This window comes from Hyperoodon ampullatus (assembly GCF_949752795.1).
Source record: "Hyperoodon ampullatus genome assembly, chromosome: 4".
Taxonomy (NCBI): Eukaryota; Metazoa; Chordata; class Mammalia; order Artiodactyla; family Ziphiidae; genus Hyperoodon; species Hyperoodon ampullatus.
The window spans coordinates 77,578,882-77,831,603 of NC_136917.1; the positions used below are offsets into that span (position 1 = coordinate 77,578,882).

General features: G+C 37.4%; 1 protein-coding gene across 2 annotated transcripts; it reads right to left on the reverse strand.

The window, feature by feature from the left end:
• Nucleotides 1-15,334: 15,334 nt before the first annotated feature.
• On the reverse strand, nucleotides 15,335-150,952 carry DMXL1 (Dmx like 1; the record flags this gene model as incomplete). 2 transcript variants are annotated; one of them, XM_079701864.1, is made up of 44 exons in its annotated part: nucleotides 15,335-15,591; nucleotides 17,500-17,717; nucleotides 20,314-20,366; nucleotides 25,603-25,694; nucleotides 28,066-28,158; nucleotides 32,241-32,368; nucleotides 37,081-37,141; nucleotides 40,475-40,616; nucleotides 40,981-41,102; nucleotides 43,607-43,693; nucleotides 60,710-60,772; nucleotides 63,982-64,099; nucleotides 65,360-65,561; nucleotides 66,974-67,059; nucleotides 71,851-71,981; nucleotides 76,610-76,788; nucleotides 82,314-82,562; nucleotides 83,081-83,208; nucleotides 85,397-85,473; nucleotides 87,932-88,123; nucleotides 88,583-89,676; nucleotides 90,812-91,073; nucleotides 91,868-92,033; nucleotides 93,019-93,116; nucleotides 93,634-93,803; nucleotides 96,302-96,409; nucleotides 99,147-100,832; nucleotides 102,977-103,198; nucleotides 103,488-103,607; nucleotides 103,748-103,850; nucleotides 103,931-104,020; nucleotides 106,699-106,820; nucleotides 106,911-107,595; nucleotides 107,706-107,959; nucleotides 110,358-110,570; nucleotides 113,764-113,932; nucleotides 115,235-115,424; nucleotides 119,517-119,695; nucleotides 121,216-121,282; nucleotides 126,476-126,608; nucleotides 131,122-131,200; nucleotides 134,019-134,090; nucleotides 136,959-137,084; nucleotides 150,866-150,952. In XM_079701864.1, the coding sequence occupies 44 exons, from the start codon at nucleotides 150,950-150,952 to the stop codon at nucleotides 15,367-15,369; spliced, it is 9,141 nt and encodes a 3,046-aa protein (XP_079557990.1). In that variant the 3' UTR covers nucleotides 15,335-15,366. The 2 variants fall into 2 exon arrangements, with proteins under 2 accessions (XP_079557990.1, XP_079557991.1); XM_079701865.1 differs by lacking the exons at nucleotides 102,977-103,198; nucleotides 103,488-103,607 and having other exon boundaries at nucleotides 107,556-107,595.
• Between the last annotated feature and the right edge of the window lie 101,770 nt (nucleotides 150,953-252,722).

Genomic DNA, 252,722 nt, shown 5'->3' on the forward strand with positions numbered 1-252,722 from the left:
GGCCAAGAAAACCAAATCTTATGGAATCAGGTTTATTGCAGTTATACTACTAGTGATTTGAAACAGACATCAGATGAAAGACACTTATTTCAACTTCTTATTATTGAGAAATAAAAAATATTTTGAAAATGGTTCATCTACTGTTCTAAGGAATTGCCTTTACTTTCTTTTGTGAAACTCAGAAGAATTCTGAACCCATCTTTGCCATTATAAATTTATCTTCAGGGACTCGTTCTTACCAGCAAACATTTTCGTGCAAGTCACCGGTCCTCTTGGATCCCAGGCCTCGGTGCGAACGTGAGAGGGTTGCACAGTGCCACGTACACGGTAGGAGCTCAATAAATGCCTGCTGTGTGAATGAATGGTGCCCCTGCAAGCTGGACAGAGGGGATGCGCCTCCAAACTTGTATAACGGCCACTGTTGTAGTCTAAGACTCATGGGCCAAATGGTGCCTCTCACATTCTAGAATTATCTACCTCCTACTTGTAGCTCACTTCCTTTTCTTAAGGCCAAAATATAGAATGCGAACTGACGTTCACTGGTTACTACTTGACCTCGTTTACATTTTGCAACAAGGTTCACTGATTTTTTTTTTTTTTTTTTTTTACCCTCAATGAACCATCTGTTTTTAGCTACCGGGAAGCCCCACTGATGAACAAAAGTCTAGAAACTGCTGTTGGCTCAGGCCCCAGGGCCAAAGTCATCAAAACCAGAGATGGGGGAGCAGGAAGTAAACTGCTTCTCACAGGGAAACATGAAGGTTGGGGTGTTAAAAGCTCCTTTTCGGTGTTTGTTGAATGCTTACTCTGTGCATTTGGTATTAAATGCAGGATGTGGGCAGTGTGAGGAGAGTTGAGGTGATAAAAGTTTATCTGGCACCACATGGTGTCTTCTCTTAAACTCTGCAGCAGAGCTGATTATCTCTGTGAATGCCAAACTGAGGAAAACTGTCCCATTTTTGTCCAGGTTGGCCCCTGTGCATGTCCCCAGTGCCCGAGTCAGTGCCCATGGTACTGGGGTTGCGCTAACTCTCCTTCTCCCTCCGTGAGAAAACAGGTGGTCTTTATTTGTTATCACCCACCCTCCCCTGCCTCCTGGAGGTCATCCCATGGTCAACCCCTCAATTTGTACCAGGCAAGAATGGAGGGGGTGGAGAATGGACTCTTCTGCATGGTGTGGAAGCAAAGCTCAGTTCTGATTGAGGACGAAAGAAATCTCCAAGAAGGAAATGTGTTCATTCCAAGGGGCTGATCCAAGCAGACAAGGATTCATTGAATCAATGAACTGTGAGGTCTCGCGAGTGCCCGGCACTGTGGCAGCCTCAGCTTCAAGGATCAGCTACCTGAAGTTCCCCAAGTCGTAAACCACCTAGAAATGCCCTCCTCCCCCAAACAGCATTTCCTAATGAGTACTGTTTGGGTGCAATCATTTCTCTCCACACACCCTTTCCTCCAATTTCAACAGAATACAAAATTGCAGAGAACAGTTCTCATAAAATACTCTGTTCCTGGCACTTGCAGTATGCATGCTCACCCTCAGTTTCTGCTGTTCTGTTGGACTCCCAGAACAGCCTGTGTGCAACACTCACAACACAGATGAAGACTATATCCAGCAATAGAGTCAGAAACAGAAAATTAAGAGGCAATAAAGATAAGCAGATTTTCCAGCTCATGCCACCCCTTTTCTCATTGAATTTAAACACATTAGAACAAAAGGCACTACAGATTCAAGTCTCTCTCTTTTCTTCCTTTTTTTTTTTTTTTTTTTGCAGTACGCGGGCCTCGCACAGGCTCCAGACGCGCAGGCCCAGCAGCCATGGCCCACGGGCCCAGCCGCTCCGCGGCACGTGGGATCTTCCCGGACTGGGGCACGAACCCGTGTCCCCTGCATCGGCAGGCGGACTCTCAACCACTGCGCCACCAGGGAAACCCTCAAGTCTCTCTTAAAGAAAAAAATTTAAAGGAGCATCTGTGCAGGATCACTACAATTTGGGGAGAACTTTCTTTTTTTTTTTTTTTTTTTGCGGTACGTGGGCCTCTCACTGTTGTGGCCTCTCCCGTTGTGGAGCACAGGCTCCGGACGCGCAGGCTCAGCGGCCATGGCTCACGGGCCCAGCCGCTCCGCGGCATGTGGGATCTTCCCGGACCGGGGCACGAACCCGTGTCCCCTGCATCGGCAGGCGGACTCTCAACCACTGCGCCACCAGGGAAGCCCGGAGAACTTTCTTATATTCAATAATTTATTAATGATTCTTAAGTTAGCAGATAATCTAGATGGATATAATGGCTTAGAAGACCTATATCTGTTAATGCAAAGACCTTAATACCAAACATTCAATACCTAAGGTATTCATATTTTACAGGGAGGTAGATGGTAGTCCACTTCCCTAAACTTTATTTACTCAAATTACAGGTTAAAAACTCAAAAGCTGAGCAAGAAGTGGCAGAGACAAGTAATGTATATGAAGGGGAACTGGCATCCCCCGCCCCAAAAATCTACAAAAAAGCCAATTGTGTTACCAGCTAGAATATTAACAATAACTTGCTGACTTAACTACCCATGACAGATCTAATTAGAAGGTGGCAATAAGTGTTTCCAGGTGTTTAATTAAGTGTGATAATTATTTCTTTCCTTAAAGACAGATAGAGTCATATGTTTACATTTCAAAGCATAATGTTTCCTTAGTTAAAACACTGGAAACACTTTTGTGTAACACAGGATTCAAACCAGGATAAAAATATCTGCTGTGATAAGCGGCACTTAAAGTGATTTATCAGCTCTAACTTTCATATCAGCTCTAACTTTCACAATGGCAACTTAAAGCCTGCTCTGTTCTGGTTATTTCCTTTAACCACATAGTTTTGTTTTCCTTATGCCTCAATGAATAATTTCTACTCAACAGGTCATTTCCCTACCAGCATCTCCTAAATGAATTCTTATCAAGAAGGTGGGGAAATTTTATGGGTATCTCTACTTTCACAGCAAGAACATAGCAAGAATAAACTGAGATACAGAAGAATTCAGAGACTATTATAATTGAATGGGATCTCAGCAACCAGGGAATCATTTTATCGATGAATTAAAGTACTGTACTGCTATCAATTAAATCTGTTTTTTAGGGCAGAAATACACCCTACATTGAGATAGTATTGACCCCCAATAAAAATAATTTATGCAAGGATGGAATTATCAGTCTTAACTCCAGGATTTCTTTGTTTCAACACTGAGCACTCATCTACTGTCTCCCTCCTCCTATGATTCTCTCAGGGTACTGCTCTTCCTACCTAGGGCTGTGCTTTATCAGTTGGCTTTAGCAATAGGGTGTCACTGAATCAATAAACATCTTTTAGGCGCCCAAGCCCAGTTGGTCAGCGTGGTCTTGAACGTGCCTATCAGCCACCCTGGGTCCGAGGGCGCTCATCAAGTGTTCTTGCATCAGGTTTTGAAGGCTGAGAGTCAAGAGGGCGCGCAAAGACACGGACGGACGGACACACATACACACAAACACACACACAAACTTTCTTCCTCAAAGGAAGTCTCCACCGAACGATCTCAAGGCAAAACTCTAGTCCCTGCCCATTTTACAATGCAGGGTTGGATTACAATCTCAGGCTAGCATCTCGGTCTGCAATCTGGGGCATCCTGATAACCGGGCCAGTCCTTTCGACAGCAGGAGCTGTTACCAGGAGGGCGTGACACGTAGTGGGGGCTGCGTCTGCAGAAGGAAGCAAGGAATAGGGATGGGGCTCAGGGCAGGAGGTGGAAGTTAAGGGGTCAGCCCAAATCGGTAAGGGCCCCGAGCTGGAGGTCTCAGGTTGTCTCTGCGCTGCAGGAACTGGGTAAAACTCTGGGGAGTTTTCGGAGCTGTGCGCGTCTGCACACACACGCACACACACACACACACACACTCGCTCACACGCACTCACACCCACTCCCACCCACTCCAGAGACTCTCGGTGAGCTGAAAGCGCGCCCCCAGGAGCAGCCCACAGCCCAGCAGCCCGGGAAGCCCTGAGAGGGTGTGTGAGGGACCGGCGCGCCCGGGAGGCACTTACTCGGAAGAGGGAGCCCGGTGGCGCCGGGACGCCAAGAGGCGAGCTGGGCTATTCGACGGTGCGGAGCTGCCTAGACTCTTGAACGCTCGCGGGGCCCCGCGGACTCACGAGCAGAGCGCGGGCCAGAGACGGCGGGAGAAAGGGAGCCAGCAGCAAGGCAAAAGAAACGAGGGGCGGGGATAGGAGGAGGAGCTAAGGAGCCGGGGGCGGGGCGGAAGGTGGAGTTAGGAGGCTGGGGGCGGAGCCGGATAAGGAGGAGGAGCCGGGAGGTCGGGGGCGGAGCGTGTGGAGGAGGAGGAGCGGAGCAGCCTGGGAGGCAAGGTAGAGGAGGATCTAGCGGGCCAGGGAGGGGAGGGGAGGAGAACCCCAGCGGCCGTGACTGAGCAGACTGGGCCTGGCGTTGGGGGTCAGGAGTGGCCAGAGCTTCGGAGAACGCGGAAGAAAGCTGGACAGCGACCTGGGAGCTGGACTTGAGCTGCAAGGCAAGATTTTTGGGCGCGAGGAGCCAGGATAGGCTTGGGAGATATGCAAGGAAGACGTTACCTTTCGGGTTTCTCAGTTTCTTCAACTGTGAAAATGAGATACCAACCTCGTAGTGAGTTGAGTCGGTTAAGTGAGCTCATGCCTGTCACCTAACAAGTACGCATGAATTTTATCATCTATTATCTGTTGCCGTTATCATCCTCCTCCTCATTTTCCATATAAGCCCCTAAATCCCGCCTGCTCTTAACTTTGTGTGTGTGTGTGTGTGTGTGTGTGTGTGTGTTTCAGCCTCTACTGGCCTCAAGTCTACCTGGCGATACCTGACGCGCTAGCGATTCCTAGTTTCTATTCGCGGGGGGTGCAGGGCTCCCTCTCAAAGTTAAAAGGCTCATTGGCTCCCGGGAAGCCAGTCTGGTCTGAGGCACCCCCGTGGACTTCAGTGACTGCCCCTGCCCACGGAGCCGAAGGCTGGCTATTCATTGGAATGGGACAGAATCTGGGCCTTCCTTCTGGTGAAGAGCCCTGACCCGGGGTAGCCATTCTCAAGGGCGAAGGTGCTGGACCTTCATAGGAGTGTGATGAATCCGTCCTCCATTAAGCACCTATTATATGGTAGTTCTGTGCAGAGGGCTGGGAATATGAATAATACTAGCAAAACTTAATAAATGCAGGTCACTTATAATCCTCACAACAACTTATAAATGTAGATCCTGTAGCACCTTAAGTTTTACAAAGGGAAAGGGAGGCATAGTGAAGTAAAATACCCTACCCAAAGTTACACATTTAGGAAGTGGCAGAGCATGGTTGGGACACAGGAAAGTAAACACTTGTTAGGTGAAATAGAGTAAAATCACAACACATTTGGGTTTAATGCCCAAAATAGGAATATACAGAAGATGTATACAGAAGACGTAAACATCTCTTAAACAGAGATGTTTAAGACACTGTCCTGTGGTTATAGCTATGGGGAGGGAAGTGTTAGGAAGATTTTTCTGAAGGAGGTGATGTCTAAGCTCAATTTGGAAGAAGAAATGGGAGCCTCACAGCACCTATAGGTGGAGAAAGGGCACAGTAAACACTTTTCAAGCATTCAGGAGGGTTAGGGAAGAAGTGGAGATTGGAATGAAGCTAAAACAATAGAAAAGGACCAAATCTAAGCGCTTTCTTCCAATAGGAGCTGAAGAACATTAATTTTTTTTCTGCTTTATAACAAATTTAATCAGTTATACATATACATATGTTCCCATATCCCCTCCCTTTTGCGTCTCCCTCCCACCCTCCCTATCCCACCCCTCCAGGCGGTCACAAAGCACCGAGCTGATCTCCCTGTGCTATGCGGCTGCTTCCCACTAGCTATCTACCTTACGTTTGGTAGTGTATATATGTCCATGCCGTTCTTTCGCTTTGTCACAGCTTACCCTTCCCCCTCCCCATATCCTCAAGTCCATTCTCTAGTAGGTCTGTGTCTTTATTCCTGTCTTACCCCTATGTTGAAGAACATTAATTTGACCCTTGGTTCGGAGAAAGTCAGAAGGATTTTAAGCATGGGAGACATGTCAAATGTTCTAGAAAGGTTAATCTGAAAACAGCATAGAGAATCAGAGCCAGGAAACTTGGCTTATGGAGTTATTGAAATAAGTCAGGTTGGGATACAGTGGTAGGCAGAATAAGAACTCCAGGAAAGATGTCCACACCAGAATCCCCAGAACTTGTGAATATGTTACCTTACATGGCAAAAGGGACTTGGCAGGTGTGATTAAGGTTAAAGATAATGAGATGGGGAGATTATCCTGGATTATTTGGGTGGATCTAATCTAATCATATGCTTCCCCTAAAGTGGAAGAATGAGTCAAAGAGATTCAAAGTATGAGAAGGGCTTGACCTGGGTCAGGAGCCAAGGAGGGTGGGTGGTCTCTAGAAGCTGGGAATGGACCTCAGTCAACAACAAAAACAACAACAAAATGGGAATCTCAGTTCTACCACCATAAGGAAATGGATCCTCCCTTGGAGCCTCCAGAAAGGAACCCAGCCATACTGACACTTTGAGTTTATCCTGGTGAGACCCATACTGGACTTCTGACCTGTAGAACTGTAAAATAATAAATGTATGTTGTTTTAAACCCCTAAATTGCTGTTAATTTGTTGTGGCAGTAATAGGTAATAATTACGGATGCTGAATGCTTAAACTAAGTGGATGGAAAGAAGATGGATTCAAGACTTAACACAGGCCCTGGAGACTAATGGGATGTGAGGGTTAAGGGAAAGAGAGTAATCTAGGTCGATTTATAGGGTTTCTGGATTGCCAGGCTCAGTCTTTGGTAGTGCCACACAGTGCAGGAAGTAATAAAGGCAGGTCCTTTTAGGATTAAAAAAGTTTGTACACTCCCAGGCCTCCCCTACTCCTCAAAATCATTAGAAACAAACCCTGAAAGCCCATGGGCAGTGATATTTGTCACCACGAACTGAGAGTTCTAATAATGGATCTGCTCTGTGTAAGCTGGATACTTTGGACAAAGCACAAAGCCTTAATGAAACATGGCTTCTTCTACTGTGTGAGATAGGAGCCCCATCTGTGTGATTGCCAGGAGAGTCAGCCAGGATGTCATGGTGTCTGTAACCTCAACCCCAGTAACTCTCACCATTTCTTCATTTCAGTCTCCCTTGTCTCAAGCTGCACCCTGGAGCAGCAATCCCCAGAGATACTTCTACCTTTATAGAAAAAGATTCTTTATCTCCATCATTCTACACCCCTACTGCAGCCTCTCATCCTTGGTCCTCACACTCTTTTTTTTACCTCATGCAGACTTGCATTTCTCCCAGTTGGCTTCCTTTCCTAGACAGCCTAACCCCAAGAGCCAATACCTCAGTCACTCACTGCTAGTGCCTCCTATTGCTTTACTACATTGTCTTTTCCTTCTACTACCTGGCAAATATTTTTAGCCACCCACATTATTCATAAGCTGTACTTAAGAAGAACCAAAAAGTGTAAAACCTGATGCTCTGCAGATTCATGAGGATTTTCTCCTGCATCATGGATGGAAAGGAGAAGTGTGTTCCATCTTTATCCCTTTCCTCAAGACATCTTTTGCACCCCTAACCCCTCCTGCTCTTGATATATAATCTCACCTCCTATTTCAAATAAAATATAGAGCGAACTTAAAAATTTTTTTTATTAATTAATTTATTTATGGCTGTGTTGGGTCTTCATTGCCGTGCGCAGGCTTTCTCTAGTTGCGGTGCGCGGGGGCTACTCTTTGTTGTGGTGCGTGTGCTTCTCATTGCGGTGGCTTCTCTTGTTGCGGAGCACGGACTCTAGGTGCACGGGCTTCAATAGTTGTGGCACGTGGGCTTCAGTAGTTGTGGCACACGGGCTTAGTTGCTCCGCGGCATGTGGGATCTTCCCGGACCAGCGCTGGAACCCATGTCCCCTGCATTGGCAGGCGGATTCTTAACCACTGCGCCACCAGGGAAGCCCCAAAGGAAATATATAGATCATCAATAGAGAATGTTCTCTACTTCCTATCCCAGCTACCAAAAATGCCATCTATATCAACAGTCACATTGACTTCCTTTCTCTCATCCCAGTGGATCAGAGCAAACCCATCCACCAGTTCTCTGGGTCCCCAAGGAGCCCTCCCTTCTATCTACAGGGGCCACATTCTGTTGAATATCCCTTCTTTTCTATCTTGGACCTCTCAATTTCTGTGCTTCCCCCATAAAATATTTAAAAATGCTAAAATGTTAAAATGATAAAATTTAAAAATCTCCATGAATCCTACCACCTTCTCTCACCGCAACCCTCTTTACTAGGGCCATCTAGACCTGAGTGACTACAGGAGCTGAAACGATTCAGAGTGGGCACTGCCTCAGCGCTTACTTTAGGAGGCCTGGTAAGGGGCCTGTACAATCCCAGGCAACTTGCATCATTGTCATCAAAGAACAACCAGTCTTCTCTCTAATAAAGATATTGGATTCCACCTTACTACACAGAGTGATAATATTTAGAAATTAATAATATAATTACCTTTCCTATCTTACTTGGGCCAAAAGATACTTGGATCATTTCATTTTCAAACTAGCACTTGCGTACTTCCAGTTCAGAGTTGTAAAAAACATATAGAATCTAGGAAGCTCCTAATAACTAATCCATTATTCAATGGCTAATTATATTTTAAAATAATTGCAGCTGTCTCTGGATTAATTGAATCCTTTCAGATCAAACCCCACCCCCCAAAAAACCCCCAAACCCTATAAATCACATGAAGTGGAGAGAGCTGTAACGAGAGCTGTGTGCCAAAAATACCTCTGTGCATACCTTCTATTTTTACTTCTGCCCAGTCGAAGGTATAGGAACTAACATCAGACAGCTTAAAGTCAAAAAAATCTTCTCACCCAGCTTCCTCTTGTACTCTTCTTTTGCTTCAAGCCTCTTCTCTGCTTACTCAGTGTCAGCCCCCTTCTTGAGAGTAAGGAAGTAACTACATGGCACTGTGAAACATACAATAAAAATCTATGCATAAATACTCTGGGAGAAGAAAGGAAGTGACTCACACTCCTTGGGGGAATGGAGAGGATTTCACAAAGGAGGTTCCATCCAACCAAGTCGAAAAGGATGAACTCAAGCTTGCCCAGCAGAAGGGCACTCCAGGCATCATGGAGAGAGAAGAAAGATACGGTCTAACATTTTCTGGTGCTAAAATCACTGAAGCAAGGATGTGCACCTTAAACACAGCCCACAGAAATATCTATGTGGCCTTTGTGCTTTAACTACATTTTCATGGGACTATATCAATGAACATGCCTGATTCAAAACATGGCTATAACTTCACCATTCTCTAAGGTCACTATCTGATTGTCTACTGCTTCAACTCTATTCCCAGTCCCATTTCTTTTCAGAGATTTATCATAACATGTAATCTTGTTCTTAGAGTAACAATATGGGTATGGTAAAGAGTACATTTTTCCTAACAGAAGTCAAGGTGCATACTGGGTAGGGTAGGAGAATTGTTCAATGTCATGCAAACTAGAATCTCAGGGATAGAACAAAAATCAAGATTTGGGGGTCAGTGATCTTTTCCTATTACTTCCATATACCTCAACCCCCTACTCCTAACTATTATACACCACTAGTGATTATACCTTCATCATAGAGCATTTTTCACTTTTTTATTCAGAATTACTTACCTATGATGTTACTAAAATACACCTCTTCCTAAGAAAGTTTGCTAGAACTGTTGCCTGCATTAAAGGTAACTTCATCCACAGTCTTAGCCAATTCCATCAGCCACCCTCTACATGAAACCAAGTTCCCTGCATATTTCCAGGTTTTCACCCCTTAAGCCATTCCTCTATAGAAAATATAGTGATGCCCCTACCCAGAACCCTTATTTTTCTGTGATTGCACCACTGGATTCTTCATCTATGTGGGTTCTTCCTCACCTGAACTGTTTTCTCCTTTTTGACCATCTCAAATCTTACTTGAGCCTATCCCCAATACTACAGTCTATTTTTTTGTCCTTAGCTGCATAATTCTACTCTGAAAGGCTTTTTCTATACATATGGGTCTAAATTCCTGGCTCTATCAAGAGTTTTCTTCTATGCTTACATCCATGAAATGCTAGCCCACATTGGCAAGGCATTATTTGATTTTAAACAAAAAAGGCTCCCACCTTAGTCCTGGAATATTCGAAGCACAGCACCCTCCCCTAGTGGGTTTTGACTTTCACACTGTCCTCTTTCAATAGCCTCACTTTTTTCCCTCTCATTATCAACCTTCAGAGTAAAGAGTTGGTGTGCTAGTTATTTCCATGTACCTGTGCTTCCCCTCTCTGTGTACATGGGTCTGTTCATCTGTCTCCCTCTACATAAAAATGGCCACATGAATTTTAAAAAAATGTATTCAATATTGTGGTGGATTGCAAACGGTCTCAGAATAAAGACACAGCCAAGGTTATGGTTGTTAAGTCCTTTTGTTAAGATCTCAGAAAGATTTTTGGGTGCACCATGTATACCGTTTTTGTGAGACACTAAGATTTCTAAGAATCTTAAGGTGGTATATACCACAGCAACCTCACAGGGGGCCCAAGGTAGAGAAATAAAATACGGGTGTGGCTTTTGTCTAATGAGTGGATTATAATTTAATATACAAGAAACCCACTTTTGTTTTTTTTGTTTGTTTTTTTTTTAGAAACCCACAGCGTTTTAAAAAGCAATTTTACTAGACTGAACCATAGGGGACAGGACAGTACAAAATGTAAAGAGGTCTTTGAATGCTCAAACTTCTCTATCCAGGAAAACAGGCTGAGAAAACTTCCCTTAAAAACACTGGGCCACTTTTATGGAAAAAGAATAACTTAAGGTTAGAAAAAAGCAGCCCAGAAGGTGGAGCCAAGAGCTGTAGAGAATTACTTGAAGGGAACAGGAGTACTCAAGAAACTGGTGACATGTACCCAGCTAAATTCCAGAATCCCTCTGGACAAGGACCTACCATGTCACTTACTTTTCCTCTTTTAGAATGGGAGATACCTATCCCCTCTCTGTCTCACCACTGTTACGTTTCACATGTGGGAGGCACATAACTTGCCTCATTAGTTCATGGATCTTTAAACTGAGTACTGTACTTAAGGAACCTCATTTAAGGAGACACATAACTTGCCTCATTAGTTCATGGATCTTTAAACTCAGTACTGTACTTAAGGAACCTCATTTAAGGAGCCACATATACACCTGAACCTGATTTAGACATCAGGACCCTGGGGTTCAAAAGCCTAACCCTGATGCAGTAATAGGATGAAAACATTGGAGTTTTTTGGGAGGAGTGTTTTGCATGTGGGAGGAATAGATTTTAAAACTTTTAAAACACATATCCTGGGCTGATACACTGCACTGCTTAGATTCTGTTACAAAGGGCATACAGGAGTAAGGCATTTTCACTGTGGAAAGAAATGGGTTGTACCACCAAACTGTTTCTATCACCTATCTGTATTTGCAGTGGGAGAACATTAAGAAATTTTTCTTGTTCCAAGGAGACTTGTGAAATAATGTCACACTGCAACTCTGTGTTAACTCCCTGACTTATAGGCCACAGACATACAGGAGACAACCAAGTAAGCAGAAGGGGAAGAAGTCATAAAAAACTCAAAACAGATTTAGCTTTGAAAATAACAGTAGCAAAAGCCATACACATTTCTAAGGCTGACAAGTACATTTAACTAATCTATGTTCAACTTTTTCCAAGTACCCTGAAGGGTAACATCTTAACCTTTCTACTTAATATTAAGCATCAAAAATATCTCAACAATTCAAAGAGGAATATTCCTGACACAAGACCACTTCACTCAACAGAGCAGTTGCCAAAGTCATTGTCCTTTTTGGTATGAAAATACAGCTTTTCTTCACCGACACATACACAACCATTTCTGGTATCATGTTACCAAGTGGGGTTTCAAGGAGTTTAGAAAAGTATTACCTCCTTCTTCCCTTCTCCCATGTTAAAGTTTTGCTTTGTATGTATTCTTCCATACATATTTCTATGTTCCTACATATATACTAAAACTAAAGATTGAAAAAACTTGAAACAAAAAGGGATATAACACCTTTTACTTCGAAATTTTATCTCACCAACCTCTTTTCAGATGAACAGATACAAATCTAACATTCTTTTACCATTGAGAATATTCCATTGTATGGATGTACCAAAATTTATGCCACAAATTACCCACTAATTAACATTTAGATTTCCAGTTTTCTTGCTCCACCAGATGTCTCAATAAACATCCGTATACATATATTTTTATGCATAAGTGTTTTTATCTTAAAGGATAATCTCTCAAAAGATTGCTCAGTGAAAGTAAGTTTTTCAATTTTAGTACGTATCTAGGTAACTTTGTAGCAAACTTTGTAGTAAACTTTGTAGTTTAGTTCTGCCAGCAATGTTTCACTGTGCCCACTTCCTTGCATCTTCACCAAACTGATGTCACTGTTTTGACTTTATATTAATTTGATGGTGAACAGTGGTAACACATTTTTTTTTAAAGCATTCCTTTAACTATTAGTGAGGATGAACATACTTTGTGCTTGCTGACTTTTCCATGTCCTGTTCTGTGAATTGTGTGATTTCTCCATTACTTATCATTTTAAAATTCTCTTTGTATTAGGGACGTTAACATTTTTCCTATTCCTATACACATATTTCTTCTCGTCTACCTGTTCTTTTGACTGTGGTCTCTTGCAATATGACATTTAAACTCTTTGTTTAGTAAATATGTCTCTCTGGGTTTCCAACACTGTTATAAAAAGATCATCACCACTCTAAGGTTGTATAAGGATTTTCTTTAAGTAGGTATATCTCTGTATTTCGTTCCAATTTGTTGAGACCATTTTGAGAAATTCCTCAACGGTTTTTAAAAATTTTTTTAAAGAGAAGAAATGAATTGGGGCAAGACAGAGAGAGCAAGAAAGGAGGATGGAATTGACTGTCCCATGATTCTACATAAGAAAAATCCTACATTTTAGAAAATGAGACTCACAATGTTGTGAATTCTTCCATCATTACAAAGCCTCATTCTCAGAAAGCACACAATTTAAAAAATGTATTTTGATGTATCCACTTCATTAGTGTGGATGAAATTTTACATATATGTATATCATTTTATACTTAAACATACATTCCAACTACTTTTATTCTCACCTTTTTTGAATAATGCTTATCCATTAAGTTAAAGACTATAGAAAAGGAAGAATAGAGTATCTGGGAAAATTATGCAATTCTTCCTACATTAACCAAATACAGAAGTTCTCCAATTTAAAATGTCACATACACTCAAGTCAACTAAAGTGGCATAAATACTACTTAAAACAATAGCATGCTAAAAAAATAGTTACTGCATGATTGTTTATTTAAAATATTATGACTCTGGATGTAAATACATATGGGCTTACATAATTTATTGTTCATATAAACCCTCAATTAAAACGCTTAATTCTTCATCCACGTCTTTTTCCTAGTAAGCATAATAATACATTTTCTATCTCACTGAAAGTGTTTAAAGCCTTTTGAATCTTGATTCATGAAGAAATTACTGAGGAATAACTTAATATTTACTACATCAAACAATAGTATTGTTTGCAATGTTGTCACAGATTTCTCCATGGCAAAATAGTCACATATCGTTATTGCACAATTTATAGGTACAGGTTATTATGTGCACATAAACTCTCTACATAATAACAGTGTCTTCACTGCAACTTGCTCAACACATTTAAAATTATGAATACAATTTACAAAATCTTTTAACAATATACTTTTAAAAGTATCCTGAGGATATTACAAAATTCATTTTACCAGCCCTTCATTGCTTCATTTGACTCTTTAGTTTCCAAGATAATAGCTTTCCATATTTTGTTACATAAAAATGTTCTATTAATATTCCTATTAAAATATATTTAAGCTAAGTAGTATATAATTGTCCCTTAAACACTTAGTCCCATCTGCCTCCAGTCTTCTTGGTTAAAATCAAGTATTATCAAGTTTTCTATAATTCTGAATCAGAAAAGGTATAGCACAAAACAGACAGAAATAGGGTTAGCACATTTAAGTTAAAAGCATTGTGCATTTTTAATATTTTGGTCATATTTTATAATAAAATAATATATTTTGGCAAAAAATAATAAAATATAAGGCTTAGTTTATTATCTTTTAATGGTAGATCTGGCAGGTATTTTACATTTGTAAATACTATCTATTTAATTTGACTGTTTTCACATGTTTCTAAAAACACTGCTATAAGGTTTTCAGAACTTTGAGACTAAAAGCACCTAAAAAATAAGAAAGAAAATAAAATTTAAGTAAAATGTATGGTGCCTAAAAATCCTTTGACACATTTATAAGCTTAAGTATCTCATATATGCCAACACAGAATCATTATTGCCTGCTAAGTCTTATCTGACTCAATGTAATCTTTAAAATAATAATCTTGGAAGTTTTCCTGAAATTTATTTGAAAATTAGGATGGGAATTCAAAAATTAAAAAAAAAAAGGTGAAAAAAACAGTTGCAGAAAAAGTTGTTATTCTGGTGGCAGTAGTTGTTATGGCACAAAAACAAATGAAAAGACTTGTAGTTTTCATACACACACACACACACACACACACACACACACACACATATACATACACACACACACACACACACACAAAGTTCAAATAAGATGTATAAGATACATTACATATATATACACGACCACACACACACAACTTGGGCTCCACAGGGGAAACTGATGAAAACTTTACATAACGAGGCATTTGGCTCATCTGTCACTAAAGTCCCAAAGACAGTGTTAATGGAGATGTTCATTATTTTTTGATTCTTACCCAAATATCAATCTATCATTAATTAAGAGAGGAGTGTGAGATGTGTAAGTTTGAAAAAGGCAGTGAGAGTGTGGTGAATTAAGTGATGACTGATGTGCAACTGCCTTTACATAAAGGGTATTTTTACTGTGAAACAAATTCATGCAGAGATATCTGCAGAAGAATTTATCAACAACAAGAAAACAAAACTCCTTTAACACTACGATATACTCACTATACTATAAATATGTATTATTACAGCATTACTTATACATTCTACTTTAGGCAATGTAGTCTAATTTTGAATGACCTTATTAATTTTTAAGGCATCAGTGCATCAAGGGCAAAGCTCCCTAAAATAAATATGAAAACAAGAAAGCATTAACTTATTTGTGGCATAGAGACTGATCACTGTACATCATATGTGTTGGCCACTTCATGGAATAGGTAATACATTATACATCTTATTGTTAAAATGTTACAGCATAAATTTCACATCATTTTTCAACACTTCATTTAATGGGCTAAACTGATCTGGCAGTATTCTCATTTTCATTGTTCCATCGGCTCCACATGAAAAAATGTGATTTGCAGGCCCTGTCTCAATTTGCATCACTCCGGTTCCAATATTTCTGAAAATGGATTGCCGAGCATGTTCATTGATAAAAGTGTGGAGAAGACTAAAGGTAGAGAGACTCCAAATCTGAAATATATAAGAACAAAATAAAAATTGGGGTTGACGATTACCTTAAAAATCCAAACAAAAGATTCACGTCTGTCTTCCTGTACAAATAAGGAATTTCTAAAACAAAAATGGAGAAAAATCTGTGTAGGCTTACAGTCATAACATTTTGATTCCGTATATGGTGTTGCAATTTTCCAAAGCTCTTTGATATTATCACACTCTTCAAAAATCAATCCAGTAAGAGAGGAGGTACTTTAAACCCTTCGTTGGAGACGAGAAAACTTAGGTACAAGGAGGTTAAGTGTACAATGCAACAGAAACTTGTAATGTTATAGGAACTACAGTCAAGATTTCCTATCTCTCAGCGAAGTTTCTGTTGTGTAGTTGTATAGTGGGGTAATTCTTTCCCCATAATATACAGTACCCACCAAGGGATCAGAACCACTGGAAAGAGAAAAGTACCAAACACCTAGAGGCCTTCAGACCAGTCAAAACTATATTCCAGCTGCAAGATAAATTATTACAACTTTCTGATGTTTTGACATCACATTTTAAAAAAATATTTCTTTCTTTTCCCTAAGAAATTCATATTACTCTAGACATGATTGTTAAATTGTAAGTCCTGAATACTACCTGGTATACTATGAAATCTTATAACTTAATTAAATAATAAACCTCAGAATGAAAGTACAAACTAATCTAAATAATCTAAAACATAGTACGACTTATTCTAAACTGAGGGCAGTTCAAATAAGAAAATAGTTTCAAACTGGAAAAAAAAAAAGAATTCTGTATGGAAGCTGGTGTATATATTTAAGAAAAACCTTTTTGAAATTCTTCAATTTCTCTGGCTGAGAATTATGAAAACAATATGGAAGTTCTAACAAAGCAGTCCAACTTACCTGTACTAAGTATTCAGTACCACTTAAATTAATGGATTCTAAGAAACTAGACTCCTCCAGTGGGTTGCTGACCATTAGAGTAACTTAGGGACTAGTCTTATCCCTGCAGATCCTTCTGAGTGTAGCCAGAGAACCTTCCATCAAAACCACTATTTCTGGGCTTCCCTGGTGGCGCAGTGGTTGAGAGTCTGCCTGCCGATGCAGGGGACACGTGTTCGTGCCCCGGTCCGGGAGGATCCCACATGCCGCAGAGCGGCTTGGCCCGTGAGCCATGGCCGCTGAGCCTGCGCGTCCGGAGCCTGTGCTCCGCAATGGGAGAGGCCACAACAGTGAGAGGCCCGTGTACCAGAAAAAAAAAAAAAAAAAAAAAAAAAAACCACTATTTCTGTGTTCCAAAAATGCACATTCCTGAGCCTTGGACTTACCAAATGGGTATGTTTGGGATAGGACCTAGCAACAGTATTTCTGGAGTGGGATGCATTTTTACAAGGTGCTTAACATTTTTAACAAGCTGCTTAACATTCAAACTTCTAAGTTTGAAACACAGTGGAGTTTGAGAAGGACTGTTACAGGCAGAGCTTATCCAGGTACATCAGAATTCTTGAATCAGGCACTGAGTTGTTTGGATGCTGATACTATGAATGACAAAATGGGGAGAAATTTGGGATAAGGGAAAATGTCAGTATATCTCACAGCCCCTGAAACTGAATTCAGTAACTCTGAACATGGAGTCAAGACTAATTCTAATGTCTGAAATATGTTCATATCCATGGAAAATCCAGTTCTTTCGCATGCATTAGTTAAGCATATTTGAAAACAACTGAAAAACAGGCATTTTTCAAGTTAAATATTTTAATTTCATTCATTAAAAGACTTATTAAATAGCAATTAACCTTGTTGACTACAAAGGAATTAATATTTCTATTATTTAAAGAGACTGGTGTCATCAATATGATTAAAGATCTAAGGTTTCTAAAGATTTCTTTTCATATTGTAATAGATATTGTGGCATTACTGTATTTACCTTTATGTTGCCTTCAGCAGATCCTGTAACAAAGTACTCTTCAGTTGGATCAATAGCAATGGCTTTAACAGGAGAATCATGGCTCTGGAAAAGCTGCCTCTGCTGTCGTTGCCGAAGGTCAAAAACACATGTATAGCCTTTTCTGCCACCTGATATTAGTAGCTGATGTTTTGGAGCATATGCTAAAACAGTGGCTCCGCTATCATGACAAGTAAAAGCTGGAAAAAAAAGTAAAAACTATTTAATAGTATAAGAAACAGACTTCTGGCTTTTGGCCAAGGTAGAATGATAGATTAGATTTGCCATCCTGCCTAAAACAATTAAAATATCAAATGATATACAGGAAACAATGGTTTGAGACACCGGTCACTAAGCAATGAAGAATGATCTTTGCAAAATGGGAAACAAACTGGGTGACCAACATAACTGCCCCAGCTTATTGCCTATAGAGTATTTTCTGGCCGTGGCATAAGAAAGGGGAACCCAAGTTGATCTGGGTTCCTATTTCCACCAGCCATACTGGGAAAAAACCCTCATAATTCACAAGGCATTGTATAGAGTACTGAGAAGGGTACTGCCTCAATAGAGGGGCAAAATTAGCCCTGTACCAAATACGGCTTTTAACACAGCCGTTTTCATCATCCCAGAAAGTTCCCTCATGCCTCTCCCTCAAAGGCAATCGCTATTCTGATTTCTATCCAATTGGTTTTGCCAATTCTTGAACTTCACATAAATGGAATTTTATAGTATATATTCTTTTGTGCCTGCTTTTCTTTAACATAACATTTTAGATGTTGTCTCATGTATCAGTAGGTCTCATCTGTCAGTAGGTCATGCTTTTTAATTCTGAATAGTATTCTATTACATAAATATACCATGTTATCCTGTTGGACATTTATGTTGTTTCCAGTTTTTGGCTATTATAAATAAAGCTGCTAAGAACATTCCTAATACCAGTCTATTTGTGGACACGTGTTTTCATTTTCCTTGGGTATATATGTAAAACTATATATTACTGGGTCATGCTACGTGCATGTTTAACTTTACTAAGAAATTGCTAAACAGTTTTCCAAAGGAGTTGTACTGTTTTATACTCTTATCAGCAAATCATGAGGGTTCCAGTTTCTCCATATCCTCACCAACACTTAGTAGTCTAGAATCTTTAATTTTTGCCATTTCAGTATACAGAGTAGTATGATAAATTATGGTGAATTTAGTTTGCATTTCCCTGATGACTATTGATGTTGAGCATCTTTTATATGCTTATTTGCTATTCAGGTACTGAGAAAAATGGTAATTTTAAAAAAACTTGAATATATCATTTCTTTAATAGATTGTGCTTTTGGTGTTGTATCTAAATCTCATTACCAAACCCAAGGTCACCAAGCTTTTCTCCTATATTTCCTTCTAGATGTATTACAGCTTTGTTTTTACATGTTTTACATGAATCATTTTGAGTAAATTTTTGTGAAAGGGGTAAGGTTTGTACCTATGTTCATTATTCCACATATAAGCACCCAATTGTTATTAGCACTTTTTGTTGAAAGACTATCTGTCTCCACTGAATTATCTTTGTGCCATTATTAACAATGAGTCTACTATTTATGTGTGGGTCTATTTCTGGGCTCTCTAATCTGTGTCTATTCTTCAGCCAGTACCACAATGGCTTGATTACTGTAGCTTTATAGTGAGTCCTGAAATCAGGTAATGTGAGTTCTCCAAGTTTGTTTTTATTCAGTATGCATTATTCTAGGTCTCTTGCCTCTCTACATAAACTTTAGAACCAGTTTGTTGATATATATAAAACAGATTGCTGGGGGTTTAATTAGAATTCCACTGAATCTATAAAGTTGTGAGGAAGTAACATCCTAACAATATCAAGTTTTACAATCTGTGAACATGATGGCCTATCTCTCCATTTATTTAGATCTTTTTTTCTTTTACTTTTTTTGTAGCTTTTCACAACAGATGCTATACATATTTAGATTTATGCTTCAGTATTTCATTATTTTGGGTGCTATTTTAAATGGTAATATTTTTTTAAATTTCAAATTCCAATTGTTCATTGTTGATAAAGGAAAGCAACTAATTTTAGTATAATGACCTGGTATCCTGTGACATTGCTGTGCTTGCACATCAGTTACAGCAGTTTTTTTTCTGTATTCTTTGGGGTTTTCTACACCATCATGTAATCTGTGCATAAACAGTTTTATTTCTTCCCTTCCAATATGTATAACTTTTACTTCCTTTTCTTGTCTTATTGCTTTATTTAGAACTTCAAGTACAAAGTTAAGTAAGAGTGGTGTGAGGGGATATAATACTGTAACTGATGTTCGCAATGATGACCTGTGCTATCAGATTCAAAGTAAAAACAAATGATTTTTATATTATCTATGCTGCACTGTCCTTCATTAAAGTACAGTGAAGAGTTAATTACATATATAGCATTTTTTCTGCTTTTAAACTTTGCCACCATGGTCAAAAATAAACCTCATAGGCTACTAAGTGTGTCATTAAAAAAAAAATCCATTTAAAAATCACTTTTACTGGGCTTCCCTGGTGGCGCAGTGGTTGGGAGTCCGCCTGCCGATGCAGGGGACACGGGTTTGTGCCCCGGTCCGGGAGGATTCCACATGCTGCGGAGCGGCTGGGCCCGTGAGCCATGGCTGCTGAGCCTGCGCGTCTGGAACCTGTGCTCCACAACGGGAGAGGCCACAACAGTGAGAGGCCCGCATACCGCAAAAAAAAAAAAAAAAAAGAAAAATCACTTTTACTTTATGAATTTGTGATTTATAAAATGCTTTCAAAACTTACCATGGACTAAACTATTGGCAGGTGCTACAAGAGTGTCCCACAAACATATGTTTCTGAAAAAAAAAAAAGATTACTTATTGAATGACATAAGAAGTTAACAACAGAATAAAAATAAATGTCTCACATTATATAATGATAAAGGTATCAATACAGAAAGATTATAGTTGTTAACATATATGCACCCAATACAGGAGCACCTAAATATATAAAGCAAATACTAATAGACATAAAGGGAGAAATAGACAATAATACAGTAATAGTAGGGGATTTTAACACCCCCTAACATCAATGAACAGATCATCCAGAAAGAAAGTAAGGTAACAGTGGTGTTAAGTGACACAATAGACCAGCTGAACTTAAATGATATGTACAGAATATTACACCCTAAAACAGCAGAATGGACATTCTTTTTAAGCACACATGGAATGTTCTCCAGAATACATTACATACTAGGTCACAAAAAAAGCCTCAACAAATTTAAGAGGATAGAAATTGTATCAAGCATTTTTTTCTGACCACAATAGTATGAAGCTAAAAATTAACTCCAGAAAAAAAAAGTGGAAACAAAACCCAAACACGTGGAGACTAAACAACATGCTACTAAAAAACCAATGGGTCAATGACAAAAATCAAAGAGGAAATCAAAAAAGACCTTGAGACAAATGTAAATGCAAACACAACAACCCAAAATCTATGGGATGCAGCAAAAGCAATTCTAAGAGAGAAGTTCATAGCAATATAGGCCTTCTCAAATAAACAACACAACCTACCACTTACCACCTAAAAGAATTAGAAAAAGAACAAACAAAGCCCAAAGTCAGCAGAAGGAAGAAAAAAATTAAGATCAGAGAGGAAATAAATAAAATAGAGCTTAAAAAAAAAACAACAAAAACAATCAATGAAAGCAAGAGCTGATTTTTTGAAAAGAAAACAAAATTGACAAACCTTTATCCAGCACATCAAGAAGAAAAGAGAAGACCCAAATAAACAAAATAAGAAATGAAAGAGGAGAAATAACAACCAATACCAAAGAGATACAAAGAATTATAATACTATTAACAGTTATATGCCAACAAATTGGACAACCTAGAAGAAATGGACAAGTTTCTAGAAACATACAGCCTGCCAAGAATGAGTCAAGAAGAAACAGAAAGTTTGAACACACTGATCACTAGAAACGAAAATGAATCTGTAAGGGAAAAAAAAAAAACAAACAAAAAACCCAACTGCCAGGAAACAAAAGTCCAGGACCACACAGGGGAATTCTACCAAACATATGAAGAACAAACACTTATCCTTCTTAAACCATTCCAAAAAAACTGAAGAGGAGGGAACACTCCCAAATTCATTCTACAAGGCCACCATTACCCTGATACCAAAACCAGACAAAGACACTACAAAAAAAGAAAATTACAGGCCAATATCTTTGATAACTACAGATACAAAAATCCTCAACAAAATATATTAGCAAACCGAATCCAACAATACATAAAAAGCATCATACACCATGATCAAGTTGGATTTATTCTGGGGTCACAAGGATAGTTCAACATTTGCAAATCAATAAATGTAATACATCACATTAACAAAAGGAAAGATAAAAATCACATGATCATCTCAAAAGATGCAGAAAAACTGTCTACTGAGATGTCCATTCATGATAAAAACTTCCATCCAAGTGTGTATAGAGAGAACATTCCTCAACATAATAAAGGCCATTTAAGACAAATTCACAGCCAACATCATACAACAGTGAAAAGCTGAAAGCCTGCCCACTAAATTCAGAAACAAGACAAGGATGTCCACTCTCTCCACTTTATTTAACATGGTACTGGAAGTCCTAGCCACAGCAATCAGACAAGAAAAAGAAATAAAGGGTATCTAAATTGGAAGAGAAGGGGACTTTCCTTCCAGTGGGTAACACTTTCCAGTCCAGTGGGTAAGACTCCATGTTCCCAATGCAGGGGGCCTGCATTTGATCTCTGGTCAGGGAACTAGATATTGCATGCATGCCGCAACTTAAGAGTCCGCATGCCACAACTAAGAGTCCGCGTGCCACAACTAAGAGTCTGCGTGCCACAACTAAGTGTCTGCATGCCGCAACTAAAGATCCCACATGCTGCAACTAAGACCCGGTGAAGCCAAAGTAAATAAATAAATTTTTTTAAATTAAAAAAAAAGCAAATTGGAAGGAAAGAAGTAAAACTGTCACTATTTTCAGATTACATGATACTTTAGATAGAAAACCCTAAAGTCTTCACCCCCCAAATTTAGAACTAATAAATGAATTCAGCAAGGGGGCAGGATACAGATCAATATTTAAAAATCTGCATTTTTATACACTAATAATGAAATATGACAAAAAGAAAGTAAAACACAACCTGTTTAAGATCACATCAACAAGAATAAATACCTAGGAATAAACTTAACCAAGGAGGTGAAAGACCTATACTCTGAAATATAAAAAACACTGATGAAAGAAACTGAAGATAATACAAAGAAGTGGAAAAATATCTTGTGCTCTAGGACTGGAAGATTAATATTGTTAAATTGGCCACACTACTCAAAGCAATCTACAGATTTAATGCAATCGCCATCAAAATACCCATGGCATTTTTCACAGAATTAGAACAAAATAATCCTAAAACTCACATGGAATCACAAAAGACCCTGAATTGCCAAAGCAATGTTGAGAAAAAAGAATAGAGCTGGAAGAATCACACTCCCTGACTTCAGACTATACTACATAGCTACAGTAATCAAAACAGTGTGGTACTGCCACAAGAACAAACACATAGATCAATGGAACAGAACAGAGACCCCAGAAATAAACCCAAGCATTTATGGTCAATTAATCTATGACAAAGATGGCAAGAATATACAATGGAGAAAAGACAGTCTCTTCAACAAGTGGTGGTGGAAAAACTGGACAGCCACATATAAAATAATGAGATTAGAACATTCCTGTTCACCATATACAAAAATAAACTCAAAATGGTTTAAAGACCTAAATGTAAGAATGGAAAACCATAAACCTCCTAGAAGAGAACACAGGCAATACACTCTTTGATATAAATTGTAGCAATATTTTCTTAGATCAGTCTCCTAAGGCAAAAGAAATAAAAGCAGAAATAAACAAATGGGACCTAATTAAACATAAAGCTTTTGCACAGCAAAGGAAATCATCAACAAAACGAAAAGACAGCCTACTGAATGGGAGAAAATATTTGCAAATGATGACTGACAAGGGGTTAAAACTTAAAATATATATACAGTTCATACAACTCAATATAAAAAAAAAACTCATTAAAAAAATGGGCAGAAGATCTGAATAGACGATTTCCCAAGGAAGACATACAGATGTCTAACAGGCACATGAAAAGATTCTCAACATCACTCATTATTAGAGAAATGCAAATAAAAACAACAATGAGTTATCACCTCATACCAGTCAGAATGGCCATCATCAAAAAATTTACAAACAATAAATGCCGGAGACAGTGTAGAGAAAATGGAACCCTTGTACACTGCTGGTGGAAATGTAAATTGGTGCAACCACTGTGGAAAACAGTATGGAGGTTCCTCAAAAAACTAAATATAGAACTACCATATGATCCAGCAATTTTACTCCTGGGTACATATCTGGAAAAAATGAAAATACTAATTTAAAAAGATACATGCATCCAAATGTTCACAGCAGCACTATTTACAATAGCCAAGACATGGAAGCAACCCAAGTGCCCATCAACAGATGACTGGATTAAGAAGATGTGATACACACACACACACACACAAATAAAATACTACTCAGCCATAAAAAAGAATGAAATACTGCCATTTGCAGCAATGTAGATGGACCTAGAGAATATTATGCTAAGTGAAATAAATCAGACAGAAAAAGACAAATACTATATGATATAACTTACATGTGGAATCTAAAAACAAAGACAAATGACTGTATATACAAAACAGAAACAGACTCACAGATATAGAAAACAAACTTGTGGTTACCAAAGAGGGGAAGACGGGTGAGTGACATATTAGGAATATGGAATTAATAGATAAAAACTAATATATATAAAATAGATAAGCAACAAGGATATACTGTATAGCATAGGGAATTATAACAATTATCTTGTAATAACCAATAATGAAGTATAATCTGCAAAAATAGTGAATCACCATGCTGTATACCTGTAACTAATATAATGCTGTAAATCAAGTATACTTCAATGAAAAAAAGCAGTATGTCTCATTATAGCTCGCTTGAACCTTGCTCATACAGAAAGTTCTTAAATTTATAAAGCATCAAATACAAGAAACCAATATATTTATGTATGATTAATTTTTAGACAAAAATTTAAAAAACTAATAGCTTCCCAAACTGAATAACTTTAGATTAACATGTAATTACAAGGAGTACTATATGAAGTCTGAATACGGAAACCACTTTTTGTATTCACTGATTTTCTAACAGTTCGACTTGCATACATAAATAGCAGGACACACCGAATTTTCTTGAGTACAAAGAAAACTTATTCCTACTACAAAAGAGAGCAGCTTCTACTCCATTCTGTGAGTTACAAAGGAGGCACAAATGTGTATAAGAATTTCTATGAAAAATGGGCTGAAAACTCCATATTCCTAAAATTCCCACTTTGAGTGTAAAGTGAGGCCTCAGGACAAACACAAAAGCTCAGCAACCTCAGAAGGCCTTAATCTCAGAACTCAGCTGTAGGAGGGAAGTAAAAAGTGTGCCTGGACATGGAGGGAGGAGATTTGGTTTTTTGCATATTTAAGTTATTTGGGGAGATGGGGACGGGTTGTCACTTACTAGTTATTATACAACTAACATGTCTTTCTCAGCTTCTTGTGTTCTTACTGTGAAAACATTGATAATGTGATATAATAAAGCTGTGGTGAGGGTTTAACTAAATAGCATGGCCAATAAATAATACTCTTTTTTTTTTTTTGGCCTCAAGCTTTCTTAACACATAGCAAATAATATGGAGAAAAACTCTACCAACAATTAAATTATTTTATCCTACACTAAAGTCTTAACATTAGAATACTAAAAATCCAGAAGGAATGGATTTTGTCTTTAATGTCACCAGAATTTCCTTAGCTTTACAATTAAAACACTAAAAAAGCTCTAAGAAACAAGTCTCTTTAAATAAAAATATTTAAAGGTTTAATTACGACATTATTGAGATATAAGGACATTAAGCAATTAAAAAATAAAGCTTAGTTATACATACACAGACTTCAATTTCAGTTATAATCTCTTACCTATTGTCAGTTGAAAGACCAGCTGTAGCTATCAGAGAGGAGGAACTAACGAAGACAAAATCATTGGCTGTTTTGTTATGACACTGCCAAGTCTGGAATGGTTATAAACAACACATGTTTATTGCTGTCACAAACAATTTTATAAGCAGGTAGATGTATTAATCAAAAAGCGATCATGTAATTTGTGGCTTACTTAAATCCTTGTGTTCTTTCCCCCACAGATTTTAGAAAAGTTGCAAGAGTAATACAGAGAACTCTCATATACCCTTTACCCCGATTCACCAATGTTTACCATTCTGGCACATTTGTTTTGCCTCTTCTTCTTTTTCACACACACACACACACACACCCCTTTCCCTGAACCATTTAAATAAGATGGATACGTTATGACCTTTTATGACCTCCGCTTTTGTTCAACCAGAAGTTCAAAGGGAAACAAAAGGTTAATTTCAAACATTTTTCTTAGAATACTTGTGAAAATTTTTGTCTTAGAAAACAAAAACTAGCATTTTAGATGATCTCAGACTGAATTATTTATTTTCAGAAATATTTAAGCTTTCAAATACTTTTTCAAATATGTGAATAAAAACATATTACTAATAGTCAACAAATTAGAAAATTTACAATGTTTCTCAATATTCCATCAAACAATAACAAACTACTATGAGAGGTTTAGTCAGTTATAAAGGCTTCCAATTTATGTCTGTTCAGATGTTTCTCTTCAATAAAAAATAAAATTTTAAAATATGTCAAAATCATCATATGAAAAATTTCTCCTGTGAGTCACTTCCCCATTGCCCCCAACCACCACTGCAGCTGGGCTAGATGATATGTCTTTAAAACAAAATCTACTTTAATCCCCAAAAGCAAATAATGTTCGTTTTTAATCCAATTTGTCTTTTTAGAAGTTTTAAAAAAAGGCAGTCCCCTAAGAAACATAAACCTGTACAGTTGACCCTTGAACAACACAGGTTTGAACTGCATGGGTCCACTGATACACAGATTTTTTTCAATAAATACATACTACAGTACTACATGATCCAAAGTTAGTTGAATCTGTGGATGCAGGACCATGGATATGGAGGGCTGACTGCAGAGTTATATGCAGATTTTCAACTTGGGGAGGGTGAGGTGTTCAGTGTCCCTAACCCCTGTGTTGTTCAAGGCCCACCTGTACATTTAATCTGCTGCCTGAATGAAAATATGAGGAAAAATAAATATTCTTTCAAGGTACCCTCACCAACACTCCCTTGCTTGCTTTCACTTAGACCAGTACTTTATTCTAGCATTTAACCTTGGATGAATTACTGGAATTTTAACCCATATTCTTAATTTCTTTCTTGATAGATATTGCTTAGTCCTATAAAGGGCTTCACTAAAGAATCCATGAAATATAAATTCAGTGTTCTATGAAGCTGCGGAAGGTTCACTAAACCTGTGTGGTCCTGAATAGAGATGTATCTTTTTTTTTTAAAGAGATGGGCAAGAAAATAGCACCAGCTATAGGATACCCTTTCTACTTTGTTCATAAGGGATAATAACTGCAGAAAAACAACCAGATGCACTGGTCTGTTGATCATTCTTTTTAGGTATCATAGCCACTGCCATTCAGTGAGGCTAGAAAAGGGCTTGAGTAACTCATGGGTCGCATGGGTCTCCAGAGTTACCATGTTGGTTCTATACAGGTTTCTTTTTTTTTTTTTTTTTTACATCTTTTTATTTTATTTATCCCTTGACTAATCATTGCATTTTTAATTAATTTTACTACTTTGGTCTTTATCAAGTGACTAATCCACTAGCTTTATTATTTATTTACATTTTCTGGTGAGATTTTTTTACTTTTCTATGTTTTCTTTTTTTTTTTTCTTTCAGTTTTGAGAAATGATTGACATGCAGCACTGCATAAATTTAAGGAGTACAGCATAATGTTCTGGCTTACATACATCACGAAATAAGTTTAGTAACATCCATCACCTCGCATAGATATAAAATGAAAGAAAAAGAAAAAATATTTTTCCTTGTTCTGAAAATGCTTAGAATTTACTCTCTTAACAACTTCCATATATAACATGTAGCCGTGTTAATTATGTTAATCATGTTGTACATTACATACCCAGTACTTACTTACCTTTTACCTGGAAGTTTGTACCTTCTGACTGCCTCCATCCAATTTCCCCTCTCCACCCCTGCCTCTGAGTAATCACAAATCTGATCTCCCCTTGCCATCAGAACCAGGTACTTTCATACAGGTTTATTTTCCAAGTTACCGGAGACTAAGGATTTTTATACCTCACAGTGTAATTTTCAACACAATACAAGGACAGAAACTTATAGTAAAGTGATTGAATACACAGGACTAGATAGATTTTATATTTTGGCTTTGATATTTCTTGCAAGTATATATTCTTGGTTTCTTTAAAATAAAAATTCAAAAAATTTTAAAGGTAGGAATTCTTGGCTTACCAGGTATGGCTTAGGCATACTTCCAGTAACTGGACAACATTTCCAGTTTGTTTGATACAAACTTAAGTATCCATCAGCATCAACTATTCCAAACTTAGAGAAAAAAAATATTTAAAAGTATTTAATACAAATAAAAAAGCACATATTTACCCTTACCCTCACTGTGAATCTCATAATTTAACTCTTAAACATTTGACTGATAAGTTGCTTGCCTTTTCACTTCACCTATGCATGGATCTAGTCCAGAAAAACATTTAGCTATTGCTTTAAAAAATTCCAGGGTGGATATAAAGGAAACTAACATCAGACACTCAATTTATTATACTAACCGACAGCATAGTCTGTATATTCTCTGTAAGTACTCCAAAAATAGGATACTGGATTTACACATTAAGCCATGTGACAAAGTTTTAGTATATATAAGATAAAAAACTGTTCATCTTAAAAAAGACAAAGTAAGGACTTCCAGAGATATACAACAAGGAAAACATGTAAACAACAGCAGAAAATGAAACAAAGTTTATCATAGTAAAAGAATTCCACTATGGAAACTCAGAGCATTTTGACTGGAAAGATGACAAAATAATACAGTAAGGGAGTATATGATACAGATCTTAAAATAAAACAAATGTCTAATTCGGACTCCTGCCCTCTCCCATCTACAGATATAACAACTATTAACAATTTGATAGTGTTCCCTTTCAGATTTGTTCTATGAATATTCAAACATTCATACATACAAGGATACAAGGTTTTTTAAAAATTATGATGATAATATACAGTTCTACAGTTACATTTTTTACTTATTAGAGCCATTTTTTCACATTGGTATGTATAAATCTACCTCATTCTTGTGCTGTGCAGTATTACACTATATAGTTGCATTGCAACTTTTTAAAGCTTTTCCTTATAGAATTTCCAATTTTTCCTATAATAAAAAGTGCTGCTTTGAACATTCTTGCATATACAACTCTGAGTATTTATATAGGATAGACATCTAGAAAAGAAAAAGCTCTGTCAAAGGGCATCATTTAAAATTGGTAGATGAAGCCAAAATTAAATCCTAAGTGGTAATATCAATTTACACACCCATTTTTCTTACACATTAGTCAACACTGCATACTACAAAATTATAATATTTGTTGATTAACAGAAATAAAGTCTCATTTTAATGTACATTTCTTCAGTTATTAGTGAGGGTTATTGGTCATGCATAGGGTTTTGTTTTTCTGATAAATTGTTCACATTCTTTGCCTTCTTTTTCATTGTCTTCTTACAAACCTGATAAGACTAATAATAGGAATATTAATCCACTGTTTACTATTTTTGTTACAGATATTTTTCTGACGTTTATCCTTTCTGTGGTTTATCCTATGTTTTCTGGAGTAGGTTTAGGTACGTTCTTCAGAAAGGGTATATGGAATGTGCTAATTCTCTGCATACTTAAAAATGTGTTTAAGGGCTTCCCTGGTGGCGCAGTGGTTGAGAGTCCGCCTGCCGATGCAGGGGACATGGTTTCGTGTCCCGGTCCAGGAAGATCCCACATGCCGCGGAGCAGCTGGGCCCTTGAGCCATGGCCATTGAGCCTGCGCGTCCAGAGCCTGTGCTCCGCAACGGGAGAGGCCACAACAGTGAGAGGCCCGCGTACCGCAAAAAAAAAAAAAGTGTTTATTTTGCCACCAAATTTAAATGACAGTTTGGATAGACATCGACCCCATTCCTTATCCATCAGAATTCTGTGCATACTGTTCTATTGTCTATTTGTAACCTCTATTTTTGAGGCCAATGCCATTAATTTTAGATGGGGGATGGAGAGGTTGTAAGCAATCATTTTTACCCCTACTCCTTCCTAGAAGTTCTCTTTATCCTTCAGTTAAAAAAACCAAAAATCAAATAATCAGGCTGTGTCTAGGCATGTGCTGTTTCTCAATACTTCTGCTTAGTACTTGGTAGGCGCTTCTTTTTCTAAAATTCCATGTTTTGCTTTGGGGAAATTTTTATTTTATTATTCCTTTTAATATAATGTTTCTCTTCCATCACCTTTTTTCTTCTTCTATCTTTTAAACTTCTTTTATAAATTTTCCTGGGTCTAGTCTCAATTTACTTCTTGGGTTATTTTCATCATGGGATAAATTCCAAATTTGTACCTCCCAGTCACAAACTTGATTTTCAAATACTTCCATTCTGCTATTCAGCCCTTATAATCAGTAGCTCCTCTACTCTCCTAATTTTAGGGTATCATGTTTTTAACTTCCAAAAATTCTTTACTGTTCTACTGCCTTTGGTTCATAGAATCCCGTTCTTGTTTTACAATGTAGGATCTTCCTAAATCCAAGGAATTATTCCTCACAGGTCATTTTTTTCTGCTAAATGCTCCCTTTTAGCCTCTTGGTTTTTCTGCAATGTCCAATGACTTTTGACAAAATGATCAGCATTACTGTGATATATTGTAGTATGAGTTATCTGTTCCACTTACTCCAGTAGGCTCCCCTACTAAGGGAGATAGCACGCTTAGGTGTTGTGCTCTTGGGCACCATCATGGCTAAGGTGAATCAACAGTAAGCTGACTGCCTATCAAAGAGACTTGGGCAGACAATAAGGAAGTTTGTTGTGACTTAAAATAGCCTATATAGAAGGTTGTAGTGAGTGTAAAATCTATAAAAACTCCAAGTGTAGAAGGACTTGAATGCCACACTAAAGAATATGGGCCTTTGGACACAATGAGGAGGCTGCAGGCTCTTGAAAAGGATAATATGATCTCACCTATAGTGTAGTTATATAATTATGTTATTTGTTCTTTTTTCTTTTACGGCTACACCGCACAGCTTGTGGAATCTTAGTTCCCCGACCAGGGATCAAACCCACGCACTCGGCAGTGAAAGCACGTGAGTCCTAACAACTGAACCACCAGGGAATTCCCTATGCTATTTGTTATATAACTTTGTTGACAACATAAAGAATGCATTAGAGAGATTGGGTCGAAGTACAGAGATTAGTTAGGAACAATGTAACATTGACAACCAAAGTGGAAAAATATGAGTACATAAGTGGTATGGATAGGTTATACAGCTGAAAGTACAGTAGAATTCTAAAGGCTTTTAGATTAAATCCCCTTAATTTCCCATTAAGGAGCAAAGAATGCTGCTAATTGGTATTAATAAATTATAAGCTCTCAATTTTGTTTCATAACTACATGAAAAATTATCACTGACTTCTGTGAAATAATAAGAGCCATCTGATAAATGTGGTAGGCAAAAAGGTTGCAGCACACCATGACACAAGTAACACGTAAGGAGGGTGGAAGGTTTGGAGGTTGAGGGAAAACGAAAGGCAAGATGAACCATCAGCTAGGGCCAGTGTGAGTGTTTTTAGTGAAGCATGGCCCTGAAGACAAAGAGCAGGCTGATTACCCCTTCAGTAGTTGTTTAAAGTACTAGTAAGATAGGAGTAGCAGAAAGAGGCAGTTTGAGGAAAGGAGGATTATGGGAAGTGAAGCTGGTAAGAGCCAGGTTGGCAAACTTTTATTAAAAGGCCCATATAGTAAATATTTTAGGCTTGCCAGCTACAGTCTTTGTTCTCCTGAACTCTGTTGCAGTACTGGGAAAATAATCATAGAAAACAAATAATGAATGGGTTAGCTGTGTTCCAGTATAACTTTATTTACAAAACAGGTGGCTAGGCCGTAGTTTGTTAACACCCTGTTCTAGAGCAGTGCTTCTCAAAACTTTAATGTTGTGTACAAATCACAAGAGTATCTGGCTAAAATGCAGATGGTGATTTGATAGGTCTGGACTAGAGTCAATAATCTGCATTTCTAATCAACTCCCAGATGTTACTTACTAGTTGGTATTTGACCATACTTTGAGTAGGTCCCAGAGGGTAAAGTAAGCAGATGTATTTAATAAAAAATGTGTAATATAAGATGGTCCTATAATCATTTGGTCCTTAAGCGTCATATAAGAGAATTTTAATGGACATGTGTATAATGTCTTTCCAGGAAGAACCAAGTGAATTTAAGTTTTGAGAGGAATTTCTTTAAAAAGAATTCATATAAGATGGATTAATACTTCACCATTAGCTCATTGAGCTGTTCTCTTCAGAAACCCAAATGAGTAATATTCATAAACCTTTAAAGAAATCAAATCATTTTCCCTATTTACATTTTTATAAACTACCTTATTTCCTTGATAGTTAAATCTCATTCTTGTAACTCTTGAATTGCCACCAGATCGGAAACAGGTTATTTGTTGAGAATGGCCCCATTCGAACATTCTCACACTTCCATCTTGAGCTCCTGTCAGATCTGCGTTATAAGAGGGAAAAAATTGCAAATTTATTTCAGGAATCTTTGGCAAACTTATCTTTTAATCCAATGTGAACATCTTTATGGAAGAAATACCTAAGAAATGAATCATAGTCAATTCACATGAATTTACCTTTTTATGAAATTTCACTTGAATACTCTCAATCTTAAAAACAGATAATTACATGGTGTTCTTTCATCTGATAGAACATATCCTCACACAAAACAACAGAAGCAATTAAATCAGACCTCTATAAACTTTATTTCCTTTTGAAATTATCTCAGTTACACTTTAATAGCCTTTAGTAGATAATGTTTATGATAAAGAATCAAATTCTTGGAATTACTTAACTTTGTATGGTGACAGATGGTAACTAGACTTATCATGGTGATCATTTTGTAATGTATAAAAATACTGAATCAGTATGTTGTACACCTGAGACGAACACAATACTTTAACAAGTCAACCGTATTTAAAAAAAAAAAAAAACTTGGGATTTTTTTTTTCACACACACACACTGTATTTTATTTATTTATTTTATTATTATTTTTTTATTATTTTTATTTTTTTTGTGGTACGCAGGCCTCTCACTGTTGTGGCCTCTCCCGTTGCGGAGCACAGGCTCTGGATGCGCAGGCTCAGCAGTCACGGCTCACGGGCCCAGCCGCTCCGCGGCATGTGGGATCTTCCCAGACCGGGGCACGAACCCGTGTCCCCTGCATTGGCAGGCGGACTCTCAACCACTGCGCCACCAGGGAAGCCCCTGTATTTTATTTTTACAAGAGATAAATAAACTGACACCAAGCATTGTAAATGGATGACCACAACAAAAGCACAATGACTGCAATTACCAAACACGAAACACACTCATACTATGTCATAATATTGACATTCAGTCCAGTAATCCTCCACGGTAACAGCTCCTTTACTTTGCACTTAAAATTGATTTGTATATTTTTTGCTTCTGAGTCCTTGTGGGATTTTTTTTTTATTCAAACAGAAAGTCACAAAATTTATAATCATCCTCATCAGTTCACTCAGTCCCATGTAATTAATTTTTTTTTATCTTGATCTTTTGTTAGCACTTTTATGAATTCATCAGTTTTCCATTAGCGTTCCGAAAATGCTTATTCATTCAGTTCAGCAGTATAAAATCTTGGGATTTTTAACAGCCAATTCTTATCAGTCATACTACTGATGTTTAAATTTATGCATTTTTCTCTGAGAAAAAGATTGTAGAAGGTCTTGAAAGTCATGCTAAAAAAATCATTTCTAATAGTTATTGTGACTGATCTGATATCTCAAATATATGTTATCTGTTTCATTAAGGAATATGAACAAACTAAATAATTATTAAATTCTTTACCATTTACTAATTGTGTGTTACTAGGAAACTTAATCTCCCTGAGCCTATTCCCTTCTAGTAAAAGGTATATAAGTCACTACAATAGTGATATATATCATTAATGATATATAAGTCACTGGACAGTTCTGAGAAGTAAATGAGATAATTCATATAAATCATTCAGAAATATGCCTAACATATAGGGCTAAATTTACATTAAGAGTAGTTATCAGTATTAATGTGGTACAGAGGTAGTGAGAAATTATATTAATGTATGTAAAAGTAAAGTATCTAGCATATTGCTCGTCATACATTAGTCAATTTTTCCTCATTCATTTCCAAGTATTTAAAATAAAGGAGCTTCTGGGTTTCCCTGGTGGTGCAGTGGTTGAGAGTCTGCCTGCCGATGCAGGGGACACGGGTTCGTGCCCCGGTCCGGGAGGATCCCGCGTGCCGCAGAGCGGCTGGGCCCGTGGGCCGTGCTGCTGGGCCTGCGCGTGCGGAGCCTGTGCTCCGCAACGGGAGAGGCCACAACCCTGAGAGGCCCGCGCACGGCAAAAAATAAATAAATAAATAAAAAATAAAGGAGCTTCAACCATTTTGACATGTTTTAACACTGGGCTGGGATGGAGGGGTGGGTAGAATTTCTTGAGACTAGGGCTGTTAATTCTATCCCCCCTCTCTTCTATAGTCTTGCCTAGCTTAATCAAAAAAATTAATTGGACTAGATGCATTTAAAAACCACTCAAATTTTTCTATTATTTATGGTTTTATTTAAATTTGAAAAAAATCCCTAATTATTAGTAGCTTATATGTAAAATGAAACACTCTCTTAAAGCCTTATAAACTAAAACTTAAAAAAACAAAGGTTTCATGACTTCACTGGTGGCACAGTGGATAAGAATCTGCCTGCCAATGCAGGGGACACAGGTTCAATCCCTGGTCTGGGAAGATCCCACATGCCGCAGAGCAACTAAGCCCATGCACCACAACTACTGAGCCTGCACTCTAGAGCCCGCATGCCACAACTACTGAGCCCGTGAACCACAACTACTGAAGCCCGCGTGCCTAGAGCCTGTGCTCTGCAACAAGAGAAGCCACTGCAATGAGAAGCCCGTGCACCGCGACGAAGAGTAGCCCCCGCTCGCCACAACTGGAGAAAGCCCGTGCGCGGCAACGAAGACCCAATGCGGCCCAAAATTAATTCTTTTTTTTTTTTTTTTTTTTGCGGTACGTGGGCCTCTCACTGTTGTGGCCTCTCCCGTTGCGGAGCACAGGCTCCGGACGCGCAGGCTCAGTGGCCATGGCTCACGGGGCCAGCCGCTCCGCGGCATGTGAGATCTTCCCAGACCGGGGCACGAACCCGTGTCCCCTGCATCGGCAGGCGGACTCTCAAACACAGCGCCACCAGGGAAGCCCCCAAAATTAATTCTTTAAAAAACAAAAACAAACAAACAAAAAACCCACAAACGTTCCTATAACCAGGTCGTCTGAGCAAATATTCCTTATTAGTAAGTAAAGTATGTTACATCATATACATGTAAGGAAAGAGTTAAATGCAACCTTAAAAATCTTAATATATTCATTTTTTTGTTTTTGAAATGGGGCTTTCCTTTTAAGACTTACATTTCTATTTCAGTTCAACCTATTAGATTAACTTCTAGAAAATTTCCCTGGAGTAGAAGTCCAAAAGTTTTGGTTTACAATGACTAAGATTTAAAAAAAAAATCTACTCCAAAGGAAGGAAGGAACTATTTTGAGGTATCTGTAATTCAGAGTAAAATTTTTAAAAAACTTGTTTCAAAACATTTCCAGTATATGAAAGGAGCCTATTGTTGAACTAAATTACTATCTGTGAGACTTGTTCATGACATGAAAAAATATACTGTAAAAAAATTTCAGTGATTAATCTAATTAGCATTTAATTTTTCAAGTCTCTTATCTGCCAGTTACAGTAGTTCTTCTCTGAATGGAGAAAGTACTTACTGCAAGACAGAAGTTACATGATATTACCTAATAACTCTGAAAATAAGTCCATTAATTGCCTTTGAAGCTAGGGATTATTTTATTTAAATTTATGGGCTTGAGGTAGAGCCTATTTATAAACTAGTCACCTGTCATTATACATGCTTTGGGACTGAGAAATAATGAAATCCCTTCAATATTTCAGGAAACTTCTAAACCCTATTGTACAGAGTAAGGATAGATTTTAAACAATGCCAAATTTTCTTGCTGCAGGATTAATAGTATTTAAGCTTTGTATATAAAACACCTTTGACTCCTTCCTCTATATGCTTCATGATTGTTTTTAGTTCTTACTTTACATTAGACTTGTGGATAGAAAACATATACTTTTAGTGTTGAATAAATTTGATATAGTGAAAACAGGCTAATTTTCAATATTATTTTATACCTCTAGCATAAGTAACAGAAGTTACCCTCTTCATCTTAAATATATGGTTCTCTTCAACCCTTTTATTAGACACTGGTATATAACTTTGATAACAGATGCTTACAGCACTTATTATAATTAGGTAGAAAAGAACACTGGTTTTGCCACTCCTATTTTATCAAAACATCTCTCATAAAAAAGGTGGTACAATTTTTTATAGGTTATTAAATTGGAGGGACATGAGTACCTTTTAATTAACATGCACTATTTTCACTATTTTTGTTACTGTGTAGTAGGACAATTTGATGAAGGGCACTACTTAAAAATTATATTTAAAAAAACTTGGAATACACACATGCCAATATGAATACTGATTCCAACCCACCAGTTAAAGTTGTCTCTATTATTTCTTCTCTGCTTCAATACTTCCAATAAATTCCCCATTAAATCTTTGTTAAAGGAAGAAAAACTTTTGAGATTCCTAGGAAGATTAACTAAAAATAAATATATCCTTCCTCAGAATGTAAGAATGTAGTAATAACCATTTCCTATACTTACTATTAGTGTATCTGATAAAAGACAAACTGACAAAATATTAATAAAATACAAACTGATTATGAGGAGGCTACAAATGACCCAGATATGGTTCTGTTCTATGTAATAAAAAAGGAGTGATCCAGTTATTAAAACAATAATTATCAACTACAATTTAACATTGTGCAGAGTCCAGAAATGTTCAAAAATAAAATGTGATAACAGAAATATTCAGTCAAAATGCTAAAAATGTACATGTTAAGTTAGCCTTCTCTATTAATTCAGGAAAATCACTTTTTCTATTTTTACCCAATTTTGAAGTGATTTTACTTGCTAGCAAACATTCCCTACAAAAAAATTAAGTGTTGACTGCCTTTCAATTGAAACTAAAAGTTTCCTTTAAATTCCTTAAAATAATGGCTAATTATTATCAACTTACAGTAAGGAAGAGATGGATGAGAAGTCATTCTTCTGACATTATTAATGGCTTTCTTAATCATCTGTTAACAAAGAAAAATCATTCTTTTACAGTTACAATAAAAAGTAGTATTAAAAATTTAAATTGTGACAGGAGATTCAAATAACATTTATTTATTTTTACATGATTCCATAACTATCGTAATGGGTGCTAAAAATACTAAACATGGTAACAGAAATGAAATTTAATAGCTCAGCTCTCTAACATTTAAGTGTACATACATTTTCTGCATCATTACCTAGTATCTAAGAACAAATTCACCTCAAGAATTTAGTCTTACCTCCTTTCTTGCCAATTCTTTTCTTATCCCATTAAATTTATTGGAACAATCCTGAATAGTATAAGGTTAAAAAGACAGACAGAAGCATGTGAAAAAAAAAAAAAAGAGGTAAACAGAAAACTGTATAAATTTTTAACTGATAGTTTGGAACTATTTATTTACCCATTTTAAAATTATGCTTTGAATGATTTACATAGCCTGTCAAATAAGAGTAAACTAAATACGTGAAATTAAAGGGATAATTTAATTTATAGACTATTTCCTACTTATAACTGTAACTATAGTTATAGGTTATCCTAAGTTTGTAGCACCAGTTCATGTACATTTTGTTATTGTTCTTTTGGATTTTAATTTGTTCAATTAGTCTAAAGCTGTAAGTAAAGTGGGGATTTGGGAGGGAGGGAAGGAACTAGGCCAGCAGAACCAGTGAGGGATAGAAACACTGAAAGATATATACGGCTGCAGTTATACTCCAAAATAGCAGAAATTGGTCATAACTAGTATCCCTTTTCATCAGCATTCATAATTTAATAAAATAATAGGATTAAGAAAATATTTGATCAAATTCTCTACACACAAAAAACAAACTTCTGAATGTTACTTCTGTTTAGTAAACTTCATGTTTAAATCCCTTGCCCCTCTTAATTTAGAAAAAGTCTAAAGATTCCTGTTCTTTCTTTTAATTATCATTTTTTTTTCTGGTAAGAGTATCAAAGGAAAATCATGAGTAAAAAATAAAAGAAAGTTAAATAAGTTTCTGAAAGCATATGTAGAATATTATAAGGGAAAGAAATCATTAATTATTTTAGAAGATCCATATAAAAAGGAACCACCTTATTATATTGGTGTCTTTTTCCTGAGGATGGAGTGGGATAATCCTAATACTTATGTTTACAAACCACAATGACCCCAACTAAAAAAGATGTCCTTCTAACATTTAAATAGGAAGAAAATTCAGTCCTAAGAGGAATAACAGAGGTAAATTTCCATATTATAATACTCTGGAAAATAAACAAATATTTTCTGAGCACCTACTAAATGTTAAGCACTATTCTACTTAGAGATCATCAATATATAAGGCAGGCATAACATAATCTCTCAAAGAGCTTGCATTGCAGAGGGTATAAAAAAAGACAACCAAATAATGAATAGATAATTTCCATTATCTAATTTCTATTATCTCATCTGATGATGAGATGATAAAATGGGATAATATGACGATCAAATGAGATAACAGTATGACTGGCAGTAGCGTAGGGAGGAGCAGATACCTTTGCTAAGGAAGCAAGGGAAATCTCTGGGAATTTGAGTTGAGATCTGAATGGTAAACAGAAGAAGAGTATTTCAAGCAGAAAACAAGGTAAAGGCTCTGAGCTTGATGTGCTCAAGTGACAAAAAGAAGGCCACTGTGACCAGAGCAAAGAGAATCAGGTATGGAAACAAGGGAGATGCTGCTGCAGAGGCTGGCAGAGTTTAAATCACATAGGGCCTTAGAGGCCATGTTAAGGACTTGTTTTAAAGCTGTACTGGGAAATCTTAAAGTTTTAAGCATGGGAGTGATAACCTGAATGATGTTTTAGAAAAAAGTAACTCTGCCTGCTATGTACAAAACAGAGGGAGCAGTATAGAAGCAGAGAGACCAGAAAGAAAGCTGTTACAGGAAGAATTGTATCATATTCTCTGAAAATGGAGTTGGAAAAAGTGCTTATTATTTCTTTTTGTATATTTTGTATATTCTCTTTAAGTTATTTAAAAGATAATAATATCAGTAGGTTTTACAAATGAATTTTAATGTATCTGTCTGTTGGAAAAAATTTAACTATTAATGACCAACTCTTTTCTTTTGAATAATCACTAGATTGCTTTTCAAATTCTTAATACTTAAAACACTCCTACCTGAAATCAGTGAGTGAAGGGGGATGGAGGGCTTTAACACAAGCTCTACCACAATTTGAGATAGTGACCTGAGTTAAATTCCTTGACCTTTCTGGACCTCAAGCTTCATCTAAAGAATGCTAAGTAGAAGTAATTACAACAGCTACAACAGATATCTCAAACAATAATAAGGTTATATGAGTGATAAAGGAACTGCATTAAGTATAAAATATTATCAGGTATTATTAAAGATGACTGAGACTTTACTTATATAATTACCCTTACAAAAACCACCTACTACCTAGAAAGCCATGGAAAGAATTGCTGGTGCTGGGTTTCTTTGGTTCTGTGTATCAATTCCTGTACCCTAAGTGTCAACAAAGGAATCTCATGTGGGTATAAACATGGATCACATCTTAGGTAATCAGGGCTCAAGAAGATCCTCCATTACTTCAGAAAAATTGTTTCAGTTCATCTGCATATTATATTTTGCTTAAATTAAAAAAAATTTGTATCATTTTTACTTGTTCAAAAAAAGAAAAATTTATTTGTCTCAGCATCAACTAACAGTTATTAGTTGATAATCATTTAAAAATATTATCTAGACTAGGGGTTGGCAAACCTTTTTCGTAAAGAATTAGATAATAAATGTTTTGGACTCTATGGGCATACAGTCTCTGCTCAGATACTCAATCCTACCACTGTAATGTGAAAGCATCCATAAACAAAATATTTTAAAAAATGAGTGTGGCTATGTTCCAATAGAACTTTATTTATAAACAATAAAATCTGAATTTCATATAATTTTCATGTGTCTCAGAATACCATTCTTCTTTTGATATTTTTTCAACGGCTGAAAAATACAAACACCATTCTTAGCGTGTTGTCGACACAACAGGTAGTAGGCAGGATTTGACCCATAGGCCATAGTTTGCTGAGGCCTAATTTGGAGCAGTAAGTTCTAAATAATTATTACTTAAAATACAGCTCTTTGTATTTTCAATTATTTATTTAAAATAATTTTTGTTATCCTTTTCAAATGAAAACATATTATTCTTCAAATCAAAATTTATAATTTCCAACAAGTATGACTTATTAAAAAAATTAAGAATTAAAAAAAAATATTTACATCATCTTTTATCTATTAAGTTAGAGAGAAAAACAGGACATTTATTCACAAATATTTTTAACTTTACATACCACTGATGCTCCTCTGCCAGTCTGTGTACTACCAAGCCATGGCATGTTAATTGGAGTACCAGGATTGCTATGTGTGTATGGGGTTGTACCCTGCACAGCTGTTAAATCATCACGAGCATGTATAACCAAGAAATCTTCTGACCTACAAAGGAGTATCAGCCAGAATGAAAGCAACCCATCAGTTCTTTATTTCTTCTGTTATACCTGAAAGCTCTAACATATGACTTTGTATTTCCCTTTAAAATTAATTTTCTTCAGCTCTTAACTCTCAACTCACAGACAATAATTTCATACATGAACAATTTCAGATTCCTTCACCTTCTCTTCTAACCCTCGATTCCCTCTTTAAAGCTCCAGCCACCCCTTCTTTACTCTTTAGCATATCAATTTCCACTTTGCTTACAATCTAGGACTATTCCTTTAAAAAATCATTTGAAAGGTATAGTCCTGTGGATGTCATTATTCATACTGCAAGGTCACCAAATAAAAACAAAGTATAAGGGTACCCTTTGGTTTCCATTTCTATATCATCATCTACCCAAGTATAGATCTGTGTAGCCAGAATTCCAGAAACATCTAGTTCTTGAACATCATGGCTTGAAGCAATTGCTATGCAGTTTCTATTCGCCTGAAAAATAAATCATACAGTACATTTTAAATAAAAATGCATAACGTGTATATGTGCTACTTTTGAAAATGGAGACTACAAAACAGCCTCTAGAAATGATAACTTTAAGGTATAGAATAAATAGTATTTTCACAAATAAATATTTTAAATTAATTTTAATAAATAACTTTGAGTGAAATAATCATCAGCTTGAGCTTGGAGATATGTTTATATTCTAAAAATTCCAGAGCTTCCAACAGAAAGCCAGCTATAAATGGAAATACATATGCCACTTCATTTCTTCTCCCAGCACTATCTCTCTAGTCTACTAGAATGGTACAATCTCCCTAAGGTTTACACAGTTCAGAAATGTGGAGTGAGATGTTGAACAATATAGGGGCCCTGGGAGGTAAAGAAAGGTAAGGGAGATAAGGAACTCCAAACTAAAGAAATAATGGTGAATTATTCAAATAAGATGGTATCACTTTCACCTAAAGCCTTTCAATCTTAGGCAAGACAAACAGAATTTGGGAAAGGGTCACAAAGAAGAGGTGAAGAAGAGTGAGGGAAGTATGTCAGAAAAAATGATAAATGAAAAGTTGGTCAGATTAAGTGATAGAAAAATGTAAACATCTACAAATTTAAAACATATATCTCTAAAACAGAAAATGGAAAGATATTGGCAGCAAATAGAAAACAGGATTAGTATTTCCATTATGTAAAATGCTAAATACAAACTAATAAGAAAAAACTGAGACCCCAGAGATATGTGGGAAAAGGATATTAACTATACTGTTGGAAGGTAATTCTCCATGGGACTCTCCACTTTTGCATGTCTTGTGAGTTAGTCAATGACTGACTTTGTTTCACAGTATTATTGCCAGGATGTCTATATAGTTATAGTCTCTCCCTCCAGATCAAAAGGCAGATATGCTTAATGTACATTAGAAAAGATTTGGGTATCATTGGCCTTCTTGCTGTCACTTTGTGGGAACTGTACCTCAGGGAACCAGAGCAAAAATGCTACATTCTAGTTTTTGCTATTAGTAATAAACTGTCCTTTGTCTCTGGTCTTGTGTCTTCTAACAGTATCCATTAAACTGTGAAAGCTAACTTGTTCCATTGAATGCAGGGGGAAATCTCAGATCCTTCACAGTGCTTGACACAGATAATTCACAACTGAACAAATGGGGGAAAAGTTCAATCTCATCAGCATTTTAAATTACTGCAATTTAAAGCAAAGGATATTTCTTAGCTACAAATTTAGCAAAGATGTAAAAACAATATATCTGAAGAAGTAAAAATTAAACAAGTACACTCTTACAGAATCAACAGGAGACTTTGTATATGTGGATGACTGTTCATTACTAGTTACTTATATAATACATCCAAGTAAGAGAACAAAGCTAGTTTGTTTTATAGCACAAAATATTAAAATCTTATTTTCTTCAGGGGAAGGAAGTTGTGTAATATGTATATATCATATTATATAGATATTACATCATGAGAACTGCCTGGCTAAGGGGCTAATCCCAAACTTGCCTGCTATGAACAGAACTAGTCACTGTTAGGGAGAGTCTATGAGGAATATGAGACAAAGAACACAGGGAAAGATGAGGACAGAACGACAAAGGATCCCCAGTGGTCCAGTGGGTAAGACTCCGTGCTTTCACTGCTGAGGGTGTGGGTTCAATCCCTGGTCAGGGGACTAAGATCCCACAAGCCACATGGTGCGGGCAAAAAAAAAAGACAGACATAGCATAGGAAGATGAAGAATCAACTAGAAGTCCCTATACATTTTGCAGTAAGGCAATTAGGGAAGATAGGAGGGGAAAATGACTAAGATAAATTTCAACCTTGGACCACTGTACCTAAGGCTACCTCTTCTGTAAGTAGCTTATAGACTCCTCTAAGGAGGATATTGAGTAAGAAAGCTAGGGAATACAAAGAAAACACTCTAGTTGGGCAGCTATTATAGCTGAAAGTCAAAGAGGGAGAATCTCTGTGAGTCACATATAAGCTTAATTTTGATCTATACGAAGAACCACATTCAACATATTCATATAAAGAAAACAGGAAACATTTTCTTTGGATTAGCTGCATGTGTTGTATAAATTCTAAAGGCAGGGGACTTCCCTGACGGTCCAGTGGTTAATATTCTGTGCTTCCACTGCAAGGGGCATGGGTTCAATCCCTGGTCGGGAAACTAAGATCCCGCATGCCAAAAAATAAAAATAAAAAATAAAATAAATAAATTCTAAAGGCAACTGCATATATAAATACTTGAGACCTCTCTCTGTGTAGTAATAAAACATTTTATCTGCTATATATCCAAGATCAAATAAATTAAGTTATCAAACAATATAATCACTTTATAAAATAAAAAATGTACTCACATTGCAATTTAAGGAGTAGAAAGTAGCTCTGGGAAAGGGAAACACTGCTACTGAATAAACTGACAGACAGGAGACATTGTCCAACTATGAATACTTAATCAAAGATAAGAAAAATGTCTATGTACTTACTTTATTAACAGCAAAGGCAGTAATGATATCAGATTCCTTATGAATAATTCTTGCTTTACCTCCAGGATATCCCGAATCTGCTTCTATCTAAATGGAGGGAAAGAAAATACAAAAATACAGTGATTTTAGTAAATGAAAAAACATAATATATGTCAGTCTTTCATTTAATACTTGCATAAATTAAGAAACTTTTCAGATATTTCAAATCCAAAGGTACTATTTTACATGTTACTTATTTCTAAAACAAAATTTGGCAAGAGGAATTTACATCTTTTCAAATTTGCTTTTTCACATATAAAAAGATCATTGATATACAACTTCATTAACTGCTTATGTTCTTAAGCTGCGATAAGTTAACTTTAAGACATTCTAATTATTAACGTTAAGATAAGTTTACCGCGTTTCTTAGTATTATAATCCTTTGATAATATTTTAAATATTTTAATATTAAAAGGTCAGGAGGTAAATATCTTAGGTTTTGAAGACCAGTAAAGAATTATGTTGCATATTCTTTTTTAAAACAACCTTTCAAAAATATAAAAACCATTCTTAGCTCATGGCCTACAGAAGAACAAGTAGGACACAGCCAGCTGAGTATATTTTGCTGACTCTTTGTCTAAAATAACTTTTAATTTATAAAAGAACCCTGAAATCCGGAAAGGCACAGTAATTTGCCCAAGTCAGTAATCATTTTAATAGCTGAATAAACCATAATTCAATATATTTTAGACAAGGGAAATATATTTGACCTTTTGCTTATCCCACAGAAGGCATATACACCTTTCAACTCAGAAGAGAGTACTGTATAAAATCAACATTTACTAAAATAAACAGACGTAAAATGAAGAGGCAATTGTTAAGAGTTGGAGATGTTACTTAATGTACTACTTTGTTTCATTTTATTTTATCCTCTCTAACCTTCAACCTTTAACATGAATTATTATAAAATATTTCACAACTCATTGTGCAGTGCAGAAGTTATTAATTTGAAATCAGAAAACAAATTTACTTCCTGGAAAATTTAGATAAAATATCACCAATCCCCATCCATTGTTTGACCACAGAACTGAGTAGGGTGAGCAGTATTTTTAAAAATGGCAACTAAGATGACAGTTCATTTGCAAAGTTGAAAGAGACATAATATAATCAAACCAAAATAACCATATGCAATCAAAACTCACAGTCACTGGATGTAAAGATGTCAAATATACTCTAATCTTAAATGCAACTGGATAACAAACATGAAAGAATTTAACTGCTCGTACCAGCATTTTGGTTGATTTCAGGGTCAACTTCTTTTCTAAATAAAGTCTTAGTTCTGGTTGAGGTCCATCATCCAGTAAGTATGTCTAAGTCAAATTCTGTAATTTCATGACCAAAATCCCAACTTAACCACCTATCTGCCTGGTATCTAACGTACACTAAGTGTCCACTACTGGGTTTTGAAGAAATTGGAAATAAAGACAAATGATATTTCCATGGAACAGAGGGATATGCTATTTGCTGGTAATGAATGGGTGGGTGGAAAATTTCAGTTTCACCGGCAGCACTTCTTCAAACTTTACACTCACGGAGAGGAAAGCATGAACTTCATAAAAGCTTCTTCAGTGTGGGAATACATTCCTGTCCTTTCATTATCGATTTACTGAAACATTGTTTCTTAATAGTGTGGTCCCAAGAAGACCTGCATGAGAATCAATTAAAGGGGGTGGGGTGGGGTAGGAGGAATGGTGTTTGGCATCAAGAGTTTATGCACAGGGGCTTCCCTGGTGGCTCAGTGGTTGAGAGTCTGCCCGCCAATGCAGGAAATACGGGTTCGAGCCCTGGCCTGGGAGGATCCCACATGCCGCGGAGCAACTAGGCTCGTGAGCCACAGCTACTGAGCGTGAGCCTTATGCTCCGCAACGGGGGCCGCGACAGTGAGAGGCCCGCGCAACTAGAGAAAAAAACCCTCGCACAGAAATGAAGACCCAACACAGCCAAAAATAAATAAGTAAATTTAAATTAAAAAAAAAAAAAAAAAAAAAAAAAGAGTTTATGCACATTTAATTTTGAGAAAAATCGTAAGTTCTAGGAGATGAATTTGGAGAAGTAGGCAGAGTTTAGTTTGCACAGGGCCTTAAAAGCCATAATAAAGAATTCAGATTTTATTTTAAGGTTAGAAAATGACTGGAGGGTTTTGATAATTCTGGATGTTGTGGGGCAAAACATAAAGGGCGTGAGACTGGCTGCCAGGAAACTAGTTAAGAGGCAGCTACAGTAGCTGAAGTAAGAGGCAGTGGTGAATTTGACTAGGGGAGTAGGAATGGTGGTACTGATTAAGTGGTTAGCATTAGGATAAATTATGCCAATGGGCTGAGACTACAGTAGTGAGTAAAAGAGAGGAAGCAAGGGTGACTTCCAGCTTTCAGACCATTCTCAAAAAATGATACTGAGACAAAAGTGAAGGAAAGAATAGGTTTAAGGGGCTTCCCTGGTGGTGCAGTGGTTGAGAGTCTGCCTGTCGATGCAGGGGACACGGGTTCGTGCCCCGGTCCAGGAAGATCCAACATGCCGCACAGCGGGTGGGCCCGTGAGCCAGGGCCGCTGAGGATGCGTGACCGGAGCCTGTGCTCCGCAACGGGAGAGGCCACGACAGTGAGAGGTCCGTGTATCGCAAAAAAAAAAAAAAAAGAATAGGTTCAGGTTGGGATTAGGGTAAGATAGAAAATTCTATGTTTTGACATTGAGGGGGAGATAACTACTAGATTATATATGCAAGTCTGGACTTCATGAAATGAGTGAGGCTGGAGAGAATTAAGAATTGTCAGCCAATGGATGATATTTAAGCCATCAGGTAACCCAAAGAGAAAGTAAAGATAGAAAGAGAAAAGGTTAGAGAACTAAGTCCTCGAGCACCTAACATTCCAAAGATAGGAAAAAAAAAAGACTGGTCATTTCAGGAGTGGGAAACAGCACTGGGAAAGATAAATACTGACACTGAATAAACTGAAAGAACAAGAAACATTCTCCAACTATGAACTTAATAATCAAAGATGATGTTATGGGAACCAAGTGAAATAAGAGTTTCAAAAAAGTAGCTGGGATCAACACTACCAAAGAATACTGAAAAGTTGAATTTAAAAAGAGAATTGACTACTGAAACTAGTGTAGTCATACACTAGGACAATCTCAGTGGAGAGGGCTGGAGATAATACTTAACTAGGTTAGAGAAACATGTAACATCTGGTGAACAGGGAAGGAAGTCCACTGGGGAAGGTTCACAGGGGCATTCAACTGAGTTGATAATGTTTTATTTCTGAAGCTGGGTAGTTCCTACATGTTATTTGCAATACTACTCTTTAAGTCTTCTTGAATAACTTTACAGGTAACTCTGTAATTGAATTTTCCTAGGTAAAGGCTTAGAGAAATCAGGCAATAGATTCTCAAAGGTAGATTTTTTGGTTTTCATTTTAAAGTAAGACAATAAAATATATTTGCTTATGTTGAGGAGAATAATTTAAGAAAGGTAAAAATTTATCATGGAGGTGAGATGAGGAATAAATACTGAAGCAAAGTCCTTGGGGAGGTAAGAGCACACAGGATCAGTGCACAGGTGGAAGATCTGGCTTTGGATAAAAGAGTGACAGTGACATCTACTGTGAGAGGAGGCAGAACAAAACATCTGTACATAGAGCAGAAGTTAGATTTGATGGTGGGACAATATGGTGGGCTAAATCTCTGCTGACTGTACTTATTTTGACAGCAAAACAAGGTCATTCATAGAAAGTAGTAAAGAAATATTGGAAGTTTGAGGTAAGAGGGAAAAAGTGGGGAGAATGGAAGAGAATGAAGAAACAATTATGATGGTGGAATAGTTTAATTTGGGATTGTGGCTGTAAATTTTAAATAAGGCAAGCCCCCATGGTTTATGCTTTTTCTTCACCCATGTTCAGCTATTTGGATGCAGACACAGAGTAGACAGAGAGTTAGGTTTAAATAGGTTTGGGAATTTTCAAGGCAAGTACAGTGTAGAGAGAACAGGGCAAAAATGTTGAGGTTTGCAAGGGGCTGATCATAATGATGGATCATGGAATCTAAGCTGGGAAAGAAAGGAACTGAGGACATGATACAGGCAAATAAAAATACATAATTCACATGTGCTACAAACACTGAAAGTCATATGACATAAAATCAGAGTAAAAAAATCACAATGGGGAGAGGAGCTTCAAGATGGCGGAGGAGTAAGACATGGACATCACCCTCCTCCCCACAAATACATCAGAAATACATCTACATGTGGAACAACTCCTACAGAACACCTACTGAATGCTGGCAGAAGACCTCAGACCTCCCAAAAGACAAGAAACTCCCCCACGTACCTGGGTAGGGCAAAAGAAAAAAGAAAAAACAGACAAAAGAACAGGTACGGGACCTGCACCACTGGGAGGGAGCTGTGAAGGAGGAAAGATTTCCACACACTAGGAAGCCCCTTTGCGGGCGGAGACTGCCGGTGGCGGAGGGAGGAAGCTTCGGGGTCACGGAGGAGAACACAGCCAACAGGGGTGCGGAGGGATTCTCGCACAGAGGATTGGTGCTGACCAGCACTCACCAGCCCAAGAAGCTTGTCTGCTCACCCACCAGAACCAATGGGGGCTGGGAGCTAGGGCTTCGGAGGCCAGATCCCAGGGAGAGGACTGGGGTTGACCGTGTGAACACAGCTTGGAGGAGCTAGTGCACCACAGCTAGCCGAGAGGGAGTCCAGGAAAAAGTCTGGAGCTGCCGAAGAGGCAAGAGACTTTTTCTTGCCTCTTTGTTTCCTGATGTGCGAGGAGAGGGGATTAAGAGCTACGCTTAAAGGAGCTCCAGAGATGTTTGCGAGCCGCGGCTATCAGTGCAGACCCCAGAGACGAGCATGTGACACTAAGGCTGCTGCTGCAGCCACCAAGAAGCCTGTGTGCGGGCTTCCCTGGTGGCGCAGTGGTTGAGAGTCCGCCAGCTGATGCAGGGGACATGGGTTCGTGCCCCGGTCCAGGAAGATTCCACATGCCATGAAGCGGCTGGGTCCATGAGCCATGGCTGCTGAGCCTGTGCGTCCGGAGCCTGTGCTCCGCAACAGGAGAGGCCACAACAGTGAGAGGCCTGCGTACCGCAAAAAAAAAAAAAAAAAAAAAAAAAGAAGCCTGTGTGCAAGCACAGGTCACTATCCACACCTCCCCTCCTGGGAGCCTGTGCAGCCCACCACTGCCAGGATCCCGTGATCCACGGACAACTTCCCTGGGAAAACAAACGGTGTGCCTCAGGCTGCTACAACGTCACGCCAGCCTCTGCTGCTGCAGGCTCGCCCTGCACTCCGTACCATTTCCTCCCCCCGGCCTGAGTGAACCAGAGCCCCCGAATCAGCTGCTCCTTTAACCCCGTCCTGTCTGAGTGAAGAACAGACACCCTTAGGCGACCTACACACAGAAGTGGGGCCAAATCCAAAGCTGAACCCCAGGAGCTGTGCGAACAAAGAAGAGAAAGGGAAATTTCTCCCAGCAGCCTCAGGAGCACTGCATTAAATCTCCACGATCAACTTGATGTACCCTGCATCTGTGGAACACCTGAATAGACAACGAATCATCCCAAATTGAGGAGATGGATTTTGGGAGCAACGATATATATATATTTTTTCCCTTTTTCTCTTTTTGTGAGAGTGTATACGTACGCTTCGGTGTGTGGTTTTGTCTGTATAGCTTTGCTTTTACCATTTGTCCTAGGGTTCAGTTGGTACTTTTTTTTTTTTTTTTAGTATAGCTCTTAGTGCTTGTTATCATCAGTGGATTTGTTTTTTTGGTTTCGTTGCTCTCTTCTGTCTTTCTTTCTTTTTCTTAATTCCTTAAAAAAATTTTTTTTAATACTTATTTTGTATTTTACACACTTTATGTTATTTTATTTTATCTTTTCTTTCTTTTTTTCTTTTTTTTCTCATGTTTATTCTGAGCCGTGTGGATAACAGGCTCTAGGTGCTCCAGCCAGGCGTCAGGGCTGTGCCTCTGAGGTGGGAGAACCAACTTCAGGACACTGGTCCGCAAGAGACCTCCCAGCTCCATGTATTATCAAACGGCAAAAATCTCCCAGAGATCTCCATCTCAATGCTAAGACCCAGCTCCACTCAACGACCAGTAAGCTACAGTGCTGGACACCCTATGCCAAACAACTAGCAAGACAGGAACACAACACAACGCATTACCAGAGAGGCTGCCTAAAATCATAATGAGGTGACAGACACCCCAAAACACACCACCAGACATGGACCTGCCCACCAGAAAGACAAGATCCAGCCTCATGCACCAGAACAGAGGCATTACTCCCCTCCACCAGGAAGCCTACACAACCCACTGAACCAACCTTAGCCACTGGGGGCAGACACCAAAAACAACGGGAACTATGAACCTGCAGCCTGCGAAAAGGAGACCCCAAACACAGTAAGCTAAGCAAAATGAGAAGACAGAGAAACACACAGCAGATGAAGGAGGAAGGTAAAAACCCACCAGACCTAACAAATGAAGAGGAAATAGGCAGTCTACCTGAAAAATAATTCAGAATAATGATAGTAAAGATGATCCAAAATCTTGGAAGTAGATGGAGAAAATACAAGAAACGTTTAACAGGGACCTAGAAGAACGAAAGAGCAAAAAAACAGTGATGAACACAATATATGAGATTAAAAATTCTCAGGAAGGGATCAATAGCAGAATAACTGAGGCAGAAGAACAGATAAGTGACCTGGAAGATAAAATAGTGGAAATAACTACTGCAGAGCAGAATAAAGAAAAAAAGAATGAAAAGAATTGAGGACAGTCTCAGAGACCTCTGGGACAACATTAAACGCACGAACATTTGAATTATAGGGGGCCCAGAAGAAGAAGAGAAAAAGAAAGGGACTGAGAAAATATCTGAAGAGAATATAATTGAAAACTTCCCTAATATGAGAAAGGCAATAGTTAATCAAGTCCAGGAAGCACAGAGAGTCCCATTACAACAAATCCAAGGAGAAACACACCAAGACACATATTAATCAAACTATCAAAAATTAAATACAAAGGAAAAATATTAAAAGCAGCAAGGGAAAAACAACAAATAACACACAAGGGAATCCCCATAAGGTTAACAGCTGATCTTTCAGAAGAAACTCTGCAAGCCAGAAGGGACTGGCAGGATATACTTAAAGTTATGAAAGGGAAAAACCTACAACCACGATTACTCTACCCAGCAAGGATCTCATTCAGATTTGATAGAGAAATTAAAACCTTTACAGACAAGCAAAAGCTGAGAGAATTCAGCACTACCAAACCAGCTGTACAACAAATGCTAAAGGAACTTCTCTAGGCAGGTAACACAAGAGAAGGAAAAGACCTACAATAACAAACCCAAAACAATTAAGAAAATGGGAATAGGAACATACATATCGATAATTACCTTAAATGTAAATGGATTAAATGCTCCAACCAAAAGACACAGACTGGATGAATGGATACAAAAACAAGACCTGTACATATTCTGTCTACAAGAGATCCACTTCAGACCCAGGGACACATAAAGACTGAAAGTGAGGGGACAGAAAAATATATTCCATGCAAACGGAAATCAAAAGAAAGCTGGAGTAGCAATTCTCATATCAGACAAAGTAGACTTTAAAACAAAGACATATCACAAGAGACAAAGAAGGACAATACATAATGATCAAGGGATCAATCCAAGAAGAAGATATAACAATTGTAAATATTTATGCACCCAACATAGGAGCACCTCAATACATAAGGTAAATACTAACAGCCATAAAAGGGAAAATCAACAGTAACACAATCATAGTAGGGGACTTTAACACCCCACTTTCACCAATGGACAGATCATCCAAAATGAAAATAAATAACGAAACACATGCTTTAAATGCTACATTAAACAAGATGTACTTAATTGGTATTTATAGGACATTCTATCCAAAAACAACAGAATACACTTTCTTCTCAACTGCTCATGGAACACTCTCCAGGATAGATCATATCTTGGGTCACAAACCAAGCCTTGGTAAATTTAAGAAAACTGAAATCGTATCAAGTACCTTTTCTGACCACAACGCTATGAGACTAGATATCAATTACAGGAAAAAATCTGTAAAATATGCAAACACATGGAGGCTAAACAATACACTACTTAATAACCAAGAGGTTACTGAAGAAATCAAAGAAGAAATGAAAAAATATCTAGAAACAAAGGACAATGAAAACAGGACAACCCAAATCCTATGGGATGCAGCAACTGCAGTTCTAAGAGGGAAGTTTATAGCAATACAATCCTACCTTAAGAAACAAGAAACATCTCAAATAAACAACCTAACCTTACACCTAAAGGAATTAGAGAAAGAAGAACAAAAAAACCCCAAAGTTAGCAGAAGGAAAGAAATCATAAAGATCAGATCAGAAATAAATGAAAAAGAAATGAAGGAAACGACAGCAAAGATCAATAAAACTAAAAGCTGGTTCTTTGAGAAGATAAACAAAATTGACAAACCATTAGCCAGACTCATCAAGATAAAAAGGGAGAAGACTCAAATCAATAGAATTAGAAATGAAAAAGGAGAGTAACAACTGACACTGCAGAAATACAAAAGATCATGAGAGATTACTACAAGCAACTCTATGCTAATACAATGGACAACCTGGAAGAAATGGACAAATTCTTAGAAATGCACAACCTGCCAAGACTGAATCAGGAAGAAATGGAAAATATGAACAGACCAACCACAAGCACTGAAATTGAAACTGTGATGAAAATTCTTCCAACAAACAAAAGCCCAGGACCAGATGGCCTCACAGGCGAATTCTATCAAACATTTAGAGAAGAGCTAACACCTATCCTTCTCAAACTCTTCCAAAATATAGCAGAGGGAGGAACACTGCCAAACTCATTCTACGAGGCCACCATCACCCTGATACCAACACCAGACAAAGATGTCACAAAGTAAGAAAACTACAAGCCAATATCACTGATGAACACAGATGCAAAAATCCTCAACAAAATGCTAGTAAACAGAATCAACAGCACATTAAAAGGATCATACACAATGATCAAGTGGGGTTTATCCCAAGAATGCAAGGATTCTTTTTTTTTTTTTTTGCCGTACGCAGGCCTCTCACTCTTTTTTTTTTTTTTTTTGCGGTACGTGGGCCTCTCACTGTTGTGGCCTCTCCCGCTGCGGAGCACAGGCTCCGGACGCGCAGGCTCAGCGGCCATGGCGCACGGGCCGAGCCGCTCCACGGCATGAGGGATCCTCCCGGACCGGGGCACGAACCTGCACCCCCTGCATCGGCAGGCGGACTCCCAACCACTGCGCCACCAGGGAAGTCCCAGGCCTCTCACTCTTGTGGCCTCTCCTGTTGCAGAGCACAGGCTCCGGACAAACAGGCTCAGCGGCCATGGCTCACGGGCCCAGCCGCTCTGTGGCATGTGGGATCTTCCTGGACCGGGGCACGAACCCGTGTCCCCTGCATCGGCAGGTGGACTCTCAACCACTGCGCCAGCAGGGAAGCCCCAAGGATTCTTCAATATACGCAAATCAATCAATGTGATAAACCATATTAACAGATTGAAGGAGAAAAACCATATGATCATCTCAATAGATGCAGAGAAAGCTTTTGACAAAATTCAACACCCATTTATGATAAAAACCCTCCAGAAAGTAGGCATAGAGGGAACTTTCCTCAACATAATAAAGGCCATATATGACAAACCCACAGCCAACATCGTCCTCAATGGTGAAAAACTGAAAGCATTTCCGCTAAGAGCAGGAACAACACAAGGTTGCCCACTCTCACCACTATTATTCAAAATAGTTTTGGAAGTTTTAGCCACGGCAATCAGAGAAGAAAAAGAAATAAAAGGAATCCAAATCGGAAAAGAAGAAGTAAAGCTGTCACTGTTTGGAGTTGACATGATACTATACATAGAGAATCCGAAAGATGCTACCAGAAAACTACTAGAGCTAATCAATGAGTTTGGTAAAGTAGCAGGATACAAAATTTATGCACAGAAATCTCTTGCATTCCTATACACTAATGATGAAAAATCTGAAAGTGAAATTAATAAAACACTCCCATTTACCATTGCAACAGAAAGAATAAAATATCTAGCAATAAACCTACCTAAGGAGACAAAAGACCTGTATGCAGAAAATTATAAGACACTGATGAAAGAAATTAAAGATGATAGAAACAGGTGGAGAGATATACCATGTTCTCAGATTGGAAGAATCAACGTTGTGAAAATGACTATACTACACAAACCAATCTAAAGATTCAATGCAATCCCTATCAAGCTGCCACTGGCATTTTTCACATAACTAGAACAAAACATTTCACAATTTGTATGGAAACACTAAAGAACCCAAATAGGCAAAGCAATCTTGAGGAAGAAAAACGGAGCTGGAGGAATCAGGCGCTCAGACTTCAGACTATACTACAAAGCTACATTAATCAAGACAGTATGGTACTGGCACAGAAACAGAAATATAGATCTATGGAACAGGATAGAAAGCCCAGATAAACCCACGCACATATCGTCACCTTATCTTTGATTAAGGAGAGAAGAATATACAGTGGGGAAAAGACAGCCTCTTCAATAAGTGGTGCCGGGAAAACAGGACAGCTACATGTAAAAGAATGAAATTAGAACACTCTCTAACACCATACACAAAAATAAACTCAAAATGGATTAACGACCTAAATGTAAGGCCAGACACTATCAAACTCTTAGAGGAAAAGATAGGCAGAACACTCTTTGACATAAATCACAGCAAGATCCTTTTTGACCCACCTCCTAGAGAAATGAAAATAAAAACAAAAATAAACAAATGGGACCTAATGAAGCTTAAAAGCTTTTGCACAGCAAAGGAAACCATAAACAAGATGAACAGACAACCCTCTGAATAGGAGAAAATATTTGTAAATGAAACAACTGACAAAGGATTAATCTCCAAAGTTTACAAGCAGCTCATGCAGCTCAATATTAAAAGAACAAACGCAATCCAAAAATGGGCAGAAGACTTAAATAGGCATTTCTCCAAAGAAGATATACAGACTGCCAACAAACACATGAAAGGATGCTCAACATCTTTACTCATTAGAGAAATGCAAATCAAAACTACAATGAGATATCATCTCACACTGGTCAGAATGGCCATCATCAAAAAATCTACAAACAATAAATACTGGAGAGGGTGTGGAGAAAAGGGAACCCTCTTGCGCTGTTGGTGGGAATGTAAACTGACACAGCCACTATGGAGAACAGTATGGAGGTTCCTTAAAAAACTAAAAATAGAACTACCATACGACCCAGCAATCCCACTACTGGGCATATACCCTGAGAAAACCATAATTCAAAAAGATTCTTGTACCACCATATTCATTGCAGCTCTATTTACAATAGCCAGGACATGGAAGCAACCTAAGTGTCCATTGACAGATGAATGGATAAAGAAGATGTGGCACATATATACAATGGAATATTACTCAGCCATAAAAGGAAACAAAACTGAGTTATTTGTAGTGAGGTGGATGGACCTCGAGTCTGTCATACAGAGTGAAGTCAGAAAGGGAAAAACAAATACCGTATGCTAACACATATATATGGAATCTAAAACAAACGAACAGAAAATGGTCATGAAGAACCTAGGGGCAAGACAGGAATAAAGACGAAGACCTACTAGAGAATGGACCTGAGGATATGGGGAGGGGGAAGGGTAAGCTGGCACAAAGTGAGAGAGTGGCATGGACATCTATACACTACCAAATGTAAAACAGATAGCTAGTGGGAAGCAGCTGCATAGCACAGGGAGATCAGCTGGGTGCTCTGTGGCCACCTGCGGGGGTGGGATGGGGAGGGTGGGAGGGAGGGAGACTCAGGAGGCGGGAGATGTCGAGAGATGTGTGTGTGTATAGCTGATTCACTTTGTTGTAGAGCAGAAACTAACACATCATTGTAGAGCAATTATACTTCAATAAAAATGTTTAAAAAAATCACAATGAATATGGTCTTAAAGGTCTTCTTAATATAAGCTTTCAAGTCATGCTTATAAAATGTGATTGGGCTGGATAAATGAGGGAAAAAAATCCAAATATGAATGCTAAAAGAGTTTTTATGAGATTAAGCAGATAAAAAAAGTAAACAGGGCGATTGTGGTTGACATGTATACACTGATGTGTATAAAATTGATGACTAATAAGAACCTGCTATATAAAAAAATAAATGAAATTAAATTTAAAAAGTAAAAAAAAAGTAAACAAAGAATTACCATATGATCCAGCAATTCCACTTCAAGGTAAATACACAAAGAAGTGAAAGCAGAGACTGGAACAGATATTTGTATACCAATGTTCACAGCAGTACTACCCACAATAGTCAAAAGACTGATACAACCCAAATGCCCATTAATAGCTGAATGGATAAACAAAATGCTATATATATATAATGGAATATTATTTAACCTCGAAAAGAAAGAAAATTCTGAAACATGCTACGAAATGGATGAACCCTGAAGGTGTTACACTAAATGAAATAAGCCAGTCACAAAAGTACAAATATTGTACGATTCCACTTATATAGGTACCTAGGGAAGTAAAATACATAGACAGAAAGTAAAATGGTAATTGGCTGGGGCTGGGGGGAGGAGCAGCAGAAATGGAGAACTACTGTTTAATAGGTAAAGAGTTTCAGTTTAGGAAGATGAAGACGTTCTGGGGACGGATGGTAGTGATGGTTGCAAAACCATGTGAATGTACTTAATGTTACTGAACTGTATACTTAAAATGATTTAACCGTTAAATTTTATACATATATTTTACCACAATTTTTTTTTTTTTTTTTTTTTTTTTGCGGCACGTGGGCCTCTCAGTGCTGTGGCCTCTCCCGCCGTGGAGCACAGGCTCCGGACGTGCAGGCCCAGCGGCCACGGCCCACGGGCCCAGCCGCTCCGCGGCACGCGGGACCCTCCCAGACCGGGGCACGAATCCGCGTCCCCCGCATCGGCCGGCGGACCCCCAACCACCGTGCCACCAGGGAAGCCCTTTACCACAATTTTTAAAAAAGGAAATTTTTTGTGGAAACTGATCTGAATAGTGTCTGGGTTCCACAAAGCCTCCCTTAGGAGTGAAGTAGGGAATAGTACTAACAGACTAACTCCAGGATTCTACTACTATTTCAATTAAAGCAGCAGCATGTTTAAAACTATCAACTCTCATTTTACATTATTAGTAAATAAGACTTCAAGGGTGGAATGAGCTCAGTGTCACAGAACAGGTCTATAGAAAAGCTGTACTCCAGGTCTCATTAGCTGTTTTCAGTTACTAAGACTTTCTACAATATAAAGCTGTATACCTGGAGTACTTCAGCACTACCCTAATGATATAATAAAACAACATGAAGATGAGATCTAAAGACTATCAAAGGCATACTAGAAGGAAATGGGAAGCAGTCAGATGAATATAAAATGACACCAATACCCAAAGTATTAGGGAATATAAATACTAAGAAATAATTTTGTTTTCAAGATTATAGCAGAGAAATGAGAGGCAATATCACTATAGATTCTACTGTGTATTAAAAGGATAAGGGAATATTATGCATAACTTTACACCAATAAATATGACAACGGAAATGAAGCAGATAAATTTCTTGAAAGGTATGGACTACCAAAAGCTCACTCAAGAAGAAACAGAAAACCTGAACTGCTCTATATCTGTTAAAGGAACTGAAGTTGTAGATTTAAAAACTCCAGGCCCAGATAATTTCTCTGGTGAATTCTACCAAACACTTAAAGAAGAAATAATACTGATTCTACACAAATTCTTCCAAACAATTAAAAGGAGAGAACATTTTCCAACTCACTCTGTGAGGCCAGCATTTGTTAAAAAAAAAAAACAAAAAACAAAACACTCACACACACACACACACACACACACAAGCACGAAAAAGAAAAGATAAAACAAAACCCCAAAAAACATTAAAAGAAACTAAAAACCAGTATCTTTAGTAAACACAGGTACAAAAATTCTTAACAAAAATTTTAACAAATCAAATCTAATTAATATATAAAAAATATAACACATCATGACCATATGGTTCTTACCCTGGGAATGCAAACTTGATTTAACATCAAACAAAGCCATCAATCTATTTATCCATATTAACAGACTAAAAGCAGAAAAACCATATGATCATCTCAACAGGAGGAAAAAAAAGCATTTGACAAATTCCAACATCCATGCCTGATTAAAAACTCCCAACAACCTGAAAAAGAGAAAGAAACTTCTTCAATCTTATGAAGGGCATCTACAAAAACCTTACAGATAACATCATACTTGATGACAAAAGACTGCATGCTTTCCCCCCAAGATCAGGAACAAGATTAAAATGTCTGTTTTCACCATTTCTATTCAATACTAGACTGGAAGTTCTAGTCAGTGCAGTAAGATAGTAGGGTATTAGCCTAAAGATAAACAAATAGATCAATGGTCCAAAATAGAGTCCAGAAATAAACTTCCAGATATATGTCAATTGACTTTTTAAAAGAGAGAAAGGTAATGCAGTGGAGGAAAGGATAATCAAAGTGGTGGAACAACTGATACACAGATTAAAAAAAAAAAAAGTAGGGCTTCCCTGGTGGCGCAGTGGTTGAGAGTCCGCCTGCCGATGCAGCGGACACGGGTTCGTGCCCCGGTCTGGGAAGATCCCACATGCCGCGGAGCGGCTGGGCCCGTGAGCCATGGCCACTGAGCCTGCGCGTCCGGAGCCTGTGCTCTGCAATGGGAGAGGCCACAACAGTGAGAGGCCCGCGTACAGCAAAAACAAAACAAAACAAAACAAAACAAAACAAAAAGTAACTACAATACACCGTATTAAAAAATTAACTGAAACTGGGTCATAGGCCTAACTATGACTATAAAACATCAACAAAGCAGGAGAAAATCTTTGTGACGTTAGGTTAGGCAAAATTCTTATAGAAAGAAAATCCATACACAGAACAAATTTTGATGAGGTCCAATGTATCAATTAAGAACTTCTGCAGTTTAAAAGAACTTGTAAAGAGAATGAAAAGACAAGAAATCATCTAAGAGGAAGTATTTTAAAATCACATATCTGATTTGTATTTAAAATATATAAGGAACTGTTGAAACTCAACTAAGAAAACATACAACCCTATAAAAAACAGACACAACATCTGAAAAGACACTTCAACCAAAAAGTTACACAAATGGCAAATAAGCACATGATTAAGATGCTTAATGCAAATTAAATCCATAACAAACTACCACTACACATCTACTAGAATGGCTAAAATAAAAAGGCTGACCATACTAAGTGTTGGTGAGAATGCTAATCAACTGATTTCATATACTGTCGCTGAGAATGTAAAATGGTACAGTGGAAAATACTTAAGCAGTTCCTTAAAAAGTTAACCATACACCTACACTATGATTCAGTCATTCCATTCCTAGGCATCTACACAAGAGAAATGAAAGTATATGCCCGCACAAAGAAACTTGTGCATGAATATGGTAAGCAGTCTTATTTGAAACAGCCCCAAAATGGTAACAGCTCTAGTGTTCATCAACAGGTAAATGGACAAACAAACTGGTACAGCCATACAATGAATATAATTCAGTGATAAAAAGGAATGAACTACTGAAATATATAATATGGAAGAATCTCAAAATAATTATGCTAAGAGAAAGGACACGGGGAAAAAAAGACATACTGTATGATTCTATTTACATAAAATTCAAGAAAATGCAAACTAATCAGTAATGTCAGGAAGCAAATTGGTAGTTGCCTGAGAGAAAGAGGGCAAAGGTAGGAAGGGAGAAGCAAGGAAGGAATTAAAGTTTTGAGGTTGATGGATATATTCATTATCTTGATTGTGATGATGGCTTCACCAATGTATACATATGTCAAAGTTGACCAAACTCTACACTTTAATAAATATGTGCAGTTACTTTAAGTCAGGTACACCTAACAAACCTGTTTAAAATAAAACTGTAGCAGATGGATTGGAAAATTCTGGCCAAAATGGTTATGATGTTAACCAAACAGAATGACTGACTTTTGATGTAGTGTGATGACTACAGAAATACAACATTCTAATTATTAACATTTTATAAAATCTGTCAAAAGAAAAGTCTTAGGATAAGAATTCATGATAATGTACAGACTATAATAATTAATGATTACCCAGGCAAAGAATATTGTTAACTGATTAAAAGTCTGAATTACATTCCCTCAAAGCTTCTGAAGGCCATTAGAAATTTCCAAAGTATGTACAGCATATATTTACTTTGCCAAAGTTTTAGTTACAATATACACTTTATATCAAATCAGTCTTTTTAAATTAATTGCATAGAATCCTTTGGGAAAGAAAAAGAAGTGGAAATTAGTAGCCTTAAAAAAAATATTTTGAGAAATCATTCCCCTAAAAATTACTCTGTTGAGATTGTCTTAAAATAAGAATATGAAACATATAAATTAAACACCAACCTACTAAAAGTTGTATTTGAATGTCTGATCACAGAACATCTGGGAGTTATTTTATGATTGTACAAATTCTCATCCTTTCTGCTCTTATTCTCAAGTACTCTGAGTACTTACTATGCATAAGGCAATGTGCTATATGCTACTGGAACCAGTGAAACAAAGGCTACATAATAGTATTTGATATATTTCAAGTAATTTACATCATAGGAGAGAATTTTAACTTCAAAACTGATACTTTCAGAAACAGAACAATACTACTATACTTCTATAATACCTACTGTAATTACATTTTATTAAGAACCTTAGTTTTATTTACTCAGAAAAATCTGCAGCCAAAATAGAATACATTCAACTCCCTTTAAAACTGCATTGTCTTAATAAGAAAACAGAAACAATTTTTATGATTGTAATATTTAACTTGTTAAAAAAAGAATAATTTGAGGGAATAGTAATTTAATTGCATTAGAAACAAAGTCCAGTCCAAAACTAAAATGCAAACACTTTGTTTTTCTTGTTAAAGAATGCAATTTCTAACTTCAGTTGAATGATATTTTGTACCTTATTGATGTTTGGCTCCTCCATCATAGAATTTTTGATGGTTTCACAGCTGTCCTCTAATGACTTCATCAAGAAAGAATAACCACATGACAAAGAGTAAGGATGAGATGTAACATGCAAAATACTGGGGATATTTTTTAAATTTTTATTTTTAACTAAATTTACTAAAAAACAACACTGGACTGAGTTATTATTTTTTAAATTTCATATATTTTAAAAGAAGCATGTGTGGGGATGCATGATTGGGGGTTGGGGAAAACTTAATCCGTCGGAACTCCTTAACTATCACTATAAATTTTATTCTATTTCCTAAGAAATTTTTACCCACTTAACTCATTTGAAACGTTGACATTAAAGCAAGATTGAGCCCAAAGTACTTTATACTACAAATTTCAGAGCTACTAGTGCCAGAGTACTATCAACTGAAAATTAAAGTCAAATTGTTCTCTTACACACTATTACGTCTTGTCTCCATTATGATACCTCATTCCTCAAGGAAGACCTCCTGATTAGAAAATTTTTGATTCCTAGGTTTCTAATTCTCTCCTTCTCTTGATTTAGCCAGAACCAGTCAATAAAATACTTGGAGACACGTATCATTTTTAAAAGGGGATATTAGCACTTGTTAAAGAAAGAGATGATTCAAGATCTTTAGTTCTCAGAAAATGAAAAAAAAAAACAGAAAAAGGCATTGGGGATAAAAATGACAGCTGCCAAGCATTTTTTTTTTTGTTGGTTATGATTCAGATATAGTCTATTTGCAGCTATCTATACTTTACTTCCAAATAAGCACAAACAGGAAAGAACTTCTATTTTAAAAATGCATGTGCCAGCAAACTACATTATATACGAAAAGAAAAGAACTGAGGATACACCAGGATTTTAATGTCAGATGAAGAAAACTTCATTTCCAAACATGTAAAGGAATAAAGAAAACAGCAGCATTCTCAAAATACTCTCCAACATCTCCCACTGAAAATTCAAGGCCTATCACACATTTATTAATATTTCCTAACCATCTGAAAAGTCAGTGACTTGGGCTCAACTATTTAAGTATAATCATCATTTTATAAAGCAGAGAAATGGAAGGTAATTTTGTTAATAACACAAAAAGGCTGGTCAACTTTCCAGTAAAGATTAAATAACTTTGTACCAACTCTATAAAGTTAATATTTTGTTTAATTCCATCTAATCTATGTTTTACTACATAAAATTTTTCTTTTCATATTTCCTTTATCAAAATGTCACTATCATCATCAAGAATAAAACAACAAAGTAGTAACAATAAATTTCTAATAACTACCATTAATCATGCCGGGTTTTAAATAAGTTAAATCTGCTAATCAAAGTACTGTAAGGTATATCATATTCATTTTGGAGATTAAAAAAAACTAAAATCGGAGAAAATATTTAGCTTAATGATAGCTATAAAACGTTCAGTGCAACATTCATATTCATGCTTCTGATTAAAATAATTACAATACAAAAATAACTAAAATTTTCTTAAGATATCATGAAACTCCTAAGAAAACTAAGAATAAAACAGCAGAGGAATTTAACAGGTATAGTTGTACTCATTTATCCATTATCCTTCCATATGCATTCTGGCTTGGTTATGCTCCTCTATTTCCTTAATGACTCTATTTCCTGAATCAACTAGACAATCCAGTGGTAAACTAGTTTTCTGTTTTGTTTGTTTTGAGAAAGATTTCATTTCCCAAATGCACTAAATATATCAGCAGTGGAGAAATGTTTTTATCTTCATAACTATATTAATCAAATATGGCAACGGTTTTTAAAAAATGATTTTGTACTTGAAATTACTATGCCATATTTGCATGTTCATATTACAAGGTGCATCAAAGAAATCAAAGAAGTAATAACAAGCAGAGTAAACATGCTATTTATACAGAATGCAGCAGTGCTTCATATACCATTATCAGGATGCTTTAACTTGAAATAAATTATTTTAGGCAAAAGTATATTTAAAATAAGAAACATTACCTCAGCAGTAAACATATTATAGTTACTCTGACACTCTTATCTAGCACATTCATTTTTAATTTTATTTATCCAAAAAATTTCTTAAACTGTTTTAAAGGGAATTCATATACTAAATATTTAAGATATATCTGACATAGGTTAAAAAAATACATTAATTTGTATTATATCTAATTGTATCTATTGTTTGCCTAGATTTCAATGTTATACTAAGGTACACATGTCAAAAGTCTTCTAAGTTATTAGCAAGAACACTATATATTTTGTTTCCTGACTTGGCTATTCAAATATATTTACCCAATTAGTCAAATAGTAAATAACAACACATGCAGTTGCCTCTTACAAATTAGTTCTTAAACTGAGAGACAATGAGATATATGTAATTTTCCTTTTTCAATAAGGTTAGATGCCATCTTGCTTTTTGCTAACTTGTCTATTAAAAAGCCATTCTATTTCCTTATTTTTCCAACTAAAATATCTTCCTTTTCTCCTCCCACTTCAACAACTGCAAAGCTTGCTTTTAGATTAGTTCAGTGCTTCTCAAAGTGTGATCCACAAACCAGCCGCCAGGCTTGAACTCTTTGTTACTGATCCATGAGAAGATAAGGAATTAACTGCATCACTAAGTCCACTGTTCAATTTATCTAAAACTTTTTAATAGCAAAACTATTTCAAAGAAGAGGCAATATGTTAACTTATATTCCAGTACAGGTTCCCCATATCATCAAACTGGACTTACCAGTAGCACTGCACTAAATGAGAAAAATAATCTTTATGATAATAACATCAAGGTATAATCAACCAATTACAGTATAATTATAAATTAATTTCAGTCTGCAAAATTTTACTAAGAAGTATAATCAATACAAAAAAAGGAAAATGTACATATTTGAAATGTTTGTAGTATACAAACCTAGTTTCAATGAAACTTCTAAGATAAACTTTATCACATGAAAATGATGGGAAATTTCCACTTTGCCTCTTAAAATGGTAATCATGACAACTCAAAACCAGGAAACAAGACAAAAAATCTTAAGTCAAACAGTATCTTTTTGGGAAAAAAAAGTCCCAAATACATCTGAATTAGTTACTTTAAATTAAATTGGTTAGGAAAATACTGACCCTCTCGTTTTCTATGTATTAACTACATAATACATGTTTATGAAATAATGAGTTTTTTAAAAATCTGTAAAATGCAACTTATTCTTTATAGTTAAAAATACAAAAGACTTTAATAATAAAATAGCAAACAAGTTTTAATTTATACAGACCTCATTTAGACACCTTTTCTTTGTGAATATATTTCTGATAAAGGTTTCTTGAATTTCTTCCTGCTTCACCAAGTACTGCCAAAGTCTCTTCACAGACAGTGACAGATGGTGTTTAGATCTACAGAGAGACAATATATTTCATCATACACTTCAGAGATTTCTGGTTAATCTGACTATATTTCCTTGGTGCTATATGAATGTTTATAATAATAAATTAACTAGAATCAGACCACATCATCTAGGGTAGCAATCAGCAAACATTTTCTTAAAAGAGATAGTAAATATTTCAGGCTTTGTGGGCCATGTGGTCTCTCCCCCAACTACTTAACTTCACCACTGAAGTGGGAAAGCAACCATAGGTAACTAAAATGAAAGGGTGTGGCTGTAATCCACAAAACTTTATTTACAATGCAGAAGGAGAGTGGATTTGGCCCCATAGGATGCAGTTTGCTGACCTTTAACCTAAGAACATAAGATCTAACAAAAGAGGTATGCTTCCTACAAAAGATCTAGAAGCAAAACTACTCAAAGTGTTGTTTGTGAACACATACTGGACCATGAACTCTGTTACTGATGTGCAGTGAGGTAAGAGCCCACGAAAGAATGTAAATCAACTATGTCACTAAGCCACTAAGTACACTGTTTAGTTCAGTTAACATTTTTTGTAGTAAGGTTTCTTAACGAAGCAAGCAATGAATTGATTTACCTCTTGGTGCAAATGCTTTATCTCCTCATGTACAGTAAAACAGTTTGCTAACTAGCTATTCCAAATAGCTCTGCTCCAACGTAGGTGTCAGAAAACACTGGCCCATGGCTCAAATCCAGCCTACCTTTCATATTCAAAAATAAAGATTATTGACATTACTATATTTAGAATAGATAAGCAACAAGGACCTACTGTATAGCACAGGGAACTTGTCTCAATATTCTGTAATAGCCTAAATGGGAAAAGAATTCAAAAAAGAATGGATACTTACATGGGTATAACTGAATCACTTTCCTGTACACCTGTAACTAACACATCACTGTTAATCAACTACACTCCAATATAAAATAAAGATTAAAAAAAAGTTTATTGGATCATAGCCATGACCATTCATTTCCTGTCTATGGTTGCTTTCACTCTACAATGGCAGAGTTGAATAGCTGCAAAAAGGATTGTAGGGCCAGTAAAGGCTAAAATATTTACTATATGAACCTTTGCAAGAAATGTTTGCTAACATCCGGACTACAATATGCATCACACAAAGACACAGATATGAGCCTAGAACAGCAAATTAAATATTGAAGTACTAAAATATTTTTTCTTTAAATACCACCTGATGACCTTCTGATTTAATAAAACTCGTATTAGAACAGTACTCATATGAAACCCTACTTGAAAGGAGTGTTTGTAGGTTCCAGCAAAGCTTTGTGGCGGAGAATTGCAGGACCTGCAGACACACTCTCTTCAGAGGTATGACTTGCGATATAGTTTTGAGGTGGCCCCCCATGGATTTCAAGTCGTCGGAGAAGAACTTGTTCCCAACACTGAAGAGTTTTTAGAACGGCATGACAAAGTGGTGAACTAACTGGAAGCTCTATAAAGAGAAAATCAAATTGACCCACATTTATCTTCTGCAGTAAAATGCTATAATCAATGTAGAGAATAAGATATAAACACACATTTTGGCAGAGGCGATGTGAAAGAGAGGTGAGCACAGAAATCCAGAGGATTGAAAAGAATGTCATAAATCTGTATAGCATTTCAACATAATTAGTGGCCTAGGACAACAGAAAAAAAGGGCAATCTAGGTCAAAATTACATCATACCTTTACTACTAGAACTTGGAATAACATTTGTGACTTGTGATTTAAATAACTGCCATAGTGGTTAAGAATCCGCCTACCAATGCAGGGGACATGGGTTTGAGCCTCAGTCCAGGAAGATCCCACATGCTGTGGAGCAACTAAGCTCATGTGCCACAACTACTGAGCCTGCACTCTAGAGCCTGCGAGCCACAACTGCTGAGGCCTGTGCGCCTGGAGCCCGTGCTCTGCAACAGGAGAAGCCACCGCAGTGAGGGGCCCACTCACTGCAACGAAGAGTAGCCCCCGCTCACCGCAACTAGAGAAAGCCACGCACAGCAGCAAGGACCCAACACAGCCAAAAATAAATAAAATAACTAACTAACTAAATAAATAACTGTTATAGCAACCACTGCTTTTGACTTTAATTTCGCACAAAAAATGTACCTGAATATTATAAAAATATGTTTGGGAGGAAAATTAATTGCTTTAAGTCTTTGTATCAGCCCAATTTATGTACAGCACATAGCTAGACTTCTTTTGAAAATTAAAATAATATACAAGGTAAAAAAAGTGAAATAATACTTATTACAAAACTCAGCACTTTCCAGTTCTACACTTCCATACTGCTGAATCCTGATCCCCCTTTCAACTTTTAGCTATTCCTACTGTTTACCTTCAAAAATCTAAATAATATGCTTATGATTTTTTTCTATTTTAGAAATGATCTACTGATTTACTACTATGAAATATGAGAATAAACTTCCCCTCTCTCCATCATTCCAATACAATCCATAATAACTTTTGGTTAGATTGATAATCTAGTGTCTACCTTGTTTTATATATATGTAAATAGAGATCACAGCTGAACTACTTGGTATACTATCATGCCCCTTTCTTTCCTGTAAAATCTTTTTCTCCCTCAGAGTTAATAATTACTAAATTTTTGCTTTTGTTTAGTTTCCTACATGTCTACAACTATTAAATCTCCAACACCTTGGCTAGAGCTATAAACCCAGTCTCAATACAGTCAATCACATCAGCTTCAGATTCCCTGCTTTCCTGGACCCTGTCCTCCTAAAAGCACCTAAAAATATGATAGACCCCTAGGAAGTTACTAAACGTTTTCTCCACTACTTGAAAAAAATACAAATAAGTCAATCAAAAGCAATGCAATATAAGTTCATGTTAAGCTATTTATTACCTGCAAGATCATGACCTGCAAAGGGATAGAAAGTCTTCAAATTGCTGAGCACCAACTGCACCATTGCCAAACGCATCAATGACCAACTAAAAACAAAGCAACAGTAGATCTGTTAAACATTTACTTAGGGATTGAGAAGACTACACACTCTTTATTCCAACAACTCACTACCAGGAATCTACCCTGAAGATATACCTCCACAAAAACAAAACAATATATGCATGCAGTTACTCATGTCAGCATTATCTAGAACAGCAAAAGAGTAGAAACAACCAAATTACCCATCAGAGTAATTGTAATAGTTGAATAACTAGCTCTGAATCATGGAATATTTTAGGGTAGCCAAAAGGATGTCTAAATGTTAACATGGGGTGAACCCCAGCATGTATTAATAAGTAAAAAGCAAGTTATAAACATTATATATAGTATGCTACCTGCTACCTTCTGTGTAAGAAAGCAGCGGAAATAAATTTTACACACACACAGAGACACACACACACCCTTATTTTTGAAAACAGAAGGATAAACCAGAAACTAGTAAGTATCTGTAAAGGGTGTAGAGGAGGACTCAAGTGGAAGGGATATGAGACTTCAGATTTTATATTTTTATACAGATTTCCTTTTTTTAATTAAAAAAAGATACTTTGGCATTTTTTTTTCAAGCAAAAAATTTATTTCTTAGAGCACTGATTTTTTACTACTCTAAATTGTGGTAAAATACATATGACATCTTAACTACCTTTAAGTGTACAGTTCAGTGACATTAAGTACATTCATATTGTGCAGCCACTACCACCATCCATTTCCAGAATTCTTTTCATCTTGAAAAACTGAAACTCTATAACCATTAAACAATAACTCCCCATTTTCCCCATCTCCTAAGCCCTGGCAACCAGCATTCTACTTTCTGTCTCTATGAATTTGACTATTCTAGGTATCTTACATAAGTGGAATTATACAAGCATTTGTCTTTTTGTGCCTGGTTTATTTTACCTAGCAAAATGTCCTCAAGATTCATCCATATTGTAGCATGTGTCAGAATTTCCGTCCTTTTAAAGGCTGAATAATATTCTACTCTATGTATCTACCACATTCTTTATTGCATTCAATTTGCTGACAGACACCTGAGTTGCAATTATCCCTTGGCTATTATGAATAATGCTATTATGAGCATGAGTGTACTACTACCAGTTCAACACCTGCTTTCAACTTCTTGTGGTATATATCCAGAAGGGAAACTGCTGGGTCACATGGTAATTCTACTTTTAATTTTTGAGGAACTGTCATACTGTTTTCCACAGTGGTTGCACCAGTTCACATTCCTACCAACAGTGCACAAGGGTTTCAATCTCTCCACACCCTTGCCAACATTGTGATTTTCTGGTTTTTTTTGATAATAGCCAATCTAATGGGTGTGAGGGGATCTTTCATTGTGGTTTTTATTTGTATTTCCTCAATAATCTGTGATAGTGAGAATCTTTTCATGTGCTTATTTTGAAAAGTATCTGTTCAACTTATTTGCCCATTTTTAATTGGGTTATTTGGGTTATTTTGTTGTTGAGTTACACAGATTGACTTTTGAGCCATGTAAATATTCCATATATTCAAAAAAACAAAATCAGGTTAACACAGGACACCAGCAAATAAAAATCTCATACTGGCACCAACACCAGACAAAGACATCACAAAAAAGGAAAATTACAGGCCAATATCACTGATGAACATAGACACAAAAATCCTCAACAAAATACTAGCAAATCAAATCCAACAACACATTAAAAGGATCATATACCATGATCAAGTGGGATTTATCCCAGGGATGCAAGGATACTTCAGTATACGCAAGGATACTTCAATATACGCAAATCAATCAATGTGATACACCACATTAACAAACTAAAAAATAAAAACCATATATCATCTCAATAGACACAGAAAAAGCTTTTGACAAAATTCAACACCCATTTATGATAAAAACTCTCCAGAAAAGTGGGCATAGAGAGAACATACCTCAACATAATAAAGGCCATATATGACAAACCTACAGCTAACATCACACTCAATGGTGAAATGCTGAAAGCATTTCCTCTAACATTAGGAATAAGACAAGGATGCCCACTCTTGCCACTTTTATTCAACATAGTTTTGGAAGTCCTAGCTACAGCAATCAAAGAAGAAAAAGAAATAAAAGGAATCCAAACTGGAAAAGAAGAAGTAAAACTGTCACTATTTGCACATGACATGATACTACACACAGAAAATCCTAAAGATGCTAACAGAAAACTACTAGAGCTTGTCAATGAATTTGGTAAAGTTGCAGCATACAAAATTAATACACAGAAATCTCTTGCATTCCTATACACTAACAATGAAAGATCAGAAAGAGAAATTAAGGAAACAATCCCATTTACCATCTCATCAAAAGAATAGAACACCTAGGAATAAACCTACCTAAGGAGGCAAAAGACCTGTACTCAGAAAACTATAAGATACTGATGAAAGAAATTAAAGATGACACAAACAGATGGAGAGATATACCATGTTTTTGGATTGGAAGAATCAATATTGTCAAAATGACCATACTACCCAAAGTAATCTATAGAATCAGTGCAATCCCTATCAAATTACCAATAACATTTTTCACAGAATCAGAACAGAAATTTTACAATTTGTATGGAAACACAAAAGACCTCGAATAGCCAAAGCAATCCTGAGAGAGAAAGACGGAGCTGGAGGAATCACACTCCCTGACTTCAGACTATACTATGAAGCCACCATAATCAAAACAGTATGGTACTGGCACAAAGACTGACATACAGATCAATGGAACAGGATAGAAAGCCCAGAGATAAACCCACCCATCTACGGTCACCTAATCTATGAGTAAGAAGGCAAGAATATACAATGGAGAAAAGACGGTCTCTTCAATAAATGGTGCTGAGAAAACTGGACAGCTATATGTAAAAGAATGAAATTAGAACATTCTCAAATACCATACACAAAAACATACTCAAAATGGATTAAAGACCTAAATGTAAGGCAGGATACTATAAAACTATGAGAGGAAAACAAAGGCAGAACACTCTCTCATATAAATTGCAGCAAGATCTTTTTGACTCATTGCCAAGAGTAGTGAAAATAAAACCAAAAATAAACAAATGGGACCTCATTAAACTTAAAAGCTTTTGCACAGCAAAGGAAACCATAAACAAAACAAAAAGACAACCCTCAGAATGGGAGAAAATACTTGCAAACTAAGTGGCCAACAAGGGATTAATCTCTAAAATATCAAACAGCTCATGTAGCTCAATATCAAAAAAACAAACAACCCAATCAAAAAATGGGTGGAAAATCTAAATTGACATTTCTCCAAAGAAGACATACAGATGGCGAAAAAGCACATGAAAAGATGCTCAACACTGCTAATTATTAGAGAAATGCAAATCAAAACTACAATGAGGAATCACTTCACACTGGTCAGAAGAGCCATCATCAAAAAATCTACAAACAATAAATGCTGGAGAGGGTGGGGAGAAAAGGGAACCCTTGTACACTGTTGGTGGGAATGTAGATTGGTAAATTGATAGTCACTATCGCAAACAGTATGAAGGTTCTTTAAAAAACTAAAAATAGAGCTACTATACCATGATCCAGCAATTCCACTCCTGGGCATATATCTGGAGAAAACTATCATTTGAAAAGATACATGCACCCCAACGTTCATTGTAGCACTATTTACAATAGCCAGGACATGGAAGCAACCTATATGTCCACTGAGAGAGGAATGGATAAAGAAGATGTGGAACATATATACAATGGAATATTACTCAGCCACAAAAAGGAATGAAATAATGCCATTTGCAGCGACATGGATGGACCTAGAGATAGTCATACTGAGTGAAGTAAATCAAACAAAGACAAATACTATATGATATCGCTTATATGTGGAATCTAAAACAATAGTACAAATGGACTTATTTACAAAACAGAAATAAAGTCACAGATGTAGAAAACAAACTTATGGTTACCAAGGTGAAAAAGGATAAAGCGGGGGAGGGATAAATTGGGAGACTGAGATTGACATATACAGACTACTATATATAAAACAGATAACTAATAAGAACCTACTGTATAGCACAGGGAACTCTACTCAATACTCTGTAATGACCTATATGGGAAAAGAATCTAAAAGAGTGGATATATGTATATGTATAACTGATTGCCTTTGCTGTACAGCAGAAACTAACATAACACTGCAAATCAACTATACTCCAATAAAAATTAATTTTTAAAAAATCTCATAAAAACTTTTCTTTTCGATAAAGGAGTACTTCATTTTCCCTAATATACTTACTTGTTTCTTTTGGAAAATTTATATTTTTCCATCACACAATTAACATACCATGTCATAATAAAATATATATACCTTTCAGATACAAACAACATATCATACTATCACTTACACATGTAAGGATAATAATGTAGCATTGGAGCTTTGAGGGTATTTGAACATTTATAATTTTTATATGTGTTCCACATACGCCATTTTTAAGACAGAAATCACTGACATCTTTGAGTACTAGTGTACTGAAGAGACATTAGATCTTTTAGGCTAAAACAATGCAGTTTGTTTATTGTAGGGAGCAAAGGGTAAGGAATGATATGATAGCAAGATTTATGAGAACTGAAAAAAAGTACAGATTGTCCATTCAAGGGTAATCAAAACTTAACTGTGGAATTATAGTTAAGGAAAGGAATTTAACAATTTCAGCTAAATAGATCTGGGTTATAATATAATTCACCAAGCTATTAATTTCATGTATTATTTTCAAAATAATGAATTTTTTTAAAGAAGCTTAAAATGAAATATTCCATACCTATATGAATTTGAATTAGAATGCTCTTGGAGATGGAAATCTGAAGCTAAAACATCTTCATCTTCGTCATCACTTTCCAGACTCTCTTCTGAATCATATTCTGCTCTACTTTGAGAAGCAGGTAGAAAAGGCTAAAATAAAAAAGTTACAGAATTTATCATCCAACTATCTGATTTAACACATTCAATTATATAGTCTAATATTAGCAATTTATCCCATTTTTGGGTACTTTGTTATAAAAAAGTAAAGTAACCAGTACTTGGCTGCTACTTTTTTGACATTCTATGCCTTCAACATCACTTTACACAATTCCCTTATTTATTCATCCAATCAACAAAAATTTATTAAGTATCCACTATGTGTGAAAAGTATACTCAATGTAAGAAATTTGAAGACATATATATCGTCACTGTTCTCACAGCACTTATATTTTAGTGGGGGAAAAAACAGGCAAATAATAGAAAACTAAATATAAATTGTATTTAGCTGTTATAAAGAAGAAAATAGCACTGGGATCAAGAATATTAACAAGGGACTTCCCTGGTGGTCCAGTGGTTAAGAATCTGCCTTCCAATGCAGAGGAGGTGGGTTCGATCCCTGGTCGGGGAACTAAGATCCCACATGCCATGGAGCAACTAAGCCCACACACTCTGGAGCCTGCCCACCACAACTAGAGAGAAGCCCGTGTGCCTCAGTGAAAAATCCTGCGTGCAGCAGCTAAGTCCAGACTCAGCCAAAAATAAAAATAAAAAAATAAATATTAAGAAAACACCTAATATGATAAAAAAAAAAAGAATATTAACAAGAGGTGAGATAAGCTGATCATGAAAGGCCTCTTTGAAAAGTGTCATTTAAGTGAGACCTAAAGGACAAGAAGGAATAAGCCATTTAACAAGAGGGAAGAAAAGCATTTTAGGTAGTAGATATGGTATGTAAAAAGGCTTTAATAAGGTAAAAGAGTTTGGTATGGAAAAAAAAAAGAAGTTTGGCTGAAGCCTACTAAAGCAAGAGGATAATGTTGGGAGAAAAGTTGAAGAGAACAGCAGATGACAGATCAGGTAGGGTTTTTGTACAACACAGTAAAGAGTGTAATGGAATGCCACTGATGAGTTTTAAGAGGATAGGTATTGAGATTTATACTTTAGGAATGTTACTATGACCATAGCCTTATGAGAGAAAAGTCAAATGGCAAGACAAGAAATGGAGACATCAGTAACTAAGGCAAGAGTTGGCAGTCTGGATACAGGTGTGTGATAGAGATGGAGAGAAATAACACATTCAAGGTATATTTGGGGGAAAGCACAGACTTACTGATCAATTTGGAGAGCAAGGGAAAGAGAAGGAAAAGACGATTTCTTGGTTTCTGGCTTGAGCAACTATAAGGATGAAGATGCCGTTTACTAAAATGGGAGGACTTTGGTTGTGACATGGGAAGTACTAAAGAAAATAGATATCAGAAACCTAAATCCTGAAGAAGATCAAGATTCACAGGTCAGGTAGAAAAGGAAGAAGAAAGAAGACTATGAAGGAATAAATAGTAAGGTTAGGAAATAAACTAGAAGAGACTGGTATCAATAGAACAAGAGAGAAAAGTAATTCAAAAAGGAGGAAATAGTCACATGGGTTGAATACTGCTAAGAAGTCAAATAAGATGATGACAAAGAAGTTTCCTATACTTGATAACATGGATACCACCTGAATCTCAACAACAGCAGGTTCAGTGGGGTAGTTGTGTCACAAGTCATACAATGGGTAAATATGAACGGGACCTATGGTAATAGAAAGATAATGTGTTTACAGTTTTGAAAAGCTGAAGGAGGATGGGAAGCAGAGAAATAGGATAATAGTTCGAAAAAGTTTTGGGATCAAAGCAGGATTTGGAATGGGAGACAGTAGAGCACATTTCTGTTCTGATGGGAAGAGCCAATAGTGAAGAGAGAAGACTAGAGAAGAAAAGCAAGGATAGGATTCAGAATAGCACTGAATCTTTGATAGGAAGGATGCTTCCTTGATAGTAACAAGAGAGAACAAGATGAGGGCTTCATGACAGAATGATGAAAGACTTCTGTCTGGTTCTATTTTTTTTTTAATGACATAAGATGATGTCATCAGTTAAGAGTGAGGATGAAAGAAGAGACGTGGGAAATTTGAAAAGAAAACTTATAAAATCTTGGGTCCAAAGAAGCCCAATGAAGAAATATAGCAGGGAGGGCAGAAATTCTGGAAAAGCTGAGGGATGAGTTTGGTAAGTCCTCTTCCCAAAAAGCAGTAATAAAACTGGAAAAAGTTGTCAAAAACAACCATTTAAAGATACTGGAAACTGATCAAATACAAACAACACACAGAGAAGTATTTATTTAAGAAAAACTACTGAATCTCTGGTAAAAAGTGAGCATCTGGCATTTTGGCCAGGGGGTACTCCTAACCCAACCCCTGCCCTCTGTGGCCCATTTGTTCTATCAGGGCCAGCAGCCTGTGAGGACAAAGAACTCTGCGGCCTGGCCAGAGGGGGCTGACTTTAATAAGAATTCCATGCCCATAAATCCAGAGAAAACTATAATTCGAAAAGATACATGCACCCCAATGTTCAATGCAGCACCATTTACAACAGCCAAGACATGGAAACAACCTAAATATCCATTGACAGATGAATGGATAAAGAAGATGTGGCACATATATATAATGGAATACTACTCAGCCATAAAAAAGAATGAAATGACATTTGCAGCAACATGGATGAACCTAGAGATTATAAGAAGTGAAGTAAGTCAGAAACAGAAAGATAAATACCATAAGATATCACTTAAATGTGGAATCTAAAATATGACATAAATGAACTTATCTACGAAACAGAAACAGACTCACAGACGTAGAGAACAGACTTGTGGTTGCCAAGAGGGAGGTGGGGTAGGGATTGGGAGTTTGGGATTAGGGGATGCAAACTATTATACAGAGAATGGATAAACAACAAGGTCCTCAATCTATATTCAATATCATGTGATAAACCATATGAAAAATATGAAAAAGAATGTATATAAATGAATACTTGAATCACTTTGCTGTACAGTAGAAATTAACACAACATTGTAAATCAACTATACTTCAATTAAAAAAAAAAAAACGAATTCCATGCCCAGCAGCATTGTCATAAACAAGAGTTCTCAGCAGCAAACAATTAGGGAAGGCTAACATTTCAACTAGCCTGAGGCTGAGATACAGATTGGAGCAAGGGCAGACCAGCCAGAAATTTAACCAGATCCAGGAACAAGACAACTAAAGAAGGCCTTGCTAATCAAGAATCATATACCCAGCAAAAGTAAAACTATGCTTTAAAAATGAAGATGAAATAAAGATATTCCAATATAAAGAGTACATAATAAACATCTGTTGAATGAATCAATGACTGCAAAAGGCAATGTGAAACAAGGTGATATAAATGCCCTTTTTTACCCTGAAGCATGAAAAAATTACAAATGTTCTGTGATCATTTAAAGATTTGTCAGAACATTAAAAATGTCAGCTATAAATGTATAGGAAAATGAAAAAAATAGTAAAAATAATACTTATTTAGTACACTGTAATTAAAAAATTAGAAACAGTGAGAATTAAAGTGTTTTATTTCTTTGTAAGAAATTTATCAAGAGTACTTTGAACAGTGCTGGCCTTCTTCTAACTCAGGAATCAAAGCAAGCTTCTTTTCTAATCGTTAGCAAATAGTCATACTCCTTTCTAAGTTTGTATCAGCATCCAACTTTTTACTCTTTGCACTTTCAATGTTGTGAAATATTACCCAGAGTTCTTTTAATGTGAAGTGTTTTGCCAATTTCACTATCTCTGGGACATCTTCATCCTTTTGTCACACTTTCCTCATTTAGGTTGATAAGCTGGCCTTTACTAATTGCCTTTGGCTGTACATCTACAGTCTATCAAATGGCAGCAATGTCAGCATTCCCAAAGTTAGCTATTTCTTCTATAACTTTACCTATATTTGATTTGAATTTCACTTCCAGTACTATCACTTTTCATTTTTCAGTTGCACTTTTATCTGTGTTAGCCAATTCCCTCTTCTGATTAGCCAGTTTTGTAAAATGTCACTTGTGTTTATTATGGGAGATAAGGAGGCAAGACAACCACATGCTTTTCTGTGTATGAACTGAATACTGAATAACAGGTACTAAATGACCAATCACTGACAGACTTTGAAAGAACTGTTGTGATTGGTCACTGATCATGAGGTGCAACTGTTATTTACATAGTGATTTGTGGACTGAATAGCTAGCAGGAAAGTTTGTACTTTATGCGATTTCTCATATTTAATAAATTGTGGTAACTTTAAAGTTGAACAGTGTTGTTGAGGGACTGATGTTATTTAACTAAAAACTGAAATCTGTGTATATCAGGACAATGCAGGACTGCCTGGGGTATAGAAAAGGAATTAGAGTATGGATGGCACTTTGACTTCTGGCAGTCTTGATTCCTTAATTACTATCAAGCATTAAGGTGCTAACCAATTTATCTTTTCATCTTTGCTTTGTTTAAAATGCAAAAATCATAATTTATAAAAGAACTGCCTTAAAACCTGGTTGAAATATGTCCAAAATATTTTAGGGTATATTTTGTGATAATGTACCCTGATAAAATGAAAATTTTCTTAACCAGTGTGGAAAAATATTTGGAAACGCCAACAATTACACTTATTTTAAACAGTTTCATTTCTGTTTAACTACACAAATAATCATCTGGATAACACTTGTATTACCTTGGCAATGAAATAGTCCCAGATACTGAGCTCAGGTGGAATGAACTTCTCTTTAACTATCAGTGATTCCTGGCTTAATGGTGGTGAGGAAGAGGTCACTGAGGCAGATTCTCTGCAAGACATTTTTGATGGCCTAAAACGTTTGTTCTGTTTCTCTCCTTCTTCCACTAGTGAAGAAACTAACAAGAACAAAATAAAGTATTACAAAATAAGTAAAATTTTCATTGTTCTGATTTCACCTATTTTTACATAAGACCTAAGGTTAACTACAAATAAGTACATACACAAAACTGAGATTATTATGATAGTAAGGTAAGAAAATAGTGGAGGAAGTGAGACAAAAATCATCTTGTATAGCGATCTTTGTTTTTATCTCATCTTGTCCCTTACTCTCTGAATGTTGACTTATCTAAATTATCTACATCTTCCTATTTTGTTTTTTAAGAATATCATGGGGGGGGGAAGAATATCATGGGATGTCCGTGGTAATTAAAGGCAACAACTCAGTTATGAGATTCTTCAGTAATCACTTGGCCTTTTATCTACTAAAAAACTACTACTAATTTTTCACTGAAAATATTAAAAAATTCAAACACCAAAACTACCTACTAAACTGATTCAGACTTTTAGAAATGGCTTGGAGATAGAATTTTCTAGTCAATGGAACAACAAAGAAGAGGGAGAAAACGCAATCTTTATTGTTTTAACTTCTAAACATTTAACAGTCGATATTCTCTTAGTATTTTACCTTAGAGTATTAAGGGCATTAGCAAAGAAAAACAAGTTACACAAATCTTTAATCAATACTAAGTCACTAGATGCAAATCACCAATAGAAAATCAAGGATCTCCTGGACTTAGTCATGGTCTAATAGATAGGTAAACGACCCCATATTAAGGCACACCAATATTGTTCTTTAATGGTTACAGCAAGAAGTCACTTACCTTCCAAAGGAATACAAGTATTTGTGTTTTAATACAATTTTGTTTTATTGCTTGAAGCTACTTAGCTTGCATAAACAGCATGCTCATGCATTATATCAAGCTACAGCCAAGCTGAGTCTAACAGAATAATTTAGTTATTTCAGAAAAAATAAATTAAGATGAATAAAATTAGTATACAAAGGGATTGCTAAAAAGTGGTATGTAATCATTCAAATGACTTTAAAAAGAACCATCATATTCAATGTGTAATTTTTTCTCTCTGATCTTATAAGCAATTGATAATTAACAATCGTGTTTCTAATATATCTGTTGTATACATTTATATACATTCTAAAACTTAAACAGTGGTTTTACCAAATTCTCATTGAGTAAAAAATTTAGAATATAAGGGTATTTTTTAATCTGTCAAAAAAATTAATGCTATGTTTTAAAATAAATTTATCACTTGACAAATATTACTATTCTGCTTGTTTTGTTTTTAGATTATTAGAAGGCATGTGATATGAACACAGACGTTTAGGGAAAAATAAAACTTACAATGCTAAATTCACAGATTTTACCAAGCTTGCTATGTCATAAAAAAGCAGAGTTTTTAAAGCAAAACATAAAAAAAAATTTTTAAGAGAGAAAAACATTTGCAAGTACAGTGTGTGAACCCAGATAATTGACATGAAAACAAGAAATTAACCACACTGAGGGGAAACATTTAAAATTACAGACTCAATTCCAGAAGTATAAAACTTCTTATCGAAACATTTCTGATGTACAAGGACAACAGGGGAAAAACGGCAAATAGGTTCACAGTACCGAATGTTATATTACCTGAAATGCTACAAATTAAGACCTTAGTGATACCTCCTAGCAAACAAGAAATAATTTGAAGCTTATCATTAGGGTAGATGCTCCCTCTTCTTTACCCTCAAATTGCAGCAAGACCTAAGACAAATTTATGCTTATATCACGTTGGGTTTGAGTGGTCATGAAGCTTAGGGGCACCAATAGAAACTGTGTAGCTGCTGGGTGCTTAACCATTTGTTTTTGAAAAAAGCTAATAATAAAATATCAAGAACTGTGTCACTCCTTGGATACAAACTGATTCTACTGTTCCATTATTAAGGTAGTAAATGGCTACTTTACTAGTAATAAAAGAAAAAAATCAGCATTAGGGAGAAATGAAAAGGAACTTGGATATAGATAGAGCTTATGAATTATAAGGGGCATGAAGAAGTTAGAAAGCGGGTAAAGAAAAACTAAGGTATGCACAGGAATAATGACAATTCTTATACCTGCAAACATTATTATGAAACACAACAAAAATTCTTAAAAGATTTTGTTTTGCTTTACAATATGCAATAAAAAGCAAAAGTATGGATTTCTCACTGTTAGCAGAAAAGAAAGTAATTTTTCAAAAACTGCTATTGCTTAGGTGATCGTCTACTTTAAAAATTAACCATAATAGGGCTTCCCTGGTGGCGCAGTGGTTGAGAGTCCGCCTGCTGATGCAGGGGACATGGGTTCGTGACCCGGTCTCGGAAGATCCCACATGCCGCGGAGCAGCTGGGCCCGTGAGCCATGGCCGCTGAGCCTGCGCGTCCGGAGCCTGTGCTCCGCAACGAGAGACACCACAACAATGAGAGGCCCACGTACCGCAAAAAAAAAAAAAAATTAACCATAATAAAATAATTCAGAACTCCATGAACATTCACCCACACTATAGTTTTAATTAATTAGAAAAAATAAATCCCTCATTAACATATGTAGAAATCACAAAGTAAATTTGATTAAAAAATAAATTACTGATTTATGTACCTTAACATTTTTGTTAAGAATTCTGACCTGAGTTAAAGTCTAATAAAAATCATCTACCATTTTCTTATATTACAAAGCTTAAGTCATATTTAAATTTTATGTCACTAAAAGTGCATTAAGTATATAATAGACATGTAGAAAGAAAAATAATTTAGTTTGTAAGACCATTATTGCAAAGAAAATTAAAATCAGAATTTATACCAGAACAAGGAAAACAATGGTAACTTTTAAAATCTTCTCATAGTACTAAGCTTATGAAAACACTTTTTTTGTTTGTTTTGTTTTTTTGCAGTACGCGGGCCTCTCACTGTTGTGGCCTCTCCCGTTGTGAAGCACAGGCTCCGGACGCGCAGGCTCAGCGGCCATGGCTCACGGGCCCAGCCGCTCTGCGGCATGTGGGATCTTCCCGGACCGGGGCACGAACCCGTGTCCCCTGCATCGGCAGGCGGACTCTCAACCACTGTGCCACCAGGGAAGCCCTGAAAACACTTTTTAAAAGACAGAGTTTTGAGGGTTCTAAGCATGTATTTCATCTTCAATATACAATACATTGACACTGAATAGATGAATAGGTTGTCAGGAAAATGAAATATTCTAGACCTGTCAGTTTTCACTTGGCCATATTTAAACACTAGAAACTAAAAATATATCAATATATATAACAATTTTGGCTGAATTCAGATCAACTTTTCTAAAACACATCATTTTATTCCCTTGGTCAACAATGTATACTGAATATTAACTAATTTAATTACACTCTTAGGACATCATGATTACATTCAACAGTAATTTGAACATACAGGGCTGCTTACTTACAACCTAAAATTTATCAAGCTGGTGTGCTGCTTTAGTTGGTGTGCTTTCAGAACAACATAATAATGCCTTCAAAAACTGAGATTTCAGAACTCTGCCTTATACTGAAAGCCACCCCTCCTTGTCCCTTTGTCTTGGTTGATTTTCTGTTCTCAGATTTTGTCTCTCCAACTGTCAGTTTATCTGCCTCACAGGACTGCTACTTCTAATTACTATTACTGCCTTTACTACCTACTATCTTCACTTCTTCCCTTTACTCTGTTTTTCTATTTTTTTCTTTTTCTACTTGTTCCTTCACAAACTAAATCAGCTTTAGAAAAAGCAGAACTTTGGCTTCATCATTAAATGAGTGTACTCTTTTTTCTGGTTAGCAAACTGATGAATCATATCATTTATGTTTTCTGTACATGCTCCTTCAGTTACATCCATGATTGATTGCATTCAGAATAGTTTCTGGGTTCTTATAGACAGATGAGCATCACATAATCTATATGTGGCTATATCCAGCCCCATCACTAAGTAAACCTCATTTTTTAAGTATCCTGTATTATTTGGCTACCATGTCCCAACGCAAGAGGTTAAACACACAGATGCAGATAATTTTTTTCACTTTGATTATTTTGGATTCAGTAAGTGGTGAGATAAGAGTTGATTATATGATATTTGTAACTACAAATAGCTATATCTGAGTGGTTAAACAAAGAACAACCTGGACTTTGAGTAAGGTTTTTTATATATCTGTGCTCAGAAATGCTCCAGGAATTGTTGAAGTTGAGGCTTGCTGACTGGTTAGTAAAAATGTATTTTTAATTTTTTACAAGTATGTGGACATTCTATTTCAAGAATGTATCCCTTTATAACATGTTGTAATAACAAGATCACAGTCTTTAATCTCAGTAGACCTATAAATCGTACTCCCTCTCAGACTTTGAAATTTTTTTAAATGAATTCAAATATCTGAAGTATATATTCCAACATGAGTTTCATAAGTTAGTCTTTTCTATTTTTATCCATATAAAAAATAAAGCACAGGAAATTACTCTTTAAAAATTAGAAAGGAGATGTTACAAAAATTAAAATATTGTTAAAAATTTCACAGCCAAGATTATCACATATGGGCTAATAAAAAAAAGAAAACTTAAAGGCAGAAAGCATCATGAAGATTCTTTTCAGGTCAAAAAGCTTGTTTCAATCTTTTGTGTTTAAATAAATACAGTACCTACAGTTACAACATTAGAAAGTTAAGAAAAGGTAATACAATTGTTTAAAATATTTACTTTACATGATATTATGAACACTTAGAAATCCAAAACCCTAATGGCTGGAATCATAATATGCAGAACATAAAGCAGCCTTATTTGAAATGTTTTTCCAGTCATTTCAAGCCATAGTCTGATTTATCATGATTAGCACTGACGTTTCTTTATTTCTACACATTTAAAAATATGTTAAAGTCTAAGGAATAGAAAACATCAAAATGAAGAACTTAAAGCATAATAAAAAAGCAGGATGGTTTTTTAAAATGCTAATCATTGTTTTAAATCAAAAATATGACTTGATTAATGGAAAATTTTCAGTTTGCTAAGTGCCAAACAGAATAAAACTGGCCCACTGTACCCCAACCCCTCCAAAACAACACAAAGCAAGCTGAACTGTAAAAGCCTATTTCTAAAGCTAATATCTTGCCTGCAAGACTGGGAGGGCTATGAGAACTGATGGTTGAAAGAGCTTTGGAAAAGCCCACACATTCCATGGAGAATACCACTACCTGGTGGGGGCTAGGCATAGCAAAGTACCTTCCTGCCAAAGAAAGAAGAGAGATCTGATTTGGGATAGAACAAAAACCAATGTTACAGTATATTTCAAAACAAATGAAAATTTCAATAGTAAAAGATTTTAAATTACATTAGATAGTTCTAATCACTGGTGCATGAGTATCTTAAACTTTGATAATTACACCAGAAACTTTATACTGCATATTTACCACAAAACTATTTGTTCATGCTTTAAGAAAATGGTCTGTAACAGAACTTCCTGTGAATGAATTAAAATGTAATTACATTTAACAAAGTTATCATTCAGATGAATAAATAAAGCTGTAGCCTTAAAAAATAAAATAAAACAGATTAAAAACTAACCAGGTAAAGCTTTTGAGCGTGTCTGTTCTTTGCTGGGAACATGTGCACCTCCACCAAATACAGCAGACCACATTTTTTCATTTAGAGGGTGGGCCACAATCCGAAATAGTTCGTTACTAGAATGTGTTGCCAAGCCATGGATGAAGAGACTAAGATACACTGCTGTGAGAATCTCACAGAGCAAGACTGTAAGCCCTGACTGGGCTTCCTCCCCAGAAGAATTCAAAAGTCGAATTAGAGAAGTTATTCCTAGGAGAAACAACAAACATAGCTACCATTAGCTACCATTGACAATAAACTAAATAAATAATCCACATTTCCTAATTTTTGAAAAAAGTTACAGCATCAGAATTAAAATATTTTCTGCCACAGATTCATAGACTAGTAGAGGTTATTGCAGTTAATGCATAAATGTTGAGCTATTTGTTCAATTTAGACAAACACTGGAAATCTGTAATCTGATTCAAATCTGATAGATAAAATTTCATTGCCATAACAAATGTTTTTGTATTATGACAAAAGCAAAATTAAAAAAAGTGATATAACAAAATATTTGAGTTATTTTAGTATGATGATAAAGGAAAAACTAATATTACATAACTGGATAATTTGTAATAAGTGGTGAATAATAAACTGGTATCAATTCTAACAATAGTTAACAACAATGATTATCATACAGCAAAACCAAGCCAAACCTACTTTTTCCTCATCTGATTAAATTCAATAAGGCTAAGAAAAACACTCACACATATATAAATTATTTATACCTGGCCACTGAGCTGGTGATGTATTGGGAGTTATGGCTTCATCTAAGCTTCCTGTTTTCAAAGAATGTCGATGGGGAAGCAGTACTGTCTGATACACCATTCCAGTAAACTGATTTGTTTGAAATGAACTAAGAGAAAAAAATTTAAATAATAACAATCTATAATGACCTACAATAACAACGATATAATAAAACAATAATAATAACATACAATGATCTAAAATGAATTTCACATGTAATACTTCCATGTTTTAGATCTATCATCTAGGGTACCTTAAATACAAAATTTTGTGTATTAGTTATACTGCTTTACACCTAAGTACTGTGCTTTATAGTCTAGTATTATAATAAAACAAAGTGTCCTTTAAATTTTCTAAATTCAAACAGATATGATAGCTTTTAAATATATTTACTGTTAAGACATAAAATATGTACAAATGAAAAAACTAAATCATTATTGGCCACAAGTAGCAAGCTTATATATCAAAATTTAAAACAAGGTTACTGAGTTGAAGAAGTCAGTTTAGGTTCAATTTGATATTTAATGGCTAGTCTACCCTACACTAGGGTAGGTTATATCAGGTATATGCACCAGATAACAGGTGTTTAATGAAACACATGGTTTCCGTCCTCATGCAATTTATAGTCTGGTGGGGGAATCAGACACAAATAATTTTATCATACTGTTTTTAAAGACAAAACCTATGCATACAGTGATATGAAAGCAAAAGGGAGGAGTGATTTCACACAGTTTGGGAATTCAGGGTAAGCTTCTCTAATTAAATGGTACTTTAAGCTAAAACTAAATAAACTGATCAATGGACAAAATAAATTACAGCTTGACACAAACTACAAAATAAATATGACAGAAAAATGGCATGAAAAATTTGTTAAACCCTGTCAGTAGTTCCTGTATCATATGTTAAGTAAATGAATATAATATTTTAAAATAGCACACTTATTTGTTTAGATCTGTTCTAACTGGCAAGTTGTCTTAGTCATAACAGTTTGATACGTATGGAAATAGCTTCTCTTGTTTTACTTTCCATTTTCAAGATGGCAGAGTAACAAAAACCAAAAATCTCCCCTGCTAAGGTAAGCCTATGGAAATGATAAGAAAGATAAAAATATGTTGATGAAAACAAAGCCATACTCAGTAATAAGAAAGTGAACTTTTGGAGGACCAAGGTCAAAGAAATCAAGTTGAAGCTACTATGGGAATACATAACCAGAGTAGTAAGCTGAGGTGACCCCTGGGAGAATTCAAACACATAAGATAAACAGATAATCAAAAATCAACACAAAGGAAGGTTGACATCATGTAAGAGAAAACAAACTCAGTGACATACCTACACCTGAGGAAGCGAAGACTTACCAGAACATTAAGGAAAGTGGTTTATACTCAGAGATATTAAAAAAAAATAAAACTAAAAACAAAGACAGTAAGTTATTTTTTTAAAGTGGCTATTGAAATAAATAAAGAGATATTAAAACTGAAAAATAAAATTTCTAAAACAAACTCAAATAGGCTAAATAAAAGATAGGACATTGCTGAAGAATGAATTAGTGTCTGGAAAATGAAGCTAGGATTTCTCCTGAAATGAAGCAAAAAATAAATAAAGAAAAAAAGAAAGGGATCATTTGAGGGGAAAGCTAAAAGAAAAATAAGAGGGACCCACAAGTTCCAATATCTGTCTCATATAAGGAAAGAGAAGAGAGAAGATAAAATATTGAAGAAACAGAGTAAGGGAATTTCAAAGAACTAAAGAAAGATACAGACCCCCACAGTGTCAAACAACATGTTTTGAAAGCCTAGATAAATTATAGTGAAACCTTAGGACATAAAGAGAAAAATCATAAACATCAACTACTCTGTAAAATTTTTCTCAGTTCCAAGTCAGTCAGTCCCTCCTCTGTGCTCCCTGAGATTTTACTACCTATCATCTTATAGGACATATCATTTAAGTATGATGTCATGTTACATATCATTTATCATTTCATATGTTTGTCTCTAACTAGATTGACCTTAAGGAAGGAGACCTTATTCCAGCGTATATCACAATGTCTAGCATTAGACAGTGATCAATAAAAGGCTGCTAAATAAGTTATATTGTGAAGAGTTTACTTGAGATGCATTTGCCATAAAGACATATGCTAAAATTTCAAAGATGAAAAAAAAGGACTCAACACTTCAGCCATATGCTTTTTGTATTATTTAAGGTGGACTGCAGTACACAGTATTTCTAGAGCAAGAGCATACAAATTCTCAAACCTCATCAGTTACTGTAAACATTCTTAAATTTCACAAAATATTTACCTGTAGTTATGACTACCACAAAGGCACTGATAAATACAAGCAGAAAGTGAAGCTGCTAAAGTATGCATTACATATACCTGGAAAAAAAAAAAACAGTTATCTTATAACTTTGAAAAATGTAGCTTTTTTTCAAGACCTAATATAATCAGCATTTTTAAAAAGATGAAAAAACTATTTTGCCCTTATAAACTATTTCCTTTTTCTCCCTAATACTCATTTCTGAGAGGTCTTGTGACAAACAAATTAAAAACACACACACACAAACATACAAAACCTGAGGACTTTGGCAGAAATTATAAAACAGACACCTACTACCTAATTTCTGTTTTAAGGGCAAACGAGAACAGATGTTAGCTTATTCAGTAGTGCAATGAGCCATGCATTAAAAGCAAGCCCTCCAAGACTCAAACTGCTCCTTCCTCAACCAAAATATGAAGTCCAGCCTGGTAAATGACAGTTCACTTATGAACAGATCACTGAAGAATATGCTATCACACAGTCGAGTTACTACAGAAAACAATTTGAAGAGAGTGAAATTTTAGAGAAAGAAGGTATGAAAGACAGCAACTGAAAGGCAAATACATGTACTGAGGAAGACAGGGCTCTAAACATGGCATGACAAGAGAAGTAACCGAAGTAGATCTGAGGATGAGGGAGAAGCTTAATCTAGGTAAGAAAGGAGGCTAGACTATTAAAAGACTAAGTTCTTGATCTAATTATGAGGTATGATACTCTCTTGTGCATATTAAAATCTAATTGCTATTTTTCCTTCAATTATCAATAGACGTGATATGAATTAAAATCAAGGACAGCATAATATGAATGAAGACAGCGAAGACCACATACAACAGACTAAAAAAATGATAATATTTTCTAGCTTCTCCAATCAAAAGGTGGAGTCTATTTCGCCACTTACTGAATTTGGGCTGAGACTTCCTTTGTGCCAGAGGACACAGCAGAAGTGATGTGTTATTTCTGAACCGAGTTCTCTAAAGGCCTTGCAAATTCTACTTTTGTTCTTTAAACCCCTGGAACCACTATATGAAATAATCCAGGTGAAATGGTTAATTTTATGTGTCCATTTGACTGGGCCAAGGGGTGCCCAGACGTTTGGTCAAATGTTATTCTGGATGTGTCTGTTAGGGTAAATTTGGATGAGGTTAATATTTGAATTGGTAGACTGAGTAAAGACGATTGCCCTCCCGATTGTGAGTGGGCCTTATCCAATCAATCGAAGACCTGAATAGAACAAAAAAGCTGAGTATGAGGGAACTTCTGCCTGGCTGCACTGAACTGGGACACTGGTCTTTTCCTACCTTGGGACTAGAACTGAAACACTGGCTCTTCTTGGGTCTCAGGCCTGCTGGCATTTGGACTGGAACTTACACTATTACCTATCCTGGTTCTCAGGCCTTTGTACTTAGACTGGACCTACACAATCTGTTTTCCTGGGTCTCCAACTTGCCAACTGAAGATCCTGAGACTTCTCGGCCTCCATAATTAAGTGAGCCAACTGCTTACAACAAGGCTCTTTCTATAAAAACACACACACACACCCTATTGGCTCTATTTCTTTAGAGAACCCAGGCTAATACTCTAGGCTTGCCTACTGGAGGATGAGACACATCCCAAAGTCTTTGGTCATCCCAAAGTTTCCTGTCAGCCTTACAGTCTGCCAACGATCAGAAATGTAAATAAGGCCATCCTAGGTCATCCAGAATCCAGTCAACCTGCCTGCTGACCAAAGACAAATGAAGGTATCCAGCTATCAGTCCAGTTGGCCCACAGAATCATGAGCAAAATAAATCATGGCTATTTTAAGCTATTGTTTCAGGGTGGCTCTTAAGCAGCAAAAGCTGATACACCAGGGTTATGCTTATTATTTGCTTATTATTAAAGTTAAATATGGAATAAAGTTTGGTTAAAATCAGCACAATCTAAAGAACATTAAATTCCTAATTGTGTAATATGCAATGTGGGCATTTATTCTACTGAGCAGTATAGGAAATAAAGTGACAAAATTAATTTGTAGGGGTTAAGGTTATCCAGGAAGGTAAAACTGTAGGAGAGGCTACCACTAGACAAAAAGAAAATGGATGGCATGATATCACAACCTGTGAGGTGGGGGAGAGAATCAAATGCAGACTATGAGGAAGAAAAAGAGATACTAGTACTTTTACATAATATTAAGTTTCTGTCTCTAAAAAAACCCCAGCTTTTTGGCTAAGTGTACTGCTAAAGATTTACTCATAAATGTGCATACACACTATTACGCTTACCAAAATGATGCAGTTAAATAAGACGAAGTCAAACTTAAAAACTGAAGTACCCCATTGGGTATAAGTAATACAAGTAAGATGAACTTGGCCTATAACCAAAAGTTTTCTTTGATCAAAACCAATATAAACTTGGCAATGAAACAATCACTATGCATAGGATGATGTTTAAAATTGTTTATAAAAAGCCTTAACACTTATCTTTTAGCTTTATCATAGTATATAGGTAAATTAAATGTCTGAAACCAAGCATACTTACTTTATTGCTTTGGATATCAGGATGGGGTGGTGAATCAAAGTTTATTATGGCATGCAGAATATCATGTGTTAGATTACTAAGGTGCAATAACGGATTGGCAACTACTGTTTTGGCACTGGCTGTACAAGCAAAGAGGAGAGGTACTGAGGTTTGTTCTGAAAGAGGGCTAGGAAATATTGGTTCTGCTGTTTCCTTAAAAAACAAAGGGAAAAAAGGTTAATCAACTATTTATAGTTATAATCCATTAAGTAATTCAGGGTCTCTTTGAAAAACTTCAGAACAATTAAAAATTAAAAGCATAACAAACTTTTACAGAGTTAGAAGGGACCTGAGGAGACCAATCTTCCACCAATTATAATGAAAAATGATGGGACAATACGCTCGTATCATCAATTCACAAGGCATTCGTATAAGAACGTTTAATATGAATTAAGCAGATCACAGGGTCTGATATCAAACTGTCCTTAAACCACAATGCATTCACAACTCTAGAAATCCATAATGTGAAGCACCACACAAAAAACAGAATTCCTTAAAGCAACCATAATTAAGAAAATCAACAATTTTAACATTTTAAAACTAAAAAAGCAATCTCAAAAACTGTTTTTCATACAAGTAGTATTTTGACTGGTTATCATGTAAGTTACATACCTGCTGAGATTCTTGTAAAAGTAAGATCAATTCCATTCTCACAGATGCAAGACCCCCACCATGGGATCCATGCAGTATGCAGTAACTAAGAAACATCCTCAAGAGTGACTGATATTTCAAAAGCCACTGTCTTTTTTCCTGAAAATTTTCTCTCAGTTGTTTCACTTTGGTTTGATGAAGCAAATCTTCAGCATCTTCATTTAATCCAAATGCATCTCCATTTTCGCCAAATGCAGACTGTAATTCTTCAGGATCTGAACAATAGTCACAAGTTCTCCGAAGGGCTATCACCTCTTTTTCAAGCCAGTGGTACAGCTGGTATCGCAATTTTCCACCATCTATTTCGTATCCAGTAGATAAAGTGCGAAGTTCTACCGTGAGAATCTTTAAACATGCTCTAAATTTTAATTGAACTGCAATGATATCTTCTGATGGATTTAAAATGTCATTTTCATCTAGTGTGCTGAGAGAGTCTGTGTACTTAGAACTTGTTTCATCTATTTTTTTCCCTACTTTTCTCTGTAAAGGTTTTAGTTCTTTCATTGAAACAGGGAGATCCTCATTTTCTTCATCGTTATCACTGTCCCATTTTAATTCTAAAGAGTCATCCTGAAATACAATACTTGGTTGGCTCCAGTCAAAAGAAAGAGTGGAGTTTGACTGCTTCTCTGAGGAACCCTCTGAAGAAGATCCAAAACCATTCATCAGTGACTGTGACCAATCAATAGCAGAAGACTTATCTTCCCTTGCATCCAATTTGAATGGAGAAGAAGGAGAACAGACTTTACTAGTATCCAGAAAACTAGATGTTCTACAAAAAGGTTTCGTTTTTTTGATGACTTTTGGCATCTTTGATAATACTTCCAAAGCCAACATAGGGCAGCCAGCTTTTAAATGAGCACTGGCAGTAGTAAAAAATAATCTTCTTTCACTTAAATTAATTGTTCCTGCCAGTCCACTTTTTCCTGTTAAACTCATGTGTGTGGAAAACGCATCAGATGATCCAAAATGACGTCTCAGCAAAAGAGGATGTGTTCTTAGATAATTGTAGAAATTAAAAACAGCAGGATTGCAGGCTGACATCATGACTTGATCTGAAAGTAAATTCATTTTATGAGCCAAGAAAAATTCTTCAAGGGTTGTACTGTAGCCCTTTTTCTGTACCATGGCACCTTTATCTACCTGGTCTTGTGAGAAAAATTTAAGAGACCAAACTAATACATAGCACTGAATAGACAAGAACACATTTGTAATGAAAGCGTTCTAACATAGTAGGAAAACAAAGATTATGCTGATTTCACATCTCTTCAGGTAACAATCTAAGACATTTTAAAACATCCAGTTACACACTCTTAGTTCTTTTTCTCCTACTTTCCTGGACACTTCTTCTCAGTCAGCCTGCTTTGCTAGATCTTCCTCATCTTCTCTACTTTTAAATGCTGAGTGTCCTAGAGTTCACTACTTGACCTCCTTTCTATCTACACTCCCTGAGTGAACTCCTACAGTCCCATGGCTTTAAATACCATCTATACGTGATAACGTGCACATCTCTATTTCTAGTAGCAACTTCACCCTGTAAATCTAGAATACTATATCCAAAGGCCTACATTATGTTTCCATTTACATGTACATATTCTTGCCTCGAGGCCTTTTTATTTACTGTGCCCTTGGCCTAAAAACCAGATATCTGTGCTGACTGATTACTCACTCATTTCAATCAAGTCTCATCTCAAAGGTCACCTTATCTGAGAAGTCTTTTCTATCTAAAGCAACACTCTCCAAAATCTGCTCCTAGCCTTCCCCCTACCACTTATCTATTGCTCAAACTAAAAACCCAGGAGTTAAACTTGACTCTCATTCCCTTCATATTCCATATCCAATTCAGTCTTATCTAGTCAACCTTAAAATTATAGTTGAAATCCAACCACTTCTGTTTCCCTGTTTATCACTATTTTCTTCAAAACATTTATATTCAAACGTTGAAAACATCTATGTTCAATAAGAAAATCCAAAGTCCTTGGTTTTCAAAGGATTTAGCTTCCCGGGGGGAAAAAAATAAAAAATAAAAAACTGTATACATAACTCTGTCTCCCCAACTAAACCATAAAGTCTTAGACCATGTATGTCTTCAATTTGTTCTGCATTATCCTTAGCACCCAACAGTGTGCTCTGAACCTGACAAACACTAATAAAACTCTTAATCATTAACATCTTAGAAGTATAGCTTACCATCATCCTCTCTGATAGGTTGCTTTATTAATGTTTCCAGAGCACTACTGTAATCTTCTAAAATCCAATATGCCATACTCCGAAGAAAAGGATCATAATGCATATTTATATTCAACAAATTGAGTTCATTGACAGGAGAATCAATTCCCAAAACTTTTTTACGTAAAATAGATTTATATGTTGCAGATGTATCAAATTCAGACTCATAGAGTCTTGCTATTACAAGAGCCAACTGAATGTCATTCAGTTTCTCAAGACATACCTTCAAAAACAAGAAATATTGTTTATAAATAAAGGTATCTTTCATTTTAAGGTAAACTCAATTGACTAATAACAAGATGAACACAAAGCTTTATTAATATCTGACATTAGTGAACAAGGATAATACACAAAACATATGCTGCTTGCTTCAGCAAATCTACTTGACAACATTTATGTTAATTTACCTGGTAGTAATAAATACATATTTGCAAAAAGAATTAGCCTAATGAAAAAATACTGAATAATTCCTAAAATGACATGCTTTGTTTTATTCTTGAGCTTTTATCGTTCCCCATCCACCTCAGCAGACTATAATGTTTCCAAATCAAAAAGATGTTTTGAATCACTTGTATGAAACTCTGAGCAAAAGGGCAATTTGAAACAGAAATGTTATATTTTAAATATTTATAACTTTTTGTAAGGGTTACTTAGAAATAGTTAGTTAAAAATTTGCTAAGGTTTGTCCACTAACACAGAGCCAAATATATGTCCGAATATGTTTAAAGTGATAGAACGAATATTTTATTTTTTTAACCTGTTCATAAATATTCTTAAGAGTCAGATTAACTACCTATCTCTACCAACCAACACAACCTGGTTAATTTTAATTCTATATAAATATCATTCAAGCTAAATGACAAAATTTTAAAGTCACCATTAAATATTATCAGTTACTTTAGGCATTAAGCCTTGTGTTAGTTCCACTATACTTGAGTTGAAATTAAAAAACAAAATTGAAACCATAAAGAGCTTAAAAGGATGACAATGCTATTTTTTAAAAAATTCATTCATTACCTCAATTGCATCTCTGAGGCAACCAGCTAAAAGAAAAAATGCTGCTGAATGTTCAAATCTTTGTTTTCCTAACAAAGAAAAAGCATTCTTTAAAGCTGCTTTACGCCATCTCTCATCCTCAAAATTGTGTCCAAAAAACTGTGTCATCTTGGAATCTTTTTGGGATCTATAAAGAAAAAAGTTTGAAAATTTCGGAACATAATGCTTCTACATCAAAACCAATTGTTATGAAGTTAGCCACTTAAAAGTTAAGACTCAAAAGAAACATTTACCAGTTCATAAATTACTATACATCTGCTGCTTTTCTGAGCAAAAATAACATTTATGGTAAACATTTACTTTTCCATATAAATTTCAGAGATTATTGAAAACATTCTTTCAAACTATGGAGAAACTACATTAACAGCACTGTGAGAAATTATTTTTAAATCTATACAAAATATATAATTTATATTAACTTCTGTGCTATTTTACCATTTAAACTTAATCAACTGCCTTTACCCCCACTGCCCACCTGAAGGTGACTTTGAAGATAAAAATCTAAGGAATTTGTCCTGAAGCAAAACAATCCTAAAAGATCTAGTCTCTTACAACTGATTGATACCATGATTTTCCCCCAAAGGTTGCTGATCATATGGATATATCTAGAACTGAATCCCAAACGAATAGTGAACTATTTATGGCAATCACGCTCACCAAGTCTAGCTAAGAACAAGTGAAAGAGAAAAATTCTAAATGACCCTAGCTCAAGAATGGGGTCAGGGCCCTTAGGAAGAGGGTGGTTTGGAAGGATAGCCTGGTCCAAGAGCTCCTTGATAGGGCAGAGGGTAGATGTATTTTCAAAGCTCCACCAAATCACCTTCTTCCCCACTCCAGATAAAGTTTCTGGTTTAGTTCTTTGTTCTACAGGAGCATCATGAGAAGTTATTAAAATAAGCAAAAAAAATGTTTTTCTGGACTGATAAACCTAAAAAAAGCTAATGTGACCTCATCAAGATTCTTCTGCTCTGTAATCTAGGCTTTCTTTCACATGAAATCTCTTAAATACAAAAATAACTAAGAATCCACATGAATCACACTAACAAGAACAACAAATCTTTACTTCATACTCTATGGAAAGTTTTTCATTTTGAAGCAGTTTTTTCACCTACCTATATAATCCCCAAATCACAGCTTTCTTTTTCATTGCAAGGTAAAAAATGGCAGCATCTAAAGGATCATTCTTTTTATAAAAGGCTGCTTTGGCTACCTATAATTAGAAAATATTGGTCAAAATTTCACGGTAACAGTTTTTAAATTAAGTAAACAAATACTTTCCTTCATATACGAGACTGTCATACATTCCCTACTTAAATGTTCAATAAACTAAAAAATATGTGTATGAATGCATGCATGTATATGTAAATTTATTAATTTATTCATTTATTTTATAATTACAAAAGTAATCATGGTGGTGGCCTCCAAGATTACAAAGAGATGGAGACAGGACTACACTTTTCATTACAAGCTCTTCTGTACTGTTTTGTTTTCCTAAATGTGTATATATATTATTTTGTATATATCAATAAAAAATGCTAATATATCAACTAGCAATTTAAGAATTAGAATATAAATTGTTAAAAATTATGCTATTTTGAAATATAAAGACTATTTAAACGCATTTTACTGCTAAAAAAAAAGAGTAACAGGAGAGGAAATATGGAATATCGTGTAAATAAACATGCAATATATATTAATTCATTTTTACACCAAAATAAAACACTCACCTTTTCTACGCATTTGCGTAAGATGTGGGTATTCCGGACCCACCACCCCACACCCATAGCTCTAAGTTCAGACCATGTGGGATCATCTTTCTGCATTGCTGGCAACATGTTCAGCAGTTCTTCTTCTGCTACTGAATGAAAGGCCCAGGCAAAATGACTACTAGACAGGCCTGAAGAAATATCAAAAATAATGTTTATAAGAAATATAAATATGATTATATAATGATGATCAGAAATGTGTGTTCCATATTTGCAATATAAATGCCTAAAAGTTTATATAAGACTCACAGAGTTATAACTGTTTGGGGTTGGAGGGAATATGGGTATTTTTTCTTGCTTCTCCAAATAACTCAATCATCACATCAATATTTTCTACAATGAGCATATATTTTCTATAATTAAAATATATTTTTTTAAAAAGATAAGGAAAGGGCTTCCCTGGTGGCGCAGTGGTTGAGAGTCTGCCTGCCGATGCCAGGGACACGGGTTCGTGCCCCGGTCTGGGAGGATCCCACGTGCCGCGGAGCGGCTGGGCCCGTGAGCTGTGGCCGCTGGGCCCGCGCGTCCGGAGCCTGTGCTCCGCAGCGGGAGAGGCCACAGCAGTGAGAGGCCCACATACCACAAAAAAAAAAAAAAAAAAAAAAAACGCTTATGGGCAAATGCCACTGTGCTGAATCTTTCTATTCCCTAGTACGTCTGACATCCTAGGTCAACATTTGTTGTGCAGATTTAATTCCATGGAATCAAAAAAGCATCAAGGAAACAGTACAGCTGGTGAACACAACTTAAGACTGTAAAAACTCTGGAATCAGAATGCATAAATTAAATTCTAGCTCCACCCTAACTAACTATATAACTTTGGGCAAGTTACTTAACCTCTTGATTCCTCAATTTTCTTATTTATAAAATGTGAATAATCATGGCACCTACCTCATTACATTGTTGTGCGGATTAAAAGAAATAATACAGTTAAAGCATTTGGGATAGTACCTAGCACATAATAACTTTTATTACCCCATAATCACTATATTAATAAGATACTTTTATTTATAAAGCATCATTTACATCAGCAAGTCTCTCAACCTACTGGCCCACACATGTGGTGTTTATCGTTCAGCTTTTTTTTTTTTTTTTGCGGCATGCAGGCCTCTCACTGTTGTGGCCTCTCCCATTGCGGAGCACAGGCTCCAGACGCGCAGGCTCAGCGGCCATGGCTCACAGGCCCAGCCGCTCCACGGCATGTGGGATCTTCCCAGACCGAGGCACGAACCCGTGTCCCCTGCATCGGCAGGCGGACTCTCATCCACTGCGCCACCAGGGAAGCCCTATCGTTCAGCTTTTATTTTGCCTCTTCACATTACATTTTGTTTAGTATTACTCAGTTAAGTATATGATTAATTATAAGATGTGGCTTCGACTTATACAAATACATGAACTCAAATTTTTAACCTAATATATAGTGCCAAGGAATCTGAAATGCCCACTATACCCAAGTCTTTGGAAATAAAGAAACTGTAATTAAAAAACAAACAAACATCTATGCTGTGAATGGACTGTTATTCTAAATTATTTATAGATTCCTATTGTTTTTCAACCAAGTTTAATAATTTTTCATAAATAAATACATAAATACATAATCTGACTTAGAATTTTAGCTTCTCTTTTCCAAAGCTAAATGCAAAATGAAAGGAAGGAGGAAACAGAAAGAGAAAGAAAGACAAGAGACGGAGACTAATGAGTAGAGGTTGACCTGTAGAGTCCCAACAACACTGTTTAAACCTTTAGATCCAATAATCCTGGAAGCCAGCTCTATCTCTTAAACTTGGGGGGCACTGAGCCAATAAATATCTTATTTTGTTTAAATTATCTTAAACTTAAGTATTTCTATTACTTTGAGAGCCCTGACTAACAATATAAAAGTATCTGAAATGTTATTAACTATTATCTGAAATACACATTAATGTTAGCAGCAGTTTTGGGGGTGGGCGGATTTTTATTTTCTATGTTCTGTACTCTGTTTTGTGAAACAACTAAAATTGAGTATGTATTATTTCTATAACAAAAATTGTATTCAAATTTTGGGGAAAAATGAATTTAGATACAAGTCAATTAAAAAGGAGAAAAAAGAAAATTTAAGGAAATTAAAGAGAATGAAACAATACTAATTGGTCTTTAATGTATAATGCATTTGAAAACATTACACATAATCCAATTGCCTCATTTCCATTTCTTCATTAGCTCTTTCCACCTACCAAAAGAATTACAGTAATTTTTTTTTTTTTTTTTTTTTTTTTGTGGTATGCGGGCCTCTCACTGCTGGGGCCTCTCCCGTTGCGGAGCACAGGCTCTGGACGCGCAGGCTCAGTGGCCATGGCTCACGGGCCCAGCCGCTCCGCAGCATGTGGGATCCTCCCAGACCAGGGCACGAACCCGTGTCCCCTGCATCGGCAGGCGGACTCTCAACCACTGCGCCACCAGGGAAGCCCTCTCCAGTATTTTTAAGCAAAGAAGATGAGATGAAAGCAAAGATTTTTAACATAAATTAAGGAAATTCAGAATGTGTCAAACTTGTCGGCATTATCGTATCTGGGCAAAAACAAACTTAAATGTTCTTAAGCCTCTCTTCTACTCGTCTTATTTCCTTTTACTAGATTATTGCCAAAATCACCTTGGTGAAGGAGTTGAGCTCGATAAGCTGGAAGAGAAGTTGTAAGAAAAGTATGAAGTCGAACAGCCAAAAGAAATTTTAAGCCACATTCATCAAGAGTTTCTCCACCTATAAAAAAGAAAAAAAAAGGTATTTTTACTTGTAAAAACCCATTTCATTGGCAAAACACAAGTAAATGCTAATAATTCTGGCAAGCAGGGTATGTCAGAGCACCAAAACCAGGGACAAAACATTGTGAAACTGACAAAAGTTATCAGTCTAAATATTATCTAATATTTCTTTTTCCTATATAATTATACATTACAGAAAAAAGTTGTATAGTTAAATAATTGAAAAAATAACAAAGAGGAGAATGAATTGACTCAGGGTCTCTGTCATATTTTTAATAATATAATCTCCTCTGACATGAATATTTTAATTTAAATGTGACTCAATTTTAAAATAGTTTAACCTTCTCTATAATATTATCCATATTGATTCAAGTCACATACCCATTCCAATAACTGATAACACTGGAAGAAATGGCTATATGGTAAGGGGGCCTGATTTTTACTTTAAATGAATAAAAACATAAAACACTTGTAATATAGTCACATCAAAACATAATATCTACTAATAATATTTCATTTCATAATTCATGACCAACTTATTTTTCCTTAAAGTTTTAGTTTTTATTATTGTTATTCTTTTTTCTTAAATTTACCCCACATTTTCCTTTCAAGGGGTGCATCCTACTGACTTATAGCTGGTGCACAAGGCTAGACTGTTAATCAGATCTTATTTGAAATCTGATGGGAGTTCTACAAATTTATTCATAACTCAGGAGATTAAAAACAAAAAATGCTCTTTGGGTGAGGAAAAGACCTAATTTTATTAGGCTTGCTTGCTGCTATTCTAGGAAGGAGTATACCTTAATGTTAATTTTTTTAAAACCTCAATATTAAAAAACCCAAATTAACAGTGAATTATTACAATGCGAAAAATAAATAAATAAAGGAGAATGCACCTTTTATTTTGGGGTTTCTAAAGTAATTATTTATTAAGAATGTTAACTTTTGCTAAACTCAAAAGCAATTACTTGGATTCTTAACATTATTAAGTAGACAGGTAAAAATGACTTGGCATAATGAATCCTTGTGTACTTTCTCAGAGTACTATGATTTATGGGATAAATAATATATATTCAAGTTAAAACTACTGTGAAGGCAACAATGATGACTTTAAAAACCTTCACGGCTGTCATTTTTACAGAAATTATTTAAGATTATTTTCTGTAATCAGGCTCCCTGACTTCAGACTATACTACAAAGCTACAGTAATCAAGACAGTATGGTACTGGCACAAAAACAGAAAGATAGATCAATGGAACAGGATAGAAAGCCCAGAGATAAACCCACGGACATATGGTCACCTTATCTTTGATAAAGGAGGCAGGAATGTACAGTGGAGAAAGGACAGTCTCTTCAATAAGTGGTGCTGGGAAAACTGGATAGGGACATGTAAAAGTATGAGATTAGATCACTCCCTAACACCATACACAAAAATAAGCTCAAAATGGATTAAAGACCTAAATGTAAGGCCAGACACTATCAAACTCTTAGAGGAAAACATAGGCAGAACACTCTATGACATAAATCACAGCAAGATCCTTTTTGACCCACCTCCTAGAGAAATGGAAATAAAGACAAAAATAAACACATGGGACCTAATGAAACTTAAAAGCTTTTGCACAGCAAAGGAAACCATAAACAGGACCAAAAGACAACCCTCAGAATGGGAGAAAATATTTGCAAATGAAGCAACTGACAAAGGATTAATCTCCAAAATTTATAAGCAGCTCACGCAGCTCAATAACAAAAAAACAAACAGCCCAATCCAAAAATGGGCAGAAGACCTAAATAGACATTTCTCCACAGAAGATATACAGACTGCCAACAAACACATGAAAGGATGCTCAACATCTTTACTCATTAGAGAAATGCAAATCAAAACTACAATGAGATATCATCTCACACCAGTCAGAATGGCCATCATCAAAAAATCTAGAAACAAGAAATGCTGGAGAGGGTGTGGAAAAAAGGGAACACTCTTGCACTGCTGGTGGGAATGTGAATTGGTACAGCCACTGTGGAGAACGGTATGGAGGTTCCTTAAGAAACTACAAATAGAACTACCATATGACCCAGCAATCCCACTGCTGGGCATATACCCTGAGAAAACCATAATTCAAAAAGAGACATGTACCAAAATGTTCATAGCAGCCCTATTTACAATAGCCCAGAGATGGAAACAACCTAAGTGTCCATCATCGGATGAATGGGTAAAGAAGATGTGGCACATATATACAATGGAATATTACTCAGCCATAAAAAGAAACGAAATTGAGCTATTTGTAATGAGGTGGATGGACCTAGAGTCTGTCATACAGAGTGAAGTAAGTCAGAAAGAGAAAGACAAATACTGTATGCTGACACATATATATGGAATTTAAGAAAAAAAAAATGTCATGAAGAACATAGGGGTAAGACAGGAATAAAGACACAGACCTACTAGAAAAAAAAAAAAAATTACTAGTCTAGTGGAAAATTCAAAAGTGAATGAACAATAAACACATAGAAATTAAACAATTTTTAAAATAGAATGAGGCAATTATTTATTGCTGGGCAATTCAAAAGTTATACAAGGAACGGAATGTAGTCATCGCATGCCACCTGTGAACAATAATTTACGTAATTACAGTCATGTCAAAATACATGAAAAAAAAAAAAAAGATTATTTTCTGTGAAAAAAATAAGTAAAAATATTATCAATTTTTCCTCTAATCCTATACCCAATTTAATTTTACCTTGGCTTCTGTCTCTGCTTTCTCCAATATCAGTGCTGGTAGTTGCAATTGTATCTGCTAAAGCCATCAAAGACATCTGCTCCATCCGGCTGAGTCCTGGTAAACTAGAATGAAGTAAGTGGCCAGAAAGAACCTGAGCATGCTCAGGACCAAAGTAAGTTGGACTGTATTGTGAAAGGTCAATAACCCTGGGCTTTGTATTTTCTTCATCTGTCTTTAACACATGACTATCAGTCATTAAAGGTGACATCTGAAAAAGCTCATCATAACTTTCTTTTGACAACTGGTTTGAGTTATTTAAGGTACTCTGATTACTAGATTTCTCCAAGGATGAGTAATAGCTATCATCATCTGCTGCAAGTAAGGCATATAAAGGAAGTGGAGGGACAGAATCAATTTCTGTGTAATCTGTATTTTCACTCTTGTTGAATGCCTGGGGATCTCGAGTAGTACTTCCACTAGCACTGATGGTGAGAGACCTAAAGCGGCGCTCATGATTAGATTCAGCTTCATTCAGAGCCACAACTTCCCCAGCAATGCACTTGACAAGATGTGACAAGATGGCCTTTGCTCTCCGAACTTTGCCAAGATCCATGAGTTCCAAAAGCTGCAAAGGATGGTACTGAGGTAAAGTTGGGGAAAGAACATGAGCTGCTTCAAAAAGACCTGAATCTTCCATACCCACAGAAGGATCAAGCGCAGTTTTCTTTCCACAGATTTTCTGTGCAAGACTGGTCATGGATCGAGTCAGGGTTTTCTTTGGAGGATGTAATCCAGAACTTGATGAGTTACTCTGTTTTATTAAACTTATTATAGATGGAGTGCTCCCATTGTATGAATCTGTTGTAACAGGTTCTTGTTTAGAAGATGGCTGCCATTGGGAATATACATGCATTTCACAATCCATTCCTACCACCAGGATGCCATCCCGGACCCATGATAAAGAAACAGGAAAAGGTGGAGAGCCTTCTAAAGAAGAAACCAAGTCCACACTTCGTAACAGTACAAATTTAGAAAGAGGCACAACTTTAGTACTTTCCCAGAGAGGAAATGCCAGGCTTTCCTTACCCGTCTGTTCTTGTACCTTGCCAGCCAGGGGTCCATACATAAAAAGTTTTGATCCAATTCCTACAGTCAGAATATGAGAACCATCTTCTCTAGACATCCAATCTAAGTGAACTAAACGCTTTGTGTTTGATGTGACACTCTCTTTACTGGATAAATATACCTCTTGTTTATTATAGGCCACTAAATTGCTATCAATACTAATGCCAGAATCCAACACTGTATTTAACTCATCTAAATGAACTGTCTGTTCAAGGACCCAGCATGAACCTCCTGTAGACTCACATTCAAAAATACTTACATGCATCACAAAGTCCTGAGAACATCTACTATTAGACGTAGGCTGCTTATATGCTACTGCTAAACGATTTGTGTGTGCACAGCTGACTTCTATAGGCCTACCAGGTACAGTTATACTACTATTGCTCTGCAGTCCATCTTCAATAAGTAACGGCCATTCTTCCCAAATGTATATAAGATCCATTTCTCCATTCTTTGAAGTGGCAGATTCTCCATCTGTTACTCTACATCTCCAGAATCTTACTTTCTCATCTGAGCATGAAGTTGCCAATAAATAAGGAGCACTGCATATGGGATATATGGAAGAAGAACTCAGATGTCCTAAAACAAAAATAATCCATTAACAAAATGTGAAATTTGGTTAAATAAATCTGTTTTCTTGTACTAAAGGTTTTAGTCTTTTGCATGAACTAGTGTTAACAACATGACAGTCAATATTTAGCTTAAGGATCAGCAAGATCAGTAAGACACTTTTAATGACGTCAAAAAGGTACATAAAAAGGACATCATTACCAAAACCTAGAGCTGAAAGAGAACTCCATAATAATTTATAAGTAAGGACTCTTAACTAAATGTGTAAGTATCTTATGCCTAAATCAAATAGCTAGACTAAGGCAGAATTAGAAAACTTAAATTCTAGTCCTGGTTTTCAACCCAGCATTCTTTTCACAACTCTTTGTTAGCATTATATATTATTATAAATCTCATTTTAAAGGTATCAATACATTTTAAAAAATTTGTCAATATTCACTGGCTACTTCTCTACAATATTTTTTAATACAATTTTGTGAATGGTTCATGCTTACTTAAGTACTAAAAGGGTCCTCCACGATTGAAGTGTATTTCATATAAATGACGCTGAGAAGATTCCTAAGTGGGACATATGTTTGCTTGGGCTTAATGTAATTACATACTCTTAATTTCCTAAATCAGAGGTTGACAAACTTTTTCTTAAAGGGCCAAAGAGTAACAACTAGGCTTTGCTAGCCACAGAGTCCCTGTTGCAGCTACTCAACTCCGCCAGTGTAGAACAAAGCAGCCATACACAAAAGTAAACAAATAGGTGTGGCTACGTTCCAATCAAACTTACTTACAAAAAGGTAGGTGACCCATAGTTTGCCAATCCCTATCCTAGACTATTAAACAAAAACTGCTAATCGTAATACAGAAATGTTATACAGAACATTTATTATATTTTAAAAGCATATTTCAACATAAGTTTTTCTTTAAGTCCTCAAGGACTTAGCAGTACTGCCTAAGGACACAATTAACATTGTCTATTAGTTTCTCTGAACTGAACAGAGAATAAAGAGCTTACCCTTCCCAAAAGTCTTGGTTAAAAAAAAAAATTCTCAAGACTAGGAAAAAAAGCTGTTATCACATGCTACTGTTTTTGCCAAACAAAACAAATTTCTTCTTTTGCCCTAGGACTTCTCTTTTCTTCCAAACTCAACTTGCGCCAAGGATTATTTTTAGAAACATCTTCAGTTTCTCTTAGATCTGCCATATAGTTTTCTTTTAATAGAATTCAGTAGTGAAGATTATACTGTTCTGGCTAAGGATAACAGCTCTTAAAACTGTGTCAATACAAAAGTCATTCTATTTCAAACTTTAACTTGCCTTGCATTGATGCCTCTTTTATTAAAATATACAAAAAAACCCCAGAATGCAAAAGTTATCAGGACACTGTTAATACTCCTGCTAACTTCACCAATCAGAAAAGGTTAAGTACCTGATAATGTGGCAAACTGAAAAGTATTCAAAGTAATTAGTCAAAAGTGATAGACAAGTAAAGAAGACCAAAAACCCACACTGTGACTATGAAAATGAAAGAACTAGGTGATAAAAAGATGGATTTTTTGTCTTGGTTTTCATGATACCCTTGATACCTTGATCTATTTTGTACACTGGAATCACCTGGAAGGCTTGTCAAAACAAGACTGCTGGGTCCCACCTCACAGCTGGTGATTTAGTAAGTCTAGGGTATGGCCCAAGAATTATTATTTCTAACAACTTCCCAAACAATGCTGATGCTTTTGGTCTGGGGACCACATTTTGAGAACCACTGCCCTAAGGATGACAAATATATATATCAGGAACTACACACTTAGAATCCTTCACAGCATAGAGCTCCAGGCAGCCAATACCGCATTATCAAAGTTGGCAAATAAGGTGCAACCCCATTATTATCTCTGCCCTGGAAACTTTCGCTTTGTCTTCACAAAAGGATAATAAAAATTTGTTTCAGAAATCAATATTTAAGACCACAACTGGCTGACAAATGCCAGAGTCATCTGAAAACGTAATGAGAAATTTAAATTTTTAATTCAGGGTACTTAAAGGTATTCTTTTTATTTCTGTTTCTGTGTAGATTTAAAAAGTGGAGTTGCACCTATTTTTAAATACACAGTAAATACTCATGCATTATGAAGTTTGATTAGTCTCTTTTTACAAAATTTACAAACCTGCTGATGGCTTAACACTTATTATCTCAACTCCTTGTGGCAAATGCAACTCTTGACTATAAACCATTTCTGAAGACAGAGTCAACCTGCTGGTACTCTGGAGATTTGCTCTGCAAGCCTGATACTTCTGTGAAAAAGGGGATAAGATCCTCTCTGGAGAAGAAGAATAATGTTCTTCTGGCTGCCAAACTGCTTCAGATATTTTTGTATCTACTTTTTCATCTATAAAACATAAAAAAAGAGCCCAAAACTGGGAGAGAAACCCTATAAACATTACAATTGCTACATTTTATAATCCAAAACTGCCTTATAAAAGATAAAAAAGTTAACATATTAACATGATTCTTTATGGCAAGAAAATCAGAGTATTGTTTTATTCTTAATTAACAGAATAAACTATAATTATCCTCTCTCAATAAAAACAGCTTTAAAAAATATCCACTGAACTATCTAACCATATGTAATTTGTTAACCTAAGCCTACTTAAAAGTTAAAAAAAAAAAAAACTCACCCAATGAGACAGGAATGGACTTCAAATGCAAATTCCACATGTGTAACAATGAACGGTTGTCTTGGGTGCACTCTATTACAATTAGGTAGAATTTTTCTGAAAATCCATTAGGTGAGCTGCCTGTTGGTATAAATGGTGTATTTCACTACTAACATGGAAAGCTGAGATAACTTTATATATTATACAAACATTATATCAATTTATCTTTGCCTAACATACTCTACATTTTATTTCTCATTTCATGAAAAATTCTTCTTTACCTGCATCAGATAATATTCTGTCTTTTCCTAGTCTTTTCTTCTCAAGGTTATTCAAAATGAAGTCTTCTTGAAAAACATGAAGCAGCTGGGTTTTTCTGCCTTGCTGAATGTAAATAAATACCAATGTAAGTTGACATACATATTATTTACCTAATGCTAAGTAGCCAGAAAAATAATACTTACAAGTTTGGTAATGGGATCTAATGCAATAATGCATCCTGGCCTGGCTGTTGACTGTTGACTTACGATGTTAAACACTTCACCAACATATTTCTGTTTTTGAAAAAATGGATATCTCCTTTATTAAACAATTAAAAAAAATAATAACAAATGACATAAAATTTCAGGCATAACAGACAAATAAATAAGTTCAGGTGAGACTAAATAAATTCACAAGTCCTTTTCATTATAAACATTTTACGATTTTACAAGGCAATTACACAGGAATGAATAGAGTTACAGCTCAGCTGGTGCAGAGAAAACCAAAAACAATGCTTGGTAATTGTTAAGGGGAAAAAAAGTATTTTATATTTATATGTGTGAAAGACTGACTTCAATCTCATGGAAATGTTCTAAGAATCAAGATTTTTAAACATTAATTTTGACAAAGAAAGCTAAGGAAACAAGTTAACATACTATTTACATATGCTGATTTCTTGAGCCGCTTATCTCCTGACTGCTCTAGTCAAGCTCACATTGTTAAATTCAATGTTCATCATACTTGATCTATCAGCAGCATTTGATTCTGTTGATTACTCTTTCCTCCTGTAAATAATTTTCTTCATTTTGGCTTCCATTATATACCACACTCACCTCACTTTTAGCAACGGAATGCCCCAGGGTTCAATCCTCCTATCATTTCTACTTTCCAGCTATAGTCTCTCCCTCAGTGATCTCACTCAGCTCCACAACTTTATATTCTGACAACTACTTATTTTCTATCTTCAGACCAGGTCTCCCTCAAAACTCCAGAGAATAGTTTACTAGATCTCTTGGATATCAAACAGGCATTTCAAAATTAACATGTCTAAAGCCTAGCTCTTGAATCTCCCTGCTCCTCAAAATCTGCTGTTTAGGGACTTCCCTGGCAGTCCACTGGTTAAGACTCCACACTTCCAATGCAGGGGGCGCAGGTTCAATCCCTGGTCAGGGAACTAAGATCCCACATGGCAGGCAGCGTGGCCAAAAAAAAAAACCAAAAACGGCTATTTATACTTCTCATCTCAAGGCAAACCTTGGGAGTCATCCTCTTTTCCTCACACAAACCCCATATCCAGTCCAATCCTTACTATTCAATGTTCAAAACACATCCAAATTTGACCAAATTCTTATAATCTATATCACCACCATTTCCTACCATTCTAAACCCCTTTGATTCTTTCCTAGACTACTGTAATAGCTTCCTGAATTGGTCTCTCTGATAACACTTCTGCTTCCCATGTCTAATCTATATAACAGCCAGAGTGATCCTTTTAAAGCCTAAGTCAGATCATATCACTGTCATTCTCTTCACTAGTTTTTATGTCATTCAGAGTAAAAGTCAAAGTTACTCTCAATACAATCTGGCCAGGCTCACTTTCTGTCTTTATTTTTGACTACTCTCCACCTCACTTATTCTGCACCAGCCACAATGGCCTCCTTGATGTTCCTTACATACCAAACATGCTCTGGCCTCAGGGTCTCTATCTTTTCCCTCTACATATCGATATAGGTAGCTCCTTTATCTCCTTCAGGTCTTTACTCAAATGGTACCACTTCTGTGAGGTTTTCCCTGACCAGCACTTTACTTGGCACTCCATACTACTTTTGCAACATTGTTTCTCTCCAAAGTATTAATATATTTTTACCTTTTTTCTATATTCTTTCACTAGAAGGTAAGCTTAGATTTTTGTCTGTTTTGCTCACATCTAAATTTCCAGCACTTAAAACAATTCCTGAAAAATAGAAGGCCCTCAAGAAATATACGTTTCTACTATAACACTATATATGTTTTGAAAAACTTTGTGTTCTGTAAAACCATGCAATAAAAATAACAGGGAGGGGCTTCCCTGGTGGCGCAGTGGTTGAGAGTCTGCCTGCCGATGCAGGGGACACGGGTTCGTGCCCCGGTCCGGGAAGATCCCACATGCAGCGGAGCAGTTGGGCCCGTGAGCCATGGCCGCTGAGCCTGCGCGTCCGGAGCCTGTGCTCCGCGGCGGCAGAGGCCACAACACTGTGAGGCCCGTGTACCGAAAAAAAAAAAAAATAATAACAGGGAAAAAACAAGATTGGAGCAGACCACTGACATCTATGCAATTCTGTAACCAGAGCATTAACAAAGACATTAATTGATGGTTGAGAGGACAGTTTGACTCTCCTAAACAGGAAGCTCAGTATGGTTGAAAGTTACCTCAGGGCATATTTAAAAACACAAAAACCAAAAGAATGGAAATACTGGCTCGTTGGAGGTGCTGAGACAACGCAGATGGTGGGTTGCTATTAGTTGGGCACAGGAACAAGTGCCCTCTGTCATAAGACAAAGGTTTGCAATGGTGTTGAAAAAACTCCTGCCTGTAGTGTAACCAAGCTGAAAGCTCTTTCCTCTTGGTTAAGATTAAAATTCCACTCCTGTTATTTCAGCTTCCCTTGCCTAGGAAAAAACCTGCAGATGAACCAACATAATTCCACATTATACTGTCAGTAGTCCCCATTTATCCCGGAGCGAAGAAGTACAACAGAAACACATATTGTAGGACGCTAGACTCTACTTTTGGAATGAATGAAAGATATGGTTTCTTTTTAAAGGAGGTTAGAATCACTGTAAGAGTACAATGCAATTGTGAAAAAAATTACTAAAAAATATACACATTTTATTACAAATTATATGTCACAATTCTAGAACATGCCCAATAAGTATAAATTAAGTATCTAAAAACATATTATATTCTTAGCTTCAAAAGCCATTTACTTACAGAAATTTCAGGATTGGAAAGCTCATATAGAAGTTTCTTGGCATCAATAACTGCTTCATATAATCTCAGATATTGTCCATCACTTGCTACAAAGCATGCACTAGGAGAGTTGCAGTATGCACCTAGATGTATTTTAAAAACATTTGAAATTTCACCCTTAAGCAATAATGTCAGAAAATCTCAAGTTCTTAAATAAAAATCAGAATCCTTACCTAGACAATAACTGGGTATAAGAGTGGGCAGCCATGCCACATTGGAAAATGCAGAAACATGAAGAGAATTAATCCGGGCAAGCTCAGAAACACCTCCAGAAAAAGACAATGGCCCAACTGGATCAACTCTCCAAAGAATAAGCTCACTGTAAACTGCATTGGGATCCTGAAAGGCCACGTCAATAGTGCTTTTATTCTGTTGTGCCACAGAACATTCTTCAATATTCACAGCACCATAAGGTTCCTTTTGGTTATCAACATCTGGTGTCCTTAATGCGTTATGGTGTGACGTTGTCAGCAATAATGGTAATACTGAGTGACAAGCTAAATCATTAAGATGAAAGCGATGACCACAATATCTGGATTTGTGGGAAATACTGAGAACTGTAGAAAAGGCAGATTCCTCGGCAAAACTGACAAGCCATTGATTCAGGGAGCCATCAGCATGCTTTGAAATCATCATAACATTAGGGGTAAAAATGCTTAATTTTAAACTATTAGTTGATTTACTGTGACCAGAAGATATAAGCATTGACGTGGAACGTGTCAGGCTGGAAGTTTTTTGTTTCCCTTGCTGAATAGCCAAGTCAACATTCTTGGTACAGGCATACATCACTATGCTTTTACAGAGAGAGTTTGCATCACCTGTGGGGAAAGCTACAGGAATTCTGGAAACAAAGGACACCTAGAATTAAGAAAGCAGCATTAGAATTCATGAAATTATATAAAGAGGTTTTACAAAACAGTACCCACATTTAACAAGAAGTAGCTCTCCAGAGATCATAAAAATAATACCTGTACTTGACGAAACATACCAGGCTGGTATTCATCCAGCCAATCCACGTGCCAAACCAGCAAAGAACCATCCATGGGATGAATACTGAATAGCATGTCTGCATTTTTACTCCATTCAGACAGAAGTACTTCAATCTGATGATCAATGGCAGCTGATGGTAATGGTACAGAACTTGAATTTGGTACCAATTTATCACTGCCCAATTCCTTCTTTTCAAGATTTATTTTCAGATCATCAACACCGTCATCAATCTCTATAATCAAAAGGGTTCATGAACCAAGTAAATACAATCAAGCTACTACTAAAAAGTAAGAAATACCTTTACAAATGCATTCCAAATGAAAAACATAAGTTTTCATATAAACAAGAAATGGGGTTCCCTTTAAAAAATAACTTTGCTCCAGGAATATAAGGCCACGGAGCTAACTCAGTACTCAGAAGGCCTATAAGGCTGATTCAGTGGATTATTAGTAGAAGGACTAATACTAGACTGGAAAATAGGTAAACTGGTTTCTAAACCCAGATGTACCACAATTAACTACTTAGAAGTAAGACACAGTACTTCCCTGGACCCTAGTTTTGCTCATGTTAACATGAGGGAGTTGAAATTAGGCTGAATTTTTAAAATATATTATTGGAATGTAATTTGTACTTTCTTCATGATGTCAGATTCATAAAACCTAAGTCAACCACACTAGCCATCCTCTAGGTGTAAGCATTTATAACTGATATGACACCTTAAAGAAACTATTTTAAAGAAATACATTTTGTAGTGCCTAATTTCCAGATTTCCTTCAACACATGCCAACTTATTAATACAAATAAATATGTATATTCTGACCTCTACATCCCAGCCCCTATTCCTGGTTAGGAATACAAAACCTTTCTTAAGAGACTCTCAAAAAATGTTAGCTTGTTTACCAGATTTTAAAAATTAGTCAACGTCATCGGATGAATGGATAAAGATGTGGCACATATATACAATGGAATATTACTCAGCCATAAGAAGAAACGAAATTGAGCTATATGTAATGAGGTGGATAGACCTAGAGTCTGTCATACAGAGTGAAGTAAGTCAGAAAGAGAAAGACAAATACTGTACGCTAACACATATATATGGAATTTAAGAAAAAAAATGTCATAAAGAACCTAGGGGTAAAACAGGAATAAAGACACAGACCTACTTGAGAATGGACTTGAGGATATGGGGAGGGGGAAGGGTAAGCTGTGACAAAGCGAGAGGGAGGCATGGACATATATACACTACCAAACATAAGGTAGATAAATAGTGGGAAGCAGCCGCATAGCACAGGGAGATCAGCTCGGTGCTTTGTGACCGCCTGGAGGGGTGGGATAGGGAGGGTGGGAGGGAGGGAGACGCAAGAGGGAAGGGATATGGGAACATATGTATATGTATAACTGATTCACTTTGTTATAAAGCAGAAACTAATAAAAAAAAAAGAAAAAAAAATAGTCAAGACATAAAATCATTAAGAAAAATAACAGAAAATTAGGCAAAAGGCACGAAGAGGCAAACCACAGAAGGGTTAACATAATTCTGCTCAATTTAACTCAAGAAAATTCAAAGTAAAACAAGACACCATTTTGTCCATATCAACGGCCAAAAAATAACAGAAAGATCCAGTGTTGGCAAGGATGTGAAAAAAGGATATCTGAATATACTTAGAGGGAACATATACTGGTAAAACATTACTAGAGGGTAATCTGACAGAAGTTATTGAAATTTAAAAATGCTTATACACCACGCTAATTCCCCATCTAGGAATCTACCTTACAGAAAAATTCACACAAAGATGAAGAGATGTGTTACTATACCATTATCAGTATATAGTGAAAAACAATTTAAATCAATTTAAATGGCTATCATCCGAAAAAATGCTTAAGTTTTCTCTTGAGTCTCTTGACTCAGGAGCTGTTAAAAATAATGAGAAAGAAAAGTGCCCATTACTGAATTTAAAAAGCAAGCTGCAGCACACTATTTTCATTGAAAAATGAACTCCCATAGTACAACTTTTTTAAAAAACTACCTTTATGCATATATTTGTGCGAGCACAGAAAAGAATAAATCTGGAAGGACACTCATCAAACTTAACAATATGGAAACTTTATACACGCCTGTATTGTTTTTTAATTTTTTTTTAAAGGGGAACGTGCAATCTTGTAATTAAAACAAAGAACAAAAACATTTTTGATTTCTCTCTCTCTACTTGACTGAGGCTGAATGAAAACCTGAAGGCCCTAGTGTACTGCTTCTCAAACTTTAATATACATATAACTCATCTGGGAATTTCATTAAATTACAGATTCTTGTAGCTCCAGGTGGAGCCTGAGATTGTACATTCCTAATAATGACAATGTTGCTAGTCTGCAGATAGTCCTCTAAGTAGCAAGACCCTAGTGGCTGACAGAAGCATAAGTATGGAGAAGTCTAAGTCCCTATATCATCACCAGGAAAGAAGCCACCTGGAACAGGAGCATCTACATTGGATTATTAAATGAGCTAGTCCAAATTTGTATTAAGCCCCTGCAATTTGAAGGTTATTTCTAACAGTAGCTGGTGTTACCATAATATAAAAATCTTTGCTATTTTAAATAAAACTTTATAATTTTTATCCTTCTTAAAGCTTTACCTTCATCAGATTTTACATCTGCCTGATTAGAGTCTTCTACACTCATCTCAGAAGATGGTTGCTCAAAACTTTTTCTAAGTTGTTGTAAAAAGACTTCCATGGACAAAGAAAAATGCAATTCTTTATTGTTTAGCCAGTGTACCACAAAAGGTCCACTCTTCTCTTCATTTTCACTTAGACTCAGAGACGTAATAGAAGGAAGAAGTGGGATGTCTATAAAGAACAACAAAAATAAAATATTAAAATTTCTATCATGCTAGCATACAAAACATCCATGTCTCTTATTTTTATTATTTACTGTTACATTTATCTTTAAACCTCTGCCATACATTTTATTTAACCTATAAATAAGACTCACAATATAATGGCTCACACAATTATTATTAATGAAAACAGACTTAAATGGTAAATTTAATACACTTACTGTAAAGGAAATAAAATTATACATTCTACGTTATATACTGTAACATTTATATATACATACATATACATTTTTTTCTATAATTTAAAAAAATATTCTCATTAAGAAATATGTCTATAATTTGCAGACATGTTAATAGGGTAGTCTTCTTAATTTGTATAGAAACTTTGGTTAGAAATATATTTTAACCTGATCTACCATTAAAAATGCCATCATTAAGTTGTCAAAGGAACCAGTGATATGTTTATCTCAACAGCAACAACTTTCTTTTACTTAACAGACTCTCATATTAACTTTTTTCATGACATACCTAATTCTAAGATAGGTACTGCTTATTTATTAGCATCAAGATTGAAGTTAGAAAGTATGAAACTGAGGTTCCCTTATATTCAAGAAAAGCATTCAAGACAAGCCAACTCAGCTAAAAAAAATTGTTCCTTGGTATTACTTTTGAAATCATTGCTAAGTATACTGAAGTACAAATTCAGAGTACATTGTGAAAAATGACAATCCTAACTTAACAGAGGTAAAGAAAAATTTGTCTATCATTATTAAATAAAATCCAAATCTAGATCATGCTGGTGTCTGCTGAACATTATAGGCTGAAATGGATTCAGGGAAGGTAAATAATTTTCTCCAGAGCAAATCTACTGATTTTTTTTAAAAGGAAATATAAACAGTTTTAAGTATTTGTTCAAATACCGTCTATTGCTGGACACCAATAGGAACAGTATTATAGGGGATGAATGGTAAAAGAAAGGACAGAAGAATCTTTTTCCTGGTGGGAGGGAGGGAGACGCAAGAGGGAGGAGATACGGGGACATATGTATATGTATAGCTGATTCATTTTGTTATAAAGCAGAAACTAACACACCATTGTAAAGCAATTATACTCCAATAAAGATGTTAAAAAAAAAAGAATCGTTTTTCTGTCCCTTCTTATTGGCGTTGGATTCTAAGAGTTGATGGATATTATCTAATCCAAGAGCTCTGTTTATTACTATATATTCATTAGTATAATTATTTGATTAATATTTATCTATCTCCTACCTAGTTATATGCTTCGTAAGAGCAAGGACCACACTGTTTTGATCACTACTGTATCTCCAGTTCCTACCACTATCTCCAGTTCCTATACTGGCACAGACTAAACACCCAATAAAACCCTTGAGGGGCTGAACTGCCAATCCCACTGTTCGTAGGTAGATACACAATAGTGTTAGGGTTTGAAAGAGTGTCCCCAAGAAAACTAAATGGGTAGGATTTTCTGATTTTCAACTTACAATCAACTCAGAAGAGATAAGCAGTGCCTAAAGTAGATCACAGGCCTAGCTGTTAAGTACACAAAACTAGGGGCTTATGCTGACTTTTAGCAGAAGCATTCTGGCTGAAAAGATACTCACATTTCCTTTGCCTCCTGACCTCACTCAAAGAATCTGATAAAGTCATTTTTTATGAGACATCTTCATGGAAAACGTATAAGAACTAGAGCTAAGAGAACATGCTATTATGAACTCCTCTCCTGTATCATTTTCCATTGATGGACAAATAAGTGAAGCCATATCTGAGTTGGGCCTTGCAGGAAAGTCATTCTAACAGACCTAATTTAGGGAAAGGAGTTTTCACAAGATCTAATATAGCTCTTAATATTATTATTTTGCTTTGATTTGCCCTACATGTATGAATTTTTCTTAGGGACCTACAACCTAAAGAAAGGTTTTAGAGTTTTCCTTATTGGAAGGTAGTCAGGGAGATGTTACACAGGAACTTAGGGTTTCTTTTTTTCATAATACCTCAGCCTTTTCCATTAAACTGAGAATTCAAGCTTTCTTTATTCTCAAAATATTGTCCTTTACTCAGCAAAGACTTTCAAAATTATTCCACTGACCTAGAGTTGCCTCTGTATATTATAAGCGCTGACAATGTACGTTTTTTGATAAGGTAATAAAACAATATTTTAATGAAAATAATTCAATATTCTCCCATTTACATTTTCATGGCTCATGGATTCTGGATTCTTTTAGAGCTGGGACTCTTGTTAACCATATAAAATTTTAAAAATCAGCAAATACTCTTTATTCCTACCACAGGTATCTCAGCACTTTTTAACTTATCAAAGTACTTCTCACTTTGATTCAAGTAACTAATGGACTGTATTTATTGCTATGTTTCTTGAAGAATGCAATACTACAAATCCAGTGTGTTATATGGAAATAGGTTATGCTTAATTTATGTTTAAGAATATCTCAAAATACATAAAAACTCATCAACAGTGGTCATCTTCTGGGAAGGAAGACTAGGGTGGAGTAGAGGCAAAAGGAGGATTTTACTTTACACTTCTTGTACAGATGGCATTTATCGTGTGCAAATATTATTTTAACTTTTTTCCCAGTAACAGTCTAAGGTTCCACTTTAAATGCCCCAACTGTGACCACTTGGTTTTTAAACTCTCAGAAAATATTTACTAAAATGATAAACACCTCAGTCTTCAATTTCATAGATAAACCCAGGTATTCTAGATCTTTCAATCTGTTTCACAGTACCTACTTGACTACAGAGATAAGTTTCTTAATTCTTCCAGTTATAACTTCTACATATTTCTGCCCTATTTCTGAAATGGCTCCAAAGATCAAGTACGAAACACATTGGTTTCGTGTGAACAACTATACAATAATTATAAAATACTACTGTGAGGTGTTAACCTCTTTGTTATGTATTAGCTCAAATCTCAACTTTTGAATAAACTAATACAGAATCTCAATGACTTATCAAGATCTAAAATTACAGACCAAATCACAGACTTAAGAAGCAAACAAGTAAATAAAAACTTCTTTTTCTATAATCAGTGAGCTGGCTATAATGAAAAGTTAGCTAAGAAAGTCACCTACAATTTTTTACTTACTAAAAAAGTAAAAGTATAACTTATTGGTGATAAAAATCCATCTACTCAATTTGAAAAACATTTTCTGAACAGTGCTTTATTACCCGTGGCTGGGTTGATGCTGGCTGCAATATGAAAGTGGCAAAGTGCATTGGCATGCAGTGGAGTGTTCCTGTGAATGTGATGAGGATCTTGCTGATGTGGCAGGTATCCAGTATGTGCTACAAGTGCAAGTGATCTCCTCCGACCTCTACGAAAATGTTTCAGATTTACCTGTGAGAATAAAAACAAAGTCAAACAATGCAAAACAAAGTAAAACTAATGCCTATATTGTCATAAGCATATATGTATAGGTTACATAATGATTGTTAGATAGTACATATATCCTATTTCAGATAAGTTTATATGTACAAATATCTTGCAGTATTTTTGTACAGCAAAATTGAAACCTGGAATAAGCCTGGAACGTAAACTGCTTGACTCTTCTTTTAACCATCACACAATACTTTAAATTTTTATTTAATATTTTCTGAGAATTAATTTCCTAAACTTAAAAAAAGTTTACAATGTGTCTGTGGAAAATGATGTCCCTATGTATACTGTTCTCTTTGTGTCCTCAGTTTACTTCCTATGACCACAAAGCACTGAATAAAACTACCATCATACATTAGGATGATATTTCATAGTTTGCAAAGCACTTTCACAGAGATCATCTCATTTGACCCATAAAGCAGACAATGCAAATATCGTTATCCTCATCTTTCATATGATAAAATAGTTTATAGAGAACACAAGGTCATCTAAAAGTGGAACAAAGGTCTTCAGATTCCTAGTCAAGGACTTCTTTCAACTATTATTACACATAACTATTCTATCAGTGGTTGCGTCTCTACACAATATATACTTAATTATATTCTGTGTCACTAGAATACTATCTAAATTTGAGAAATAGTGGTTCCATATTCATACAAAACATTCAAAGATAAATCATTTTTAGGTCACTTTCTTATTTTCAATATTAAGAAAATAATAAGAAGAATCTGTGTTAACTAGTCTATGTTGAATTAGCCCCAACACCAAAAACTGACTTTTACTTTCCATACTATAGTAACTAGCAAGGTAAATAATTCAAGTTCTTGGAGATTTGGAAGATAACAAATGTAGAACAGAATCTGATAAACTACTCTAATCATTCCTGTAATTATGACAGGACGAACACCTCAAGCTCTACAGAAAGAAAAATAATAAATTATTTTTACAGTCAAATCTTTGCATTCTCAGATCTTAATTTACATTATTTTAGCTAAGTCAAGCATAATCATCCTTTTGTTATCATCAGTTAACCTAAGCTTAACTTTGTAATTATAGGCAGTTTTATGCTAGACAAAATCCTTAAGAATACTTGTTGAGCCCAAAAACACCCCAAAATCTTCTCAGAACTGTTTTCCTAAGACATATATGTTTTTTCATAACTATCCATGACTTTGAATATTAATTAAGATGAATGTTACAAAAAAGGCCACGTACTAAAGATTTAAAAACTTGTAGGAAATAACATCTAACAAAAACACTCACATCTAAAGCATTTTGAACTCGTTCTTTACTGGAAGCATTTCTCTTGAAGTTATTTGTTAAATTAACTGGTTCAGTCCAATGGTTGCAGTCACCTCCATAGAGCAAACAATCATTTGGTAAAAATGTCTCTACCCAAAGACGACATATGTTATCTTTGCAGCAAGTCAACAGTACATTACATACAGAAGCCCTAAGGAATAAAAAGATTTTAGAGGCAAAAGTATAAATTTCCCACAGTATCACATTCTACAATGTTTCTATAATTATTTAAATGCACCCAACTAAGGTATCAATGAAGAAAATGTCAATATACATTTATGTAATGTATTTAGCCAAAGCCATTACAACTGAGTTGGGTATTTGATTTCATCACAGCAAATGCTTGCTAACCTCTTCTTTTCTGCCTGGAACTCAGTAGTTCCTGTTTCAGTAGCCTAAGGTTCTTCTTACATCTAAAGAACAAAAACTGAAATCATACCATACTTGCTCAGTTAATAAACAAGGAAAAAACGTGACTTCTTCTATTAAAATTTTCTGATTTATTCAGTGGATGTTTATTTGAATTATTTCGCAATGCTTCATTTTTACTTTCTGTAAAGGTACAAGAACTTGTCACTAATAAGCTAAAGTAACTAGTACACTTACTCTTTCCTTGCCTAACATATGACAAAAGCAGTCAAGTGCAATAGAAAAATTCATGATTTTTTAGCCACCTCCTTCATTAGTCATTTTTGACTTTCAGTGCATTTCCTGTCTTGCCACCCCACAAAATAATAACAAAACAATTACATATATGTTAATAAACCCCATAAGCATCAAGAGCTCAAAGGCTGAAACCCTATTAACAAAGACTACGTTTCTACTGGATAACCCAGCAAATTAAAAAAAAAAAAAGTTGCAATATCCTATAATAGACACTTATTCAAACATATCTGATTAAAAGAGAACAATCAGTAGAAGGTTTCTATCAAGCAACCCAGTAAGTTAAAGAAAAAAATTAAAATATTCCATAGTAGTCACTTTTTAAAACAAACGTATCTACTTAAGAACAATAGCAAAGGGGAAGAAAAGGGAGAACAGCTTGCTTTGTCTTGGTAGCTCTCTCCTTCAGGTTCCCTCCTCTGTTTTAACACCTCTCTCCCTTCCCCTCCCCCTCTGTGTATACTCCCCTACTTTTCTCCCCTTTCCATCTACTCTCTGGGCTTCTCTCCCTCTGCTTTCTCCTATAATTCTCTGCTTCTCAGCTTCTCCAACCCACCCTCCCTTTCCACCTCTCCTACCTCTCACCGCTACCCACCTCCTAGGGCCCCTCCTTCTTCTTACCTTTCCAAACCCTCTGTTTCTCCTTCCTTTCCCCGCCTTATGCCTCTCCCTCCTCTTCCTCCTTCACTTTTCTCCCTTTTTCCCTCTATCTCCCTCTGACCTTTTCCTCCCCTCCTTCCCTTAGTTTCTCTCTAGTACATCTACATACACACAAGCAGTAGCAATGAGATTAAAAATAAACAGAAACAGAAGAAAATACAAAAAGGCAATATGGAAGTTCAAGGTTCATAGTGCCAATCAGTAAACGGCAGAATGGGAAGGCTTATAAAGAAAGAGCAGAAGATAGGAGACTAAAGGCCTGAACAGACAGCAATCAGGAGAGGTACAGAACTTAGGCAAGACCAACAAAGCAAGCTAAAAAGTTGCACAACTCAGAAGCATGGACAGGGCTTCGACCCCAGATGACTCTCTTCAGGATACCACGCCTTACAAATAATGCCACACCTTACAAACAGCTGGCAGGTAATATAAGCATGGCATAGAAGAAATATCCTGATGTATTTGAGGCACTGCTCAGGCAATACCTCCCCCTTCCTCACTTCTTCATCAAGGTATCTTATTCTCTCTCCAATAAGCATATCATATTCAGGTATAGCACTCTCCTCTCCAACCAAAAAAAAAAAAAAAAATATATATATATATATATATATATATATATATAAATGAATGACCTCATATGGGGCAACCATGTGATGGGTAAGTGTCTGCAACAGCTGTCCTTTTTTTTTTAGTTTTATTTTATTTAGCTGCCCTATGTTGATGAAACAACAGGCTGAGATGCTTTTGAAACTAGTTATGTAGAACCAACTTTTGGACGTTTTAGGGGGATATAACCAGACCTCCTAACCTGTCCTACATACATCAATTTTTAACTTGTAAAGAAGTACATGCTCATTACAAACACTTCCCCATTCTTCTCTCTCAAGCCAGCAGGCCCTTTGTATAAAGTATTACCATTTGGTTAAGCATCTTAATTTTAAGATTCCATATCAGAAAGGATAATGGTCTTTGATGGGATCTCTTTCATCCTCATGAGAAAGGGTCAGCCTTCCCACTATATACCTGCAGGCAGCTGGTGAAACAAAAATGAAAACTAAAAGAACTAAGGGAGATTAGCTGGTTCTTTAATGAAATGGATCCAAAAGTGAAATTCTGGAAACCTTGAAAAGATGCCAGAACTAACAGAAAAGTCTAGTTCTGTATCAGTTCCCTATGCTGTAGAATTTAGTCGGTAAGAGATAAAATAAGCAGGGCAAAAAAAAACCCCTAATATGCCTTTTTGCTGTCATTGGGCATTCGTAATGCCCCAGTTTAAGGTATTGCCTCTGCGTCCACCGTGATCACTTTCGCCAACACTAAGTGAACTAGGTCAGGAGCAGATGTGACTGTCCTCTCTCAAAAGATACAATATTTCACAAGCCTCTTTTTTAGTATTCTGGTGGTCTAACTGGCTGCATATGAAAATACCTGGAATAGAAGAAGAAATCAGCCTCCGAAATAATGTAATCTTCTGATAGTTCTAAAAGGTTAACGGTTTGTGATGACAGCTTTTTTCACTTTACATTTGTCATAGCTCATTCTATTCTAAACATGTTTTTATACGTGTGGGCAATGGTCTCAGAGGTACTAGAGCAACAGTCCTCAAAGTGAAGCTGGAGTGAAGGTGCTTTTGCTAACAATACAGATTGCCCACACCACTCTCCCTTAGCCCAAAAACTGTGAAACATACTTCTAACAAAAGAACCATCACTGTACCTACAGTGTCCTACTCCTATGCTTTGTTAGACTGTAGGACTGAGGTAGGAAGAATGGTAACTACTGCACTCCAAACTAGCTCAAAAAAGTCTAGGTATAACAATGATGGATACATGCCATTATACACTTATCCAAACCCATAGAATGCACAACACCAAGAGTGAACCACAAAGTAAACTATGAACTTTAAGTGAAAATAATGTGTTGAAATAAGCATCAACTGTAACAAATGTACCACTCTGGTGGAGGATGTTGATAATGGGGGAGGCTGTGCATATGTGGGGGACAGGATTATGTGAGAAATCTCTGTTCCTTCCCTTCAGCTTTGCTGTGAACCTTAAACTGCTCTAAAAAATGTCTAAAATAATTTTTAAAAAATTTAGGTATACTCTGCTGGCTCAGAAAAGCAAAACTGAAGTCAACAAATGATCTAGGTATGCTACCATGGATCAGCTTAAGACATCTCAGATGACAAAAAGATAAGGGAAAACCTGTACTGATCCATAGTGTGGCCAAATTGAAAATGGCCATGTGGAACAAAAAGGATTTCTACCTATACTTAAGTAATACAATAGCTCTGTAACTTACTAAATATAGGCAAAAATTCAACAGGATTATCAAGTCTTGCAAGGACTACAGGAAAGAAAAGAAGTACTAACAGGTGTGTTTGTGCATGCATGTGTAGGTTAAACTAATACCTAGTTTAGGGCATCATAATGTATTAACCCATGCACTTCTCCTCAAAGATGCTGGGTGCAGTTAAAGAAATATTTGAGACCTTATTATGGTATATGTTCTCAATAAAGCCTTTTTTTTTTAATTTAAAAAAAAAGGGAAAACAGAGGAGATATAGAAGGGACAAGATAAGGGAGTAAAATGTGAAAAAGTTGATGCAAATGGCAATTTGGAGAATGATTAAGAGATGAAAGAATTGGATACATAACATAGAGAAGAAAAGGATGCACAACTCTGTCACTCAAAGATATCTGATCTAGAGGTAAATTATCCTTTCATATGGCTCTCCTCTTAAGCGTCAACCATAGTTGACCGGTGGCCAGAGGTCTGCAGTCCAAGAACTATCTAGTATTACTTGAATCTTCATAGGCAAAAATCCTAAAGCAATGATTCTCAAAGTGAGAAAAGCAGTCAAAGTCACAAAGATGACGTTCTCTTAATACATGGGAAAAATGACTAATCCACTGACCTAGGCATATATTTGCTTGTTTTACGCCAGGAAAATCCATTTACAGCTCGAGGATGGGCCAGATATACAAAAGAAAAGTCAATTTCTCCTTGGGATTGTTTTTCTGAACTTTTATCTGGAGAGGTAACAGATGTCCGCCAGTTTTCTACATTATACCATACCTTTAAAAGACAGTCATCCTAAGGGGAAAAAAAAAAAACAAAAAACATCCAGATCATTAAATTAAAGGTTAAGTCAAATACCAAAAGTAAGATTTTTCTCCCCAATTAAAGGAACTTAGGGATGTGAAGAGGAGTTGGGCATGGAGAAATTAGGAAGAAAATCTCTGATTCTGATACTTTTCTTATAGCATTCCTTAACTGTTCTTTAAGAATTAATGTGTGTGAATGTGTGTATTTTGCAAGGGTTGGTTTAAGGAAAATGCTAGTTACCATTTGGTATGGAAAATAAAGTCATTTAGGAAAGACCTAAAGATGAAGTTAAGGCTTCACGTGCCCACTTAGCCAAATACCAAATAAGAAAGCATTACCATTAGCAGACTTCAAAAGACTGCTCATTTTTGAAAACACAGTTTTTATAAATTACCATGTGAATGTTCAAAGAAAATGTTGATGATAAGTAGTTAGCAACTACTCCTATGTAAAATATTCTAAGCACAATCAAAATTGCATCTCCTAATTTGAGAAGGAAAGCAAGAACAAGAGAGACTAGCATGTACCAGGTTCCGTTCTTAAGCTATTAATTGCATTGCCAAAGCTGACTGTAAAGTCAATTAGATTAAACAGCTCTACTTTTATCCTAAAAAAACCTCACTGAGGATTTAAGGTATATCTCATATTCTTAGTCTGCAGGTTTTGAGCCATGGGAACAATAACTTCAGACTATTAGTTGTATGTAAAGTGCTCTGTGAACCAATGATTAAAAATAAAAATAGGGCTTCCCTGGTGGCGCAGTGGTTGAGAGTCCGCCTGCCAGTGCAGGGGACGCGGGTTCGTGCCCCGGTCTGGGAGGATCCCACGTGCCGCGGAGCGGCTGGGCCCGTGAGCCATGGCCGCTGAGCCTGCGCGTCCGGAGCCTGTGCACCGCGATGGGAGAGGCCACAGCAGTGAGAGGCCCGCGTACCGCAAAAAAAAAAAAAAAAAAAAAAAAAAAAAAAAAAAAAAAAAATAAAAATAATTTCAAGGGAATACATTATTCTGAAATAAACAGGTAATAACGAACAAAAGTTACAAATGTCTTTCTAGAAAGTCTGTAAATTCTTTTACTGTAAATACAGCCTAATACAGCTGTCAGCTAAAAGATAATATAAATAGTAGTTATAGTTGATTACTGACAGTATACTTCATCCATGACTCCGTGCCAGGCACTTCACATACACTGTCTAAACTAATCTGATGATCAATGACCTATGAGGTAGGTACTATCATCCTCAGTTTATACATGAGAAAACCAAGGCTCAAAGAGAGTACTACTTGCCCAAGATCAAACAGTTGGTAAATGGCAAATTTATACCCAGATCTACCTTTGATCTATGTTGTTTCAATTATACCATACTGTCTTTAACACAATATTTAGCCAATTTTTGCCATTTAACATTTTTAACAGAAAATGTTTTCAACTTCATGAAGCCAGCTAATTTTTTCTGACATTTCAAAATATACCATAAACACAACTTGACAATAGTATTTTTACAAATTACCTTCCCAGCAGTGGCAAAAAATTCTCCATCTGGTGAAAACTTCATTAAATGAACTTGGGAAGCAGTTCTGTAAATTAAACAGAAAAGAAATAATTTTCAAGGAAAATTAAATAAGAGAATGCAACATTACTTCTCTAAACTATATTCAGCAATTTGCTTCAAATAGAAAATTTTGTGATAACACAAGTTTCACACTCACTTTTAAGTATATCTCATAAATATAAAATAAATTTAAAAATAGAAAACTTAATATTAAATATAAAAATTATTTTTTATGTAAAAATATCCATGCATAAGAATCATGTAAGGAATGACTTGTCAGTCTTTAAAGCTTAAGACAAAAGAGCCATAGGTCTCATTCCCTTAGGATGTGAGAAAGAAAGGTTTCATTTTTTAATCTGGAAATCTAATTTCCAGAGCCATAGATACTTATATTCCAACATACATTTACAAGGACAGTAAATCAGTACTTTTTTTTTTTAATTTTTTATTTTTTGCGGTACGCGGGCCTCTCACTGCTGTGGCCTCTCCCGTTGCGGAGCACAGGCTCCCGACACGCAGGCCAAGCGGCCATGGCTCACGGGCCCAGCCGCTCCGCGGCATGTGGGATCTTCCCGGACCGGGGCACGAACTCGCGTCCCCTGCATCGGCAGGCGGACTCTCAACCACTGTGCCACCAGGGAAGCCCAGTAAATCAGTATTTTAAAACGAATTCTGCCTTAAGGCAGCATTTGCATAATTAAAGATTACGTATGGGTTAATGGGAGACTTGCAACTATCATGGATTAGGCCTTCCAAGTTCACCAACATACTTGGTACATAGTTGTCTTTTCTTCTCCAAGGAGCTTTGGCTCATTTCCCTTTCTCACCTTCCCTTCTGGCTACCTGTATACTGATCTCAAGACACTTCTCACTATGATTGCTTTCCTTTTCTTTACCCAAGTTCATGCTTAGACAGATTCATCCTAAATTTATTTGTAAAGCAGGCCAAAGAGATATTCTGTCACATTTCATTCCAAATAAAAATAACTTTTTTCCCCTGATTTCTAAAAAATATTTGTTTGTTTGTTTGCTTATTTGTTTGTTTGGCTGCGCCAGGTCTTACTTGCGGCACGCAGGATCTTCGTCGCTGCATGCAGGATCTTTAGTTGTGGCACTCGGAATCTTTTAGTTGCGGCATGAGGGCTCCTAAGAGCGGCATGCGGGATCTAGTTCCCTGACCAGGGATCGAACCCAGGTGCCCTGCATTGGGAGCGCAGAGTCTTAACCACTGACCACCAGGGAAGTCCCTCCCCTGATTTTAAATGTTACAAATACATAACAGAAAATATTGATACAAATGGGTGAAAGGAAGAAAATAAAATCATCCATAGCTTCACCAATACCACAACACTCATTCCCATGCAAAATCACGGTTAACATTTTAATACACTGACTTCCAGACCTCTTCCACTCTCCCTCTCCATCTACTTTCTGTGGAAGGGTGTGGGAAAGGAGATGGAAACTGATGCCATATTTACAATTTGCTTTGTAATATTTATTTTAAAATATGTCATGAACATTAAGTAGTACAATGAACATTTTTGCACACACATTTTTATGCATCTGGTTAATCCTAAGAACATCTTTAAAACAAATAATTGAAAGTCTGGGGCTTCCCTGGTGGCACAGTGGTTGAGAGTCCGCCTGCTGATGCAGGGGACACGGGTTCGTACCCCGGTCCGGGAAGATCCCACATGCCGCGGAGCGGCTAGGCCCGTGAGCCATGGCACTGAGCCTGTGCGTCCGGAGCCTGTGCTCCGCAATGGGAGAGGCCACAGCAGTGAGGGGCCCGTGTACCGCAAAAAAAAAAAAGTCTGGTCTCCATGATTGTGACCTTGTTGCCCCTACAGTCTTTTCTTAAAACAGTAGCTAAAGCAGTTCTTTTAAAAGGGAATTACTGGGTTGGCCAAAAAGTTTGTTTGGTTTTAAGTAAAAATAAGAGACATTTTTCATTTTCACGAAGAACTTTATTGAAAGTATTCACTAACCGAACGAACTTTTTGGCCAACCCAACAGATCTCAACACACCCTCTGCTTAAAACCCCCAAGGCCTTCCCAACTCACTCAAAATAAAAGGCAAGGGCTTCCCTGGTGGCGCAGTGGTTGAGAGTCCGCCTGCCGATGCAGGGGAAATGGGTTCGTGCCCCGGTCTGGGAAGATCCCACATGCCGTGGAGCGGCTGGGCCCGTGAGCCATGGCCGCTGGGCCTGTGAGTCCTGAGCCTGTGCTCCGCAACGGGAGAGGCCACAACAGTGAGAGGCCCGCGTACCGCAAAAAATAAATAAATAAATAAATAAATAAATAAAAGGCAAAAGCCTCACAATAACCTATAAGCTGACTTCTGACTCTGACCATTTCCCCTATTACTCCTCACTTTGTTCACTTTACTCCAGCCACAAGGTAACATACACTTTTACCTCAGAGCCTTGCACTAGTTCCCTCCTCCTACAACGTTCTTCACCAGAAGATACACACACATAGCTTACTCACTCACTTCCTTCAGGTCTATACTCAAACGTCACCTCTACTCTTCTTCCCCCTACCCTATTTAATTATTCTCTATCGTACCTACTGGTCCTCATCTAACAGGTATAAGCAGTGTTCTAAATGCACCACAAATGTATGATCAAACCCAACTTTGAAATGTATTCCAGTTAGGGTAATCTTCAGTTGATCCTATAATAAAACTGGCATAGTTTCTATTCCAAGGCTTTATTGCTTACTTAAATAACAAACCACCTCAAATAAACAATTAGTATGTCTAGTCCAATTTACCACTGTATAACTCTGATTATGATTTAACTTAAGATCCTTCCCCTCTCCCAAATGCAAGAAATACATTTCAAATTTTCAGTTCAACCCAAGGAACCCCCTTACTAGATCTGCAGTGAAGGCACTATAGCACTTCTTTGTTCTTCTCTCCCCCATTAGCTCTTTCTAAAGACTATCTTTGCAAAATCGTATTTCCTCTCTACATGTAAACCCTTTTTAACACCCATGATCTGGCTGGGGGGGGGGTGGTGCAAAAAAAAACATGGAACCAGCTCCTTTGAAATCTCCTTTGTATATTCTATATATATAGGAGGTCTGCCTTACTCTGACTTTGGTATCTGATTTATACCTTATTACTGCTTCATATGAAACTGACTCAGGGGACTTCCCTGGTGGCGCAGTAGTTAAGAATCCGCCTGCCAGTGCAGGGGACACGGGTTCAAGCCCTGGTCTGGGAGGATTCCACATACAACTAAGCCCGTGCACCACAACTGCTGAGCCTGCGCTCTAGAGCCTGCGAGCCACAACTACTGAAGCCCGCGCGCCTAGAGCCCGTGCTCCGCAACAAGAGAAGCCACCACAATGAGAAGCCCACGCACCGCAACGAAGAGTAGCCCCTGCTCACCGTAACTAGAGAAAGCCCGCACGCAGCAACAAAGACCCAACACAGCCAAAATTTTAAAAAGTAAATTTTTAAAAAATATGTAAAACTAACTCAGGGAGAACGCCATTCCTAACATCCTGTCATACTGATTTACTGGTGTATTGTCTATCTCCCCCTGTGTGTTCACAGCTATATTCTAAGCACTTTTACCACTGTCTGGAACATGATAAGCACTCAACAAATATTTGTTGAATGAATGAAAGAAACTTGCACTTGCTATCTAAAGGGCATAAGAAAAATTAAGGCTGTTGATTCATACTTCCAAATTGATCTCTATAAAGGTGACATCAATTGTATGTCCTTATTAACAGTATATTAGAATACCTTTTCTCCACTCACTCGTAATGGGTATTATTCATTCTCTTCTTTATGGATATTTCACATTTCTTGATTTTGAGTGAGGTCAATCAACTATTAATATGCTCATTACTCATATGTACTACAGTTTAAAAATTTTCTCAAAAAAAATTTTCTCTTCATTGTCCATTTTTGTTTACTTTTGAGATATCTGTTACTTTCTAGTTAATTTTTAAGACCTGCTTTTAAAAAAGGCATTAACCCAAAATTGTACATATTTCCCAACAAGTTTTTGGTTCTTTTCCTTATGGTCTTTTTGCTTTACAGAAATTTTTTATTGATACACAAAACTATTAATTTTTTCCTTTTCTTTCCTTGCAGTTTCTAGTTTTGGTTTCATACTTAGAAATTTTTTCCATAACTCTAAAACGGCACTTCTCATCCAACAGTGATAGAACACAAATGATAAATGTTAGCCCAATATGTAATTTTTAATTTCCTAGTAGTGACATTTAAAAAAGAAACAGGTGAAATTAAGTATATTTTATTTAATCCAATATATCAAAAATATTATTTTAATGTGTAATCAATTAAAATTTAATAAGAGTTTTACATTTTTTTCTTTGTGCAAAGTTTTTGAAATCTAGTGTTCATTTTATACTTTTAGGACATCTCAATTAAGTCTAGCCCTATTTCAAGGGTTCAAGTGAAATGCGGCTATCATACTGGACATGGTAGTATTAAACTATGACAATTCACCGATATTTTCTTCTACAATTTTTTCATTGTATAGATATTGCTTCTTCTTCCTTTGAAATTTATTTTGGTGCCAAGTATGAAAGAGATTCTAACGTCGTTTTCTCCTCCACAGAGCTAGCAAGTTGCCCCACTGATGTAAAATTCCACCTTATATACTGAATCTCCCTGTATAATTGGGTCTAACCCTGGACCCTAATCTATCTGTTCCTGTATCAGCAACAAACTGCTTGACCAGTTGTAGCTTTAGAATTCATTTTACTATACTGTATATCTTCATTCTTTTCTTCTTTCAGGATTTTCCTGATTTTCCCATATTTGTCCTTTTAAATAAAATTTTGAACTATGCTCAAAAGTAGAAATTCCAATGAGATTTTGATAAGGATGATGTTCAACATACAGATTAGTCTGGGAAAAATATACTTCTTCACAATAGGAAAACTTCCATTCAAAAGCATGACAGGTGTCTCTGTCTCCTTTTGTATAATTTAGCAAGTTCTTATTTAACTACCTTCATATAGGCCTAACACATTTCTATGTTTATTCAACAATTTAAAAAAAGTAAAAAAGGGTCTGCAGAACATGGGAAATGGTGAATCCTCTGTATATAAGAAAAGGCATGTCAAAATCAATACTTTTTATGTTAGTATGGTTTTACACCAACTAAAATGCATTTATAAGACCACATGGAACAGGTTTATTGGTTTAATCCCCTAATTAATTGCTTACTTGCAATGCCAAATGCATCTCCAATCCCCAAAGTTAAGATCTGTTTTATCTGGATTTTCATCTTCAGCTGATTTCTCCAAGTTAGCACTGGACCACAGTTGCAAACAGCTAGAACCAGTTAAAAGACGATTGCCTAAAAATATATATATCATTCACCAATTATTATTTAGGTATTTAATTAGTGAGTTAAGTACATGATCAAGAGTTTTATTTAATACTATAAAGATAATACAACTTTTTTAAAAAGTCAAATAACAAAAAGAGATTTGGGGTATGGGGGAGTAAAGCTATATTTTAACTTTGTTGAAGAAGCTTAGACAAAAAAGGGAACAGATCTTATCATCTCTCATCCAACAAACATTTAATGAGCATCTTCTTTGTAACAGGCACTGTGCTAGGTACTGGCAATACAATAAGAAATGAAAGACTGTCCTTTTTCATGATCGGTTCACATTCCAGTAGAGAAATATTATGAACAGAAGCATGAAAACATGCAAGTTCAAATATATTCCAGAGAATGCCTCATAATCTCATTATGGTTAAGGGATAAGGTACATAGTAGACCTAGAAAAAGAAATAAGTTTGGAAAAAAGGGATCATACTGTGAAGCATTTTTGAGGTTCATAAAGGGTTCAGAGCTTGTTATAGGTAGATGGAAGTTAAAGGTTTTATTTAGGGGGGTGTAATTTACATAAGTGGATCTGTATTTTAGAACAAGGGGTCTCAACTGGGAGGGGCTGTCAACAGATGGACATGAAGATGCCCATAAACCTCCTTCCAATGACATATATGCGAAAGTCATAGGTATACTTTGCGTATTTTTCTAGAGAGATAATCCATAATTTTCATCATACTTTAAAAAACTCCAGTAAACAAAGAAGGGTAAATTACGATTCTTTATAACTCTAGAGATAGGCAAGATGAGGAAAAACGTAAGACGCTGGGAAATCTGGTTAAATGACAATAATAAATACAGATGGGAAATCATGAGGATCTGAATCAAATATTAAAGTAATAAGCATGGATTTAAAAGCCATTTCAAAAAAAAGAACAGAATTTTCATGGCATGACACCAAGTAAAAAACAGAGAGATACAAGAGGTTTCAAGGATAGATTACAACTTTATGACTTGGGGAATTGAGTAGAAGATTGTGCTATCAAAGAACATAAAGGGGGTACAATTTTGGCCAAAAAGCTGACAATAAATAAGGCATTCTATCTCTCTGGAAAGATCACTTTATTTAAAAAGTGAGTCTGTGGCAAAACACTGACTTTAGATCAGAAATCCTTGTGTCTAAATCCCAAATAAGTTACTCAATTAGCTATGTGAACTTGATCGAGTTGGGCAACCTCTGAGCCTCAATTTTCTCACCTATAAAATTAGAAATTTGTGTAGAGCGGTTGTAAGAATTAGCTATAATATGTATTACATATCTAGCACAGGCTAGGCACTTAGCAGAAGCTCAATAAATAGTAGCAAGTAGGTGGAAAGTCCTATAGACGGATAAAAACAGCCCAGAAAGTATTGATACTAATGAGATATTCCATTTAAATATGGTTATCATTCCATTGTTTAGCTTAGCAACATACATGTTTTCTTTTTTTTTTTTACTGAGATGTAACTGACATGTATCATTGTATAAGTTTCAGGTTACAACATAATGATTCAATATTTGTATACAGCGTGAAATGACCACCACAATAAGTCTCCTTAACATTCATCACCACACGTGGTTACAATTTTTTTTCTTGTGATGAGAACTTTAAGATCTACTTTCTCTTAGCAACTTTCAAATACGCAATACAGAATTATTAACCATAGTCACCATGTCATACATTACATCCCAGGATTTATTTATTTCATAACTGGAAGTTTGTACCTTCACCTATTTTATCTACTCTCCCCAATCCCACCCCACCCTACTCCAGCCCACTGCCTCTGACAACCACCAATCTGTTCTCTGTATCTATGAGTTCAGTTTTGACAAGTTTTCTTTTCTTTAACATAAACTAAAGGTGAAACTGAGGTAACCCATGAAGGATTAAGAAATTAATATAGAATACAAAATAATTCATCCCAGTTATGGAATGAAACAAAAGTAGGTAAGGTATGGCATAATACATTGATTTGAACAGAAAGGCAGAAGTATAGATATCAAAGTAGGAAAAAAAAGCATTAAGTCTAAAATAGTAAGTCTTATGATTTAAGCAAGATGCAATAGTGGGTTTGGAGACAACACAAAGGCACTATAGTCAGTTTACTAGCACCATCTGAAAAATATTCTTTATATCCCAATACCTGGCATATACTAATAAGTAAATATTCATCAAAACCAAAATACTGTATTTCACTTAATATATTCTAAATCTGTTTATATAAATAATTACAAAGTTCATTTACAAAAGTAGTAATAGCTCCCCAATTTATATTACAGTAATAACCCATTTCTCAACCAAACCACTTAAATTTTAAACTTTTTGATTATAAAATGAAAAACGATAAACTTTTATGTGAATTTTAAATAAATCATGATTTAAAAGATAATGGTCATGAAATATTGGCAAGTCACTACTAGATATGTTAAGGAAATAAGTAGTTATCTTCTAATACTACTCTGTAATGATGATTTTAGAAGAACTAAAATACTGTCAATATCAATAACAGTATCAATACTACCTTCTGAAGAATTAGTACTTACAGACTGCAGGTACAAAAATTCCAGGCAACTACTATGTCATTACTAAAGAAATATCACTCAATTCAAATAATAAATGTTTTTATTACAGTTATTCATGAGACTTCAAGTAGCCAGTTCACTTGCTAACAATATTTTTATGGGTAAGTACCTATATAAATACTTTTTTACAGAAAGTACCAAGTACTTTCATATATACTACAATATCTGATCATTAAAAAACTATCTTGTGAAATAGATATTACCTTAATTTAAAGTGAGTTAACCATTCTTGGTATGTTAAGTAATCTGCTCATGATCACAAAACTTGTAGTCATATATGTAAACATTTATTGAGAGCTTAATATATCATGGACCCCTAAAGATAAATAAAATACTGAATAAAATAGAATCTAAGCCCTTGCCTAATAAAAAAAAGGTAAACAAATAATTACAATAAATTGTAGTGCTATCATAGAGTAACCATATAATTTATCATCCAAATAGGAACACTTGTGAAAGTAAAGGTGACACTGCTAATAATCTTATGAGGAAACAGGCATAAACTGGACATCAGCGACCCTATCCAGACTAGAGTTATATTCAAAGTGCTGTACTACATGCCAAATTTGAACCCAGGTCAAATTTTCACTCTTTTCACTGTATGCATAAAATATACCTGTAGGCTACCAGCTAGTAAGCATCAACCTCATGAGAAAAAACATCTTAAAACATTATGTGATTTTTATTTAATCTAAGATAATCTCTTTTACCTTCTAAAATAATTTCCCAAGGTTCTGAACTTCATATTCTAAATTAACATTTTTTCTCAGCCATTTTATCTACTATATTAAAATTTATCTTACCTATCTTAACTGATGACTTCTAGTTCTATGTTCCAAAGATAACTTCTCTCATACATTTAGATTCAAATTTCTAACGATCTAATGAATACTGCTATAGGATACGCAAGCATCTCAAATTCCATACATCCAAATAAAACTTACGGTCCACTATCTCTAACTCCTACATATCACTCTTCTCGTGATCAAAGATACTCTCAAAGTAGTCTGAAATCCAGTTGTCAAGTAATGTCAATTCGACTACCTAAATGCATTTCATATCCATGTATTCCTTCCATTAGTCACTCCATATTAATTGAGCACCTACTATGATAAAGGCACTGAAACAAGTTCTTATTTCTCATTCAGACTACTGTGAATGCATACTTTCCAAAGGTAATTATAGATAATACAGTATTTATCTTCCTGTTCCTCTTGTCTCTGATCATTCTAAGTTACTGCTACCAGAAAAATCTCGCAAAACCATAAATCTTAGCCTGTCACTAGCCATCTTCAAAAACCTCTACATTTTATACAATTAAAAAGAATTAAATTAAAATTCTTTAATTCTTCACATGACTGTAAAGGCTTTCCATATATGCTGTATTCTTATCTCATCACCAGACTCACTCCAGCCTCAATGAAGTACTAACCATTACTAGAATATATCTTATGCTTCCTTTCTTTGTTCCTTTGCTCACTCTGGTAAATTGGTAAAAATGACTTTAGGATGATTTTTTAATGCAGAAATAGATAACTGATACATATACACATTATCTCTTCTTAGAATTCACTTCTTTTTTCCTTCCTCAACCTATCCCTACCTTCATTGTCAAAATCTATCTACTCTCATGGCAAAAGGCTCCTCTTCAATGGAACTTTGATTCCCCACAAAGAATTAGTGTCTCCTTCCCAAAACAACAGGTATTCCTACAATAGCTGGACACTATTATGGTGCATATTTTCCTCATTTCAGTATAAGCTCTAAAATAGCACAACCTGCTTTACTTACTTTTGTGTTCCCCACCATTTTACACAAAGCAGAACTGAAATACATGTAAGTAAGAAAAAAAAGCAATAGCCTAGACAAGTGTTATTTCACTTCAGTTAATTCTTCTTGTATTCTTACCTGCAGGATCCCAAGTTATATTGTGTGCTATTGAGTCCAGAAAAAATTGGCCACTTTTCTGCCACTGACTATATAATTCCTAAAATTAAAAAGTCATTTAGTCAATAATTATTGGCATCTTTTCTGTCAAATGTATATACTGACACTAATTATTTTTAACAATACATGTACTCATTTTTTTTAGGTATAATTGACCATGTGGTCATACTTAAAGAGAATAAAATGTTCAGCTAGTCAAGAAAAATAAGAAATATGTGATGGAGGAGATCAGTGAGAGAACATCCATTCCTAGAAGTCCAAAAGTCTGTCTTTAGTGTATTTAAACAACCAATAAGTATCTGCCAACTAGGACAACGTATATATTAACCTCAGACTTTTAAAGTTATAATTATTACTTTATTATTATTATAGTTACAAAGGTTTAATTTTAAATGTGTCTGTGTCTGCTATTTGAGGATTCCTCTTCTATAAAGTTTCATCTTCACCTGAGTGAGTATAGTATGTGTGAAAATTCAGAATAAGAGATGTTAACACTTCCCTTACATTACATAATTTAAGGGCTTTTCATTCCTTAAAGCAATATTTTTCAAACTTTTAAAACCTGAAAACCAGTAAGAAATACATGTTGCACTATAACCCAGAACACACACACACACATACACACATAAATGCAATCTAAGTTCACCCTTACTACATGTCATGCACTCAACATTTTCTATTATATTTCATTTTCTTTTAAATTCAGGTTGTGGCCTACTAAGTTGACTTCTCTAACCTCTAATACATTGAGATCCATAAACACTATCTTAATGTAGTCGTTCCCATACTTTAGTATGAAAACAGCCTAAGATGTTTATTACAAATTCAAATGCTCAAGACCCATGCCCAAAGGTTCAGATTCAAAAGGTCCAGAACTGGGCATAGGAAATCTGTACTTTAAACCAACATCTCCAGGTGATTTTGATACAGGTGGCCCGCAGAATATGCTTTTATGAAACACTATCCTGCAGGAATGGCTCTCAATCACAGCACACATCAGAACTCCCTCTAGATCTAGATGTACAAGTACACAGGCACAATCCCACACCTACACATTTAGAATTCCCCAGGGCAGGATCTGGACACACGTATCAACTAGTGATTCTGAAGTGTACCTCTTGTGAAGAACCACCATCTTAAAAGAATATTCCAGAATGTACAAATAAAAGAATATAATATTTTTTATGAGGCTCTAAGGATTCTCTGAGACTATATCCTGGAATTCAAGATTTTGTGCATCTTCCAAGTTTATGATTTTTCCATTTGATCCAGTTTTCCCTTTATTCATCAGGCTTTTTTTTCACCCTCTCTGTGAAGTCAGTGCTGCCTACCAATAAACAAGCCTCTTCTTATTGAATTTTTTACACTATTATATTAAACAATTATAATTAGTACAAGAGAAAATGGGCAAAACCTGAACTTCTCAATTCTACCCTTATCAATAAAGGCATTTTAACATAACAAACTGATTTTTTTTAAAGTCAGCTATTTCATTCAACAAATACTTATTGAGTATTATTTGAAATACAGTGTTTTGGATGGAGCAACCACCTTTAAACTTTGTTTTTAGTGCTATCAGTTACTAACTCATAATGGTGTGAGAGCCTCTAACTTTGGATTCATTAGGTAATATATAAACACAAATAGAAATGAGGAGAGAATTGTGGACTCTCCTTCCATGAAATTTTTAAGTGGATATCAATTAACCCAGAGAAAATATTTTTCATTAACACAAGGTAGGGAAGAAGAATGCTCACACCCAGGAATCAAGACAACTAGTTTCTCTCTTAGTTCTGGGGCTCAATAGCTGTTTCATTGCTCAAGTCACTTATTTTTGGGTCTCTGCTGCCTTATTTATAAAAAAGAAATAACAGCTGCCCAACTAAGTCAGAGGGAATTTGTAAGATACTAATGAGCTAAGCGAAAATGAAATGAAAGCTATTAAAAGATATATAAGGTAAATCTATTGTTGACACACTGTTTAATTCTTTACATTTAACACATTTCCACAGTCTTTGACATCAAAAATAAACAAACATTAACCAATTTTGGAATTGAGCAAAGAGCCTCTTAAGGTTGACCTGCTTAGTTTCAATAGCTACAGAGCAGCAAAGAAATAAGCCAGTCCTATGACTCCTACTACAATGCTCTTTAGACCACACCATGCTGATCTTCTTCCACATGGTTCAAATCACTAGTTTAACTTTCAGTAGAGATGGATAAAATAGCCTGTTCTGTCTGTTATCTTTAAGAGCATCTAAACACCCAAGAAATCTACTACATAACCTCAATATTTATAAATTATAAAGTTTTAACCAACTTTCAGGAACTATTTCTGAATATAGTTTCTTTAATTAAAAAAAAACATTCACTGACCCGCTAACAATTATTACATGATATAGTAAGTGCAAGAAAGTAAGTTCAGGGGGTAGGTTAAGACTTTGCAATTAAAACATGTCACTTTAAGAACAAAATATATAAAGCAGAAAAACTACATAAAAGTAGATCACAGAAACAAAGAACAAGTGCCACATATGACTGGACAATGATGTTTGCCACTAGCAATAAAGTAACTGACAAGTTTCAAGTTGTTAACTCTTCAAATACTTAATAAAAGAAAAAAATGATAGATGGAAAAAAAGAAAAGCATTTCAAGATAATTCATAAGCACAATTTAGTTTAATTCTACTTCAATGAAACATACATCTTTAATAAGGAAGTGGCATTTAACATGTCTTTAATTACAGTGTATAATTTATACTGATTTATGTGATCACTCTAATTTTGTACTCTTAAAAATGGTATCTTTTAATACACAACACATTTTCATTTCTAAAAGAAAAAGATGAATTACTGACCAAATTTTTCTTTTGCTTCGGTAGGCTAACTGGTTCAAAAACAGATATAACATTTCCATAGGATGCTGCAATCTTTTAAAAAAGAAAAAAAGAAAGAAAACTTACGGATATGTTAACTTACTTATGAATCAAAAGAACAAAAGAAATTAATAGTATAACTTAAAAAATACCCAACACAAAATTTCTTTCACCAATACTTGAGAATGTCAATTTTGGGGACTACCATATCTGGATCACAATCCCAGTGCTGTCACTGTGTACCAGCAAGTTAAGCTCTCTGAACCTTAGTTTCTATCTATATTTACAGTATGTATAATATGATCTTCCTAATAGGATTATTTTGAGGGTTGAAATAACATTTGTAAAGCATCTGGTAAAGAATTATCTATGTAAGATGCATAGTAAATGTTAATTCCCTTCCTCACAGAAGAAAATGTATTGATGTATTCCTTGTCAAGTACAGAATTTGACATGACTTAAAAATCAAGTTTTTAGGTTATCTGTCTTCAAAGTTCAGAATTCTGTCAGTGTATATTTAACTTTTTAGAAGTAAAACTTAGATCTATTCCTTTGTAAACTCTCTAAGGAGTATATTTTTTCAATATTCTATTTTATTTGAGTACCTTTCAAATATTTACTCTCATATCAATGAAGCATACCCTTGCTGGCTCTGTTTTATAAGGTAGCTACTACTATAGCTTGAGTGAGTCATAAATGAAGAATATTAAAACATCAGAAATCAGATAGATATATAGATAGAATGAATGATCAGGGATAAAAATAAGAACACATAATCTAGTGAAGACAGAGTAAGAAATGAGGATGTAACATACATATGGAAAAAAAAAACTTTCAATGGATATTTTAAGGTGTTCTGAGGAGATCTTAGAAGGTAGAAATCATCTGCAGTGACTTCACCTGGGAGTATTTAGTTTGCACCTTTAAATGTGGATAGGATTTCAAACTGCAGTGAGTGTTCAATTTTAGAAATAGGGCATAGTATGAACACAAGTGTAAATTTTTTTTTTTTAATATTTATTTATTTGGCTGCTCCGGGTCATAGTTGCGGCACGTGAAACCTTCGTTGCCACGTGCAGGATCTAGTTCCCTGACCAGGGATTGCACCTGGGGCCCCTGCATTGGGTGTGTGGAATCTTAACCACTGGACTACCAGGGAAGTCCCCACAAGTGTAAATATTATAAGAGGTAAAGTATGTTGGGAGGTGACTGACCATCAGCCCAGGTAGAAGAGAGAAATAATGGACATGAGGCCAAAAAGGCAAATGTGAGTGGATTAAATAAGGTCTCAAACCAAGGTGAACAATTTGAACTTTTCTAAGTTCATGGGAAACAAAGAATGGTTTTAAGCAAATGGATAACAAGTCAAACGCAGATGAATTTTCTTAGGAAAATTAATCTGGCAGTACTACAAATAAAAAAACAGTAATGATAAAATATTGATGCCTATGGTATCAAGAAGCATTTCCTTCTAAAAGGTAAACAGAAATCCCAAGTACCAAAATCTACAAATTTTCATCTTGATACCTTAAGGAATCATTTGAGTGTACTGTTATCTGTGAAACAAAGGAAATTTACCCTTTATTAGAATAATTATAAAACCAAATGACCTCTTCATTCTAACCTGGATTTCATGTAATATAGCTTATTAAAAGATAACTCATATTGAAAATTACTAAAATTAGATTTCCAACATTAACAAGCCCTATGTGAATCTAAATGGTATAAGTAAGTTTTTATATACAATCAAGATTACAGAACTACAGAGCTAGGAGATCAAACATGAAGAGAAAGGGAAAAAACTCTAAAGGATTTTTAGCATTCCATAATAAAAATCACTTTTGTAGTACAGTGAGAATGAAAGGCATGAACAAAAGAGAGACAGATGAAATACCTGTAACTCTACTGAAAGGAAGGAACATAGGAATAACAAAAAGAACAGTAGTCCAAAAAGTAGGCAAAGACTACAAGAGCTGAAACTCCTTTGTTACGAGTATCTTTAAACTAGGTCCCAAGAAGTAACTTTTCAGAATGGCAGGCTTATTAGGAATGATTACATTAAAAAAAATAAGGTTGGGCCCATTTTGATTTCTCACACAAAATGTTCTGGTAGAATCATAGCATCAAACAATATACATTAATTAAGTATCTAGCAGAAAAATTAAATTTGCATAGTTCAGCCTAGTCTAGCTGCAACTGTACCTAGGCCTGGTCATCTATGCCTATATGGTGCTATATTAAGCTATATGCTATACTGCCTATAAGTTATAACTCTCCCAACTCTGGTACTATATAGAACCGTATTTAACCTGATGTTAAATCATATGCCCTGTTTCTTTTGTTTTTGTTGCTTTTTTACTTTCAAGGTAACTTTATACTTTCCATGTGTAAACAGAAGTTCAAATTAAATTTTTCATTTTTCTTATAGACTTGGGAGTAAATTATTTTAAAAATTATACAATTTATGTTCATTTTTGTACAAAGTTTATCTAGAAGTTACAAGGAGAGAACTACCTGTTTACAGACAAAAAAGGACTCTAACAATAATTTCTTTTCAGGGTTTATTTCTAAATAGACTGAAGTTTATTGTCAGTCCTTTCCCTCAATCCAATCAATTTTTAAATAAGTAAGCTTTACACCTATTCTACAGGTAATAAATATTATATTTGTTTGTCAATTCATGGAGAAAACTATGCTATATTTCAAGATTATATGAGAACAGAATTCCTGACAATCTCTAAGATACATCTGAGTCAGGAATTTTGTTCTCTAGAGTGCATCTTAGAGAGCCAAAGAAATCTGTAGCTTCATTGTCTTGGAAACACAGCAAGCCTCTAATTCAATAGGAAATAGATACTTCAGAGACTATATTTACAAAAACCATATTCAAAACAAATCTCATATCACCACAAGATTACAAACCTTGCCTTGTTGCATTGAACAATCTACACATCCTACTTGAATATTTCCATGTTTAGCTCCTGGGATTATTTGCAGTCTTTCAAAATCACTTCCCAGTATAACAATGTCACATCCAGATGCATAAGCCTAAAAACAAACAAAAAAAAAGAACCAAGTAAAATTAAAATGATAAAATTGTCAAGAAAATAGTTATCATGTAGAACACTGGCGTTAAATATTATGTTTTAACAGACTAATTTTAAATATTTTTTTAAATCTTTATTATTTGAGGATATTCCCCTTTCCTCCCATATATAGTCCCATCAGTCAGTCCTTTCTGCAAAATATATACCAATTCCTTTCACTTTTTCCATCTCCACTGAATGCTACTGCCCTGATCTAAACTACCATAATCTCTCTCCTGCATTATTGTTTATACTCTGCTTCCATTCTTGCTTCCCTCTAATTCCTTTCCACACACAGACAAGAATGATCTTTCAAAAATGTTTATTACACCAAGTAATTTTCCCTTCAATAGTTTCCTCATTGCACTTGGAATAAAATCTCAACTTCTTACCAATGTCAATGCCCTAAATGATTGTCCTAATTCCCCAAATCCATCTCAAGCTACTCTTTCATTCCCTCAATTGGCTCCTGCCCCTACATTGCCCTTCTTTCTGTTTCTTGGGCATAACAGTCTTTTTCCACCTCAAAGTGGTTTACCTTCCTTCTATCTGCCTGCTCTTTGTCTAACTAGCTTCTTTTCAACATTCATGTCTCAGTTCCTGAATATACTCATATTGATCAATATTCTTCCCCCCTCCCCTAATTACTTTCCATCACACTACTTTTTCTTCTTCATAGCATATACCACGATTTGTAAATATCTTGCTTGTTATCCATGTCCATTACTACAAGTTAAGGTCCAAGATGAAAAGGTAGGGTTCAAGTTTATCTTGTTCTCTGCTCTTAGATCACAGGAGTTTCTTCCATTTAAGAGTACGTGGCTGTCGTCCTACAAATTACATGCGCATAATTCTGAAAATAAAATATCTATCACAAACTGTTTTCCATCCTAAGTTCTTAAAATTTTAGTAATTCTTTACTTTCTCATCACTTTTGCACATATACATACACCTTACTTAATGTAAATATTATACTTTATACTTCATGACCGTAATTCCTACCAAAGCCACAATGGTTCTGTACAAGCTACCAAAAAATATTAGAAAAGGGACTTGAAAGAACATACAAATAAATCTGCTCACATTACCAACAAGAAAATGAGGCCTAAATCGGCTGACAACTTCTTAGTGGCAGAGTGGGCTTGAGAACTCTGATCTCTTGATTTTTGATCTAGTGCTATTTTGATGGCAGAACAGGAACTTCCCTAATTAAGCATGCTTGTCTGGAATTTTCCTAAGAGGAATTAGGGGAAATCAAGCCTGTTTCTACTAGTGTCACACAGTGGAAAAAACTGGCTCAGTAAACAAACAAAAAACCTCATGATGGTCTGCTCACCTAGGTGTAAATATCCACAATAGGATCATAAGGCTTGTCACGAGACCAACAGCCAGAATAAATTCCAAAAACTAATTTATGAAAAATGTCATTAACAATACTCTAAAATACCTTAATATTTTAGAAACTGATTTTCTCCTGAATATTAAATTTTGATAAAATACTGATTGCCGCTCTTTACCAAAATACTGTATTAAATTTGGAATGTTTACAATGTAGATTTCCTCATCACTAAACAAAATTTTTTCAGTTTCCATTAACTAGAATATATATATATATATTTTAAAAAATGTGTTCATAACTTTGCCTTCTTTTTGTTTACCTGCAATTATCTATCTACTTACAGATATTGTGTTGCACCTATTTTTGTCAATCAGGACTCTAAGTTTTCCTGAATTAAGTCTACATGAATCCTGAAGTACCTCACAAAATTACTGTTTAATTCAACAAGTATTAAACATTTATAAACTTGATAAATGCAAAGTTACCTCAGAAATAAACATCTATCCCTATAGAAAGATGCCAACTTATAATACAAATAAACCTTGATCATTCAAAGACTTATCAGTTCTGGATTACCCTTGTTCTTTTGCTGCTGCTATTATACTATCACTGCCTGTCAGTTAATTTTTCCTTAGTGACGGTACTAGAAGGTGCAAAGCTATCTATCCCTAGTTTTGGTAAACTTTAAATTGAATAAAAATGATTGATCTTCATCTGGAATATTTCTGTCATTCAGTCCTCACTTTCTTCTTTCAGAGTTATAACTAATGGATGGCAATAAACTGGTAAATGGGGAAAAAAAAAAAGAATATAACCAACTGCAGTTCACACTTCATCAGTTGACTATTATCCTTGGGGCTTATAATAAAAAAACCTCCTGGTTTTCTTGACTACAGAATTTTAATTTTTATAGTTTATTTGACTGTATAATTAATTAAATATAAAATGCATTAAAGGCTCAAACTATATTTGTGTTTTGTTCCATTTCTTAATCATTTTCAAGAGTGTATAAACATCTCCTTAAAAATCCTGCTGTGCACAGAATACTGGTTGAATAAACTGTGGTACATAGCCACGATGGAGTATTAAACAGCTATAAAAAGAATGAGGAAGAAATCTATGAACTGACTTGGAGTGATTTCTAGGGGATATTATAAAGTGGAAAAAAAAAAAGTAGAAAAGAGCACATATGGCAATTTTTTGTGTGTAAGGAACAAGGAAAATAAAATACATGTACCTGGCTTGCTACAAAAAGGAACAATGGGAGAATAAAACTAGGGAAAAATGAAGTTGGATACCTACAAAGGGGGAGAAGATGGAGTGGAAGCAAAGAATAACACTTCTGAGTATAACTTTTTATATACTTACGACTTCTTTTTAAAATTGAAGTATAACTGACCTACAGCACTCTGTTAGTTCCAGGTGCACAACACCGTGATTCTACATTTCCATACATTATGAAGTGATCATCATTAAGTCTAGTTAGCATGTGTCACCATACAAAGGTATTACAGTATTATTGACTATATTCCCCATGCTCTACATTTAATCCCCATGACTCATTTATTTTGTAAATGGAAGTTTCTATTTCTTGATCTCCCTTACCTATTTCACTTATCCCTCCCACCTCCCCCTTCCCTCCCCTGTGGCAACCAAGTTTGTCCTCTGTGTCTATGAGTCTGTTACTGTTCTGCTGTTTGTTCATTTGTTTTGTTTTCTTAGATTCCACATATAAGTGAAATCATACGGTATTTGTCTTTGTCTGACTTACTTCACTTAGCATAATACCCTCCAGGTCCACACATATTATCACAAATGGCAAGATTTCACTCTTTCTTTATGGCTGAGGAATATTCTACTGTGTGTGTATACATGTATACACACACACACACACCTTTATCCATTCATCTACCAGTGGACACTAGTTATGACTTTTGAAACATGTTAATGTCATACATATTCAAAAAATTGATTTAAATCAATCAGAATGGGGGGGAGGTGAAACAAAGGAACTAAGTACATTTCAAACAAATACTCTATCTACACTGAAAGAAAGAAGGCAGAAAGGAACTAAGTAACTTATGAACACAGAATTTGACTATATGTTTGCAGCCTTGGAGAGTGAGAAGGAAAAAACTAGTCTTCCTCCCGTGTTTCTCCTTTGCTCTCACATTATGACCACATTCACAACACTTCTGACACCAGATGTGTGGGGGTTTTAATCACACCAAGCAAGCAATTCTGTGACACCAACTGAGTATCCTACAATTTAACTCAGTCCTGACACTATCTACCTGGAGATAGCATCAGATCCCACAAGTTAAGGGCTCAGCCTTAACTGAGACTGCCCTCCACTTCAGATGCTAATCACAAGTAGTAGGTCCTCAGATTACCCACAACTTCTGTCCCAGTCAAAGGTTCCCATGACCTCTTCCCCCTTGGATTTGTTTGCTAAAACAGTGCAGAGAACTCAGGGAAACACTTATGTTTACCAGTGTGATAAAGGATACAGATAAACAGCCAGAAAAAGAGATGGGGGCGGGGAGGGGGGCACTTTTTTGTGCTTTCCTCTATCTTTCATTCACTGTAGTCATCTGAGCCTATTTTTTCTTTTTGGCAGGGCCAAATGCGAAGTGCTTTTCACTGGTATCCCATTTAATCCTCACAACAAATCCTGTGAGATATTTACTATAATCAATCCATTTTACTGATAAGGAAACTCGAACTTAGATTGAGTAATTGGCTCAAGTCTCAGAGCTAGTATCAGACACAAATGAGACTGAAAGCAAGTTATAACTAATGGGAAAGAACATACTCTTACTCCTTCTGCTATGCTGCCATACAATGCCTTATAAATAAACATGATGTGAATTTAATAACTGTTCCCTAATTTCTTCCTATAATTAAAAATGACTTCTTTGGATGTAAAGCAACCAGAATTCCCATAACTGCTGATACAAATGTAAAATAAAATGGTACCACTACTTTGGAAAGCTAAACACAGGCACACTCAATGATCCAGCAATTCTACCTCTATGTTTATACCCAACAGAAATGTGTCTATATGTACACTAAGAGACATGTACAAGAACATTCATAGCTATTCATAAAAGCTCCGAAGCAGAACGAACTCAAACATATAATAGAATGCATAAATAAACTGTAGTATATATATTTTAAATGGATAGCCATCAAGGACCTACTGTATAGTACAGGGAACTCTGCTCAATATTCTGTAACAACCTAATTGGGAGAACAATGTGAAAAAGAATAGATACTTATAACTGAATCACTTTGTTGTACACCTGAAACTAACACAACATTGTTAATCAACTGTACTCCAATGTAAAATAAAAAGTTAAAAAAAAATACTGCAGTATAATCATACAATGGAATACTATAAAACAATGGTTCTCAAACTCTCTGGTTTCAGTAATCCTTTGTACACTTAAGAAAATACTGGGCTTCCCTGGTGGCGCAGTGGTTGAGAGTCCGCCTGCCGATGCAGGGGACACGGGTTCGTGCCCCGGTCTGGGAGGATCCCACATGCCGCGGACCGGCTGGGTCCGTGAGCCATGGCCGCTGAGCCTGCGCGTCCAGAGCCTGTGCTCCGCAACGGGAGAGGCCACAACAGGGAGAGGCCCGTGTACCGCAAAAAAAAAAAAAAAAAAGAAAATACTGAGGATAACCACCCTAGCTTCCCCCTCCCCAAGAGCTTTAGTTTGTGTGGGTTATCACTATCAATATTTACTCTTTTACAAAACTGAGAAAATATAATACACTCATTGATAAGGTAATCAAAACTTCCCAACAAATAAAAGCCCAGGACCAGTTGGCTTTACCAGTGAATTCTACCAAACATTTAAAGAATAATTAACACCAATCCTTCTCAAACCCTTCCAAAAAACTGAAGAGGCCATTTAACAAGGTCAACATTACCGTTATACCAAAGCTACACGAGGCGCTATAAGAAAAGAAAATTATAGGCCAATTTCCCTGATGAATATAGATGCAAAAATCTTCAACAAAATACTAGCAAACTGATTTCAAGAGCACATTAAAAAGATCTTATACCATAATCAAGTGGGATTTACCCCTGGGATGCAAGGATGGTTCCATAAAGGCCATATATGACAAGCTTATAGCTAATATACTCAATGATAAAAAGCTAAAAGCTTTCCTCTAAGATCAGGAAAAAGACAAGGATGCACACACTCCCACCGATTCTATTCAACATAATATTGTAAGTCCTACCAGAGCAATTAGGCAAGAAAACGAAATAAAAGGCATTCGAATCAGAAAGGAAGATGTAAAATTGTCTGTTTGCAGAAGACAAGATATTACATATAGAAACCCTAAAGACTCCACCAAAAAACTGTTAGAACTAATAAATGAACTCAGCAAAATTGCAGAATACAAAATCAACATACAAAAATCAACTGCATTTCTATATGCTAACAATAAACTATTTGAAAAAGAAATTAAGAAAATCCAATTTATAATAGCATCAAAAAGAATAAAATACTTAAGAATAAATACAACCAAGATGAAAAGTCTTATACACAGAAAACTATAAGACATTGATTAAAGAAACTGACAACACAAATAAATGAAAAGACATCTTCTGTTCTTGGACTGGAAGAATTAATATTGTTGAAATGTCCATACTACACAAAAACATCTATAGATTCAATGTAATCTCTATCAAAATTCCAGTGGCATTTTTCACATAGGGAAAAAAAAATTCTAAAATTCACATGGAACCACAGAAGACCCCAAATAGCCAAAGCAATCTTAAAGAAAAAATAAGCTGGAAACATCACATTTCCTTATTTCAAACTATGTTGCAAAGCTATAAAAATCAAAACAGTATGGTATTGGCATAAAAAACAGACACATAGGCCAAAGGAACAGAATCATGAGCCCAGACATAACCCACACATATATGGTCAACTAATCTTTGACAAAGGTGCCAAGAATATACAAAAGAGAAATGATAGTTTCTTCAATAAATTGATGCTGGGAAAACTGTATATCCACATACAAAAGAATAAAATTGGACCCTTGTCTTACATCACACACAGAAATCAACTCAAAAATGGATTAAAAACTTAAACCTAAAACCTGAAACCACAAAACTCCTAGAAGAAAACATAGGGAAAAAGGCCCTTGACAATTAGTGATGACTTTTTGGACACCAAAAGCACAAGCAACAAAAGCAGTAATAAATAAGTAAGACTATATTAAAATGAAAAGCTTCTGCACAGCAAAAGAAACCACCAACAAAATGAAAAGGCAACCTAAAAATGGGAGAAAATATTTGCAAACCTTATCTGATAAAAGGTTAATCTCTAGGGCTTCCCTGGTGGCGCAGTGGTTGAGAGTCCGCCTGCTGATGCAGGGGACACGGATTCGTGCCTGGGTCCGGGAAGATCCCACATGCTGTGGAGCGACTAGGCCCGTGAGCCATGGCCGCTGAGCCTGCACGTCTGGAGCCTGTGCTCTGCAACGGGAGAGGCCACAACAGTGAGAGGCCCGCATACCGCAAAAAAAAAAAAAAAAAAAAAGTTAATATCTAAAATATATAAGGAACTCATATAACTCAATACCAGAAATGAACAATCCAATTAAAAATGGGCAGAAGACTCAGATATTTTTTCAAAGAAGACGTACAAATGGCCAACAGGTACATGAAAAGATGTTCAACATCACTGCTCATCAGGGAAATGCCAATCAAAACTGGATGAGATATCACTTCATACCCATTAGGATGCTATCAACAAAAAGATAATAGATAAGTGTTGGTGAAGATGTGAAGAAAGGGAGTCTTTGTGCACTTTTGGTGTGAATGTAGATTGGCACAGCCACTGTAAAAAACAGTATGGAAGGGCTTCCCTGGTGGCGCAGTGGTTGAGAGTCCGCCTGCCGATGCAGGGGATACGGGTTCGTGCCCCGGTCTGGGAAGATCCCACATGCCGCGGAGCGGCTGGGCCCGTGAGCCATGGCCGCTGAGCCTGCGCGTCCGGAGCCTGTGCTCTGCAACGGGAGTGGCCACAACAGTGAGAGGCCCGCGTACCACAAAAAAAAATAAAAAAATAAAAAAAAACAGTATGGAAGAGTCCTGAAAAAATTAAAAGCAGAACTACCATATATTCCACCAATCCAACTTCTAGGATTATATCCAAAGGTGATGAAATCACTGTAAGAGATATCTGCACTCCCATATTCATTTCAGCATTGTTCACAACAGCCAAGATATGGAAACAACCTAAGTGTCCATCAGTGAATGAATGGATAAAGAAAATATGTTTTACACACACACACACACACACAAACACAAAAGAATACTATTCAGTCATAAAAAAGAAGAAAATTCTGCCACTTGTGACAACCTTGCGGGCATTAGGCTAAGTCAGACAGAGAAAGACAAATAATGTACATATGTATTCCACTTATATGTGGAATATAAAAACATTGTACTAATAGAAACATTGTACTAACAGAATAGAATGGTGGTTGCCAGGGGCTATGGATGGGGGAAATGGGAGATGTTGGTCAAAGGATACAAACTTTCAGTTATAAGATGAATAAGTTCCAGGGATCTAATGTACGGCGTGGTGACTATAGTTAACAATATTGTATTGTACAGTTGCAAGTTGCTATTAGAATAAAGCTTTAATGTTCTCATCATAACAACAACAAAAGGGTAATTATGTGAGTTAAAGGATATGTTAACTAACCTTATTGTGGTAAAGATTTCACACTATATATGTGTATCAAATCATCACACTGCACACCTTAAACTTACACAATGTTCATGTAAACTGTATGTCAATAAAGCTTGGGGGGAAAAAATAGAGAGATGAATCTGTACAGAAAATTCAAACTGGATATCATGCAAAAATCACTTGAAATAAACATATCTTCTTATGGATATTTTTAATAGATTATTAAAATTAATTCAATCTCTAGAGTTTATACAACATGGTGAGTTAATAAGCATGGAAATACACCAAACGAAACCAGGAAAACAAACTTTAATTCAAAATGGGCTCTGCACCCAAAGTTCATAGCAGCACTATTTACAACAGCCAAGACATGGAAGCAACCTAAGTGTCCATCAACAGATGAATGGATAAAGATGTGGTATATATATACAATGGAATATTACTCAGACATAAAAAAGAATGAAATATTGCCATTTGCAGTGACATGAATGGACCTAGAGAATATCATACTAAGTGAAGTCATAGAGAGAAAGACAAATATTGTATGATATTACTTATGTGTGTAATCTAAAAAATAATACAAATGAATCCATATATAAAACAGAAACAGACTCACAGACATAGGAAACAAGCTTATGGTTACCAAAGGCAAAAGGGAGGGGGGCAAGTGATAAATTAGGAGTATGGAATTAACAGATACAAACTACTATACATAAAACAGATAAGCAAAAGGATTTACTATAATACAGGGAACAATATTCTTGTAATAACCTATAATAGAACATAATCATATGTATGTGTGTGTGTGTATACACACACACACACACACACGCACACACATATCTCCAAATCACTTTGCTGGACACCTGAAACCAACACAGTATTATGAATCAACTGTACTTCAATTTTAAAAGTCAATCAATGTAAGTCACACATAAACAAAATAAAGAAGAAAAATAAACAAAATGGGCTGTGTGTGATTTTAAAATAATCCATCTTTACTAAATTCGTAAATAAAAATAACCCATCTACCTGGTTTTAAATAAAAACCTAAGATGTAATACTATACATAACATTCTAAACCAAAATCTAAAACTAGTTTTATAGATTTTTTCCAAAATAAATTGTTCTGAAACATTCATTTCAAGGTGCCCTATTACTATCAAAACAATAAGAACAGCACTGGTTTATCAAATAAATTGCCACACTACCTAAGCTTCAAAATTAATATGTACATATTGTAATTGGTACACTAGCTGCTTCTGTCAAAAGATCTGTAATCAGAATAACCTATTACTAAGCAACGAAAATTAAATTGAGAAATGAAAATCCTTTTACTAGGCATATATAATATTGGGTTTACTAACTTTGAGACCAAACAAGGTGCAAAGAAAGAACTGAGTTCATATGTGTGCTTTCAAGCATACAACTGAAACATGATTTTTAACTTTAAATTTGGCAGACAACCTTCTCCAATATTCAAAAATTACCCAAGGCTGCAACAGTCAGCATTCTAATTTGGAAATCCTGTGATTTCTGTACAACACTTAGACTTCCTGTTTTCACTGTTTTGTTTTAACCAACCACACCAGGTAAATATCCCAAAGAATTTCTTCCTGGTATACTTCCTGGTTAAATGAGTTATGTTTGGCATGTTGTAATTAACATTATTCTCATTTTTTTAAACACAACATTAAGAATTCGTATTACTTCAATAATTTTAAAGGTACGTTAATACTATTTAAAACATAAAATTTTTAAATAGGCTAAATATTTAAAAAGAAGTCCAATTTGTACTCGTAATAGCATATGAGCACCACAAAAATCATTCTCTTTCTCCAGATACAAACAGTATCAAACTTTCCCCTCCTGTATCTCTCCATCCACAAACATTAACGTGCTTCTCCAAAAAAAGAACCTCCTATAAAGGTTTCCCTACAGTGAACAAAACAAAAAGTTAAACTCAAGGATGCTTACTATTACAGAAAGAAGGAGAATGCTAATTCAGCCTCCATTTCTCTACCAACACCCAGATAGCTGCAGTCAGTCTTTTGACTTCTAATCTGGGTCCCCTTGGCTGGGAACACAGAGTTGTCTAATACAAAAGGGAGTCCGGAGTTATTACGTGTTTGTTATCCCTCGTATAACAAAGGCATTTAAATTCCAAACTAGAGACAACAAGTCCTAAATATTAACACAATCTGTCTCTTGGAAATTATCTCCCTTTCCATTTCAGTAAAAACACAATTTCAACACCAAGTATGGATAATCTATTGTATATTAAAGCACATGTCACTAGCATGCACAGAAACATTAGAAAATCCAGATTCTAACTAACTATGCCTGTTTTTAACTTACTATTTGTCTTTTACAAATAAAATTTTTATTCTAAAAACAAAAGTTGTCAACAGATCAGGACCAGGTTGCTCATATACTTTCGCTCTAAAGACAGTATGAAATTAACAAGGGAAAAGGAGTGAGAGAAAAATTCATATAAATAAAGAAAAATTCAAGAATTTTTGCTTTAGATATCTGAAATCTCTCCTGGTTACTCACCTGATATTTATGGCAAAATGCGTAATAAATGACTTTGGAAAAAAATTTTTAAACTTTAATTGAAGTATTTTATTTGGACTCAAATCTAAATTATTAAAAACATTTTTTAAAAAACACAATTTTTAATTATATAGCAATAAGCCTTCTTTATCTATTAGTCATCAATTCAACCAGTATTTATCAAGCACTTTTTATGTGCTATGCATTATAATGAGTTTAGCCTTTATAATAACTGACATTTTTAAGGGTTTCACAGGTACTAAGCAATGAACTTAGCACTTTCTCATGTAACAACCCTATGAATAAGTTCTTTAGCCCCACTTTACAGATAAGAAAAAAAGAAATTCAAAGAATGTAAAAGAACTTGCCCACGGATACATAACTAACTATAAGGACTAAGTTGGAAATCAAATTCAGGTAATGACTCTACTATTAGGTGACACCAGTACTTCAATCACTGTTCCAGGCACTCACAATGAAACTGTGGAAGACATACACAAGGCAAGACAGGTCACTAATGTAATGAAAGTGCAAATAAAGTGCTTTGAAAGTATAAGAGAAAAGGTCACTGCCTACTAGAAGCTTTCTTATTAAGAGAAAAGTCAAAATTGTTTGATGCCAGTTTAAGTAGTAAAAAAGTATCTAATACTTACATATACTAACTATATTAGTAATTTCATATTTTAAAATCAAGAATCCATGAGAAATGGCACTCAATTTCATTTCAATTTAAAACCTATCAGACTGTATTCAGAAAACAGGATCTCATCTCTTGTAATCTTTCAAAACAAGAACAAATAAGTTATCTGCAAACATGCAAAGAGATGAATTACGAATGTAAAGTCTGTCTTTAGAGAAGGCATAATGTAACAGGACAAACAAAGTAATTCTTCAAGTGGGCCTGCAAGAGGAAGATTTCACGTCCCTAGCTCAAGTAAAACTGGAATTTGGAGAGAGTTTTTTAGTCTGCACATACCATCTACCATTAATGTTTGCTCTCTTTCTATGAAAAGAAAAAGAAGCCAAAATCAAAAGAGGTTAAAAACAAAATTCAAGGAGTAAACAACAGATTCTACATTTTAGCAAAGACAGTAATTTCAAGAGAGATAAATTTAAGATGTACATAGTGTCCAGTAGACTGAGGGCAAGAAACTTGGTTTATAACGGAATATCAATTTAATGTTAGAGAGTCAGGGATGGATTAGCTGCAAAGGAAAAAAGGTGATTGTTAATAAACTATCACCAAAATTATAGAGACCTGGGATCTCTTTAGACTAAATAACAACAAAATGTTTATTTTTACCTTTATTTACTGGACTGATTCCTGAGATCTGGAAGAAATCTACAGTAGGCTTGGTGGGAGATGATTAAAGCCTGGTCTATCGAAACAGACTCTAAAATTCAGTAGAACTGTGCAACAAGCTACATGATGGTGTAGGATAGCCTTATCTTTGGTACATTAACTCATCTCTCCTTTAAAATAACAGAAGCATTCACCAAGATTTTATATACACTTAGAAGGATCATCTAGATGTATAAATAGGCCATCATATTGTATATGCTTTGAAGTTCATACCACTGCTTACACAGATTCTGAATGCCTTCTCAGAAAAAGCTGTTAGAACTTACATTTGAGGAAGCACTCATATAATTTTAGGAGATGGCAGAGAATGTAATGTTACCATCCTATAATCTCCCACTAGCAAAATCTTCTTAGGATGATCTTTATTTTCTAAATAGCAAGAGCAGTGAGCAATGTTCAACTGCAGGGAGACTATGGTTGCCCACTGAGACCCTCAGAGTTCACTCTCCTCTTGAGCATTGAGGCGAGGTCAACATTTAGAATTAGAATCTCTAAAACTGCTAGTGTCAAGTGCAAGTTAAGGTGTGTATGAGTCACTCTACAGTGGAGGTACAGACTCTATTCGAAAGCAAAGTACTTGGTTGGCAGAGATCTAAAAGCACAATTCAGGTATTAAATGCCTACACCATGTTAAATAATGACTACTATTTTTTTCCTATTATTTATTCCGACTGATAAAGATGACAAAAAAAAGTCAAAATCGTTTGAGAAGAAAACCTGGGGCATCTATTAAGGTGTTTATTTTGTTTCACTTTTTTATGCAAAATTAAGTTTTAATCACAACTAAGAGATAGCTATTCAACTTGTAGCAAAAAGCATGAGCGCTATACATATATTCAGATATAGGCTATCATGTGCAATACTGACTTATAGCTTGAAATTATTATAAAAACTATACTTAATTCTTTTTAAAAAAACGCTATAGTTAAGGCAGAAAATGTCAATATGCTAGTAAGTAGCAAAAGTTTGGGGCCCTCTTCCTTTCACTATCTGGGGAAAACAAATGAAAAACAAGACACTTTCATTTAAACTTTAACCTGGAATTACCACTACACACCAAAGAGGAATTTTACTGAGAAACAGTAATACAACTTTTAGTAATTAATGTGAACAATCTAAAATAAATATAAACCTCCCAGGACTACTGAACTGTTACATATGGAATTCAAAGGATGGCAGGAGTGAACCATTTACGAAAAACAGTTTTCTCTTTCCAAAGTTATTCCCAGTGAATTTAAAGGAAAATAAGTGAAAGGCACTGTTTTCACTCAGCGCTAGTTGTTGACAGCTACCTGTTTTTAAGACACCCACTCTTTTAAACTACAAAGACACTTGACCTAAACTTAGAGGAAGAAATGAATCCAATCCCAACTATTCCTCAACTTGACAATTAGAGCCTATGGAGTGGGGCAATAAAAAGCCCACACACACATTACACACCAACGATTCTCGGATAAACGATTTTAGTAAACCTCCCCAGCCCAACGACGTCAGATTAAAAACTTTAAAAATCCTACAAAACATTTTAACTTCCGAGTTTAGCCTCTGTACGTTAAGTAACTCAATGACCGAAGCGTTATTGTCCCCTTCGTTCTCAAAGGCCAGTTCCGCCGGCCCTAAGGAGCTGGGACCTCCGTAGGGGACACCCCGCGAGGGCGACGAGGCTTTCTCGGCCTCTGCCCGTCACTCTGGGCCGAGCCCGGCTGACTCAGGGGCGCGGACTCGCAACGGGCGACGCGGGAGCCTCCCTCACTCACCGTGAAGCGCTGGTCGCCGACGCTGCCCACGGAGAAGCAGTGGTCGCCGGGGTTCACAGCCCCGGTCAGCACCTGGTGCAGGTTCATGTCGGCGCCTTAATCCAGCAACGGATGTCGCGTCCGGCTCATGCCCGGGGTCAGCGGCCGCTTCCCTCCCTCTTTCCCTCACGGGCGGCGGCCGCTCTTGGGAGGAGACGACGGCAGCGCCAGGCGCCAGGAGCGGGAGCCGCTCAGCTGCGGCCCGCAGCTCATCCCGAGCCCCCGCGGGCGAGGCCCGGAGGGGGCGCACCGGCGAGCGGGCGGAGCGCCGCGCTCGTCCGCGCACCTGTCACAACCCGCGCGGGCCCAGGTGAAACTCGGGGTCGACCCAGCGGCCGCGACCCCGGGCCGACTCACCGGCCAGGAGGGACACGCCGTCCACAACACTTCCTCTGGCTTCTCGGTGGCTGGCCCGGACCGAACCCAAGTGGCGCAAGCAGCACCCGCTCGTCCTCGCCCCCCTGACCTGACTCTTCCCTGCTCCGGAGCCGGCCACCCCCACTGCCCTCGGCGGCTCTCTACGCGTCGCTAGGTCCCGTTGGCGGAAATATCGCGAGATTCTCGCGGCGAAAAGGAACACTGCGGTAAAGGGTTTACTTTTTTACCACAGTGGACAGAACGGCAAGTGGAAAGCGCCTCTTCGCGTGAGATGTTGGCCAATCCAGAGAGCCAGTCCACCTAAGGCTCCGCCCACTGCTGAGGACAGACCAATCTCTTTGAGGCTTGTGAGAGACGGTGTGCGTTTGAATGTTGAACGTAAGGAACCTAGTAAAAACCTAAAGAGCCTTGGAAGCGGTATGTGTTGTCAAATTATGCTTTAGCTTAGGGCTTAATCTGACTGTTGGGCCAGAAAGCTTAAAAGGGAGAAGTGCATTATAAATGCAGTTGCGGTGTCTTCGGTCCTGGTAAAGACTACAAGCCCCAACAAGCACCGCTCCCCTAGGAGTCCCGCGAATACTCCAAGTGAATGTGAACCCTGCAGTGTCTCTGTCCCCGCGCAATGGTTACCCCGGCCCGACGCGCGTTTCCCGTTCGCTAAAAAGGAAAATTTTGAAAGGTTTAAACATTTGACAAGTACTAAAATGAAGGGTTTTCACCAATGTTTAACTTAACATTCGTTTTGAAGTAGTGCTGATAACAGTACTGCACCAGCCCTGCGTTGAGCTGTTTTGGAAAAACCTAAGAATTCCAGAATGTTTAGTGTCACAGTCTCAACTGTGAGATTCAACTCTAATTGTATTTTTTTTTTTTTTTTTTTTTTCCCGGTATGCAGGCTTTTCACTGTTGTGGCCTCTCCCGTTGCGGAGCACAGGCTCACGGACGCACAGGCTCAGCGGCCATGGCTCACGGACCCAGCCTATCCGCAGCATGTGGGATCTTCCTGGACCGGGGCACGAACCCGCGTCCCCTGCATCGGCAGGCGGACTCTCAACCACTGCGCCACCAGGGAAGCCCCTCTAATTGTATTTTAACACAAGTTTTGTATTATTATTGATAAACATCTGTTTATGTCTCCTCCCAGGTACCCTCTTAGGGACAAACTGTCCTGTATCCCAAGTGTCTAGCGCAGTGCCCTTTCCAACCTAGGTGTTCAGAAAATGTTAAATGAGTGAATGTAAATAGGAACTACCCACCAAAAATAAAAGTAGTTTTAAAAAAAAAAAATTGCTGAACTGATTTTGATTTTTATACCCTTTTCTTGTGGTCAAAAAACAAAAAACAGAAAGCAAAACAAACAACCCCCCAAAAAGTTCACACTATTACTTGGATAGGAGGAGTACTGGTAATTTTATTTCCTTTTGCTTTCCCTAAGTTTTCTGCAGTGTACATATACTTCGTTTAGCAATAAAAAAAAGTTACTTAAAAAATAAGTTTAAGAAAAGAATCTAAAAATTAGTGGATATATGTATAACAGATATACCTTGCTGTACAGCAGAAACTAATGCAATATTGTGAATCAACTCTAATAAAAACTTTTTAAAGAATAAATTTAAGAGCCATCTCCCTTTTTTTAATTTGAAAGATGTAAATGAATTGCATTATTTATCCCAGCCTCCTCATAAAAATGAGGGATTTAAAACTTAACTTGTCTTAAAAAAAAAAAAACCTATTTTATTGACGTCTAACATACTTACGGTTTAATTTGCGTTTTAATTATTAATTCAGATTTTATTTTAAATGACTTTAACTTAATTTTATATTTTAGATCTTAAATTAAGATTTTTCTATATTCCACATAAATTCTGTGTATAGACCAAAGTTTAACATGTTTACTCATTCTATTCTGCCTATCTTTTGGTTTTGAAGGGCATACTGTTTAGCAGAATAAAAGAAACTAAGGGACCTAGTAGTTAGAAAATCTGAGATCTACTCCTGATCTGTCGTTTGCTGTGTGACCATGGAAAATGTCTCGTAAACTTTGTTTTCTTCATCTGTAAAATTAACAAGTTTAACCTGATTATCAACACATTTTGCTTGGCATTTTTATTCCTGATAAACATGTTAGTTTTTTTTTTTATTCAAACAGAAAGTCACAAAAATTATAATCATCCTCCTCAGTTCACTCAGTCCCATGTAATTAATTTTTTTTCATCTTGATCTTTTGTTAGCACTTTTATGAATTCATCAGTTTTCCATTAGAGTTCTGAAAATGCTTATTCATTCAGTTCAGCAGTATAGTCAGTTACCAGAAACCTGTACTTGTCAGAGTCTTTTCCATGAATTCCTTGAAGATGAAACCCTTTTATAGGAACATTTTTGCAAAAGCATCAGAGTACACCCAGAACTGTCTGTAAATGACAAAAGACTTAAAAATGACCATGGTTAAAGATTTGATGAAAGTTCATAGTAATGCAATTTACAAGGAAATTTAGTTATCTGAGATATACATTTTAAAGTAATAACTAGAATTATGACTTATACCAGAACATATAAGATTTTTAGAAATTTCATGTAATGTCTGAAACATTTATATTAACATATTTCCATACAAACATCTGTTAGTGTTTATTAAATTCCTTCATCCTTGAAATAAACAAGAGTTTGACTCCTGGCCTAATCAGTCATTTAGACAAGTTGCTTAATCTCTTCATGCTTTACTTTCCTTATCTATAAAGTGGGGATAGTAATAGACTTTCTTCATACAATTATCATGAAGATTAAATGAGCACAGTGTTTAGCACATAGTCAGAATTCAATAGATGTTAGCTACTCATTATTATTATTATTAAATTAAATCTAACCTTTTGACATATACTTATTCCTTCTAAAGTTTTCCATATAGTGTCAAACCTCAGTCCAAACCAAATTTTCCAGTGATGTTTGAGATGCCACAAATGTTCTGAGGCCATCCCAGTCTGTATCCAAAACTATGGGACTACAGTACAACAACTAATGAAAAGTGAGGACATTCCTTTTACTCTTATTCAGAAAAAAATGCCCATTCAACAACCTATCTTTGATGTTTAGCAGATGAACTGTTTCAATGAAACAACTAAATCCTTTTACTATATCTATTTATTCCACTACAACTACAGCCTGCTGTCTGGTTTTATATAGTCCTTTAGCTGAGAATGTTTTTTACATTTTTAAATGGTTGAAAAAAATCAATAGAAGAAAAATATCTCATGATACATGAAAATTATATGAAATTCCCATGTCCATTAGTAAAATTTATTGGAACATAACAATGCATAGGCATTTAGATATTGTCTATAGCTGCTTTCACACTACAACTGCAGAGCTGAGTAGTTTCAACAGAGACTATATATCCTGCAAAGCAAAATATTTACTGTTTGGCCCATTAGAGAAAAAGTTTGCCGACCCCTGATGTATAGGAAGGATCCTCTACTGCTCTATGATCTATGAAATAGTTTTTGCTGTGCAGACTGGTTGTTGTACTGCATGACCACCCAGCTTAATTAGTAAAACATTTCATGTTGATGATTACACAAGCATCTTTAAATACATCTATTGTATCCCTGATTCCCCAATATTTATCATAGCACAGAGTAGATCCTCACTAATTGTTGAACCCTGAATATAGACAGGACCTGACTTACATATATATAAAAAGAGTCCCTGAAGAACTACCTTGGAGAAGTGGCCATAGACAATCCCTTTACTTTCAAACTGCTGCTCTTCATAGATCACCCTGTAATGTCACTCACCTCCCGCTTAACAAGGTTCTATTCAATCCTAAATCCAGTCCTGACTTCTTATGCAACTTGAGCATAACTCTGATCTTGTAGCAAAATTAGTAAGATAAGGAAATGGAAGAGATGGAGGTAAATTATGTCTTTCATCCTCCCTTCCCTGTCCCCTCTGCCCAAAGGCCACAAGTCCACCTCCTAACACAAAAAGACCAGGGGAATTCTTTTTTTTTTTTTTTTTTTTTTTTTTTTTGCGGTACGCGGGCCTCTCACCGCTGTGGTCTCTCCCGTTGCGGAGCACAGGCTCCGGATGCGCAGGCTCAGCGGCCATGGCTCACGGGCCCAGCCGCTCCGCGGCATATGGGATCCTCCCAGACCGGGGCACGAACCCGTATCCCCTGCATCGGCAGGCGGACTCTCAACCACTGCGCCACCAGGGAGGCCCACCAGGGGAATTCTTGAATCTAACTATTCCCTGAACTGTAATTGAATTTTGTTATCCTGTTCTTTGGATGCTCAAAGGCTATGTGCCTTTGTGGTTTTTCCCTTTAGTTTCTTTCATTCTTTTTTTCCCTGTAGTTTCTTTAGTTTTATTCTTCAGCTTTATTTCTAAGAAATAAAAGAGGAAGGATGGGTCTGAAAAAGGAAGTCTTTTTTTAAATAAAATTTTGCCTTATTTTGCCTTATTGCTAGCAACAAAATCTCTTAGAAAACCAAAGTACTGTGGTTTTGGGGACTGGCAGGACAAAGGGATATGCTCTCTTCAGTGCTGGTCTTAAAGGGAAAGGGGACTTTTATCAGACTTGAGGGGTGGTTACAGTGTAAGGAAAAGCAAACAGGCTAAACTCTGAGATTTTTTTTGTGGGGGGAGGAGCATATAGGAAGTCAGCTCAGATGGAGAAGTAATCATGCCTCTTTCTCACTAGCTTATTTACTGACATCCCTGTCATTACCCTCCTCCCTGCCATCCTAAACTCATTAATATAAATCCCTTTCCTCCTAGGGCCTGTGCCAAGGGACCCACCAAGAGGGGCTTCCATCCCCACAGCCAACACCCAACAGATGAGGGAGGTCAGAAGAAAAGAGTTCCTAATCCTATAACAAAGGCTGAATCAGGGGGACTATGTTGCTGGAATTTCATGTAAGTATTCTGAACTCGTTATCTCACAAAAATAATGAGGATCTCTGAGCATCTAAGATATTGACTGCCCCAGAAGCCTGCCTGTATTGCCAACAGCAACCTTACTATAGCAAACTCCATCAAGAATGTTATAGGTTAAATAGATATTTGAGCAATGGTATAGGACCCTAGCCATTATTTATAATACTGTTACTATAGAAAAATTAATTCCAATACCTCTAATATTTGAAGATTAAATACTATTGGCCATTAAATACTATTGACTCACCCTCACTTGCTCAACTGGAGGGTTTTCCACCCATAAACAATTAAAGGGCAATTTTTTATAAAAGCTAGTGTTTATTAAACACCCGCTCTGCACTGTAATAGGTATTTTATTTATCTCATTTAAATCTCAACAACACTCTAAGGGTAAGATCTCTGTTTTACAAATGAAGAAACCTAAACTCAAAGAAATTAAATAACTTGCCCAAGGTCATATTGCCACTCAAAGATTTGAACTCAGATCTCTTGGGCTGCAAAGGCCCTTTAAGTGTTCTCCAAAGCCCCCTGAATCCCAAAGCGAATTCAGTCAGGGCCTACTATTTACTCCCTAGCTGGCAAGATAAGAAGAGACAGGACTTCTTTAAGTTGAGTCTTCAGTGATCAGCTGGTAAAAAGAACCATCTTCCCAAAACAATTTTCTCCTCCTTCCTCAAGATGGAAGGAAAGCTCACCTCCTTACCTTGACCCACGCCCAGACTATAAAGGGCAGGTTTTATCAAATGGTAAAATAAACATCTCCAACCAGAAAACTCCCTGATACACAGACAATTATAGGTGTTCACTTGGTTAAAAGCAAATACTTCTTGGAATGTTTTGGAACTACCAATAAGTCACATGTATCAGATTATGGGTCTTCTAACACCTACTGGAGTTTTCATTAAGGGGGAAGCAGAAGTCAAGAGATGTAATTTTGAAAGGCAAAGGAGAGGCCATGTGGAAGACAGCAGCAGGCAGTTTTGTTTAGGCGGGAGCAACTTGAGAGCATTGGGCTCTGGGACAGTAATGAAGTGGAGGGATTATTCTAATCAAAATCCCGGCAAGTTATTCTGTGGACATTGACAAATTGACTCTAAATTTATATGGGAGGCAAAATACCCAGAATAGCCAAAACAATATTGAAGGAGAAAAACAAAGCTGAAGGACTGATGCTATCTGATTTCAAGACTTACTGTACAGCTACAGTAATCAAGACAGTGTGGTTTGGGGGAAAGAAAAGACAAATAGATCACTGGAACAGAACAGAGAATGCAGAAATAGACCGTGATCTATAGTCCACTGATCTTTGACAAAGGAGCAAAGGCAATACAATGGACCAAAGATGGTGCTGGAAAAACTGGACAACTATGTGCAAAAAAATTAGTCTAGACACAGACCTTACACCTTTCACAAAATCTAACTCAAAATGGATCACAGGGCTTCCCTGCTGGCGCAGTGGTTGAGGGTCCGCCTGCCGATGCAGGGTACACGGGTTCGTGCCCCGGTCCGGGAAGATCCCACATGCCGCGGAGCGGCTGCGCCTGTGAGCCATGGCCGCTGAGCCTGCGCGTCCGGAGTCTATGCTCTGCAATGGGAGAGGCCACAACAGTGAGAGGCCCGCGTACAGCAAAAAAAAAAAAAAAAAAAAAAAAAAAGGATCACAGACCCAAAATTAAAATACAAAACTATGAAACTCGTAACAGATAACATAGGAGAAACCTAGATGACCTTTGGATTGATGACGACTTCTTAGATACAATACCAAAGGCATGATCCATGAAAGAAACGATGGATAAGCTGAATTTCAGTAAAATAAAAAACTTCTGGTCTGTGAAAGACAATGTCAGAAGAATGAGAAGACAAATCACAGACTGGGAAAAAAATATTTGCAAAAGATACTTCTAATAAACGATTGTTATCACAAATGAAGAACTCTTAAAACTCAACAATAAGAAAACAAACAGCCTGATTGAAAAATGGGCCAAAGACCTTAAAAGACACCTCACCAAAGAAGATATATAGATGTCAAATAAGCATATGAAAAATGCTCCACATCATATGTCATGAGGGAATGCAGAATAAAACAACGAGATACTACTACATATCTACTAGAATGGCCAAAATCTGGAACACTGGCAACACCAAATGCTGTAGAGGATGTGGAGCAACAGGAACTCTCATGCATTGCTGCTGAGAATGCAAAATTGTACGGTCACATTGGAAGATAGGTTGGCAGTTTCTTACAAAACTAAATGTACTCTTACCATGCGATCCAGCAATCATGCCCCTCAGAATTTACCCAAAATAGTTAAAAACTATTTCCATACAAAAACCTGCACACAAATGTTTATAACAGCTTTGTTTACACTTGCCAAAACTTAGAGGTAAACACTCTGTCTTTCAGTAGGTTAACAGGTAAATAAACTGTGGTACATCAGGAATGTGGAATATCATTCAGTGCTGAAAAGAAGTGAGCTGTTAAACCATGATGAGTCATGGAGGAACCTTAAATGCATATTATTAAGTGAAAGAAGTCAGCCTGAAAAGGCTACACACTGTATGATTTCCAACTATACGACGTTCTGAAAGAAGCAAAACTATGGAGACAGTAAAGAGGTCAGTCATTGCCAGGGGTTGGCGGTAAGGGATGACTAGATGGAACACGGAGGCTTTTTAAAAGCGTGTTGAAAATACTCTGTACTGTCAAAATGGGTACATGTCATTCTACATTTGTCCAAACCATGAATTTTGGTGATTATGCTGTGTCAGTGTAGGTTCATCAGTTGTAACAAATGTAGCGCTCTGGTTAGGGATGTTGATAATGAGGAGGCTGTGCATGTGTGAGGGCAGGGCTATTTGGGAAATCTCTGCTTCTGCCTCTTAATTTTGTTGTGAAGCTAAAGCTTCTCTAAAAAAAAAAGTCTTAAAAAAAAAAAGAGGGGGGACTATGATTCAGTAAATGATCAGAGCCTACCACTTCCTCCTGGCTGAAACGGTAAGACAAGATAGGGAGGTAAATGAATGAACAGACATTTGGGGAATGTTTTTCAAACATGGGAAGGAATAATTACAAAAGACATATATTCTGAAATCAAAGAAAACAGAAGATGTGTGCACAGGGAAAAAGGTTTTTTACCCAATTAGATTATTAAAAAAGCTTATCAGAGCTATGCTTGCACTCACTCATGTATGTATTATAGAATAACTGATGAGGCAGGACACAAAATTTTCCAATAAAAGAAACTGCCAAGCTCTTTTCTGCCTAGGACAACATAGCAAGTACCCTTGAAGCAATCTATGTCTAGGTGAGAGTCACTTGAGTGGCTCCTTTAATTGTGCAATATAAGCTGAGGCTAATTCTGCATGAAGATGGGGGAGTGAAGTTGAGTCATGCACTCTGTCCACCAATATCTAATTAAGTAACACTCTCTATATAAATTATACATATTTATTTATTTATTTATTTATAAATTATATATAAATAAGTATACATAAATAAAAGTATATATATATATATATTTATTTATTTATTTATTTATTTATTTATGGCTGCGTTGGGTCTTCATTGCTGCACATGGGCTTTCTCTAGTTGCGGCGAGCGGGGGCTACTCTTCATTGCAGTGCATGGGCTTCTCATTGCGGTGGCTTCTCCCGTTGCAGAGCATGGGCTCTAGGAGCACGGGCTTCAGTAGTTGTGGCACGTGGGCTCAATAGTTGTGGCTCTCAGGCTCTAGAGCGCAGGCTCAGCAGTTGTGGCGCACAGTCTTAGTTGCTCCAGGGCATGTGGGATCTTCCTGGATCAGGGCTTGAACCCATGTCCCCTTCATTGGCAGGCGGATTCCTAACCACTGCACTGCCAGGGAAGTCCCAATATAAATTATTATTATTATCTTTTACCAGCAAGATTTTTTTAGTAACAGCTACGTTAGGAAAGGAACAGAGATAAACCAGAAAAAGTTACAACCAATATACAAGTGGAAGATTTTGCTGAAGCTTAGTGTGGCTCTACTTGTATTTACCAGAAGCAATCCTTGCAAGTTAAAATCAAATCATTAGAATTCTCACAAATAATCCCAAATTTAGAGAGAAGTGGACTGAGAGTATATCCTTATTTTTTTCCTCTTCTACCTAGGGAAGTGGAAATAGCTGTTATATAGGGATGGATGAAAAGAGCAATGAACAGCCAGAACCTGGGCTGCCTCTCACTGGTCAACGCTTAGGCTCCAGGGCCCTACGCTGAACTGGGGAAATGGCAGTGGGACTTCCCATGAAAATGGTATTATGAGCCTGGCAAGTATCAGAGAGTACACTAAAAGGAGATTACATAAATCTACAAAATTCCATCAGAGTACATGCTATTAACCTCTAGGCTATACTGCTCATTTTAGGTTCCCTGGCCACAGTGATTGACTCAGGGATGGACCCCTGGGTCAATCAGAACCCTTCTCTGGGATTTCTCTGCTGTAGCTGGCAGGGAACGGTTACATTTTTGAAAGAAAGGACCACCATCTCTGAACATAGAATGATGTCTGAGTGTTTTAGGAAAGCACAAAGACAGAAAAGTAAAGTTCATTTTTGATTGGGAATAAGAGGATGTCATGACAATCTCACTTGAACCCTTGGTCTAGTCCTGTGTAGTGCCCATCTTACCCAATTATGTAAGACCAAAATCTTCCCCACCTGCTTCCCCCACCCCTTAAATTAGTTTGAGTTTTAATTCTGTTTCTGTCACTTTGGATCACAAGGCTAATACATGGTAACTTATAGTCCAACCAGCACGAGAGTTCCAATTTTCCTGAATCTTTGGGAAATATTAACATGTGAAGTAGCAGAGGGAACAGCATTAACTATGGGAGAAAGGTAAGAATACCATACCTGAAAAGTGCTTTTTACATAATTCAACATAACTTGGTTCAATTCTTGCCTGTAGGATTTTAAAAAATAAAAGTATAGACACCAGGTAGAAAATTAATTCCACAGAAAATGTATAATAGAGCTCTGAGCAAGTAAAAGAAAACAGAGTTGAAAAATGAATAAATTACTTATTCTGACTTTACCTGCTGATTTTTCCTTTCCATGCAACAGAGGAAAGAAAAAGAGAACCTTTTTAAGAGGGAAATTCAGTAAGCAGCTTTCTTAAAAAAACACTTTTCTGTAGCTGAGATTGCCAGGAATTCAGATGGCCACAATTTTCCTGTGTTCTAGAAGTACATTGCCATATGCTCAGTGCAGAGGCTTTTGATTATAGTTTCTGGATCAAAAGCATCCACAGAGAGAGTTCCAGGTTGTAAACAGTGCTTCAGTTAAAGCACATCTGTCTGAACCAATAATGGATTTTTAGTAAATAGGACTTTTTTCTTTCTAAATCTTAAGAGCCAGAGGTAGATAAAAGAGATGCCCTTTTGCTCTACATGAAAAGGTCACTTTAACAGTATTTATTTCTGAAAAAAAAAATCCTCAAGTTTGTGATTTTCAAAAAAATTTAAAAATATATAGGATGTTATTTTTTACCTGTTTCTAAATTTCTCTCGTTGATAATGACGTATGGTGTCGAACATGGTACATTTGTTTGCTTAATATTCTTCCTAGAAAGTTGTTATCTTGGAAAAGAAGGGAGATAAGGTTTTGAAATTTTCTCATAGAAGAGTAGGAATGGAGACAGGCTGCTCATTGACAGCATTAGATGACTGGTGTTTTACTAATGTGTGAAAAATAAGGAGACTATAGCAGGACAAGCCATTTTGGGTAGGCAAGACTAAGACTAATTTCAGTGTTTGAAGTAATCGTGGGACATCCATGGTGGAAGATAGTTGGAGAAATGGGATTGGAGCTAAGGAATGATTACAGAGCTAGTAATATAAAACCAAGAAAGAGACATTAAAAGTATCAGGAGTTGACCCTCAGGAAGAAAGGTGGCTTCTAAGGAGAGAGGGTGAAGAAAGCAAGGAATGAAGAACCAAAAACTAAAGCTTAGTGACTACCCAATAGTAGTAATCAGGGGTCAGCTCCTCTAATGTAGTCAGGCGGATGGGAGAGGCATCAAGGAAACATAGCAGGGACTTTAAGAAGCATGTTGCTTGAAAAACAGTATGCTTCTCAGATTGTGAAAATAATTAAAGTCTAAGAAGAGAGCATTGGCATTGGATTTAGGATTTTAGATCACTGGTGACCTTCTAAATGCATAAAAAGGACATAAGGAGGCATCAACTGGCAGCAATATCTATAAATTGTCTTTGCCTTTGTAGTTATTGTCCTTTTCTCAAGGCAGAAACTGAAAGGAAAACTATGAAGAAAATTACAAGGCTTGGAAGAATTAGCCCACCATGAGGGACTCAGTCCTTCAGCCAAGCCTTGAATCTGACTTGGACACTGAGAGCTCTTGAATAGATGAAGACAGTATCTTCTTTTTTTTCCTTGCCTTCCTTCCTTTTTCTTTTTTCTTTCCTTCCTTCTTTCCTTTCCCCCATACTTCTTTTTAAAATCTTTTTGTTTTAGTTTTCCCCAATATCTAGAAAGCTCTGACAGGGAAAGATGCTGACTGGAGAATACTTAGACTACAACTGACAAAAGGGCAATGGTTTCCTAGGCTTCAGTTAGAGAACAAGTTCTTTGTAGCACTGGCTCTGGAGCGCTGTCCTGAAGGGTCTAATTAGTTTGCTTCTCTGACCTTGATTGCTACCTTTTGAAGAAGCCTTAAAGCCTGTTGAGTCTCCTAAACTTGCCAAGCCCTGCTGCGGTCAGTCTAGTCAGCAATCTTGCCCTGCCCAGGCCTCTTGCTGTCTGACCACACTGCTTAGCTAACCCCATTTGGGTCACACCCTATTGCTTATGGCTCCTTTGGAAAGGCCCATCTAAGAGCTACCTCCTTACATAAATGTAAAGATATTAAACGTTCTTGATGGAGTTTAAAAACCAAGGATATAAGGAATCCAGGGTGGAGGGGTTGGAATTGTCAATGGTCAGTGTAGAAATAGAGACCTTTGGTTAGAGAGGATAGAGGTGGGGCAAGAAATGTTCAACCTGATAGTTTTCACCTTTTCTGCAAAGTGGGATGCTAATCCTTTCCAAAGAGGCAGTATGAATTTTATAATATATGAATTGTGTCTCAATAAAGCTATTTCAAAAAGGAGTACATGTAAGAGATGGGATAGGATTAGAAACTTACTGAGTTTTAGAAGTCATATTCATATTAATATGGCAGTTCCTAGTTAGGGATCCCTTTAATGATGTTTCTATATAGAGCGATTGCAATTGTCTATATGTTCCCCTCTTCCTTTCTTATTGAAATATTAGATTGCTCCAAAGGTTTCCACAGAACCTTTTCAACTTTCTGGCAGTCATTCCAGGGGAGGAACAAATGGAACATAACCATATGTTTCCTAATCAACAAATGTAAACATGACAGATATAGTAAATACTCTAATACATAAATAATATTTATATAGTCTGTTTTAGGCTGTACTTAACAGACTAGGCAGCCAGTGGTGGCTTAAATAATAAAGACATATAAGTGTGTCATACAATAAAAATAGTTCCAGGATGGTACAGCAACAAAATGTGGGATTTCTCCTGATGGGCACACGTTGACTATAGCAGCTCCAGATTTTTCCTCACCAGAAAACAAAGCAGGAAGGATGGGGAAGGAAAGAGGCATTGTCCTCACTTTCTACTTTTCTTTTACCAGTGAGGAAAATCTTTCTGGGAAGTTACCAAGCAAACTTCCTATTGTATTTCCATGGCCAAAATTGGGTCACATTGCTAACACCTAGCTTCAAGGGAGGCTGGGAAGTGAATGAATAACTGGCTTTTTAGCCTTAGATAAAGAAGTACAAGAAAGGAGGGGACTGGAAATGGCTTTTAGGTAGGCTACCAAACGGTCTGCTACATTATTCACTGGGAAAAAGTATAATACAACCAGAAAATATTTGCTTGAGGAACTTCCAATATGAGCAGATTTCATTTAAACTGAGATAAAACTCAAAAACTGAGGACTAAGACAAGAAAAATCTCAGACTTGAATAGCAAATAGAACTTCAAAAACCAAAACATGAGCATATGAAAATATTTTATGAAAATAAAACTGTTTAAGTAGCTTTGTGTTTTGGATTCCAGTCAGTTTGGGAGAACTACAGATTTCTTGTAGTAGCAGCTAACTTTTCCTGGAATTCTCCTGTATGACCCCCAGATATATACCTAAGGGAACGAAAGGCATGGATGTTTCTATCCCAAATAAGTTAGCTGAAAGTGTTTCTAACAACTACTCCTAATTATGGTATTTGTTTTTCTTTTCATTCAGTTTTGAATTGGGTCACATTAAGCATCTCTCTATACTTCTCAATAAGGTTTTAAGTAAAACACTAAAAAAGTGCTGATATTTGGGAAAGTGTAACCTAATTTTTCAGACCTTGGATCCCTGCAAAACTCAAAAACTTAGAAAAACAAAACAACTGTTTTTCATTCAGACTGTGACCATGTCATATGTTGTGAAGGAGTACTACTAATTGGTAACTTCCCAACTCAAAGAATATTCATTGTACTGTGGCTGAGGGCCTGCCATATCAATAAACAAAGATGTTGAGGCCATCTAGCCATCAGCCACTGCAGCTGTCCCTAACTGTGCACCCTGAGGGGATTCAGGATGGAGAAAAGCAGGATACTGGCCCTAGATAGTTAAGGTGCATATCAAAGGAACAATTTCAATAAGCCCAGACTCTTGCATCTTCCCATATATAGAAAAGTGCTAAATTCATTAATTTGACATGTCTGATTTTCTTTAATTAGCAGTAATCTCTTCGTGTTCCAACTACCTTTTTTTGGGGGGCGGGGCAAAAACTTTTAGGTTGTGCAATATTTTTCAGTTGACAGTACCTTTTTATTATATAAATTGAGAAAAAGAACCACACTGGTTTTTCAGTGTTATTAATGAATGAAGAAATTGTTCATAATTCTAACTTTGAGTACATTGACCCTTGGATTTTTACTTTTAAAAAAGGAAATACAGGACTGATTAAAAAGAGTACCCTATGCACTATTATGAGTCTATAGTATAGAAAAGAAGTTATTTAGACACATTCAAACCGTAGGCTTCAATTTCTGTCTTTTCCAGTGTATCACAGCTGACTTCCTCTAAAGATAAGTAGGAAAAGTTATTACCAGATTCTGCTTATAATTAAGAATATTCTTTCCAAAGATTGTACACAAAAGACATTAAAGAAGAAAGAAAATTCACAAATAAGAGCCTATGGAAGGGACTTCCCTGGCGGTCCAGTGGTTGGGACTCCAGGCTTCTACTGCAGGGGGCGGGTTCCATCCCTGGTCAGGGAACTGAGCCCCACATGCCTCACGGCACGGCCCAAGCAAAAGAGTCTATGGGGATCCACTCAGAACCCCAGAGGTGGTATAAAGATTATTTTAAACTAAAGACATTTGAGATTCAACAGATAAAGAAAGAAGCTGCCTTGGAGCTTCTTTTATTAAAAGCAGAAACTTTTGGGTAATGAGGTTGCCATAAATTCCCTCTTCTGGCAGCTTTTACTCCCAGGAAGGAAGCCAAGAGTAAATCTATTATAAATCCCCTCTCTGGTGAGATTTATAACCTTTAAGAGGAAAGACCACGGGTACCTGCTTAGAAAAACATTATCACAAACTTCTATCTCTCCTTTGTTCTCCTAAAACCCATTTGTCTCTCTTAAATAAACTTATAATTCTTCCCAAAGAAGTCTTTTCTCCTCTCTCCTTTTCTCTTACTGAGTCAGGTATATAAGCCTCTAACTTCAACGACTTAATGAGCTAGCTACTTCTTTTGTTAGTTCCATTATGCATACAAATATACTGTTTTTCTCCTGTTAATCTGTCTTTTGTCACTTTAATTTGCATGCCCCCAATTAGTATACGGAAGAGGGTAGAGGAAAAGTTTTTTCCTACCCAGCAAGTCTGCCAGTTTTCACAAATGGTGCTATTGGCATTTTTGGTGGGACAGTTTTTTGTTGCATGGAACTGTCCCATAATTTCAGGACATTAAGTGTTCCTGGCCTCTGCCAACAGGGCTCACACACCCCACTGCCCCCCATCTCACAACATGTCAACCAAATATACCCTGTACATATCCTAAATAGGATTGTCAGATAACATTTGGATTTCATATCATTTCAGAATAATTTTTATGTAAGTATGTTCCAAATATTATATGGGATACACGTATACTAAAAATACTTTATTGTTTGTCTGAAATTGAAACTTAACTGGGCTTCCTGTATTTTTTTAATAGATTTTTTTCTTGTAGAGCAATTTTAGGTACACAGCAAAATTAAGAGGAAAGTACAGAGATTTCCCATATACACCTGTCCCCTGCACATACATAGCCTCCCCCATTATCAACGTCTCCTACTAGAAAGTTACATTTCCTACAACTGATGCACCTCCACTGACGCATCATTATCACCTCAAGACCATAGTTTACATTACCATTCACTCTTGGTGTTGTACATTTTATGGGTTTGGACAAATGTATGATGACATGTATTGAGTAGTACGTACATCTTACAGAGTAGTTTCATTGCCATAAAAATCCTCTGTGCTCCAGCTTCCTGTATTTTTATTTTTTTAATTTTTATTTATTTATTTATTTTTAAAAATTTATTTACTTTAATTTTGGCTGTGTTGGGTCTTCGTTGCTGCTTGCAGGCTTTCTCTTGTTGCTGTGAGCGGGGGCTACTCTTCATTGCAGTGCTCGGGCTTCTCATTGACGTGGCTTCTCTTTGCTGTGGAGCATGGGCTCTAGGTGCGCGGGCTTCAGTAGTTGTGGCTCGTGGGCTCAGTAGTTGTGGCTCTTGGGCTCTAGAGCACAGGCTCAGTAGCTGTGGCGCTCGGGCTTAGCTGTTTCACAGCATGGGGGATCATCCTGGACCAGGGCTCAAACCTGCATTGGCAGGCGGATTCTTAATCACTGCGCCACCAGGGAACCCCTCCCTGTATTTTTAAATGCTTAATCTGGCAATCCTAATCCAAAATCTCCCTAGAGGGGTGGTACCACCATTCATGAGAACTACCTCCTCTTAGAAAGAGCCTTGCCAACTTGTCTAACATTCAAGAATTCAAAAATATTGCAATCATTCATTTATTCAGCAAATATTAAGTTGCAACATTTTAAAGTGTTTACTGGGTATCTTAAGTTTCATTAGGTATTGTAAAAAACAAAAATAAATAAGACATAATCCTTAATCTCCAGGGACAGTCAAATGCTCGTTCCCCCACATCAGCTAAACCGTCTGTGGACACGACAAAGCTGAGTTTCTTGTTTACTGCAGTAAGAAAGAACACTACCACAAAAGTGTCTTAATGGTGTCTCAGAGAGAGGACAAAGTTGGGATATTTATTGAGATTTTGAAGTTTGGTTCAAGGCAGGTCTTTTAACTTTAGGCGGAGAGGAGTGTTGATTAGGATTGCATATGGATCATTATATGAATTACATGGATGTTATAGTTTAGAATTAGTGGACACAGCAAGGTGAGGCTTTGGGGGCAAGTCTTGGGATGTAAGCTGTTGTTCGATACCTTCTATTGATGAGTTGATGATTCTCCCAGGAAATTCCACCATTTGACATTTTCCTCTAGATCAAATAGTTAATGCTTGTTTACCTTTTCCTGGGAAAATCTGTAATTATCCTGGACAGTTATGCTTAGAATTTCAGAGGTACACTCTTGCTTTTCACAATTCCACACCCACGACCTCATAGACTATAAATTTCTCAGTGATTCTACATGTAAGCAAAATGTGGATGACCTTTTGTTGTCTTCTAAAGATGATCTAAGTCCCAAGACTGATTCTCTCTACTTACTGTTTTTAGCTCAGAAACGCTGTAAGTTTCCCAAAGAGAATTTATAATTTTATCAAAGTTCTTTAGCTAGGACATAATATATCCGGAGGAGATAAACCCTTTCTTTCTGACAGACTATAGGCTGTTCAAAACTTTGCCAGGCCAGTAACAAAGACAATTACGAAGAATCCTAGATGGCACTGACTTTTTCAGAAAGTGGATTCCCAACTCTTCTGAAATAATGACGTCTTTGAATAGTGTCTGTTAAAAGCAGCTTTATGAACTAAGTCTTTGGTAAGGAAACCTCTTCTTTTGAAACCTAAACATGAACGGGCCTTTTGTGATTTATAATCAGCTTCCCACTGTGCTTTGTCTAACGACAGTAGTCACAGCAACTAATCTAGTAGAAACATCGACACGTTATTAGGGGGACCCCCTTTAAATCCGATGTTCCTCCATACTGTAAAATCTTTGATTCTCACTGAAAACACACCACAGTTCTTCGTAAATAAACTTACCTCCTGTGAAATCCTATTACATTTTTTGTTACATATTTCTGATCATTGTTATAATATATACTTTAAATCCTGCTACATTCCTTCTGTTACCGAGTCCAAGCTCGCTCTGCTCGCCGCATGACAGGCCAGTAAATCGGAGACGAGGTGTTGAGGCAAGGAGTGCCACTTTATTCGGAAAGCTGGCAGACCGAGAAGATGGTAGACTAGTGTCTCCGAAAAACCATCTTATCGGGGTTTGGATGCCAGTTTCTTTTATAAAACAGAGAAGGGGAGGAGATGAGGAAGTAAAGTAAGAAGGCCATAAGATTTGCAAATATCCCCTGGAATGGCCAGCCTAGGGGAGGGAATGTGTTAATTTCTTCTTTCTTGCAGCCATCCACAGATGGACAGGGTCAGGATGTTCCCTGAACAAAGGCACTCTGGTTTAACATTCAGGCAGAGGGGCAGGGTTCCCTGAGGCAGACCATGGTGTATAGACAGTATCCTTGTAGTGATCAAAAGTAACAGGAAGCGAAAGTTAAAGTAAGAGAAACAGATCCAACATGTAGTCAGATTTGGCTCTTCCCTGTTACACAAGGACTTGCATTTTGGGTGGCTAGAAAAATTGGCTGACCGAAATAAGAGATGAGTTTATCGTGGGAAATGTGGGTACCCTGATCCCTGCCTCGAATAAAGCAATTTAAAGGAAAGGAAGCAATTTGGTAAAAGCATAGTTCTTGATTAATAAATTGGGTGTTTTACCTGAAAGTTTCTGTTTTTACTATTACAAATATATCTTGACCCTGATAAATAGTCTTACTTATATTTTTAACTGCCCTAAGACTTAGCTTTAAGAAAAGAATTATGCCACATGTTCAAAATATACCTTCTCCTACCACAATCTAGTTGCTGCAGATTTTTGAAACCTCATTCTGGACAAGCATAAATTTGTGCAAATGTACCTACTTTTAACCAGATGTTATTCAATTTGAAAAGCAGTCATATTCTGATATTCAAGTGCACAAAGCAACTTTTAGACTTGGCCAATATTCTTATACCTGAATAACAAATTTACCTTTGTGTGTCTGTGTATGTGCATATATCTGTATACGTGTACCCACAAGTATCATTTCCTATTTTTGTAGTATCCTTTTACAACCTAAAACCAACATTACATGCTGTCACTTAATGGTTTCCTAATTATTATTGCTATGTAGCATTGTTAGTAAACATTGTACATGGAGAGAAGTATTACAGTTAAATCAGCTGAACTACAGTTCAATGCCCTTAACCCAGTAGGTTTTTATTTAGAACATAAGCAGAGTAAAATCTAATGATAGACACAGGAACAGGTCATACCTTTGTTTTGTTTTCTTTTTTTTGAACCTTAGGTTTCGAGGGTTAAGCTAATAACCATACTTCCTTGTTCATGACACAGATGTGCAACCCTTCCTCCCATCCTCTCACTTTTTAAAAAATTTTAGGTAAGGGAAATATTTTACACATATACTCTTATTCTGCAGAGTTTAGAGGGAAGTCTTAGGAGTCAGAGAGACTAGAGTTTGGATCCTGATTCTTTGCCACTTAATGAGCATGCAATCTTGGGTAAATGATTTGACCTCTCTGAGACTCCATTTTCTCATCTGTAAAATAGGAATAATAATAACCTCATCATGGGGTTGTTGTAAGAATTGGATTATGTGCTTAGAGTGCTCAGCACAGCATCTGGTACATGTTAAGTGCTCGTTACATTTTTGCTACTGTTATTATATCACCAATGGCATAAGAACTTTTGGTCAAAGAGCTATCCAGGCTAGGAATATCCACTATCAGTATGCTGCATAACTTTAAGCAAGTCACTTTGCCAAAGTGTTACTTTGTTTCTGCAACTAAGACATGGAAATGACATTACAAATTGTGCCTTCTAAATAAGATTGTGAAAAGTTAAAGCCCTAAATAAATGTTAATAATTTATGCCACCTCATTAAAATCTGTAGTTATGTTTATAATCCTGAAGATAAGTATAATTAATATTTGGTATTAGTAGTGTGCCTTCCACTCAGGCATTAATAAGACATTGCAAAGAAGAGCAAGCATAGAGCATTGAACCTACCTAAGGTTATGGACTCAGTAAGACAGGAGGAGCAGATATTCTGTAAATGACCGGCAATCAGAAATTTATCTTTTCTGAAGATTTTCATGTTTATTCCCAAACTGTAAATAACAAGCCCTCAGTGAACCTTACCAGCTGCTCTTTTAGGAAGTGTGTGGCACTAAGTGGGAGCTGATACTGTGGGCCCCTAGGCCACTTGAATAGCTATGGCCATTCCTCTCCTCTCCGATGCCTAATTCTGACATAATATTTAGCTCCAAAGGAGGAAATGTTATGCTGTAAAATGATGGAACTCCTGGGCCCCCAAGGCACTCTGCTCTGACCCTCACATCTCAAGGCACAAGATTATCATTATTGGCTCATTAGCCTGTTTTTTTGTTTGTTTGGTTTTTGTTTTTTGCGGTACGCGGGCCTCTCACTGTTGTGGCCTCTCCCGTTGCAGAGCACAGGCTCCAGACCCACAGGCTCAGCGGCCATGGCTCACGGGCCCAGCTGCTCCGCGGCACGTGGGATCTTTCTGGACCGGGGCACGAACCCGTGTCCCCTGCATCAGCAGGCGGACTCTCAACCACTGCGCCACCAGGGAAGCCCCTCATTAGCCTGTTTTAATTGTAGGACTGTATAGAGCAGTAACATGGAGCCTTTGAGTCAGACTGCCCGTGTTTGAATCCCAGCTCTCATGCTCACTAGCAGTATAAACTAAACCCCTTAGAGCTTTAGTAGGGTTGACAAAAATAACACCTCCCTCAGACCAGCACCTGGACCATACTAAAGGCTCTATTAACATTGGCAAATTAGTTTTACAGCCAAAACTGTATGCCTAACTGGAATGTTGTTCACCTAAAAGGTAAAATTAGAGGATGAAGTTGGCTTAAATTGAAATAATTTATATGAGCAGTTGCCATCAAGATACCGATGTGAATCACTTCGTAGTGACATAAATAACACCAGTTCTTTTCTCCTCATTGCTAAAATTCCAAGTTAATATAGCACAGAGGATGTGTGTGGGCTTTTAAGTCAGTCATGACACTTACTGGGTGTCAGTTACCTTGATTTTCCCATCTGTAAAATGGTTAAAAATAGTACCTTCTTCACAGAGTTGTTGTGAGGTTTAGATGAGAAAATGAAAGTAAAGTGATTAGCATAGTTTTGACAAACAGTAAATACTTAATATGTGATTTATAATGTTCGTGGTGGTTATTGCTGTTTTAAGTAAAATAATAATGCATATAGGCCCCTTCTGATATTCCTAGTTTTAACCATGATTATCACAAATTTAAATGTGTTCAGAAGTGGGACTTCTCATTGTAGATTTAGACATATAGAAACAATTTGAGGGCTTCCCTGGTGGCCCGGTGGTTGAGTGTCCGCCTGCCGATGCAGGGGACGCGGGTTCGTGCCCCTGTCTGGGAGGATCCCGCATACCGCGGAGCGGCCGGGCCCGTGAGCCGTGGCCGCTGAGCCTGCGCGTCCGGATCCTGTGCTCCGCAATGGGAGAGGCCACAACAGTGAGAGGCCTGTGTACCGCAAAAAAAAAAAAAAAAAAAAAAAAAGAGGTGCTTTTGGGAAGGAAGCCCAGATCTTGGAATGCTCACTTGCACCTTCTTATCCATACTGATGTGCAAAATATTAATGAAATAAAAAAGAATCAGAAAGAGAAACATTGTAGACTTCTTCAGCTGTTTTGGGAGCTGAAATCAGAACATTGTAGCAAGGTCATCCTGTTGAGTAAAATCTGTAACACTATCTATTATTTATTATAAAATAAAAATTTTTTATTGGGGTATAGTTGATGTACAATATTGTATAAATTTCAGGTGTACCACATAGTGATTCACAATTTTTAAAGGTTATATTTCATTTATAGTTACTATAAAATATATTTCCTGTGTTGTACAATGTATACAATAGATATAGAGCTTATCTGTTTATCTATTTATTTATTTATTTAATACATGACATCCCTAGGTTAGTTTGTTTACTGGATCTATACTTTTTTTTTTAATTGACATACAGTTAATTTACAATGTTGTGTTAGTTTCTGGTGTACAGCAAAGTGATTCAGTTATATATATATATATTTACACATATACATATGTATATACACATATATATATTCTTTTCATATTCTTTTTCATTATAGCTTATTACAAGATACATAATACAGTTCCCTGTGCAAAAGAGTAGGACTTGTTGTTTACCTATTTTATATATATTAGTTTGTATCTGGTAATCCCAAGCTCCTAATTTATCCCCTCTCCTCTTCCCCCTTTGGTAACTATAAGTTTGCTTTCTGTCTGTGACTCTGTTTCTGTTTTGTAAATAAGTTCATATTTTGGATTCCACATATAAATGATATCATATAATATTTGTCTTTCTCTGTTTGACTTAATTCAATTAGTATGACATTCTCTAGGTCCATCTATGTTGCTGCAAATGTCATTATTTCATTCTTTTTTTTTTAATATATTTATTATTTATTTTGGCTGCACAGGGTCTTAGCTGCAGTATGAGGGATCTTTAGTTGTGGCATGTGGGATCTAGCTCCCTGACCAGGGATCGAACCCGGCCCCCATGCATTGGGAGCACAGAGTCTTAACCATTGGACCACCAGGGAAGTCCCCATTATTTCATTCTTATGGCTGAGTAGTAGTCTGTTGTGTGTGTGTGTGTGTGTATGTGTGTATATACACACACCACATCTTCTTTATCCATTCATCTGTTGATGGACATTTAGATTGCTTCCATGTCTTGGCTATTGTAAATAGTGCTGCTATGAATATTGGGGTGCATGTATCTTTTCCAGTTAGAATTTTCTCCAGAATTATGCCCAGGAGTGGGATTGCTGGATCATATGGTAACCCTATTTTTGTTTTTTTTTTTTGTTTTTTTTTGCGGTAAGTGGGCCTCTCACTGTTGTGGCCTCTCCCGTTGTGGAGCACAGGCTCCGGACGTGCAGGCTCAGTGGCCACGGCTCACAGGCCTAGCTGCTCTGCGGCATGTGGGATCTTCCCAGACCGGGGCACGAACCTATGTCCCCTGCATCAGCAGGTGGACTCTCAACCACTGCGCCACGAGGGAAGCCCTACTTTTGGTTTTTTAAGGAGCCTCCATACTGTGCTCCATAGTGGCTGCACCATTTTACATTCCCACCAACAATATAGAAGGGTTCCTTTTCCTCCGCACCCTCTCCAGCATTTATTATTTGTAGACTTTTTGATGATTGCCATTCTGACTGGTGTGAGGTGATACCTCACTGTAGTTTTAATTTGCATTTCTCTAATAATTAGCAGTGTTGAGCAACTTTTCATGTGCTTATTGGCCATCTGTATGTCTTCTTTGGAGAAATGTCTATTTAGGTCTTATGCCCATTTAAAAAAATTTTTTTTTGATATTGAATTATATGAGCTGTTTGTATATTTTGGAAATTAAGCCCTGTCTGTCGCATTGTTTGCAAATATTTCCTCCCAGTGTGGAGGTTATCTTTTCATTTTGTTTATGGTTTTCTTTGCTGTGCAAAAGCTTGTAAGTTTGATTAGGTTCCATTTATTTATTTTTCCTTTTATTTCTTTTGCCTTGGGAAACTGACCTAAGAAAACATTGGTAGAATTTATGTTAGAGAATGTTTTGCCTATGCTCTCTTCTAAGAGTTTTCTGGTGTCATGTCTTATACTTAAGTCTTTAAACTATTTTGAGTTGATTTTTGTGTACAGTGTGAGGGTGTGTTCTAACTTCATTAATTTACATGCAGCTGTCCAGCTTTCCCAGCACCACTTGCTGAAGAGACTGTCTTTTCTCCATTGTATATTTTTGCCTCCTTTGTCAAAGATTAATTGACCGTGGATGTGTGGGTTTATTTCTGGGCTCTCTTCTGTTCCACTGATCCATATATCTGTTTTTGTACCAGTACCATGCCATTTTGATTACTGTAGCTTTATGGTATTGTCTGAAGTCTGGGAGGGTTATGCCTCCTGCTTTGTTCTTTTTCCTCAGGATTGCTTTGGCAATTCTCGGTCTTTTATGGTTCCATGTAAATTTTAGAATTATTTGTTCTAGTTTTGTGAAAAACGTCATGGGTAATGTGATAGGGATTGTATTAAATCTGTAAATTGCTTTGGGTAATATGGCCATTTTAACAATATTAATTCTTCCAATTCAAGAGCATGGGGTGTCTTTCCATTTCTTTAAATCATCTTCCATTTCCTTTATCAGTGTTTTACAGTTCTCAGCATATGAACCTTTCACCTCCTTGGTCAGGTTTATTCCTAAGTTTTTTATTTTTTTGATATGATTTTAAAAAGGATTTTTTTTTTTGCTTTCCCTTTCTGATATTTCATTGTTAGTGTAAAGAAATGGAACTGTATGTTAATCTCGTATTCTGCTACCTTGCTGAATTTATCAGTTCTAGTAGTCTTTGTGTGGAATTTTTAGGGTTTTCTGTATTTAGTATCATGTCATCTGCATATAATGACAATTTTACCTCTTTCCTTCTAATGTGGATACCTTTTATTTCTTTTTCTTGTCTGAATGCCGAATAGACTTCCAGTAGTATGTTGAATAGGAGTGGCCATCCTTGTCTTGTTCCAGATTTTAGCAGGAAGGCTTTCAGCTTTTCACCATTGAATATTATGTTGGCTGTGGGTTTGTCATAAATAGCTTTTATTAAGTTGAGGTATGTTCCTTGTATACCCACTTTGGTAAGAGTGTTGTAATTTGTAAGGTATATATTCTAAAACCTTCAAATATCTCTAAGTCCAAATATATGTTCTCATCTAACACCTTTCCCTCCCCCATTAAATTCTGTAAAGTATAACTGAAATTTTTTGGACTTTTTCAGTGCATTAATGATTATATAAATACTGAGCTAAAATAATTCATAAAGCTTTAAAAATACATTCTGCCACAAAAAGAAAATACATATAGCTTGTTTCTTCATTTCATTTAGATTACCCATGACCTAACAGGTGTCTGTAAACCTAAAGTGATGGTGGTGGATGACGATCCTCCTGCAGGAGCCATTTGTAGACCATGACTTGAGCCACTGTGGAATGGGGAGTTTCACTCCTTTACCCCAAATTTCAGTATTCTTGCTAAGAACTTCCCCCTTTTTAGCCTTCTTTTCTTTTACCAGCACTAGTTATTAGCTTTCCACAGAAAAAATGTTTTATTGGGCTTCCCTGGTGGCGCAGTGGTTGAGAGTCTGCCTGCCGATGCAGGGGACACGGGTTCGTGCCCCGGTCCGGGAAGATCCCACATGCCGCGGAGCGGCTGTGCCCGTGAGCCGTGGCTGCTGAGCCTGCGCGTCCGGAGCCTGTGCTCCGCAATGGGAGAGGCCACAACAGTGAGAGGCCCGTGTACCGCAAAAAAAAAAAAAAAAAAAAAAAGTTTTATTGTTTCATAAACGTCATGGCTGTGAAGCAGCATGTAAAACCAAGTGAGTGAGAGGGCAGGTAGACAGCCCTTCATTAGAAGGGCCTTCATTAGCTAACAGACTTACTCCACACTGAAGTATTAAGACGCGTGAGTCCAGTTTTATTCCTGAGCAAGACTGGTACATACAGTGGTCCTTACGCTTACTTGTGAAGAATTAAAATCATGTCTGTTGAATACCAGAGGTTTGCTTTTCTTTCGTCTTTCCTTTCTGCCCTCTGACCCCCGCCCCTTATTCTCTCCCTGCTCCCTCCCTGCCTGCCTTCGTCCCTCTCTTTTTCTACCTTTCTTTTTAACTATACAAATAATACATAAAACACATTTGTAATATGTGTGTACCAATAAGAACAGAGCCTTTGTTCTTCATGCCTTACTTTTAGTACCTTGTACATGGTCTGACACCCACAGAAGAAACTTAACAATGAAGTGAGTGAATGAAGCATAAAAAGCAAAAAGGTCTCCTTGTCACTCTTACTCCTTCCCAGGTAACCGTCATAGTCATGTTATTATTTTTTAGTTTAGTTGGCAAGATTCTCTTCTGTGGACAGTGGGAGTGACTTAGTTTTCTCTTTGGAGTAGGGCTTGGCTAAGCAGAATGCATGGTTTTGCTTACGTGTGTGTAGCTTTTCCTTGATCCTAAATTGGGAGTTTCCTGACACTCTTAGGGAGAGTGATGCAATCATCGCTCCTTCGCAGTAGCAGAGAAAGCACATTCAAGAGGCTGAAGCTGGATGAGGGGAATTACCTTCCTGGATGACTGGTCTCAGTCATATATGAGACAATTAAAACTTTCTAAAATGTAACTTTAACATAAAGCTCTGTAAGTGTTGTATAGAGAGCAATGAAGGCAAATTTTTAATAGTTTTTCCAGTTACCCAGCCTGTTTCTGGGAGACTTAATCCTTCTGTCAAAAACATTTAAGGGAAAAGATTTTAATTTTAACGTTTCTTCACAACAATTAGGGCAATAAACATTTTATAAATAAATTATAGCAAACTAATTAGAATACTTTTTAAAATTTAATTTGACTGTCGTTTAATTCATATGACAGAACCTTTGATGAATTCAGATTTTTGAAAGGTAGTTAGAGTGTGCATTCCCTTCCCCCACGCCAACCAATATGCAGTTGTTTTAAAATTCAGTTTTCTTCCTTTGTTGACTACAGAGTCTTTATTTGAATCTAAAGGCCTTAACCATATAACTTCCAACCACTTGACTTCCTTATATTACTCTACATTGATTCACATTTCAAATATCTCTGTTGTGTAAACTTCTTCAATGAAGAAAAACTATTATGGATTTGACTATTTTGAAGATCATATTCTTTATAAAGAGGACATCTCAAAAAATCAAGGGTTTAGAATTTTTTTCTAAGTGATAGGTAATATATAATGTATTGGGTTGGCCAAGAAGTTTGTTCGGGTCTTCCATATCTTACAGAAAAACCCAAACAAGTTTTTGGCCAACCCAATAGAATAAGTACCACAGTAACTTGGAAACTATAAAAATCTCTGCATTTATTTGGTTTATTTTATTCTCATATTGTGAAGGAAAAAATGACAGACATTTGTTTCTTCCTATTTTTCCCAGCTATTGACCTAAAAAATGGTTCTGGAAAAGTGTATCAAGGCCCTGCAAAAGATTCTGCTGATGTAACCATCACGCTTTCAGATGAAGATTTCATGGAAGTAGTCTTGGGCAAGCTTGATCCTCAGAAGGTAAAGTTCTTAAAATGTTCATTTATTTGTCATTATTGCTTCCTATTTGACAATTGCAGTTTTTTGGCTGACTCCAAAATTCTGATTTATAAGACAGATATCTTGCAACTCTGAGGAAAGACAGAGTTGATAGCAGTATTCAAATTGATAGATCATATATTTTTCGAATGGAGTTTTTCAACTGATACTTTTTAAAACTAAATTTTTGGGTGGAATTCTTTAGCAGATAAACAATGTAAAACCCACATCTAGACCTTTTAATATATTGTCAGTTCAGAATTGAAAAACCATATGATATTTCATAAAATTAGACATTCTTTCCTGATATATAAAATTAAGAACTTGTCTTAATCATCACTGAAAACTGGAAATAGAAGGATGGAACATAATAGCCAGTGTCTTACTGAAGGTAAAACATTTAGAGACATTTCAGTGGAAAATCATGATTGAAACAAGAGTGCCTTTGCTGGCCATTATGAGGTAATATTGTTCTGAAACCTATGGCTAGTCCACAAACACACAAAATTAGATGTAGCAATTAGAATGGAGTAGAAAATTTGAATGATTATGTAGCTAGAAATCCCACGAGAATCAACTGATTGATTCTTAGACCAGAAGAGTTCAAACAAGTGATTGAATGCACAATACTTATTTAAAAATAGCTTTCACATAGCAGCAAAACCAACTAGAGGATATAATTTTAAAAATTTGTTTGTAATCACTACCCAAACTACAAGGTACCAGCGACTACCCTAACAAGAAAAAGCACAGGGCTTATTTGCAGAAAACTATACAACTTTACAAGGAACGGAGCAATTTGAATACGGGAGAAAATGTTCAATTTTCCTGGATAAAAAGACTAATTTTAAAGAATTGTAAAGTAGTATAGTGGTTAAAAATACGTTCTTTGGCATCAGATAAATCTAAGTTTGAATCTTAGCTCTGCCACCGACTCTCTAAGCCTTAATTTTCTCATTGTAAAATGAATTGTGATAATCCCAAAGGATTGTTATGGTAACTAAATCCAATAATATACATGAGGAGCTTAGAATAATGCGTGGTACTGAGTGAGCCCTCAGTTAATTCCTTCCCAGGAATTTATTTAGTACCTCCTTTTATTCAGGTGCTAGGTGTGGCTGAACAAGACAGTGCCCCTTCTGGGTAGAGCTTAATTCTAGAGGGAAATGGAAAAGAAGTATAATTTCAGGTATGAAGAAAAATAAGAGTAATGGGTTATAGCAGTGGTTGGCAAACTTTTTCTGTACAGGGTCCCCTAGTAAATATATTCTAAGCTTTGCAGGTCACATGGTCTCTGTTGCACCTACTCAGTTCTGCCATTGTAGAGTTAAAGTAGCCATGGATAATATGTAAACAAATGGACGTGGCCGAGTTCCAGTAAAACTTTGTTTACAAAAACAGGCAGCAGACTGGTTTTGGCCCGTAGGCTGTAGTTTGCCAGCCCCTGGATTAGAGTGTGACAGGATAGAAGAACTATTTGAGACCGATTGTCCAAAAAGGCTTGATAGAGACCTGAACAAAGTGAGGGAAGGAGCCATAAGGCTAAAGAAACAACTAGCACCAAGGTGGGAGGCACTGGTAGCTCAGCTTGATACTATAACTGTGAGGAGGCCAGTGGGGAGAGAGGCAGGAGGCGAACAGGGAGAGGTAGGCATGGCGTAGATCACACAGGACCTTGTAGATGTTGGCAAGACAGTTTAGATCTTGTGTGATAGGAAGCTATTGAGCTGTGGAGTGACATCTGATTTTTAAAGGTCATTGTGGCTGCTGAGTGGCTAATTAAGAGTTCTTTTTTGAGATATATTTGATGTGCTTATACATAAAGATTAAATGTAGGATTTACAGAAACATTTATATAATTGCTAGGAATATCAGACCTTTGGGGGGGAATGGATTATTCAGTGAATGGTACTGGGCAGTTGCCTAGGGAATGGTAGTGCTTTATGTCATTCCATATACCTTAATCAGTACCATACAGGATGGAATTAAATGTAAAAAAATTAAAGCAGAAGCAAAACTTGATGAAAACCTAGGTGTTTATTATTCTTAGTGACAGTCCTTAGAGAAGTTCTAATTTAATATTAGGGGTTTTCTAAACTCATTTGGCTCAATTACGTTCTGCCTCACCTCAGTGCTTTCTGTCATCACTATTCTTCAGTTATCAAAGACCTTATATCCCAGTGTACAGTCTCTCTCTCTCTCTGTCTCTGTCTCTCTCTCTCTCTGTCTCTCTGTCTGCATCAACTCTTGTCAACCTTGATGGCTTCCTTCAGGATTTGTAAAAGTGACTTCTCTAACAGATGACTCTTAGTTTATTGATATTATTTCTAATTATCTTTTACTCTATTCTACATCAGCTTTTGTCTTTATTGGGAGCATAATATGTACAACTTCTAGTATCTGTTACAAAACATCACCATTTTCCAACACCATCACCTACAGTTTCATTAACTTGTTTTGTTATTCCTGCTACTGCTGTTGAGCTTCACAGAGACCTCCGGTTTGTTGACAACACCACTTTCTATCCATCAGCTCCCTTCTGTCTTCTCTTCTTGTTCAGCTTAGAGTCCATGGTCCATCGGAGTACCTCCCTTGAAAATACCCTCATCTCCCTTGGACCTCTCTCATCTTATTTGCCTGGAAAACTCCCCTCTATTTTAACCCTACTCTCTGCCATCTTTGCATCTGTACCTGAATAGATGAAGACGCCAGGAGAAAAGCCATACAACTAGACAAATTGGCTTCCCTTTAAAATTTTGATTACAGGTCTCAAGTAGTCTCTACACACTGTCTAGCAATCTTACTGTGATTTTCCACTAAGCCTCCATTCCTGTTGTCTGAGATGAGTATTTCATACCTGTCTTCTCAAAACTCCCCCATGCCTACCTCTCTTTCATTTTCAGCTGATGATCTTTCTCATGTTCTTTGGGAGAAAAAAAGACTTTCAAATGAAAATATTCACTTTCCCATCACCAGATCTATTTTGTCAGCATCTGCACCTGTCTTCTTTTCTTCCTATACATTACGTTGAAGGAAGTCTCCCTCTTCCTGTCAAAGACCTCTTCACTTCTCATCCAGGTATCTACTCAAAGTCATTGCTTCTTCTCCTTTCCACTTTTTTCTGCACCATTCTCTCCCATTCTACTACATAATTGTCCCACAGCATAGAGGCAAGCTAACACCTTGATTTTAAAGCAAACACTCTGTTGATATCAGATCCCCATCCAGCATGCCATATCATTTCTCTGTTCCTTTTCACAAAAGAATTGTCTAAACCAGCACTGTTGAATAGACATATAATGTGAGTCACATAAGTAATTAAAAACGTTCTAGTTGCCACATTAAAAAAAGGTTAAAGGGCTTCCCTGGTGGCGCAGAGGTTGAGAGTCCGCCTGCCGATGCAGGGGACGCGGGTTCGTGCCCCGGTCTGGGAGGATCCCACGTGCCGCGGAGCGGCTGGGCCCGTGAGCTATGGCCGCTGAGCCTGCGCGTCCGGAGCCTGTGCTCCGCAACGGGAAAGGCCACAACAGTGAGAGGCCCACATACCACAAAAAAAAAAAAAAAAAAAAAAAAAAAAGGTTAAGAACAAACTCAAAATGGCTTAAAGACTTGAACATAAGCTGTGACACCATAAAACTCCTAGAAGAGATCATGGGCAAAACATTCTCGGACATAAATTGTTCCAATGTTTTCTTAGGTCAGTCTCCCAAGACAATAGAAATAAAAACAAAAATAAACAAATGGGACCTAAGCAAACTTACAAGCTTTTGCACAGCAAAGGAAACCATAAACAAAACAAAAAGACAACCTACAGAATGGGAGAAAATATTTGCCAATGATGCAAAAGACAAGGACTTAATTTCCAAAATATGCAAACAGCTCATACAACTCAACAACAAAAAACAAACAACCCAATGGAAAAATGGGCAGAGACCTAAATAGACAGTTCTTCAAAGAAGAAATACAGATGTCCAACAGGCACATGAAAAGGTGCTCCACATATTGCGAACTATTAGGGAAATGTAAATCAAAGCTACAGTGAGATATCACCTCACACCAGTCAGAATGGCCGTCATTCAAAAGTCTATAAATAACAAATGCTGGAGAGGGTGTGGAGAAAATAGAACCCTCCTACACTGTTGGTGGGAATGTTAGTTGGTGCAGCCACTGTGGAAAACAGTATGGAAGTTCCTTATAAAACTAAAAATAGAATTACCATATGATCCAGCAATCGTGCTCCTGGGCATATATTCTGACAAAACTATAATTCAGAAAGATTCATGCACCCTTATGTTCATAGCAGCACTATTTACAATAGCCAAGACATGGAAGCAACCTAAATGTCCATTGACAAATGAATGGATAAAGAAGATGTGGTGTATACAATGCAATACTACTCAGCCATAAAAAAGAATGAAATAATGCATTTGCAGCAACATGGATGCAACTAGAGATTATCATACAAAGTGAAGTAAGTCAGAAAGAGAAAGAAAAATATCATATGATGTCACTTATATGTGGAATCTAAAATATGACACAAATGAACCTACCTATGAAATAGAAACAGAATCACGGACATAGAGAACAGACTGGTGGTTGCCAAGGGGGAGGGGGTTGGGGGAGGGATGGAGTGGGAGGTTGGGGTGAGCAGATGTAAGCTATTATATATAGAATGTATAAATAACAAGGTCCTACTATATAGCATAGAGAACTGTATTCAATATCCTATGATAAACCATAATGGAAAAGAATATATAAAAAAAAGAATGTATATATATGTATAACTGAATCACTTTGCTGTACAGCAGAAATTAACACAACACTGTAAATCAACTATACTTTAATTAAAAAATCAAAATAAATTTAAAAAGCTTAAGAAGAAACAGGTAAAATTAATTTTAATATATTTTATTTAACCCAATACATTCAAATATTTTAACATGTAATCAATATTAAATATTAATGGGATATTTTATATCCTGCTTTTAAAAAATCTTTAAAATCCAGTGTGTATTTTATACTTATAATACATCTCAGCCAGGGCTAATCATATTTCAAGTACTCAGTAGCCGCATGGGCTAGTGGCTACTTCAGTGGGCAGCAAAGGTTTAAACGTTCTGTCTTGACTGCTCATCTGCCTTCTCTTATCTGACTTCCACATCTGTTACTCCACTGATAATGTTTTTGTGAAGTTCTTGTGATGACCTATATTGCTAAATCCAGTAAATATTTCTCTACCTACATCTTTCTCAGCCTTTCAGTAGCATTCAACTCAGTTAACCACCAACTTCTTGAAATAATCTTATCCCTTGTCTTTCATGATACCTTATTCTCCTGTTTTGCTTTCTCCACCTTTGGCTCTTCCTAATCTCCTTTGGTGTCTTCCTCTTTTACCCCCAACTGTTGAGTTTTGGTGTTTTTCAGGGCTCATTTCAGGGCTCTTCTCTAACTAACACTCTTCTTAAATGAGTCCATCCATCCTGTGGTATTTAGAGCCGTCTACATGTTGACAACTTGCAGATTCAAATGTCTCACTCAGCATCTTCTCTGAGTTCCATAGTGGTATAACCAGCTCTTCACTTGTGTCTCTGATGGCACGTCTTACTATGTCCAACTTACAACTTGTGATTTAGTTTTTTTCCCCCATTCTTTTTGTTTCCAGGAAATGGCACCATGGTCTATCTACCCAAATTAGTATGCTGAGTAATGTAAGAATTGCCTTGGCTTCCTTCTTCACCTCTGTATCCTTTCTATCCTTAATCCTGCTTGTTCTTTCTCCAGAACGTATCTTGAGTTCATTTTCTTCTCTTCGTCACTAGGGTTATCATCCTGATTCAAGCCTCCATCATCTCTCGCCTGGCTTCCTGACTGGTCTTAGTGCTTTTAGTCTTGCTTTTCCACCAATCTGTTCTCCATACAGGAGCTGGGGTAATCTTTTAAAAATGTGAATCAGATTATAGGTCATTCCACCTGATAAAAACCTCCAAGATTTACTTTTACACTTGGGTAAAATCCAAACTACATATTATTATATTGTATGTGAAGTTTCCCTTGCTTATCTTCCCAGCTTCATCCTGCACTGCTTGCCTCATCACTTACAATGCTAATTCAATTTATGTTGCCTCTCCTCTTAGTTCCTTCCCATCAATTTTTACCACTTCAATGTCTATTTATTTGCCTTTTCTGGAATTTCTATTCCCATCTTTTTGCATGGCTGGCTTTGTTTCATCCAAAGTAGTTCCCTCCTATTATATTATCTAAGTAGCCTCCTTCATATCATTTATAACAGGCTTTAATTACTTGTTTACATTTTACTTTTTGACTCCCCTACTGTAATGTTAGCTCCATGAGAACAGGGAGAGATGTCTCTTTCCTAGCATAGAGTATTGCCTAGCGTACTGTAGATGCTCAATTAATACTTGAGTAGATTAAAGCAAGGATAGAAATAAGGAACCTAAGCTCAATAGCAGTAGTTTAGGCTATGTAGAAATTAAAAACTTCTGCATGTCAGACTCCATAAGATATTCCATAAACCTGGGGAAAAATAAAATAATGATACATAGTATATTGGTGTTAATAACCTATAAAAATTCTGGACAACACGAAGACCTCAATATAAAAAATGGGCAAACAACATGAACCAGTAATTAATGAAAGAAATAGGTATGACTAACATACATGAGAAAAACTATTAATTTTTCCCAGTATCTAAAACATGCAAATTAAAGCATGTCATTTTTGCCTCAGATTTTCAAAGATTAAGAAAACAGTATTATTAAGGTTGGGATAAGAGGATTCACACGTAGCTAGAAGGAATATTAATTTAACAGTCTTTCTGGAAAGTACTATGGCAGAGTTTCACTGACTTTCTTCCTTTATGGCCACTTACTGTCTCAGCACTTTTTGAGTGGCACTCCTAGGCCAAAAGAAATACCTAATGGTTCAGTTTATTAAGTAGTTATATCCAAACAAGAGTAGTTTTCCTGTTGTGTTTGACCAATGTCACTGTGTTTCCTTCAAAAGTTTTAAATATTCTGTAGTGTCTGTTGGAGTTTGGTGTGGTGCCCCAGTGCACTGAGGTGCACAGTTTGAAAACTGTGGTGATATGGAAGCATGGTCAAGAAACTTACTTAAGAAATGCCATGATTTAGTAATTCTTCTTCTAGGAATCTATCCTAAGAAAACAGTTAGATAGGAACAAAGATTTATGTACACAATTCTTCCACTCAAATAACAACCATCAAATATTGGTATATTTACTTCAAGGAAGTTGGTGTTTTTATTTTAGGTTGTAAGTCCCTCTCAGACTGTAGCACCTGGCAAGCCCGTCTAAGAACTGACTCTGCAGGAGTCGCAGACCATCATTTCTGTAACTGCACAGTGAAAACTGTCTTAGTTTTAAAATTCCAGTCTCTAGTTTGAATGCTTAGCACTTGAACCTGATTGAATGAAATTCTCCTGCATTATTTTTGGGATAAAAAGTTTAAGCAGTTTTTGCTTTTCCTCCAGTTGGTAAGGATTCGCTTCTGAAATTAAGTTGCTGCTAGTTAATAAGCAGGAGACATTATTAAGCAGAGAACACCCGTGTTTAGTCCTGGCCCACTTTTTGTTGGCTCTGTGGCCTTGAGTAGGTTTTTAAGCTTTTGAATTTCTTTTTTGCTGATATGCCCACTTCAGGTTGATGTCTGTGCTTCTCAAGTGATATTTTATTTGTGAGGCTGCTTTGTAATGTTACATGTACATGGATATTACTATTTTTTCAATCTAGCTAAAAATCTAGAGACTTCTTTTCCACTTCATATTCCGTATGTTATTTTCTCAGTAAGCTATATTATGTTTTATCATTTTTATTTTACTGATAGGGAACTTGACACGGGGGGAGAACTTGCACAAGTTTCTATTGTCAGGTCAGAAAAAAAGTGGTACAGGAGCTCTTAGTGTTTTGACATTATAGTCTTTTGCTTGGTAATAATGAGCTTAATAGCTCCTTCCACATGTTAAATGCTAAGCTAAGCACTTTTCACACTGTTTCATTTAACTCATACAACAAAGCTGCTATTTAGGTGCTGTTGTCATGCCCTTTATAGATAAGGAGGCCAGAGCTCAGAGAGGTTAAGTAGTTTGTCCAAGCTCACCTTGCATTTAGTGGCAGAGCCTAGATTTTAACCCAGGCATTCTGATGCTACAGCCCAGGATCTATTCACTACTTTGTTACACTATCTTATTTTGCCATTATATGGCCTTCTGTTTCATGAAGGTATAATAAATATTTTAAATCTACTTTTGAAAGTTCTGAACTCAGTGTTTTTATTGTTAGTAATACAGTAAAGCCTTTTATTCATATGGTCTCAAATTCACATTTAAGAATATAGGCTAAAGCCAGAAGCATAGGTTGAAGCAGAATTCCCAGATCTGTCAATTCAGATAAATTATTCTATGGTTTTCTAAAATACACAAGGAGTCTTTATTTTTTCTTAGATATCTAAAAATATGGGTGTTATCTATAATCATTAAACTATCATTGCTAGATAAAAGTTGCCTTTGTTGTCCAGAGTTATTAACTCAATTGTATTCAGTCTAAGCAATGATCTTTTTAAAAAAGAAATACAATGTGACATGGTAAAGGTTGGTTCTGTCTTTCCCTTTCTCCTTTCCAGGCATTCTTTAGTGGCAGACTGAAGGCCAGAGGGAACATCATGTTGAGCCAGAAGCTTCAGATGATTCTTAAAGAATATGCCAAGCTCTGAAGGATATACTACGTTATTAATTACAATAGAAAAATTAAATACTCTCTTCAACTAAATATGCAGAAGTGATTCAGCAAAAATGGTCAAAATTAAGATACAGGGGAAATTGCTTAACATTTTCAGATTACAGATAACTTTTTAGATGTTCATTTTCTACTAATTTTTCATGTTATTACTTTTACAAGGAACTGTAAGCTGGCACATGATTATCCTTCTGTTCTTAGACCTATGTCTTCATAATAAAAAAGTTTCACTCAAGTCCAATCTCTTTAGAATTGTGATGGCATTTATAAGTTGTAAGGAAAATGAAATGAGTAGAGGCCACTTTGATGCCTTTTACAGTTTGTTTTGTTATTTTCTCTTCTCTTTATTGATATCCCAATTTTAACATGAATTTTCATCTATTTATTCATTTTCATACTTTGCTATGAGAGATAGTGTTCTGCTTTAAGGCAAGATAAAGGTCTTTGTGTTTTCAAATAGTTTTCTTTCTTCTCCCTTCCCTTTTGCTGGAAATTCTTTACTTTCACATAATGCTTGGAAATCTACCAAATATATAACTTTCTTTTTTTCTTTTTTTAAAAATTTAACTGTAGTTGATTTACAATATTATGTTAGTTTCAGGCATACAGCTTCAGATTCTTTTCCCTTACAGGTTATTACAAGATATTGAATATAGTTCCCTGTGCTATACAGTAAATCCTTGTTGTTTATCTGTTTCATATATAGTGATATGTATATGTTAACCCTGTGCTCCTAATTTATCCCTCTCTCTCCCCTTTCCCCTTTGGTAACCATAAGTTTATTTTCTGTGTCTGTGAGTCTGTTTCTGTTTTATAAATAAGTTGATTTGTATTATTTTTTTAGATTCTGCGTATAAGTGATATTGTATAATATTGTCTTTCTCTGTCTGACTTACTTCTCTTGGTATGATAATTGCTAGGTCCATCCATGTTGCTGCAAATGGCAATATTTCATTCCTTTTTATGGCTGAGTAGTATTTCATTGTATATATATTCACATCTTCTTTGTCCGTTGATCTGTCGACGGACATTTAGGTTGTTTCCATGTCTTGGCTATTGTGAATAGTGCTGCTGTGAACATTAGGGTGCATGTATCTTTTCCAGTTAGCGTTTTCATCTTTTCTGGATATATGCCCAGGAATGGGATTGCTGGATCATATGGTAACTCTACTTTTGGTTTTATAAGGAACCTCCATACTGTTTTCCATAGTGGCTGCACCAATTTACATTCTAACCATCCGTTTACAAGGGTTCCCTTTTCTCCACACCCTCTCCAGCATTTATTGTTTGTAGACTTTTTGATGATGGCCATTCTGACTGGTGTGAAGTGATACCTCATTGTAGTTTTAACTTGCATTTCTCTAATAACTAGTGATGTTGAGCATCTTTTTGTGTGCTTATTGGCCATCTGTATTTCTTCTTTGGAGAGCTGTCTCTTTAGGTCTTCTGCCCATTTTTCGATTGGGTTGTTTGTTTTTGTGTTGTTGAGTCGTATGAGCTGTTTGTATATTTTGGAAATTAAGCCCTTGTCCGTCACATCATTTGCAAATATTTTCTCACAGTCTGTAGGTTGTCTTTTCATTTTGTTTATGGTTTCCTTTGCTGTGCAAAAGCATGTAAGTTTGATTAGGTCCCATTTTTTTATTTTTGCTTTTATCATAAATGGAGTTTTTATCATAAATGGATGTTGAATTTTGTCGAATGCTTTTCTGCATCTATTGAAATGATCATATGATTTTTATCCATACATTTTGTTAATGTTTGGTGTGTCACATTGACTGATTTGCAGATGTTGAACCATCCTTGAATCCCTGGGATAAATGCCACTCAATCATGGTTATAATCCTTTTATGTATTGTTACATTTGGTTTGCTAATGTTTTGTTGAGAATTTTTACATCTATGTTCATCAGTGATATTGGCCTGTAATTTTCCTGTGCCATTCTTGTCTGGTTTTGGTATCAGGGTAATATTGGCCTTGTAAAATGAGTTTGGAAAAGTTTCCTCCTCTTCTGATTTTGGAAGAGTTTGAGAAGGATTGGTATTAATTCTTCTTTGAATGTTTGGTAGAATTCACCTGTGAAGCTGTCTGGTCCTGGACTTTTGTTTGTTGGGATATTACTAATTCAGTCTCCTTACCAGTAATTGGTCTCTTCAGGTTTTCTATTTCTTCATTATTCAGTCTTGGGACATTGTGCATTTCTAGGAATTTATTCATTTCTTCCAGGTTATCCTATTTATTGGTGGTATTCATAGTAGTCTCTTGTGATCCTTTTAATTTCTGTGATATCAATTGTAACATTTCCTCTTTCATTTCAGATTTTATTTGTTTGTGTTTTCTCTCTTTTTTTCTTGGTCAGTCTAGGTAAAGGTTTTTTAAAGAACCAGCTCTTAGTTTCATTGATCTTTTCTGTAGATTTTTTAGTCTCTGTTTCCTTTATCTCTGCTCTAACATTTGCTATTTTCTCTCTTCTACTCACTTTGGACTTCATTTGTTCTTCCTTTTCTAGTTCCTCAAGGTGTGAAATTACGTTGTTTGAGACTTTTCTTGTTTCTTAAGATAGGCATTTATTTCTATGAATGTCCCTTTAAGAACTACTTTTACTGCATCACATAAATTTAATTTAGGGTGATTCATTGTTATGCCAGTTGAATTTAAAAAAAACAAATGACAGTCTTTTAATGTTTGTCTTTTATAATTGTGCTTGGAACAGCTTAGTGTCCTTCCAAATAGAAATAGCATAGTAAAGTTAATCAAATGCCACTACATATTAATGAATGAAGTTGTTGAATATATACCCTAGATGCTTAAAGCATATTAAGAAAGTGACCTTTTAATTACCTTACTAACCCACCTCTGTCAATCTTAATGGTCAGAGGGCTACTGGTGTCCAGATTTAATAGCTTCCTGTTAGTCCTCATGCTCCTTAACCTTTTTGTAATATTTAATATTACACCATGTTGTGTACCATCATGTTGAGTACAGCATCTTTTTTGTGTGTATGTGGTACGCGGGCCTCTCACTGTTGTGGCCTCTCCCGTTGTGGAGCACAGGCTCCGGACGCGCAGGCTCAGCGGCCATGGCTCACGGGCCCAGCCACTCCGCGACATGTGGGATCTTCCCGGACCGGGGCACGAACCCGTGTCCCCTGCATCAGCAGGTGGACCCTCAACCACTCTGCCACCAGGGAAGCCTGCTCCATCCTTTTTAATTCTTTATTTCCCTTTTATTCTCCGGTGAGAAATATTTTACCTTCTTAAATGAACCTATGAGTTAATCTCCCTGACTTCTGCTTGTCTCTTTGGTAATTTCCTCTGTCTACCTGTCTTTACAGAATCTTTGATTGAGGTTTCAGCCCTCTCCACTTTTTGGTAGGTGTTTTCTTACTGGGTGATTTCATTTACTGCCTTATCTTCAACCATCACCTGAGTATTCATAACTGTGAGTCTATTATCTTCAACTCTGATCTTGCCATAATTCCATAGTTCCATGCACAGTGCCAAACGATTACTAGACTGTTGTCATATATAGTTGACCCTTGAACAATGTGGGTTTGAACTGCATGGCTCCACCCATACTTGGTTTTTTTTTCAATAAATGCATACTACAGTACTATACCATTTGTATAGTTAGTTGAACCCACAGATATGGAACCACAGGTATGGAGGGCTGAGGGCCCACTGTAAAGTTATATACGAATTTTTGAATGCATGGAGGGTTGGTGCCCTTAACCCCCTTATTCCCATTGTTCAAGGGTCAAGTGTAGTTACTGCAGATACATGTTTAAAATAAACATGTGATCTTCCTCTCCACTCCTAAATGTGCACCTTTTCTTATTTTGTCTTAGTTAAGAACATCACCTTTTGCTGAGTTAAACTAAGAAACCAGAGTTATCCTTGACTTTTCTCTTCCTCACACCCCATATCCAGTCCTTCACCAACTCTTATCACTTCTATTTCCTGAATATTTAAGGATTTTACTCGATGCCACTCCTACCCAAGTACTTGTACCCTAGTACCTCATACTTGATAGCTCATTTTAATGGCTTTCCAACTGCTTTCCAGTCTTTCATTACCACCCTCTTGCCAGCCACTTCCCTGCAGCCTCCAGAGGTTAACACATCTGAACATGTGACTTCCCAACTTAGAAACCTGCGATGATTCCTACTTGGTCATCTTACTGTCAGACTGTTTAGCATGGTTCAAGTTTGCATCATTTGGGATTCTTTCAGTGGCAAGTAATAAAACCAATTTGGCATAAAACTTTTTCATATAACGGAAAAAAATCTAGATGGGTAGGACTGGCTTTGAAGGGGAATCATTGAATGAGTCAGTGTTATCCAGGCCATCTCTCTGCCCGCTTTATCCACAGGCTCCATGTGGTAACAACCCTGGCAGCTCCAAGTTATTCTCATTGTGGTCACAAGATGGCAGCCAAGAGGTACAGCCGCATAGTCGCATCTCAAATCAACCAGCAGGAGAGAGACCACTGGGTTCTCCCAAAAGCCCCAGTGAAGACCTTATCTGGTCTCACTAGCTGTTATTGATTATAAGCCAATCCCTGAACTCATCACTGTAGCTAGAGATTGTGGGTGTGCTGATTGGCCTGCATCTATCAGGGTCTGTACATGTAGCAAAGGATAGTGTGTTGGGGACCCCCAAGGCTTTCCCCAGATTTGGTGATTTGTCAGGAGGACCACAGAACTCACCATATAGTCATACTTACGACTTATGACTTTGATTTATTATATCAAAATATACAAAGCAAAATCAGAAAAGGCAAAAGCGTGCATGAATAAGTCCAGAGGAAATCAGGTAAAAGCTTCCAAGAGTTCTTTCCCTGTGGAGTCATCCAGGACATGCCTAATTTTCCCAGCATCGAATCATGACGGCATGTGAAATGTCTACCAAGACTCAGTGTCTGAGCTTTTCATCAGGAGGCTGGTCCCATAGGTGTCTTCTGCCAGAGTGCATACCAAAATTCCAGACTTCTAAAAGGAAAGAGGGTATTTAGCATCAACCACATTGTTTGTGCAGTTTGTGCACCGGGAACCACTCTTCTCAGTGAGGGAACATTGGGAAACTTTTCAAAATTTTAAGTTCCCACATGTCAGCGAAGGGCCAGCCTTGCAGGCGAACCTTTCTAAGGACAGCAGTCTCAGGCCTGACATGGTAACTCTTCTGCACTGATAGGATCAGCCCCAGCCAGACCACAAGGCCTGAGGGTGAATCAGGTATGATACCAGAGGAAATTTAGAGTATGGAGAGCCAAATCTCAACAGTCTACCCTAAGGTTTCTTTGCCTTTTCACCGCATCACCTGGCAAAGTCCTCCGTATCCTTAAGCCTCCCCAGTGTGTTCCCTGTGCGAAGCTCTTCGTAACCCACACTAGTAGAACAGCCTCTGTTTGCTCCTCACAGGGCTCTGTGTGTGTATTTTAAAGCAAACCAACTGAGAAAGCTGAATTCTATGTTGGAGAGAAATAGATTTGAGTAATAATCTATTTAATAAGAATACTACCCCAACATTAACTTTATCCTTTAAGTCAACAACTATTGCAGCAAAACTAAACGCTAATCCAATGCCATGAAGAAATTCTGCTCAAAGTTAAGGAAAGTGATTTTCTGAAGAGCAGAAGGTTTTAGGTCAGTGTGGACTAAGCTATTTAAGAGGGGAGAGGAAAGACAATAGCCCATTTAAAACCCCATAAATAGGCAAAATAGAAAAACTGCAAGTGTCGACTAAAAACCTAGATGTATATTACATGTGTCTGCAGTATATTGGCTGAAGTTGCCTAGTAAGTGACATCCAGCTATCAGGGTTATCTTAGCTTAAAAAAATAAAAAGATATCTGAGGAGGTAAAATGTTGAGGCACTAAATTCAAAATTTGCTCATGGGAGAGCTGTTGATGGCCTCATCCAGAATCCCCATCTTTTAGACAGTTTGGTTGCGTAACTTTTGAGTCCACAGCCGATTAAGAGTCAGAAAACAGAGCAGTAGAAAGCACCGCGAGTTGGGGCAGTGTTGGCCAGGGAAAGTGGTTTTTGTTTGTTTGTTTGTTTTTGTTTTTTTTTTTTGTGGTACGCAGGCCTCTCACTGTTGTGGCCTCTCCGTTGCGGAGCACACCAGACGCGCAGGCTCAGCGGCCATGGCTCACGGGCCCAGCTGCTCTGCAGCATGTGGGATCCTCCCAGACTGGGGCACAAACCCGCGTCCCCTGCATCGGCAGGCGGACTCTCAACCACTGCGCCACCAGGGAAGCCCCAGGGGAAGTTTTTGAAGGCAGCATGAAAGAAGACATAATCACTTCAAGTGAGTTTTATGTGAAGGGAGATTGAACAGCTCTGTCTTCCTTAGTCTCTTTTGAAGTTACAAGCATGTCAGTAAAGAACAATGATGGGTTAAAGCAGCTGTCAGCAAACATTTGCTGTAAAGGGCTAGAGAGTAGTATTCTAGGCTTTGTAGGCCACATATGGTCTCTGTAGCATCTTCTTTTTCTTAAAACAGCTTTGTAAAAACCTGTCCAAAAACAGGCCAGGGTTGCAGGGGGCGGGGGCGGTGGATATGGCCTTCAGGCATAGGTGCTGAGAGTGCCAGTTTAGAAAACAAAATATTGAACTGTCACCTTTATTTGCTTTGAACAGTTATGAAAATGGGAATTCATATGAATTATGAAAGTGTGAAAGGCCCTCTCCCACTCCCACACCCAGACAGGTAGAACCACACAGCACATGCCCTGGCTGTGCCCCTACCAGCCACATGATGCATTCCCTGTGTTGGCGAGTGGCACCAACATCCACTCAGTTTTCCAAACCAGCAACTCCAGTATCCCCTTGATCTTCCCTTTTCACCTCCATCAACATTCACGAACCGCTACCCTCTATTTAAACATTACTGTTTTAGACATTTCAATTCTTCTGAACTGTTTTCTTAGACAAAGCTTTTAGGGGTAGGATTATTGGGTCAGAGGGTGAGAGCAGCTTGTGACAGTCCTATACAGCCGAGAAGTTTCATTTGTGCTTATCCCACTTTGGGAGGTGAGGAGAGGAGAGCAAACACGTCAGCACATTTATGAATGGCGAGTTCTGTCATAAAAAACAAAAGTCTTATACAAAAAGCCTTATACAAGTCAATGCCTGCGGACTGCAACAGTCCCTCAGTTCCCAATGTGACTAAATCTTGTATCGCCTAGCAAGAGAAAGCAATTGAAGCAATATGACTTAGACCTCTGATTCAAATGAGGTGTCTGTGGAAGTAAAGTAGGCAGGAAGTGCGTACTGCTGTGTGCAGGTGCTGGACCAGGAGAAGCAGGCCCCTGCGTCTGATTGGGAACCCGTCATCATCCGAAGATACAGTCCTGTTCACAGACTGTATCACAAGAAGGTGGGTAGTACTGTGTGTTTCAACGATCTGACTCTTTTGCCTTTCTGAATAATCAACTGAAATTGGGGTTCCGTGGCAACCAAGTCTCAGTCCAGAGTGAGCCATCACTTTGGCCCATGTCCCAAGGGAGGACACCTGGGCAGTAATAGTATTTCACCTTAGATTTCAGATTGGGAGATTAGAGAGAGGGGCTTTTGGTAACACTACCTTCTGGCCCACTGTCCCCTGCAAAAATAGACCTGTCTTCTTTTTCCTCTGCCTGGTAAAGAGTACTGAAGTTTATTGGCCTGTGGTGGTGAGTTAAGACAGATGGGAATAAACCATTTCCCCTCACTCTTCACCTTTCAGCCTAATGTGTGAGCTATTCCAGACACATGGTTTTTGCTACATGTAACCATACTGATTCCCAAATAACAATTTTCAAGCCCACCAATGGATAGTCAGTTAATGACTGTTTATTGAACTCCTAATGTGCACCGGGCATTAAAGATTTAGATGGGAATAAGGAAGAGAGAATATCTGATCTTAAGCAGCTCATTGCATGAGTGAATCCAATTTTATCATTACTTCTTAAGGATTATTATCATTAAAAGGAATTCTTACTCTTTAGCAGATGTTCAGTGGTTTCTCTGGTTTGATTTAAATTGTGTTTTTAAATTAATTAGAGAATGAACATTTTCCCATCAGTTGTTTAAGGAGTGTGTATTTCTCCACGTGTGAATTGTCAGTTTCTATTATTTAGAGTGGACAATCGAAAAAAAAAAAATACATTTGACAGATGGCAGTGAAACTCCGAGAAGTTGATGAGTTGTCCCAGGTCATACTGGGACAGATGTAAGAGTCAGACCAAGAAACAAACTCACCATCTCCTAGTTTGTGTTTGTTCTACTATGCATTCCAAGCAGTATCTCTAAACATATCTTTCCATCCTATCTTTTAAGGTAATATGATTTGTCTTAAAATAGACTCCTTAATTAAGGAGATTGGGGCTCTGAGAAGTGCTGTGTCTATAAAGCTAGCAGTACTTTGCTCTGTAACTTTGGAATTATAGAAGATTCTCTAACTAAGGGTGAAATAAGAGAAGGCTGGGTATTGTATAATTAATTGGACCAGAGAGGCCAATCTTTGGCATTTTTTATTTCTAATTCTTGCAGAGTTGAAAATATGCTTCTCACTTATACCTTATACCTCCTTTCTTTGGGTATTAAAGTTTCCTTCCCTAAGTGCCTTTTTACAGAACCTTAGAGACTCATCTCTTCTGGACCTCCACCCCTCCTCCAATATCCAAACCAATATTCTTTGTATTTTTCTGATAAAATCTTGTAGTTGACAAAATCAAGTTCTTTCTTGAATTAATTAGGCTTATATCTATAACTATTATAAAAGAATAATACTTAGAGGCCTAAGACATGGTCTGTTAACTCCAATTTCTATACAGTAGCTCATCTTTATCTTCTTTGTATATCTTAAAAGTAAAATTATTACTATTGTAAACATACTGAATTGCTGTAGAACTATGACTTTATCACACAGCCATTTAAAAAAAATCCCAAGCTACAAATCTCCAAAATTCAGTTAATTAAAGTGTTTAGTTGATTTTCATTTCATAAATTCAGTGAAAATTAGCTTAATTGCTTATTCAATAATTAGACTACAACAGAAAATATTGAAATTTCATATTCTTTGTAAAGGCATTGAATTTTGTAAATTGTATTCACTTTAACTCACCTGAAAATCAGTTCGGGACATAGGAAAGCAAATGAAAACTTCAGAAGTTTTTTAAATTTTACTTTATTGAAGTATAGTTGATTTACAATGTTGTGTTAATTTCTGCTGTATAGCAAAGTGATTCAGTTATTCCTATATATACGTTCTTTTTCATATTCTTTCCCATTATGGTTTATCACAGGGTACTGAATATCCTTCCCTGTGCTATACAGTAGGACCTTGTTGTTTATCCATCCCATATATACTAGCTTGCATCTACTAATCCCAAACTCCCAATCCATCCCTCCCCGCCCCACCTTCCCCTTGGCTACCACAAGTCTGTTCTCTATGAAAAACTTCAGAAATTATGATAATCAAATGGGTCTGCTTTCATACTCAATTTCACTCTTATATGTCAAAGATTGAGTTTCATCATGATATTTTATTCTAAGGAGAACGTTAGAAAGTTATCTGATGTAATAATGCATTGATTGGTGTAGTTGAAATAAAGAGATTATCTGTTGGTAAAATGGGTTAACTAACATCACAACTCAGGAATATATGCAGGCAACTAGTAATAGCTCCCTAGTTTTATGAGCCCCCTTACATACCTAGGCGTAATTTTATTCCCTTTCTGACTTGAAACAGCCAATGATAAGAAAGGGAATAGTTGCCCTTGGCTGAAAACTCAAGTTCATTTGCTGCTGGTAACTTGCATGAAAACCGGGCAAGCATTCTCTAGGCTGGTTTCCTAGTTGTTAAGAGCTTGAACTAGGTCATCACCAGAAGGTCTTCTGGTTTCAAGATTTTAGGAGTCTATAAACATTAAAGTTCCAATCTTCCTTTGAAACCAGTTATTTCACTATATCAAGTAGGAATAATACTGTATATAGATGTCCAATGAAAACCAGTGATGAAAAAAGAGAATTGGCATAGTCAAAATGTCAGCAGCCTTGGTGGAAAAAAAGTGGTGGGGGCCCAGGTTTTTCAGCCTCTTTGGTCACCTTTCATTTAATATTTAATTCAAAGAGTCTCCATCCTGCTTACAGTGCGAACTCCCATGCCCCTACCAACATGTCCAAGTATTCTTGGGGAGGGGAGCAGTGGTTAACAGTTTTTCTAGTCATCTTTTGATATAATTTTCTGACTCCATTGAATTAGCAGTCTTTCATCTCTCCTTATTCAGTTATTCCCTTCTTTTATCATTGCATTGAATCTAAATGCGGAACAGCATTCATTTTTGCTCATATTTTATCCCAAACCATTTACACAAGGTAGTTATGTGTACTAGACCAGGACTGAAGCATTAGAATTAACACAGAGGGTTTACCTCACAGCTTAGCCCAGGAGGCTACTTGTGGAATATACTAGATGCTCTGGTTCTTAGTAGTGCCTTTGCCACTCCCACTGTTGAAAAGCCCCAAATAGGCTGACTCCTCTCACATCTGCCTTCCTTACCTCCCACATCTCCATGCTTAATAAAGCAAATATACCTAGCAGTTTAGCTCTGTTTCTCAACCAGGCCATTGGAGCTCTTTTCACAGCTAGGGAGGATTTCAGTGTATATGCCTAAACAAAGATAATTCTTTCTCTAAAAGGAATTCTGCCTCTCCCTTACAAGTATTTTTTTCCTTTGGGGCAAAGTAGGATGGCAAGTTAGGGAGAAGTGAGTAGGGAAACTTGGAGGCAGCTTGGGAAGAGGATGCTGGGAAAGGGAACTAACACCTCTGAGTTGCCCACCAGCTGCAGGACCCAGTGCCAAGGGTTTTACAAGTATTATCCCAGCTAATCATCATGACAAGCCTACGAAGTAGATAATATCATCATCCCTATTATAAAGACAAGGAGACAGGGCTTCCCTGGTGGCGCAGTGGTTGGGAGTCCGCCTGCCGATGCAGGGGACATGGGTTCGTGCCCCGGTCTGGGAGGATCCCACATGCCGCGGAGCGGCTGGGCCCCTGAGCCATGGCCGCTGAGTGGGCACGTCCGGAGCCTGTGCTCCGCAGCGGGAGAGGCCACAGCGGTGAGAGGCCCGCATACCACAAAAAAAAAAAAAAAAAAAAAAAAAAAAAAAAAAAAAAAAAAAGACAAGGAGACAGGTTTGGGGAGGTTCAATAACTTGCTCAACAGTATATAGCTAAGTGGCAGATCTGGGATTTGGATACAGGCAACCTTTGTAAATCACTATGAAACGCTGCTGCCTTATCCATTTTGCTGGCGCCCCACGTACATGATTGCATTCTATTCCTGTGAGTTATGTGCAATTTTCATCATTTTTTCCAAAGAGTAAACTTTCCCAAAGTCACAGAGTTAGGATTTAGTGGCGCCAGGAATCAAACCCAGCTCACGTCACTAATCTCCTAAGTCTGTGTGGCATGTTGCCTTGATGGGCTTTCCATTTAAAATATTGATATACCTAAACTTTTCCTTGGGTTTGACAAGGAGAATTTATAATGATCCCATTAAAATTTTGCCAGGTTTTATAGTAAACATCACAGAGTTGATGCCTAAGGACATTTATTTTCAAGGTTTACAGTGTGAGCAATAGAAAGAATAGGAGAAAGTGCATCAAAGAAGATTAAAGAAAACACTTTCAGATAGTAAAAATACCATTGGGCAAGAAATACACACACTTAGGATTGTCAGGTATGGGTATTGTTCTAATTTTGGAATTCCAAACCCATGGAATCTGGTAAGAAACATTTTACCGGGTACTTCAACTTGTCAAAAATAAACGAACTGGCAAGTATGAAGATATGCAGTCATTTATGTTAAACATTGCAGTGAAAATACTGAATTTTCATTGTCTTTTAAAATTACTGTGCCCACAGAAACATTTTACACATAAAAATTATGGAAATGGTAATACGGGTGTTGAGTCTGTTTTTAAAAACGAGCTTCATAGAGAAATGAAGAGAATTTAAAATCAATAAAATGAAACATCAGTCAATATCCATCCCACTGGATGCTTGAATTCCTTCTTTGATGTACCTGACGGGTGTTTGTGCGGCCTTTTCTAGGTTACCTCTAGTGATAGAGAACTCTGTTTTTCCTAAGGCAGGGAGGGACTTCCTTAGGAAAACAGGCTGTGCTAAGTGTCACATAATTGAGTGTAATGATGAAATATGTTTTCTGGTATAATCTGTTGATTTTTGTTTTTGCTTAATGAAGCAGGAGAGATTAAATTTCTCCTGTAGAGTTGGTTCAAATTGTTTTCAACAAACTTATGGTTACTGAACGGGAAAGGGGTGTGGGGGAGAGGGATAAATTAGGAGGTTGGGATGAACATATACACCCCACTATATATAAAGTAGATAACCAACAAGGACCTACTGTATAGCACAGGGAACTATACTCAATATTTTGTAATAACTTATAAGGGAAAAAGAATCTGAAAAAAAATAGATATATATGTACGTATAACTGAATCACTGTGCTGTACACCTGAAACCAATACAACATTGTAAATTAACTATATTTCAATTGAAAAAAAAAGATACATTGTACAACACAGAGAATATAATCAGTATTTTGTAGTAACTGTAAATAGAAAGTAACCTTTAAAAATTGTATAAAAATTTAAAAATTAAAAAAAATTTCACAAGAACTAATAAAAATACATACATAAATACATAAAATCAAGCCACCTCCCCCCAAAAAACCCCCACAAACAAATCCTTTCAAAAGGGAGGGAACATGAACTAAGGGGAACAATGTTAGCCTTGGGGTCAGGAGGCCAATCCCAATTTCACACAATGGTGGGTCTGAGAGCCAGTCCTGTGATTCCTGAGCATCCCTCCTCTTGACTGTTTTCTTGGTGCATCTCTTGGGGTTGTTTTAAGAGTTAGATGAAAATGAATATGAAACATGTTTTTTAAAATAGATCTTTATTGGAGTATAACTGCTTCACAATACTGTGTTAGTTTCTGTTGTACACCAAAATGAATCAGCCATATACATACATATGTCCCCATATCCCCTTCCTCTTGAGCCTCCCTCCCACCCTCCCTATCCCACCCCTCTAGGTCATCGCAATGTACCGAGCTGATCTCCCTATGCTATGCTGCTGCTTCCCACTAGCTAACTGTGAAATATGTTTTAATAAGACCACTTTATAGTTCTGTGCTTTATGAGTCATTAAATTGGGAGAGACAATGCTCTAAATGTAGTCAGATGAGTGTAGAGTTCAGTGATGCAGGCACTTTGCTTACTTATACAGGGGTTGTCAGGGCCTGGAGCACTTGCAGGCAAGAGTTTGTCTGTGTGGGGTGTGGGGTGGGTCCTGGTTATCAAAGATCTGATGCCAGGAAAGGGAACATGTGTTCCAGTCTACCTGCAGACGGGTCAGATCTTTCTTTCGGGTAGGAGATGCTCCCAACTTCCCTTCCCTGAAGCTCTCTGTCCCAGATTCATCCCATCAGCCCCTGGGGACCTCCTACAACATATTGGCTGGTTCCCTTGAGGGCTGAGGTCCTGATCTGATTTCAGCAGGTTTATCATGGCTATGGGACCCTACCCGGCTCTGTTCACTTTTCCTAGGGTGAGACTTTACTCCTCATCTGATGGTGAAGGGCCTGCCCTTATGGGGCAGATTTCTGGGACTCACCCATTACCCATCCGCTTTCTATCATTGCTAGCTTAGTTATCTCAACTGTATCTTCTATGTTTCGGATTGGATTCACCTAATACCAACCATTTCCCAAACATGCCTCTGTTTTCTAAACTTCTGAGACAGTATGTCTTAGACCTGTGGTTTTCAAAATATGGTCTCTGCAGGCTCTTCAATAAGTGGTGCTGGGAAAACTGGACAGCTACATGTAAAAGAATGAAATTAGAACACTCCCTAACACCGTACACAAAAATAAACTCAAAATGGATTAAAGACCTAAATGTAAAACCGGATACTATAAAACTCTTAGAGGAAAACAGGAAGAACACTCTTTGACATAAATCACAGCAAGATGTTTTTGACCCACCTCCTAGAGTAATGGAAATAAAACCAAAAATAAACAAATGCGACTCAATGAAATGTAAAAGCTTTTGCACAGCAAAGGAAACCATAAACAAGACAGCCCTCAGAATGGGAGAAAATATTTGCTAACTAAGCAACCGACAAGGGATTAATCTCCAAAATATACAAACAGCTCATGCAGCTCAATATCAAAAAAACAAAGAACCCAATCCAAAAATGGGCAGAAGACCTAAATAGACATTTCTCCAAAGAAGACATACAGACGGCCACCAAATGCATGAAAAGATGCTCAACATCACTAATCATTAGAGAAATGCAAATCAAAACTACAATGAGGTATCACCTCACACCAGTTAGAATGAGCATCATCAGAAAATCTAGAAACAATAAATCCTGGAGAGGGTGTGGAGAAAAGGGAACCCTTTTGCACTGTTGGTGGGAATGTAAATTGATACATCCACTATGGAGAACAGTATGGAGCTTCCTCAAAAAACTAAAACTAGAATTACCATGTGACCCAGCAACCCCATTACTGGGCATATACCCTGAGAAAACCATAATTCAAAAAGAGTCATGTACCACAATGTTCATTGCAGCTCTATTTACAATAGCCAGGTCATGGAAGCAACCTAAATGCCCATTGACAGACAAATGGATAAAGATGTGGTACATATATACAATGGAATATTACTCAGCCATAAAAAGGAACAAAATTGGGTCATTTGTAGAGATGTGGATGGACCTAGAGACTGTCATACAGAGTGAAGTAAGTCAGAAAGAGAAAAACAAATATCGTATATTGACGTATATATGTGGAATCTAGAAAAATGGTACAGATGAACTGGTTTGCAAGGCAGAAATAAAGACACAGATGTAGAGAACAAATGTATGGACACCAAGGGGGAAATGGGGGTGGTGGGATGAATTGGGAGATTGGGATTGACATATATACACAAATATGTATGACATAGGTAACTAATGAGAACCTGCTGTATAGCACAGGGAACTCCACTTCGCTGTACAGTAGAAACTAACACAACATTGTAAAACAACTATACCCCAATTAAAAACAAACAAGGGCCTCCCTGGTGGCGCAGTGGTTGAGAGTCCGCCTGCCGATGCAGGGGACGCGGGTTCGTGCCCCGGTCCGGGAGGATCCCACGTGCCGCGGAGCGGCTGGGCCCGTGAGCCATGGCCGCTGAGCCTGCGCGTCCAGAGCCTGTGCTCCGCAACGGGAGAGGCCACAGCAGTGTGAGGCCCGCGTACCACAAAAAAAAATAAAAATAAAAAATAAAAAAAATAAAAAAAAATAAAAACAAACAAAAAAACTAAAAGTAAAAAAAATAAAAACAAAATATGGTCTCTGGACCAGCAGTATTAGTGTCTCCTGGGAATTTGTTAGAGAGGCAAGTTTTGGGGCCCAACTTCAGACCTACTGTATCGGAAACTCTTCGGATAGGGTCTCGCAATCTCCCTCCAGGGGATTCTGATGCACATTACTGTTTGCTCACCCCATCCTGTACTGTCTGGTTGGCCTCCGTGAAGGCAGATTAGGCCACTTCATCTCCCCCTCCTCCCTGTACTAGTCCGAGAGTAGAATTTCTGCCTGGGGTCAGGTTTCACTCTATCTCTACCATCCTGTTGCTCAAATCCATCAAAAGCATCATGATTATTTCTACATATAAATAGTCCAGGTTAAGTAAGATTACCATGGGAGCATAACGAGCCACATATTCTGGTGCTGTGATTTACAGATATCCATCCTGACCTGAACTAACTGGGTACTAATTCTGCAATGGCAGACAACATACAATTTTTTAAAAAACAAAAGAAATGCCACAGGAGGGAGTGGTGGGGATGGTGGAGGAGCTCAAGTGTTTGAAGTCGGCTAGGATATTACCCTATATCACACTCAGGATAACTTCCCTGTACTTCCTTTTTCTCTCCTCTTATTTTTTCCTTCTGTTCTAGTTCTGATTTTCTTTCTTACAGGAACAGATGAGTAGTTTGACTACTAGCTAATGAAAAGAAGAGAGCATTACCTTATTTATAGACTTTGGGCATTACTACCTAGTGGCTTAAATGTGAAAGCTGAGGTATGTCTTCATGATTGTTACTTAATTTTCTCAGGAATAACTAAGTGGGAGCTACAACATCTTTGTTTAGCAGCTATGGTTTTCATTAAATTTAATTAAGTCTCCCAGAAGCTTTAAATTGAGGGTAACCTCAAAATTCTGGTGGCTTCTGCTAAGTATAATTATATTCCCTTTACAGCTGCCATGGTTTGGGAAAGCTGGCCTGTCAGACTTAAAAGTCTTTAACAAGTTCACCAGTATTTTGGTTTCAGAGAGTCCATTTCCAAGCTCAGCCCTCCCTTCCCTCTCTCCTTTCCTCCCTCCCTCACTCCCTCTTTCTTTCTTCCCCTTTTTGCAGAAGGCTGTGGCTAATGTGAACTTAACAAAAGCTGCTCAGTTATGCTTACAACCTCAGTAATGAGTTGAGATCAACATTTCCGAGGTTACTTTTGCCAGAAGGATTCTAAGACAGCCTTGGTTGACCACTGGGGTAAGTTGGCGTCCCTGAGTTCACTAGATTCTGTGTCCAAAGAACCAAGTGGACACAAGGCCTGGAGAGGATGAGAACAAGGGTCTGAGGCTGCCTTAATGGCAAACACTCACTGCCAGAGGGGAAGGAGACTTAAGTGCCTGGAGCTCCCCCTCACCTTCTGTTTAATCCTTTTTCCTTTGAAATAAGTACATCCTTTTTAAATCTAAATTTAGAAAGGACTGTGCAAATTTGCTGTGAAGGTAGTGCAGTAACATTGCAGAAAGCCTTTTGATGTAACCATCAGTGTTTTCCAAATGACAGACTGTGTCATGAGAAGGAATTTGCTCCAGGTCGGTTTTCTAAACCCTCACCTGTGCAGTCCTGCAAACTGAGGTGGGCATAGGGAGAAGGAGAAGGAAGAGGAGTTATTAAACAACTACAGTGTGCGAAAGTGGTCCTCCAGGCTCCAAGATTTTCATATGAAAAGAGTTCTTCCTCAGAGGTCCCAGAACAATTGCATTTTCGTACTGGTGCTGTAGTTTCATATCAGCGTTTTTCTCGCCTAGCTAAGAGTATAATGTATCATTGCAAAGATAATGAGAGAAGGTTGTCAGGAGTTTGATGAAGTTCAAAATTTTTTTTGTGCTCTTGGTATCAACTACACTTCCCTGGGTCTGAACGCAGATTATCCAGGTCAATTCTATTTCTTTCGAAGTAAACATTTTTCAAGTTGCAAGCAGATTCCTGTACTACTTGTGTGCATTCCATTTGATTCCAGCTGTAATCCTGGGCACATTTAATGACATGCATAATTGTTATGATGATCTGTTGTCACTGGGGATAAATATCAAGCAGTTGAATAAATTGCCTTAATTAGTATTGTTTTAATACAGCTAAACAAACCAAATGTTTTTAAGTTTCATTTCCCTTTGATAGTTGTTCAGTATCTATAATCATATCACTATAATCATTTTTTCTCTATCACTAGTTTTCCTGCTATCCATACAAAATAAAAATATTTCTCTCCAGTTCAGGATTGAATATGGACTGGATGTTAGATGATATCAAGGAATTTTATTAAGGGTAGCAGTGGTGTTGTGCTTATGTAAGAAAATGTTCTTACGTTATAGAAATGCACACGGAATCATGTAGGACTGAAGTGATATGCTAGTTGATTATACTATTCTTTTGTGCATATTTGAACATTTTCATGATAAAAAGCTCATGGATTGGCAGAATTAATATTGTTAAAATGACCATACTATCCAAGGTAATCTACAGATTTGATGAAATCCCTATTAAAACACCACTGGCATTTTTCACATGACTGGAATAAATAATTCTAAATTTTGTATAGAAACACAAAAGACCCTGAATAGCCAAAACAATCTTAAGAAAAAAAGAACAAAACAAGAGGTATCCTGCTCCCTGAGTTCAAGCTAAACTACAAAGCTTTAGTTATGAAAACAGTATTGCGCTGGCACAAACACAGGCACATAGATGAATGGAACAGAATGGAGAACCCAGAAATGAACTCACACTTATATGGGCAATTAATCTATGACAAAAGAGGCAAGAAGATAGAAAGGGGAAAAAGACAGCCTCTTCAATAAATGGTGTTGGGAAAACTGGACTACTTTCTCACACCTTATACAAAAATAAACTCAAAATGGATTAAAAACTTAAATGTAAGACCTAAAACAATAGAGCTCCTAGAAGAAAACTTAGGTATATGTTCTTTGACATTGGTCTTAGCAATATTTCTTTGGATATGTCTCCTCAGGCCAGGGAAACAAAAGCAGAAATAAACAAATGGGACTACATCAAACTAAAAAGCTTTTGTACAGTGAAGGAAACTATCAATAAAATGAAAAGACTGCCTATTGAATGGGAGAAGATATTTGCAAACGATAGATCCAATAAGGGGTTAATATCCAAAATATACAAAGAATTCATACAGTTCAATATCTAAAAAACAAACCACCCAATTAAAAAAGGGGCGAGGACCTGAATAGAAATTTTTCCAAAGAAGACAAATAGATGGCCAACAGACACATGAAAAGATGCTCAACATCACTAATCACCAAGGAAATGTAAATCAAAGCCACAGTGAGATACCACCACCTCACACCTGCCAGAATGGCTATCAAAAAAACAACAAATAAAAACTGTTGGCGAGGATGTGGAGAAAAGTGAATCCTTGTGCACTGTTGGTGGGGATGGAAATCGGTGCAGCCACTATGGAAAAGAGTGTGGAGTTTCCTCAGAAAAATAAAAATAAAAATACTGTATGATCCAGCATTTCCACTTCTAGGTAGTTATTCAAAGAAAATGAAAAATTAGTTCAAAAAGATGTATGTACTTCACTGTTCATTGTAGCATTATATACAATAGCCAAGTTATGGAAGCAACCTAAGTGCCCATGAATAGAAGAATGGATAAAGAATATGTGAGATATATATATATATATATACACACACACACACACACACACACACACACACACACACACACACACACACACACAATGGAATATTACTCAGCCATAAAAAAGAATGAACTCTTGCTATTTGTGACAACATGGATGGACCTAGAGGGTATTATGCTAAGTGAAAAATGTCAGACAGAGAAAGACAAATACTGTATGATTTCCCTTTATGTGAAACCTAAAAAACAAAACAAATGAACAAACATAGCAAAACAGGAACAGAATCATAGATACAGAGAACAAATGGGTGGTTGCCAGAGAGGAAGGAAGAAGGGGGATGAGAGAAAGAAGGAGATTAAGAAGTATGAACTTCCAGTTACAAAATAAATGAGTCACAAGTATGGAATGTTCAATGTGGGGAATATAGTCAATAGTAATGTAATATCTTTGTATGGTGACAGATGGCAACTAGACTTATTGTGGTGATCATTTTGAAGGTATAGAAATTTTGAGTCACTATGTTGTGTAATGGGAACTAACATAGTGTTGTAGGTCAATAATACTTCAAACCCAAAGAAACTCATAGAACAAGAGATCAGATTTGTGGTTACCAGAGGCGGGGGTAGGGAGAGGGGGCATCTGAAGGTGGTAACAAGGTACAAACTTCCAGTTATAAAATAAATAAGTGCTAGGGATGTAATGTTCAACATGATGCATATGATTAACACTGCTGTATGTTATATATGAAAGTTGTTAAAGTAAACCCTAAGAGTTCTCATCACAAGGAAAAAAATATTTCTTTTATTTTCTATCTATATGAGGCGATGGTTGTCACTAAACTTATTGTGGTCATAATTTCATGATGTAGAAGAGGCAGATCTTTACGCTGTACACCTTAAACTTAGATAGTGCTATATGTCAATTATATCTCAATAACATTAGAAGGAAAATGAAATTAGCCCCCTCATACACATGCACGCCATAATGCAAAGCTACCGCCTTTGATCCGCACACATAGAGTGATCCCGACCCCCTCTGCCCAGTTTGGAAAGATGAGCAAGGAAGTCTAGAAAATGCTAGGGTTACTCCGCAGTCCTTGTGACAACCAGAAACACCCCCATGTGTCCAAATGAGCCTAGGAGGCTGGCATCTGAGTACTTGGTGCAGGGCTGGGTGGGGTCAAAGGGTGGGAAAGGAAAGGAAACCCTCTGCATTCAGGCTGAGACTGCACGAGATATTCCTGCTGGGGAAAGAAGGGCTCCAGTCCCTGAGGCTGTGTTTCTGGGGCACTGCTGTCCTGTGGCTCTTGCCCCCTACCCATCACATTCCCCTCCATTTCCAGAAAGTGGTTCTTAGGTGCTCCCTACAAACTCCATCTACTTGCTGATGGCTAAAATCCCCGTAAGGCGAGAAAGCATTTCAATCTCTAACCCATGATAAGCTATATAAAAGTAAACACCTGGTTGAGATGAAGCATTGGCATTCATTTACCCTGAGGTCTCATCAGTCAACAAGTGTTAAGTGTTGAAATGAGAGCTTTTCCTAACGAGAGGGGAAGAAGGTGGTGAGGAAAGCGGAAGAGGCCGCTCCTGACTCATTCTGGTCTGTGTGTGGACTGACAAAGGCCTTTCTTGCTTCTGTGGCCTCTGGTGCCTGAGGCAGGGAAGACCCTGAGGGGAAACCCCGAGGTGAGCTTTTGAAGCAAGAAGGCTTCCTGTTATATTTGGCCAATGGAAATCAATTTCATTGCTCTACAGTATGAGGTTTTCTTTTTTCCAAATGTGACAGGGGAAGAGGCCTTAGAGGTTCAGAGATGGCAAGTGTAAATTAGGGAGCTAAAACCAGACAATAGCAAGCATGGCTGACACGTGTTCTCCGTCTACTTAGGCGCTAGGATGGCCACATCATTTTGGATATTGTAACAACTGAGTTTTCCTCGCGGACTCTGTTACATGGAGACTGGGCTGCACAAGTGAAACAGGTGATCTCTGATATCTAATACAGTGTGTTTTTACCTTGTATTAACAAGGTGCTTTTAAATCCTTGCTTTTTACCATGAATTAATTGTAGTTGTTAATATGCTTTGTCATTGTCTTAAATCATTGTGTTAGCTGTGAGAAGATCATTCAGAAAGGGTTTGTTTTTTGTTTTTTTTGCTTTGATAAAGATTACTCATGACTGCTCCCTGAACTATCTCACATAGAGTATTAGACATAAGGTAATCAGTACATGATTTTGCTCCATGACCAAAAAAACAGTGCTTTGTGCAAACCTGCTTTGTGCCAGGGACTCTAATAGAGCCTAAGCTATGTTTTAAGTGTATTGTAAATGGCTTGGAGTGCAGAGGAATAAATTAAGATGACTGTAAGGGGATGTGAGTCCAGCCACATTCCCACCTTTCCTGCCCTTATGCTGTCTCTATTGCAGTCGTTAGTCTACTGAGGATGTGTTTTTACCTCTCAGAATTGTTCACAAGCTATTAAAGTGTTTGCAACAAGAGAGGCTAATACCAGATTGCCCCCTCCCTCTGAGTATGGAGAGATTTTAAAATGAAGAGGGACTTACTGACTTGCTAATAAGTGTTGAACTCTTAAAAGTGCTTTAGAGAAATCATGACCTGGTGAGCAGTTTGCATCTGCCTTCAGAAAAGGAGCTAAGTTTTTCCTTCACTGGGCTTTTATCCGAATCAGAAGATCAGTAACAGTAATGTGATACTGAGGCAAGGGCAACAGTGGTCTAGTAATGAAGCAGAGGGAATGTGAAAAATTCTGAAAATCTTGGCAAGGGGAAAGGATCCAGAATCCAGAAGGCCATAGAATCAGTAGCAGTGACTTTAGCAAGTGATTATGGAATCCAGGATCTCTAGAGTAGGTGAGGGCTGCAAACGAATTCTTGAGGGTTTTAGCTGTTTTTCTAATCTTTTTAACCTTAAAGTTGGTGTGTGTTGAGAAAAGTCAGTATCTTTCCAGATTGGAGGTTAATGCACAGGGATTTATGCAGCGGTTTTCAGATCATGGTCATGGAATCAGCAGCATCAGCATCATCCAGGAAATTGCTAGAAATGCAAATTCTTGGGCCCAGATCAGACCTACTGAATCAGCAGTTTGTTTTCACAAGTTACCAGGTGATTCTGATGCCTGCTTAAGTAGGAGAGCCACCTGTCTACCTCCTTTCAGTGGATCTCACCCACAGGTATGTGGGATTTCCAGAACTCTTTGTGAATTGGTGAGATTAGAGCTTGGTTTGTAAGCTCTCCTGTAGTGAATGAGTAAATAGGAGGTTGAGTTTTGGCAGCTAAAGTTGGCCAGAGATTTAAGAACAAAATTTCTTTTTCTAAAAATCTTGGAGATATTTTGCCTCTTCAGTATAAAATATTCCTGAAGCTAAGAAGGAAAGTACTGACTTGAAAAGGAAAAGGAAAAAAGGGTGATTCTGGGAAACACCAAGACACACACCTGACTGGTTATTAGTTGACAATGTGAAAATCACTGTGCCCCAAAGAAAACTTATTTGATGATATTAAATGAAATTTTATCCAAATGAAAGCACATAAAAAGGAAATATGGATGGATAATTACCATGAAATTGTTGAATTTCAGTAAAGGCAATTTTTCATTTGTAGAAATTACATTTTTAACTCTGTACCAGCTCAGAGAAACCATCAGCAGGAAGAGTCATGGGAGTTTTAGTCATTTTTAGCCTTGGATCAGTTATATAGCATGTTTGTGATGAGAATCAAATGGTATAAAGAGTAGATGTGAAGGCCCTCTAGCAAATCATTATATGTGTAACGTGTTCTTCACGTTAAGGTCAATTCATTTGGTAATATAAGGAATTCCAATTGGAATATGGAATTTTATGAATATTTTCTTTCATCGGTGTAACCAGAATTTAGGTGGCTACCATGTGGACAGAATAGTAATAGTGTTCTCACCCCTCCTCCAAACAATGTTAGGAAGAGTCAGCCACATTCGGGGGTGGTGGTGGTGGGATGAATTGGGAGATTGGGATTGATATATATACACTAATATGTATAAAATAGATAACTAATAAGAAAAAGCTGTATAAAAAATAAGTAAAATAAAATTCAAAAATTCAAAAAAAAAAAAAAAAAAAGAGTCAGCCACCTTCATATGAAGGGTGAATAAGATTTTTTGACCACAGAGTTACACCGCTATGGAAAAGATACAAAATTAAAAGTAACCGAATTTTACCTCAAGCGAAACCAAGGCTTTTGAAAATGAGAACCCTTATATGCATAAAAGAGAAACCATATACAAAACTAAAAATATCACCTTAGGAATGCCTTACCTTTGAGATACGGGGCTCTTAATTTTCTAAAATTACCCCTTCCCTTGTGTGGATATTATATGCTGAGCTAACGATTCCTTATTGAGCATCCTTTTTGGCTGAATAGCTTCCCTATCAAACTATCCCAGAATGGTCAAGACTGAAATTGATTTTTAGAAGATTGGGTATATCAGACACTGACTAAAAAAGGATTCCCCAGTTCCTCATATGTCCACTCTATGACTTATTCTTCCCACTATAATGTTTTAGAAATCAATTTTAAATCAGGTTTCTGTGAGTCTTTTTTTTTTTTTTTTTTTTTTGCAGTTCACGGGCCTCTCACTGTTGTGGCCTCTCCCGCCGTGGAGCACAGGCTCCGGACGCGCAGGCTCAGCGGACATGGCTCACGGGCCCAGCCGCTCTGCGGCATGTGGGATCTTCCTGGACCGGGGCATGAACCTGTGTCACCTGCATCGGCAGGAGGACTCTCAACCACTGCGCCACCAGGGAAGCCCTCGTGAGTCATTTTTGTAAACAATAGTCTTTTGAATCTTTTTAATAAAATATGTGCTTTCTGCTACTAGATGTCTAGAAAAAAATGGAGTAATATATCTTCCTCAGAGCACTAGTGAGGATTCTTTTATGTTAATATTCTTTTAAACAAATGAAGCTTCAGGATAAAAGTTCATTCAGCAATGTCTGGGAAATAAATGATAAGCCACAGGCCATATTCAGAAATGCAATCAGAAAAGAAGGCTAGCTTTTAACTTAGGGCTGGTTTTTAACTTTGTGGGACATAAAGTCATGCTAGAAGGCTGGTGATAGATAACTACATACATACATAATATTTATATATCCAACATACATATCTAACTAGGCAAAAGTACTTCTTCCCATGGCAGGCCAAACAAAGTCAGTATGGGAAGAAAACCTTCATTATATTTAAACAGTGAGAATATGTGAGATTAAGACTTTGGAAGGCAGAATGTGGGAATAAACATTAAAATGAGAGGAGGAGGATCTATTATTTCAACTATAAGCCGAGTGCATTATATCATATAGTCCTCAAAAGAAGCATCAAGGATAATATCTCCATTTTACGGATGAAGTACGGATGGATCAGGAATATCCTCAAGATCATGGACTAAAAATAGGGGTTTATTGCAGAAATCTTATCGAAGACCCAAATCTTCGGTGCTGGGATGGTAAAATCCAGGCAATGCCAGAGCCCTGATGGGGTAAACAGTTGATAAAAACATACGTAAGGGCTTCCCTGGTGGCGCAGTGGCTGAGAGTCCGCCTGCCGATGCAGGGCACACGGGTTCGTGCCCCGGTCCGGGAAGATCCCACATGCTGCGGAGCAGCTGGTCCCGTGAGCCATGGCCGCTGAGCCTGTGCATCCGGAGCCTGTGCTCCGCAACGGGAGAGGCCACGGCAGTGAGAGGCCCACGTACCGCAAAAAAAAAAAAAAAAAAAAAAAAAAAAAAAACATACGTAAGCTGACTGGCACTATTCCTCATTTACTGCCTCCTCTAAATGCTGCTATTCCCTGAGTTTACTCATAAAATCTTGGCCAAAGAAATTGTTCAAAGGAAGTGGATAGAAGTCCAGTATCCAGAATATATAAGTAACTCTTACAAATCAACAATAAAGAGACAAATAACCCAAATAAAAACGGGCAAAGAAGTTGAATAGACCATTATCCGAAGAAGATATACAAATGCCAATAAGCATGTGAAAAGATGCTCAACATCATTTGTCATTAGGGAAGTTCAAATCAAAACCATAATGAGATACCTCTTCATAGCCACTAGGATGTGGAGAAATTGAAACCCTTATTCATTTTGCTGATGGGGATGTAAAATGGTTTTGCCACTGTGGAAAAGTTAGGCAGTTCCTCAAATAGTTAAACATAGATTTATCACATGACCCAACCATTTGACTCCTAGTTATATACTCAGAAGAACTGAGAACATATGTCCACACAAAAACTTGTACATGAATGTTTGTAGCAGTATAATTCATAATAGCCCAAAAGCAGAAACTCAAATGTCCATCAACTAATGAATGGATGAACAAAATATGCTATATGCATGCAATGGAATAATAGTCCACCATAAAAAGGAAGAGGCACTGATATCTGCTACAACATGGGTGAACCTTTATAACAATACGCTGAGTGAAAGAAGCCAGCCATAAAAGACTACATATTGCATGATTCCATTTATGTGATTGATCCAGGACAGGAAATTTATGGAGACATAAAGCAGATCAGTGAGCAAAAGAAGGAAATGGAAAATGCTGACTAATGTGTATGGGTGCTCTCTTGGGGTAACAAAAATGTTCTGAAATTAAATAGTGATAATAGTTGCACATTCTTGTAAATATACTAAAAGACCAGTGAATTGTACACTTTAAAAAGGATGAGTTTGTTGGTATAAGAATTATATACTAATTAAAAAACCCTTTATAGCTCAATAAAGCAATAGAAAAATTAACAAAATCAAAGGCTGTTTCTTTGACTAGATAAATGAGATTGACAAACTCTAACACAAGTGTCGAGGAAAAAGAAGGTTGATAAAATTAAATATGATACAGAAAGAGAATGGTCAGATAAATACAGATACAACAGGAATATTAAAAAATAATAATAAAAGATTACAGAAACATCTCACAATAGTATGAGCTTGATATATCAGTATTGATGATGTATCCTGCCCATGTTCTCAAATGGCTGTGGGCTTAAGGTTTTATCTTTTCTGGGAGGACCATGTTGGGGGTGTGAGGGTAGGGTTGGGGGGCAACAGCAATCTTTGAAGGGGCCTCAAAGGGAGAAGTCCCATTAGGCCAAATCTGCAACAATGGGCAACCAGCGAACTGGGAAATTCCTAGCATTTCTGCCAGTGACCTGGAAGTTTTGGCTAGCCTGAGTCCTAGCATTGTTACCATCTATAATGAAGCCCTAGTGGACAATTACCACTAGATGGCATCACAATGCAGCTAGCCAGGATGAATTTGAACTGTGCAACTCTGCAACTCTCCGTCCATGGTTATAGAAGCTCGTCCTGGACATTTCATTTAGTCTCACAATTAAACACCTCTTCATTTACATGGCTGATTTCTAATGTTTGCATTCTACTTATCCAATTATGGCTTTTTCTCTACTGTGAATGACTGTATGTGAGTGAACTCAAAATGTAGATGAAATGGATACATTCCTTGAAAAATATAAAATGTCACCACTAGCACAAATATAGAAAACTGAAATAGAATCATACATATGAAATAAATTGCAATGGCATTTAACAACTTCCCCTCCCTGGAACCCCAAGCTTAGATTGTTTTACAGGTAAATCCTAAGAAACTTTCAAGAAACAGTTGTTTTCTAACCTACACTGGATATTCCAGACAATGGAAGAGAATAAAAACTGCCTGACTCATTTTATGGATCCAGAGTTAAGAACTAAGCTTCACAGTGTGTCTATGAGCGCACCCTCTGCCAGGAGGGGCGGCTCCCTCAGCAGTGGGCAGACATTGGAGCCTGGCCTTTGCCTACTGAGTCCAAAGGTGTGTCACCAAGGTGCCAGGTTCTTCCCGCTCCCTTCTTCCTCAACCTCCCCAGCAGACGAGAGCTCTGTGTACTCAGGATTGGAGACCTCGGCTGGTATGTGGAGACTCAATGTCACACCAGGACCTCCCGATTAGAGGAAACTGAGACAGAGAGAAGGGACTGTACCGCTCCCTCCTAGGGCAGTTGGGTGAGAAAGCCCTTCCTTGGTCTGAGTTGAAATCTGCTTCCCTGGGGCACTCCCTGAGAACAGGACCTGCTTGAACCGCTCAACTGGGAAGGTAAACAACTGGCTGGGAAGAAACAGGGTCTTCTGACCTATCTGTGGTGCTAGGGTTAAAGACTGAGGTCTAGGGAGGTACTGGCTACCACACACTGGGGACCTGAAGCAGATGAAGGACAGACCAAGATAGTGAAGGGTCTTGACTGGAGGAGCCAAAGGCAACTGGTTAGCTGTTTAGCATACAGCTGCTGTGGCTGGATAGCATAGGAGATGAACGGTGTTGGGAAAATCCCATATTAGCCAGAGGCTTCTCTGTTTTACTGATATCATTTGTCTATCGGTGCATATGTAGGAATTTCTGCAAGACAGACTGTATCTAGGAGTTAATTTATCCAAGACTATGCACATGCTCTGTGGGGAAAAAATTAAAATGTAAAGAAAAGGCATAGAAGATGATCTGAATAAATGGAGAAACATTTCATGCTCTTGGATGAAATGACTAATGTAATGAAGATGGCAATTTTCCCTAAATTATCTATAATTTCAATTCAATCCTGATAAAAATTCTATTTGGATTTTTTGATCAATTTGATAGCCTTTACTTGAACATTTATACAGAATAATGAAAGTCCACAAATAGTAAACCAATATCTTTTTAAAAATTGTAAACACATGAGATCTATGCTCCTAACAAATGTACGGTGCAGTATTGCTAACTATAAGCAGAATGTCGTACAGCCGATCTCCCGAACTTTTTCATAGTAAGCCAATCTTGCAAAAGAAAAGTAAACGGAATAACATTCCCTGGCAGATATTAAGACATGCTACAAAGCCATAGTAATGAAAACAGTGTGATATTGGTACAAGGACAGACAAATCGAGCAATGGAACAGAATAGAGAGCTCAGTGTGATTTGTATATTGATTGGAAATTACTATATCGTAAAGGTGGCACCACAAGTCAATGGGGAAAGGAAGGATTGTGTAGTATACTACTGGATGAACCGGCATATTATACAGAACAGAATAAGATTGACCTTGTTATAACACCATATACAAAGGCAGATTCCAGATGAATGAAAGACCTAAATGTGAAAGTTTAAACTATACAGTTATTAGAAGAAAATGTACAATTTCTTTGTGATCTTAAGGTGGGGAAGGATTTATTAACTAAATCCTCAAATGTGAAATCTTTAAAAAAAAAGTTGTTTTCGATTCCACCTGGGCAATGTTATTGTTGATACAAAGATTAGAATGTTAACAGACATTATAAATAAAGTGCTAATGCCAACAAGGGACTGATATCTGAAAACTCTTGCAAATTAACAAGAAAGAGGTACAAACTCTAGTGGAAAATGGTGAAGTATGGGAAGAGAAAATTTACAGAATACATACAAAATTTTACAAGAACATATGCAAATAAAAGAATATACATTGTTTACGAAGAGGCAGAGAAATGCTGGTGGGCCATGGGGCTTTACAAATATACATGTGAAGAGACAAAGGAGTTAATGAATAAATAAGAGAGGAGTCTGTGTGGACCAATAAACTGAGTCCCACCAACTGAGGCGTGTAATCATCTCAGTCTTTGAAGGAGACCCAAAAAGAAAAGGAAAGCAAAAAAATTGAAGATACCTGTCTTTTTTAGAGCTCCAAACCCACCCCTTCTTTCTAGTTTTATCCCTTGAGGCTCTGTAAATATCTTCTCATTAATTAGGTAACTTCAGAGGCTGCCTTTTTTTTTTTTTAACATCTTTATTGGAGTTTAATTGCTTTACAATGTTGTGTTAGTTTCTGCTGTATAACAAAGTGAATCAGTTATATGTATCAGAGGCTGTCTTGATGATTATCTGAAGTGATGTATGTAGGGCAGCTGGCACAGAGTATATACTCAAATGCTAGTTTCCTCTTCCTCACTTTAATGCTTTCTTTTTCATCGGCCTTCCCCCTACCAGTTCTTTATTTGAACCTCTAAAAATCTTTCACTGTTGGGTTCATTTCTCTCTGTGTTTCTCTATCGCTTTTGAAGCGTGGTCACCTATTCTCTCCTACCGGTGTGTCTCCTCATTAACCCTCTTCTGGAGATCTCATGTCTATGGATGCAGCCTGGGAGAGCACGAGGGGTTTCGGCAGCCACATCACCCTGATGACTCAGGTGGAGTTATTACCCCCCAGCCCTCCATATCTACCCCAGAAATCCATCATGTAACTCCTGCTGCTAACGCCCTTTCTCTCCCATCCTCTCCTTGTGCTATACTTTCTTAGCCCCAAGGAAAAAAGGTTGTGGATACCTGTTGGATTTCATTTTGTTCAGTTTGCCCTCAGCCTGTCAACTGTGCTATCAAAGAAGCTCTCCGGGTTTGTATCATTCCAGAATTTGATATACGTATTGGGTAGATTTCCATGGTGCTTCTGGGCAGAATAAGGACAAATTGAGGGATGGTACAAAATGCAGGTTTAACTTCAACGTAGGAAAAACTTTGAAAAATCAGAATGGTCTTAACATGGAATGGGTTTCCATGGAGGGTAGTGAATTCCTTGTCAGTGGAGATGTTCCAAGTGTGGCTGCTTGATCAAGGCGAGGATGGTGGAGTCTCGTGGATCTCGAGCCTCCTGTCACATTAGAATCATCTGGGGAGTTGTTTAAAGCTCCCTGTGCTTGTGCCTTTCCCTCATTTAGTCTTCTTTAATTGGTTCGACATGGGAGCAGACATCAGATTTAAAGCTTAAAACTCCCCAGGTGATTCCAATGTGCCCCCAGAGCTGAGAGAGTCTACTGTAGAAAAAAAATTAAAGTTAAGAAAGTTGGGTCTGACAACTTAAAACTCTTCCTTTCATCTTGGAAATGATGATATTAACTTCCTATTTGGTATCAAGTCGGTGCTTAGGTGCTTTTTGATGCTGAATTCCTTTTCCTCCCCATGTTTTCTTTCAGCTAAGCTCTCCCCTGTGTCCACCCAGAACATCTTTGTGGAAGGCAGGTGGCTGCCTCTCCTGTGGCCGCTCTTCCTCTTGGGTGTTGGTGTGTTTTGCTCCCTTTGAGATCAATTGCCTTAAAGTGCGCTGTTGCCCTCTCACACTGGAAATCACAGCACTTTCTCCAGAGGGACAGTTTTCTGTAGAACTGGCTCTTTTAAATAGTAGCACAAGATTGAAGAAAACACATTTAACTGTGGAAAGGCCATTGACAGTAGCCGTAAGTGTAAATTTTCTTTTTTGGGCCCATATGTTGAACTGGTTTAGAAAGTCCCAGATTCTTGGTAACTTAGTTGGAAAATGCATTAAGGAATGATTACAGGAGCCTCCATTTAGGGGCGCTTGTTAATTATCTCCTTCCTGCAGAGAAAAATGAGGTTGGGTGGAGGAAGGGCATAAGGGGAGAGAGAGAGAGAGAGACAGAGAGACAGAGAGAGAGAGAGACAGACAGAGAGACAGAGACAGAGAGACAGAGAGACAGAGAGAGAGACAGACAGAGAGACAGAGACAGAGAGACAGAGAGAGAGAGAGGGGGGGGAGAGAAATCAACTGCAGGACCCCAGCCTGTAATAGAGGTAATGATCTGAAGTCCCCTCATCACAGAGTCAACATCCTGTTTTTCTGTCAGGTGAACTTATCTTGAAATCTGAGAGGCCCCTTCCCCTCTGTCCTTTTCAGACTTGCTGTCTGCTCTTTCCTTCTTTTTAGCTGCCCTGAGAGCACTGTGACACAGTGCCATTCTATAGAGTTAATTCTTATGTCTCTTGCCTCCTTTCAAGAAAAAGATCAGGGCTTGACATTATGACAGGTCTCCTCAAAGACCTTTGAGAGGGTAAAGTTCTTTAAAATATAATCATTTGCTTCTAGGCGAATAGCAGCAATTCTTGTTCGCAAACTTTAACCTTCCAACCATTAAATGTTAAATTTAAACAAGATAAACCTTTATATTGCCTTAAATACCTTCCTTTAAAAACTTTCCTCTCAGATAAATTTTCCCATCTAGTTTCATGGATTTCTTTCCTTAACCTGACAGTTGGCCATATTTACTCCTTCCTAAATTCTTTTTTTTTTAAATTGAAGTATAGTTGATTTACAATGTTGTGTTAGTTTCAGATGTACAGCACAGTGATTCAGCTCTCTATTTTTTCAGATTCTTTTCCCTTATAGGTTATTACAAAATATTGAGTATAGCTCCCTGTGCTGTACAGTAGGTCCTTGTTGGTTATCTATTTTTTAAAATTTTTGTTTATTTTTAAAAATAAATTTATATATTTTTGGCTGCATTGGGTCTTCGTTGCTGCACCCAGTCTTTCTCTAGTTGCAGCGAGCGGGGGCTACTCTTCGTTGCGGTGCATGGGCTTCTCGTTGCAGTGGCTTCTCTTGTTGCAGAGCACGGGCTGTAGGCACGCGGACTTCAGTAGTTGTGGCATGCAGTGTCAGTAGTTGTGGCTCGCAGGCTCTAGAGTGCAGGCTCAGTAGTTGTGGCGCACGGGTTTTGTTGCTCCTCAGCTTGTGGGATCTTCCCGTACCAATGCTCAAACCCGTGTCCCCTGCATTGGCAGGCGGATTCCTAACCACTGTGCCACCAGGGAAGCCGCTATCTATTTTATATATAGTAGTGTGTACATGTTAATCCCAGACTCCTAATTTATCCCCCCCATCCCCTTTGGTAACCATAAGTTTGCTTTCTATGTCTGTGGGTCTATTTCTATTTTATAAATAAGTTGATTTGTACCTTTTTTTTTTAGATGGCACATATAAATCATATGATATTTGTCTTTCCCTCTCTGGCTTGCTTCACTTAGTATGATAATCTCTAGGTCCATTCATGTGGCTGCAAATGGCATTATTTCATTCTTCTTTATGGCTGAGTAATATTCCATTGTACATTGTATATATGTACCACATTTCTTTATCCACTCATCTGTCTATGGACATTTAGGTTGCTTCACTCTTTCCTAAATTCTTAAAATGGGGTGCATGGGAGTATAGTTTTTAAGCCACAAAGAAAATTTTGTTTGTCTGTTACCTCACTGATAAGTGCTTCTGTTTTTGCTGGGTCGGCTTTATTGAGCTAAGGCTGCAATGCGATGCTCTCCACTCAGCCATCTCATTGCCCTCCTGGAACCAAAGTTACTACGTCACCCTTGGCTGGAACTCTGGATTCAGGGGAGGAGAATCTGAAGGATGGTAACAGGGGCTTTGTAGTTATGGAATTATACCCTTTCCTTAAGTGAATAGAGAAAAACACAAGCTCGTGTTTATGTTGGTCATTTTTAACTCATATCCTTTTTGGGGGGACATTAAAATGCTGCTCATGAAACACAGAAGTGCTAGGCTTCAACTGTGTGCCTTCAGCATAGTTGGCTGACATGCAGTGCCCAGCAGGCTTCTAGAGCAGCGGTCCCAACCATTTTGGCACCAGGGACCAGTTTCGTGGAAGACGATTTTTCTACGGACCGGTGGCGGGGGGTGGGCAGGAATGGTTCAGGCGGTAACGCGAGCGATGGGGAGCGACAGATGAAGCTTTGCTCGCTGGCCCAGCGCTCACCTCCTGCTGTGTGGCTCATTTCCTAACAGGGCGTGGACCAGTTGGGGACGCCTATTCTAGAGAACAAACCAGGATGATGGGGTTGAGGAGTTTCACTTTTGGCTTAGCTTTATTTGACATCCAAAGATTTCATTTTAGAAGTTTGGTGCCCCAAAGGTCTAGAGATGGATAAGTGTTTATGGCTCCAGGAAGTTCTCAGCGGTTCTGAGCTCCCTTATGAATCATTTGTGTGACTGTAAGAACTAGGCTTAAAGAACTTCCTAGGCAAGAGTCAGTACCCCTTGGCCTGGTGGAGGCTGACAATGTTGGCATGACCATGTGACAGATGCACCACCTCCTTAAAGCTTTTGGGAGCCTCTCCTCAGTGGAAGGTGCTCTTACCCTGGAGAAATAGGGACTATTAAATTAGGAGGAATTGAGGTGTCTTGGCCCAGCATCCAGTAAGAGGTCCTCAGAGCAGTGCAGCTACCCCTGCTCTGGGTCCTGGCTGCCTGGAGCTTTTGGTTAACTTAAAATAAATGACCAGGGGCTTCCCTGGTGGCACAGTGGTTGAGAGTCCGCCTGCCAATGCAGGGGACACGGGTTCATGCCCTGGTCCGGGAAGATCCCACGTGCCGTGGAGCAGCTAGGCCCGTGAGCCATGGCCGCTGAGCCTGTACGTCCGGAGCCTGTGCTCCGCAACGGGAGAGGCCACAACAGTGAGAGGCCCGCGTACCACACACACACACAAAAAATGATGAAACAAAATCACACACACAAATTAGCTCATGCTGAATGGGTGGCAGCTAACAGGAATCATGTTAGCAGATATGATGGAAATGAGTTTTATTAATTATATAATTTTGAACTATCTGAATTCAGCTAGTTACACCAGACCCATTTGATGAATCAAGAGATCATGAGTATGAATAATGCCTTGGTATACATTTGCCTTATTTCTGAGTAAAGTCCATGTTTATATGATAATCATTGATCTTCTCTAGCTACCATTATCAACAGTTCAAACAGTCTTCCCAATTATGTTATTTTCTTGTGACCTACTTCTGAAAAAAATGTAGATGCCTTTGATGTAGACTATGATGGTCTTGGACCTGCTCTGCCTGAGTTCCTTTTTTTTTGTGCTTCTGCTGCTGTGTTCTCTATCACGGAGGGGCTGACCCACGAAGGCTGTGGTTTACCAAAGTCTTGTGTTTGCTAGCTTCTCACTGACTTTAGCCAGTGGAGGCACTGGTGAGAGCCCCAAGGGAGGTTGGGAGAAGCCAGGGTATTTTCCCTCCTCCCTCTGCCTTGGGCTGATGCTCTGGCAGCAGGTGAATTTATCACGTGGCTCCAGCTCCCACTGTACAGGCTCTCCATGCTTCAGGCTTTGTTGGCTTATGGACCGTCCTGAGTTCCAGCAGTACCACCTCTTCTCTTTGTTCTCCACCCTAAAGGTGGTATTGGCTTCCTGTTGTTGCTAATATCTGGGTTATGACATCATCACCTGTTCAACTCTCAGCTTCTCCATCACCTGTGTTACCCATTCCGTGCCTTCAATCCCCTCTGTTTTACATACTTGCAGTGGTACATAATCAACCTCCTCATTTTGTAAAGAGGAATTTGAAGTCCAGAGAGATAAAAGTGTGCTTCCTAAGGCTATCTGGAAGTCAAACTTCTAGCATTTCAAGCACTGACAATGCGGTTAAGAATCCAGAAGTAAGAAAACAGTAATTTCTTTGATGTGAGTAGCTATCTGAAAATTCTTACACTAATGCCCAAACATCAGCCCCCCAAGCAGACACTCATTAAGCCTATTATTTCTGTTTTTTGCAAACAATTATTCAAGTTGTTGTCACTAAAATTCTCCCGGGAAACTGGTGCTCATATTTGCCTGGTGAACGGCATTGCACCCAGGCTGTTGTTTCATTGACTAGAGCTCTCATAGCCTGGAATGGTGGTGAATGTATCTCCCCAGGCACCTAATTTACTGTTAACTAGAGACTCGCCCAGTGGAATCTGAGTTGATAATTTATAGAAACACAGAGAACCGCAACCCCCCAACACAGGACTAAATAAATTAGTGGTTTCATTTCCCTGACACAATGAGAAGCCAGAAATGGGGAGTTGCCGGCAGTAATCCCAGCTTAACGATGTCGGGGCTGAGACCTTCACTGTGGTGGTGGCCATGCAGGTCTACTGCTTAGATCTTTCTTCAAGGAAGACTTTGCCGTCTTGAGAGACTCCAAATGCAACGCTTTCAGGATCTGCCTCAGCTTTTGATGGAGGGCCACACTTTTCCCAGGCAGCCCCCAAGTAATGACTGAGCATACCAGAAGACACTTGGGCATGGCCATTCTCTCTGATATAGGATTCATCAAATGGACAGTCTCTGCTCTGGAGGTTCCTGTTGGCCTTGCTGAAATTTTGTGAGATTTGCATCTTAATTCAAGGCTCCTCTTGTTCAAAACTGCCTTCTTCCCCCTTTCCTCTCAAAAGCGTGGTCAGATTTTCAAGTCAGAAAATCTGAAGGCCTTTGTGGCCCAATCCCCTACCCTCCTCCAATACCACTTTTGGTCTTTACCCTCCCAATAATGCCAGAGTTGCACTCCTAACTCTGATTCAGTGTCTGCTTCCTGGAGGTCCTGACAGCACTTCTCTTGGCCCTTCCCTACTATTTTTTTTAATTAAATATAGCTGATGTATAATATTATATAAGTTACAGCTGTACAATATAGTGATTCACAATTTTTAAGGGTTATACTCCATTTATAGTTATTATGATATATTGGCTATATTCCCTATGTTGTATCCTTGTAGCTTATTTTATTTTTTCATTAAAAAATTTTTTTAAATAAATTTATTTAATTTTTGGCTGCATTGGGTCTTTGTTGCTGCGCACGGGCTTTCTCTAGTTGCAGTGAGCGGGGGCTACTCCTTGCTGTGGTGCACGGACTTCTCATTGCGGTGGCTTCTCTTGTTGCAGAGCACGGGCTCTAGGCGCGCAGGCTTCAGTAGTTGTGGCACACGGGCTCAGTAGTTGTGGCTTGTAGGCTCTAGAATGCAGGCTCAGTAGTTGTGGTGCACGGGTTTTGTTGCTCCACAGCATGTGGGATCTTCCTGTGCCAGGGCTCAAACCCGTGTCCCCTGCATTGGCAGGCGGATTCTTAACCACTGCGCCACCAGGGAAGTCCCAAAATTAAAAAAAATTTTATATTGGAGTATAGTTGATTTACAATTTTGTGTTAGTTTCAGGTGTACAGCAGAGTGATTCAGTTATACGTCTACATGTATCTATTCTTTTTCAGATTCTTTTCCCATTTAGGTTATTGCAGAATATTGAGTAGAGTTCCAGATACAGTAGGTCCTTGTTGATTATTTTATATACAGTAGTGTATATATGTTAACCTCAACCTCCTAATGTATCCCTCCCCTTCCTTTCCCCTTTGGTAACCATAAGTTTGTTTTCAAAGTCTATGAGTCTGTTTCTGTTTTGTAAATAAGTTCATTTGTATCATTTTTTTTAGATTCCACATATAAGTGATATCATATGATATTTGTCTTCCTCTGTCTGACTTACTTCACTTAGTATGATTATATCTAGGTCCTTGTAGCTTATTTTATACATAACAGTTTGTACCCCTTTGTCCCCTACCCCTATATTGCCCCTCCCCCTTCCCTTTCCCCAGTGGTAACCACTAGTTTGTTCTCTGTATTTGTGAATCTGTTGCTTTTTTGTTATATTCACTAGTTCGTTGTATTTTTTAGGTTCCTCCACATATAAGTGATATCATACAGTATTGTCTTTCTCTGTCTGACTTATTTCACTTAGCATAACATGGATCCAAATCCATCCATGTTGTTGCAAATGGCCCTTACCTTCTATTTACTTGAGGTTGTAGAATGGTGCTCCCACCTCCAGCATCTCAGCACTGTGCCCATGCTTCAGCAGAATGCAGCACTACCAACTGATTCTGTTCTTCTTTTAGGAAATTTTACTGCTTTCATTTCTTAGGCCAGAACTGTGTCGTATAACTATAGCAACCACAAGGGAGGTGGGGAAATGTTTTTTGTTTGAGCTGAACATATCACAGTCCCAACAAAATTGAATTCCGCTACTGAGAAAGAAGAAAAGAATAGGTATTTTGTAGGCAACAAGTAGTTTTTGCCCCACTTTATTTTCATTTCTGGAAAACGTTTTTTTTAAATTGAAACATAGTTGATGTATGCTATTATGTTAGTTTCAGGTTACTACATAATAATTTGACATTTGCATACATTATAAAATGATCACCATAACTCTAGTAACCATCTTTCCATGTACAAACTTTTTACAGTATTACTTACCATATTCCTTATGCTGTATATTATATTCCTGTGGCTTATATATTATATAACTGGAGGTTTGTACCTCTTATCTTCTACACCTGCTTCACCTCCCCACCCCTCCTTCTGGCAACCACCTGTTTGTTCTCTGTGTGTATGATTCTGTTTTCATTTTGCTTTGTTTGTTTTTGTTTTTTAGATTCCACATATAAGTGAGATCAGGTGGTTTTTGTCTTTCTCTTTCTAACTTATTTCACTTAATATAATACCTTCTAGGTCCATCCATGCTGTTGCAAATGACAAGATTTAATTTTTTTATGGCTGAGGAATATTCCATTATAATTTTGTAATATTCCACATCTTCTTTATACATTTGTCTATGTCTATCTTAGGTTGCTTCCATACCTTGGCTATTTTAAATAATGCTGCAATAAACATTGGAGTGCATATATCTTTTCAAATCAGTGTTTTTGTTTTCTTTGGATAAATACCCAGAAGTGCAATTGCTGGATTGTATGGTAGTTCTATTTTTAATTTCTTTAGGAACCTCCATACTGTTTTCCATAGTGGCTACACCAATTTACAGTCCCACCAATGAGGCGTGAGGATTCCCTTTCTATATCCTTGCCGTTACATGTTATTTGTTATCTTTTTGATGATAGCCATTCTGACAGGTATGAGGTGGTATTGGGTTGTGGTTTTGATTTGCATTTCCCTGATGATAAGTGGTGTTGAGCATCTTTTCATGTGTCTGTTGGCCATCTGTTTCTCTCCTTTGGGAAAATGTCTATTCAGGTGCTCTGCCCATTTTTTAAATTGGGTTATTTGTTTTTTTGATGTTGAGTTGCATGAGTTCTCTGTATATTTTGGATATTAACCCCTTGTCAGATATATTGTTTGCAAATATATTTTCCTATTCAGTAGGCTGCATTTTTGTTTTGTTGATAGTTTTCTTTGCTGTGCAAAAGCTTTCTAGTTTGATGTAGTCCCATTTGATTTTTATTGATTTTTGTCTTTGTTTCCCTTGCCTTTGGAGACATAACCCAAAAATTATTGATAAGATCAGTGTCAAAGAGCATACTGTCTATGTTTTCATGGTTTTAGGAGTTTTATGGTTTCAGGTCTTACATTTAAGGCATTAATCCATTTTGAGGTTATTTTTGTATATGGTGTGAGAAAGTAGTCCAGTTTAATTCTTGTTGCATGCAGTTGTCCAGCTTTCCCAGCAGCATTTATTTAAGAGGCTATCATATTTTCTTGCCTCCTTTATTGTAGAATAATTGTTCATATACATGTAGGTTCATTTCTGGACTCTCCATTCAGTTCCACTGATGTATGTGTCTGTTTTTGTGGCAGTACTATACTGTTTTCATTACTATAGTTTTGTAGTATGGCTTGGAATAAGGGAGCATGATACCTCCGGTTTTGTTCTTCTTTCTCAAGATTGTTCTGGCTATTTAGGGTCTTTTGTGCTTTCATACAAATTTTAGAATTATTTGTACTAGTTCTGTGAAAAATGCCACTGGTATTTTGATAGATATTGCATTGAATCTGTAGATTGCCTTGGGGAGTATGGTCAATTTAATAATATTCATTCTTCCAATCTATAAGCATAGTATATTGTTCCATTTGTTCGTGTTGTCTTCAGTTTCTTTCTTCAATGTTTTACAGTTTTCCAAGTACAAGTCTTTTACCTCTTTGGTTAGATTTATTCCTGGGTATTTATTCTTTTGATGCAATTGTAAATGGGATTGTTTTCTGAATTTCGCTTTTTGATAGTTCATTGTTAGTGTATAGAAGCACAACAGATTTCTGTATATTAATTTTGTATCCTGCAACTCTACTGAATTTATTTATTAGTTCTGATTTTTTTGGGTGGCATCTTTACGATCTTCTAAATATAGTATTATGTCATCTGCAAACAGTGATAGTTTTACTTCTTTCTTTCCATTTTGGATTCCTTTTATTTCTTTTTCTTGTCTGATTTCTGTAGCTAGTGTTTCCAATACTATGTTGAATAAAAGTGGTGAGAGTGGGCATCCTTGTCTTGTTCCTGATAGAGGAAATGGTTTTAGCTTTTCACTGTTGAGTATGGTTTTGGCTGAAGGCTTGTGATATTTGGACTTTATTATATTGAGGCTATTCCCTCTCTACCTACTTTCTGGAGAGTTTTTACCCTAAGTGGATGTTGAGTTTTATCAAAAGCCTTTTCTACATCTATTGAGATAATTATATAGTTTTTGTTCTTCAGTTTGTTAATGTGATGTTCACCTTATTGATTTGTGGATATGGATCCATCCTTGAATCCCTGGAATAAATCCCACTTGATCATGGTGGATGATCCTTTTAATGTATTGTTGAATTTGGTTTGCTAATATTTTGTTGAGGATCTTTGCTTCTATATTCATCAGTGATATTGGCTTGCAGTTTTGTTTTTTTGTGGTGTCTTTGGTACCTGGTTTTGGTATCAGGGTAATGCTGGCCTCACAATGAGTACCTTCCTCTGCAGTTTTAGGGAATAGTTTGAGAAGGATAAGCGTTAACTCTTCTCTAAATGTTTGGTAGAATTCTCCTGTGAAGCCATCTGTTCCTGGACTGTTCTTTGTTTGGAGTTTTGTTTGTTTGTTTGTTTATTACTGATTCCATTTTATTCCTGGTAATTGGTCTGTTCATATTTTTTATTTCTTCCTGATTCAGTCTTGGAGGATTGTGTGTTTCTAGGAATTTATCCATTTCTTCTAGGTTGTCCATATTTTTAGCATATAATTGTTTATAGTAATCTCTTATGATCCTTTTTATTTTGGTGATGTTTGTTGTAACTTTTCTTTCCTTTCTGATTTTAGTCACTTGGGCCCTATCTTTTTTTCTTGGTTAATCTAGCTAAAGGTTTATCAACTTTGTTCATCTTGTCAAAGACCAGCTCTTAGTTTCATTGATCTTTTGGTTTTTTAGTCTCTATATTTCATTTATTTCTGCTCTGAGCTTTATGATTTTTTTCCTTCTATTAATTTTGGCTTTGTTTTATCCTTTTTTAGTTCCTTTAGGTAAAGTTAGGTTGTTTATTTGAGATTTTTCTTGTTTACTGAGGTAGGCTTGTATTGCTATAAACTTCCCTCTTTGAACTGCTTTTGCTGTGTCCCATAGATTTTGGATCATTGTTTCCATTTTCATTTGCCTCTAGGTATTTTTTGATTGCCTCTTTGATTTCTTCAGTGACCCATTGGTTGTTTAGTAGCCTATTGCTTAGCCTCCACATGTTTGTGTTTTTTTGTAGTTTTTTTCTTGTAGTTGATTTCTAGTCTCATAGCATTGTGGTCAGAAAAAATGCTTGATATGATTTCAGTATTCGTAAACTTGGTGAGACTTGTTCTATGCCTAGCATGTGATCTATCCTGGAGAATGTTCCACGTGAACTTGAAAAGATTGTGTATTCTCCTGCTTTTGCATGAAGTGTTCTATAGATATCTATTAAGTCCATGAGGTCTAATGTGTCATTTAAGGCGAGTGTTTCTTTATTGATTTTTCTGTCTGGATGATCTGTCCATTGATGTATGTGGGGTGTTAAAGTCCCCTACTATTATTGTGTTATTGTTGATTTCTCCCTTTATGTCTGTTAATATTTGCCTTGTATATTGAGGCGCTCCTATTTTGGGTGCATATATATTTACAATTGTTATATCTTCTTCTTGGATTGATCGATGATCATTTTGTAGTGTCCTTCTTTGTCTCTTGTAACAGTCTTTATTTTATTTTTTAACTTTTTATTTTATATTGGAGTATAGTTGATTAACAATGTTGTGTTACTTTCAGGTGTACAGCAAAGTGATTCAGTTATACATATACATGTATCTATTCTTTTTCAGATTCTTTTCGCAATTAGATTGTTATAGAATATTAAGCAGAGTTCCTTGTGCTATACAGTAGGTCCTTGTTGGTTATCCATTTTAAATATAGCAGTGTGTACATGTCAATCCCAAACTCTCTAATATCCCTCCTGCCACCCTTCTCCCCTGGTAACCATAAATTCATTCTCTAAGTATGTGAATCTGTTTCTGTTTTGTAAATAAGTTCATTTGTATCATTTTTTTAAGATTTCGCCTATAAGCGATATCATATGATATTTCTCTTTCTCTGTCTGACTTACTTCACTCAGTATGACGATCTCTAGGTCCGTCCATGTTGCTGCAAGTGGCATTATTTTATTCTTTTTAATGGCTGAGTAATATTCCATTGTATATATGTACCACATCTTTTTTATCCATTCTTCTGTCGATGGACATTTAGGTTGCTTCCATGTCTTGACTATTGTAAACAGCACTGCAATGAACATTGTATCCTTTGGAACCATGTTTTTCTCCAGGTATATGCCCAGGAGTAGGATTGCAGGATCACATGCTAGCTCTCTTTTTAGTTTCTTAAGGAACCTTCAAACTGTTCTCCATAGTGGCTGCACCAATTTACATTCCCACCAACAGGTTCCCTTCTCTCCACACCCTGTTCAGCATTTATTGTTTGTGGATTTTTAACAGTCTTTATTTTAAAGTCTATTTTGTCAGATTTAAGTATTGTATTTTGGCTTTCTTTCAATTTCCATTTACGTGTAATACCTTTTTCCATCCCCACACGTTTATTCTGTGTGTCATTAGATCTGAAGTGAGTTCCTTGTAGGCAGCATATATATGGGTCTTGTTTTGTTTAATCCATTCAGGTACCTTATGTCTTTTGACTAGAACATCTAGTCCATTTATATTTTAAGTAAGAATTGATAGGTATGTACTTTTTGCCATTTTCTTAATTGTTTTGGGGTTGTTTTTGTAGTTCTTTTTTTTCCTTTCTTCTTTTGCTGCCTTCTCTTGTGATTTCATGGCTACCTTTATACTGTGTTTGGACTCCTTTTTCTCTATTTTTGTATCTGTTATGGGTTTTTGTTTGTGGTGACCATATATATATATATATATATATATATGTTTATTTTAAGTTTATGATCTCTTAAGGTTGAATGCATTCTTACAACCCTGCATTTTTACTCACCCTCTGTTGCCCTGTGCATGCTTAATGTTCTTGACATCATATTTTACATCTTTTTATGTATCCCTTAATTACTTATTGTGGATAAAGATGATTTTTACTACTTTTGTCTTCAACCTTCCTACTAGCTTTATAAGTAATTGATCTCCTACCTTTACTGTATGTTTGCCTTTACCAATGGAATTTTTCCTTTTATAACTTTTATATTTCTAATTCTGGTCTTTTCTGCTTAGAGAAGTCCCTTTGACATTTCTTGTAAGGCGAGTTTAGTGGTGCTGAGCTCTTTTAGCTTCTGTTTGTCTGTAAAACTCTTTATCTTTCCTTTATATCCAAATGACAACTTTGACAGGTAGAGTATTCTTGGTTGTGTTTTTTCCTTCATCACTTTTTTTTTTTTTGGCTGTGACATGTGGTTTGTGGCATCTTAGTTCCCCGACCAGGGATTGAACCCAGTCTCTCGGCAGCAAGAGCATGGAGTCCCAGCCACTGGACTGCCAAGGAACTCCCTCCTATCATCACTTTGAATATATCATGCTACTCCCTTCTGGCCTGCAAAACTTCTGCTGAAAAGTCAGCTGATAGTCATATGGGAGTTCCCTTGTGTGTAACTAGCTGCTTTCCTCTTGCTGTTTTTAAGACTCTCTCTTTATCTTTAATTTCTGCCATTTAAATTACAGTGTATCTTGGTGTGGACCTCTTTGGGTTAATCCTGTTTGGGACTCCCTGTGCTTCTTGGAACTGGATGTCTGTTTCCTTCACTCAGGTTAGGAAAGTTTTCAGCTATTATTTCTTCAGATAAAGTCTCTGTTCCTTTCTCTCTCCTACTTCTAGGACCCTTATAATGTGAATGTTCGTACTCTTGATGTTGTCCAGAGGTGTCTTAAACTATCCTCATTAAAAAAAAATTTTTTTTTTCTGTTCACCTTCAGTGATTTCCACTACTCTGTCCTCCAATTCACTGAGCTGTTCCTCTGTATCATCTGATCTACTGTTGATTCCTTCTAGTGTATTTTTATTTCAGTTATTGTATTCTTTAGCTCTCTTTGGTTCTTCTTCATATTTTCTAACTTTTTGTTAAATTTATCACTATGTTTCTCTATTCTTCACCTGAGTTCATTAAGCATCTTTATGATCATTACCTTGAACTTTTTATTGGGTAGACTGCTTATCTCCACTTCATTTAGTTCTTTTTCTGATGTTTGCCTTGTTTATTCATTTGGAATATATTTCTCTGTCTTCTCATTTTGCCTAATTCTCTGTTTATTTCTGTGTATTCAGTAGATTGGTTATGCTTCCCAATCTTGGAGAAGTGGCCATATTAGAGACATACTATGGGGCCTAGCAGCACGTTCCCCTGTGGTCTTCAGAGATATATGCTTTAGGAGTACTCTTATGTGGGCTGTGTGGGCCCTTCTTTATGGTGCGGCTGACTATTGTGGGTGTGCTAGTAGACAGGGTTTGACTGCCACACCTCCCAGCCAGGTTGGCTGCCAGGCTTACCTTGTGCAGTGGATGCTGACCTGCTGGTGGGTGGGGATAAGTCTCAGCATGGCTGGCTGTGTGGCCTTGTGGGTCCTGGGGCCAGTGTTGGCTCTCTGATGGTCAGGGCTGGGTCCCTACTAGGCTGGCTGTGGGGCTGGGGAGGCTCGGGGCTGGCACTGGGTGGGCCGGTAAGCCCCTGGCACTAATAAGCTAGCAGATGGACTCCAAAGTGGTGCTTACCAGTTCCAGTGTCCTCATGGTAGTACGAGCTCCCCAAAATGGCTGGCACCAGTGTTTATGTCCCCAGGGGGAGTCCCATTAGCCTCTTGCCTCTTTGGGAGGCTCTCCAAGATCAGCAAGTGGGTCTGACCCAAATTCCTTTCAAATTACTGCTTCTGCACAGGGATTTGGAGTATGTGAAATTTTGCATGTGCCCTTTAAGCTATTTCCCAGAGCCCTCTGGCCCTCCCGTATACAAGTTCTGCTGGCCTGCAAAGCCAGTTGTTCTGGGGGCTCATCTTCCCAGTGCAGGACCCCCTGGCTGGGGAGCCCAATGTGGGGTTTGGAGCTCTTGCTCCTTGGAGAGAACCTCTGTAGTTGTGGTTATCCTTCCAGTTGTGGGTCACCTACCCCAGGGGTGTGGCTCCTGAGTTTACTACATATCCACTCCTCCTACCCATCTCATTGTGATTCTTTTTTTTGTTTGTTTGTTTTTACAGGGGTTCAAAGGACTTTTATTTTTTTATTATTATTTTTTTTTTGTGGTGATGGCTTCACTTTTTTTTTTTTTTTTTTTTATTAGTTTCTGCTTTATAACAAAGTGAATCAGTCATACATATACATCTGTTCCCACATCCCCTCCCTCATGCATCTCCCTCCCTCCCACCCTCCCCATCCCACCCCTCCAGGCGGTCACAAAGCACCGAGCTGATCTCCCTGTGCTATGCGGCTGCTTCCCACTATCTATCTACCTTACGTTTGGTAGTGTATATATGTCCATGCCTCTCTTTCCCTTTGTCACAGCTTACCCTTCCCCTTCCCCATATCCTCAAGTCCATTCTCAAGTAGGTCTGTGTCTTTATTCCCGTTTTACCCCTTGGTTCTTCATGACTTTTTTTTTTTTTTTTTTAAATTCCATATATATGTGTTAGCATACGGTATTTGTCTTTCTCTTTCTGACTTACTTCACTCTGTATGACAGACTCTAGGTCTATCCACCTCATTACAAATAGCTCAGTTTCGTTTCTTTTTATGGCTGAGTAATATTCCATTGTATATATGTGCCACATCTTCTTCATCCATTCATCCGATGATGGACACCTAGGCTGTTTCCAGCTCCGGGCTATTGTGAATAGAGCTGCAATGAACATTTTGGTACATGTCTCTTTTTGAATTATGGTTTTCTCAGGGTATATGCCTAGTAGTGGGATTGCTGGGTCATATGGTAGTTCTATTTTTAGCTTTTTAAGGGACCTCCATACTGTTCTCCATAGTGGCTGTACCAATTCACATTCCCACCAGCAGTGCAAGAGTGTTCCCTTTTCTCCACACCCTCTCCAGCATTTATTGTTTCTAGATTTCTTGATGATGGCCATTCTGACTGGTGTGAGATGATATCTCATTGTAGTTTTGATTTGCACTTCTCTAATGATTAATGATGTTGAGCATTCTTTCATGTGTTTGTTGGCAGTCTGTATATCTTCTTTGGAGAAATGCCTATTTAAGTCTTCTGCCCATTTTTGGATTGGGTTGTTTGTTTTTTTGCTATTGAGCTGCATGAGCTGTTTATAAATTTTGGAGATTAATCCTTTGTCAGTTGCTTCATTTGCAAATATTTTCTCCCATTCTGAGGGTTGTCTTTTGGTCTTGTTTATGGTTTCCTTTGCTGTGCAAAAGCTTTTCAGTTTCATTAGGTCCCATTTGTTTATCTTTGTTTTTAGTTCCATTTCTCTAGGAGGTGGGTCCAAAAGGATCTTGCTGTGATTTATGTCATAGAGTGTTCTACCTATGTTTTCCTCTAAGAGTTTGATAGTTTCTGGCCTTACATTTAGGTCTTTAATCCATTTTGAGCTTATTTTTGTGTATGGTGTTAGGGAATGATCTAATCTCATACTTTTACATGTCCCTGTCCAGTTTTCCCAGCACCACTTATTGAAGAGGCTGTCCTTTCTCCACTGTACATTCCTGCCTCCTTTATCAAAGATAAGTTGGCCATATGTGCGTGGGTTTATCTCTGGGCTTTCTATCCTGATCCACTGATCTATCTTTCTGTTTTTATGCCAGTACCACACTGTCTTAATTACTGTAGCTTTGTAGTATAGTCTGAAGTCAGGCAGCCTGATTCCTCCAGCTCCGTTTTTCGTTCTCAAGATTGCTTTGGCTATTCGGGGTCTTTTGTTTTTCCAAACAAATTTTGAAATTTTTTGTTCTACTTCTGTGAAAAATGCCAGTGGTAGTTTGATAGGGATTGCATTGAATCTGTAGATTGCTTTGGGTAGTAGAGTCATTTTCACAATATTGATTCTTCCAATCCAGGAGCATGGTATATCTCTCCATCTATTTATATCATCTTTAATTTCTTTCATCAGTGTCTTATAATTTTCTGCATACAGGTCTTTTGTCTCCTTAGGTAGGTTTATTCCTAGATATTTTATTCTTTTTGTTGCAATGGTAAATGGGAGTGTTTTCTTGATTTCATTTTCAGATTTTTCATCATTAGTGTACAGGAATGCCAGAGATTTCTGTGCATTAATTTTGTATCCTGCTACTTTACCAAATTCATTGATTAGCTCTAGTAGTTTTTCGGTAGCATCTTTAGGATTCTCTATGTATAGTATCATGTCATCTGCAAACAGTGACAGCTTTACTTCTTCTTTTCCAATTTGGATTCCTTTTATTTCCTTTTCTTCTCTGATTGCTGTGGCTAAAACTTCCAAAACTATGTTGAATAAGAGTGGTGAGAGTGGGCAGCCTTGTCTTGTTCCTGATCTTAGTGGAAATGGTTTCAGTTTTTCACCATTGAGGACAATGTTGGCTGTGGGTTTGTCATATATGGCCTTTATTATGTTGAGGAAAGTTCCCTCTATGCCTACTTTCTGCAGGGTTTTTATCATAAATGGGTGTTGAATTTTGTCGAAAGCTTTCTCTGCATCTATTGAGATGATCATATGGTTTTTCTCCTTCAACTTGTTAATATGGTGTATCACATTGATTGATTTGCGTATATTGAAGAATCCTTGCATTCCTGGAATAAACCCCACTTGATCATGGTGTATGATCCTTTTAATGTGCTGTTGGATTCTGTTTGCTAGTATTTTGTTGAGGATTTTTGCATCTATGTTCATCAGTGATATTGGCCTGTAGTTTTCTTTCTTTGTGACATCCTTGCCTGGTTTTGGTATCAAGGTGATGGTGGCCTCGTAGAATGAGTTTGGGAGTGTTCCTTCCTCTGATATTGTTTGGAAGAGTTTGAGAAGGATGGGTGTTAGCTCTTCTCTAAATGTTTGATAGAATTCGCCTGTGAAGCCATCTGGTCCTGGGCTTTTGTTTGTTGGAAGATTTTTAATCACAGTTTCAATTTCAGTGCTTGTGATTGGTCTATTCATATTTTCTATTTCTTCCTGAGTCAGTCTTGGTAGGTTGTGCATTTCTAAGAATTTGTCCATTTCTTCCAGGTTGTCCATTTTATTGGCATAGAGTTGCTTATAGTAATCTCTCATGATCTTTTGTATTTCTGCAGTGTCAGTTGTTACTTCTCCTTTTTCATTTCTAATTCTACTGATTTGAGTCTTCTCCCTTCTTTTCTTGATGAGTCTGGCTAATGGTTTGTCAATTTTGTTTATCTTCTCAAAGAACCAGCTTTTAGTTTGGTTGATCTTTGCTATCGTTTCCTTCATTTCTTTTTCATTTATTTCTGATCTGATCTTTATGATTTCTTTCCTTCTGCTAACTTTGGGGGTTTTTTGTTCTTCTTTCTCTAATTGCTTTAGGTGCAGGGTCAGGTTGTTTACTCGAGATGTTTCCTGTTTCTTAAGGTGGGATTGTATTGCTATAAACTTCCCCCTTAGAACTGCTTTTGCTGCGTCCCATAGGTTTTGGGTCGTCGTGTCTCCATTGTCATTTGTTTCTAAGTATTTCTTAATTTCCTCTTTGATTTCTTCAGTGATCACTTCATTATTGAGTAGTGTATTGTTTAGCCTCCATGTGTTTGTATTTTTTACAGATCTTTTCCTGTAATTGATGTCTAGTCTCATAGCATTGTGGTCGGAAAAGATACTTGATACAATTTCAATTTTCTTAAATTTACCAAGGCTTGATTTGTGACCCAAGATATGATCTATCCTAGAGAATGTTCCATGAGCACTTGAGAAAAATGTGTATTCTGTTGTTTTTGGATGGAATGTCCTATAAATATCAACTAAGTCCATCTTGTTTAATGTATCATTTAAAGCTTGTGTTTCCTTATTTATTTTCATTTTGGATGATCTGTCCATTGGTGAAAGTGGGGTTTTAAGTCCCCTACTATGATTGTGTTACTGTCGATTTCCCCTTTTATGGCTGTTAGTATTTGCCTTATGTATTGAGGTGCTCCTATGTTGGGTGCATAAATATTTACAATTGTTATATCTTCTTCTTGGATCGATCCCTTTATCGTTATGTAGTGTCCTTCTTTGTCTCTTCTAATAGTCTTTATTTTAAAGTCTATTTTGTCTGATATAAGAATTGCTACTCCAGCTTTCTTTTGATTTCCATTTGCATGGAATATCTTTTTCCATCCCCTTACTTTCAATCTGTATGTGTCTCTAGGTCTGAAGTGGGTCTCTTGTAGACAGCATATATATGGGTCTTGTTTTTGTATCCATTCAGCCACTCTGTGTCTTTTGGTGGGAGCATTTAGTCCATTTACATTTAAGGTAATTATTGATATGTATGTTCCTATTCCCATTTCCTTAATGGCTTTGGGTTCGTTATTGTAGGTATAGTCCTTCTGTTGTGTTTCTTGCCTAGAGAAGTTCCTTTAGCATTTGTTGTAAAGCTGGTTTGGTGGTGCTGAACTCTCTCAGCTTTTGCTTGTCTGTAAACGTTTTAATTTCTCCATCAAATCTGAATGAGATCCTTGCTGGGTAGAGTAATCTTGGTTGCAGCTTTCTCTCCTTCATCACTTTAATTATGTCCTGCCACTCCCTTCTGGCTTGTAGAGTTTCTGCTGAGAGATCAGCTGTTAACCTGATGGGGATTCCCTTGTGTGTTATTTGTTGTTTTTCCCTTGCTGCTTTTAATATGATTTCTTTGTGTTTAATTTTTGACAGTTTGATTAATATGTGTCTTGGCGTATTTCTTCTTGGATTTATTCTGTATGGGACTCTCTGTGCCTCCTGGACTTGATTAACTATTTCCTTTCCCGTATTAGGGAAGTTTTCAACTATCATCTCTTCAAATATTTTCTCAGTCCCTTTCTTTTTCTCTTCTTCTTCTGGAACCCCTATAATTCGAATGTTGGTGCGTTTAATGTTGTTCCAGAGGTCTCTGAGACTGTCCTCTGTTCTTTTCATTCTTTTTTCTTTATTTTTCTCTGCGTCAGTTATTTCCACTATTTTATCTTCCACCTCACTTATCCGTTCTTCTGCCTCAGTTATTCTGCTATTGATCCCATCTAGAGTATTTTTCATTTCATTTATTGTGTTTTTAATCGATGCTTGATTCATCTTTAGTTCTTCTAGGTCCTTGTTAACTGTTTCTTGCATATTGTCTATTCTATTTCCAAGATTTTGGATCTGGGAAATAGAATCTTGGATCAGCTTTACTATCATTATTCTGAATTCTTTTTCAGGTAGACTGCCTATTACCTCTTCATTTGTTAGGTCTGGTAGGTTTTTATCTTGCTCCTTCACCTGCTGTGTGTTTTTCTGCTTTCTCATTTTGCTTATGTTACTGTGTTTGGGGTCTCCTTTTTGCAGGCTGCAGATTCGTAGTTCCCGTTGTTTTTGGTGTCTGTCCCCCGTGGCTAAGGTTGTTTCAGTAGGTTGTGTAGGCTTCCTGGTGGGGGGGACTAATGCCTGTGTTCTGGTGGTTGAAGCTCGATCTTATCTTTCTGGTGGACAGGTCCACGTCTGGTGGTGTGTTTTGGGGTGCCTGTGGCCTTATTATGTTTTTAGGTATCCTCTCTGCTAATGGGTGGGGTTGTGTTCCTGCCTTGCTAGTTGCTTGGCATAGGGTGACCAGCACTGTAGCTTGCTGGTCGTTGACTGAAGCTGGGTGCTGGTGTTGAGATGGAGATCCCTGGGAGATTTTCGCTGCTTGATATTATGTGGAGCTGGGAGGTCTCTTGTGGACCCGTGTCCTGAAGTTGGCTCTCCCACTTCAGAGGCACAGCACTAACTCCTGGCTGCAGCACCAAGAGCCTTTCATCCACCCGGCTCAGAATAACAGTGAGAAAAAGTAGAAAGAAATAATTAGTAGAAGAAAGAAAGAGAGATTGAAAGAAAGGAAGAAGGGAAGTAAGGAAGGAAGGAAGAAAGAAAGAAAGGAGGGAGGGAGGAAGGATGGAAAGAAAGGAAAGAAAGGAGGGAGGGAGGGAGGAATGAAAGCAAAAGGAAGAGTGAATGGAAGAAGAGAGGGAGGGAGGGAGGAAGGAAAGAAAGAAAGAAAGACAGGAGGGAGGGAGGGAGGGAGGAAGGAAAGAAAAAGAAAGTGGAAAGAAGAAGGGTGGGAGGGAGGGAGGGATGGAGGAAAGAAAAAGAAAGAAGGAAAGGAGGAGCGGAGGGAGGGAGGGAGGAAGGGAAGGGAGGAAAAAAAGAAAGAGCAGGTAAAGTAAAATAGAATAAAGTATGAAATATAGTAGCGTTATTAAAATTAAAAAGTAATTATTGAAAAAAAACACGGACCGAAAGAACCCTGGGACATATGGTGGAAGCAAAGCTATACAGAGAGAATCTTACACAGAAGATTACACATACACATTCACAAAAAGAGAGCAGGGGGAAAAATCAAAAATCTTGCTCTCCAAGTCCACCTCCTCGATTTGGGATAATTCGTTGTAAAAAGAGGAAAAGGGCGAAAAGTCTGAAATCTTGCTAAGTCCACCTCCTTAATTTGAGATAGTTCGTTGTAAAAAGAGGAAAAAAAAAACGGGGGGAAAGTCTTAAATCTTGTCCTCAAGGTCCACTTCCTCAATTTGGGATGATTCGCTGTCCATTCATGCACTCCACAGACGCAGGGCACATCAAATGGACCGTGGAGCTTTAATCCGCTGCCTCGGAGGCTGCACAGAGAGATTTCTCTGTCTCTGCTCTCACAGCTCCCAGGTCTCAGCCTTGGACCTGGCCCCGCCTCTGCGCGTAGGTCGCCGGAGGGCGACCGTTCTTCGCTCAGACAGGACGGTTTTAAAGGAGCCGCTGATTCGGGGGCTCTGGCTCACTCAGGCAGAGGGGAGGGAGGGGAATGCCCTCTCTCTCCTCGCGCACCAGGCAACAAAAGGGAAAAAAGTCTCTTGCCTCTCCGGCAGCTCCAGACCCTTTCCCCGGACTCCCTCCGGGCCAGCACTAACCCCTTCAGGCTCTCTTCCTACCGCCAGCCCCAGTCCTCTCCCTGCGCTCCGACTGAAAGCCGATACCCGAGCCTCAGCTCCCAGCCCCGCCCGCCCTGGCGGCCGAGCAGACAAGTCTCTCGGGCTGGTGTGTGCCTGAGGGCACCGATCCTCTGTGCCAAAATCTCTCTGCTTTGCCCTCTACACCCCTGTTGCTGTGCTCTCCTCCGCTACTCCGCTACTCCGAAGCTTTCCCCCTCCGCCACCTGCAGTCTCCGCCCTCGAAGGGGCTTGTAGTGTGTAGAAACCTTCCCTCCTTCACGGCTCCCTCCCACTGGTGCAGGTCCCGTCCATATCCTATTGTCTCTGTTTATTCTTTTTTTCTTTTGACCTACCCAGGTATGTGGGGAGTTTCTTGCCTTTTGGGGGGTCTGAGGTCTTCTGTCAGCGTTCAGTAGGTGTTCTGTTGGAGTTGTTCCACGTGTAGATGAATTTCTGATGTATCTGTGGGGAGGAAGGTGATCTCCGCGTCTTACTCTTCCGCCATCTTCCTCGCTTCCCCTTTTTTTTTTTTTTTTTAACTTATTTATTTTTGGCTGTGTTGGGTCTTCATTGCTGCGTGCGGGCTTTCTCTAGCTGCGGTGAGCGGAGGCTACTCTTCGTTGTGGTGCACGGGCTTCTCACTGTGGTGGCTTCTCTTGTTGCAGAGCACAGGCTCTAGGCACGCAGGCATCAGTAGTTGTGGCACGTGGGCTTCAGTAGTTTGTGGCTCACAGGCTCTAGAGCGCAGTCTCAGTAGCTGTGGCTCATGGGCTTAGTTGCTCTGCCGCATGTGGGATCTGCCCAGAGCAGGGATCGAACCCGTGTCCCCTACATTGGCAGGCAGATTCTTAACTACTGCGCCACCAGGGAAGTCCTCATTGTGCTTCTTTATATTTTTAGTTGGGAAATCTTTTCTGCTAGTCTTCAGATCATTCTCATCAATCGTGGCTCTGTAAATAGTTGTAGTATTGGTGTGCCCATGGGAGGAGGTGAGCTCAGGGTGAGCTCACCTCTTCCTACTCCATCATCTTAGCTACACCTCCTCATTTCTGGAAAATCTTGAGTTTATGAAAGCAAAATGTCTGTTGAGAATATAGATGGTAGTCAGGCATGAGGAAGAGACAGCTGACCATTGGCTCTTTGGTATAGTTTGGGGAAAGGTTTTTGCCACTGGAAAGCAGAGGAAAGAAAAAATGATGAGTCTCCATTAGTAAGTTCATGATTATGATAGGAATCTCTTGGTCTAAGCTAATATCCTTCTTTAACACATAAGGAAATTGAGGCCTAGTGAGAGTAAGCCTTCTTACTTGAAGTGTTTATTGAGCACCTACGAGTATATATTGTAAATGCTTGGGATTCATTAATGAACAAAACAGAGTTCTCTACCTCAGGTGCTAAGGCCCCACCAGCAGGGGCAGGATGGATGTTGGAAGCCAGGTGTCTTAAATGCCCATTGCTGTATTGCTCAGTGCCAAAAGGACCATAGCTTTGAGGTTATTTAAAATTCATGTAATGTAACTATTAGGACTGGAAACCATCAGAGGTTTGCCTAGTTGCTTTGAGAGGTATTGGGAGATTCTGAAACAATCCTTTTGCCTTGTGAATCTGATTGACTTCCAGGCCATTAATAATATCTGCTGACTACCTCCCATATCCCCACCCCCAATCTTGTCTTGTCTTTTTCTCCTCTCAGGTTTTTTTCTACCCTGTAAAGGGGAGGGAGCCAGAACTGACAGAGTAAGTCTCACTTCTCCTTTCAAACAATCCTTGAAAGGGAAATAACCCATTTGGTAGGTAGGTAGGTATCTTTAGGAATTTGCCTTAAGTTGACAAGTTACTTTTGAACAAAATGAGAAAAAAAGGATTGAGAACTATTTTGAACAACCATATCTAAATGTTCATACAAAAAGTTTAATTTGTCACATTCTTTTTGGAGAAAGATATCTTTTCTAATGAGGCTACCATTATTTAAAACACTTTGGAATTCTTCCTATCTCACTGGTTTTGTAACCACTTCATAAGTTACACAAGAAAGTTGGTGTCATTACTTCATAGGAAGATTCCAGGTGATCAAAAGGCCATTTACCTTATTTTCCAGATCTGGCACTGAATGTCTTTGTCTATTCTCCGAATCAAATCTACCCATAAATGATGAAAAGTTGTCACCACTGAGTCTATGTCATAAACTAAAGGAAAATTTAAAAGAGGTGTTCAGAAATATTTTGAATAAAGGCGATATTGTTGGAGTAAAGTTATAGACTCCTGAGGTGTCTAGTTGGAAAAGGTGTACCCTTTATTTTGTCAGGTATTGAATCACCTACTCTATGAGCAGTCCAAATATATATTCAGGTAATCTTCCCTATTCCAATCTAAGTGAATATTTTTTTAAAATTAAAAAAATTTTAACTATTAGTTTTATTGAATGAAAGATTCTTTAAATTCTACAATGCTTTACAATTTTCAAAAGTTTCATACACATGATTTCATATAATCTGATAAGAACCCCATATTTAATCCCCTACCCCTATAATGCCCCTGCCCCCTCCCTCTCCTCACTGGCAACCACCAGTCCATTCTCTATATCTGCTAGTCTGCCTGCTTTTTGTTTTATTCACTAGTTTGTTGAATGTTTTAGATTCCACACATAAGTGTGGAAATATTTACTTTGTTCCATTAACATTTCTCATTTTTTAATGAAACACCTGTTAATATCCTTCAGAACATTAGTTTGAGAGATATACCATTAAACTGATTCTTTATTTCTATCACAGATTGAAGGGGCTGTTCTAGAATTTGATGAAGTTAAGAAATGTTATACAGTTAAACATGTCCATTCCCAGCTCGTAAAAATATTCCAGAGAAGCTAATTCTAATGCTAGAATCAGAATCTGGCAAGGATTAAATGATGTAGAAGTTGGCAAGATGTTATGCTATAGTAATTAAAAGGTTTTTCCATGTTAAGCACAGATCATTTTCAGAAAATGCTGAGAAGTATTTGTTTTGAATTCCAAGGAAAATTAAAGAAAATATAATTACAGTATACTCAAAATGTGCTTCAATTTTGAATAATTTCTCTAGGGATATTATATAAATGTAGTATTTGATCTATTGCTTCAAGATACTATTTATTGCTGCTGTGAAAAGAGAGAGATTTATAGTAATGATATCAGTGTTATTTTACATTAAATACACTAATGTCAAATTGGTTATTACCAGAGTCAAATTAGCATACCAGGAGCAGATGGAATGGAAACTTCTGGAAATGAAGACTAAAAACAGCCATGGGAGCTGGCACTCCCTTCTGTAATTTCTGTATAGCATCATTCCTCCTTGGAATCCCCACTCTTCCCCAGCCCCACCATGCTGTTCTCCTTGTCTATGTGGATTGACGTATTGTCCAAAGCCTAACTTTCATCACAGTTACCACCTCCTCCATGGAGTCTTTTCTGATCTTCTCCAGGGCCCTGTTACTGCACTGGGGAGTCTTGTATTTCTGTTTGTCTTATGGCATTTCATTCTGCCTTGGTTATGGTATATGTAATCTTCTCAAGAACCTTTCATGCAACCTGCGCGCCACCTTGAAACCCTTGTTTGCATCTCTTATATTTAGCCAACACACAGCTAGTGTCCAATATTTATGAAGTGAATAGTGAAAAAAAAAAACCAAACACCCAGCTACTTCCTGTAAGTACTCTCATACCGAGAGCAACTGGTAAAAACAAAATGGGCATCTGAGGACAGTCCCCTCATTGTTCTGTGTTGGCATTAGCATTAATGGTCTCCCCAGGACACCAGTTTGTACTCGAGGAAGAACTTAAAGTCTGTAATTTCATCATTGTGTCTCTAAGAGTCAGTTCTAATTTAGCCAGCAGAATATTTCTCAGTATTTCTGTGGCAGGGACTGTTTTTTTTTTTTTTTTTTAGTGTGTTATTACCTTAAGATGTGTAAATTCTTGGCAGCTGTCTGGATTAAATAAATAAACAAAAACAAAGGATGATATGAAATAAGAACATTTAAAAGGTCCATTACCTCTTGACTTTGAACAATTGCCCAATTACCTCACGTTCAAAGCTAATTTATGGAATTCCACATAATAATGACTTACATTTGTCTAGCGATAGGAGGTTTCTAAGGTGCTTTCATCTGTGGCATTCATTCAATCAATCAACTAGTGAGTTAATTAACAAATTAATCCTTCAACAGACATTTCTTTAGAGCCTATTACATAACAAACATTGGCTAGCGTGGTTTGGGGATTTCTGAAATAAGTAAGACAAAGGTACTGCCCTGTAAAAGTCTTCAGTCTGGTGAGGGTAGACAGAAATATAGACAAGTAAATGAGGGAATTCCCTGCTGGTCCAGTGGTTAGGACTCTGTGCTTCCACTTCAGGGGGCCCAGGTTCCATCCCTGGTCGGGGAACTGATCCCCACAAGGCTCACGGCCCAAAAAAAAAAGCAAGTAAATGACGGAAACGTTGTGATCGAAGCTTGTATATACCTTAGTTGTGGAGGCAAAGGTGGCGAGTGGCCCATTCTCATTAAGGGAGGGGGAAAGTGGACAGGAGAGCATTCATAGAAGAGCAGTCATTGAGTGAAGTCTTATCTGATTCTTACCAGTGTCACTATTATACATGGTTTACAATTGAGAACCTGACTTGGGTGTGAAGCATCTTCTCTGAGGTGACCCTGCTCTTAAGATTTCAGAAGCAACTTGCATCCCACTGCACAGCATCTCTCCTGCACCCCCTGAGATTCCTGGAGTGTGACTTTCATGTTCTAGTAGTGATGAGAAAGGGAAGGTAAAGCCAGAGAGCCTGAAAATCTCTGGCTTTATGCCAGAGAGGATTATGTTTATGCAAAATGAGCTTGGTTCCCAGAGTAAGAAGAAAAACAACTTGATTGAAAATGTTATTCATCCATAAAGAAGGGGAGAAAGCCAAACCCAAAGGCAGGGTTTAGACCTGGAAACAATGGCTTTGTTAAGATTTACAGGCCTGTGGGATTTCTCAGTTGCATAGGGTATTAAGGAAAGTTATTTGAAAAATATTCAAATATTTTCCCTAGGCAATATGGAAACTCACTTTTTGGTGGTTGGGCCTCTATTAACATAAAACTTCGGAGGAAATGAGGTTTAAAAGGATGACCCACTTCTTCTGCTGTCACCACCCACAGACTCCAATTTAAGTTCTTCCTTATTCTGTTCACTAAAAGTCACTAGTTTTTTTCATGGGATGGATGTTTCTCTCTAGTCGTACTTTTGGTGTGTGTGGCCACATTTCACTAGGTTGGTGGCCTATTGATTTGTATAAAGTGCCTTAAGAAGACACCCACATTCATTTAACACAACAATGGCAAGAATAACTTAATATTAGCCCATATTTTCTTTATTCTCTGAAAGAAAGCTTAATATCGGATGTTAGAATGTAACATCATACAGAGATTTCTAATATGAGCCAGAACTGCCCAGATACTGTGATTGAAGGGGATTTGGTCTTTTTCTTTGCTGAAGCTGGTATTTTAACTTACCTGAAAACAAAGTTCCATTACTCCAATGGACTAGGTGGCCCCTTATTTTTATAGTAATTTACAGGTTAGAAAATGTTTCAAATACTCTCTTTTGGCCCTCACAAGAACTCCAAGGGGAGGCATATGAAATCTTTTTAACTGCAAATTTTTTTTTAACTCATGAGGAAACTGAGACCCAGACAGGTTAAGGCTAGGCTCTAGCTAATAATAATGCTTTCCAGTGTATCTTCTGGACTAGTGTTGCTTAGTTCTGTTAAAAGATAAACTGAGGCATATTCAAATTTTAAGAGTTTATTTCAGCAAAACTTGATTTGAATCGAGCAGCACCGAATGGGAAACGGTTAGGATGCTCCCCATACAGGAGCTGGGAGAAAGACTTCTGTAGAGAAGATGCAGGGGGAGCAAAGCGAGGGAATTATCTGACTGGCTGAAGCATTTGCATTATTTGGAAAAGCTGAATTGGCTGTCTGCGATTGGTTGTCCTTAGGTTTCACTTTCTTAACCTTGAGGCATTACAGGCTTAGGTTTTGGTGTGCTTACGTAGGCTGCTAATGTATTAGAGCTGCCTCAGTCTAATGGTCTCCTTGTTTAATTGATTTAACTGTTCTTTATATTATTATTGCTTCTTTGCAGAGAAATTGTCTCATGGACACACACGGTGACTCTAGTCCTGACCTGCTATTTCTCAAACGTGTGTGATTAGTTGCAAGGGAACCTTCGTGAGAAAATGCATGATTCTTTACCAGCCCATTCCACTTATAAGAAAAGTAATACAACTTATATACCCCAGTGGTACAGTAGTTTGAATTACTTTAATATACAAAGAGCAGCACATAATTAAATTCTAAGAATCAAGAATCGTATTTCTTTTACTGGGAACACCTGCATCAGAAGAGATTTAGTCTGGATGAATACAGCCCACTAGGGATCCTCGTTACAACACTGTGTGCAGATTAAACTGTAGAGAAATAACAGAAGGAGGTGATATTACCAATGTCAACCCATTTTCTCAGGCCACGCTAGCCTGGAGTTTTAAAAGGGGTCACAGCAATGGTAATAACCCGTATTTTTAGCTTTTTATCTCTTTGGCTATTACAAATCTCCATGTCCTCCCCACCCAGCCCCAGCAGAGTCCCAGGGGTTGTCTCCTACATGTGCTCCCGTTCTGTCCACCTCCTGTGGGTTCCAGGATACGTTTCCTTCCTCCTCCACTTCAGCCCCCGTGGTGGTAGGCTGGTTGCCCTCATAGGGGACACAGATTTTGCTCTCAGTTGGCAGCCTTCCCTGGTACCGTTCTTGCCTCTGCCTCTGATTTCTTTCTTGGAGTTCTTTTTTTGTTGTTGTTGTACACGGGCCTCTCACTGTTGTGGCCTCCCGTTGCGGAGCACAGGCTCCGGACGTGCAGGCTCAGGGCCCTGGCTCACAGGCCCAGCCACTCGGCGGCATGTGGGATCTTCCCACACCAGGGCACGAACCCGTGTCCCCTGCACCGGCAGGCGGACTCTCAACCACTGCGCCACCAGGGAAGCCCTTCTTGGAGTTCTTGATGTGAGCCAGGCAGAAGCAGGACATGCAGTCCTCTCCCTTTTGGGATATGCATGGATCTCATAGCAGGGCAGGATTGTTAGTATGCCTTCTCTTTATTTTTAGATGCACAGCCTTCTCTTTTTAGCACTGAGTCCATGAGGGTAGGTAGGCCATGGACAGAGCTGGGGAACATTAAAACTATATTAAGACCATCACCTTATCCTCCCCTTTGTTCCTCATGAAAATACTTATTAGTGTTTTTTGGCAGATGTTAATACCTATTAGCTGCCAGAGGAGCCCAGGATTTAAGCACAAAATAGAGCCTAGACTCAAGCTTAGGGGACCCCATATATCAATATTTGTGTTCACCCTGGGGCTGATTTTTTTCCCTTCTATTTTTCTGTGCTCTCTTTCTTGTACTCTTGGCTTCTGTTTCTTTGGTTACTTGAAAAAACTAAAAAAATCTTAGTTATTGAAGTGAAAACTGCTTTGAAAGGCAGAACGCCCTAGGTGAGATCTATCTCCCTGATTGAAGGGAAAGAAATGAAGGAGACTCACTGAAATAAAGTGAGTATTTCCAATCAGAAGAAGAATATTCTACCTCCCTCAGTGGTGAGTGACACCAAATCAGCTGGAAAGGGCTCTCATTCCTAGAGCTAAGGAATAAGGAATCTGGAGCTCACTGATACTGTACATACAAAACAAAACAAATCTAAACTGCGATATGAAAGCAGCGTTTAAAATTAACCAAGGGAGGCAGAGCTTCCTGGATTTGGATTTGTGGGTGGCAAGTATCCGGGTGCACTGCCCCTATTTTACTGTCCAGAGTGAGGTAAATAGTCCCTGCTCTGAATTGGGATTTTTGGGGGGAGCCGTTCTCTCCCTTTACATTCCCAGTATCTTCCTAAACCATCCTGAGTCCATGTCTTTTCTTTATTCTCATTTTATTAGAACCTCAAAGAAGATCAGAGATCACCTGACAATTTGAACTCTGTTTGTAGGAAGGTGTTTCTCAATCAAGACAACACTTAAAAGGCAGCATGAGCCGGGGAAAAGAATGTAGTCATCTGGGTATCAGGAGACCTGGAATTCTTTTCTGACAACTGTGCCACCTTACCAGGGAAGCTCCCTTCTCCTACCTCTCATCCCTGCTCTCCCCTTCTACCTCCGTCAGTCTATTTCTTTGTAAACAGTTTTTATCTACGTGATACCTCCGTCAGTCTGTTTCTTTGTAAACAGTTTTTATCTACGTGATCCCTCCTTCTCTAAAGTTCTCAGTATATAATTTTTTTTTTTTTTTTTCCGGTACGAGGGCCTCTCACTGTTGTGGCCTCTCCCGTTATGGAGCACAGGCTCCGGACGCGCAGACTCAGCAGCCACGGCTCACGGGCCCAGCTGCTCCGCGGCATGTGGGATCCTCCCGGACCGGGGCACGAACCCGTGTCCCCTGCATCGGCAGGCGGACTCTCAACCACTGCGCCACCAGGGAAGCCCTGAGTATATAATTTTGAAAAGCTCCTCCCAGCCAAGGAGTTTCTTCAGACCCCGAGGAAAAGTCTCTAGTTGGGAGGGGAGATGTTTTCCCATACATGTATTGAGCACCTCATATGTAACAGGTGCAAGTCACCATTCAAACCGTCCTTTATGTGTGTCATTTAATCCTTAATGATGATAACACACACTTGTATAGAACTTCCTCTGTGCCAGACTCTGTTCTAATTAGTTTACATACATTCACCCATTTAAATCCTCATCACGAAGTGTATGAAGTTGGCAATATAATGATCTTCCTTTTGCAGGTGACCACTGAACCTTAAAGGAGAAACAAACATAGTGCCCTAGGACCTAGGGCTGATCTCAATATTCATAAACCAGGACAGAACAATCATCTTCTCTTGACAGATGAGGAAGATGGGGTTCTAACAGGCTAAGGAAAACTGCCCACAGTCACAGAACAAGTAAGTAGCACACTTGGAAATCAAACTCACGTCTGATTTGTTCCAGAGCCCCCATTCTTTCCATTTTGCTGCTTTGCCTCCCAGAGACGTTTTTGCTTTGTCATAAACCGCAGAGCAGAGCGTGGCACTTTTAACGAAGGAAGAGTTTGCCAAATGAAAAGCAGATTAATGAGATATTTGGGATGCTTTGCAGTAAATAAATCTCTTTCAGAATTCTCATGTTCTCCCACTCACATCGTTAAAGCCATAACAGTGACAATTACCTCAGCCTGGTTGAGGCCGTGTGGGAGTGTCTGTCGCCCTGGGAAGACACTGGGGACCCACAAAACTTTCCTTGAGCTGACTGAGCCATAGGTCAGAAATTGGATATATCAGAGGTTGGCTTTCCCCGTCAGAGCCTCGTCTTGCCCCTCCTGTTTCTGGCTGTGTCTTGAAACGCGCAGTTACCTGAGGAGAGGAATAGAGCTTAAAATTGGGTCAACATTAAGAATATTAGAAATGTCAATGTCAACCTGTCCTCCGAGACTTAGAGCACCATTTGAACACGATTGCCCGAGACTTGAGTAGAGTCTATCTTTTTTCTTTTTAATAATAGGTAATCTTAGCTATTCCCTGGGAGTTAAAAAATACCCCTTTGAAACTGAGAGGCCAGAGCAGAAATGTAATTATTTCTATATGATACACAACTGAATTTAAAGCCAAATGCTCACATTTATATTCAAGAGGAATGTGTGTCTACTTAACACTGGTGTTGAGGGTCTGGGGGATGTGAAGACAAGCAAGTCCCGGGCCCTTTGTCTAAGAGCTAGGAATCTACTAAGGGAAATGGGGTGTAAGCTGTAATAATCTGTGCTGCGAGGGGAAACATAGCATTTACTGCCCATCCGCCACAGGCCAGGCATTGTGTCAAGTACTTTATACAAGGCCATGGCAAGATGGATGTATTAGCCCCATTTCTAGGGGAGGAAAGCAAGACTCGGAATAAGTTGTCCTGGGCCAACGGCACTTTATGAATATGGCTGAGATTCAGACTCAGGTGACTCTAATGGCAGACCTGCACTCTTTCCCCTAGGATTTACTGTTAATTAGGCAGGATCCACTTAATGGTCTAACGTATTAGGTATCCTTCATGGGATTTAAAGATTCACGAAATTAGCTCACCGAGTTGCATAACGTTTTGAGATGACAATTTTTGACCTGGGGTATTTTTTTTTCTTTTTTTTGTGGTATGCGGGCCTCTCACTGTTGTGACCTCTCCTGTTGCGGAGCACAGGCTCCGGACGTGCAAGCTCAGCGGCCATGGCTCACGGGCTCAGCCGCTCCGCGGCATGTGGGATCTTCCCGGACTGGGGCACGAACCCATGTCCCCTGCATCGGCAGGCGTACTCTCAACCACTGCGCCACCGGGGAAGCCCCTGACCTGGGGTATTTTGAGGAGTCTTGGGCGAATCAAATAATTTTCAGCTTTTTCCAAGGAATGTACAAAACAGAAAACTTTACCCATTTCTTGTGCTTTTATGTTGGTGGGGTGAGGCTTATGGATGGTCTTTGGGTGAGGGATAGAAGAGGTCTGGATAACCCAGATAGCTCCATTACTTGGTGAGAAATAATGGTTTTGAAGTATGACTTGGCTACTTTAAAGTGGCTGTATCAGCTCAGTAGGAGTTAGCAGTTTGATGTGGCTACCAAAAAGCCAGTCTTAAGAGAAGTATCTCTGGTGGGGGAGGTAAGAACCCCACTCTGCTTTGCCTTGGTCAGACCTTAGTTGGAATACTGTGTTAAGTTCTGGGGACTGTAGACTAAGATAAATATAAAGCAACTAGGACACACATTCAGGAGAAAGTTTGGATCACAATGTGGAAATGAAATCTGGACGTTTAGGGAGATAGGGCTGTGCAGCTGCAGAAAAGACTTGAAGGGCTGAGATAACAGTCTTCAAATATTAGAAGGATTGTCTTGTGGAAGAGGAATGTTGATTTTTTTTTCCTCTGTGGCCCTAAAAGATGCAACCAGAAGCCACAGGCTCTGGGGAAGTGGATTTGTCCTTACAAGGAAGAATTTTTTGTTCTATCTGCCTGAATATGTTTTATCTGCCTAAATATGTTGAGTTTTTGTTGTTGTTGTTTTAGAAAGTGGTGGATCCCCAGTCCCTGAAGGTCCTAGGACATGTGCCAAGTAATTACTTGGTGGAGCCATGGCAGAGGAAATTCAAAGGTACCGTGGATTGGATTTCACAAGCATCAAAGTCCTTCCCAACCCTGAGCATCTCAGTACCTGTGGACTGTCCTTCCAGGCTTTGCCTCCACCTTTGTCACTAGGGTTGGGGTATGTTTTGGGGGGATGGATAGATGGATGGGTGACGGGGAATAGGAAGAATGTACAATGGCAAAGCAGTTACTTGGTCCATTCAAATTTGGTCTGCCATTTTTAAAATGTGCCTTTCCTATATACTCATTTGCTTGCCCTAAACTCTGGGCACCTGGAGGCCTTTGCTGTAACTGCTTGTGATCCTCAACATCGTACCCCATCTCATGCAATTGGGTTCTTATAAATGCTATTTGACAGTGATTTTTATCAGGTATCAAGTATTGTCAGGCTCCAATAGTAAGCGAATCTAACTTCGCTGTATGGACAAACGCTAGGTTTGTAAAGCTTGTGGCTGCCTCCCCTCTCTGGGGAAAGACAGAACCTGAATTCTTTTCCAAATTTCAGTGCGATGGAACTTTTGGGACACCCATGAGACAGAGAACCAGTCAAAGGGCTTCACACTTAAAAGTAGCCTTAAAAATTACCCATATGCCAGTTGCACTACTCCCAGCTCCCTGTCAGGTAGCAATCTTCAACTGTTTTGAAAGATCTCTATCTCTTTTTATCCAGTTAAGGACTGAAAGTGATTGACAGAAGGTTTTTGCTCATAGTCTACAGCTGAACTCTTGTGTCAACAGTAAATATTCCAGCAGAAGGAGTGGGGGTTTGATCATTTTACTGCTTTCTGCAGGGCAGACTCTGTGGGCTCATGGCAACATCTAATCTTCAGTGACCCCAGTTGTCACACCCAGGAGTAGGTTTCTCTCTAATCCTTTTCAGAGCTATGAACAGCAGGGAAACATGATTTATAGACCAAGAGGCATTTTCATCATGGGATTTGTGAGCATTTCATATCCCTTTCCTCATTATGGATACACTGCCCATCCTTTGGAAGAGACACTAAGGTGTTGGTCAGATCCTGTTAACCTCATTTACTTCCATGAATTCATGTCAAGTGTATTATGTTCACGGAGGAGATTTTCAAAACCCTACCAAATGGGTTTAGAGGCAGATGGGGCTAACTTCAGATGACTTCTTTAGGCCAGAGGTTTTCCTAGGCACCAGTAATCATCTGATTCTGCTTTCTAAGGCTGCTTCCCTTACTTACAATTCATACATAGAAGCTAAGTCCTTGATGCAAAGGTGTTCTTTACAGCTGTGGGTTTTACCTCAATCTCTGGGCTCCTTTAAAAATAAACTTCGAATATTCTTCTCAACCCTAGTTATTTGAACTCTCTGAGTCTCAGCTCAGTTTATTAACATGATTAATTTGCAGTGGATCTCTATGTCTTATGTCCTTAATACATTGCTTCACACAGGGGCACCAGCTCAGGAAGATTTTGTCTGTTGCAAATTTATGAGGAAGTTGAATATTTATTTTTGGTACTTTTTCACCACCTCCCCAACATCTACCTCCTGATCAGATACCATTTCTTCTTCTTCCTGTCTCTACATTTCCAATGCCATTAAAAAATGGCCCAATTCTCAGCCTGTTTTCCCCTAGTCCTTGCTAAAACAGTGGCTGATGATGGTTTAAGTTAAGGCACCACTTCTCATGAGGTTACTTGTATTTTAATAAAAATCTTTGAAGGGTAAACATTCAAAGTCCTGATTCCCTATGGTTAAATTTTAGGCAGTGTAAAAAACAGTTTTAGATGGAGACGAAGGGAGTTGGGTGGATTACACAGGACATGGGATGAACAGGGCTGTCACTTTTTTTTTTTTTTTTTTGCGGTACGCGGGCGTCTCACTGTTGTGGCCTCTCCCGTTGCGGAGCACAGGCTCCGGACGTGCAGGCCCAGCGGCCATGGCTCACGGGCCCAGCGGCTCCGCGGCATGCGGGATGCTCCCGGACCGGGGCACGAACCCGTGTCCCCTGCATCGGCAGGTGGACTCCCAACCACTGCGCCACCAGGGAAGCCCAAGGGCTGTCACTTTTGTTCAGTTACATGAACATGGTGACAGGCAAGCATAAATGCAGAGATGGCATTCCTGTGCTGGTATGGGGAAAAGGAAGAGAGGCCACTGGTCAGGACATTGTTTTGCCTAGGGAGGAAGAAGATCCAGTACTTTGGTAATTTATTTAAGCTTTTGTTTTTTTTTTGTGGGATAGAGGAGCAAGTAGGGGAGCTCATACTTGAAGCTGAATCCGGCCTCCGTACCCTGACACTGAATTAAATCTCAAGACAGAGTTGTGGGTGAAGTAGAAAAGAATAGCTTTATTGCTTTGCCAGGCAAAGGGGGCTAGAGCAGGCGATTGCCCTCAAAACTCTGTGTCCCTGACCTGGAGAGGGTAGTGAGGAGTTTTATAGTAATCGTTCAAAGAGGAGAGCATGATCAGCTCATGGACATTTCTCTGATTGGTTGGTGGTGAGGTAAGTGGGTGTCAGCGTCATCAACCTTACGGTTCCAACTGGTTGTGGGGTCTGCGTGTTTGTGGGTAGCACACCATTAACTTCTCCCACCTAGTGGGGGTTTCAGTATCTGCAAAACAGCTCAAAGATATTGTTATGTGTATCCCTTAAGGGGGAACCAAGACACTGCCCCAAGGCTGCACTAGTGTTTCTTTTGACTATTCCTCCCTTGTCTCGCATCCCCTCCCTTCTCTAATTAGCAACTGTTTGAACCTGCTCCTTGGAACTCAAGGAAGGTCATGGAGGCTGAATGAAGCCTATTTCCTGTAATCAAGAAATGGGGGACACCGATACCGGCTTTGTGCCCAGGAGCCCACAGGGTCCTGCTAGGGATCATACTCAGTGCAAGGAGATGTGGAAAATCCAGAGATAAGAAATCATGGCCTCTCCTTTCCAAGGGCTCCTACTCTATGTTGTGGGGGAAATCAGACACATTCATTAAGAGTCTGCCCGATTGAAGGATGTGAAAAGAGTTATCACAGAGGTACAACTAACATGCTGGGAAAATGTGTGGTCCATTGTCACTGGGATATCTGGAAGGGCTTCCTGTAGAAAGTGGGATTTTAATTGAACTTAAAAACAATTTGTACTTTGAAAAATTATACTCTTGAAAGAAAGGAGTTGAGCAAGCGCCTGTCCTCTGATGGAGGGAGGGAAGTCTGGCCTAGTTGAGTGGAGGCGGGAAGGTGAGTGTTACACTTAGTCTGGAAAACTCGGCAGGGTCTTCAACCCTACGGGGCTTTGAACGTTCGGTTGACTATTTTTGGTTTTATTCTTCTCGCATTGGGAAGCCATTTAAGATTTAAGCAGGGGAATAATATTCTTAAAGAAAATAACTATGACCAGGATGAATTGAAGGGAGGGAGAAACGACATACTCATTTATCTACAATTTGGGGAAGAGAGGAAGATTATCTCTAATTCATTAGATGTGCATTGTATCAGCAGGAGGGAAATAAGCAGCATATCTTGATACATAAATCCTCCTCCCATATATGCATTCTTTTTCACCAGGGAGCAAGTATTTGGCAGCCAAGTTATCTTTAAAGTAATAATAAGAAAGCTGTTTGGAATAAATGTTTCAGAACCATTTGTTACTTTGCACAGACCTATGAGCAAATAGGATTGAGCTAAAGCATTTACAGTGGTATGTGGTTCTGCAGGGGCCGCCACCCTATTATATATACTTTTATCTTGGCTAAACTCCAGCTGTTGCCACTGCTATTAGTCAAAGAACTGAAGTGTCAACGAGCTAATCAAAATAGCAAAGTGGGAGTCAAGAGTTTTTCCGCCTGTTTCCTAAAGTCTTAGGAAGATTGTTTCCTTTTTATTCCTTATGTTCAGAACATAAAAGCCTCCCAGACATCTAATCTTTACTAGGTCAAACAT